The 270,085-nt window shown below is 41.2% G+C and overlaps 7 protein-coding genes and 1 non-coding gene across 27 annotated transcripts; 5 read left to right on the top strand and 3 right to left on the bottom strand.

Annotated features, from left to right (window-relative positions):
* Positions 1–12,707: 12,707 nt before the first annotated feature.
* On the bottom strand, positions 12,708–56,576 carry LOC106839162 (coiled-coil domain-containing protein 170-like). 2 transcript variants are annotated; one of them, XM_070513764.1, is made up of 9 exons: positions 56,095–56,574; positions 43,680–43,808; positions 34,207–34,463; positions 29,004–29,139; positions 27,059–27,373; positions 25,884–26,084; positions 16,939–17,163; positions 15,098–15,316; positions 12,708–12,969 (listed from the first exon to the last, which is right to left on the bottom strand). In XM_070513764.1, the coding sequence occupies exons 2-9, from the start codon at positions 43,758–43,760 to the stop codon at positions 12,808–12,810; spliced, it is 1,596 nt and encodes a 531-aa protein (XP_070369865.1). In that variant the 5' UTR covers positions 43,761–43,808; positions 56,095–56,574; the 3' UTR covers positions 12,708–12,807. The 2 variants fall into 2 exon arrangements, with proteins under 2 accessions (XP_070369865.1, XP_070369866.1); XM_070513765.1 differs by lacking the exon at positions 34,207–34,463 and having other exon boundaries at positions 56,095–56,576.
* Positions 56,577–56,847: 271 nt separating this feature from the next.
* On the top strand, positions 56,848–119,063 carry MTHFD1 (methylenetetrahydrofolate dehydrogenase, cyclohydrolase and formyltetrahydrofolate synthetase 1). Its single transcript, XM_044773734.2, has 28 exons — positions 56,848–57,087; positions 69,514–69,598; positions 76,364–76,423; positions 76,827–76,880; positions 77,996–78,132; positions 78,277–78,377; positions 86,693–86,829; positions 87,708–87,819; positions 92,094–92,221; positions 92,706–92,803; positions 93,296–93,469; positions 94,300–94,436; positions 95,917–95,963; positions 96,871–96,978; positions 97,118–97,192; positions 99,762–99,864; positions 101,745–101,821; positions 102,438–102,578; positions 103,801–103,869; positions 104,162–104,273; positions 104,374–104,513; positions 106,925–106,966; positions 109,598–109,698; positions 110,544–110,721; positions 113,077–113,184; positions 113,715–113,867; positions 116,586–116,679; positions 118,733–119,063. The coding sequence occupies exons 1-27, from the start codon at positions 57,047–57,049 to the stop codon at positions 116,673–116,675; spliced, it is 2,808 nt and encodes a 935-aa protein (XP_044629669.1). The 5' UTR covers positions 56,848–57,046; the 3' UTR covers positions 116,676–116,679; positions 118,733–119,063.
* ZBTB25 (zinc finger and BTB domain containing 25) lies at positions 115,944–158,230 on the bottom strand. Of its 11 annotated transcripts, none has more exons than XM_070513773.1 (5): positions 157,939–158,107; positions 146,891–147,070; positions 142,598–143,541; positions 137,886–137,918; positions 115,944–116,520 (listed from the first exon to the last, which is right to left on the bottom strand). In XM_070513773.1, exons 2-4 carry the CDS (start codon positions 147,061–147,063, stop codon positions 137,887–137,889), a joined length of 1,149 nt encoding a protein of 382 aa, XP_070369874.1. In that variant the 5' UTR covers positions 147,064–147,070; positions 157,939–158,107; the 3' UTR covers positions 115,944–116,520; position 137,886. The 11 variants fall into 11 exon arrangements, with proteins under 11 accessions (XP_070369874.1, XP_070369875.1, XP_070369873.1 ...); XM_070513774.1 differs by lacking the exon at positions 115,944–116,520 and adding an exon at positions 124,412–124,533; XM_070513772.1 differs by lacking the exon at positions 115,944–116,520 and adding an exon at positions 124,935–125,072.
* Positions 121,776–132,643, top strand: AKAP5 (A-kinase anchoring protein 5). Of its 3 annotated transcripts, XM_070513778.1 has the most exons (4): positions 121,776–124,039; positions 124,760–124,811; positions 125,731–125,783; positions 126,600–126,762. In XM_070513778.1, exons 1-4 carry the CDS (start codon positions 123,714–123,716, stop codon positions 126,613–126,615), a joined length of 447 nt encoding a protein of 148 aa, XP_070369879.1. In that variant the 5' UTR covers positions 121,776–123,713; the 3' UTR covers positions 126,616–126,762. The 3 variants fall into 3 exon arrangements, with proteins under 3 accessions (XP_070369879.1, XP_070369880.1, XP_044629685.2); XM_070513779.1 differs by lacking the exon at positions 125,731–125,783 and having other exon boundaries at positions 126,600–126,743; XM_044773750.2 differs by lacking the exons at positions 124,760–124,811; positions 125,731–125,783 and having other exon boundaries at positions 123,844–124,039; positions 126,600–132,643.
* Positions 158,231–158,460: 230 nt separating the features above from the next.
* On the top strand, positions 158,461–183,235 carry ZBTB1 (zinc finger and BTB domain containing 1). 5 transcript variants are annotated; one of them, XM_070513769.1, is made up of 3 exons: positions 158,472–158,575; positions 172,658–174,573; positions 181,604–183,235. In XM_070513769.1, the coding sequence occupies exons 2-3, from the start codon at positions 172,676–172,678 to the stop codon at positions 181,638–181,640; spliced, it is 1,935 nt and encodes a 644-aa protein (XP_070369870.1). In that variant the 5' UTR covers positions 158,472–158,575; positions 172,658–172,675; the 3' UTR covers positions 181,641–183,235. The 5 variants fall into 5 exon arrangements, with proteins under 5 accessions (XP_070369867.1, XP_070369870.1, XP_044629670.1 ...); XM_044773736.2 differs by lacking the exon at positions 158,472–158,575 and adding an exon at positions 158,837–159,216; XM_070513766.1 differs by lacking the exon at positions 181,604–183,235 and having other exon boundaries at positions 158,461–158,575; positions 172,658–176,163.
* A 492-nt stretch (positions 183,236–183,727) lies between these two features.
* LOC123287507 (small nucleolar RNA SNORD2) lies at positions 183,728–183,796 on the bottom strand. The gene has a single exon (XR_006530830.1). It is a non-coding gene; the product is annotated as a small nucleolar RNA SNORD2 (small nucleolar RNA).
* Positions 183,797–187,997: 4,201 nt separating this feature from the next.
* HSPA2 (heat shock protein family A (Hsp70) member 2) lies at positions 187,998–190,830 on the top strand. The gene has a single exon (XM_014855288.3). The coding sequence runs from the start codon at positions 188,433–188,435 to the stop codon at positions 190,341–190,343; it is 1,911 nt and encodes a 636-aa protein (XP_014710774.1). The 5' UTR covers positions 187,998–188,432; the 3' UTR covers positions 190,344–190,830.
* Positions 190,831–195,729: 4,899 nt separating this feature from the next.
* On the top strand, positions 195,730–235,852 carry PPP1R36 (protein phosphatase 1 regulatory subunit 36). 3 transcript variants are annotated; one of them, XM_044773752.2, is made up of 11 exons: positions 195,730–195,986; positions 196,853–196,917; positions 208,821–208,904; positions 209,426–209,523; positions 209,623–209,689; positions 211,625–211,723; positions 215,800–215,934; positions 232,795–232,837; positions 233,157–233,335; positions 233,422–233,613; positions 234,154–235,852. In XM_044773752.2, exons 1-11 carry the CDS (start codon positions 195,918–195,920, stop codon positions 234,365–234,367), a joined length of 1,245 nt encoding a protein of 414 aa, XP_044629687.1. In that variant the 5' UTR covers positions 195,730–195,917; the 3' UTR covers positions 234,368–235,852. The 3 variants fall into 3 exon arrangements, with proteins under 3 accessions (XP_044629687.1, XP_070369881.1, XP_044629689.1); XM_070513780.1 differs by lacking the exon at positions 211,625–211,723 and having other exon boundaries at positions 195,774–195,986; XM_044773754.2 differs by lacking the exons at positions 195,730–195,986; positions 196,853–196,917 and adding an exon at positions 206,995–207,161.
* The last annotated feature ends 34,233 nt before the right edge of the window (positions 235,853–270,085 follow it).

The raw sequence follows: 270,085 nt of genomic DNA on the forward strand, positions 1-270,085 counted from the left end.
TTTCTTTCTCTAGTGTTCCAAAATTTTCTCAGGCAAGTTTAATTTGGGACTCTTTCAAAAGTTAGTAAACAATTTCACCACCATTGACACTGAAAAGTCACCAGCAAAGCAGCATCAGTAAATAGCTAATATTCAGAAAGTTTATTTGTTTGCAACTAAGTGTACAGAAATGAGAAGATTAAATAGGACCCTTCTGCATACAGGCAAATGACAATGATCGCAAACAGGATAAATGTCTCAACGTAGTTTTAAAAAATAGCTATATTGAAGTATAATTGGCATACTATAAACTGCATATATAATAGTATACAATTTGATAAGTTCTGACATATACACCCATGAAACCACCACCACAATCAGGATCATCTCATCCCCAAGTTTCCTCATGCCCCTTTGTAGTGTAGTCCCTCTCTCTTGTTGTTTGCCCCCCACCCCACCTCACCCCATGTCCAGTCAATAACTGATCTGCTTTCTGTCACCATATATTAATTTGCATTTTTCTAGAATTTTATATAAAAGGAATGATACAATATGTATACAAAATAACAAATACAATAGTTATTTTGAGGCTCATCTACAATATTGCACATACCAATAATTCATTTCCTTTTATTGCTGAGTAGTATTTCATTGTGGATATACCACAATTTGTTCGATTCATCCATTTATGAGTTATTTGGGTTGTTTCTTGGTTTTGGCTACTACAAATAAAGTTGTTTGAACATTCATGTACAAATTCTTGAGTGGGCATATGCTTTCATTTCTCTTCAGTAAAATCTAGGAGTGGAGTGGCTGGATTACATGGCAGGTGTGTTTAGCATTTTAAGAAACTGCCATACCATTTCCCAAGGTGGACGTACCATTTTTACATTTCTGCCAGCAGGATATGAGTTCCAGTTCTTCCACATCCATGCCAACATTTAGTGTGCTCTTTTTAATTTTAGCCATTCTAATAGGTGTGTAATGATATCTCATTGTGGTTTTAATTTGCATTTCCCTAATGGCTAATGATGCTGAGCATCTTTTCATGTGTTTATTTGGCATTTGTATAACTTCCTTGGAAAGATGTCAATTCAAATCTTTTTCCCACTTTTTAGTTGACTTGTTTGTTTCCATGCTATGAGTTTTGAGAGTTCTTTACATGTTCTATATACTAGTCCTTTATCAGATGTGATTTACAAATACTTTCTCTCAGTCTGTGGCTTGTCTTTTCATTTTCTTAAAGTTGTTTTTCAAAGAGCAGATCTCTTTGCTCTTTGTTTTTTATTTTTTTAATTAATTTATTTGTTATTGTGGTAACATTGGTTTATAACATTATATAAATTTCAGGTGTATATCATTATATTTCTACTTCTGTGTAGATTACATCACGTTCACCACCCAAAGACTAATTACAATCCATCACCACACACATGTGCCTCATCACACCTTTTGCCCTCCTGCCTCCCCTCTTCCCCTCTGGTAACCACCAATCCAATCTCTGTTTCTATGTGTTTATTTGTTGTTGTTTTTATCTTCTACTTATGACTGAGATAATATGGTATTTGACTTTCTCCCTCTGACTTATTTCACTTAGCATAATACCCTCAAGGTCCATCTATGTTGTCACAAATGGCTGGATTTCACAGTTTCCTTATGGCTGAGTAGTATTCCATTGTGTATATATACCATATCTTCTTTATCCATTCATCCCTTGATGGGTACCTAGGTTGCTTCCAAGTCTTGGCTATTGTGAATAATGCTTCAATGAACATAGGGGTGCATGTATCATTACACATTCATGTTTTCATATTCTTTGGATAAATACCCAGCAGTGGAACAGTTGAATCATTGGGAGTTCTACTCTTAAATTTTTGAGGAATCTCCATACTGTTTTCCATAGTGGCTGTACCAGTTTGCACTCCCACCAACACTATATGAGGGTTCCTTTCTCTCCACATCCTCTCCAACACTTATTGTTTCCTGTCTTGTTAATTACAGCCTTTCTGATGGGAGTGAGGTGATACCTCATTGTAGTTCTGATTTGCATTTCCCTGATAGTTAATGATGTTGAACATCTTTTCATGTGCCTGTTGGCCATCTGTATATCTTCTTTGGAGAAATGTTTGTTCAGATCTTTTACCAATTTTTTAATTGAGTTGTAGTTTTTCTGTTGTTGAGATGTATGAGTTCTTTGTATACTTTGGATATTAATCCCTTATCAGATATATGGTTTGCAAATATCTTCTCCCAATTGTTAGGCTGTCTTCTCATTTTATTGATTGGTTTCATTTGGTTTCCTTTGCTGTGCAGAAGCTTTTTAGTTTGATGTAGTCCCATTTGTTTACTTTTTCTATTGTTTTCCTTGTACCATCAGACATGGTACTTGAAAATACGCTGCTAAGACCAATATCAAAGAGCATACCGCCTATGTGCTCTTCTAGAAATTTCATCGTTCCAGGTCTTACATTCAAGTCTTTGATCCATTTTGAGTTAACTTTTGTGTATGGTTTAAGATAATGGTCTACTTTTATTCTTTTGCATGTGGCTGTGCAGTTTTTCCAACACCATTTATTAAAGAGACTTTCCTTTCTCCATTGTATGTTCTTGGCTCCCTTGTCGAGAATTAGCTGTCCATAAATGTGTGGGACAAATGTTTTTAATTTGATGAAGTGCAATTGATCAAGTTTTCCCTTTTAAGGATCATGCTTCTGGTGTCACATCTAAGAAGTCTTTAACCCAAGATCACAAATATTTTCTCTATAGTTAATTTTTGTAGTTTCAGCTCTTATATTTAAGTCTATGATTCATTTTTAGTTCACTTTTTTATATCATACAAGATATGGATCAAAGTGCTCTCTCTCTTTTTTTGGGTGGGCGGGGCATATGGGTCCAACTGCTCCAGAATCATCTGTTGGAAAAACTACCCTTTCTCCACTGAATTGTCCTTCTACCTTTGCATTTAAAAACTCAGATGTCTATATATATGTGGACATCTCTGGATTTTCTATTCCATTTCATTGATCCTTTTATTTATCTTTATGCCAGTATCACACATATTGATTATTATAGCCTTAAACAAATCTTAAAATCAGGTAGTATTAATCCTTCAACTTTGCTACTCTTTTTCAAAGATGTTTTGGCTGGTCTAGGTCCTTTGCATTTGTATATGAACCTTACAATCAGCTTGTCATTTATATAGATGATGATAGCACTCTTCTCCCAAACAAACTTTATAAAAATAAAATGAAAATTATTTGGCACCTTGAAGTAAAATGGAAAAACAGTAGTGTAATTCAATTATTCTACTGTGGTTTTAGGTTCATATGTGACTCCTACTCCCACTTCTATACACCCATAGGAATTATCAAAACTTTAAATCAGAAGGATATAGTAGCGGCTTGCCCCATGGCTGAGTGGTTAAGTTCATGCACTCTGCTTTGGTGGCCCAGCGTTTCATCAGTTTGGATCCTGGGCATGGACACAGCACCACTCATCAGGCCATGCAGAGGCAGCATCCCACATAGCACAACCAGAAGAATATACAACTATGTGCTGGGGGGGCTTTGGGGAGAAGGGAAAAAAAAAGATTTGTAACAGATGTTAGCTCAGGTGCCAATATTTAAAAAAAAAGGATATAATATGTTATGCTTCACCTGGTAGAAAGCAAAATCCACAACGTTTTACCATATCAGGTACAGGACAAAATCCCAAATCCAAGATAAATCCCAGGAGAAACACGGTGTCTATAAAATGAAGGTCTGCACTGAGTGGCAGACTGCTTGCACATCAAAGAAGCTGTTGCAAAAAAGAAAAAGAAAAAAGAGGACGAAGAAGCAGCAACTGATGCTAGGTGAACACATCATAAAGGTTCAAAAAGAGGGTGTGAGGACTTTTAAAATGATCCAATAAGAACTGCAGCTCTTTACTTTCCTGATTAATAAAATGAAAACAACACAGCAGATTTCCTCAAGTACAAGAAAAACATTAAGAAAATGATCCCACCGAAAGCAAAACCCCCAGCAAATGTGAACATCATATTTTGGTTAATTCTTCTGTGAAATTCCTAAAATAGGTCAAATTTTTGTTCTTCAATATATACTTACCCCTTCAGAGAAGAAGTACAAATAAGAATTCCATTGTCTAGTCCTAAAGCAAAGATTAGTTATCTTGAAAACTGGGATACTAATTCCAGGGAAATGCTTTTACAGCAGTGAAAATATGTCCCAATTATGTATCGGTCATGACAGAATCACTAGGAAGAAAGTTCACAGATCATCTAGAAGTTCTCAACCCAGCCTGCATATTAGAATCTCAGAGTTTAAAAAATACACATGCCTGGACCCTACCCTGAGTTCTGATCGATTTTAACTGATCTAGTATAGGCACTAGGCATACATTTTTTAAAAAGCTGCCCACATAATTCTAACATGAAGATAGAGTTGACAAGCACTGTCCAACTATTTTATATATGATAAAACTAAGACAGGGAGAAATTAAGTGATTTTCTCAAGAATGAGACTAATAATTATTAATTAAAACAACAGAATGTAATACTTACAAATACTTGTATCATTTCTTGCTGCTTATGATATTACCCCCAAAACACAGCAACTTAAAACAGCAAACATGTATTATCTAACATGATTTTGAGTGGCTTACGTGAGCGATCTGGCTCAGGGTCTTGTGTGACATCGCTGTCAAGTGTCACCTGGAGTTGCAGTCATCTGAAGGTTTGACTGGGGCTGAAAGGAACTGTTCTAAGGTGGCTCACTCACACGACTGTTGGCAGGCCTGTTCGTCCTGTTCCCCCTGGCTGTTTGGAGTCAGCCTCATTTCTTGCCACATGGGCCTCTCCATAGCACTGCCTGATATGTCCTCATGACAGGGAAGCTGGTTTGCTCAAATGAATGATCCAAGAGAAGGAGCAAGGAGGAAGTCATGATGCCTTTTATGACCTACTGACATACCACCACTTCTACCATATTCTACTCACTAAAAGCTAGTTACTAAGTCCAGCCTAGACTCAAGAGGAGGGGAATTAGCCACCACTCTTTGAAGGAAAGAGTATCAAAGAATTTGTGGTTTTATTTTTTTCTTTTTTTGGTGAGGAAGATTGTCCCTGAGGGAACATCTGTGCCAGTCTTCCTCTATTTTGTATGTGGGATGCCACCACAGCATAGCTTGATGAGCAGTGTGTAAGTCCACACCTGGGATCAGAACCCGTGAACCCTGGGCCACCTAAGCAGAGTGTGTGAACTTAACCACTACACCACACGGCCAGTTCCTGTGGTCTTACTTTAAAACTGCCACAGGAATACTGTCTGTTTCGGCTTTTTCCCTAAAACAGTGTTCATAAATATTATATACCCCAGCAGTGGGGATAGAAAGGTAAGTAACTGAGGCAAAAATCTTATTACCTTACCTTCTACTATGACAAGAAAGACAGTAAATAGAAAAATAAAATACTTTCAGATAGTGATAAGTGCTGTAGACAGAAAAAGGTAACGTAACAGTGATCAGGGAAGGTAAGTGAGGGTGTAATTTTTGATAGTGTGATTAGATAGGCCTCCTATGGACATATCAAGATAAACAAGACCACACTATACATTCTATTAATAACCTAACTTCATCATTTGACAAAGCTACCGGTCTTAACCAGGGTTGCTATAACACAATACCATAGACTGGGTGGCTTAAACAAGACATTTATTTCCCACAGTTCTGGAGCCTGGGAAGTCGAAGAGCAAGGTGCCAGCCAGTTCAGTCCCCACTTCCTGTGAACACCCACTTCCTGGCTTGTAGTGTTCTCACAAGGTCTTTCTTCCTCTTCTTACAGGAAAACTAATCCCATCATGGAGGCCCCCTGTTGATGACCTCACCTAAACCTAATTACCTCCCAAAGGCTCCACCTTCAAACACCATCACATTGGGGGTTAGGGCTTCAACACGTGAACTTAGCGGGGACAAAATTCAGTCTATAGCAGCTATCTTTCATGTCAATACATTTACATCTTTCCTTTAAAACTGCATCCAGCGGCCGGCCCGTGGCCGAGTGGTTAAGTTTGCGCACTCTGCTGCGGTGGCCCAGGGTTTCACTGGTTCCGATCCTGGGCACACACAGGGCACCGTTCATCAGGCCATGTTGAGGCAGCATCCCACATGCCCCAACTGGAAGGACCCACAACTAAGATATTCAACTATGTACCAGGGGACTTTGGCAAGAAAAAGGAAAAACAAAAAAACCTTAAAAAAAAAAAAAAGAACTACATCTAGGGGCCGGCCCTGTGGCTGAGTGATTAAGTTCACGCTCCGCTTCAGCGGCCCAGAGTTTTGCCAGTTCGGATCCTTGGTGCGGGCATGGCACTGCTCATGAGGCCATGCTGAGGTGGCATCCCACATAGCACAAGAGGCACTCACAACTAGAATATATAACTATGGACTTGGGGGCTTTGGGGAGGAGAAAAAGAAAAAAAAAAAGAAGATTGGCAACAGATGTTAGCTCAGATGCCAATCTTTAAAAATATACATATATATTGGTTGGCTCCTAAAAAAAATAAAGCTACATCCATCTTGATGCAAAACTGTATTTTCTTACAGTTGTAAACAATGCTGTGACAAACACCTTTACATATATATCTTTGTGTACATGTATAAATATTTCTGTAGGATAAACTCCTACAAGTGAAATTACTTGGTCACAGTAGGCATACATTTAAACTTTAGATAATATCAAACTGCCCTTTGAAAAGGTTTTAAAAATGTACATCTCCTCAAAAAGGAAGAAACACTGCTTCTGTAGTAATTGCCAGTATAAACATTTGTATCCAAAGATTTTATGTATTTCTAGTCTCTTATAAATAGGCCATTCTCAGTCTTCATTTTATTCGATCTGTAATATTTAACACAGTTAATTAACCCTCCTTCTATAAAACATTTTCCTCACTATTGTTCGAAAGCTGCAGGCTTTTGTGGTTTTCCTCATCACACACTGGACTCTCCTTGTCAATCTTCCTTCCTGGTTCCTCCTCATCTCCTTGAAGTCTAAACATGAAGTGTCTTACAGATCAGTCCCTGGTCCTCTCCCTGCCTACACCCATTCCCTTGGCCAGATCACATTCAACTTCACAGATTTAAATACCGTATGTCCACTTGGAGGTCTAAGAGGCATCTAAAAGCATCTACGGCTGAATTAAAATTCAAAACCTGGTCCTTCCACAGTGTTACCTTATTTCAACTAAGTCAATGGCAACTCCATCTTCCCAGTTGCTCAAACCAAATCTTTGCTTTTTTTCTTACAATCCAACTTCCTCTCTTCAGATTTCTGCTCGTCAGAGTCTATCTCCTACCACCATTCCCTATACTCTTACTTTGCCTTAAAAAAAAAATTACAGTATACAGTTCTTTAATTGATCATTGTCCTCCCACCAGAACATTGACTGGGGTGGGAACTTAGCTGCCTCACGGTAGTATCTCTAGCATCTAGAGTAGTGTTAATTGTTGCTGTTGGCATAGTAGCCACTCAATAGTTATTTGCTCAATAAATGAATGAGTTGTACAGGTTATACACAGATCAATGAAAACCAGGCTGAGGAGGCGGTAAAGGCAATAAACTTAGAGACAAAGCATCCAGGGTTGGGGCCCAGCCTAGGCACAGCCATGAAGCTTTTAGGCAATTTATCCTTCAAAGTTGATTTCCTCAACTGGAAAATGGAGTTTATGCCATACTCCTTAGCAAACAAGACAGGTGAAATGATCAATATCTATTTGGTATTGCAATACACAAAAGTCTCACTACCTGAAACTTCGAGGAACATCTGCTTCAACTCTCTTAACTTCACCTGCTCATGTATAACACAATTTGGGTGTACATTTTCAAAGGCCCTTATGTTACACTGCATCTCTAAAATGTCCACTTGTGCCAAACTTGAGAATAAAGGCTATTACCAGGAAAAAGAAGTCACCAAAGAATCTCAATTCCATTAAGGTGATGTTTGCACAACTCTGTCAATGTGTTAAAAATCAGTGAATTGTACACCTAAAACAGGTAAATTCTGTGGTATATAAATTACATCTCAGTAAAACTATTAATAAAAAAGTCTCTAATTCCATATATGAGGTTCCTGTAAAATATCATCAGAATTTAGAAATAAAGTAAAAGCCATCTCCCAAAACCCAAAAATAAAAAATGAATCAAGTTCAATACATGAGCTCTGCCATCAATCAGACCATCCTAAAAAACCGTTTACAAAAGAACCCAGATGTTTGGTCAAGTCCAAAGTGACGTGAACAACTTATTTTCAGAACAGTAGCGTAATCCGTGCGTGCTAAGAACCAGCTAGGTTCTTAGAAGAGAAAGCAAACTCATCCGACTCGGAAACCGGCAGGACCACTTCTCACAAGCGTCCCAGCAGCCTCCATCCTCCGGTCCTGCCCCCCCCAGCAGACGCCCCGTCTCACTTCTCCTCCAGAGCGGACGCCCAGGGGAGCAGTGTCCGCCCTCGTCCGACACCTGGCATCTCGTGCATGTCAGGCCCGCGTCCGCTCTCCAACCCCACATCTGCGTGCGGGACCCCACAACGACTTGCAGGGCCGACGACCCTTCCCTGCCCGCACTGGCCGACCCCGGGGTTACCCCGGGCTCTGGGGGAGCCACGCGGCGCGCCAGCTCGGCGGGCTGGGCTTGAACCCTGGCCGAGCATCAGGGTCACCTGAGGTTTTGAAACCAGTTACGGGCGCCACTCAGACCCTCCGGCTCGGAATCGGGGTGGGGTCCCCGACACCAGCCTGACGGCGCCGGTCGACAATGCCGGAAGCCGCCCCACGCGCTGCAGGTTTAACCTCCGTGGGCCGGCCCGGCGGCCACCAAGTCCCCGCGCGGGAGTCAGGCCTGAACTGCGCGCGGGAGCGCCGCGCCCTCAGCCCCGGCGACGCGCGCCCTCCACCGGGCGGGTCCCAGAGACGCGCCTGCCTCCCGCGCCCGCGAAACCGTTCCCGCGAGACCGCCCCTTCCTGCCCCGCCCCCTGCCCCGCCAGCGAGGGCCTGCAGTCGCGGCTCGACGCCTCCTCACGGGTGCCCCACCCCACAGGAAGGCGCGATCTGGACTGTTCCACCAGCCAATCAGCTCCGCCAGCCATCCAAACCCAGTTCCTCGGCGTTTTCTTCGCCAGCTTCCGCCTGCAGCGACGCACAGCGCCCCCGACCCCGCAGTTGAGAGTCTCCGGGTCTCTTTCCCGCAGGGCCGCGCACGCGCAGCCACGTTAGGCGGTGCGCAGGCGCAGAAACGCGGCCCCGCTGAGCTGTCGGTGAGCAGGGGTTCTGGTCTGTCCTGCGCGCACTTCGTTGGAGGGAGTCGCATCTCAGTATTAGCTGCGTGCGCAGTGAAGTCCTGAATAGGAGTCCCACACAGGAAGGCGGTCTCCGTAGAAGCAGCTCCATGTGTCTCTAGGGTGTTTTAGACCGCAGGCGAGGCGTCAGAGGAGGGTGTGCAGGTCCTAATGGTCCCCCTTTGCGGAAGGGACGCGCGTGGGGGAAGGGCAGAGTCTGTTAGGTGGGGAGGGAGGAGTTTGATCTTATCCTTTCGCGCCTAGAGACAGGGGCTTTGCAGCTGAGAAAACGATCCCCTGGCAGAAAGTGCCTAGTGGCTGCGCCTGCTGACTCCTGTCCTGTGGCTATAGGCTCCATTAATCTGACCCAAAAACGTTTCTGTCAGGGTAGCTGGGGCTGCCTGGAACCCCAGAGTCAGAAGGCAGAAGTCCAGGCCACATTTCCTCTCTAATTTTGAGATAAAGAAAATTTGAATTCAACCCAAGACTTCACCAAGGGTTACACGGCTGGTTAGTGACAGATATTCAACAAGAACTAAAGTCTCCTTATAGGCATTGCTTTTTCCCACTGTGTTGTCTTACCACGTGCTAAGTTGAGCCCCATAAATTTGCCATTTTTACTCAAACTCACGCTCTTCTCTATTTGCCATCTCCCCAGTCTTGGACCTAGAGTAACTTTCTAGTTTGGCCCCTGAGAAAATTCAGCGTACCAGTTTACTCTCCTTGTCCCACACCTGAAGGCGATACGATTGCTTAACTAGTGGATCTGGTTGTCATACTTAATCTACTTTTGGCCATTTGAGTAGTTTCCAGTTTGGGGCAGTTATGAACAATGCTGTGATAAGTAATTTTGTGTCCTTAGGTAGAATATGTATATACATTCTGGTAGGTATATATTGTAGGGAATGGAATTGCCAGTTCATAAGTCATGCATGTGTTCAAATTTAGTAGCTATGAACTGTGGTAGGCAGATAGGCAGAATAATGGCTCCCCCAAGATGTCCATGCCCTGATGGAACTTGTATGTATATTAGGCTTCAGGGCAAAAGAGAATTAAGATTGCTAATCAGCTGACCTTAAAATAGGGAGATTATTCTGGATCGTCCAGGTGGGCCTGGTGTAATCACAAGGTTCTTTAAAAGTAGCAGAGGAAGGCAGGAGGAAGAGAACAAGAGAAATGATAACCCAAGTAAGACTGGGCAGACCTCATGGCCCTGGCTTCAAAGATGGAAGAAGGAGGCAGTGAGCCAAGAATGTAGGCATCTTCTAGACATTGGAAAAGGCAAGCAAATGGATTCTCCCCTCTCCAGAAGGAACATAGCGCTGCCAACACCGCTGAGACCTCCAAAAATGTAAGATAATAAATATTTGTTTCAGCCACAAAGTTTGTGATAATTTATTACAGCGGCAACAAGAAACTAATATACTGCCAAACAGTTTTTCAAAGTAATTTTATCAATTCAAACACTTAGGGAAATTTGAAAAAAGATCCATACTTAAGCATCATACCACACTAGCTGAACGGGAATCTCTGGGTAGCTCCCGAAAAAAAGGTCTTAATTAAGTAATTCTAATGCATCTTAAAGGTTAAGAACTACTTATCCGAAACCTTTAACTCTAAATCCCAGTTCTCATCATTGAAAAACAGTGTGGCAGTGATTTGGCCACAGGATTGAAAGCAGTTCCAGAAAAGACTGTTGTTCCAGGTATTGGAAGGGTCCTTCTCCCTTATCTGCTCAGAGCTAAAATGGCTAACCTTTTACAGTGCTCCGTGGTTGAACAATCAGTTCCTACGAACACAATTCATGAAGGAGCATTAAGACTAAGGCCTTATTGTACTTACAGAAGATTTTTCTTTAAGATGCTTATAAAGTAGCTCTTTCAAAGACTGCCACACCTTGGCACCTTGACCTTCATGGAGAGCAGCTCTGGAAAGGGGGACAGCCTGCCTGGCTTGTGGGGTAGTGCAGTCCCCCAGCACCTTGTGATGAGGCTGCAGAAGGCAGTTGACCTTTGGCCGTGGCCCTGGGGGAATCCTGAACAAGAAGGTTGAAGAGTTACACTTTGAGCAGGATGGAGGTTCTGGGCAGGGTGTCCCTACCTTTCCTCTGTTGCTAGGCCAAGGATAGTGTTAAGAGGAAAGGTAAGTGAGTTTCTTATATTGCAGCCAGGGTTTTTGGAGTTAACTTCCTTGGTAGTGGTACCAGCAACTGCTGGGCCCCACTTGACAACAAATTTACAAGTCTTAAGAAGCCCTGGGCAGTTTCCATCACAAAGATATGTCATCAAAAGGATTGAAGACCTAGGTCTGGCCGTGGTGTAGTGGTTAAGTTCGGTGCTTTCCACTTTGGTGGCCTGAGTTCGAGTGGTCAGATCCTGGGTGTGGACCTGCACCACTAATCAGCCACACTGTGGTGGCAACCCACATAGAAAAGTAGAGAAGATTGGCACAGATGTTAGCTCAGGGACAATCTTCCTCCAGCAAAAAAATAAAAATAAAAGGAAGAGCTATCCAGTGTTGAAACTATAAACTACTTGGAGCTAATAATTTAAGTAAGTATTTCCTTGACAAATGTCAACTATCACCATTTCTCTTTAAAATTTGAAGTAATCCGCAGCATGCTGAGATCCCTGCCATGCACCTGAGTGCCTTGGCATGCAGTTTGAGAAGCATGGCTGTGACCATTTAGAAAATGAGTGATTCTCATTTTTTGCCTTGAATGAGTATTCGAGATAATCATTTTCTTCCAAGTGCTACTTCAGTAGGGTCCTGTGTAACCTGACTCCTTCCACTCTGCGAATCCCTCTGTAACAGCCCCACAGGAGATCTGTTTAAATGACCACAGTAGGTATTGAGTCTCCATAGGCTTGGATAAATCTAAAACTAACTTGGAAGAAGAGCAGTTTCCTATTTTAAATGAAATACATGAGAAATTATACTGTTTAAAAAGTAGCCTGTTAACTTAAAGATTGGCCTACCATAAGGAAAACACTGGCAGACACTATTAAATACTAAAAAAATAAAAACTACAAAATACAGTGTATTGCACATTTGTAAGAATTCTAATGCCTTTCTTACCCTTTCAACATTTCATATCTGATTTTCACACTCTCAGTTAATTGAATAGATTAGATTCAAATTATAGAATACAACTTTACCTGGATTTGTAAGGGGAGTATACCCAATAAATTGTTCATTCTAGAAACAGGCTGTTAACTATAAATAGTCCAGCTAAGAACACACGATCTGGTTAATATCTTGCTTAAAATATGGTTAACAATAAATATAATTAGATAATAGTATATAAGTAATAATCCAGACTAGACCATAAATAAATATACAGAACAAGATGATGACAAAGAAAAGTTAAATGCCAAACATCAAAGGAGAACAGATTCAAATGAAATTCTTTGAATGCATTTTATTTATAGCATAGCCATATTCAAGATGCTGGAGGAAATGTCCATATCTTGTCGGCAGCAATGAAAAGGCAGAACTTTTTTATTCATTATCCTGTCCAGTCTCACAATTAGAAGCAGGCTTTGATTTGTTAGATGCTTCATAAACTTGTACAATAAGCCTTAGGTGATTGATGATTGTCTTGTCTGATGTTTTCATGTTAAATCCCAACATCTTCATAATAGTTTCTCGAAAGTCAACAAACTACAAAGAACCACCACAAAAACCAAGACATTAGTTTTGGTCGCCTGCTTACTATGTGCAATGAAATTGGTGTTAGAAATTTAGTCTTATCAAACATTTATGAAATATAACATTCTACATTCAAATAGGTTTTTAAAGCTAGAAAAATGGTCTCTTCTATTACAAGAACTTTTAAAAATTTCCTTTTAAGATTTTTTCTTATTTTTACACTTTTATAGATTAAACCTAATTTTATTGCTGATAGTTTTTCATCCATAGGGTAATTCCTTTTTGGAGTTCTGATTTGCTGTATGGTAATAGTAGTCCCCTAAAATATATATGTCTCCACACGTCTTCCAAAAACCATAGTGATCAACAAGGAAAGCAGATAACACCACCCGTAAATCATGCCTAAAGCATAAGTAGAGAATACCACAGACTTCGGTATGCACGTAGGTGGGGAAATCAATATCCTAAACCGGTAGAGGCAGCCTCAGAGCCCACACTGGAGGATGCAGCTGGTTTCCACTGGTGTCCCAGAGACAGGACAGTGCATAGATGGGAAAATAGTAAGAACAAGGCTGAGACCTGGTGTATCAGAACACTGGCAAGTGAGGAAGGAAAGGAAAGGGGCTCAGAAGCACATGAGACAAGAATGGCAGTTCCAGGGGGCAGGGTTTCTGAGGGAGGGGAGGTACTTGGAAGGGTGAGGTGTTCCTTGGAGGCTTGGTGATAGAGGAAAAGAAAAAAGCAAATGGTGGAAAATAAGGGACTTCTATAAATAAGAGTATTGCAGACTCAGACATCACATAAACCCCACTCCGACATAAAAGGTTTGATGTAGTGAACTTTAGAAACTGCACTCACTGTGCCAACAGAAGAGGGTGGTGTTGAGTTAAGAAACCTAGTAAGTAAACGCCACCCCATAACAACCCTAAAGTAGAAACACCTGAAACTGAGAGGGCAGGGCAATTCACGGAATTTTAAAGTGACTGGATAAATGGGAAATAATGCGCATACAAAGTTACTTTAAGAAGAAAATAGAAAGGGAATATCATCCAAACTGTCAGGCGACGAAAATGCTCCTCCCGAGAAGACAGCTGTGAAGTCAAAGGAAATGGGTTTGACACAACACCTGATATGAGTTAAATATCAATTCAGCAAGGACTGGCAGACATGGGGGAACAAAAAACTTTCTTTTGAGTCAAAGATGTAATAATTCAGAATAGCAATGGACAAAAAAGATGTCCAAGATGCCTCATGGATAAGGAAGATGTGATGATCGAGCTCAGGAAAGAAAAAGACAAAATCATCTCAGAAATGAAGAGTCAGCTACAGAGAGCCCAAAGGACAGGAGATCTGACTGAAAATAGAAGAAGGGACACTGAGGAGAAGAATAAAAACAATCAAGAATATGAATATGCGTAAGTTTAAAAAAGAGAAAAAAGTAATAATGCCATGACTTTATATTTCAAGACTCTCTTAAGGTAATTGGTTAAAGTTACATATTTGTTAAGCAGCTAATAGGAGGTGTGGTATATAATTCCCTAATGGCCCCAAATTATCAGTTAGCCTTTTAAAAATTCTCTTAAAATATCTGCTTTATAAATATAGTGAAAACCTAAGCAACTTTAGAAGCAGTACCATCTTGTCCTAGAAAGCGACTCAGCCCCAAACACACGGTTTCCCCTGAACTTCCGTTCTCTCGCATCCCTAGCCTCCTTGTCATTGGTTAGTCAGGGGATTGTACACAAACCTAAGCTAAGATAATCATATGTCCCATCCCTCACCACTGTGGGTTCACCAGGAATAGGCATTTGACCTAAGCTGGGCTTATAAGACCCTTTCTTGGATTCCCTCTCTTGTCATGGAAGCTCTACACATAAAACTCCATGGCTGTCAGTCAGACAGACAAGCTGACTCACAGAGAGATGCCAAGAAGAGATGATGAGAAAAGCCTTAGAGGTTCCACTGCTGATCCAGGGGCCCAGGTGCATCTCTGCCCTCCCAGAGTTCTGGTTGTTTCACTTAGCTTGGATTCCATAAACCAATAAATTCCCTTTTATCTAAGTTAGGTAGAGGCTCAGTTGAGGTGGGTGTTTATCACTTCAACTTAAAAGAATCTTAATATGGTAATTAAAAACCTAACCTCTTGTTGCTGTCCTGATACTTCTTCAAGTGTGCTCTTCGCCGTGCAGACTTCAGGAGGGGGAGAATCTAACGTCTGATGGGCCCGCTCCTTGTCCCATCTTGCCTCTTGCCCAGCAGAGTCTGATGTCGTTTTCAAGTTGTCTGTTTTCCTAACTGCCTTCCCTTTCATTGCTTCAACTTTTGTTAAAGATTGCCTGAGCTTTTCAATTGTTTTGTCCTGTGAGGGTATAGGGTTGGGGGAAGGGGAGGCAATGGCTGTGGTTAGATCTCATCTAATAACAGACAGGCCTGATGCATGATAATGCCTGCTTCTTTTCCTACTCTTTTTTTTTTTTTTTTAGAACTAGATACATGGAAAAGAAAGAAAATTTCACAATTTATAAATTAAGAGGACGTTTCTCCACCATCATACTCATCAATAACCAACATTCACTGAGCAGTTTTATAAACCAGGCACCTAGGATTTAAAGAGGTTTAACACATGTTCCATGTCCTCAAAATCTTACAGTCTGTGCTAATCAACTAGAGAAAATAACTGTTTCTCCAGTAAGAGAAATATTGCTGATAAAATGGCAAAAAAGAAAAAAAAAGTTGATCAATAAGTATTTAGTGCATCTTTGGCTTAAGGCATAAAATGTATGTTTGAAATACTACAACTGAAGCTTGATATGGAGAAGGTCCAAAGAGGAGCCCAAACAATGACTAAAACTTTTAACTATTACCCCAATAAGAAAAACAAAACTAGGGGCTGGCTCCGTGGCCGAGTGGTTAAGTTCGCGCGCTCCGCTGCAGGCCGCCCAGTGTTTCGTCGGTTCGAATCCTGGGCGCGGACATAGCACTGCTCGTCAGACCACGCTGAGGCAGCGTCCCACATGCCACAACTAGAGGAACCCACAACGAAGAATACACAACTATGTACCGGGGGGCTTTGGGGACAAAAAGGAAAAAATAAAATCTTTAAAAAAAAAAAAAAGAAAAAAGAAAAACAAAACTAAAACAAAAAGCAAGAGATCCAGAATCCTAACATTTAGCGTACTAGTTGCCTGAGAGGATTAGGTAGGAGAATACAAGGGGGCTTCAGGGGAATTGATGATACTGATAAATAAATGAAAAGCAATAGGATATATTGGACTACATGACGACGCCATTTGGTTTAAAACTAATTCGGTCTGAACTTGCTTTTCCCAAAGGGCCTGATGCGGTCTGTTGAACACGTATTGTACATCTGCTTTAAACATTTACTATGTCCCAAAGCCAAGAATGATGCCCTTGAAGAGAGGGATGTAGCTTCCCCCCATACTGGCATTTCCTTAAGGATAATCATCTCTTTCTGGAAACTAAGGATTAACCACTGACCTGCTGTGCTCACCTTGTGACCACTGACCTGTTGACCACCAAGCTGCTGGGTCAGCTAAGCATCTCATGACAGTAGTAAAAGAGATATTCCTGTCATATGTGATGTGTACTCTTTGTTCCAAGACAGTATATAACCAGTCTGTACACCCTACTTCTTTGGTGACCTTCCTTCCTTGAGGAAGGAAGGCCCTGGGCTATAGTCCTAAGAGCCGGCTCATAATAAACTCACCCCAATTTTGATTTATAGGTTGATTATGGATTATTTGTGTCTACAATACTCTGTTTCTTAAGATGAAAAAGGCAGATTTGCAGGCATCCGATTTTATTATTCTACATGCTTTAATATTATATATTTTCTTTTGTATGTATGTAAAATAACTTTAATGCTAATTTTTCTTTTAAGTTCAATGAGAAACATGCAGCTAAAATAGTAACAGACCAATGCTTAAGTGAATTTTTGAAAGTCTCATTTAATTTACCTACCTTAAAGACATTTACTCTTGTCAGTTGAGTTTTCATATTTTTATTTGACAACTTCAAATCACTGAGCTGTTTCTGAAGTTTCTGAATTTTCTCCTCTAATCTTTGAGTTGTAGCAATCTGCAAATTCTGCTGAATATTCAGTAATGTTTGTTGCTTGTCTTTCTCTAGCTCTTTGACCATCTTGCCATGTTCATCTGTCTGGGAATACTTGTTCCTGGAGTTTTCCTTTGCAGAAATCAACAATATCGAAATAAGGAAGTTACGCTTTAAGATGGCATTCCACACTAGCATACTAGAGTAGCATACTAGACATACTAGCACTCTAGACCGATAAATTGTAGACTTCATAATACTGACATAAGTAAAATATTTTTTCACCATAAATATGCATCATTAAAATAATCCAGAAAATAAAGTATAACAATAAAAGTGACGATTTAATGCTAACAAGGTTACAGTTAAGTAGATACTTTTATAAATGCTGGTGGTAGCACAGATTAGTTCAACTTTTCTAAGAATGTATTATAAGGAAATAATCAAATATTTGGATAAGGATTGAAGCACAAAGATATTCCTTACAACATTATTCATAACATGAGAAAATAAAAACAATGCAAATGTCAAAAAAGAGAATAATTACATAAATTACATGTGATTGGCTATATGTTCCCTAGAAATCAAGTTTTCAAAAATATTTACTAAGAGAAAATACTAATGAGATAATTAAATGAAAGAAGCAGGATGAAGAAAAACTATGCCTATCTCCGTTATGTTAAAATATTCATGGAAAATAATCAGAAGGAAATATACCTATATGTTAATACTGGCTATCTCAAAGTGGTAGAATTACTGATGATTTTAATTGTATTCTTTCTACTATTCTGTACCTTATAAAGTTGCTACCAGAAAAACAAAAGAGAGAGAGAAAGAAGGGGTGAAGATTTAGATACCATCTATTTTCATTACATATAAACTAAAAACTAGTAAAATGTATATAAAAAAAGAACCACTGGTTCTTTGGAAAAATAAAATAGATGCCCCAGGCAAACCTGGTTAAAGAGGAAAGAAAAAGTGAAAATACACAATATTAGGAAGGAGAAATGTATAGAACTAATGTACGTAAATTAATTTTATTATGAGAAAAAATAGTTATTTGAAATGTTGTTACAAATGTTCTAATCCATTAAAAGAAATAAAATAAGTGATATATTAAGGAACAAGAATCAGAATGGCAACATTTTTCTCAATAACATTGGAAATTAGAAGACAATGGAGTAATGCCTTCAAATCTCTGTGTGAAAATAAAGTTTAGACCCAGCTATCAACTGAGTGAAAGGGGTAAAAAAAAAAAAAAAAAAAAAAAAAAAAAAAGACTTTGTCATTCATGCAAGGATTAAAAAAAAATGTCTCTTTCCAAGACACCATTGCTTAGGAATTTATTAGAGGCGGTACTCCAGCAAAATAAGAAAGTAAACCAAAAAAGAGGAAGACATGACATTCTGGAAACAGTGCAATCTAACTAGAAGATGGGAGGGAAAAAAAGTCACAAGATCATACCTGTGCCCAGGCCCACAGAACAAACAATCCAGACAGAAGCAAGACAATAAAGGACTTTGGGTGAGAAAGAATGGGAGATTTTTATAGATTAGAAGATCCTCTGATGTAGTATTGTGGAAAAAATTAATAAATGAATGTTGAAAATTATACATATGAAAACACAAGAAAAGTATTAACTCTAGGAAAAATAAAATCTAATACAAGAAAGGGAATGTACCAAGAGTATAGTACCTGGCATTTTGTAAACATTATTTAGTGTCATAATGAAGTAAATGCTGATTAGGGATTTAGCTAAAAATACTGATATACCTATTGGGAAGATGGAAGCGGAGGTAGGAAAGTGGTATAAGACAAACTTTCATCTATCATATAACAGGAAGTCAACAGATAACGTCTAAAATAAATAACTCATGATATAGCAATATAAGCAAATTGCTGAGGGAAATGGAATTTACTACCAGAAGCAACAGCTAAAAGCATTGAAAGTAGTTACCTCTGGGAAATAGCATATAGAGGTACAGAAGTGGGCTGCTGCTTTTCAGTGGAAGAGTCTTGGTATATTTAATTTTTAAAAACATGTACACATATATTATATATATAAATGTAAAAGGTAAAAAGAGTTCTCTTAAATAACTTCAGCTTATGGGGGCCGGCCGGTGGCGCAGTGGTTAAGTTCGCTTGTTCCACTTCGGTGGCCCAGGGTTTGCGGTTCAGATCCCGGGTGCGGACATGACACCACTTGGCAAGCCATGCTGTGGTAGGCTTCCCGCATATAAAGTAGAGGAAGATGGGCACGGATGTTAGCTCAGGGCCAGCCTTCCTCAGCAAAAAGAGGAGAATTGGCAGCAGTTAGCTCAGGGATAATCTTCCTCAAAAAATAAATAAATAAATAAAAATAACTTCAGCTTAAAGAAGAAATGGAAGTCAACAGTAAAATTATAAACATATATAAAACATAGTGAAAGAAAACTTCATATTAAAATATACTGGACAAGCTACAGAGGAATATTTATAGCTCTACTGCTTTTCTGATTTAAAACAAAGAACAAAAAAAAGGCATACTAACATATCGGAAAAGAGAAAGTAGGGGTATACATTTAATAAAGATACCATACATTTTCATTATATGTACATCAAAAATAAATTACTAAAATGTATATAAAGAAAGAACCACTGGTTCTTTGGAAAGATAAAATAGATGTCCTAGGCAAGCCTGGTTAAAGAGGAAAGAGAGAAAGTAAAAACACACAATGTTAGGAAGGGGAAACATACAGAATACACAGATATAGAAAAGATTAAAATAAGTGTAAAAGACTATTTTGTAACTCAGTGACAATAAGTTGACCATCTAAAGGGAAATACATTATTTCTTGAAAAACACAACAGTATACAATTGTGTCCAGAAAACCAAAGAACTCTAGTAAAGCAAACTGCTGGACTTAATAAGTGAATTCAATAAGGTGGTAGATAATTAATAAAAATATAAAAGGCTTTTGTCTATATTAATGATAACCATTTCAAATAGAAATGGGGAAAATATATTATTCACAATGCGCAGGAAATCTATAAAAGACCTAGGAATACATTTTACAAGAAAGACATATGAAAGATGTACAGGATTTATCTGAAGAACATTATAAAATCCTATTGGAATACATACAAGAAGATCTGCTAAAGGGAAAGAGGACATGTGCCAGGTTATCAGAAATTATCAATCACTAAAATTATAAATACTTAAATTATAGATATCTGAAAAGTGGGATATTTGTATGTCAATAATCTCATTTTAAACACACATTTGGAAATACTGAGAATTCAAAAAAAGTTTTAATTTGTCAAGAATTATATTATTACAAAGCTGACTGAGTAAATTTTAAACTGTATTTACCAGCCGCTACTTTGACAGTTATAAAATTCTCTGTTGTTCCTTTAAATGTATCCTGTGGGACTAATTCTTCATTTACCACTAAATTAAATGTAGGACTTCCCTGATCAGTTTCAGTTTAATGTAAAAATTATAACCTCAGCTTTACTCAAAGTTATGGCTACTCAAGAGACAAGGGATGACATTAGCAGGTCAAGAAATTATAAAGTAAAAACAACCAAGTAGAAATATTAGATATGAAAATATAATAGTTGAAATGAACAACACAATAGATGAGATAAATAGCAGGGAAAAGCTGCAGAACAAATTGAATAAGTAGGAAAATCAGATTGAGAAACTTTCCAAGAAGGCAGCAGGGAAGGATAAGATACAAACTATTGGGGAAAAAAAGCAAAGTGTATTAGGGTTCTCCAGAGACACAGTACCAATAGGGTGTGTGTATGTGTGTGTGTAAAGAGAGAAAGAGATTTGGGTAACACAGTTGTTGGCACTAGCAATTTTGAAATTTGAGGGCAGCCCAGCAGGCTGAAGACCCAGGGAAGAGTTGATGTTGCAGCTGAGTCCAAAGGCAGTCTGGAGGGAGAATTCCCTCTTCCTCAGAGGACCTCAGTCTTCCTCTTAAGGCCTTCAACTGATTGGATGAGGCCCACCCACATTATGGAGGGTCATCTGCTCTACTCAAAGTCTTCTGATTTAAGTACTAATCACATCTAAAATGCAACATCTAGACTGATGTTTAACCAAATATCACTGTAGCCTAGCCAAGTTGACAAATAAAATTTCCAACCTTCAGATAAGAGTCATAGAAGAAGAGAGTAGAAAAAGAAGAGAAGAGAAAAAAAAAGAAAAGGAAAGAAAAAAGAAATCAAAAGAAAATAAACGGAGAGGGGAAAACGTTGAAATAATAATGATAAACTGACAGATAAAAGATTTAGATTGAAAAGTTCATAAAATGCCAAACAAGAGAGGTAAAGAAAAACAATACATCTAAGCCCCTTATAGTGAAATTTAAGAACATCAAAGCAAATGAGAAAATTCTAAAAGCTTCTTGAGAGAAAGAGCAGATCACCTACAAAGAAATAACAATCACATTGATATCAGACTTCTCAACAGTAACAAGGGATGCAAGGAGATATTTTTAAAGAAGTTAATGAAGGCACTTTGAACCTAGAAGTTTATATCCAGCCAAATTGTCATTCAAATATGAGGGCATAATAAAAATGCTATCACTCACATGTGGTGTCAGAAAGTTTGCCACACAAAGATCTAATTTTTTAATTTTTATTCTTTTTGGTGAGGAAGACTAGCCCTAAGCTATCATCTGTTGCCAGTCTTCCTCTTTTTGTTTGAGGAAGATTGTCCCTGAGCTAACATCTATGCCAATCTTCCTCTATTTTATATGTGGGATGCCGCCACAGCGTGGCTTGATGAGCAGTGCGTAGGTCTGTGCCCAAGATCTGAACCTGTGAAGCATAGGCTGCGGAAGTGGAGCATGCAAACTTAACCACTATGCTACTGGGCCGGCTCCACGAAGATCCAGTTTTTGAAAATTCTCTTGTAGGAATACTCAAACAAGGAGAAAAACCCAGGAGCATGCTTCAAGAGATATGCAACTAAGGGTGATCAAATATTTTGGTCAAGTTTAGTGATTGTCTAAAAAAAATTAGCATCCAGTAAAAGAAAACAGATAAGAGATATATCAGGCAAACGTGAGCCAAAAGAAAACTGTTTTAGTAACTGTAATTTCTAAAAATGAGAATTTAAGGCAAAATTTTATAAAGGACAGAAAAAGAATGTTTATAGTGCTTAAAAGAGCAAGACAGCAAAAATCATCGTAAGTGCATATGCTCCAGTAATCTATAAAGCAAAAACTGACAGAACTGCAAGGACAAATGGATGAATCAAAAATTATACTTGGAGAATTTAGCATACCTTTTTCAGAATCAAGCAAACAAAAATAATCAGAAATACTGACAATCTGAACCATGTGAATAATATGCTTGAGCATTAGCTATCTATGGAACTTTACACCCAACAAGCAGAGAACACATTCTTTATAAGCACAGATGGAACAGTGACTAAAATAGACCAAGTATTACCCTATGTAGGAAGCCTCAATAAATTCTCAAGGATCCTAGCATACTTCTACAATGTTGCAATAAAATACTAATTTTTAAAAATCCCATATGTTTGGAAACTTAAAAATGTATTCCTATATTTAAAATTAAAGATAAGGAAAACAGTACCTGTGTATTTGTGGAACAAAGCTAAAGTAGTTCTTGACAGAAAAATCATAGTTTAAATAAGTGCATTTATCAGGATGCTTGAAAGGGTAACTGTAAACCAGTTGCTCTTCCTCTTCCTCTTCCTATTCTTCTTCTTTTCCTTTCTGAACAATTTAGTACAAAAGCTCGAATTAGGGGCAGAACAAGGTAGGCATCCTCGCCAGAATGAGAAGGGAAATGTCGTGGCCCAGAGCAGGCCTACAGGGCCCACGCAGGAAGACAAGTGTCCACAGAGGGGGCCCTACAGAGGGACTCGGAGCCTGAGCAGGGTGAGGCAAGAGCCCATGTGGAGAGGTGACCTGTCATGGAGTGTTAGAGCCTGAACGGGCCAGGAAGACGTGCACACACTTCTGGAAATCAACAAGAACAAGACAGGAACCCAAACAGCAAAATGGGTAAAGGAAACCAGCAAAGACTAAAAAGCCAAAAGACTAAAAAACAAAGGAAAATGCACCAACGCATTATTAGAAAAAGGCAAATTAAATTAGCAATCACTTTATACCTAACAGAATGACAAAAGTTAGGAAGCTGGTTAATGTCAAGAATGTGGAGATTCAAGAACCCTCGTGTATCTGTGGTGGGACGATTGTTCTATGAGAACTGTCTAGCAGTATTTAGTCAAATTAAGTGTATGCATATCCTAGAAGCCATCAATTCTAATCTTGAGTAAACATCCCTAAGAAATTCACTCATGGGTCCTTAAGGGGACTTGTATGAAGATGCTCGTAGCAATGTTGTTTGTGGTGGCAGAAAGACAGAGGTAACTGGAGTATTCATCACTAGAGGAGTGGACAGGCAAAGCATGGCAGATATGTACACTGTAGAACTCCATGCCGTAGACAGAAGCAATCAATTAGATGAACAAATAGCAATATGAAGTGCATCTTAAAAATATAATGCTGATTAATAGAATGAGATTTTTAATACAATCCATTTATGCAAATTTAAAATATATGCACAGGGGCCAGCCTGGTGGCAGAATAGTTAAGTTCGTGTGCTCTGCTTTGGCAGCCCAGGGTTCACAGGTTCAAATCCCAAGTGTGCACCTACACACCGCTCATCAAGCCATGCTGTGGCAGCATCCCACATACAAAATAGAGGAAGACTGGCAGAGATGTTAGCTCAGGGCCAATCTTCCTCAAGCAAAAAGAAAAAAACAAATACATATATGCACAAAAATTGCATTTTAAAAGAACATCTGTAAACAAAAAGATACACATTAAACATGTTAGATTGATTTCCTTTGGGGGACGGAATGGGAAAAGGAGCTAAAAAGGAATAAATAAATAAGAGAGGGACCTTCCATGGCCCAAGATAATGTTATGAACCATGGAGTTTGATTAACTCAGCCTTCTGCATCTGAGGTCCAAATTGTGAGGAGTGGGAAGGTAAGGGGATCCAAGTGGTCAACAGCATTTAAAAAAAAAGATGGTCAACTTTACTAGTAGTCAAGTAAATATAAGAAATGTACTATTTTAACCCAACTTACACAGACACAGATAGACACACACACACACACACACTCTAAAAGAATGACAGTATCCACTGCTGGCTAGGGTCTGAAAAGGAAACAGGCATTCTTATATATTATTAGCTGGAAAGTGAACTCCTTCTGCCTTTTGGAAGGTAGTATTCTGGCAATGGTTATGAAAATTTTAAATGCTCATATACTGTGATGCTGTAATTCCACATTTAAAACTCAATCCCATAGGGGAAGACAGCACCAGTGTGGAAAGAAATATGTATAAACATACGTATTGCAGCATTACTTGCAGTGGCATAAAACATGGAAATAATCTGATAAGCCATCAACAGGGAACTGGTCAAATAAATAAGTTATATACACACTATGGAATACTATGCAGCTATTAAAGGAATGAGTTAAATCTAAATCTTTTGACCTAAGACCATGAGGTACTTCCTTCTTAAAGTAAGAAGAATATTTTGACTAGTATAGTCCCAGTTTTATAAAAATACCACCACCCACATATATGTGCTTGCATATTTCCATAACCATGGCAATACTTGTAGAAGATATATACACATTGGTTACTGAGGTGAAAAAGGCAGAAAGAGGGTTGGAAAAGATTATTATTGTTTTCTTCAAACCTTTTAACATGGTTTCAGGTATTGTGGAAAGCATGTGTTATTTGTATATTCTTAAATTTTAATATAGCATTTTTTAAAATTTTGCATGGAAATGATCATCATCAATCACATATTCAAGAGCAGAGGTAGAAGCTGGATTCGTCTTTGGACTCTGTAGAGGACATCATCGATACCATTTCACTAAGTGCTGGAACTTTTTAAAACTGAGCGCTCAATACATAGTGGATGAGTGAATGAATGGAAGGAGACACTAAATGAGTGAGTGGTGAGCAAGTGAGTGAGATTATGCTTTGGGCCATAGCAATTATAGAAATAGTATAACATAGGTTTGAGTGTGACAAGCAATTCTATGAAGAGGTAGTAAAACAGAATCAAAATCTCCTGAAAATAAATTATATTGCATCCTACCTACTTCCATCCCACTCTTAGGATTGACTTTTTCCTTACTGATTGAGAGAGGCAGAAAGTAGAGAAGGTAATGGTATATTGTATAGTAATCATTGAGGAACATCATCAATGGCCCCTTCCCAACACCCATCATATCTGGCTGACAGTGTCTGAAATTCTACCTTTAGAGAGTCACTCCTTGAGCTCCTTTTCTTCCAATCTTCTTTTTACAGTACACTAAGAAATATGTTAACAAATGCCTTCACAATAAATACCAAATATGTGTACAATGGAGAAATGGGAGATACGAAGTAAGGAGAGGCTTTTTTTTTTTTAAAGATTATATTTTTTCCTTTTTCTCCCCAAAGCCCCCCCGTACATAGTTGTATATTTTAGTTGTGGGTCCTTCTAGTTGTGGCATGTGGGACGCTGCCTCAGCGTGGTTTGATGAGCAGTGCCATGTCCGCTCCCAGGATTCCAACCAACGAAACACTGGGCCACCTGCAGCGGAGCGTGCGAACTTAACCAATCGGCCACGGGACCAGCCCCAAGGCGAGGCTTTTTGATAAAATCAGGTTTAAAGGTTTGTAGCACATTTTCCTCCCTTTTCTAATATTAAGAAAAGTATAAATAGTATTAACAGCTTTAAACATTAGATACTACAATAAAATATGATTATTTTCATTGTCAAAGAAATGCCTCATACTTCAGGATATTCTTACTTTATTCCTGTCCAAGTCAAATCTCCCTTGAAAAAAGTCATTAAGATCAATTTTTCCTTCCAGGCATTTCAAGGGTCTTTTTTGTTCCCTACACTTTTCCTCAGTGTCGGGGGATTCTTGGGCAGCGGCTTTACCGTGCTGATGCAGGTGCTCCAGCCGCTTAGTGAGCATCTGAATTTCCTGCTGAAGGCCCTCAGTTCTCTGTAGGGAAAAAAATAGATAAAACGTCCTGCTTGTGATGATTTCTATTTCCTTTCAAAACTATGAGCAAGTTCTACTTACACTGACATTGTAGTGACATTAAATTACTACATAGATGAATAGGGAAGTTTTTAGAGAAGATTTGACATGTTTAAGCTGGTTTTAAAAAAAAGAAATAGATTTGATATACAAAAATAAGACATTGTTAGTAAGCACTGAGAAATAAATCTGTATAATGAATTTTAAGAGAGCAAAGTGTAAAAAAAATGGAACTCTACAAGAAACAAACCACTGTGTAGCAGGACTTACTAATATATTGAATTTAAGCGATATGTATCTTCATTTGAATTTTAGGCTGAAGAGTCATAAAATTTTACTAAAATGGTTTGGACACAAGAAGATATATCCACTTAAACTTGCTGGTTCAATGTTTTGATAGACTTGACCAGTAAATTCAAACAAATAACTGATTTGACAATTTATTTTCCTGCACTGACTGAACTGAGTAGTGTTTGCTCAGACGGAAACATCATCTTTACCATACCACTATTTTTAAGCTAGCATTCATTGAGCGTACACTGAACTGCACTAAGCATTTATCACGTATTAATCCACTTAATCTTTACAACTAGTCTGTGCGATAGGAACTATGCCTCCCCAACCCCCACCTTGCCCTGACTCCTGCCAAATTTTACAAATGAAACCGAGGCACAGAGAGGATCAGTAACCTGCCCAAGACCACACAGCTGGCAATGGCAGAGCTGGGATTCATGCCGGGGCTCTCTGCTCTGAACAAACACACTATACTACCTCTGCTGTAATAATGGACATCCTCTTCCCTTTTATCACTGAGGTAATAAAAATAAAATCAAAATGAAAATTCAGAGCCACAGTTTACTAAATCGACTAATATCAAAATCCACATCTTAAAAGAAGCAAATTTGAAAGAATAACTTTTCTGTAAACACACTTACAGACTTCCAAGATTGCTCATTGGCACCAATTTCCTGAATCCTCTGTTTCACAGCTTCCTCCGCGGCTGGTATGGGGACGACACTGTTGCTCAAAAGAGTAGCGAGCTGACTGAGGAATTTCTGATAGTGGGATTGCACAGTTTTACTTTCCCAGCTGAATAAATATGGAGGTCGGTCTAACTCATACTTTTGTTTTTCCTTATGGATCAAATCATGTTCACATTTATCCCAATTTTTCTGTCCATCTTTTGGTCCTTCAGAGTGAGAAATGTTGTCTCTCTCAAAATTCTTGGCCAGGATAGCTTCACCCTTATCCTAAATATGCCAACACACGTGTTAAACTTCCCATTTGGAATTTAATATTGAGACATCTACTGCCCATCTTTTGAAATATAAATATAGTCATAATACAAAACTTTAAGAGAAAAGGCTTTCAATAGAAATTAAGAGTTATAGAGTCATAAGACAGACAAAGACATACTCAAAAGAGCATACTAGAACATCAAGTGGTATTTAAATGATGGTATGGAGAAACTGTTTTGAGAAGATAGGAAATTTAGCTTAGAGAAGCAGCTAACCAGACCACCCCAGTTTATGGAGGAACTCTACAGAAAATTTTGAACTAATAAATGTGAAAGGAATGATAGAAATTTAAAAATCAGCATTTTGCATCTCCTAGTGAAATAACTGATCAGGCAAGGATCATCACTAAATGCTAAGGCAAGTGAAAAGTTGGCAGGAAAACGGATATTTTCATAAAGGCTTAATTATGGTTATAGAACATCATTTACTAACAACAACTCAGATAATGTAAAAGTATAATGAAAGAAGTCACATGTCTTTCCTTTGTGTTCCTGTAATCATCTTGCTTCCATTGTAAACAGGAAAAAAATAAAAGATAATGCTTGTACTTCCCCTTCCCCCCGCCTCCCACAGGAAGATTTGCCTTCTTTCCCTCTTCTTGCCACCTTCAACTCTGGGAGCTGAGTAGAAAATTCAGTTTCTAGGCTTTATGTTGTGTGAAACTGGGAAATAGAAGGGGATCTATGGGTCTGCATCACTAAAAGCCTAGAAAGAAGAGGCAGAATAAGAGAGCAATGGAAGAAAATGTCAGAGCTGCATGGACTCTGGTGTGAGAGAGTTTTTCAGAGATGTGACAGATTGGTGAGAGAAGTGAAAAAAAGTGGAAATGTTACTGTGAATTACTTGAGAGAGGCAATTAACAATTGGAATTACTTTAAACGACTTTGAAAGTACTCGCTGTATTTTAAAAAATGGAACCCCTCACATTAATTAGATCATGATGGACCCTGTTTTACATTCAGATTATATAATGAACAGCTATAGTCTAAGGATTTCAAAATAAACTTTCACCATGTCCTTGATAATGGTCTGTCTCCTATCCTCCTCCAATATTCCTCTATAAAACCTCTACTCATTCCGTGATTTGCTACCTACTAGGGACCAGGCTCACCTCTTCCTTCTAAACTCAACTCATGCCATGATTCTAGATTTCAATGTCCAATGTAGATGATCCCTCAATTTAGCTTTGTGATCCCTGTGCTTCAGTTTCAATGACTTTCATCTACGCCCCACTTCAATCCTTACGTGCAGATCCAAAACCCAGATTTTGTCAGCGGCAGGAACTAACCCACATCAGAAATTCAAAACTCCCAGATTTCACTCTCTCACCATCGCCTCTCCTCCTGGCTCTCTTACAGCTCCATTCCCTCTAACCTTTTCTTCAGTATCACAGAGACCTTCAGATCCTCCTTGCACTTTCTCTCCACACCTCAGAAAGGTTTCCAGCCAACCACGCTGTGCTGCTTCCTTTGATCCTCCATAAGAAGAGAACCAACAAACCAAATTTGCCAGTTATCTCCTGGAGTAACACAAGCTAATAAAAATCTCGTTTCTTCAAAAATCAATCAAAATTTATTCTCACCTTCATCGTGAAACTATCCAAGGAATTTCCTTGTCCTTTTATGTTCATACAAGGGGTGAATCTGTTAGCATTTGCTAACTTTTTCTCCAAAAGGTCTGCTTTTCGCTCTGCCTTTTCTCTTTCAACCAGATGTACTCTGTGTAAAATATCAGTAGGTAACAATATCATGAATCAATTTTCAAACTTCAATTGAAAAATGAAAAGAAGCATCCCACATTTAAAATATACTAAATATGTTTATCAAATAAAAATGCATTTCTTTTGAAAATAGCTATGCAGTTACCCAGCTATTTTTAGGGAGAGACTAGAACTGGCAGATAAATGGAGAGAAAAATAATCCAGTGTGAAGTCCTGTAGTAGTTCCCCTGAGGAAGGTCAATTTTGAAACCATCCTTTCCAAGGGGAAATTTGAGTATGACTATCTGTTTGCCACTGTGGTATTATTGTGATGATCAGGAGGTTCCACATGGATACCAGCACTCCCACTTGACTGGGCTCTTCAACTGGGATTCAATGAAGGGAAAAGGAATTAGAAATAATGATACAGTCACAGAGAATAGCATACGTAAAAACTTGTTTTATTATCAAATATACAAACAGCTAGTTATTTGGTTCTTGTTTTGATTACCAATTGCTAGGTATTGGTAATATTTTCTACCTTGAAGCTAGGTTAAAGTTTCAGTCCATCTGCCAAGTGTTTTATGTTCTTTTCTGTCTAAGAATTGCATCTACAGAATTAGTGAATTTGAGTCAAGTCAAAAGAAATTATCTGAATCATCTAAAGAGAAAATTTAATTCAAAAAATTATATTTGAGGCATGTAGGACACAATCCAAAGCTCATAGATACCTGTAATTGTAACCGTAGAATGAGAGTAGAGACAGAATGGGATAGAAGCAATATTTGAAAAACTAATTCCCAAGAATTATCCAAACCTGATAAAAGACATCAGTTGATAGACTCGATAATTTCTGCAAATCCTAAGCAGGATAGATATAAAGAAAGCCACACCAAGACACATCATAATCAGATTATAAGTAACCATATGGTAGACTTAAATCCAACAGTTTCAGTAATTAGAGATACATGGTCTAAATCTTTCAATTAAAAGAGAAGACTATCAGATTGGATTTAAAAAAATAAAAGCTAATACTAAGCATTTTGCAAGAGATATACTTTAAACATAAGGACACAGAAACGTAAACTAACAGAAAAGATACATCATGAGTGAAAAAATGTTAACGGTGTAGCTATGTTAAAATCAAAGTAGACATTAAAGAAACAAGTATATAAAGAGGGACATTTCGGGGCTGGCCCATTGGCCGAGAGGTTAAGTTCATGCACTCTGCTTCGGCGGCCCAGGGTTTTGCTGTTTCAAATCCTGGGCACGGACATGGCACTGCTTATCAAGCCATGCTGAGATGGCATCCCACATGCCACAACTAGAACTAGAAGGACTCAGAACTAAACATACACAACTATGTACTGGGAGGCTTTAGGGAGAAAAAGGAAAAATAAAATCTTAAAAAAAAGAGGGGCATTTCATAATAATAAAAGTGACAATTCAACAGAAAGTATAAAAATGCTAAATTAGAATGCAAATAGTTCCACAATATTTAAAGCAACAGCTGAACTAAAAGTGAGAAACACAAATCCGCAATCTTAATTAGAGATTTAAAAAAGCCTCTTTCAGTAACCAACAGAACAAAAGGAAAAAGTGCTGGGCCTGAAACTTTATTCCCAACTGCTCTGACTGCAAAGAGAAGGCAGCTGAAGGGACTGGGGGCCAGATATTGCCTAAGAACAATCCTTGTCCTGAGTCTCCTCCAGAGCCTGCTCCATAGGAGCTGCTTCCAGTCCTTCTCTGCCCCGTCAACACTGACAGAAAGACGAAAAAAAATGTATGGCATGCCATTCAAGCACCTTTCTCATTGGCACCAAAGACAAAACAAAAGCGAAAAGTCCATAGTGGCTCACTCTGCAGCTGTATTCAAAACTGTGTTGACGAGTCTGCAATGCACGGTCAGCTGTTACGGGTCAAACTATAGACCAACTTCAGGAGGCAGCTTATCCCTGAGAAGATATTTATTTGGATGATGAATTGCTTTTAATCAGTGCTTCACTTGAACTTGGTCAGTCTTCTTTCTTCAGACACTGCACAACCAGAAAAAAAATAAATCCCACTCTCCCTCTTGCTGGTCTTTTGTTTTAACTAATTTCTGAATCTGACTAGAGCTTTGCTTTATTACTTAGTTTCAAGCTCCTATATGTTTTCTTTTTAAAAGTGATTTGGGAAACACAAGCCCCAGAAGAAATTTCAACCTATCAACTGAGATGATATACACTAACCAATGTAGAATAGGAACAGGCTACACCAATATCAACTCTGAATACAATAGCTTTTCATATTGTGTGACTTTCTTAAATATTAATATTATAAGAGGGAAAATTAATGACTTTGTTTCTCCTCCTCTCAACCAAGGGCACATGATCAAATATCTCCTCTCTCTGCATAACAACTAAGTAACCACAAATCTAAGAATAACAAATTGTAGAAAGGACAAAACCACATGATCATCCCAATAGGTGCGGGAAAAGGTATTTGACAAAATTCAATACACCTTCATGATAAAAACACTCGACAAACTAGGAATAGAAGGGAATTTCCTCAACTGATAAAGGGCTTCTACAAAAAACCCATAGCTAACATCATACTTAATGATGAAAGACTGAAAGCTTTCTCCCTAAGATCAAGAACGAAACAAGGATGTTGGTTTCTTACCACTTCCATTCAGCATTGTACTGGAGGTTTGAACCAAGGCAATTAGGCAAGAAAAATAAATTAAAAGCTTCCAGATTAGAAAGGAAAAGTAAATCTCTTCTCAGATGACATGGTCTTCTATAGAGAAAATCCTGAGGAATCCACAAAAAACTATTAGAGCTAATAAACAAGTTCAGCAAGTCTGCAGGATGCAAGATCGATATACAAAGATCAATTATATTTTTATTCCCTAAAAATGAACAATCCAAAGTGAAATTAAGGTAACAGTTCCATTTCCAATGTACTAAAAAAATACTTAGAAATAAATTTAACAAAAGAAATGTAATACTTGTATACTGAAAGCTAAATATTGTTGAAAGAAATCAAAGATGACCTAAATGAGTGGAAAGACATGCCATGTTCATGAATTGGAAGATTTAATATAAGGTGGCAATACTCCCCAAACTGATCTACGAATTCAACACAATCCCTATCAAGATCTCAGCTGCCTTTTTTTTACAGAAATTGATAAGCTGATCTCAAAATTTATATGGAAAGGCAAGGGACCCAGAATAGCTAAAACAATCTTGAAAAAGAAGAAAAGTTGGAGGACTCACACGTCAAAGCTGACTATAAAGCTTCAATAATCAAGATGGTGTGGTACTGGCCTAAGGACAGACATACTGACCCATGGAATAGAATTGAGAGTCCAGAATTAAACCCATACATTTATGGTCAATTGATTTTTTTTGCAAGATTGCCAAGACAACTCACTGGGAGAAAGAACAGTCTTTTTTTTTTAGATTTTATTTTTTTTCTTTTTCTCCCCAAAGCCCTCCGGTACATAGTTGTATATTCTTCGTTGTGGGTCCTTCTAGTTGTGGCATGTGGGATGCTGCCTCAGCGTGGTTTGATGAGCAGTGCCATGTCCGCGCCCAGGATTCGAACCAACGAAACACTGGGCCGCCTGCAGCAGAGAGCGCGAACTTAACCACTCAGCCACGGGGCCAGCCCCGAAAGAATAGTCTTTTCAGCAAGAGGTGCTGGGATGACTAGCGAGTCTTCATATGAAAAAGAATGAATTTGGACCCCTAACTCACAACATATACAAAAAGTAGTTGAAATGAATCAAAGACATAAACTTAGGTGCTAAAACTATAACTCTTTTTTAAAAAATGCATGTAAATCATTGTGACCTTGGATTAGGCAAAGGTTTCTTAAATATAACACCAAAGACACATGACAAAAAAAACAAAAACTTCATCAAAGTTTAAAAATTTTGTGCTTCAAAGGACACCGTTAAGAAAGTGAAAAGACAACCCACAGATGGGAGAAAATATTGGCAAATCATATCTGATAAGGGTCTAGTATCCAGAATATATTAAGAACACTTCAATAATAATTAAAAAATCAATAAAAAACCAAAAAACCCAATTTAAAAACGGACAACAGATTTGAATAGATATTTCTACAAAGATATACAAATGGCCACTAAGCGCATGAAAAGATGCTCAACATCTTTAGTCGTTATGGAAAAGCAAATTAAAATCACAGTGAGGTACCATTTCATATCCACTAGAATGGCTATAATAAAAAAGATGAACAACAACAAGTGTTGGTGAGGATGTGGAGAAATTGGAATTCTCAAACAGTGCTGGTGGGAATGTAAAATGGTACAACTGCCTTGGAAAACAGCCTAGAAGTTCCTCAAAAGTAATCTCAAAAGGTTAAACACAGAGTTACTTTATGACCCAGCAATTCTACTCCTAAGGCATATACCCAAAAGATGTGAAACATACAGTCATATAAAAGCTCATACAAGAATGTTGATAGCAACATTATTCCTAAAGACCCCCCTCCAAAAAAGGAAACAACCCAAAGTCCATCAATTGATAAACAAAATGTGGTAAGTGCATATAATGGAATATTATTCAGCCATAAAAAGGAATGAAGTACAAATTCATGCTACAACATGGATGAATCTTGAAAATATTGTGCTAAATGAAAAAATTCAGACACAGAGGCCATATATTGTATGATTGCATTCATATGAAATGTCCAGAAAAGGCAAGTCTGTAGTGAAAGAAGAGTGGATTGGTGATTATCAGAGACTGGAGAGAGTGGAATAGGGAGTAACTGTTAATGGGCACGTGGTTTCTTTAGGGGATGATGAAAATGTTCTGGAATTAGATAGTGGTGATGACTGCACAACTTTGTGAATACACTAAAAACTACAAAATTGTACACTTTACTGGGGTGAATTTTAATGGTATGTGAAATATCTCAATAAAAGTGTTTTTCAAAAATATAATAATTTTGAGTCAGGTATTATGTGAAATTCTACTAGATGTAAATTCTGTGATCAATCAGGCATACAGAGTTCATATACTATTTGCAAGCCTATGACAAACGACACATTTAAAAAAACTAGAAAATTTCCCACCTTAGATGGTTTTCTAGTTCTAAAATTCTTTCAATTAGATCCCAGTTGCCTCTTTCAAGATTCTGAATATTGGTGTTTTTCAAAGATTTAATTCTGGTTAGAGAAGCAATAAGTTCATGTAGGTCCTTGATATCATCTTTCAGGGACATTATCTGGAATGACTGTTGCACATTATTTTCTTTATAACTTTCTAATTCACTCTTCAACTCTTGCAATGACGTTTCTTTTATGAAAAGTTTGTTTTGAAGATTTCTTAGCTAATGAGAAAGGGAAAGTGTTACTTAAAATCATTTATAATTTTGGTTTTAGAAAATTCATGATTCTAAGTGATTATAGGTAATTAAGTTATACATTATTACACAATAAAATGCAGCCTTTCCAATCACCTAACAGTATATTCCAATGTTAAATACATTTTAAAAATCATATCAAATTGACACGCAGAGTTTGGAATAAGTGATTTATTCTCATCAACATTAAAATGGTTTAAATCTTGTTACCAGAGTAAATTATATCAATAATGTATTCTATAATTCCTAGCAGAAAAGAAATGCGTGATGCTTTGGCCATAGATGTTTTGCTTTACGATGTGTTGTTGAGGGGAGTGTGTTCACAGGCCTCTCTTCTAAAGAGCGGCCTATGTTTATGCCACCTGGTGGTTCCTGTGCTTATCTGTGCTAGTTAGAGAAATCGGTGGAGAGGAGAGTCAGGAGAAAGAGTGAGGCTTAAACTGATTATAAATATTTTTAAGGCAAATAAAGGAAAGAAGAGATCATAAAGTTATGAAGAGAAGCAAGAGTGATGGCTTGTGAGAGGGGAGCCACACAAGAGAGCCAGCAGGCTGCTGTTGGAGGAAAAGACAAAAGGATTGGAGAGACAAGGGGGCACAGCTGTCATGAGGTGAGTGATTTATTTATCTTTGGGTAGCACTTAAAAAAATCTCTTCTCTTCTGCCTGATAAGTGAAGAAAGTTCACTAGATGAATAAAATTGAGGTATTGCTAACATTCAGGAGTCAATTAACTTTTAACTTTTAGGCTAATTTGTTCAAATTTCTTAACAGGCTGTTTATGAGCCTGATGATCTAGTAAGAGAGTAGGGAAAAAAGGGCAAATCTGATTTGACATTATAAAAGATCATTAGCTTTTAACCAGAAAAACGTCGGGAATATTTTGCTGTTGAAAAAATTTGCATTACTTAGAAATGCTGTAATTCCTAGCAGCAAAGGCACTATGAAGACCAAGCATTTAAACTAAATTTCTAGTCCAGTATGTGTATAAGGTGTTTTTTTCCTATGTCTAAAAAATTCTGTGAAATTAAAACAATGAAATGAATTTTACCTGTTCTCAACACATACCTTTATGTATTTTTTTTTATTACCTTGCTATTAAAAACACACACTCCGGGGCCTCCAGGTGGCATAGTGGTTAAGTTCATGCGCTCCGCTTTGGCAGCCTGGAGTCCGCAGGCTTAGATCCTAGGCACAGACCTATACACTGCTCATCTAGTCATAGGCAAATGGCATATCTTTTGCCAGATACGATCATTGGCACTTGGTATCCATTCCTACCCCTGTGATGTCTTCTTGTTCCGCAGAACTAGAAATAAAACTTTATTTTCCAGACTCCCTTGTTGTAGGCTGGAATTCTGTAGGCCAGTGTTTCTTAAACGGTAGAATACATGAGAATCACCGGGGGGCTTGTTAAAAAAACAGATTGTTGGGGGCTGGCCTGGTGGTGTAATGCTTAAGTTTGCAAGCTCTGCTTTGGCACCCTGGGTTCGCAGGTTCGGATCCCAGGATTGGACCTAGCACTGCTCATCCAGCCATGCTGTGGTGACATCCCACATATAAAATAGAGGAAGATTGGCACAGATGTTAGTTCAGCGACAATCTTCCTCAGGCAAAAAGGAAGATTGGCGACAGATGTTAGCTCAGGTCCAATCTTCCTCACACACACAAAACAACAAAACAGATTGCTGGATCGACCCCCAGAGTTTGTAGTTTGACGTGGGGCCTGAGAATCTGTATTTCTACCAAGTTTCCAGGTGATGTTCATATTGCTGGTCTGGGGAGCTACACTTTGAGAGCCAGGCTATATGCAAATTGGGGGGCATCAAAGAGATGCATTCCCATGAAATTTAGACTAGAGAAGAAGCCATCTTCCCACTGCTATTTCTGCTAGTAAGCAAGGTCAAAGAGGGGGCCAGAAAAAACATATCATTACCTGGTTACCAGCTTTATGCAGGTTGAGAGGCAGACTTGGCTGTGCAATAAAGGCTCAAGGCCAGTAGCAGCAACTTCCTGACCTTAGGATCTCATCTAAATGGTGCCCTTGAACGCATTCATCCAATGCTGGCCCTGACCCCCACACCCAGACCTCCCAATCATTTTGTATATACTTAATTCTCTTCTGTTTGAAATACTTAGAGTGGTTTCTGCCTTCTGCAGTGACTCCAGGACTGATCCACTCCTTCACAACTTTCCCTCCTTGGCTTTCATGGAACTGAGTCTCCTTTTTCTCTCCATTCCTGATTACTTCTTTCCAGTCTTCCACTAAGATTCTTTTTCTCTTGCGTGGTGGCTTTCCCAGTGCCGGTATTAAGGAACAGAGCTAAACTAGATATGACAAATCCTATATTGTGAGGGTTTTTTCTTTAAATGACCATAACAGATGTAAATGTGGTTTTGAAAAACAATGTATCTTACAGTTTGGAAGCCAGATGAAACTTCCCAGGGTGAAGAAGAGTCTTCAGAATTCAGTGAACACTTCTTGGCCAGCCCCATAAGTCTGCAGGGTTGCAGTGACTTCATTATTTAGAGTGCTTTTTATTCCATTTCCAGCACAGACCAATCTTCTTTTTAAAATATTGCTCCATTTCCCCCAAAATATGCATATTAAAAGCTGCTCTATAGTCTTGACCCTCAAGCAATTCTAATAGGATAATTACAGCCTTCCTACTATAGAGGAAATGGAAACGGTAAATGGCTTATAGTCTGAAGTTGGGCTTTTTAGAACATTCTGACAAAATTCTTAAGAGAAATCAGTTTTGCAGTCTGAAGTAGGGATGGAGTCCTTAAAAAAAACAATTACGGCATCATTAACCTAAAACTTCTAAGAATGGAATACAACCATTAGTGATATAATAAATTTAACAAATTCTCCCTAGAGAAAAGGCGTGATTAGTTAAGAGGACTCACTGTCACTAGTTGATAATAAAATGCTTTCAATTTTTTAAACTTGTGCTAAACTCTAGGGTCAGTCAGACATTTTCCCCCTTCTTACTTTTCACACAAGTGAAACTTTGACTCCTTGTGTTAGCAGTTGTAAAGGTGCTATTCTGTCATAGCATTTTGTGAGCATGTCCACTCCTCCCCTCCAGACATTCATTGTGGATTTCTACTTATTATCAAAATACGTGATTTGCTTCATCCCTCAGTCTGCGTATTGCAAATCAGATCCTATTTCAGACCTAGTAATTTAACCATAAATTAATTTACTTAAAATAATGGGTTAAATATTCTATGAAAGATCCATTTAGAAAATACATTTTAATAACAAGATCAAATGTTTTAAACCTGGAAACTTTAAAATTCATTTATATTTTTGTAAAAACATGTTAATTAGGTCAGAGTCATTTTTTGATTCACCCTTTTTTTATCCTCCCCCTCAAGTCACTAAATCTGTTAATTTTTCCGCTAATATGTCTCTCATATCTACCCCTTTCTCCCTATGCCTGCTGCCTCTGTCTTGTCTCAGGGCCTCATTGTCCATCTCATGCACTTTTTGTTACAAGACCTCCTACTTGGTCTTCTTGCCTCCAATCAGAGACTAGCCCCTCTCTGAGCCACTATTCATTTGATCAGCAAGCCTTTAGTGTCTTCTATGTTCCAGGCATTGCTCTGGGGATCCTAAGAAGATGAAAAGCTCTCAAAATTTTCTCAGCTCACAAGGGAGACCAATTTGAAAACAAATTAATTAGAATATACCTTAACAGGTACAATAATAGTGGTATGGACAAATTCTTCCAAGGACAGAAGCAAAGGATAACTACTTTGCTCTCAGTTGTCATTTCACATCATGTAATATCACTCCTCATCAAATCCCCATTGATCTCAAACTTATAAAGCATGTTATTCATGTTATTGGAGCTTCTTTCATTGACTCCAACCCATGTGTGCAATTCTACACCCCTATTTTCAACCTCTGTAAAATCCTTTATGTCCTTCGAGTTTCCCCGTAGCTGCCACTATCTCCAAGAAGCCCATGCTCATGGAGCTTACCTGGTATTTCCCTTCATTGTTTATGTCTCTCTTTCCCCACTTTCTAATTTTCTTGTGGATGAGAATCACGGTTCATTTATTTTTCTGTCCTCACCTCCCAAGTACCTTATTTCAGTACTTTTCACATGGCAGAACCTCAACAAATGTTGAATTGAAACTCCATTCTATCCAAAGGATCCCAACTTCTGAAAATCACAATAATTTTAAAAAGTCCTTCATTATTTTAACCAGTAAGCCGAGGCGTTCTCTGGACTGCAGTGGTTACCATTCACCTAAGATCCCATAAAAATAACAAATATCCCCTGGAGCTGTGTGAGGCAGTGGCGCCATTGCCCCGTACTCTGATATAAGAACTATGTTTTAAGATCTCAGTTTTAGTTACCCTATTGTTAGGATATTGTTAAGATAATGTTTCTTGAAAAATACCTAAGGTAGCATACATCTCAGACTCACACAATATTGATTTCTATATCTAGTTTAATTTTCCTCTTAATGACCAAACTTTGTCCATTAGTCTTCCAGAGGACTTGCCAGTTCCAGCTTTTTACTTCCTCCATTTGAACAGTGATATGCAAACTCTAATATTTTAAAATACTCCTGCATTATTTTTTATGGCAAAGAAACCCAAATTTTGATCATCACCATGATCTAATTCCAGAACATTTTCATTATACCCTAAAATAACCCTATAACAATTAGCAGTCACTCCACATTCTCCCCTCCTCTCTCAGCCCCTGATAACCACTAATCTACTCTCTGTTTCTATAGATTAACCAATTCTAGACATTTCATATGAATGGAATCATGTAGTATGTTGCCTCTTGTGGACTGGTTTCTTTTCACTGAGCGTGTTTTCAAGGTTCATCAATGTTGTAGCATGAATCAGTACTACATTCCTTTTTATGGCTGAATAATATTCTACTGTATGGATTACCACATTTTGCCTATCCACTGATCAGCTGATGGACATGTGGGTTGTGTCTACTTTTTGGCTTTATGAATAAGGCTGCTATGAATCTTCATTTACAAGTTTTTATTGAATATATATTTTCAATTCTCTTGTATATCTACACAGAAGTGGGATTGCTGGGTCATATGGTAAGTCTTATGTTTAGCTTTTTGAGTATATAACATTTTTGATATGATAGCATTTTAGAAATGGAGGAGAGATTAGTGGTCACCAGGGGTTGAGGGTGGGAAGGAAGTGGGTGTGGATACGAAATGGCAACGGAAAGGATCTTTGTGGTATTGAAACTAACTGTTCAGTATCTTGACTAATTGTTTAGAACTTAGTACACACAAACACACAAATGAGTACAAGTAAAACTGGGGAAATCTGAATAAAATTGGTGGATTGTATTGTATCAATATCAATATTTAGGCTGTTACGTTATACCATAGTTTTGCAAAACTTGACTTTTGGGAGAAAGTGGGCAAAGTGTATGATGGATCTCTCTGTTATTTCTTAAAAGTGAAAGTGAATCTGCAATTATCTCAATGAAAATTTCAATTAAATTAATAATAATTGGTTCTGATATATTTTTCTTTAGCTGCAAAATTTATATTGCCTCTATTTGCCCCCTCCAGAGCTGGCTGCAGCTACCAGGTTTCTACTATTTGCCTTATTACTATGCTAAGGGAAGAAAAACATCTTATCTGCAAAAACAGTCATATTGCCCTCACAAATAACAAACCAAACAGTACTGGCAAGACACGTTAAATTTATCTTAAATTTAAGACACCAGGCCTTATTATACATATTATCAGTAACAGTTTTTTACAAGTTGTTTAACTCATGTTTATTTCTATAGTAACCCATCTTAGCACTATGCAAGAGTTTTAGCTCAATATCATATTGCCTAAACTAGACAACACAATCACCAACTGAATACTTTAATATTTATCCTTTCTATATCTGGCTTTTCCTAAATATAGCTCTCCTGCACCTGTTTCTCCATTATTGGGCAGAAACACATGATAATTATTTCTGTATGTCCCACAACGAGATAAAGTTAATTATAACAAAAAATTTTAAATGCATGCAGTGAAGAGAAAGACCGTCTTATCAAGACAATTGTGCTTGTGTGGGATTAGATAATAGGTTACTGGAAAAGTGAAAGATGACTCATGCTGAAGGTATTCTGTTGAAATCGCTAGACTTTTTTTAAAAAGTAACTTCAACCCAGGGAAACCATGCAGTAACAGTCACTAAGTGTTATAAATTCAGAGAATGCCAATATGAGCCATGGCATACTTTTAATACATAGAGCATCTAAAGCCAAGTCAAAATGAGACCTTGCAGAGCCTTTCAGATATCTGGTTTGATAAGTAGATTAAAAATATTTACAGTTACCAAAAGATCTATGGACATGTAGAGAATTGCTTTTAAAAAGCACTTTGAAATTCTTTAAAATAGCTTACATATTTTCTTTAAATAAGATTTAAAAGCTATCTTTTTTGACAATTTGGTTTAAAAGGTTTTTTATGAATTAGGCATAGACATAAACCTTAATCTAATCCAAATCTGATTTACCAAAAATTCCAAACTTTGGAAGTATTAGTAGTAAATTTTGCTGTGGAGAAGAACTTTACTATCCATAGTAAAGTTGTACAGTTTTCAGGGATTGGCATCACATTTTTTTTGAAAGGAAAGACAAATTAAGAAATCTCTCCAAAGTGTCATAAGATTTATTGTGTCTACGTAAACTTCATTTAAATTTAACCTCTATTTACCTCTCTATGCTAAAAGAGAAAAAATATTAGCATAAATAAAATTTCCAGAAATATATATATTTATCTACATATCTATAACTATATTTATACATGTTAAATGAAAACTGTAATCGGGCTATTGATAGATGAAATAGCAGAAAAGAACTTTAATGAGGCCCTGGGCAGAAAAGAGGCCCCAAGGAATAAGGCAACTCTAGTTGTGTCCCCTCACACTTCCTGTGTTGAATTCCTAACCCCCAAGACCTCAGAATGTGACTGTATTTGAGGATAGGGTCTTTAAAGAGGGAATTAAGTTAAAACGAGATCTTTAGGATGGACCATAACCCAATACGGCTGATGTTCTTATAAGAGGAGGAAATCTGGACACAGACAGTTAGAGGGAAGACCATGTGAAAAACACAGACAACAGACGGCCATCTACAAACAAGGAGAGAGGCCTCAGAAGAAACCAACCTTCTCACCACACACGCAAAAAGGTAATTACGTAAGGGGATGAGGTATTAATTAACCTTACTGTGCTAATCATTTCACAATATATATATATATCAAATTGTACACCATACACTTACACAATATATCAATTATGTGGTAATAAAGCAGGAAAAAAATTTTTTAAAACAAAAGCAGAAGAAACTAACCCTGCTGACACAATACCTCGTCCTGGACTTCTAGCCTCCAGAACTGTGAGAAGATAAATTTCTTTTTTTTTTTTTTTCACTTTTAAAGATTTTATTTATTTTATTTTTTATTTTTCCTTCCCCGCAAAGCCTCCTAGTAGATAGTTGTATATTTTGGTTGTGGATCCTTCTAGTTGTGGCATGTGGGACATTGCCTCAGCATGGCTTGATGAGTGGTGTTAGATCTGTCCCCAGGATCTGAACTGGTGAAAATCTGGGCTGCCAAAGCAGAGTGCCCGAACTTAACCACTCGGCCACGGGGCCAGCCCCTGAGAAGATAAATTTCTGTTGTTTAGGCCATCCAGTCTGTGGTATTTTGTTACAGCGGTCCCAGCAAAATAACACAAACTGATATAGACACCACAGATAGTTACTTATTCAGAGGGCTGGTCAGTGTCCCAGAATATAAGCATTCAGAGCATTTTACCTAAAGGTAACCATAGAGGTAGTACAGACACAAACAGCCACATCATAGTACCATTAACAATGACAATGGCCTTTGGGCTTCCAGCCAAGGTTACCTATAAGACCATCTCTTGCAGCAAATATACTGAGGGTACTTGGGTTCAACTAAGGCATTCCTACAAGTACTCTCTATGATATCAACCCTGATATCAGTTTCCCCACATTAAACCCAGCATATATGGGGTTAAAACCAAAACACTCGTTCCCTGCTTACTCTCTGGCTTCCTGGCTCCCAAATCCACTATCCTCCATGGAGACAGACACCGTCAAGGACAAGCACCTGGACTATCTCCTCCCGCATAGAGATACAGGCTGGTGGGAAAGCTGCTGACCAGCAAGGTCATGAGCTCCCTCCTCTCTGCAAGTTTCTCAAGGCCAAAGACAGGCTGGTGGGAAAGCTCCGACCAGCAAGGCCATATGCTCCCCCTCCCCTACCTAAAACCCCAAATAAAAACCCTTCCTTTTAGCTTTTCAGGGAGTTTGGGATTTCAGCTCTAGCTGCCCTCTCTTCTTGCTCAGCGCTGTGCAAAAATAAAATTCCTACTTTCTTCCACCACGCCCCGTGTCAGAGATTGGCTTGCAGCGCAACGGGTGAGCGAACTCACTTCAGGTTCGGTAACATCTAGTTCATCACAGGCAGTAAAAGTCAGGCATTTCCTACAAACTGGGTTTCTTTCTTTTCATCTGTTTTGTTATTCAGATGTTTCAAGTCTTAAAGAAGATTAGTGGATATTTGCCACTTGGTGTTATATTGAAAATGGAACTCATCCTTTCCGTTAAAAAATGCTTAATCTGGGGCCGGCCCTGTGGCCTAGTGGTTAAGTTCGCTCCCTCTGCTTTGGCGGCCCAGGGTTTCAGTGGTTCGGATCCTGGACACGGACATGGCACCGCTTGTCAGGCCACGCTGAGGCGGTGTCCCACATGCCACAACCAGAAGACCCACAACTAAAATATACAACTATGGACTGGGGGGACATGGGGAGAAAAAGCAGAAAAAAAAAAGTTTAATCCATGTAACTATTTTTATGATTACATAAATTTTGAGCATGGCAGTTCTTAAGCAATGTTCTAACACTACAGCATTCAATAGTCAACTCAAAAGCACTTAACTATGTACCATCTTCAAGCGGATTTCTCTGGCAAAGACAGATTTGGGTCTAAACTAGTGCTCCTCAGTGATGAGAGAATTCAGCATTGAGAAAAAAGCAAAACTGAGTTAAGATAACACTTTTGAGCCCTTTATCAGAATCTTTCTCTCCATACTTTTACAGAGGATATAATTTCCCGTAGTATTTTATTTTCAGATAATCCATATACCTCAGCCAAAAGATTCTTGTTTTTCACCAACAAACTAGCAAGGTCAGGCCGGACTGGGTCACCTGCCTTCTTGTTGTGCATGATTGGGTTCTTGGTGGGAACCACTTCAAGAGGTGGATCAAAACAAGCCTACAAAGAGAAATTGCAAATTAATTAATCAAATATGTACCCTATCCGTGAAAATCCACAGTGTTCTCTGGCCCATACAAACTAAAATAAGTAGCTCTAAATAGAATACAACTTTAAAATATCCATTTTGAGGTGCTACTCTAACAAATACAAGAGGTCTCAGGAAAATTGCAAGTTATGTGTTGATCTAAAAGGCTACTTTACATTTTTCTACGAGTTCTTACCTGACAATTTATTTATAACACCAGCCATAAGTAAATGAAGTACATCTAAATAGACATTATTACTGAGTGTACAGGAATCAAAAAAACAGATAGAAAATGTCTGGGGAAATTTTAATTCGTAAATGTCTGGAGAAATTTAATAAAATCTTTATAAAAACTTGAACTATTAACAGAAGGTCATCAATGAAGGATTTACCAGTATTTGTTTTATTTTTGGTTACAAATCAATTCCTCACACAAACTGATTTTTTTAAAAATCTGATTTCAAAAAATCAACATCAACTTTGTGTTTCTTCCACACCTATATTGAGGGCAAAAATTAGGGAGTATTTACCTGTATTACAATAACTCCTCCTATCGTCAAAAGGTTGTGTGATGTTCTAAATTGTAATCAGTATAAACTTTCAATAAGAACAAAGTTTATATGATTCAAATAAAATCAAGAAAAATCTATTAAACTAAATCTCTAAAAAGTATATAAATGTATCACATGCAGCTTAATGTACTAAAAGAACTAAATATATATTTTTCTAAAGTTATGAAGTTAAAAAATTTTATACTTACCAAGATACTAAGAGCAAAGATGCACAAGAAAATACAAAATAGCTATGTATAATGTTTAAAGAAATAGAGAACTTTCAAAATATGGATGTTGCAAGAGACTACAAAGAATAATCATATCGGGAAAACAACCAAATAAGACTTCTAGAAATGAAAACTATAATAATTTTAATTTTAAAATTGAATGGACACACTAAAAAGCAGATTAGACCTAGCTGAAGAATGAGTGAACTTAAATATAAATATGAATGAATTATCAAGAAGACAGCATATAGGAAAAAATAAACGGTAAATATGAAAAAGAGTTTAAAGACAGAGAGGAAAAAATGAGAAGGTCTATCGATAATATGTCTAATTGGAGTCCAAGAAGGGTATAAAGGGGAATGAGGCATTTCTTCAAAGGTAGAATGGGGAAGAAGCATTATTTGAAGGAATAATGTCTGAGAATTTTACAGAATTATTGAAAGATCCTAAGTGGTCTAGCAAATCCCAAGAAGAGTCAATAAAAAGAATCTTTACCTACACACTCATAATGAAGCTGCAGAAATCAAAGAAAGAGATCTAAAAAGCAGCGAATGGAAAAGACAGATAATTACAAAGAAATAGCAATTACACTGTGTGACTTCCCAACAGTAACACAGAAGCTAGAAAACAGCAGAATGATGTCTGTAATGTATAACGAAAACCTCCTTCATTGATTCTAAGGGGCACAAATTTTCACATTTCTGCAGTTGGAGTGCAACTTAAAGTTGATGCCACTTCACTTGGTGGACAGTTTAGCTGGAAACATACTTTTAAATTTCATAATGGTGAATAAAATAGTAGTATTTATTCAAATCAAGGAAATACGGTAACTGCTATCTGGAATTTTATACTGAATGAAATGATGTTTTAATATTAAGAGTAGAATCAAGACACTTTAGACAAACAAAAATGAAATTTACCACCAATAGGCTTACACTTAAAATTCTAAAGGATGCATTTCACATAGAAAGAAAATGCACTTATAAAATCTGAGGTGCAAGAAAGAATATAGAATTTAAAAAGTAGTAAATAAGTGGGTATATTTAAGTAAGCATTATTATTTAAGCATTAATTAATTTTAAAAATCTGATTTATGGGGTTGAAAATAAAGGAGAGAACCAACACAGGACAAAAAAATGCATATACACTGAGAATAGAAAAATAGTTTAGGGGCCGGCCCAGTGGTGCAGTGGTTAAGTGCACACACTCTGCTTCAGTGGCCCGGGGTTCACCAGTTTGGATCTGGGGTGCAGACATGGCACCGCTTGGCAAGCCATGCTGTGGTAGGCATCCCACATAGAAAGTAGAGGAAGATGGGCATGGATGTTAGCTCAGGGCCAGTCTTCCTCAGCAAAAAGAGGAAGTTTGGCAGCAATTAGCTCAGGGCTAATATTCCTCAAAAAAAAAGAAAAAAGAAAAAAGAAAAATAGCTTAAAGCACTATAAAATCTTCAGGTTTCTCAGGAGTAACATAAAGATTTCAGTTAACTTTGTTAAGTACATATATTAAAATACCTAATATAACCACTAAAACAATAGCCATGTAGCATATAACTTCAGAATTAATAGGAAAGGAAAAAATGGAATGAGAAAAAAGAAAATAAACACAACACAACAAAACAAAAACATATCAGTTTTTGGCATAATAGAAGAGGGTAAAAGAAAACAGAAAAAAAATGAGACAAATAGAATAAACATAATAAGATGGTAGAAATATATGCAAATAATCAGTAATATCAGTAAATGTAAATGTACTAAACTTTCCAGTTAAAAGCAAAGATTATGAATATTATTCAAAAAAGCAAAAAACTGAAAACAGCCCATATGTCAAATAAGAGTTTAATGGATAAATAACTTATGGTACATTCATACAATAGAGTACTACAAAATGATGGAAATTACTGAATAATTGCACGTACATCAACATAAATCTCACTAAGCAAAAGAAGCAGATCACAAAATAATAAAAACAGTATAATTTCATTCATATAAACTTTTAAAAGATAAATTAATACTGATTAGGGATAAATATATACATGATAAAACTAGGAAGAGAAGCAAGGAAATGATTGATAGGAAATTTAAAATATCTACTATTTTAAAGTTTAAGTGGGAGGAAAGGGATTCCATCAGGAAGGAGCACACAGGAAGCTTCTAAGGTACTGGTAACATTCTATGAAACTGGGTGGTGGTGACACTGGCCCTGCCGGTATCAGTTCCCCTACATTAAATCCAGCATATGTGGGGTTAAAACCAAAAGCACCCATCCCCTTTTCCTGCTTACTCCTCAGGTTCTGGCACCAGAAACCACCATCCACCATGGAGACAGACAACCAAGGGCATCCACCTGCAGATTCCCTTATCTTGCCATCCCCCTCCCTGCAAGTAGCCTCATAAGGCCAAAGGCAGACTGGTGGGAAAGCACCAACTAGCAAGGCCATAGGCTCACCCTCCCTACAAGCAGCCACATTCCTCACAACCTTTAAAACCCCTTGCCTCCCATCTTTCAGGGAGATGAGATGAATTTTAGGGCTCACTCTCATTTCCCAGCTGATGTCACCTGAAATAAAAACACTTTCCTTGCCATATGCCTGGCATTCCAGTTTTTATTTGGCCCCTCTTGTGTGATGGGTAAAGAACCTATGTTTGAAGCCAGTAACAATTTGGCGAGCCAGCCAGGAGGCTCTTGCCTGTGGCTCCGCAACCCCAGGCTGACTGGGATTTCCTGGGAAGCTGTCCAGCAGCTGCCTGGGGGATTTGCCCTAGGGACTGCCCCCAGTACTTTCTGTCTGACCCAGCACTGCTGGCCCTAGGCACATTTTCTTATGGCAAGGAAACAGGTTCTAGATTTATTTGTTTGTTTGTTTTTGCTTCTGGTGAGTTGATGAACTCAATCTGGAATAGGGTAAGCTGCCTCAGGGATGCCCATGAACTCCCTTCCCCTCCATCTGGGGTCCTTCCATTTATGGCAGGGCTGTCTGGGGTCCCTCTCTGTTTGTGGAGCGGCCATCTGGGCATGCATTTGGAATGGGAACAATTGTAGAACTTTCTACCCTAAATCTGGGAACTGGTTCACTGGTGTCTGTTTTTTATGTGTCTGGATCTGTGTGTCTGTCCACCTCTGTGTATAAGTCATGACACCCCAGCCAGACTGGGTAAGTTCCCCAGTGTGCTCACCAAGGTCCCTTTGTCCTTGCTCATTTGGGAAGATCTGTGAGGCATATCTTCATTTGTTGGGTGCCACTGAGCGTAGGACATGGACTAAGTGGGACTAGAAGCATTTCTGGTTTTGGTTTCTTTGTTCTGGCTTCCATTTGCTGGCTGAGGGTTTTTGGGAAAGCATGCTTGTTTGGTGTTTGGTTGGTGTTTGTTCATTCTTCTTTTTTAAAGAAAAAAGTGCCAACATGGGACGTGCCACATCTATTCCACCTAAGAGCCCCTTGGGAAAAACTTTGGCTGATTGGTTGACCTATAGTTATAAGCCAATGACAAAAAAAACAAATGGCCCTTCTGGGGAACCTCTGTTTCAGATGAGTCCACATTAAGTGTCACTCTTAAAAGAGAGGATTCAAAATCTCTCATAATGTAATACAGTCTTTGATTAATATACAGAAACTTCTAAAAGACAAAGGTATTTAACATGATATAAAATAATCTTTGGTAAGTGAAAGCCTGTTTAAATTTGTTGGTTTGATTAAAATAAATATGTTTTCAGAGTTATCAACACTGGTTATGATGCAGACATGTTATCTTTGTTACAAAATTTGTCAGCAAAAGTAACAACTTAAAATAATAGCTTATTTTTTTTGATGTCTCATGAGGTTTTTGTAAGATGACCTAAATATAATTGTTAAGGACAAGTAAACTAAATAGATATTAAAAAAGGATAAAAGTTCTTGGAGAAACTTTAAAAAAAAAATTGGCACCTGAGCTAACATCTGTTGCCAATCTTTTTTTTCCTCTTCTTCTCTCCAAACCACCCCCTCAGCACATAGTTGTATATTCTATTTGTAGGTCCTTCTGGTTGTGCTATGTGGGACGCTGCCTCAGCATGGCCTGATGAGCAGCGCCATGTACATGCCCAGGATCCAAACCGGCAAAACCCTGGGCTGCCGAAGTGGAACACATAAACTCAACCACTTGGCCACAAGACTGGCCCCTGGAGAAACTTTTTAACAATAAATTATGTGTTATGGTGTATGTACTTAAAACAACTTAAGATGGTGGCTAACTGTTTTAATGTCACGTGAAGTTTTTGAGAGTAATTTAAACATGATTGTTGGGAACAAATGATTTAGATGAAAGTGGATAAGAGTTTTTGGGTGCAATAATTATGTTTTATGGCATATACGCTTGAAAAACAGCTTCCAAAATCTTTTTTGGTAACTTAAAACTTTAGAATTTTACTAAATTAAGTTAAATGATAGAAATTTACTGAGTACCTAGGTCATTTCCACATAAGATAAAATACTAAAAATTGATTACTGGGCATAAGTTTATCTGCCTTTGGTTTCTTATCTCAAAGAAATGGAAAGATACTTAAGTTTATTGATACACGTTTTATCCAGGCTGAGAAATTTTCTATGAGAATGCACATATTTCTAAAAGTTTATATACAAGGAAAGTAAAATGTATGTTTTCAATGAAAAAAGGTATAAAAAATGGAAAGATTTTTGTTTGTTTTCTTAAAAAAGATAAATTTACCCTAAAGTACTAGGAAAAAAAGGAATAAGACATGGGACAGATTCTGAATGTAAAAGTGACAGAAGATTTGTGGAAGTAAAACACTGAGGAATTGTGTACATGGTCAAGTTGGCTGAAATCTACATAAATTCAATTAAGTAGAGGAGTTTTAATGTCAAAATAAGCTGGTGTAAAAGTTAAAATTTGTTTCTCTCTCTCTTAAAAGGATAATTTTCCTGGAATTTTAGTCTGTTCTTAATAAAGAGGTTATAAAAGGTCTTTTTTTTAAAACCTTTAAATAAGTTTAGCTAAACAGAGATCTATATTTTATTGAAGTAATTTCCTATGTTCAAAAAGACTCAGGTCTCTCTCTTAAGGTTTTTTTTTGGACTATTATATTTTTTAATTTTTGAGGAACATTAGCCCTGAGCTAACTGCTGCCAATCCTCCTCTTTTTGCTGAGGAAAACTGGCCCTGAGCTAACATCATGCCCATCTTCCTCTACTTTATATGTGGGACACCTACCACAGCATGGCATGCCAAGTAGTGCCATGTCCATGGGATCCAAACCAGCAAACCCTGAGCCACCAAAGTGGAACGTGCACACTTAACTGCTGTGCCACCAGCCTGGCCCCATGGACTATTTTAACTGTCTGCCCTTGACTGTTTTTGCTGTCACTTTGAACGGATAAGTGAACATTGTTTCCTATTTGACCAAGTGTTTTAAAACCTTTTGATATTTTTGACAAGCTTCCTCCCCCCTAAAAATATTCAAATCCTGAATAAAGGTTTTCTTTTGACCTGGAAGAGGCAACAAAGTTTCTCTGGGGATTTTCAGAGGGCCCTTGAGACTTCTCAGAGAGGTTTGGTCTCTCTTCCTATAAGGAGGAAGATACTAAACTTATTAGATTCATTTGGTACGTTAAGTTACATGGAAAACATTATCAAATAAGTGATAATAAACCTTCTTGGGTGGTATTATATGGGTAAATGTTATTAATATAAATGTTTTAAAAATTATATAACATTCCTAAAATTCTGATCTGTCTTGGTTATCAGTCATAATTCTGGTTATCTCAAAGTGTTATACATCACAAAAATGGTCAAGTGTCTTTGTTAATTGCCATTTTAAATGTTTTGTTATTTATAGACAATTATTGTCTTACTCTAATGTTTTTGCAGATGTGTTTCATCTTTAGAAAAATTCATGAAAAGGACTCTGACACTCTAGAGTACAGATTTTTGATAAACTTTTAGATTATGAAACTAAAGTGGGTAAGAAATTACAGAACTGTAACTGAAAAACTGATGGCCTCATAAAACCGCCAACAGAAGATCAAGAGTTGGGGCCGGCCCCGTGGCCAAGTGGTTCTCACGCTCTGCTTCAGTGTCCCAGGGTTTTGCCAGTTTGGATCCTGGGTGCAGACATGGCACCACTCATTAGGCCGTGCTGAGGTGGTGTCCCACATGCCAAAACTAGAAGGCCTCACAACTAAAATATACAACTATGGACTGGGGGGATTTAGGGAGGAAAAAAGCAGGAAAAAAAAAAAAAAAAAGATTGGCAACAGTTGTTAGCTCAGGAGCCAGTCTAACAAAAAAGATCAAGAGTTAGTTACATAAAATTAAATGAACTGATGATGATTATAATTTTTATAAATTTTCATTTGAAATATTGCTTATTTTTTAGTGTTTCATTTTTTTCAGGTTTAAGAAAATCTTTTTCTCTTTTCTCTCAAGCTAACTGTGGGGTTGGATCAAATTAACTCAGAGGCCCTTTAGAGTCTATTTTTATTTGTTTTGGGATTGTGGGCCTCAGTGAAATGTCAGAACCACCAAAAAGATAAAAATAAGTAAAATCCACTTTGAGGTTCCATTAGATTTAGATGTTTCACCGCTTCTTGTTCTAGAGTCAATCCAGGAATCAAAAGAAGTGGGAGAGGATTTGACGTCGTCTTGCCCAATTCACTAGCAAAGACATTCAGTGCTAGCACAGGCAAGTGGGCCAACAACTGGACTTTCCTTTCTTCCAACTCTTAACTGTGCAGGAGATGGTTTTACCTCTACCTTCTGAGAATGGAGAAAAATAAATGCCAGAGTACAACTCACCACTAGGGTATTTTTTTGAGATGTATGAACTGATAGATGCCTGACTTCTAATGGCTTAGCCTTCTGGCACCCTTTGCTTTGGCCAGTAGCAAGCCTTCCTGGATCTCAGTGGAATCCATTAAAAACTGGAGAGGACCCGCCATGCTGGAGATAAAAAAATGCATGAAGCAGATCTAGTAATGGTGAACCAAGGTGCTTCCAAGGGGAGTTTGCATAGAGCAGTCAGGAAGAGAGGATGATGGTGCCTAGCATCAACAGCAATGTCTTCGGGAGGTTCCACTTCAGATTCTCACAGTTGAGCCAGACCTCAGAAGGAGCAGCCTGCTGAACCTGTTGCTTGGAGACGAGGCAGATCTAGTTTCTAAAGATAGTATCAAAACACCTTTTAAATTGTAACTGGTTGAAACAGCCTGCAATATACATAAATGCACTCAGTATCATACTTAAATGCTAGTTGTGAATTATATCTTTAGACACCTGAGCTGCAAATTTTCTTCATTGTCAATTTCAAAGTCTATCAGAAATGTTTACTGTATCCCTCAAGATTCAGCCAAAAGATAAAAAGTCTAACATGAGTTAATAATGTAGCGTGTGCTCCATAGTGCTTTTTCTGCCCCAGAGGAACATAAAATGTAACCTCACATTATAATTTTTATAAATTCAATTTCCCAAGAACTTCAGTACTGCCTTAAATCCATTTCCCTACCCTGTTCAATTCTATGTATAATCTTTCTTTTCTAAAGTGAAAATAAAAGAAATAGAGGAAAGACTCTTCCCAATTAATGCCCATATGTTTTATCAAGCCATAAGATGAAGATTTCTCTTTTAAGATCAGGGAATATATTCTGGGGAGACAAAAAGCAGTATTTAGAAACTGTGCACCAGAGGGGCTGCATGTAAGTGGGGTATGTGTTTCCTTTGCTGGGTATTATCTCCCAGAAGATGGAACAGTCCCAGAATGAGAAGGATTTTCATAAGAGGAGGGGGAAAAAAACCCCACCAGGATAGTGTCATTTGAAGAACATGGAAGAGAAAGCATGGAGGCCTAGTTTTCTTTGCTAACCCTGAAATCCATTTTGAAATTCCTCAATTAATTCATTTTTGATTTATTGATATTGAAGGCAATTATTAAAAACATCTCTAATGAGACTTTAGTCTCTTCCTCATTTTCATTGTTTGATACCTAAAATCATTTCTATATCAGTTCCTTTTCTAAGAACCAAAGAAGATAAGCAAAGAACAACTTAAGTTTTGCTGAATGAAAAGGGAAGATAAACTGCTCCTCAGTCCTGGAACAAAAATGATACTGGGGACAAAGGTCTTCTTAAGAATCCTTTCCTTTCCTTTTATTTTAATTTCCTTACCATTTTATGAATCTTGTGCTCTATCAAAAACTTAATGAATTTCACTCATATTGCCTCTAAGAAACAAGCTGCGGCATGGGCCAAAGTACATCCCCAGAAGCATGAAGATACAAATCCTGCAGTATCAGCTCAAGTTGCACCTCCTTCCTGCTCCCTGCAAGGTGAGGACACTCTCTCTCCTCCTAACTCTGAAAGTATATGATCTCTATTTTCTTTTGATTGTTATCTCACTCAATATTATATTATGTAAAAATCTTCTCTCTCCTACTACATTAAAGCTACCTAAGAGCAGGATCTATTCCTGGTTTATCTCTATCATCCCATACTAGGCACAAAAATTACAGATTGAACAACTAAAGAACCCAAAAGGAAAAAAAAACCCAAAATGAACAAACTGTTCATACAAAGTTAACTTATATAGACGATAGGACTGCTCTCCCAAACTAACCTTTAAAAGATACAATAAAAATGTATCAGGAGTCTAAAGTAAAAATAAACAAATACAGCAATATGACACAACTATTCTTTGATTTTAGGTTTGTACGTGACTATTCTATTTTTAACACACTCATAAGATTTATCAATGCTTCAAATTAGATACAGTATGCCATGCTTCATTTAGTAGAAAGTAAAAACCATAAATTTTTACCATATCGGGCACAAGAGAAAATTCCCAAACCAAGGTCAATTCCCAGAAGAAATCTGAATCAACCAGTATGAGTGGCTGCCCTGCACAGTTTGCCAGTAGAATGTCTGCGCATGAAAGGAGCTGTTGCTAGGTGAGCGCATCACAGAGGCCCAAGGAAGGGAAAGGGACCTCCTAAAGTGATACAGCAAGACCTGCGGGTCTTTCCCTAATTGATGAAGTGAAAACAAATGGTTGCATCAAGCATTAGTGAACTTAAGAAATCTTGAGAAAGTGATCCCATCAAAAGTAAACACTCCAGCAAACGTGAAACTCATATTTTGGGTCTTTCTTTTGTGAAATTCTTGGATTAGGTCAAATTTTTGTACTCCAATACCTATGCCTCATCAAGGAAGAAGTACTTTGAGAAGAGGAAAAAATAATGATTCCATCTACCATTCCTAAAGCAAAAGATGATTTGTCTGAAAAACTGTTATTCTAAGGAAATACTTTTACACCAGAGGAAGTATGTCCCTATTGCGTATTCCTGATACCAGAAGCACTAGGATTATACTTCAAATATCGTCTAATCCAGTGGTTCTCAACCTTGCCTGCACATTAGATCTTAAAGAAAACTTCAAAAAATATTGATACCGTGACCCTACCCCAAGTTCTGACCTAACTGGTCAACGGTGGAGCTTAGGCATAAATAATTTTTAAAAGCTGCACAGGTAATTCTAATGTGACTTTATGGTTAAGAATCACTGTCCCACTATCTCCAACTATATATGATAAAAATGAGACAGGGAGGGGGCCGGCCCCATGGCTGAGTGGTTAAAGTTCCGCGTGCTCCACTTCGGCAGCCCAGGTTTACAGGTTTGGATCCCTGGCGTGGACCCAGCACCACTCATCAGCCATGCTGTGGAGCCCTCCCACATACAAAATAGAGGAAGACTGGCGCAGATGTTAGCTCAGGGCTAATCTGCCTCAAGCAAAAGAGAAAAAAAAAAAAAAAAAAGAGGAGGATGGGCAATGGACGTTAGCTTAGGACAAATCTTCCTCACAAAATACAAGACAGCTGAAGTAGTCAATATCTATTTGGTATTATAAGCCACAAAAGTTTCACAATCACAATTTACTAGGAACATTTGCTTCAATTTTCCTCTTAATGTCACTTGTTCAGGGATAACATAATGTGAAGTTATGTATTCAGAGGTCCTTATATTATCAAGTTACTATATGTTACTAAGTTGTATCTCTAATGTGTCCACTTGTGGAAACTTTAAGATTAGTAAAGTAAAAGCAAGTAAAAGAAAAAAACTCACCAAAGATTCTCTATTATGGTGATGGTTGCACAACTCTGTAACCATACTAAATATCATTGACTGGTACACTTAAGCTGGTTGAATTTTATACTATGTAAATTATACCTCAATAAAATTGCTAATAAAACAAAAAAGACTAATTTCATATATGGGGCTACTGTAAAATATTCTTAGAATTTAGGAATAAGGCAAAAGCCACTTACCAAAAGCCCACATATTTAAAAAATGAATCCAGTTCAATAGATGAGCTCTGCCCTTACTTCCAACACACCATCCTAAGAAATGGTTTATAAAAGAAAGCCAGGGGCCGGCCCGGTGGCCCAGCGGTTAAGTTCACACATTCCACTTTGGTGGCCCAGGGTTCACCAGTTTGGATCCCGGGTGCGGACATGGCACCACTTGGCAAGCCATGCTGTGGTAGGCGTCCCACATATAAAAAGTAGAGGAAGATGGGCATGGATGTTAGCTCAGGGCCAGTTTTCCTCAGCAAAAAGAGGAGGATTGGCAGCAGTTAGCTCAGGGCTAATCTTCCCCCCCCAAAAAAGAAAAAAGAAACCCAGATGTTTGGTCATGTCCAAAGTGACCTGAACAAAATTACTCTCTCAAAGAGATATTTGCACCCCCAGGGTCACTGCAGCGTTATTCACAATAGCCGAGCCATGGAAACAACGTAAGCGTCCATCCATGGATGAGTGGACAAAGAAATGTGACATGCACCATACATACACACACACACACACACATATTATTCAGCCATAAAGAAGAAAGTCCTGCCTTTTAGGACAACATGGATGGACCTTGAGGGCATTATGCTAAGTGAAGTTGGAGAAAGAAAATATTGTAAGATATTACTTATACGTGGAATCTGAAAATACCGAACTCATAGAGTAGCATTGCGGTTGCCAGGGGCTGGGAGGTGGGGAAATGGGGAGATGTTAGTCAAAGGGTACAAACTTCCAGCCATAAGATGAATAAATTCTGGGGATCTAATGTACAGCTGGTGACATAATTAATAATGCTGTATTATATACTTGAAAGTTACAGTACATCTTAAATATTATCACCACACACAAAAAAGGTAATTATGTGAGGGGATGGAAGTGTTAATTAACCTTATGGTGGTAATCATTTCGAAATATAGACATGTATCGAATCACCACGTTGTACATCTTAAACTCACATGTTACACGTCAACAATATCTCAATAAAGCTGGGGAAAAAATAAAGTGACCTGAACAATTTATCTCCAGAACTATATTGGATGACTGTAATCTAACTCATCCGACTCGGAAACCGGCAGGACCACTTCTCACAAGCGTCCCAGCAGCCTCCATCCTCCCGTCCTGCCCCCCCAGCAGACGCCCCGTCTCACTTCTCCTCCAGAGCGGACGCCCAGGGGAGCAGTGTCCGCCCTCGTCCGACACCTGGCATCTCGTGCATGTCAGGCCCGCGTCCGCTCTCCAACCCCACATCTGCGTGCGGGACCCCACAACGACTTGCAGGGCCGACGACCCTTCCCTGCCCGCACTGGCCGACCCCGGGGTTACCCCGGGCTCTGGGGGAGCCACGCGGCGCGCCAGCTCGGCGGGCTGGGCTTGAACCCTGGCCGAGCTTCAGGGTCACCTGAGGTTTTAAAACCAGTTACGGGCGCCACTCAGACCCTCCAGCTCGGAATTGGGGTGGCGTCCCCGACACCAGCCTGACGGCGCCGGTCGAGAATGCCGGAAGCCCCCCCACGCGCTGCAGGTTTAACCTCCGCGGGCCGGCCCGGCGGCCACCAAGTCCCCGCGCGGGAGTCAGGCCTGAACTGCGCGCGGGAGCGCCGCGCCCTCAGCCCCGGAGGCGCGCGCCCTCCACCGGGCGTGTCCCAGAGACACGCCTGTCTCCCGCGCCCGCGAAACTGTTCCCGCGAGACCGCCCCTCCCGGTCCCGCCCCCTGTCCCGCCAGCGAGGGCCTGCAGTCGCGTCCCGACGCCTCCTCACGGGTGCCCCGCCCCACAGGCAGACGCCATCCGGCTCGCCCCTTCCACCAGCCAATCATTTTCGCCCTCCAGTCGTCACCGAGTTCCTTCATCTTCCCGCGGCATTTCAGACCCGCTACCCCTCCGCCACCCGCGGTTTAAGGGGCCTGCGTCCTTCCAGACTGCGCACGCGCATCCGCGTCCCGGGGCGGGGGGGGGGAGAGAGGGTGGTACGCAGGCGCAGTTGCGTAATCTCCCTGAGCGGTCGCTGAGCACGTGGGTTGGGCTGTCCCACGCCGCAGTGGAGGGTGTCGTACCTTGGTTTTGGCGGCGTCCATCGTGGGCAGCGGACTAATAAGGGTCATGGCGCCGGCGGAAATCCTGAACGGGAAGGTGGTCTCCGCGTAAGCACCTGTCATTTGTTAGGACCTGTTGGGCTGCAGGCAAGGGCTCTGAGCGGGATGTGCAGGTCCCCATGGACCCATTTTTTGCGGGAGGGAGATTTATAGCGCAAGAGTCAGGCCAGCCGGGTGGGGAGGGAGGACGTTGTTTTGAGCCCTTCACACTTCAAGGCCGGTTCCCTGCAGCCGAAGAAAGGAGTCCAGGGCATAGCCTGGGTTTGCAGATGGGCTGCCTAATGGCTGTGGCCGCTGGCTCCTGTGCTGCTGGGACAGGTACCCTTACTCGGCCAGACTATGCTCCCGAAAGTGCAGCTGCTGACAACTTTCTGCCAGAAGAGAGAGTAGTTTGTTCTACCTGCAGCACCACAGTCAGAACTCAGAAATCCAGTTTACCCCCTTCCCCTATAATTTGGAGGCTTGGAAACTGAGATTAGTGAGGAGACAAGACCTGGCAAGGTTACAAGGCTGATTAGTGCCAGAGGGTCTTCTTCCAGCTCATAGCTTTTCCCACCTCACTACAGTCATTATTTGCTAAGCGGAACCTAATAAACTTTTCTTTTCCCTTCAGTTTCATGCTCCTCTAACAGCCATGTCCGCGTCCTGGCCCTGGAGTTACTTTCCGGTTTGGCTCTTGAGTCCTGACAGTGTTCCGTATTCCATTTGACCTCTGCGTTTTCTAGCCCTACAGGAAATCTGAACGCTTAACCAGTGGATGTGATTGCCAAACTTACTCCGGGGAAGTAATGCCCCACTGCTTTTTGTCTAGGAGGTGACTAGTGGGGAAAGATGAGAGTAGAAGAGGGAAGGATATTTTTTGTGTGATGCTGGAGGTTGCTCTTGGGACCTTGGACCTCACCAGTTATTTAGTAATTGCTGCAGCTGGCAACAGTAACTGTCCTGTGAACCCCTAATTTTGTGAGTAGAGGTTTTTGAGTGAATTATAGAGTCCTTGGTGGTGAAACCCACCTTGGGGCAAAATGATTGTTTCCTGGAAGGTAGAGATGGTGGACAAAGAAGTGAGATGTAAATTAGATTGTGATGAATCTTTCACCTTGCTGAGAAGGAACCCCGGACTTTTAGACTGGAAGTCACAACACTTAGATCTGAGTGCTTTTCAACTGTGGTTTAGTAAACTGTATTGTTTCTGTTTAACCTTTGTTTTTTGTTTTCTTGTATGTATTCAAACCTACTCCCTCTACCAGTGGCTTTGGCTTGGTAAAATCTTCCTTTTAGAAAGACTGGTTGTGAACAAATTATTTAGGTTTGCATCTTGGCCGGCTGCTGAGAATAGGTGCTTACTGGATATGTTTTGGTTGAGTGGAGAGCAAGTTAAATATGTCTGTAAGCTCCATAAGTATACAGCTCAGTGAATTTTCGCAACTGAACTTGCCTGAGTAACTAGCATCCAGATCAAGAAAGGACATTGGCACACCAGAAGCCCCCATCTCACCTCCATCCACTTAGCACCTCCCACAAAAGTGATCACTATCTGGACTTCCAACCCTGTAGATTAGTGTCGCCTGCTCTTGAACTTTATGTAAATGAGGTCCTGCAGTATAAAGTGTTCTGTGTCGGGATTCTTGCAGTCAGCATCGTGTTCCTGAGATTATTCCATGTTGCATGTGGTTGTAGTTCATTTACTCTCATAAGTGTATTGTGTTCTGCTATATGAATATTCCACTATTTATATATCCATGGACATTTCAGTTTCTAGTTTTTGGGGATTCTGAATAGTGCTGCTACGAGCATTCTTTTAGATGTCTTTTGCTGGAATATTTGCACATTTCTGCTTAAAGGTTTAGAACCACTTATCTAAAGCCTTAAATCTAAATCCAATTCTCATCGTTGAAGAGGAGTATGGCAGTGAGTTAGCCACAAGTATTGAAAACATTTTCTGGAAAAGACTGTTCTGGGTATTGGACGGGTCCTTCTCCTTTATCTCCTCAGAGCTAACATGGCTAAACTTTTACAGTGCCCCATGGTGAGCAATGAGTTCCTACGAGCACAATCATAAAGGAACAGTAAGACTGAGGTGTTATTGTACTTACAGAAGATTTTTCTTTAATGTGCTTATAAAATGACTCTTTCAGAGACTCCACAGCTTGGCACCTTGACCTTCAGGGAGAATTTGACTCCAGGAGCTGGTAGTACTTGCAGTTCCTCAGAGAAGAGCAGCTCTGGAAAGGGGGACAGCCTGCCTGGCTTGTGGGGTAGTGCAGTCCCCCAGCTCCTTGTGCTGAGACTGCAGCAGGCTGCTGACCTTCGGCCATGGCCCTGGGGGAATCCTGAACAAGAAAGTGGTTCTTAGAGCTTGAGCAGGTTGGGCTGTAGGTGATGGCTCTGGGGAGGGTGTCCCCACCTTTCCTCTGTTGCTAGGCCAAGGGCACTCTTGAGAGGAAAGGTAAGAGAACTTCCTACGTTGCAGCCAGGGATCCTGGAGTCTGGGGAAAGGATCCCTCACTCCTCAAGTTTGCAGGTCAGCTTCCTTGATTACCACCAACTGTTGGGTCTCTCTGGAGATGAATTTGCAAGCCTTCAAATGTCCTGGGTGGTTTCTTCCCTGAAGGGGTGTTTGAATTGTAAAATCTCTTCCTTGGGGGAAGAAAGGGTAGGGCAGGTAATGAGTTCACAGTCAGAATTTTTCCAAAATCTAGTCCACTCCCTACATCCTTCCTGCAGGCGAGGAAATAGTTGAGGCAAGAAAAGTAATATGACTTGGCCAAAGTTCACTAGGCCCGTTAGTGGCAGAGGCTCAGCTGGCACCACGATCTTCACCTAGAGCATGGTGTTTTCCACTCTGTCAGGCGCTTACTACTTTGCTAAAAGGAATTTCATAAACGAATCTTTTTTCTCCCTCTCATGCCGTGCTTCCCACTCTGCCTTTGTCTATCTTTAGTATTCTACCTTTATACGTTCCTGGTAGCCAGGACTGGGCCAAGTTCATCATTCCAGATTCCTTCTCTGCCTGTGCTACCCTGTGGGAAATCTGGGTCTTATTGCCAAATTATCTCCCTTTGAAAGGAACACCCCCATTTCTCCCTTAAGGGGTGTTCCAAGGTTGCAGCCTGAATTTGGTTGGGGTTGATCTGAGGGTTAGAGAACAACTGTGTATCTTCTTTGATATTTATTCACTTATTCAACCAATATCTATGTACCTCCTATATGCCAGGTACTTTTCAGGGTCACGAGACTATAACCGTGAACTAAACAGCCCAAATCCCTACCCTGGTGGAGTTTGCCTCCTGATGCGTAGAGAGAGATGATGAAATAGGCAAAACAGAATGTGAGGTGGTGAGAAGTGCCAAAGAGAGAACCAGAACAGGGAGGAAGGGCAGAGATTGCAATTTTGAATATGGGCGTTAAGCCCATACTGATTGTAAAAGTGACTTATGGGCAAAGGTTTGAAGGAGGTGGGGCCGTGAGCCTGCCAATGTTATGGGGAGAAGGCTCCTGACCAGAAACACAGCCTGTGCCATGGACCTTTGACCTTGCCAGTTACTAAATGACTGCCTTGGGGTCAACAGTGGTGGCCCCAGAGAGGCTGACTGTGGGTGGAGGAGCTGAGTGAAGTGCACTGGCACTGGTGGTGAGAGCCCACCCTGGCTTATGGGAGGGGTCCTCAAAGAGATTGTACAACCGCGTGGAAATTAGACAGTGGGGGATAAACCACTCTCATTTGGTTTCTAGACTAGAAACCACAGTTCTTACATATGTGCTTTTCAAAGCGGGGCCCCCTAAATTTTGTACAATTTATGTGACCTTCCCTCCTCGTTTGCTATACTTGAGCCGCTCCCTCCATTGGTGGCATTTTTCTTGATCAAGTGTTTTTTCTAGAAAGACTGGTTGTGAAGAAACAGACAGTGCGCCACTCCGGCCACTGAGCGAAGGTGCTCCCAGCTTTTATGGGTTGCCCAGAGCAGTTGGATATATTTGTAGGCTCCCTGTGGGTGGTGTCCCAAGAGCCAGACAGTGCTGCTCCCTCCTCTGTGATCACCGGGTAACTTGTTTACCTCTTTGTACCTTAGTTTCCTCATCTGTATGTTGGGGTAGTAATGGCACCTAATTCACAATGTTGTTAAAATTAAATGAGTCATTACTTGTAAAGCATTTAGAGTAGTCCCTGGCATATAGTAAGTTTTAAAAATTGGTGCTCAGAAGGTACCTGTTGAATAAACAAGTCGTGTTTGTGTTTATCCAAACTATATCTTTGGTAGCTGGCTTATAATCTTAAGCCTTGAAATTAGAATTTATCCTACTGATCAAAGATGAAAATGGAACCATGGCTATACTTTTAGCTACAGGGCTAGAAGAATTATTTCTGTAAAAAGAATTTGCTCACCACAGTGAAGTTGATAAGCTTTTTGTTTTTGTCCTGTGAATAAAATACCTCTAGGCACTTTTGTGCTTTGAAAGATTTGTCTGTAGGGGTCGGCCTAGTGGCGCAGCGGTTAAGTTCGCATGTTCTGCTTCTCGGTGTCCCAGGGTTCCCTAGTCCGGATCCCGGGTGTGGACATGGCACCACTTGGCAAAAGCCATGCTGTGGCAGGTGTCCCATGTATAAAAAGTAGAGGAAGATGGGCATGGATGTTAGCTCAGGGCCAGTCTTCCTCAGCAAAAAGAGGAGGATTGGCAGTAGTTAGCTCAGGGCTAATCTTCCTCAAAAAAAAAAAGAAAGAAAGATTTGCCTGTAATGAGCTCCAAAGTGCCGTACATGGAACCTTGAATGTCAAAGCTGGCTCGACTGGGAGGCTGGGCAGGAGAGCAAGTGGGAATTCCCGAGAGTTCCCTCTGCTGGGTCTTAAATAGACCACTCAGCAGGCAGCCGGGAGTGTGGGAGCTGGACTGCGGCAGGGTCTGGAGCTAGCAGCCAACTACTCTGGCCATGGCACCAGCGAAAATCCTGACTGGGGCTGTGGTCTGAGAATAGTGTCTCTCCTTGTCTGTCAAGAGGGTTGGGATCAGGCAGTTTGGGATTGGGACAGTGGGGCTTTGAGTAGGGCTGTGTGGTCCCCTATCCCCATATGCAGAAGAATCCTCTGGAAGAAGGGATATCAGCCTGGCCCAGCATGGAGGCAGGTCCCTGGAGGTGACAGAAAAAAAAGGCTGTCCTCTCCTCCACTTGGCTCTGGGAGAGGCCGGTTAGGGTAGAGGTTAAGGCCTTGTGTGGCCCTGGGCAGAGAACTTCCTCTTCTGTATAGTACATTGGGGATGGATGATAGTGTTTACCTCCTGAGGTTGCCGAGAAGGTGAAAAGAGTGTGTAAGGCTCTCAGAACAAGCCTGTGTGCTACTGTGGTTACGACTGTGTCCTCTGAAATCCCATCCATAGTGCAGAAAGGCCCTAGCAGCCTTGTACTGTGCAGTTTGCTCCCCTTGATAATTTCCCGTAAGGTGATGCCTGGCACCAGGTGAATCTTTGACCTTGAAGGAGTAGGTAGCTAACGTGCCTGAGCAAGCGTTCCTCAGCCACGCAGGCCACCCTGCCCTCTATTTTATGGTTTATGAAACTTTAGCCAGATGTGACTGACTTGACCAAGAATTACAAGGCTACTGGCAGAGACTGTATTTTCCTCCCTTACCAAGGGCTTGTCACTTGCTTGCTAAAGGAACTGCAAACTGCTATCCATTGGATTTGGCTCTCCCTGTTAGGATCTCCTATGAACCAGTTAATCTTCTGGGGAGGTACCCAAACTGAGTCTCTTCAGAAAGTCATTTTCTTTCTTTTTTTTTTTAAAGAGTGGCACCTGAGCTAACAACTGTTGCCAATCTTCTTCTTCTTCTTTTTTTTATTCTTCTCTCCAAAACCCTCCCAGTACCTAGTTGTAGATTCTAGTTGTAGGTTCCTCTGGTTGTGGCATGTGGGACGCCACCTCAGCATGGCCTGATGAGTGGTGCCATGTCCACACCAAGGATCCGAACCAGTGAAACCCCGGGCCGCTGAAGCGGAGCGTGTGAACTCAACCACTCAGCCACCGGGCCAGCCCCCAGAAAGTCATTTTCAAGGTTACGGTCCAGTTTTGACTGGGTGGAGACAAGTCACACCTTGCTTTGTTAGCTAAGTGTTTTTTTTCCCTTGATGAAAAGTTCTTCCCCTGAAACCTGGGTAGGTGAAATGCGGCTTTGTGTGCTGGTGCTTGATGAATATCAGGAAATAAGGATTATTTCCGTAAAAGATTTTGCCAGAGCCTGTCAGGAATTTATTTTCAGCGACTTGTGTGACTTAACATGATAAAGGATCTTCCGTTTGATTTTGGTGCCTCAGTTCTAGTCCCTGCTCATTTAGCAAGCAGATTTTTAGATCTAAGCTCTTTCTACCTGAGACTTTCCTTTAGTCTTCTCTAAAAGCAGAAAGGCCAGGGCTTTGTGAGGCTTTGCTCAGATAGGAGCTCTCGGCCTGCTCTTCCTTTCCCAGTCTTCCACATGCCCCTCGGATGATGGTCCAGAGGCCTGCTTGGGACTCGGGGCCAGAATCAGCTCTGACGGCAGATCAGAGAGTCCTGACGTAGTGAGACCAACTTTGGGTGTCGGGTGCTCGCTTACAGATCCTTAGACTTGGGGCCACTCTGTCATGTCTCATATAACTTTTGCTACTGGCTGAAGGTTGCAGAATGGTGACTTGGAGGCCAAACGTAGTTAATATATTTTGTTGGGCTTACAGTTATTTTTAAAGATTGGATTACTTCCCAACACATATATGTGTGTAATTACACATAAAAATCCACATGCCTGACTTCTTGAAAGGAAGTGGAAAGCTTAGCAGGACTGTGCTCTCTGTTCGTAATGTCACTGATTCTGATTCGTTGGATCTGAGTGGAGGCTGCTCCCACCCCTATGTGAGGGGGGAGGGGGTGGGACCACATGGTTCAGGAATCCTGCCACATCTGTTTGTTGCACCTGGACTCTGACATCCTTTTCGCTATGACTTTTCTCAAATGCACTTTTAATCCACCTTTAAAATCCTGCTTTTTATAAAGCCTTTCTCAACCAATTCAACCTAGTTTTCCAGATCCGTTTTTTCCCTCTAGATCAGCGGTTCTCAAGTGGGGCAGTTTTGCCCTTCCTCCACCCCAGGCTCTTTTGGACATGGCTTTGGAGACATTTTTGGATGTCAGATGGGGTGTGGCTGTGTGCCACTGGCATCTAGAAGTGGAAGCCAGGGCTGCTGCCTGCATCCTCCAGAGCACAGGACGGCCCCACAGCCATGGGTTCTTGGCCCAAATGTCAGTGGTGTTGAGATTGATAAACCCCGATCTAGAAACGTAAAATAAACAGTTTTTGTATCATCGTGTATATGGATTAATGATGGCCTTTACACTCACTGGGAGTTAGAGGGTTCGTTAGAATTTTCCACCATTTAGCTATTGTCGTGTCATAAATGTCAGGCAGTTTACCTTTCCCTTCCTAGGTCTTGGAGAGAGTTTGAGAGAATTGGTTGTAACAATTTTACATTATGAATTTTCATTGGAGCATAAAATAGATTCACATTAAGCTTTCAAATATATATTTGAGGTACCTGTCAAGTTTAGTAAAGATTTCATTAAATTATAATAATTCTTATTTTAAATATTTTATTCTTAAACATAATAAAGGCAAATACTGATATTAGTTGATTGTTCTATATACTGATATAATGTCGTTTTTGCTAGTATCAGTGAAAATGATCATTTTCAACAAGAAGGTAATTTAGTCTTTTAATTTGACTTAACAAACTAGGAATTTGAAATGTATCTATTTCTTGGAACACTAGGTGGCCTCACAATCACAATAGTTTTTACAAGGAACTGCATGTTAAGTTTTACGAAAAATTTGAAGTTTTGTTTTTTCTTTTTGGTGAGGAAGATTTGCCCTGAGCTAACATCTGTTGCCAGTCTTCCCCTTTTTTTTTTTTTTGGCTTGAGGAAGATAACTCCTGAGCTGACATCTGTGCCAGTCTTCCTCTATTTTGTATGTGGGTGGCTGCCATAGCATGGCTGATGAGTGGAGTAGGTCCACGCCTGGGATCCAAACCGCTGAACCTGGGCTGCTGAAGTGGAGCATGCAGAACTTCAACCACTTGGCCATGGGGCCAGCCCCTTGAAGTATTTTTAAGCAGTATAAAAGTCTTATTGAACAAATGAACAAAATGAAAATAAAACAAATGAAATAAAATATTTGTATTGTATTGCATTGTTCAAATCTTACAACAAATAGTCTACTCCTTGGGGGGCAAAAAAAGAGAAATTTATGTCCTTGTTTAGAAATGCACTACATGTTGAAGACAGATGTTCTTGCTTCTTCTCTGATCAGTTACTCAAAGCATATTCTGTGGATCTTTTGAGAATTACTCTAAGCTTGTGCTACATTTCAGTGTGTTGATTCAGATAGCTTTATTTTCATCATGTAGATTTCTTAGCCATGTAGCTAAACATCCTTTACTGCCTCTTTTTCCTACCTATAGCTTCTGCTGAAATGTCCTTTTTAGGTTGTATTGTGGCAAAGCTTTTATCTCTGTCATAAAATGCCCAGAATTTGAAAATGAGCCATCATGTTAAACAGAATGAGTTGGAATTTGTAATGGCCTTTTCCAGGAATAATTGTACAAAACTTTGGGCAAAAGAGATCTGGGTGGCTGTGTAGGGGTACAAGGCTCTGACTAGGACTCGCCAGGGCTAGTACGATTCTGTGGGGATGTGCACCTTTGACTTCTGTTGACTAGACTCCTTTACAACTGTATGTGGGAGAGGTTAACTTAGAGAAAACTAACAGTAATGCAAGTGACTCTTGTCCTATAGGTTCAAACAGATTTAGATGGGTTGAGACGTAAATAATTTCCACCTTGATTTTTGACCCGTATAAAGGGAAGATAACCTCAAACGTTGCATTTTATTGGGCAATAGCAGTTTCTCAACCTTGTGCACTGTTCACATTTGGGCTGGATGATTCTTTATTGTGAGGGGCTGTCCTATGCATTGTAGCATATTTAGTTGCATTGCTGGCCTCTACCCACTAGATGCCAGTAGCAAGTTAGTTAAAACTATATCTGCGTCTGTTCATATCTAATTGGCTCTGTTGATTTTACTAGTATCTATCCATCAGGACCAGAGAGACTTTGATGATTTACTGCTAGCTTGTCTTACTGTATTCACTGGCACACTAGTAGTGATTTCTCCCAGTGAGATGGAGATAGGTCTTCCCTCAGGTTTTAGAGAATGTTGATGCAGCACGGTGAGACTGGCATATGTAGATCTACTACTCAGGGGTCAGGGGTGCTTCTCGAGGTGCCTATATAGTTGCCCTGGAATCTTTACCACATTGGTATAACTCATGAGCATGGTTAGAAATGTGAGGCATCTGCAACTCAAGGAAGTTTCTGTTGATTTAGATGGTTTCAGTGATTCAGAAGGTGTTCTATTACAGCATTTCAACTTTCTGGAAATACTGAGCTATAAAAATTAAAGGGCTTCCCACCATTTAATTCATCACAGCTTCACGGCCCTAAAATAAAGACAGAGAGGGGGTGTTGACTTTTTTCTCCATTTTCTTCCACAGTTTAACTTCAGGCATACCTGACACTTGGCTTTAGTTATTCTACTTTTGATTTTAGGGTTGTTCAGGTAGTGGCCAACTCAGGAAACTAAGGCAGGGAGAAATTTTTAAGAGACTTATGGAGACCTCATTACAACCGTCTTGATTTTTTTTCTTACCAGAGCAGAAAACTTTCCACCTGTTGTGTTGGTGTTCTGGGCTTTCCAGTTCTTGCTGATTGTGGTTCATGTGCATTTTAAAATGTTTAAAATTGCTGTTTTGGTCATGCCTCATAAAGAGGCCTAAATGCTAGCTTTTAAACAAATCTTTCTAGTTAGACAATATCCCTGCTAATGCAACTTCAAAAACAATTCTGCTTCTTAGGAAAGTTTAATGGAGTTAGTGGAACTGATCTCAAGCTATAATCTTTTTTTAGAAAAAAATTGCAAACTTAGACCCATTTAAATTGTAGCATAGAAAATACAGAACATTTTGTTCTTTGCTCTTAACCGACTGGGCTGAAACATCTTCCACCTCCTTTCCGCACTGGGTTCCCGTTGCTTGCTACCTGCTGGGTATAAGTATTATTTTTATTTGTCCCTAGGCTCTGTTCATCAAGACTCAGATGCACACTTATTCTAGAATTCTTATAGGATTTGGTAAATAAATTCAATGTGTCAGTTGAAATCCGCTCTGTGCCTTAAAATATTTGTAGTTGTCAGTCTTTTCAGCTCCATTTCACAACGCCAAAACCCTCAAAGTCATCTGTAGCCCTGACATTTTCTCTGTGTTTCATGTTAATGTATCTAGAATCCAACCACTTCTTGCCAGCCGACCACTGATACTGTAATCCAAGCCACCATCTCCCTGGCCTGGTGGATTTTTGCAATTGTAATAACTTCTTGCTGGTGCTCCTGATTCTCACCTTTCCCCCTTCAATCTCTTCCCAATTCAGCAGCTAGAATAATCCTTTAAAAATGTTAAGTCCCATCATGTCAGCCCTGTTGGCTTCCCATCACGTTCAGAGTAAAAGACAGTCCACCTGATCTGGTGACTGCTTCTCCTTGGACCTCAGGGCCTTTGTACTTGTTCCTTCTGCTCCTTGGCCCTCAGGAGGCCACATGACTGCTGGGAACCTGTGTCTTCATCTGTGAATGGAAATAAGAAAGGTTCTCCTCCCTTGCTTACCTCACAAGGTTATTGAGAGCCTCAGATGTGTTCATCTGTTTTCCCTGTTGGTTTTGTCATTGTCTTATATTGTGCTAGGAATGGTTGTTTTGTGTTTCTTTGTTCCCCATAAGATTTGTTTGGGTCTTGGAAGAGTTAAGGAGAACCAGTAAAAATCTTTGCCTAGCCCTTTGTGTTAATATAATGGTTGGAAGGAAGGGAGGGGAAAGGCAGAGCGGAGTCTGGAAACTTGGTCCCTGGGAGGTGCCTTGTGGGGCTACCCAGGAGCCACGTCTGATTGTCCTGCAGGGGAAGCAGCTGAGGCTGTAATTGCTGGGGGGCAGGGGGAGGTCTGAGCAGCAGCCTAGTGAAAACTTGGCAGCTCCACTGTTGCCTAATTCTCTTGCCTCAGAGCAGAACTGTGGCCTCTGTTCAGGTCAAATTACAGTAAAAGAAAACTCAACAGTCTGTTCTTCTTTTGAACTATATTACTGTGTAGAATATTGATTTGGAAAAACAAGGTCACTAGCTAGAAATAAAATCTTGAAGTCTTAGGCATGACTTCTTGTATGATTCAACATTCTTGCCGTTTACTAGGCTAATCCAAATAATCTATTTCTTGTGACTCCTGTGCCTGTTTGTCAGTTACTTATAAAGTGTGGAGAATTGGAGCTGGGAGTAACCAAATTAGAATGAGAGAAGAGATGCTTGCTAAAGTCCATGTATATTTGTATGTCAAGTGTGGTTAAGATGAAGAAAGGCAAATGACAAAACTGGCCTTTCAAGAGAGAGAGATCCTGTTGAAGTTCATGACTGTATCATAACTGGGCGAAGTTGGACTATCTTGAATATTTATTTATGGATGTGGTTTTATGTACTTGATGCCCTGTTGTATCACTGAGAAGTTATCTATTGGTAAATTAGTTTATCTTTGTTTCACAAGAGGCTATACTTTTAACCTTTTGTTGAATTCTTGTGTAAGGAAAATTCTTTTGTGAATTAGAATATAATTTATAAATTCATATTGAATTTGGAGTGGGATTTGTTGATTATCATCCAGCCTTATGTGGATACCCTGTGATCATCTTACTAGGGTAGGTTGAGCAGAAGGTGTAAGCTCGAGTTCTTTTTCTGCAAAACTTTTTTGTAGAGCACCTGGACAGTGGAAATGCTGAAAAGATGAGGATTAGCAGCCTTCCAGAAGTGTTGGTCCAAGTTTTTTGTTCACTGTAGGATTTCGAATGCCATCAACTAATCTTTTTTTTAAAAGATTGACACCTGAGCTAACATCTGATGCCAGTCTTCTTTTTTTTTTCTTTTTCTCCCCAAAGCCTCCCAGTACATAGTTGTGTATTCTAGTTGTAGGTCCTTCTGGCTGTGCTATGTGGGACACCACCTCAGCATGGCCTGATGAGCAGTGCCATGCCCATGCCCGAGATCCGAACTGGTGAAACCCTGGGCCACCAAAGCAGAGCATGTGAACTTAACCACTTGGCCACAGGGCTGGCCTCTCAACTGATATGTTTTAAACTAACTGTCCTCATAGCCCGTGGCCCAGCCAGTGTCAGTAGGAGTTAGAAAAGATTCAAGTCTACTTGAGGCCTGGAAAATTGATGAGAAGTTTATGGTACATATTATACCAGATGATGTCTTTTCAGTGAAGATGTTTTTAATTTAAAAGAGAAATACATCTAATAATCCACATCACTTATTTGTGCTTGAAACATTGTGTTAACTCCAACCTTCCCTTTTTCTCTAGGCAAATTAAGCAGAGACTGAAGAACCAGGTCACTCAGATGAAGGAACAAGTACCAGGTTTCACACCGTGCCTGGCAATTTTACAGGTATTGTGATAGTGGATTTCCGCTCATATCTTCCTTTCTCAATCTCTCAATAGCACTTAAGACAACACACACTTCAGACCCCTCCCTCCTCCTTTTTGCTTCTGTGAAACCTCATACCTTTTCAGTTTCTCTTTGCAGGCTCCACCTCTTCAACTCAACTTCTAGCTGTCGGTGTATCCTGGCCGTCTGCTGTCCTCTGTGGGGAGGGACCCTTTCTTTCCCTAGTCCACTGTGTCTTGGACTTTGGTTTCAAGACCCCTTTACACTCTTAAGAATCTAAGACCTTAAGGAGCTTTTGTTTATATGGATTTATCCATTGATAATTACTGTGTTAGAAATTAAAACTAACAAGTTTAAAAATATTTATACATTTAAAAATGCCAGTAGTAAGCTCATTATATATTAGCATAAATAACATTTTAATGAAAAAATAACTTTTAGAAAACAAAAGTTAGTGAGAAGAGGGGCATTATTTTATGTTTTTGTAAAACCCTTTATTGTCTGGCTTAATAGAAGACAGATGGAGTCTCATCCACTTCTGCATCCAATCTCTTGCTATATGCTAGTTTGATTCAATATGTAGAGAAAATCTGGCCGCATACACACATACAGTTGTAAAAGGGAAGAACTTTAAAAATAATCTTCCCAGATAATTGTGGACATTTTTCTTTGATACTATGCCAGGACTCAATAAGTAGAGTTTTTAAAGGTTAGTTGCAATGTGGAATCTGAAACTGTATCAGTGAACTTTCAAGCTTTGTTACGTCGAAATCCACTTTTTTTCTTTTTGCTTGAGGAAGTTTAGCCCTGAGCTAACATCTGTGCCAGTCTTCCTCCACTTTGTATGTGGGTTGCTGCCACAGCATGGCTGATGAGTGGTTTAGGTCTGTGCCTGGGATTGGAATCTGTGAACCTGGGCCATGGAAGCAGAGCATGCTGAGCTTAACCACTATGCCATGGGGCTGGCCCCTAAATCTACTGTTTTATGTTGCTGTTTGAATCGATATTTACCCATGTGTGGTTTTCTTACGTCGCTTATTCCTCATTTGGAAAATAACGGTTCACTGAATTATGCAGATCTTCCAAATGTTAACACATTCCATTATGCAATATAAAAAAAATCACAATCGTTAGTATTGCCTACAAACTCATCAGAAAAGTCTTTAAATCTTGAGAAGTTGTCAAGCTCACAAGAGTGGTTAAGAAAATCTAATATTCTCTTGAAACCTTGAATTTTATCACTGGCAACAAATACTATTAGTTATTTTCCTTGAAGTAGCAAGCTCACTTTGTCCAATTTTGAGAAAATGTTTGCCAGTACTAAAGCCTGAATAATCATTATTTGTCAGTTCTTTCAAGTAAAGATGGTATTCCATTAAAAGTGCAGCTAGTTCAGCTTGCAAGGCAACAGCACAAGTGCTTTCCCTGGTGACACGCCTTCGGCACACGGCAGAAGTGCTTTCGGAAGGCTTCCCAGTTCCTTACACAGATGTTAAAAAGACCTGTCCTCAAGGGTCGAGGTTAATGAAATTAATAATTTTTACCGCTTCATCAAGAGCACTTCTAAGTAAAGTTGGCATCTGTTTTTACTGAGGGTATGTGGCAGTGAAGGATGTCCTCATGACTAGTATAGTTTGGTGCCATTGTCTTGATTTGTGCTAAGTCACCAGTGGTCTTACCCACCATTAGTTTTGCAGCCTCCATACAGATATCAAGACAGTGAAGAGGCAAACGACATCCTAGTATTATTAGAAAAGTAGCTTGGCATTCACAGATCTTCTGAAAGGGGAGTGTGTGACCCACGCTTTGAGAAGCATTGCCCTAGGCAATTTCTTCTGGCCCCACGAATCAGCTGGAGGTCAGCAACTTCTAAACCTGAATCTCTTCTGAGTTCCACATTCTTTGTTTCTAGGACACCATTCATTTCCCTTCCTTCTCTAATCTCCTCTGCTTGTTCCTTTTCTTGACACCTAAACTGTTTGAATGCCTCAGGTCTCAGGCCTCAAGCCCTCTTCCACCTTATTCTTTCCCTGAGTGAGCTCACACAGTCCCATAACTGGAGGAGGTATTCTCCCTCCTCCTTTAGGCCTCTGTCCAGGGTTTCTTCTCTGAGCTCCAGATTCATCCAGTAGGAAGCCTTCAATAAATTGGTAGGAGGCATTCAATAAATAATTGTCATGTGGACAGATGTACAGATGAATGTTTGAAGTGTTGATTTGGATGACAGGCAACTGATAGCTTTCATTAGAAATTCCCTTCAGAAACACCTGCTTCCTCACCTCGCTTTTCTCTCTGTATATATGTCTCCACATGCATCATTTAATCCTTTGCTAACTTTCTGTCCTGGTGCGGGCTTGCTGAGCCAAGGAGTTGAAAGAAAGCTTTCTGGGACTCTCAAGGTCTGGTAGTAGTGCTCCTTTATTCAGAGAATAGCATGGAGTAGCGTGGGGAAAGGACCCATGGGCAGTAAAGAGCTGCTAACATGGATTGAGGGTAGGGCTAAATTTATAAGGCATAGGTATGTGAGTTATTTGTTTACAAGACAAAGGAAAGATTATGTAAAAAAGTCATTAAAATGGTATCAGTGCAGGTGGGGTCTGGTTATCAGGTGGTCCTATAACTTTGGATATGAATCAGGTCGGATCAGGTCAGGTCATCCTGTATTTCCTGGAGGATGATACAGATTGGCATGTAGGCCAGGACCCCTAGGCCTTCTCTCCCTGGGGCAGCCTTGATCCTCATCATGTCCCATGTTCCTCAAGGATTGCAGAATGAGTAGTACTTAAATGTTTTCCCCCACTGCTGTTCATTATCTAAGAGGCCTTAGCTGAGAAGAAAAGCACAGAAGGCCTGTTGTTCTGCCTGGTGTGTTCTCTGCTGTGGTGGGTTTTCCTTTTTTTGCAAATTACTAAGAATCAAAGGTATATGTTGTGGGTGTACACTTGGTACATTTGAGGGACCACTTATTTCTTGGCTTATTTTTGTGAATTGTTTGTTGTAGAAAAAGTAAATGTCATAGGCAAGAAATCTGTTTCTGTAAATCTTTCCTTAGCAATATTGTGATCTTTTTCTTCGTATTTTTAAGATTGACTTCCAAACTTGTATTCTAAATTTATTGATTGCAAATTGTATTCTAAATTTATTGATTGCAAATGTCTTTGTTATATAAACACTGTACTGCGGCTTGTCTTCTATGTTCTTGCCAAAAAAACAGTGGTAGAATATTTTAATCTTACACTTTAGCACGAGAGTCAACATCTTTCTGTGATGCAAGCCTTACATATTATGTTGTAATCACATTTCTGCTACCTCCGACCTCTTGTTTTTTCCTTCCTGGTGACTGGCAGCACCATCTTCCCACATACTCAAGCCAGGAACCTGAGATCATCTCTTCAGGATCTCTCTCCCTCACTCTCCACGTCCCTTTAGGGACTATCGTGCTATTGATTCTGCCTCTCATAAGCTCCTGGGATCTGTTCCCTCCTTTTTTTGTTTTTTTTTTTTTTTGAGGAAGATTATCCCTGAGCTAACTGCTGCCAATCCTCCTCTTTTTGCTGAGGAAGACTGGCCCTGAGCTAACATCCATGCCCATCTTCCTCTACTTTATATGTGGGATGCCTACCACAGCATGGCTTGCCAAGCGGTGCCATGTCTGCACCCAGGATCCAAACTGGGGGAACCCCGGGCTGCCAAAGTGGAACATGTGCACTTAACTGCTGCACCACCAGACCAGCCCCATCTTCCCTCCTTTTGATTTCGATTTCGACTGCTCCCACCCCCTGGTGCCATCACAGTCTTCTGTGCACAGACTTTAGGCTTCTGATCTGGACACTTCCAGTCTATCCTTTTAACTGCAATTGCAGCCCTTGTCAAAATGCAAATTGGATCACAATCAATCCAGCTGTACACCCACTCTACATCCTTTACAGAAGGAATAGCAGTACTGCTTATGTAGAGTGTCTAATATAGTTCAAATGATTTGTATATATTTCTAGTTGTTCTAATTTTTATTCTGCCCCTACAAGGTGGTGGTTGCCTCCTTCTACTCACAATAACTGATGCTCAGAGATCTTGGGTAGTCTCCCCAAAGCTACAATCACAAAGGGACTGAGTCTGGGATATGAACCAGGTCTGTCTATCTCCCAAACCCATTTGCTTTTCCCTTCTGTTTTTCTAATTCCTTAGCATTGCATTTAAGGATATTCACGATATGGCCCAGATATATCTACCTAAAAGTTGGAATTTTTTTAAAACAGTGGACTGGTAACTTTCAAAATAACAATATTTAAAGGAAATTAAGACTTGACTTTTCATTATGAGAGATATACATTAGGCTGTATTTCCATTGCCTTAGTACATAAAATACTTTGTTAATAATATAATAACTAATACTTTTTACCAGGAACTATTGAAAGCACTTTACATAGAGTAACTCATTCAGTCCTCACAAAAGAGATGGACAAAACAATAAAATTAATAAACTCAACTGGCCTGAATATCTACAAAAGCCTCTTGAAGCAGGAAAAAAAATTAATGAGTAGACCAACATCCAAGATATTTTACGGTACAAGACAGGGATCGGTAAACTGTGGCCCCTATCCAAATGCTGCCCAAGATGTAAAGGGTTAAAAAAGAGACTATGTGACATAGTATGTGGTCTAAGAAACCTAAAATATATACTGTCTGGCTCCTTACAGAAACAGTTTGCAGATGCCTCATGTGAAAAAAAAAATTATCCCTAACTTGTTCTGGGATAGGATCCTTTTTGGATGGTCTAATTCACCTCCTTCAAGAAAGAAATTAGCATTGCTGATAAAATGCTTAAGTGATTTTCTTGATAAACTGTAGTGGGATTAAGATTTGTTCTGGGAAGCCAGTCGTCCACCCACCCGTTTGACTGTCAGTCAAGAGTCTGCTGTTCTTAACTGAACATTCTTTTTGCCTCCAGGCTATCGATGATTGTGTAACCATTTTCCCTGTAAAATGCCTAGACTGAGAGTGAGTCTTTCAATTGGCTCCTAAGAGGTCTTTTCCTTTGCGTTAGGATTACAGTAAAACTTTGAAGTATGCTCGTAACCATGACTATTAAGCTTTCATTGTAAAACTGGTGGCAGTGTTGGAGTTTTAGAAAAATTCCTTCAGAAACACTCAGATGAAAACAGTTCCCTATAACGGAACAAAGAAAGACTTAGACTTCTGTGACTCTAGATGCTGAAGACAACATCTCTGAATGAAAATATCGTGTCTCCATGTGCAGCTGAGTCCTTCATATGCAAAGATAGCGGAAAATATTTTCCGATACACGTAGACTCAGAAAAATGCCCACATAGCTTTCCTGGAAAAGTGACTGGCAGTTGCATTTCAGCTACCTGAGAGACGAATGAAGATAAACCCGTAGAACAGAGAAGCTGTAGTTTAAAACGGACTGGCGGTGAGTGATAAGATCATTTAATCTCAGTCTAAACAACTAATTGCAGGTATAAATATTAACGAAAATGTAAGAAACAATATTCTTGTATTTAGAACCACTTCCTTTCCTACGTCGATCTAAAAATCCCAGAGTGTGTTAAATCTGGTAACTGAATCAATGAGAGTTGGATGATGGGGCAAAGAACATATATAGAAAATAACCAAAGAAGGAGCGAGAGGGGCGCTAAAATTCTAGGGAGGCCCCTACAGGAAGCAACTAATGCACTCAGGTGCAAATAACCCACAGAAAAATCAAATTCCCCCCAAAGGACTCATCTGGCTGTCTTGAAATTCAAATTAACACTAGCAAAACTGAGAACTCTGTAAAGGACTGCTGAAGCTAAGAGTAAGGCCGAGTTCAGTTCCGGGAGCCTGAGGGGAGCTTCCAGTAACAGCATCAATGTGACAAGGACTGGAAATACTCTGTTAAGGCCAGCTTCTTTCTCTGCGGTTGTCCTGTTAAAAGGAGCCACGCATCAGTTATCTTTAGTATCAAGGGACTTTACCATTTTTCCCTCTGCAGATTTAGGAGAAATCAAGTTTATTGTGGCATATCACCCTGAGAGACTATTTCAACCATGAAAAGGACAAATGTCAACCACTGGAACATGGAAAAATATTAGTAAAATAAAATTTTACAGAGAAATGGTTACAATGAAAAACTGTAAATATGTTTGTGGTTAAAGAATCGGCGACCTGGTGTGGTGGTTCAAAGGATTTGGCTTCTGCACCACACTTTCCTCTCTGTCTTGAGGCCAGCGGACTGCCCTTTGCCTCGCACAGGTGTCTGTTCTGTGTAGGCTGGAATTAGGTCCACCCTAGCCGTGTGGCTGGGTGTGAGAGCTTTCCATGCCCCTGGCGGTTGGGTAGAGGGTATAGAATGTGTCCTCTGTGTGTTCCTGGCCTCTTAGAGCTGTGGTGTTTTTCTTGCCTGATGACAGTTCCTCAGTGCTCCGTGCCCTGTTGTTCTGGTGTGTCAGCTCCATGACAAGCCGAAATTCCACATGGTTCAGGCAGGCCTGTAGCACCCTGGCTTAGTTTTCAAGGCAGATGCAGAAGTCCCCTCATTTTTCTTTCCTTTCCTTCCTGTGGGCCTTGTTTGAGGAGGGCTCGGGACTACTACCTGTGTTCACATCTCTATCCTGCCCTTGTGTTCTCCTGATTCTCCTGTTAAAGTGCTCTGCAACAAGAGTCTCATGAGTAAACATTCCTTTTATCAAAACTAAAATTCTAGAAGCTTTTCTGTATGCTTTGCCTTTTGCTAACCATCTGATTTGCATGTATTTATTATTCTAGGTTGGCAACAGAGATGATTCTAATCTTTATATAAACGTGAAGCTGAAGGCTGCTGAAGAGGTAAAGCCCCGCACAGGGGTGCCCTCACCCCACCCCCAGTCCTATCAGTTACCCCTTGCACTTGGTGCCTCCCCATAAAAACTTTTATTGCCCACCGCAGACTTCAGTTTATCTATTTTGCAAGTCAGATATGGCTGACTTGAATCTGCAGCCTCTATTTTGCCCTTGAATGTTTTCTAATCAGTGATCTGCTTGCTTCCCAAAGAGCAGGAATTGCTAAAGTGCAGTGGTGACAATGAACAAGTCAATGATGAGGGGGTCAAAATGGGAGACTAATTCCTCAGAACATAGGAGGGTGAAATGATGACTAACACCACCTGGTTTTAGTCATATCAGTAAAAGAAATGAGTCCATGTCTCAAGTTCTCTTGCCATACACCTGTTTTAAATGTTCATTTTTGCAGATTGGGATCAAAGCCACTCACATTAAGTTACCGAGAACGGCCACAGAATCTGAGGTGAGCTGTTGTGAACTGATTGTTAAGAGGGCAGCTGAAGTGCTTTCCTCTGGTTTCTGGTTTTGTGCAACTTTAGGGCCTGATAGACTCAGCTTATGAAAGACCTGCAGGTAGTTGTTTCTTCACAGACTCTGCCTCCCAACAATCTTGGAAAAATACCCAAAGAGTAAATGGTGCAGTCCTAGGGTATGAATGTGTGGTACTCAGAGTGTGACTGCAGCATCATTTGCTTCCAGATCACCTGCGATGTTCATTACACACTGATCGTTGGCTGTAGTTATCTGCATTTTAAGAACAAAATGTGTGTTCCGTTTATACGATGTTCAACAATAAGCAGAACAAATCATTGCTCACTAAAGTTAGAACTGTGGTTGCCTGTAGGTAGGGGGATTAACAAGAACTTTCTGAGGTCATGGGAATGTTATATATCTGCACTGTCTGATAGGGGACTCTAGCCCCTTGTGGCCATTTAATTAAAATGAAATAAATAAAAAAATTTGTACTAGCCACATTTCAAGTATTCAGTGGCCACTATTGTATGTAAGCTACAAATTAGAGAACATTCCTGTCATCAGAGAAATCTTGATTTGGTTGATGGTAGCGTGGAGAGTACTGTTGCAGTAATAAGTCATTAAAGTTCTGAGCTCTTTTATTTGATGGGTTTCTTACCACACACCTGAAGATTACTTCCTGTGTTAAAGTAGAGTTGCCCTCAGGATTCAAGGGGAAGTACTTCTGAGAGGAACGCAGTTAAACTCTTGGGGGGAAATGGGACAACCTGACTTGTTTTTTTTTTTCTTTTGGATAATGAGAGCTCAGGGCCAACATCTTTTGCCAATCTTCCTCTTTTTGCTTGAGGAAGATTGTTGCTGAGCCAACATCTGTGTCAATCTTCCTCTATTTTATGTGGGATGCGACCACAGCATGGCTTGATGAGTGATGCTAGGTCTGCGCCCAGGATCAGAACCTGTGAATGCCAGGCTGCTGAAGCAAAGCCTGCAAGCTTAGCCACCATGCCACTGGGCTGGCCCCAACCTGACTTTTGACTGGGAAAGTGTTTCTCCACCATTTTGATTTCCATGTGGTATACAAATTATGTGCTGTATTACTTTCAGGTGTTGAAGTATGTTACATCTTTGAATGAAGACTCCACTGTCCATGGGTTCATAGTGCAGCTGCCTTTAGATTCAGAGAATCCCATTAACACTGAAGCAGTGGTCAATGCTATTGCACCCGAAAAGGACGTGGATGGGTGAGTGGCTTGGCCTTCTATATGGCATTGCATGATTCCAATTACAGTTACGTATTTCTGTTTGGGAAATACACCATATTTGTTTCTGAAGAGTATGACGCTTAATTACCTTTATGTCCTCCTTTATCACTTTCATTGTTGTAGATTGACTAGCATCAATGCTGGAAAACTTGCTAGAGGTGACTTGAATGACTGTTTCATCCCTTGTACACCTAAAGGATGCTTGGAACTCATCAAAGAGACAGGTAAAAACAAACAAGCAAAAATAAAGCACATTTCTTGGAGCCATGTGGAAGACTAGAGGAGGTCCACTGTGGGCCCTAAGTAAAGGGACCTGATTGGCACAGGGACCTGTCTGTTAGGGGCTTTAACTAAATTCACAATTTTTGCAACAACCCTATGAAGTAGGGACTGTTACTGTTCAACAGCTGAGAAAAGAGGCTCAGAGAAATTGAGTAACTTGTCCAAGAGGTAGCAGAACCAAGATTTGAACTCAGGCTTATTTGGGTTCAAAGCAAGTTATTTTTTGTGAAAAAGTAACTTATATAGTAATAAGAATTCAGAGAGTTTATAAGGGTAAAAGTGCAGAGCACCCACCCCCAAAATGGGCACTGAGTCTCCATAGTGGTTCTAAGACTAGAGGATGGCTGGAAGCAGATCTCTTGAACAGTTGGCTGTATTACCCTGTTAGCTAGTCAGCAGCTTGGGATTTTAATTTCATTATGAATACTTTTTGTTTTTGAGAAAGATTAGCTATGAGCTAACATCTGCCACCAATCCTCCTGTTTTTGCTGAGGAAGACTGGCCCTTAACTAACATCCGTGCCCATCTTCCTCCACTTTATATATGGGACACCTGCCACAGCATGGCTTGATAAGTGGTGCATAGGTCCGCGCCCGGGATCTGAATGGGCCAACCCTGGGCCACCAAAGCAGAGGGTGCGAACTTAACTGCTGTGTCACTGGGCCGGCTCCTTGTTATGAATACTTTTAACACAGGTTATTTTTTATATTATATTTTAAGGTCATGATAGGTTATAACATTCTGAAATTTCACTTGTACGTTATTATTTGCCAGTAACTATGTAAATGCACCCCTTCACCCTTTGTGCCCACCCCCAAACCCCTTCCCCCTAGTAACCGCTAAACTATTGTCTTCGTCCTTGTGTTTGTTTATCTTCTACATATGAGTGAAATCATATACTGTTTGTCTTTCTCTGTCTGGCTTATTTTGCTTAACATAATACCCTCAAAGTCCATCCATGTTGTTGCAAATGGGGCGATTTTGTCTTTTTTTTTTTTAATGGCTGAGTAGTATTCCATTGTTTATATATGCCACATCTTCTTTATCCGATCATTGCTTGATGGGCACTTGGGTTGCTTCTACGTCTTGTCAATTGTGAATAATGCTGCAGTGAACAAAGGGGTGCATTGTGATTTGTGGATTTCAAATTCTTTGGATAAATACCCAGTTGGGGTATGGCTGGGTCATATGTTATTTCTATTTTTAAGTTTTTGAGGAATCTCCATACTGTTTTCCATAGTGGCTGCACCAGTTTGCATTCCCACCAGCATTGTATGAGGCTTTCCTTTTCTCCACATCCTCTCCAACACTTGTTTTTTGTCTTGGTGATATGGCCATTCCAATGGGTGTTAGGTGATATCTAAATGTAGTTTTGATTTGCATTTCCCTGATGATTAGTGATGTTGAACATCTTTTCATGTGCCTATTGGCCATCTGTATATCTTCTTTGGAAAAATGTCTCTTCATGTCCTCTGCCCATTTTTTGATTGAGTTGTTTGTTTTGTTTTTTGTTGTTCAATTGTGTGAGTTCTTTATATATTATGGAGATTAACCACTTCTTGGATATATGATTTGCAAATATTTTCTCCCAGTTGGTGGGTTGTCTTTTTGTTTTGTTCCTGATTTCCTTTGCCTTGCAGAAGCTCTTTAGTCTGATGAAGTCTCACTTGTTTATTTTCTCTTTTGTTTCCTTTGTCCGAGTAGACATGGTATTTGAAAAGATCCTTTTAAGACTGATGTCAAAGAGTGTACTGCCTATATTTTTTTCTAGAAGTTTTCTAGTTACAGGTATCATCTTCAAGTCTTTGATCTATTTTGAGTTAATTTTTGTGTATGGTGAAAGATAACGGTCTACTTTCATTCTTTTGCATGTGTCTGTCCAGTTTTCCTAACATCATTTATTGAAGAGACTTTGCTTTCTCCAATGTATGTTCTTAGCTCCTTTGTTGAAGATTAGCTGTTGGTAGATGTGTGGTTTTATTTCTAGGCTTTCAATTCTGTTCCATTGATCTGTGTGCCTGTTTTTGTACCGGTACCATGCTGTTTTGATTACTGTAGCTTTGTAGTATCTTTTCAAGTCAGGGATTGTGATGCCTCCAGCTTTGTTCTTTTTTCTCAGGATTGCTTTAGTTATTTGAAGTCTTTTGTTGCCACATATGAATTTTAGAATTCTTTGTTCCATTTCGGTGAAGAATGTCACTGGAATTCTGATTGACATTGCATTGAATCTGATTGCTTTAGGTTGTATGGACGTTTTAACTATGTTTATTCTTCCTCTCCATGTGCATGGAATATCTACCCTTCCATTTCTTTATGGCATCATCTATTTCTTTCAGTAATGTCTTATAGTTTTCATTGTATAGGTCTTTCACCTCCTTGGTTAAATTAATTCCTAGATTTTTTTTTCTTTTTGTTGTGAGTGTAAATGGATTGTATTATTGAGTTCTCTGTCTGTTAGTTTGTTATTAGAGTATAGAAATGCATCTGATTTTTGTAAGTTGATTTTGTACCCTGCAACTTTGCTGTAATTGTTGATTATTTCTAATAGTTTTCTGATGGATTCTTTAGGGTTTTCTATATATACAATCATATCGTCTGCAAACAGCAAGAGTTTCACTTCATTGCCTATTTGGATTCTTCTTATGTCTTTTTCTTGAGAAATTGCTCTGGCCAAAACCTCCAGTACTATGTTGAATAAGAGTGGTGAGATTGGGCACCCTTGTCTTGTTCCTATTCTCAGAGGGATGGCTTTCTGTTTTTCCCCATGGGGTTTGATGTTGGCTGTGGGTTTGTCATATATGGCCTTTATTATGTTGAGGTACTTTCCTTCTGTACCCATTTTATTGAGTTTTTATCATAAATGGATATTGGATCTTGTCAAATGCTTTCTCTGTGTCTATTGAGATGATCATGTGGTTTTCATTCCTCATTTTTGTTAATATAGTGTATCACATTGATTGATTTGCAGATGTTGAACCATCCCAGTGTCCCCAGTATAAATCCCACTTGATCATGGTATATGATTTTTTTAATGTATTGCTGTATTTGGATTGCCAGTATTTTTTTGAGGATGTTTGCATCTATGTTCATCAGCGATATTGGCCTGTAATTTTCCTTCTTTGTGTTGTCCTTGTCAGGCTTTGGTGTCAGGGTGATCTTGGCCTCTGGCCTCATAGAATGGTTTAGGAAGTGTTCCATCTTCCTCAGTTTTTTGGAATAGTTTGAGAAGGATAGGTTATAAATTGTTGAATGTTTGGTAGAATTCTGCAGAGAAGCAATCTGGTCCTGGACTTTTATTTTTTGGGAGGTTTTGATTACTATTTCTCTCTCTTTACTTGTGATTGGTCTATTCAGATTCTCTCTTTCTTTGCTCAGTTTTGGGAGGTTGTAAGAGTCTAAGAATTTATCCATTTCTTCTAAATTGTCCAATTTGTTGGCATATAGTTTTTCATAGCATTCTCTTATAATCCTTGTATTTCTGTGGCATCCATTGTAATTTCTCCTCTTTCATTTCTAATTTTATTCATTTGAGCCTTCTCTGTTTTTGTCCTTAGTCTGGCTAAGTGTTTGTCAATTTTGTTTATCTTCTCGAAGAACCAGCTCTTAGTTTCATTGATCCTTTCTAGTGTCTTTTTTTGTTTCAATTTCATTTATTTCTGCTCTAGTTTTTATTATTTTCCTTCTTGTGCTGACTTTGGGCTTTGTTCATTCTTTTTCTAATTCTGTTAGGTGTAGTTTAAGATTGCTTATTTGAGACTTCTCTTGTTTGTTAAAGTGGGCTTGTACTGCGTATGAATTTCCCTCTTTGGACTGCTTTTGTTGCATCCATATGAGTTGGAATGGCATGTTTTCATTTTCATTTGTTTCCAGATATTTTTTTATTTCTCCTTTAATTTCTTCAATGATCCATTGGTTGTTCAGTAGCATGTTGTTTAGCTTCCACATCTTTGTCTTTTTCCCAGCTTTTTTCTTGTAGTTGATTTCTAGTTTCATAGCATTATCATCAGAGAAGATGCTTGATATGATATGGATCTTCCTAAATTTATTGAGGCTTGCCTTGTTTCCCAGCATATGGTCTATCCTTGAGAATGTTCCATGTGTACTTGAGAAGAATATGGATTCTGCTATTGTTGGATGGAGTGTTCTATATATATCTATAAAGTCCATCTGGTCTATTGGTTTGTTTAATTCCACTGTTTCTTTCTTGACTTTCTGTCTGGATGATCTATCCATTGATGTAAGTGGGGTGTTGAGGTCCCCTGCTACTATTGTGTTGTTGTTACTATCTCCTTTTAGGCTTATTAATAGTTGCTTTATGTACTTTGGTGCTCCTGTATTGGATGCATAAATATTTATGTGTTATGTCTTCTTGGTTGGAGTGTCCCTTTTATCATTATATACTACCTCTCTTTGTCTCTCTTTACCTCTTTTAGCTTGAAATCTGCTTTGTCTGATATAAGTATGGCAACATCTGGTTTCTTTTGTTTGCCATTGGCTTGGAGTATCACCTTCCATTCCTTCACTCTGAGCCTGTGTTTGTCTTTGGAGCTGAGATGTGTTTCCTGGAGGCAGCACATTGTTAGATCTTGTTCTTTAATCCATCCAGCCACTCTGTGTCTTTTGATTAGAGAAGTCAATCCATTTACATTTAGAGTGATTATTGATATATGAGGGCTTAATGCTGCCATTTTATTGCTCCTTTTCCAGTTCTTCTGCATTTCCTTTGTTTCTTGTCCTATGTATTTTGGACTACCAGTTCAGTTAGGTAGTTTTCTATGATAGTTTTCTTAATTTTCTCCTTATTTATTATTGGTGTCTCTGTTCTAATTATTTGTTTAGTGGTTACCATTAGGTTTGTATAAAAAAAAATCTTGTAGATGAGATAGTTCATTTTCTGATAGCCTCTCATCCTCTCATTTCCTTAGACTAAGGTGATGCCATCCCTTTCCTTTTCTCCTAAGTAATTTTTTGTCACATCTTATTCCATCTTGTGTTGTGAGTTTGTGGTTAAAATGATGAGATTATATTTATTTTAGGTGTTATCCTTCCATTTAACTTTGATGTTATAATTGTTTGCTAATCTGTTCTTATAGAGAGCTGCAATTTTCTGATTTTGCCTACCTATTTATCTCCTTGCTCATGACTTTGTAATCCATTTCTTTTTTCTTTTGAGGTGTGAGGGGCTTCTTCAGGATTTCTTGTAAGGGGGGGGTCCTGTGGCAATGAACTCCCTTAGCTTTTGTTTACCTCGGAATGTTTTTATTTCTCCATCATATCTGAAGGATATTTTCACTGGATAGGGTATTCTTTTTCTTCTTTTTTTTTCCTGCTTATTTCCCCAAATCCCCCCAGCACATAGTTGTATATTTTTAGTTGTGGGTCCTTCTAGTTGTGGCATGTGGGACGCTGCCTCAATGTGGCCTGATGAGTGGTGCCATGTCTGCACCCAGGATCCAAACCACTGAATCCCTGGGCCACTGAAGTGGAGCACGCAAACTTAACCACTTGGCCACGGAGCTGGCCCCTGGATAGAGTTTTCTTGGCTGAAAGTTTTTGTCTTTCAGAATTTTGAATATATCATTCTACTCTCTCCTAGCCTATAAGGGGTTACTGCTGATAAAGCCACTGAAACCAGATTGGGGTTCCTTTGTAAGTTATTGTCTTCTGCCTTTCTGCCCTTAATATTTTTTTTTGTTTTTGACTTTTGCCAGCTTTACTACAATATGCTTTGGAGAAGGTCTTTTTACATTGAAATAGTTAGGAGATCTGTTGGCCTATTTCACTTGTATTTCCAGCTCCTTCCTCAGGTTTGTGAAGTTGTCAGCTATTATTTCTCTGAAGAAGCTGTCTACTCCATTCTCCTCTTCGCGACGGGAATACCTATAATCCTTAGGTTGCGTTTCCTAATTGAGTCAGATATTTCTTGGAGAATTTCTTCATTTCTCTTTTGTCTTAGTTCTCTCTCCTCCTCCATCTGAGCATTTCTGTATTTCTATCCTAAAAATTGCTGATTTGTCCCTCCATAATATCAGCCCTGTTGTTCAGGGAGTCCAGAGTTTTCTTTATCTCATCCATTGTGTTTTTCATCTCCAACATTTCTGCTTGGGTCTTCTTATAGTTTCAATCTCTTTTGTGAAGAAGTTCCTGATTTCATTGAGCTGTCTATCTGTATTTTCTTGTAACTTGTTGAGTTCTTTTATGATAGCTATTTTGAATTCTCTGTCGTTTAGATTATAAGTTTCTGTGCCTTCAGGATTGATTTCTGGGTACTCATCATTTTCCTTCTGGTCTGCAGATTTAATATATTCTTTCATACTGCTTGATAGCGTGGATTTCTGCCTCTGCATAGTGATAGTATCTAGTCGCAGCTTCCACCTGTTGCCACTGGGTGGGGGTCAAGACCTGTATTTTCTGAGCCCACTGTGATCCGCTGCTCACTCGCTCTAGCCACTGGCTGCTTTTCTGTCTGTGTGGTGCTCTGGCCAACTGGCTGAGCTGGAGCGCCAGGCAGGGGGAGGGGTACTTTCTTTCCCCTGCATGATCCCAGGAGCGTTCTCATTCCGCCCTCGCTGTATGATCTCCTGGGATGCTAGCTTGATGAAGATACCCCTGCTATGGCTTATTCACCTCTGTGTGGGGCTTTCTTACGAGCTGTGAGGGAAATTGGAGAGTGATGGTGTTCCTGTAGAGGACTGCCCCTCCCCCCTCTCCTCTTAGAGCTTTGTGCAGTCCCGGGGTTGCTGCCTTTTGGGAGGAAGAGAGGATTCCCCTTACTTCCTTCCACTTCCTCTGGGGGTTCCAGCACCTCCATCTTCAGACATATGGCTGTGTGGGTCTCTCACACGTCTTTTGTGTTGTGTGAATGTCCTCTGTTGGTATATGAATGTCCTTGTCATTGTATCTTAGAGGAGAGAGTCGAAGAGGTGAGCTTTCTCCACCATGATGCTGACGTCATCCTCAACAGAAGTTATTTTTTTACAAGGAAGTATGCCCTGTTTAAGGGAAGTGGATCAGAAGTTTCAAGTGGAAAGTATTGGCCAATGTAAAAAAATTTTCTGTGGTTGGCTAGAAAAGGTCAAGCTATAAGCCTGGGGACAGCTATTACTGTTCAGTCCTACAACTAAGTTTATATTCTACGGCATATTTAGTAAATAGTGAGTTACAACTTGATAAAAAACAAATCCTATGAGCCACAGCAGCTGTAGGCTTCCCACCTCCACTTACTGATACTGAAGCTACCATTTGCCCTAATATAGCTTCAGGTCCTTTGCTAAATCCTAAAAGAAGTCTAGTTAGTTACCTTTTAAACACTTCAGACTCTGAGGACTTCACTAGATGTTTATGATGTTTGCATTATATCAAGGCTTATCTTTTTTGGATAAAATTAATCTCATGCAAGAAGCAGAATTTAAATACCGACTGCCTTAAGCATGAATCTCCTTCAGCTTGACTGGGCAGAGGGGCCCAGGCAGAGTCCTCAAGACCTTATCTCTGGTTTCTTCTGGGTGGCCCCAGCTGGCTCTAGCCTTGTTCTGTCCTTGTGCCTGACAGTCACGGGATTTGATCTCATTGTCCAGGGCATGAAGTGTTGTCACTTGTCCAGTATGGGGTGCTCACCCAAACCGTCTCTAGTGAGTAGAGTATGTCTGTCCTGAAAAGGACGTTAGAATAGTGTCAGAGAGTATGCTGAGGAAGCAAAAAGAAAGCTTTCTACTGCAAAGTTCCCCTTTATTACTTCCCTGCAAATAACCCTATGGCTCAGACCCTAAGCCAGAAGAGAAATTTGGATGAGGAACTGCATAAGTAAACTTACAAAAGTTGGAAAGAATTGCTGGTACTAATCTAATTTACTTTGTTTCCCTCCACCCCGTTTCATGCACCCTATTTGTTATACCTGCTTTTCCCATGTGTTTAATCTGATGTCTTTTCCATATGGCTGGTTAGCTGTATGTCTGGGTTTCTTTTTCATTTGAGTGTAGGTTTTCTTCCCACTCTCCTATGAGTCAATGAATGGATCTTTGCTTAAGCTGCTCTTAAAAACCCACAGCAAGAAGGACACATGTACAAGTGCCACTTTGTAGCTAAAACCCTAGAGCTGAGAATATATACTACCAAAGAAGGAATGTTTTTAGGAAGATTTCTTTTTGATGCTAAGAACCTGTTTTTTGTGCAGTTGTTCTGAATTTTCCCAGTTAGGCGGCATGTGAAGGAAGGCAGCTTCCCCCAATTCTCCGATGCACATTGGCTTTTCTTTCAGGGGTGCAGATTGCTGGAAGGCATGCGGTGGTGGTTGGGCGCAGCAAAATAGTTGGTGCCCCGATGCATGACTTGCTTCTGTGGAACCATGCCACAGTGACCACCTGCCACTCCAAGACTGCCAAGCTAGACGAGGAGGTAGGGGGTAGAACATGTTCTGTGGGTGCGTGTGTGTGTGCGTGGACAGGTGTGCGGTGGGGTGTTCTCACATTATGGGAATAGGTAACATTTGAGTGTCAGAAACTGCCATGTACTTTACCTCATTATCTCATTTAACCCCTATAACAATTCTCTGATTCTTGTTTCATTTTACAAGAAGAGGAAACAAATTCAAATTAAAAACTTGCCCAAGTTTATACAGATTTTGTTCTGTATACACCAGTCCACCTCGTCGTAGATGGGGATTTGCAGCGTAGGAGCTGGAATTGACCCTTGGCAGCCAGATCCCAGATTTGTAAAAGTGGTGGCCTCAGAGATGGAAGTGCTCCAGAGGGGGGTGTGGACAGTGGTCCTGTGACATCTGTTGCAGGTTGTTCTTGACCCCTGCCTCTGATTTGTGAGCACAAGAATTCTCACATGTACACATCCCTGTTGAATCTCTTAGATGTGGGGAGAGAGCAGGAGAAAGGCCCAGCACCTTCTCTTTTAATCCTCCCCAAGCAATGCTGTGCGTAAGGTGGTGGTCCCCATGTTCCATAGGACAGGGAATAGTCTCTGGATAGTATATAATCAGGGACATCGTCCTAGGCCTCTGGCTCCCAGTCTGTGCTCTTCCCTGCCTTGCAGGTTCTCATCAAGTTCCCCGTTCAATGAACTACTGAGTGAAAGGGGAGCTTCGTGGTGTGTGTAGGAATAAGCATGGCGTATGGGGAGCTGTCAGAGACGGTGTGTGGCCTGCATAGTATAGCTGATGGCAATGAGGAAGTTCATACAAAGTTTAGGGATGTCTTTTTCCACTTCTGGATTTTTTTATGTTTCACTGTTTAATTCCTGAAGTCAGAACCCTCTTTCCCTAGGTAAATAAAGGTGACATCCTCGTGGTTGCAGCTGGTCAGCCTGAAATGGTGAAAGGGGAGTGGATCAAACCTGGGGCAGTAGTCATCGACTGTGGGATCAATTACATCCCAGGTGAGTGTTACTGGAGGGGGAAGGTGGTTTCTGCTGGAGGGCTGGGCAAAGGAGGATGTCCGGGTCATCGTATGAAGCCTAAGTGAGAACCCTTGTCCTGTTTTTTTAGGCTTGAAGTGCCAGGGCTCAGAGCGATTGGCCTGCCCACGGGTGCACATTTAGTAGATGGCAGAGTTGTCCCTGGCTAGCAGGTTTGCCTGATGGCAGAGCCCGTGGTTTCAGCCATTGGGCTTTGTGGTTTGGGAGATGACAACGTCCAGGATGGATGGATTTAAAAGACAGGGTAATCTTTGCAGAGTGCTGTGAGACTCCAGGAGAGGGATTCAGTCTGCCAAGAGTCCTCTAGGAGGGCTTTACGTAGAAGGCATTTGACCTGGGCCGTCTCTAGGCAGAGAGGATAAAGCCAGCCTTATAGTTATGTCCATAACTGTACTTGGCATCCTCAGCCCTAACTTACTCCTCGCTCCCCTGTTTGGTTAATGACATCACCATTCTTCCTTCTCACGAGTCTGAAATCTTTTAGTTTCCCTCCCAATCATTCCATATACGGATCCGTTTTTAAGTGTTAGGAATTTTTTTCCTGTCTTCTCTGTTCTGTGTCACTACTGAGTGTCACCCTCTCAGCTGGATGCACTGCTGTGACTTTCTCCCTGGTCTCCCACCGCCAGCTGACTCCCTCTCATCCATCTGTGTGCTCCTGCCATATGCACGGTCTTGACGTGGACCATAAGCCCTTTCCTCCCACATCACTTGTCAGACTCCTTAGCTGCATACTGGTTTTAGCCACCCCCATGGTTTCAGCGGCCATTTTTCTCACACACGCTTGTTAATGCCTGTCTTAAACAGTTGTAAGATAGACCGAGTGCCCCCCCGCACCTGTCTTTTTGTCCTTTGCAGCTATGTGGCTGTATCTCTAGTGCAGCAGGGTGTTCTTTCATCATGAAGTTTCCAGACGTAAAATTTGAAAGGACAATAAAGTGACTACTTGGGTATATACCTCGTAGATTCAAGAAAGGAACAATCTTTAATCGAATGGCTGTTTCTGTGCACAGGCAGTCCCGCCCCCAGGCCTTGGGCTACACAACTGAGTAAAGCTCAGCCGTGAGCCTCACTTTCAACCACTTCCTCCCCACCTGCCCTCTGAGATGGCCGTGCTTCCTTCCAATCCTTGTCTGATTCCCCTGCAGCAAGGGGTGATCTCTCCTTCTTTTGAAAATCCTTCTTTCCCTCCTCCCCTCTCGTAGGACTTGATGTCCTGTGCTCTCCTCCATTAGATAGTCAGCTCCTCAGGGCAGTGGTCTGTGTGGTGCCAGGTCCAGCTTTATGCCTTCTGACAGCTTCTAACTCATATCTGTTGACGGGAGTTATAGCAAGAGTATTCTTTCTCTTTTTCCATCTCAAGTTTGAAATACAGACACAAAGCTGCCAGGAACATTAGTCACTGTCAAGCCTTCACTGTTTTTAACCTCCCTCCCACTCTCCCTACCATGCTTTTAAGACAGTAGCTCATAATTGATCACTCATTGTCTTGTAGTGTAATTATCTAATGAGTGATAAAGAAATTGCTCTCCTACAACTCCTCACTTTGAGTACTTGCAATGTGACATTCAAGCTCAGTCTGTTTAAAACCTTGCATCTTCTCTATCATATTTCTGCTTTGGGCATTTTTTTCGATTAGATTTGAGAGACAGAAGAAACACCTGGGTGGGGATCTGGAGTCTTGCTGATAGGTATGAAAGGTTGACTTAAACATGAAACTTACCATCCCCTGTTCACGTGTATTCCTCACGTAGATGGTAAAATGTGGATAAGATCAAAGCAGTACCTTCCCTCCTGGTCACCTGTTTTTACTGATCCTGGGTACACAGTTGAATAAGTATCTGTGAGGCTGGATTTTATTGTTCTGCAAGCACAGCAGAATTGCTGAGTTACAGACCAGTGGGTGGGCTGGAGGTCCTAAAGACTGTTCTTTGCAGTGTTCATTTTTGAAGCCCCGTGTTCTACAACTGGGCCATTTGTTGATTCGTATTTTGCTTATGTAAGTCATTTGCATGGTCCTGTCAGAGATAACATCATAAATCACTTGCCAAATTAAGAATGAATTAAGGTATATACTCTTTTTTTTTCCAAAAAGGGAATATTTTTTAAGATTCAATTGCAGAGCAGAAACTATTGGCCAGAGAAACACATAAAAGTATTCTTCCCACTGGGCTTACTAAAGATAATTTGAGAAGGGCTGGATTAGTGGTAAGTGTTTTATTTGCAAGATTTATAAAAAGAGGGAACAGATTCCCCACTGTGACCCAATCCAGTCTCAACCTATCCAGCGTAGTGACTTCCATACTGGACTCTCTTCTTCGGCATCCCCACATTAAATGCGAAGGAGTCAAGGCTCAGCTGGATTGTAAGCTGAATTTTGTACATATAATTCCCAGTGAAAGAGATATTCTAGGGCTGAGATAGATAACCAGAACCTTTGTTGGTTACTGAAGCCATACGCTTAGACTGAGAAATGGTCACTTTTTCCACTGACCGCATCGTACTTTCCATGAAACACTGTGCATCAGCGGGCACTCGGATCAACCTGATAGTGTTTGGTTAAGGAGCAAAACAGCTCATCCACTGCAGCATTTAGTTGTCCAGGAATTAATATATCTCCTATATATGGAGAAACATAGGGCAAAAGTGGTTACCATTAACAAATAGAAAGAGGGGCGGGGTATTTGAAAATAGTTGAAACTGACTTCAGTGTTGGACTCTTGAAACCTGTGCACAGGGCAAATGCTTAACTGTATTTCTTGGCATTTTGAAACGCTTTTAGTGGTTGTGAGAGGAAATGTTCTGCCGTAGCTTGCTGCTTTATAATCATCTAGAAATCTGAAATATCCCAAGGAGTTGTGTTCACCAGTTGTGTGCATATAGAAAATATCTCATGTATCTAGGAAGGGAAGAGAAACCCTTATGTTTGGAGATTGCTTTTCAATTTCAAGAACGTGCACAATTTCTCACTTGATTCTCAGCAAGCTTGTGACGTGGGCAGTGCTAATCCTTCTTTGCATCTTTGGGCTTCTGATCAGTAAGGAGCACACAGGGGCTGAGGACTAGCAGTTAGCAGAAGAGCTTATCCTAGAGCCCACGTCTCTTAATTCTGGCATTTTGGCTGACCCTGAAGCTTCCTGTCTCTCGGTTGTGACAAGCCCAGGGTTTCACCAGTTCAGATCCTGGGCACAGACCTAGCACTGCTCATCAAGCCATGCTGAGGCGGCGTCCCACATGGCACAACTAGAATATACAACTATGTACTTGGGGAGCTTTGGGGAGAAGAAGAAAAATAAAAAGAGGAAGATTGGTGACAGAGACAGATGTCAGCTCAGGGCCAATCTTAGGGGAAAAGAACCTGATAGGTTTAGAGTCCTTTAAAAAAAATTTTACCAGTCTAAAACTTTGTGGATTATCACTTTTTGGCTGATGGATACCATGACTACGTGTATGCCCTCTCTGAAACTACTTCAAAGAGAAGTAGTGAAATGGCTAAGATCCCACCAGATGCTGCCTCGGGAGCCTTAGAGCTGCCGGGTCTGGCTGACCCCACCCCCTCCTGAGAGTGCACCGCCACCGAGTGTAGGAAGCACCTTGTGTGAGTGAGCAGTGATGCATCATTGGGCTTTGTTCTCTCCAATAGCTATTCTTTGCTGGTAAGATTTGTATTTGTTCTTGTTTCCTTTAAGGGAAGCGTAATTCTATTCTCTGCCTTTTGCATACATTTAAGTAGCTGCTCGTCTTTGGAATTGGATGTTGAATTGTTCCTCCAGCTCACGCGTGGAGCTTACAGAATGCTGACAGTTGCTGTAGAAACGGTATCTGGCAGCTGTGACATAGTTGGAGCTTTGTGCACCCAAAAAATTCCTTTGTAGGCCTTGGCAAATTGTCATTTTAAAAGGTGCTCATTATATGCTGGGTAGTTGGCTTTAAGAATTAAAAAACAGTTGGTATTTTATTTGCCACCTGACAGACAACGAAAGGATTCTCCTGGTTCTGAAAAACCACTCAAACATCTTGTGAATTTTTGCAGGTAAAATAGGTTTCTCCCTAGGAAATAGCAAACACCTGTCATCCTGTAGCTTTTAAGTAAAGTGGGCACTGGAGCCAGAGGGGACTACACACTCTGAACTTGACTTAGTTTTTGGAACAAGCTGTCATAATTGAGCAGTTAACTTAGAAATAAACACCAGGATTGCAATTCTGAGACTTTGATTTTTTTCCCCCTTGACCAGATGACACAAAACCAAATGGGAGAAAAGTTGTGGGTGATGTGGCATACAGCGAGGCCAAAGAGAGGGCGGGCTTCATCACTCCTGTTCCTGGGGGTGTTGGGCCCATGACGGTGGCAATGCTGATGCAGGTGTGTATGAACAAAAGTTCCTGTAATAGTTCTAAGAAACTGATAGAATTCAAGTTACAGCCTTTCTCCCCAAGTAGAAATGTCATAAAACCTACTCAGAAGCTAAGTAAGGATGTGAATCTGTTGCAGAGAGAAAGGAATGGAAGAACAGAGAAATAGAACCAGTCATATTTGTAGAGTAAAGTAGAGATGGCACAGTTTAACTTACTTTGGAGTGTAACTCCAGAAAAAGGAAAGTGCAAACACACTGACTTTGCTAGGTGTATTTTGGCTTGCTTGCCCGTCTTAACACACACCAACTGATGTGAAGAGAGGCAAGGAGCCAAGGGCATTTTAGGTCCCTGTAGACTCTGGCTTAGAATTGAAGCGTGTTAATAGGTGGATCAAGAAGCTGTTTGTGAACAGGAATGACCCAGGATTTGGAATTGATGTGGGGGGTAAAACAGTTATCTCTTCTAAGTTCCATTTATGACATTTTGTTTAGAGCACAGTAGAGAGCGCAAAGCGTTTCCTGGAGAAATTTAAGCCAGGAAAGTGGATGATTGCGTATAACAACCTTGACCTCAAGACGCCTGTTCCGAGGTAAAAATAAAATTTTACTAGTTTAGGGGGTCCGGCCCCATGGCCGAGTGGTTAAGCTTGTGAGCTCCACTTTGGCAGCCCAGGGTTTTCCTGGTTTGGATCCTGGGCACGGACATGGCACTGCTCATCAGGCCACGACGAGGTGACGTCCCACAGAACACAACCAGAAGGACCTACAACTAGAATATATAAATATGTGCTGGGGGCCTTTGGGAAGAAGAAGAAGAAAAATAAAAAAAGAGGAAGATTGGCAACAGATGTTAGCTCAGGGCCAATCTTAGGGAAAAAAACCCTAATAGGTTTAGAGTCCTTTAAAAAAAATTTTTACTAGTCTAAAACTATGGATCATCACTTTTTAGCTGATGGATACCATAACTACGTGTATGCCCTCTCTGAAAGCACCATCAGTGGTTGGGTTGGGTCATTACTGGGATGGGATTAATTAATCCCAGTGAATAAAGATTGATATATATTTTCTGTATTTCTTTTAAGTGACATTCAAGTATCACGATCTTGCAAGCCAAAGCCCATTGGTAACCTGGCTCGAGAAATTGGTCTGCTGTCTGAAGAGGTGGAATTGTACGGTGAAACAAAGGCCAAAATTCTGCTGTCTACACTGGAACGCCTGAAGCACCAGCCTGATGGAAAATATGTGGTGGTGACTGGGTATGGTTTTTATTCATTTGCCAGTTGATTCTTAATATTAATCCTGATTATTATTCCCAGGGGTTGCATTTGCACTTAACATATATATGTGGAGGTTCCTTTAATTTTGTTTTAGCATTTTTCACATGTATTTTGTGTCATTTGTTTCTTACGGCAACCCTGTGAGGTAAGAGTAGATTACCACCCTTCAGAGATGAGAAAATTTGTCAAGGTTATCCATCCAGTAGGGCGAAGAGTTAGGTCTTAAAACCTAGCCTTCAGATGGAATCACCTTTTTTTTAACCCCCAATTCATCAATTCAGTAGATGTATGGAGCATTAATTTTTATTGCTCATTAAGTTACATATAAAAGCTAGTTTTTGAGACTAAATTGAGAAATTACATTATAGCAGTGTCTCTCCAAAGTATGTTTGTCCCTTACAGTGAGAACAGCTAACATGCAGTAGTCTTTTTTTAATTCAAAATTGTGCGGGGGGGGGGGGCCGGCCTGGTGGCGTAGTGGTTAAGTTTGCGCACTCCACTGCGGCGGCCCAGGGTTTGCAGGTTTGGATCCCGGGTGAACCCACATAGCATTCATCAAGCTGTGCTGTGGCAGGCATACCACATACAAAATAGAGGAAGATTGACACAGATATGTTAGCTCAGGGCCAGTCTTCCTCACCAAAAAAAGTAATTTAAAATTAGGGGAAATTATAACTAAGACTCTTGGAAGAGATTTCTTCAGTTCTTTTGTCTTACTATTCAAATTAAGAGTCATTCTCTGTGGTCTGTTAGGTCTGGCTTAGTGATTCACATAAACTTAATTTTCCTCTTTTGCTTTCATCTTGAAGAATAACTCCAACGCCCCTGGGAGAAGGGAAAAGCACAACCACAATCGGGCTGGTGCAAGCCCTTGGCGCCCACCTTCATCAGAACGTCTTTGCGTGTGTGCGGCAGCCTTCTCAGGGCCCCACCTTTGGAATAAAAGGTATGGGGGGCTAGACCTTGGCTGCCTCTCCTTCGGTCCTCCCTGGCCCGCTCGACCCTTAAGGGCTTAGACACCAGGAATGTCCTCCTCACCCCGAATCATGGTGCTTTTGGGAAAGGCTTTCATCGCATTACCCCAACCCCTGCTGTCACTATTTGAGACTGCACAGAGCTTCCCTGGGTGAGTAATCTGTAGGCAGGGGTGCTTTATATGACTAATAGTCAACTGTCACAGTAACAGTAAAGGTAGTCATGGCCACTGATCACCATGCTGGCTTCTGGGAGACAAGGAGAAGCCCTACAGATGTCCCACCCATATGGAATAAGAAAAGACTACCGTTACTGAGTATGTGCTTTGTGCGTGGTTTTGTGCTAAGCAGTTTGTGTGTATTATTTTATGTTCTAATATAACGTAGTATTATCACCATTTTACAATAGCCACACTGGGACTTCAGAGATAACTTGGTCAAAGGTGCTGTTGTTGGGTACCGGAGTAGACCTGAAACGATACCATCAACAAGAGTGTTTCTTCTGATTGGATGAAAACATAACCTTTAGTAATCATACTTCACCTTCAGTTTTTGACAGCTGCAGTACTGCAAACATGCTCTTTTAATTAAAATTATTTTTGTTAATTGTAATAAGTTCTTAGAGGTAGCTTTCTCATTTGCCTGGTGATGAGTATCACATACTCTGCTTGTTCTCACGATGACTGCAGTGTGAGATAGGGTCCGCCTTGGCCCGTCTGCCTGTTGTGTTGATGTATTTTATAGATGTGCTGACCTAGTTCTGCTTTTGAGCTTATCAGCCTCCTTTCAACTCCAGAATGAGCCTTTCTCTTGTTCTGCTTATTGACCCCAATATTCTTTTCCTTTTGTTATGAATTGCCCCATTTTCATTGTGTGGTCTCTGCCTCACAAAAAAACACAAAATCTGTACCTTAGATTGACATTTATCTCACTGATAACCTGGACATTTTTGACTGACCTTTCATTAATAATCCAAACAGGCAGCAAAAATCTAGCAGTTAAGCTGTTTTATAACATATGTGTCCTATTTAGGAAGAATTGCAGTCTCTGAGTTTGGTGTATTTTAAATATTCCCTTTTTAAAATGCCAGAGTAATGTTTATGAGAGTAGGAAATTGAACAGATTTGCCTTTATGTAACCGTAGGCTGGGTCTTTTAACAAATGTTAGGAATCATGGGAAAGCTCTTTCTAAAGATAATGAGTAGGGATGTACATGTTCATGATTTTGTCATTTAGACTCAGATTTCAACTGAGAGACTATTCAGCATGAACAAGATCAGATATTTTAGCTTAATAAAATTAGAAAACACTTGATCAAATCTGTCCAAATGGTTGTAAAAAGTAAATAAATAATATGTGTACCAGTTACAAAAACCTCTTTGCTTTTATTTGATTTCCACATTATGGAGAAGCAGGCTTAACATGAGTCCTCACCCTTGACCTATCCTCCAGGTGGCGCTGCAGGAGGTGGCTACTCACAGGTCATTCCAATGGAAGAGGTAAAGTATTCTGGGATTTGGGTTTTTTGGGTTTTTTTGCTGGGAAAGATTTGCCCTGAGCTATCATCTGTTGCCAATCTTCCTCTCTTTATTTTCCTCCCCAAAGCCCTGGTACATAGTTGTATATTCTAGCTGTAGGTCCTTCTAGTTCTTCTTTGTGTGCCACTGCCATGGGATGGATACTGACAAATGAATGGTGTGGTTCCTTGCCCGGGAACAGAACTTGGGCCGCCGAAGCAGAGTGCACTGAACTTTAACCACTAAGGTCATCAGGGCTGGCTCAGGATTTGGTTGAATCAGACTCCTTGTTATACTTTTTCCTTCTAGAGATTAATCTTTATTGTAGAGCTGTTAGTGGACAAATGACTTGTTTCTCAGCAGAAGCAACACTTACAGGAAAAACATCTTAATTTGCAGACTTATAAGACAGCTTAGTTTTTTGACATGACAAGGACTTAAAAGTCTGGTTTTCAGGGGGAATAATAACCTTAAGCAGGTGATCAAATGAAGCATGAGATTGGGAAGCACCAACACTAAGTGAATTCAGGGTAGTAACTACAGAAATGGGAACAATGTATAGGCGTAGAGTTGGGCTGCTCCAGTGTAGTCTTCTTGCTGACTGTTTAAAGGACATGAGTGTGTCCTCAGCAATCCGGTGTTGCTGTTGATCCCAGTGGTGTGGCACTTGTGGTTACTGAGCATGTCACTTGGGGAAAGCACATTTCTTCTGAAGACAGTCAGGAATTGATGTTTGCAAGAGTGCCCTATCTTGGGTGTTCGTCCACTAGCTGTGCTGCCGTTAAGTTTTCCATTGGCTTTACCATAGGGATGATTTGGTTGCAATAGAATGAATGTTGGAAATTTGCAGAGAAGTTGGAAGACTAATGTGGCTTCTGCTCTTTTGTAGTTTAATCTCCACCTCACTGGTGACATCCATGCCATCACTGCAGCTAATAACCTTGTTGCCGCAGCCATCGATGCCCGGATGTTCCACGAACTGACCCAGACAGACAAGGTAGGCTGCTGTGGCACTATGGGCACTTTTGAAAGGGTTGAAGCACCTGAATTAATGTTGGTCCCTTGGGTGCTGATGATGCAGATAGCAAGGCAGTGGGGTTCTGCTCATTTAAAAGCCCTTTTCCTCTTTTTTTAAGGCTCTCTTTAATCGTTTGGTACCATCAGTAAATGGAGTGAAAAAGTTCTCTGATATCCAAATCCGAAGGTTACAGGTAAGCTTTCTTCTTCCTTCTTCATTTTTTTGTTTTTAAAATTTTTTTTTTTTTTTTTTGAAGATTAGCCCTGAGCTAACATTCCCTGCCAATCCTCCTCTTTTTGCTGAGGAAGACTGGCCCTGAGCTAACATCTTTGCCCATCTTCCTCTACTTTATATGTGGGACGCCTGCCACAGCATGGCTTGACAAGCAGTGCGTAGGTCAGCACCCGAGATCTGAACTGGTGAACCCCGGGCCGCCGAAGCGGAATGTGCAAACTTAACCACTCCGCCACCAGGCTGGCCCCTTCCTTCTTCATTTTTGATATTGTGTGAAATTGAGTGACTGATAAGGAGGTAAAAATCTCCATAGAGTAGCTTATTTTGGATCAAGTTACATCCATAACCATAGTCACAAGGTCATGATATACATAGCAAAGATTAGTGGTAGATGTTATTTCTTGTTTATCTATAAATTATAAGTGGTTAGTCTTGAAATAAATAGAGCACTGATGGCCTGCCCTCAGCTTAGAAGAAGAGTGACATTTCCTGTACAGCGTGGATGGGAATCAGGATGCCATCATGGCAGCATAGCAGCTTTTAGAGTTTGAATCTTGGCTTTTTCAGCATTGGGACCTTAAGCAAGAGTGGTTACTTCTATATTTTACTTGCATTTCTATAACAAATACATAGTCATTAAACATGCTCTGTACCGTATGACCCAGAAAGCCCACTCCTAGGTAATTACCCAAGAGAAATGCAAACTTGTGTTCATACAAAAACGTGAATGTTTTTGGCAGCTCCGTTAATAATCTCCAAAATCTAGAAACAACCCAAATGTCCTGTAGTGGATGAATGGATAACCAAACCGGTACAGCCATGCAGTAAAAAGAAATGAACTCTTGATAAACACAACAACCTGGATGAGTCTTCAAGGCATTATGTTGGGGGGAAGAAGCCAGTGTCAAAAGGTTGCATACTGTATGTTTCCATTTCTGTGACTTTCTCAAAAAGGCAAAGCTCTAGTGATGGAGAACAGATCAATGAGTGCCAGGGATTAGGGGGCGAGGGAGGATGTGACTATAAAGGGATAGCACAAGAGAGTTTTAAAACTAAAATGCAAAAATATATTCCTATGTTACTTTTACACAGGAAAGAAATTGTATATATGTATTCTTCAGACAGCCTGGCACGTGTGCACATTCAGTAAATGGTATATGCTGCTTATTATCAGTAATAGTTATACTCAGTTTATTTTTAATTTTTTGCAACTTTGTATTTTGATGCTGTGAGAATAGCTCCCCTTTACCCAGATGCATTAACTGTTTGCATTTGTTTACTTGTTTTACAATTCTGTCAGGATTTATATATATGCATTTTTTCCTGAACTTGAGGAAGAGTGACTTTTCTACAGTTTGATATTCCTTAGCTTATTTTGTTTTCACTCCCCCCACCAATCATAAGCATAAGGTGAGTCAACTATTGCCCTGTTTTATAAATGAGTTCTGTTCTGCCAGGCATGAAAGTACCATGGAAAGAGCAGACAACTTCTAGCCCTACCTCTGCTGATGGAACTTTCTGCAGATGTCGGCAAGGGCTGGACTAGGGGTTTAAATGATCCTTTAAAAAAGCTCTGGGATTTAAAATCAAGGAACTTGTCCAAGGCCACCCTTCCCCGGCCAGGTTGGGACTAGATGCTTGGTCTTCTGTTCCCTGGGTCCCCGGGCGTCCTCTGTTGCTCAGTGTTGTCGCAGTCTGCCCCCTGGGTGCTCCACCGAGAAGGGGCTGTCAACAGCAGGTTCTCATTCCAGCAACTGAGGGGTTTGCTGCCTTCTGTAAACTGTCATGTTGTGGGCTTGTGAGGCTCTTTGACAGGCCAGTGAGCGCCTGCTCTGAAAAGACCTCTGAGGTTTTAAAACCAAGGCCCCTTAGCACAGGAAAGGAACTGTGGGAAGAGAGGGCTTGCTGGAGCCCCCCACTCGGATCTACCAGGAGTTAGAAGAAAGGAGAAACATTTTGTATGCATTTTCCATTTCGGGATGTGACTCGGGTACACGTTGTAAATAACTAAAATTTCCAAGTGCTGTAAGAAGGAAAAGGCACACTTTTTGTGCCTTTTGGACCAGTAAGGAGGGGGTGAAAGTACAGTGCTACCTGAAAAGCATGTGAAAGTGATTTACGTTGATTGTTATTGATTGATAGTTAATTTTGCCCTTCAGGTACTTCATTTGAATTGGGGTTCCCCGTTGTCTGATTGAAAAAGCTTCACCCATTGCTTTTTCCTTTCACCATGTTTGGGCTTGCTGAGTTAGTACTGCGCTTCTTGGTCACTCAGCGTCTTTAGGGCTAGATTTAGGGCATGCTCCGGTGCTCAGTTACAGGGACAAGCATGTTGTACCACCTTTGTACATGTGGGAGTAGGGAAAAAAAGGTTTAGCCAAAGGGCTCCTAGTTCTCCCTCTGAATTTAACATGGTTTCTATTTCCTAGAGGGGACCCTGTCTGGAGATAGAGATTAATTTTTTTTTCCTTTATTATGCGTCTGTTTGTTTTGTCTTATTTTATGTTTTAATTTTCCTGCCTCTTCAGAAACTAGGCATTGAAAAGACTGACCCCACCACACTGACAGATGAAGAGATAAACAGATTTGCAAGATTGGATATTGATCCAGAAACGATAACTTGGCAAAGAGGTACCAGAGTGGGATGCACCCCATTTGCCGTGGGTATACTGCAAACCCCATTCCCTCCATGAGCGTTGTTCAGATGTGAGGTGCAGAAGCTTGAGTGTCTGTGTTTTCATGCTTAAAGCTTGACTGAGGTGGTGACTTACTCGTTTTTCTGGTCACCTCCATCAGTAGCTTTATTAGCTGTAATCAAACCTCCTTTTGTTGGGGTAGTTGGACATTTGGTTAGCTATTCAGTGTTGATTGGAGTGAGGGTGGTTTTAAGGAAGTTCATGCATAAACCAAAAATAACATTTTGCAAGTTTCATTTTATGCAAAAAGTCTTAGTGTCATAAAGTAGAGAAATTATGTTTAATCACTTCTTGAATCACGTTGCCCTTTATTCTCAGAACTCTTGTCTGGCATAAACGACTTGATTTTTCTTGTAGTTCTCTAGCTTGCCTACTCATTTTGCCTCATTTTATTAAATTCTCTTGTAACAAAGTAGGTAGCCTTCAGGGTTCAAACACTTGGCAATTCAGTGAGTGAGTTGCCTGGTTTCACTGCCATGTGCTGCTTTTCTCCATGGACAGCTGTCACGGCTTAGAGTTTTATTCTGTACCAACGGTGCATCCATCTATCCCGTATCACTGCAGAGAAGGAATTTTTATCCAGTTGTGCGGAATGCAGCTAATGGCAAATTTATTGACTGTTTTTGTGATTTTCGTTGGCTTAGTAACTGTTGGTAGCTAATGGCATTTTAAGATGACTCTCTTAATGTGTAAAACCACACTGATATTTCTCTTCCATTGCTTCAGTATTTTTATACAGATGGTATAATGTTTGATGAGGAATAACCTAAAGATCCATCTTAAAAATGTAACATCTCATTCACTTTTCCTTTATTTTATGTCTAATTCATGCTTTCCAAGAAAGTAGAAGCAGACAAGGAAAAGCATAGATCATACCTATTGACTGGCTATTTTATACAGAGAAGTTAGATACAGGGAACTTGACAGTATATTTTTTGAAAAATAAGGATAGGCTCCAACAACACATTATGTCCTCTTACCAAGTGAGGGGGGTGCATGTCTGTGTCTGGGTGTCTGTGTCTCTGGGTGCTGTATAAGACACTGCTTTTGGTGTTTAAATTATTAGTCTTTATGGAAAATAATTTGGCATGTTATCAAGTGCCTTAAAAACACCCTTCCTCTTTGACCGATTTAGAGTATGAACTGGTATGTTGTTCATTTTGTGTTTTGTTATTATTATTTGGCATGTTATACAAAAAGCAAAATTGGGAGTACACTAAAATGGTAATGGTAGTTAGTCCTGGGATGTAGAATTAAGATTAGTTAGTTGGTTGATCTTTGCCATGTTTTCCAAGTGTATACAGTTGGATAGATATTGTATCATCAGAACAGAAATTATTTCTTCTATGTGTGCTAAAGGCAGGAGGTCAGTTACCCAGCATGCTTCAAAAGGCATTTGCCCTGGCCCTGAGTTGACGCCTCTTGTGTTTCTCAGGATGGTGTAAGGTCAGTGAGTCATCCCACAGAACAGCAACACAAACCTCAGCCTTTTGAAACACTGTGGTCTGCTCTGTTTTTCTTGTAATATGGAATATACTTTAAAATAGATTCCAGATTCCTAGTTAATAGCTTGAATTCTCTAAACAGAATAAATCCAAGCCACTCCACATTCCTTTCTTTAAAAATAATTCCTGTATATTTATGGTATGTGAACATCATTTCTTAACTTTAACCCATATTCTAGCTTTGCCATCAATTTTGAAATCAAATATCAATAGTCATTAAGTTAGACTTGTTGCTTCTAAACTCTGCAGATTCCTTTAACTTTGTGGTCCATTTACTAAAAATGGTTCTGTATCTTCCTTTCTACTGTAGTGTTGGATACCAATGATAGGTTCCTGAGGAAGATCACAATTGGACAGGCTTCAACGGAGAAAGGGCACACACGGACGGTAACTCTGTTCCTTTCTAAGTAAATTGGTTCATGTGAACTAGATTCTTGCTGCTTCCCTCCTCCTCCATCCTCTCCCCTACGACTGATACTGCCAGGTGTTGCTCTGCCTTCTCCCTTTTAAAATGGAAGTGAGTAGGTGTGTGGTATTGAGCGCTCCTGACAGCTTTTGCAATAAAGCCATGTGTCACCTGTGTGTTTTTCCCCCAGCATTTTTTCCTGGAGGTGGAGTGCCCCAAGCGAATAGCCTTGCACATAAATTGTTGAAAATTGCTTCTTTTTTGTGGCCATTTTGCAGTATGTCTCTTCGGTTTCACAGCGTCCGTGTTGTTCCCTTGTGTTAGGGAACCGTGACCACATGATTACAGGCTGCCTTCACACGGATCGTTGGTCCTGCTAGCACATTTATTTTTAAAAATTGACTACTCAAGGTCTTGGGATAATTAATTACAAATTTTTGCTATTGGAGGATTATTTTCATTAAATTCTTTGTATTCTGCTCTGTTAATTCTTCTCAGCTACTCGTTTAAGCCTCGGATGCAAACAAGGATGGCTTTTGTAGTTCACACATCTGGTTTCACACGGTTTTCCCTGTTCTGTCTTTTCCCTGCCAACAGGCCCAGTTTGATATCTCTGTGGCCAGTGAAATCATGGCTGTCTTGGCTCTCACCAGTTCTCTAGAAGACATGAGAGACAGACTGAACAAAATGGTGGTGGCATCCAGTAAGAAAGGGGAGCCCATCACTACTGAAGATCTGGTGAGTACCCAGGCGCTGGGGACCTGGTAGTGCACCTGTGGCCTTGTCCTGGGCTCTCTCAGCAGTTACCAATAACACAAATTACGCTGTACTTCAAATGCTGCAATTAACAAATCAATTCAATATGATTTTGCTACTTACAAGATAATTATGAAATTTATAAAAAGTACTTCATAGTGAATGATAGGTGGTACGCTCCAGTAATAGACCCAGGTTTCAGGTGGTTTAAGCAACATCTTCAACGTGTCAGTATTTCCAAGAGCCAATGTATGACTTCAACTTGCAGAGAATGAACATCAAGAGTCCAGGTGAGGCCCCTGGTAGCAGAGCTTGGAGTGGCACCCTGGCGCCTCCCCACAGGAGGCCTCTCTGAACAGAGGCCAATGACCACTTAGGAACAACTCATTATCCAGTTCATCTGATGGTCCTTTTAGGCTAGTTCTCCACTTCAGGGTTATTCTGAACTGTCTGCATGGTATATGAGGTTTGAAAGGAGATAATCTCATAGATTAATTTTTTAAAAGCCTGTGTTGACATACCCCAAAATGGTTGGCCTGTGATTAGCGATATCACAGTCAGATGAATTCAGAAAAGGGGGCAAACATTAATTTCCTCTTTTCACAGTTAATATGTGTAAGAAAGAAAATTGTTTTAAATTTTTTCTGCCCAGACCAGAAACTTAGAAACTCATTAAAACTGAATATAAGTAGGATCCATAGCTTTATCTTACTTTGTCATCAGTTGGGTCAGCTGTGCAACCACAGTGGCTTACAAGAGGGACCTGATATTTAAGAGTTGGTATTGAACTCCTAGGTAAATTTTCTGTTTCAGCTTTGGGAAACACAGTGAAGTTGGTTTATAGCCATTTCTGACCAGATACTAAAGGTACAAATAATTCATTACTCTAAGAACTAGATTTCCATGCAGTAAACTAGTCTAAAATGGCTTCCTCTCATCAGTCAGCAGCAGAGCTTGATTGAGATGCTTGTTTCCAGAAATTACATGTGAATATCATTTTCCTTCTATCTGTTCTCCCTGCTTAAAATAACTGGTAACTTCATAGCATATCCAGAAGAAAGAAAGACATACATGGATCATCTCGTTCAGGTGAAAGTACTAATTGGTCCAAGATGGCTAAAAACGGGAGACCTAAGAATTTTAAATTTTGGTTTCAAGAGGCTGGGCTTTGTGCCGTACCTACGCTGGTGCCTTTGTTTTGTAGGGAGTGAGCGGCGCGCTGACGGTGCTCATGAAGGATGCAATCAAGCCCAATCTCATGCAGACGCTGGAGGTGAGCCTGGGACTCTTGCCTTCCTGAGCTGGTTTCCATGCTCGCAGTGGAGTGGATGTGAAGCTCACTTTGCTTGGAGAGCCAGAGACCTTCTCTGGCTGCTCATCTCTTTCTTCCCATTCTTTCTCATAGTTGTGACTAGGACATTACTAAAATATAAAAGAGGCGGCTTTGTGTTTCCCCTCTGGGAAGTTGTTTTCTTTTGGACTCCAGCTCACTTTCATCTGTTGACTGTGTAATTCCTTTTGAAGCAGGATGGGCAGCTTCGTTCCTGATGTCTTGATTTCCACAGGGCACTCCAGTGTTTGTTCACGCGGGACCGTTTGCCAACATCGCGCATGGGAACTCCTCCATCGTTGCAGACCGGATTGCACTGAAGCTTGTTGGCCCCGAAGGGTTTGTAGGTGAGTATTTTTGCAAAATCAGGGAATAGGCTGTGTTTTTCTTTTAACATCAAAGGAGTTGGGATGGCATTTTTACAGTTGCTTTTCTCCTAACTTACAGTGACTGAAGCAGGATTTGGAGCAGACATCGGAATGGAAAAGTTTTTTAACATCAAGTGCCGGTATTCTGGTCTCCGCCCTCACGTGGTGGTGCTTGTTGCCACTGTCAGGGCCCTTAAAATGCACGGAGGCGGCCCCACGGTGAGGACTGAGAGTTGGAAGAGACTGATTCTCAAGAATGTTCTGAAGGCTACGGGAAGCTGGGTGGCTTGCACCTGTTTCTTCATTAAGCTGCTGTTGTCCTCATGATTAGTAGGGGGCTGAAAGCAAGGGGTGTGCAGATAGTTCCTGTGCTGGCCGCCTTCTCACTCGTGGGCACTACCAGCTCTCGGCATTTTCACTGGGCCAAAGTTGGCATCATGGCCTACCTTTCTGAGGAAAGCCCGATGATATCGAAAGCCTCCAAGGACAGGCACTTGGCTATGCCCACAAAAACCTCCTTTGTGTTCAGACTGTTCTTTTTAAATCTGAGTCCCATTTTCCCTCTAAACAGCGACGCTGGCTGCCAGCCAACCAACCCATTTAGCTGAGACAGAGGTCAGCCCCTGCTTGAGAGGTGCGTGCTGCTGGGGCCACCCGCAGTCTGGAGCAAGAGGGGGAACGAGAACAGTAGATGTGCTCAGACTGGCTCTGGGTGCCAGAGAGAAACAGAGGTCAGGAGGGGTTTATCTTCACCTCCACCCTGAACTTTGTGTTTTCCTGAGTTCCTACTGGTTAGAAATTGCACTTTTTATCCTATTATTTTGACACTTTTTCTTCAGCACCTACTTGTGAAGATGTGCTAGTTTTCAGAAATTTTGGCAGAAGTGTTAAATTCCTCTCCTCTAGGAGCTGGTCTGGGAACTTGAGAAATAAGACCCCTCTCACCTACAGAATCAAATCAGTGTTTCGTAGTGTAGTGATCAGAGTTTCTCCTAGTCTAGCAGTTCTCAAGCATTTTGGTCTCAGAACTTCTAACCATTGGGGGCCTGAAAGAACTTTTGTTTAGGTGGGCTATAGCTATTGGTATTTACTGTATTAGGAATTAAAACTGAGTTACATATTAACATAAATAACATTTTTTTAAATGAAAAGTTACTGTCTTTTCCAGAACAAAATTTAGGCATCGTGCATTTCTCAGGTCTCCTCAGGATCTGGCTTAATTAAAGACTGCCGGCTCCCCACCTTCTGCATTGGAGCTGTTGTCATAGCACATGTCACATGGGCTTTGGGGAAGTCTGTGGTACATTGAGTGAGAGAATGAGAGCGAAAAGGGCCACAGTATCTTAGTATTGTTATGGGGATAGTCTTGACCGCATAGACCCCGTGGGAGGATAGGTCCCCAGACCACGCTGTGAGAATCAAGCCATAACACAACCCCAGCACCCTCTGCAGTCTTGCTTGTCCCCGAGTTAGCAAAAGTAGTCCTAACTCAAGAACCCTCTTCTGCCAGCAGTGCAGGATGACTCCCTTTGCTTCCCGATCGTAATGAGCATTTCTCTCTCTTACGCCCTCTCACACCATCGTACCTCCCTCCCTTCTCTCCTCCTGATCTCATGGTCTGAAAAATGCTGGGCGCTTCACCTGGGCAGCACTGAGACGGGGGCTTCACAAGCACAGCTCTGTCAAGGGCCCAGGCCCACTGCTCACATTGCTTGTGGAGCTACGTGTAAGGCCCAGAACATGGCAGCTCAGGTCCCTGCTTCCTGCCCTGCTTTTCCATGCCCCCTTTTGGAGTTGGAGCACCGTAGTGTCTCTGAGAAATAGGAGCGCACCAAGCTGAAAAGCTGAGGGCTTTTTAATCATTGTCCATTGCCCACAGCGGGGTCCTTGGAATTGGCACCTCCACCCCTGCACTCATCCCTGTGGATGCAGCTGGATGGAGCCACCAGGCACCTCCAGGACAACGAGCTCACTGCTTAAGTATTGTGACACCTTTAAATATCCTCTGATAGAGGAAGATGATCCTGTGTGGTTTTTCCCTCTTGTTTCCCTTGCTCATGCACCCCAGTTCAGCTCCTGAAAGGCGTGGGTTGGCTCTGGGGACCCGCCCATGACCCGTCATAGCCTCCCTTGGTGGACATTTCAAGTGGCCTTTGCAGGACTGACAGCTGCCTCCTCCCCCCACTCACCTTTACTTCCACCCGACTGCTGTGTGCTTCACTCATTGAGGTTATTGCCCCTGCCCAGAACAAAGCCCTCCCCCGCCTGCACAGGTCCATCCTGTCCCACCTCCTTAACTCAGGCCACAAAGGTCTTCTGCTCTGCTCAAAGCATCATTTTTTTTTTTTTTTTTCTTTTAGTGGCTCAAGACCGTAGCCATTGATTATCTGTTTTCGTGGGTCAGGAATTTGGGGGTGGCTTAGCTGGGTGATTCCCGCTCCAGGTCTCATTTTTGTTCTGTGTTGTAGGATGGGTCACATGCCCTAAGTCCTTAAGGCAGGAAAGCACATTATACTGTGGACATCCCCGAGCGCACACCCTCTGGGCTTTAATGTGTGGCAAGCACCATTTTAAGCTAAAATCTAATTGTGAATAGAAGATGCCTCTGACTTTGCTTCCTTTCCTTCCAGGTCACTGCTGGGCTGCCTCTTCCCAAGGCTTACATAGAGGAGGTAACTTCCATCATTGCTAACTCCTTGTCCTAGAAAGTACCACCCCAAGTCAGCGTTTCTCACCTGGCCCATTTGGAAATGAGTGAGGGTCGTTCCTGACCCATGACCCAGGATCGTTCCTGGGAGCAAGGGGTGCTGAAAGGCCTGCATTGTGCTCAAGAACTGTCTTAAGTGAAGTAGGAAAGAAGGGCCACTGTTTTAGACGGAACTCCCCACATGTGATGTCAGTACAACCACTGCCCTAGACTCCCGGCAACCGGAAGCAGTTTTGCCCCCAGGGGACGTTTAGCAATGTCTAGAGACATTTTTGATGCCTGCGATTCAAGGTGGAGAGTGCTCCTGGCATCTAGTGAGTAGAGGCCAGGGATGCTGCTAAACATCCTACAGTGCACAGGACAGCCCCTGCAAGAAAGAATTATTTGGCCCCAAATGTCAGTAGTGCTGAGGTTGAGAAACCCTGCGCTAGCCCACTAGAAGCTTCCTCCCATTGTCTTTCCTGCGTTGACTGGTTGATTCCCAAATGCCATTCCAATTAAAAGCAAGTAGGGACCTTTTTTGAAAAGCCTTTTCCTTTGCAGATTTAAATCCATATTAAAGGGCCAGTATGGTCCTTTACCAGGTCAGGATCCTGGTTATTTTTCTAGGCAAAGCTTCCATGAGTTGATTTGGTTTATAGCATCAAGCAAGGGCTCAGAGAAGAATTGTGAGCTCCAACCTTTTTATATTTGTATCATTTGCCATCACAGAAGCATCTCTAGCGCCTGTTTAGGGTGGTTCTATGAGACAGATGCTCTTAGATGAGTTGGTGAGGTCAGCCGCTATCACTGTTAATTCCATTTTTCTGCCTTTTTAGGAGGCTTTTAAATTGTCAGCCAATACAGGGTCACTGCTCAGGCCGCAGATGAAGTATTTCAGAAGCAGCTAGAAAAGAATTGTTGGTGCCTTGAGTCTGCTGTCTTCTGGGTTACCATTTGCCTTTTATGGTCATTTGTCTGATTCACGCGTGGGAGGGGAATTCACAGTTCTGGCCCTCCTGCGTCCCCGCAGCCTTTCCTGTGTCTAATTAGAGTCACTGCCCCTAACCGGCCCAGCTGGTGTCTTCATTTAAGAAATTCTACTTATTTAAAGCTGTTCTCAATCAGTCTTTCATATTAATTCGTTTTCATGTGACTAGAGGTAAAGAATTAGCAGTGCTCTTTAAAATAGCAACTAAATCCTAATCTCTGTTTTCAATTATTAAAGGGAAAAAAGCATAAGTCGTATGTATGACGATCTCAGTTGTTTTTTACCTTTAACTTACCCCTTTCTTTGCTGTTTTATGGAATTTGCTATTACTGCTGGGGTTTGCTCATGATCCAGTGCATATGTTTTTATATGACTATTATATTTTTATTTTTTAAATATTTAATATATTTTTAAGCTTATAATAATAACATACCCCTTGTAAAAAAAATTAAGCAATACAAGAATATAATATATATGATTTGAGTCCCCTTAGTTTGGTGCATATCTCTCAGCATTTAAAAAAACTTAATGAATATACACATGATTTTTGTATTTGTCCAAAAATGCAGTTAAGCTGTCCATCGTGTTGCAACTTTAGTACATCTCTGTGAGGTTCCCTATTAACACAAATTATCTTGCTTTTCATGACATCTGCATGATAAATATTATTGAGTGTGTATATCATAATTCACTGGCCCAGTCCCCTATCAAAGGAGGTTTGTGCTGTGTGCAGTTTTCCAATGCTGCAAGCAGTGCTGCAGTGAACATATTTAGACGTATGTTTTGTCAATTACTTTCCTTTAAATTTCATAGTTTTTGGTTCTTAGAGATGGCATTCATCTTCTTTTCTGTTGTCCCTGGTACAGGTTCATGGTTGAGTTCCTTAAAACCTTTGAAAGTATCACTGATTACCTCCTATTTTCTGACAGTACTTATGGCAACCATATAATGAACTCCAGCCACTGTGCTGGGCTCTCTTGGGATGGAAGGGTCTGTGTGATGCTGAGTCGAGTCTGTGTGTACCATTGTGCTGTATGAGTACATAAAATTTATAAACGCAGAGTTGCAATATAACTTACTTAAGGGCAACTGATTCCCTTCAAACAGCAAAGAAGCTGTTAAGATATGGTGTGAGGGGCCGGCCCCGTGGCTGGGTGGTTAAATTCGCATGTTCCGTTTCGGTGGCCCAGGGTTTCCCCGGTTCCAGTCCTGGGCATGGACATGGCACTGCTCATCAAGCCATGCTGAGGCGGCATCCCACATGCCACAACTAGAAGGACCCACAACTAAAAAAAATATATACAACTGTGTACTGAGGGGCTTTGGGGAGAAAAAGGAAAAATAAAATCTTAAAAAAAAAAAACCCAAAAAGATATGGTGTGATGACAGCAGATACACCAGCTCTCGTGTTTTCAGGACAGCCAGAGAATGAGCAGAGCTCCGCTCCAGCGTCACAGCCCGGCACAGTGTCTTAGGTCCCACAGCACATATCAGTGGCCTCTCCTTGGCTTGTCCTGACAGTTAGTGCTTCTGGCTCAAGGAGCCTGGTTCCCTTTTAAGAAGAACTTACAGCTGTCTTCAGCTCTGCTGTCTGACTTCACAGACCTTTCACTATTGTTCTTACAGAACCTGGAGCTGGTTGAAAAAGGCTTCAGTAACTTGAGGAAACAAATTGAAAATGCCAGAATGTTTGGAGTTCCAGTAGTAGTGGCCGTGAATGCATTCAGGTGAGTACAAAGTCTGAGAGTCAGGAGGGACTGTGGGAAATGTCAGAAAACATCTGGAGCTGATTTTATAGCACGGATGCTCACTTTATTTTGTTCTTCAGTGACTGCTGTTGGTCATTAAGCCTGTGCCTTAGGAGCCATTGTTGAGAGCTGTGACATGACAGGCATAGTGCACAGCAAACTCGTCACCTCACCCACTGAGGGCCCAGGGTCACATCTCCCGTGGGTCCCTTCTTCTCCACTGGGTGAAGTGGATCACACACAGGCCTGAGGTTAAAGGTTCTTTTTTGGTCTCTAGAGGCCTTTTGTGCTGACAGAAAGTCACAGCCCTACAGAGCTGCATTATTTCCGTAGGTCCAGTGGGAGGTTATCTTGATGAAGAGTTGAATGTCTTGAGCTGGAAGTGTTCATGCAAGAGGGGACTTGTGTGGGTAGTTTAGGTATTGTAATGCTGGTTTTGGTCTTGTTCTAATGGTCTGATCACAGCAGAATGGGAAGCACAATTTTTAAAAAGCTAGTATTTTATTGATTCTTATGGTGTGCCTGGAAGGTTCTAAGTACTTTGCATATATTTACCATCTAAGCCTCGTGATATCCTAATGAAATAAGTGCTATGATTATTCCCATTTACCTGCGTGGAAATTAAGGCACATAAAGCTTAAGTAAGCGGCCGAAAGTCACCCAGCTAGTGACTTGTGGAGCTGGGACTCAAACCCAGGCGGTATTACCTGGTTAGTGTTCATTTTTCAGTGGTTAGTTTGCATGGGTTTTAATGGGAAAAACAAGAAAGATTCTGTCCTCTCCAGCCATCGTCAATGCTTTAACATGAAGCGCTGCCTTTACAGGACAGATACGGAGGCCGAGCTGGACCTCATCAGCCACCTTGCCAAAGCGCATGGGGCTTTCGACGCTGTGAAGTGCACTCACTGGGCAGAAGGGGGCAGGGGGGCCCTGGCCCTGGCTCAGGCCGTCCAGAGAGCAGCTGAGGCACCCAGCAGCTTCCAGCTTCTTTATGACCTCAAGGTGGGTTACTTGCTGTAGGCAAAAACAACGAAACGCACAGTGAGGTTTCTGTGTGGCTGCCTCTGTTTAGAGCCTGCGTTTAGCAGCTTCACGCCTGTGGGTTTGATTCCCACGAAGGTGAGGCACGTGATCACAGCCTAGACTCTCAACTCCACACATCTTTCATATCAACGCATGTTGCTGCTACTTGGCAGAGTAGGGGGTCCAGGCAGAATGCTCCAGGAGGTTGGCTCACATCCTAACTTTTGAAAAGGCTCCCAATACAGTCCCTTTGCTGGCAGGACAAAGGGTTACATAGGGAACCAGGAGTGTAATTCACTGCAGCCTTTAACCCAGGGCACCAGCCACATTATGGCAGGTTGGCAGGGGGCTACATCATGCTCGGAAACGTTTTCTGGCTGCTTCCCGGGAACAGGGGAAAGCAGTGTGCTCCTAAGCTCACCGCCTGGTACGGCTGCCTCAAGTTCAGAGACGCCCTCAGGTGCAAAACCAAAGCACCCTGGCAGGCATCGGCATTCTCCCCATCACTGAGTCACTTAGATTTCGTCCGGCCCAAGCAGAGCACTAATGTCCGGTGATACAATAATGTCAGTGCCGAGAAAGGTGGTTCTTAGAGGCTGTGTTTGTTTTCAGTTCTCTGCCCGTGCACTTCAGGATGTGATTGGACTTTACTCTGCCCCCAACAGCTGGAAACTTCGTGAGGAACATGCGATGGATGTTGTAGCTAATTCTGCTCATATTCTCTAGGCTGGTTCTTGGCTTGGTTTTTTAAAAGATAATCATAGACTTTCAAAAACAGCCATAAAATGGTACAAGGAAGAAACCCTGTTAGTCCTGAATTTTAACACTCTTATTTTCTTTGCCCCGTGCAGCTATAATACACTGACAGTTAATTAACATTCTTCTGTTGACATCCACATTTTCCTGTTGCACTTTCATTTCATCTACTTATTTAAAAATCTGTTCAGCCAATCATCTTTTTTAGGAAATGCCATTAACAAAAATTTGCACACAAATCCACAGTGTTTATAGGCACCTTCTCTGACCGCCCATCCGCAGTGCCTGAGTTAGGAAGCCCAGTACTTAACGGCGAACGAGAAGGAAACCTGGAAGAAGCAGCGTAGTGAGAACTTGATAACCCATTTCTACTTGGAACTTTCCTCTGTTCTGACTAACAGGAGGCTGCCACTTTTCCTCTTATTCAGCATCTGTTGGTCTTAAATCATCCCTCAACACAAGTCCTTTTGCTGCAGAAGTTCTCAATGTGCCTTGGCATTTGTAGAGCTCCAATTATAAGATGCATATGAAAGCAATCTCTGTTGCATCTTTATGAAGCCATAACTGAATAGTCACTTTATTCATATCCATTATACAAAGCCCCTTCGTAAATTATCACTTTTTAGTTCAGAGGGGAATTTTTATTTTTATAGATAGATGATTATTCCTTTCAAAAAACAACTCACCCAGTGTGTTCTCTTGGCCTTAGTTGCTAGGGCATACAGAGTCAGATGTATTACCTAATTTCAGTAATTTGCTCATCCAAGGTACCTGTGAGTAGCTTTCCTTCCCATTTCCTTTAGGCAGTTTCTCCCTATTTCCTCTGAATCCTAGTGCCCTAAACTAGGCTGCAGCAGCATTTTGGAAGCCAGGCCCCATTTGACAGCTTTGCCCTGGGGGAAACAGCACTGTGGGGCGGAGCCCTCACTACACTGTTGGCCTCCATGCGCCACCCTCTGCTCCAGGTGCCATGGAAGGCACGTCCTTTAACACTATTATCAATGCATGTTGATCAGATAAGTCACTGGGTGGTTTTTTTAATGTGTAGATGATTTTGCTTTTATAACTATTTCTCAGTAACAGCAATTATCAATCAATATGTTGTGTTAAAGATAGCCATCTGTCTCTCATATACAAACCAGGGATTGTGTGGATGGATATTGGTTGTCTTATTTCATAAACAGTATCCCAGGTCTGGTTTCATAGGACACTGATCTCCAGTGTTAGAGCATTAGTTTTTATTTATGAAGAAATAATTATTGTGGGGTAGTCAGCAATATTGTTTGTGATATACCTCATGAGGCCCTAAATGCACACACGTGCTCGCGCACACACAGACACATATCCACATACACAGTAACTACCTCTGTGGGACATTTTCCTCTTATAATATCTGGGGCTTTGTATTAAAAGAAAATGTTTCTAACCTGATAAAACTCGGGCTATTGGCATGTCTGTATATGTGTATAAAAACATCTTCTGGCCCTCGTGGGCACTCTGACCTGGAATGTGGCCAGGTCCCAGTTAAGCATCCTCATGTGTCCAGTCATGGTCTCCCCTCTCTTCCCTGTCTGTTAGCTCCCAGTTGAGGATAAGATCAGGATCATTGCGCAGAAGATCTACGGGGCAGATGACATTGAATTGCTGCCTGAAGCTCAGCACAAAGCTGAAGTCTACACAAAGCAGGTAGATGCTGGGTTGGTTTGTTCTTTCAGCTCTTGATAAAGCAGGGCTTGGAGGCGGAGTCCCTGAGTTCTCAGCCCTGCCAGGCACCCCCTGCTTCACTTCTCTGGCGTCAGCCTTTTCTCCCCTGAAAAACTGAGTTTGGATTAGGTGGTCCCGTCCCAAGTTCTTTATCTACCGGTAGATGCTGTATGATGTGAGGAAAAGCCATGAGCAAATATGGAGTCTTAGAAAATCTTGAGAGCCTGCCTTCAGTTGTATCCTCATGTCTGCTCCAAACTGGCATTTTTAATTGCTTATATAGATGAAAATAAGATAGTCACTTGTAGAATACAGCTGTGAGCACTTCCCTCCCTCACCCAACAGAGATTATTGTTATTGTTATTATTATTGATCTGTGAGGTAAAGCTGGATATAAAGGGAGTTAGATGTTTCAAACACCTTGCAGAAGCAGGATCATCAGAAAGCCCAGATGTTGTTTGTTATGTTGCCAGCGTTTCATCTGTCCCACTTCTGCTCCCTTCTCTCCCCAGGGCTTCGGGGATCTGCCCATCTGCATGGCCAAAACACACTTGTCCTTGTCTCACAATCCAGAGCAAAAAGGCGTGCCTACAGGCTTCGTCCTGCCCATTCGCGACATCCGTGCCAGCGTTGGGGCGGGTTTTCTGTACCCCCTGGTCGGAACGGTAAGTGGGGGCAGCAGGCAGAGAGGGCATTTATTCCTCTGGGCTTCTCGTCCTAAATTGATTACTGAAGGCATCAGCAAGTGCCAGCTGAGCAGAGTTCATTTCTGAGGAGAAAGCTGGCGTCAGGCCTGGATGATTAATCGTCTGCTGTGGACCATCTTGGTGTCACTTCAAGGATGATGCCATGACTGCTTGTACAGAATAACAATTCTGTTTCCCAGGGGCACTGTGACCTTGCCTGGATCCAGGATGGGCTGTGGTGACGGGTTGATAGGCTGTGGTGGTGCTTCTGTGTAACGTTTATGGGGTACCTTTCACAGATGAGCTCGTCCTCCCAGCAGCCCTGGGAGCCGGCACGGAGGCTCTGCACCTCCCTCATCTTGACAGGCCCAGAGCTCTTGCTCGAAATTCAGGAAATTCATTGTTTTTGAGTGAATGACTTCCCCCTTAAAATGCAAATGAACCCTGCAGATCCGAAGGGGGAGGTTGCTTATTTACACTTCAGGATGAATTCATAATCAGACACTTTCTTATCTTAGAGATTTTGTGCATATTAAAGGAGGACAGTTGGCAGTAGGGAGGTAGATCAGTGCTTCTGGGCCACAATCGCAGTTTGGACAGTTTTGTCCTAGGGTTAACATTGATCCTGTGCCCAGCTTCCCCCTGAGGCCCGCCCACTGTCCCACAGCTGCAGATTGTACTTACCTGCAATCCAAGATTGAAATATTAAACTCAGCCAGTACACAGTGGAAAGGGAACCAATAGATCTGCTTTTGGAGCTAGGTTATTCTTTCAGTACAGTAGGAAGTGGTAGGAGGTGGCATTATAGAGTCAAGAGTACGTAAGATGAATGCCGAATCCAGTTTTCATCCCTGCTGGTGTTGGCCTAGGGCAGCTTATGAAGATGCGAGCCCTGCTCCTGTCAGCCCTCAGTGAGGGGCGGTATCATCACATACCAACGGTGGTCAGACAGGTGCCTGCAGACCGGTGCCCCTCAGCCCCTCCAGAGAGCAGGAGGTTTAGCCTGTTATGATCATCAGTCCTTGGGATTTGTAGAAATTCCCTTTTAATAGGAATGTTAAGCCATTTACCAGCACCTTGACTACTGCAGAAACACTTGTGTTGTTCTTTCTGGAGAAGTTGTCAGCAGCTGCCAGCTGGAAGGGCAGTAGCTATAGTCTGTATCGTCACCTTTGATGTGTGTGTGCAGAGGGGTGACCGTGGAGATGGAAGCAAAGCTGAAAGTGGTCAGGCCATGAGAATGTGCCTGTAGCTTGAAGGAAACACAGCCTGCCCAGCCCAAGACTTTCTTGTCCAGAACAAACTCTTGCATCAGAAGCCAACTTGGACCAAGACATTTCCATACTTAATTGAGACGGTGTAACAATCACTATTTTTAATGCCTTCTAATTGCTGTTGAGGTCTGAACAGGGGTCAGAGGATTTGAGTGTTTTATGTATTAATTCAAGGCATGGTGGCTTCTTTCAGAGTTTTATATCCAAGTTCCTATGTGTATGTACACATAACCTTTTCATTTTTTAAAATTTTCTGATTGTCAACATGACCAATGTTTAGGGGGAAAGTTTTCTTTGGGAAAGAGTAAAAATGTTGAAAATCCTATTAATCACTGTTTGGGGGATCATCGTTCGAGTTTTCTTCCGACATGCACATGCATGTCTGCATCGATGGGCACATGTCCTTTATAATGTCATCTTCAGGCTTTTCTGCTAGGTTTGGGAACCAGTTCCTTCCCGTTCCCTACTTTTCCCCACACCCAGGAATTGCTTCTCTCTTACAGAATTTGAGAAGAGAGACCGACATCAGATCCCTGTAGTTTGTTCTGGGGAGTATTGATTGGCACTCAGATGTCAGAATTAGGTTTTCTAAAGTATAGATGTTTTTTGTTACAGAGGTGACTCATCCTATTCTCTGACATTTTTTATAGTTAAATTGTAGAAATTCAGCTTAAACTCTTTTCCTGTCTGGATTTGATTTGGAACATGTGTGTATTCATTATACAGGACATTGTTACAGATAAAAATATACTGAGTTTTCACTTATAAAACTTACCAATTTGCATCTAAGTAGATATATTTGACAAAGCCAAGTCTTTAGAAAAGAAGCAAGTGGAATTATAATCCGTAAGCATTACAAGTTCAGTTTTAGAGGGCCAAATTGGACCAGTAAGAACAGTGATTATAAAACCATCAAGATTATGTACAGAAATGTCTTGGCCCAAGTTAAAGGGTACTGATTCCTAATGTAGTTTAATTCCTGATGTTGTAATAATTGTTGCTGAAGCAAAAATAATATGGCATCTATGAAAGACACGTTAAAACAAAATTAAAAAGCAGACAAGCCGTGTTCCTCCTTTGGGTCTTGTGAAGTGAGAACTGAGCAGGAAAGGCGCTGCCTCCTCAGCCTCCCCAGCACCGGCCCTGCAGGATGAAGGTGGAAGCGCCGCCTGCTGCGTCTCGTTGCGGCCATCAGTCTGGAGATGATAGTGCAGCCTGGCATTTGGTTTGCTGAAGGACTTGAGGGTTTCTCTTTGAGGTCATAGCAGGATCAGTGGCTTGATTTTTAATTATAACAAGAAGAGTGCCACTTGACAACTCCAAAATAATATTCTATCTTAGTGCGTTGGGCTTTCTATCTGAGGAAAAAGTGGAAAAAAAGATCACTTTCAGTTTATTTTTAATGCTATTTCACGTCTCCTAGATGAGCACAATGCCTGGACTCCCTACCCGGCCCTGTTTCTATGATATTGATCTGGACCCTGAAACTGAGCAGGTCAATGGGCTGTTCTAAACAGGTAAGTTGCTACTGGTGAGAGTTCTGGTTTTTTCTTTATGCGGCATATTTATGAATTATAAGACTCCAACTAAAGCTATGAAAATGCAAATTCTAATGCTTTCAAAACATTTCTTTCCAGACATCACTGAAGGGGAGAGGGAGCAGTCATGAGAGTTGGCAGTAACCAATGAATGAAATATTTATATTTTAACACATTTTTGGAAGAAGAGCACAGCTTGTCACAGGTTGGCGGTGTAGGGGATAAAGCCACCATCTAATGCACTAGGGAGGGACTGCCATGGAGGTTAAACCTCCTCTGCTGGAGCCCCAAGAGGCTCTGCGTTCTCAGTTGATGGCACATTGGAGGGCAGGAGCAGCTGAAGGTCTGTATACACTAGTCCCCCCTTATTCACTGGGGATATGATACGTTTCATGAGCCCCCAGTGGATGCCTGAAATCACAGATAGTCCCGAACCCTATATATACTGTTTTTTCCTATATGTACATACTTATGATAAAGTTTAATTTATAAATTAGGCACAGTAAGAAATTAACAATAACTAATAATAAAATAGAACAATTGTAACAATATACTGTAATAAAAGTTACTGTAGATCTTAGCAACCTCAGCATATGATTTTTGTTCCTTCCCTATTGAGAACTTTCACCTTTTCACTTAAAGGAAGCACTTTACAGCTTCTCTTTGACATATCAGAATTGCCAGCATCAGTGCTGTTGCACTTTGGGGCCGTTATTAAGTAAAATAAGGGTTACCTGAATACGAGCACTGTGATACTGTGACAGCGTATCTGATAATCAAGATGGCTACTAAGTGACTAATAGGCAGGAAGTGTATATAATGTGGATACGCTGGACACTGGGATGATTCAGATCCTGGGTGGGATGGAGCAGGAAAGCATGAGATTTCATCATGCTACTCAGAATGGTGTGCAATTTAAACCTCCTGAATTGTTTATTTCTGGAGTGTCCCATTTAATATTTTCAGACCACAGTTGACTGTGGGTAACTGAAACCGCAGAAAGTGGAAACTGGATAAGTGGGGACTACCATACTCTGAATAGTTAGCAGACAAGACTTGAGTAAATGTCCCAAAAAGTAGAAGAGAAGGAAGAGGATCAGTCCAGGAGTTCTTGGGGACTTAAGTGAAAGGCCCCCAGGTATCGATCACAGGGAATGAGCAATCCCTAGACACGTCCGGTTGAAATTTCAAAAAGATCAAAGATGAAAATCTTAAAAATCCTTCTCTAGAGAAGGAAAAATGGCCTACCTACAGAAAAATGAGAATTAGAGTGAACACTTTTCTTCTTATGAGCAATAAGAGGATTTTGACAATGGAGGAATTCCCTCCATGTTCACAGGCAAAGATGACTTTCCACATGTATTTACGTCCTGCCAAATCTATCCAGATATTTTCAGACAATTGCAGGTTTGCTACCCCCACGTCTCTTCCTAGGAGGGTATTTAGCAATGTACTCCAGCAAAATGAGGAATAAACCAAGAGATAGGAAGACATGGTTTTCAGGAAACCAAGGCTTGATCTGGACAGTAATCAAGGGGAGTCCTGACAACTGCAAGTGACCTAGAGTTACAGATCTAACGTGGAACAGGAGGAGGGAGGAATTGAGAAAGACTAGAAAGAACTAGAAAAGACAAGGATATCAAAGGGTAATAAAGCAAAACAAAAGCTCCCACAGTGTTTCAGAAAGTAAAGGTTCAGGTGGAAGCAGACCATAGTCATCATCTAAGCAACTGTGAGGATGGTGGCTGAGAAGAAGAGGGGCCGTACGCTTGATGGCAGGGGAGCACTGCTCTTCCAGAGGGCACGTGGGGCACTGGGAATGCTGGCCACGAGCAGGATTCATAGAGCCATCTGCAAATGCCTGCACTGTTTTCAAGTCTATGGACAGACCCCAGAAGAGGTGGTTGTGGGAAAGGTTGTAAATGTTAACAGCTCTGAGAGAGCGAGAGGGTAATGGTGCCATGTGGAAGGGAAGAGGAAACATTTCAGTGTTTAGAGAAAACATTTATTTCTTGTTTCTTTTTCCTTCCAGATTGTCCATCTTCAGGAAGCTACTTTGAAAGTTTGGTCTGTGTCTATTCAGGCCTACTGTCACTTGGCAAGTGTGGGGAAATGGAGAGAAGTCAGCCCCTGCCCCGAAGATCTTCTGAACTAAATAGTGGGCATTTCCCCAGCAGCCTTTCTTCAGTCTTAATTCCCATCATCACGTATAAATTAACACAAATCATGCACATGTCTATTTACTTTACTGAGATGAAAGGGGTTTCATCTTTGATGTTTTTGAATTTTCAACTGGATGTGTCTAGGGATGGCTAATTCATTGTGATGTCTGTTCCACAGAATAAAAGGGAATAATTTTGCTATCTTGTTGTTTAAATATAATTTGTAGCATTAACAGACCGTGCTGCAGTATCTCTGCCATCCTGTGTGAGCCTGTTTGCCAGGCAGACCCCAGGCCTGAAGAAGCAAGTTGCAATATGTACTTTATGATACTGTGGTGTGTAAGGGGAAGACGGTGCATGCTTCGTATTTCTGGGAGGACACATAATCAGGAGACCTGAGCAGATTGGGGTGAAGTAGGGTATGGAGTTCAGGCCTTTTTATCATATATCTTCCTATATGGTTCCATTTTTTTTTTTACCCTGAGAAAGTATTGCTTATACAGGTTTTTGTCCTGAACTTCCTTGGAATTCCCATTTCTGTCACAGCTTTATCACCATTTATTTTTAACGTCCTCCGGAAGGATGGTCATATAGCACTAACTGTAGGTTAGCTTTCTGTTCCATTGGTAAATGCAAGTATTTATTGAGTTTCTACTGTTTGTGGGCTCTACTCCACCCTACAGAATGTTTTCCCTTCTTTGTCTTCTATCTCTGTTCTTTCTCTCCCACTTTTTCCTCCATTTTCCCCCTTGTCTTCCCTGCACTGGATCCTTCTGGAAGATGTTGCATGCCCCTAGTGACAATGGGAAACGGTGCTCGTGTTGGCAGAGCAGTGTTTTCCTGGTGTCCTTGGTTTATTATTTTTAACCCCCCAGGTTCACATCAGTGTTGTAATACAGTCAGTTTTGCAGCCCAAAGAAAAGATGGCAGTGCTTTGGGGGCATGTCGCAAAGGGGTCCTGAGTGCAGAGGCCCAGCTTGACCATGCTTTGTGCTGTGCCTGGCACAGCGTACGCCCTCAGTGATGTTGTCAGCGTCCGTTCCAGAGCATGATTCAAGCCCTGTCTGCACAGAGTTCACTGTTCCTGATTTTTTTTTAATGTCCTATAAAACCTCACCTGGAATGGGACTGGCTGGGATTTCAGTTTGTAAACAAGGGAAGAAAGCAGTCTATTGTCAGATGTGCTGCCTTAAAGATCATCTTAAAGGATTTAGGTTTTCTCATGTCACCACATGGTTTAAATCCCTAATATTGATAGAAATAATGAACACAATTGGTGGGAGAGGGTGAGTGGAGGTTTATAAGCCAAAGATTGTAAACAAAACCCTAATAATAAATAACCCAAATTGTTTTTATCAGCTGTTGCTTGGAATGAATGGACTGGTCACTAATGCAAGAATTTTCCTAAGTAGAAGTAAAATATGCCTTGAGTAAAAATTCAGATGGTACAACTTGCTGTTTCCACTTGGCAGTATGTCTTGGAGATCTTACCATGTCAGCACTTTGACATTCATCTTGTTTCTTATGGCTGTGTAGTATTTAAATAGTCCTCTGTCAATAGGCACTTACCATTGCTTCGTGGTTTTTGCCATTGATCTAGCAGTGAATAGTCCCATGTCATATCTACCTTTCGTGTGTGTGTGTCTGAAGATGATTGGCCAATCTTCTATTTTATGTGGGATGCTGCCTCAGCATGGCTTGATGATAGGTCCATAGGTCTGTGCCCAGGATCCATACCTGCAAATTCCAGGCCACCGAAGCAGAACACAGGAACTTAGCCACTATGCCACCGGGCTGGCCCCCTGTCATATCTGTCTTTGCAACTTGTGTAGAACCATCTACAGGATAAATTCCTAGCAATAGAATTGCCCAATGAGTGACCTCTAGCTTCAAAATGGGAGCTGACCTTTGGCTGGAAATGAGTAGAGATAAATAGAAGAAATCTGTAAGTTAGGTTTATCTCTCCATTTTACAGAAAGGCAAACTTGAAAAGTGCACTGCTACTGCCTGCCAGATGAACTTGTTAGGTTGTCTGACCCCAGAGCCTCTGCTCTTCACTATATTCTGCCTTTCAGAGCTCCTCCTAAAGGCAGCCCCTGCCAGGTTGTACAGAAATGGACACCCATTTGTGACAGGTGGAAAGCCATGCCCATTTCACATCCCTTCAGAAGGGAGGGATGATAAAAGGTGGAGAGCAAAGGGAAGAGATAAAGAGGTGAGGAAGGCTGCTGAGCAATATTGAGAGCATGGGTTTTGTGGAATGATTCTTCAATCTGTGATAAAGAAGATGTGTGATAAAGAGAAGGCATGAAGCACAAACAATAACTGTAGGCTAACTGAAGTCCTGAATTCAAGACCTACAGAAGCATTAGTGTGTGGGGTATGTATTAGTATGTGTTGCCAGAGACGGTCCAGTGCCTTTACCTTGGGGCTAGGAGTCCTTCCTGATCGCTGGCTTCCCTGTCCCATCCTTACCCTTCTCTGGCTGCTAATGCCTTCCCTCCCCATATTTGTAATATCACTGATAATAAGATTGCTCCTTCTCAGAGCTGCACCTCAGAGGCTGTTGCTGTGCATTGAAGATGTAGATACACTCTTACGAAAGAGACAGCATTTATGTGCTGCCAAGTAAAGCTGATTCTAACAGAATTACTGTTGAGTTTCTGTTGGCTGTTGCAGCCCTGATGGTGCCCAGGAACAGATCAAACCTCCTGAGAACTGGGGCCACAGGTTCATTTAATGGTGTACCAGGGAAGGGGGATGGCAGGCTTATTCCCAGAAGGTCTCTAAAATGTAAGAAACATTACAAAGGAGTTGTCAACCATTTTTGGTAGCTACAGGCCCAGGCATGGGTAGATAAGGACCAGGATGGGAGAAACGGTATGATCAACAGAGAGCAGATAAATGCGTTCAGATACATATGCAGGCTATTTTATTGGTATCTGGTGATGTTAACAAGCAGTAGGTAGGATAATTTTTCATCTAATTGGAGAGATATATTTATAGCCTGTTTCTCATTATATAATGAAAAGCTACTAATGGAGTCACAGACAATGATACGGGTAATAGCTTAAACAGTCTCACTGTCACTTAAGTGAGTTCAGGAATGACAGATTTCTTTCATGCATGAGGTACTGGGTACATTTTTTTCAACTCAGATATGGCATCAGGTTCTAGTCATGTCCTAAAGAAAAACCACAGTGCAGTATTTTATTTATAGCACTATACTCTGCGTGAGCGTGTGCGTGCGCTGGAGGCTGGGGATGAGTTGTCATATACCTTAAAGAAACCTGCCTTTCAGATACAAGAGCAATTCACCTCTTACCTCAAACTGCCCTTCAGCTCCCTTTCACTATTTTTTTTTTTTTTTAAGAAAAGCAAGTGAAATAAGATCGACAAGTCCTTACGGTGACCCTTATTGTTTTAACCGTCCCTTGTCTCATTTCCAACTACTTCCTAATAAGACCACATTCTACCCTGTCTTCATCTACACAAGCTCATTTTATTTTTGTCTGAACTTGTTGCAAACTCCCTGATCTGCTGGATTTGAGAAAACTTGGATCTCAATTGATTGTGAGTTCTTGGATTTCTTTTGGCTTCTTTAAAGTTGAAAACTGACAGTAGGCGGGGTTAGCAGCTTATCTGGGGACATAAAGGACATTTTCACAGACTGGTGTTTGCTGAATGAACAAAGATAAATTGAATTCTTAATACAACTAAACTAGATGCCTATAGATTTTCCTGTTTTGCAGCTCTTGTCTCTAACTTTTATCAGTAGATTTAAGATCTTGACAACTTAGATTCTGCTTTGCTATTGTGTGCTAATAGTTCTTCCCTTAATAAATCTCAGTGGAAGCTATAGGATCTTACAAGGGTAAAATGTATTCCTGGAAAAACATCCAAAAATGGATAACAGATTTATGCTCCCAAAGATGATGATCCTATTGAAGGGGAGAGAGACAGCTGCTCCCCGGTAGTCCTCTCCACCTTCATCTGGGTGGTGTACAGACACCAGGGGGAGGCAGGAATTCTGCATCTTGCAGGGCCTCACAGCTGGAGCTCCAAGGAATGCCCTTGTTGGTAATGGTAAACCCAAAGACAGTCACCCTAAGCAATCGTAGCAACACCTTGGGTATACATTAATGCGTATGTGCACAGATAAATGCTTGTGATGCTTTTCAGTATGGGTAGTAACTTGTTTAGATAAAGTCTCAGAAATGTATGAAAATACACAAGCTAGCCAGTCAGGCAGGAGAGTAGATGTTGCCTGTGGCCTTTGCTCTGACTGGAACTGGAATTGTGAAGAAAGCCATCTCCCGCTTTCCACCCCCGCTTAAGTGAGAGGGACAAGGTTAAGTAGACATCCAGGAATATCCTGAAGGGGTAACCCGCATCTACCTGAACTTATTTTTGGAAATATAAAAGGTATGGAAGATGGGTGGAGCTGGGTTCCTGTGCCCTTCTGGCCTCGGCTGCGCATAGGTTGCATCATCTCTACCTGCCCCCGAGACCAGGGAGACAAGGGTCTGGTCTCGGGCCTTTGAGTCTGGGAATGAACCGTGGTCTCATTACACCCAAACGCACTCCTGGGAAAGTTTTGCTTTTTTCTGTTTCAATTCATATATTTAATTTTCTCTCCAAATGAGACTTCACACGGCACAGTTTTGAATCCTACTTTTAAAATGTGGTATCTGCTATGTCCAAATATTCGTTGTAGGGGGTGGGTTCCAATGGGAGTGCCTATTATTTAAAACCAGATTTTCTACTTCGCGTCTCAGAAAATGTGGGGCTCACTACCCTGGTCCCCTCCCCATCTGCCGGCTCTCTCTCGCTGTGGCTGCCGTGGCCCGGATGAGGTCGCTGCGGGGATTCGCGCCCGGGCTAGGGGCGCCAAGGGCTGCTCCCGCGGGGGGGCACGCTGCTGGCAGGTGGCCTCCAATCGCCCCGTGCCCGCCGCCCGGGCCCCGCCCCGCGCCCGCCCGCCCGCTCCGCACGCATTGGTGCGGCTGGCTGTCGGTCCCCGCGCTCTGGGGAGGGGGCGCCGCAGGGCTGCGGTCCCTCTGCAGAGGGCTGCTTGCTCCAGGTGCGACCGTGGCTTCCCGGCTGCCTAGGCGCCTGGCCCCGCGAGCGCCGCCCGACCTCGGCAGCAGAGTCGGACAGGGACCCCGGCGTCTTCGGTAAGTGGAGGGCGAGGAGGTTGCAGGGTCCGGTCCGCTGACCGCCTGGGCGGCAGGGTGGGCGAGAGGTGCCGCTGGACACCGGGAACCCAGGCCCCCGAGATGGCCGAGGTGAGAACCGGGAAGGTCGTTTGTCCCAGGCATCTCAGCCAGCGCGACCCTGCTCAGTTCTGCCCACCTACCCTCCTCGCGTGACAGCCCGTCCTAGAAGCATGAGTTGCCTTTAGCTTTTTCCTTCTTTCTCCTTTTTTGGGGGAAATGTGATTTGGGGTTCCTGGTCATTATAATTCTGCGGATAGCTTGAAGCTGGGTTATCTGCTCCACGCCCCCGGCACTTTCCTTTTTGAGTACTTTCTGCTGCGCGCTAGCTCCTGCCACAGCGCGTCGAGCCAGGAGAGACGCCTTCCTCCGGGAGGAAGCTTCGTCCACGTCTGGCGCTGGGGGAGAGTCGCTGCTTTTCTCAGGCAGTGGCTGCCCTTCGCCTCCGTGCTTCTCTGCTCAAGGGAAAAAAGAGAAGGGGCATTTTCTGTGGCATTGGACTTATGATTCTATCGGGAAATGAGAATAGAGACTTTAAGATTCCTGAGGCGATAAAACTATCCTTGCAGGTTAAAGACGAATCGTTTGCAATCTAACATTCTGCAAAGTTTTATTGTCTACAGACTGCATTTTCCCGATTTCAGTTAGGTTTTTGTTTGAGTATTTGTTTTATTTCTACAGTGTGATAGATGTTCAAGTGAGCTTCTCAAACAGTTGTCTTCGGGCAATCCAGGTTAGTTTCAAATGATACATTCCTAAACGTGATCTAATGTCAATATTTCTATTAGTTATACATCCTCTGGTTAACAAAAACTCTCAGGCGCTGAGAACTCACAAGAGGTGAGAAGACAAAGAGCTATAACCAGCTGTGTGGTTCTAGTGCTGACGGAAGCATTACATGAGGAGAGACGCAGTAAAATGTTCGTATCTTCGTTCCAGTGTTGTTTAGGATGACTGTCTTTCTGTCAGAGGCATGGAGTATGTACCACCCAACCTAAGGGAATATTTACTTAGATCATAAACTGATTTTCAGAGTTCTAGTTCCTTTTGTGGTTCACAAAATCAGGAGCTACTGAAATAAACTTTCAACAATGAAGGATTTACATAAAAACAGTACAAGGAAGGAGTCTCTTTGCTTATTTTAGGACATCCATCAACTAAATTCTTAGGAATGTTGTTAGATGATCACCTCACATCTCTGTTCATCGGTACCATCACACCATTCTGTGGATTAATTTTAAAACATACCTTTATATTTATATATAACTAGTCAGTTTGCCAATTGCATAGCTTATCAACTTATATTTGGCTTTCAAATTAGTTCCAGAACCAAGAAAACAAAATATAAAGAATTTCAAAAGCTCGATTTTCAGATAGCAAGAATGTAGTCTAATCTTGGTTTAATTATGAGTTGATGGGCTTGCATTATGGTTAAATGACCATTAAACCATTTCATAAATTTTTGACTAGTGAATCTAGAGCAGATGGGATTCTGCAAACAATTCCCTTTTCTGATGAAATTCTTAAAGCCATTTCAGAGCATAGGCTTCAGAAACAGGCAGTTTTGGGGTGACCCTGAGCTCTGTTACCCACTACCTGCGTAATCTCGGGCAAGTTGCTTAACCTCTCCAGCCCCATTTCTTCATCTGCAGATGGTGATGCCACCACCCACTGACTTTGGGATGTTGTGGGGAGGAATAGAGATGTAAGTAAAAGTGCTTAGCACTTCCTGATACACAGGAGTTGCTCAATAAATGTCCGCTATTATTATCATTCACTCTTACTGACCTTCAACTGTGTGCTCATTATGGAAAATGTCTGAACAGCAGATACTTGGGGGGAAAAATGTCAAAATTATATAACTAAATTTGAGAGTGGAAAATGACAGTAATGTTAAATTTCCCAAGAGTATGTATGAAAAGTAGCACCTCCTTGATGGAACATACATTTTTAGAACAGAAGCCTTATGGTATAATGGGAAGAACAGTGGGGAGTCAAAGTCTTCAGTTCTAACTCTGGCTATGACCTTATCTAGCTGTATGGCTTTCAGCAGGCCAACTGCCCACTCTGGAGCTCAGTTTCTCCATCTGGCTGGACCTGAATAATCTTGAGTAATCTCTAAGATCCTTTGCAGCTTCAGAATTCTTTATTGCATGTAGTAAAAATTATACTAGCTTGCTTATCATCCTGCCCTTCACCGGTTTTTTTGTTTGTTAACTTGCAATTCAGAGTCATAAACAATTCATAAAGACAGCCCAACTAAAGAATTGATAAAATAATATCAGATTTTCAGAGTAATCAAAAATGAAGTTTTAACAAAGAGAACAGAGCAAAATAGATTCACATTGAAATCTTTTTGATAGGGGTAAAGTAAATCTCAATTTTTATTCTCTACTCATTTCAGTAAGTTATTATATGGGAAACATGCCTAGTAGAATCATATACATTCAACTGAAATAGTTTCTGTAGAAAACAATAGGCTGATGGTGAAATAAAACACCACTCTCTTTTCTCTCATCAGGTTGATCGTTAAATAAAACAAAAATCTACCCAGTAAAGGGCTTTCGTGAAGAAATTAAAGAGAGAAATTACAATAGAGAAACTAGGCATTTGTATACTGGAGAAACCTCCTTAACAACTATATGGAGTAAGACGAAAAGAGTGGATACACCTGGAAGAAATTTTACTTAGTATGATGTTTTTGCCCACCTTTTTGTCATAAAAGGCTGCTAAGGAAGAAGGAATACAGTTTTCTGGAGAAAGAGAGTGTAATGTAAAAATGGAGACCACAGTTTCTGAAATTCAAGTAGAAAGCAAGGATGAGAAGAGACCAGCAGAAGTTAGTCCTCAGGATAAGAGGCAGGAAGAAGAGGCATCTATGCTTTGCTTCAAGAGAAGAAAGAAACCAGCCAAAGCGGTGAAGCCCAGAGTCGGCTCTGACGCTGCTGGTGTGGCAAGGAAGTGTCCCCTAGAAGCAGGCGCTTCTGATCAGCCACAACCCCAAGTGGGGGCCTGGGCCTCAATCAAACGTCTTGTAACACGCAGGAAAAGGTCAGATTCTTCAAAGCAGCAGAAGCTCTTTGAGGCTAAAGTACAACCTGAAATCAATGCTGAAGATGCTGATCCTTCTAAGAAAAAGGCAAAATCCAGACTTAAGATTCCCTGCATAAAATTCTCCAAAGGGGAGAAAAGAAGTAATCATTCCAAAATTATTGAAGACTCAGACTGCAGCATCAGAGTCCAGGGAGAAGCTGAAAGTTTGGATACAAAAACTCTGACCCAATCAGATGACCAGGCCACAAAGACCAAGGTCACCCAGGATGTAAGTGAAGATGTCTCTCAGAAAGGGACTGATGAGGTCTGTGAATTCAATGTGAGCAACAGCATAATTTCTCCTGGAGAGACAGTGATTTCAGTAGAAGTTGGGTTAGATATGGGGCCTTCTGCTATTCAAACAGGAACTCTAATTCTTGAAAAAGATATTGAGATGACTGAGGAAAAGCAAAGTGTTCAACCCCGGCAGGCAAGCCCACTTGAAATTTCAGAAACAGAACATCCGCTACCAGTGGTTTCTGATGTTTCGCCCTCACCTGCAATCCCAGATCAACAAATTGTGGAAGAAGCCAGAAACAGTATTCTAGAAAGTGGACCAGATTGGAAAGACTATGAAAGTAGAGAGATTGTAGCTGAAGAGAGTAAGCCAAAAGACACTGAATTGAGCCAGGAATCAGGCTTTAAAGAAAATGAGATCAATGCAGAGATCAAACCAGAAGAAAGCAAAAGAATGGAGCCAATTGCTATTATTATTACAGACACTGAAATCAGTGAATTTGATGTTAAGAAATCTAAAAATGTCCCTAAGCAATTCTTAATGTCAATGGAAAATGAGCAAGTAGGAGTTTTTGCTAATGACAGTGGTTTTGAAGGTAGAACTTCAGAACAATATGAAACACTTTTAATAGAAACAGCCTCTTCTCTTGTCAAGAATGCTATCCAGTTGTCTATAGAACAGCTCGTCAATGAAATGGCCTCTGATGACAAGAAAATAAACAACCTTCTACAGTGACTTAATTTCCAGATCATGGGAGGGAAAAAAAAGCTTAATGATGAATTATTTTACATGTTTGTGGCATTTCTTACTCAGTAACAAATGAGAGATTTATCATCTGTGGAATTTAAAGGTATAATTCCAGCCCAGAAGTGCTAAAGAATTAATCAAGTTAATAAAACTCTCCCTAACACTGAAATGCAGTCACTTCTGGGTTGGAGGAAGTCAGTACAGACTACGATGCAAGGAGACACAGACGGAGCTGCTAAAATCACATGTGGTGATTGAGATGCTGGGAAGAACATGTATTTATGGAGCTCTTACAGTATGCCATAAGCTCTTTGATATCCTCTGACGTCACAAAGCCTGGTTTCCTTGTGATAGTTCAACCCTCTGTATTGGTTAACATCCCATTCAGTTTTCCAAAAACTTTTTTTTACAGTGCACTTTTATGTTGTTTGAAACGGTGAATAAGGTGAGCTATTTTTGTGAATGTGTGTTCAGAGTTGTTACACTCCTAGGCAGTAGTCTTACCTCAAAAAAATATTGCATTTTCCCAGTTTCAGCAGAATATGCATATTTGAATTAAACATGAGTGGTTTTCCGGTCTTTCTCATGTCCCTTACAAAAGCCATTCACAAATTGCTTCAAGCAGGCAAATAATTACCAAGTGCCAAGGTGTGGAAGCAGGGAGTGCATTTTCCCTCTCCATCTTTCTTCTGCCTCAAAGAGACCTGTATAAATCCGTTTCTGCATGGGATCATCTGCTGAAAAGTTAGCAACAAAAACTAAAACAACAGCAAGAAGAAAAACAACAGGAGTGGAACATTCTTTTCCATCCAGGAGAAGGCAAACTCCCCAAGTAACAAATATTGCAGAAAACAGGATTCATCTGTCAGGATGACTTCTCTAGAGCCATACTCCTCAGCCTCTCAAAGAGAAGGGGAAAGGGAATTCAAAGCCAGCCTGGCAGTAAAACTCCTAGGAAATCACAATAATTTAGTGAAAATGTTATTCATTCTTGACCTAGAATGAGCCAAGTACACGGTTGAACAGAAAGTGAAAAGTTATTGCCAAAGCACATTATACTTTAAATGTCAGTATTCTTTCATTGTGCCTGTCTGTTGAGACACCAGTAAAAAACATTTTACATGGATATTGAAAATTAACTTTTTCATCCATATTTTAGTCCAGCTAATCCCTTACAAAATAGTGAACTTAATATAACAATGAGAAGGGCTTATTTGCATTTTATTTAGTTATTTAAATCATCAATCTCATCAATGATTGCCTTTTTTTTGAAAAAGTCATTCTATTTCAATCGTTTCTTGTGTAAAATGACCACACTACTACAACAAGCTCCCTGCCTCAGAGACTAGGGTTCATGCTGTGCAGTCTCCCACTGTCTAAACTGAGTGACAGTGTTACTCGGAAAGTAGATGACGTCATGGAAAGCTTTCACTCGAGGTATAAGGTGTTTGTTAAAAAAGTATTTGTACATCCTTGGAGAAAAAAATGTACCTTAGATGATTTTAAATGAGCTGGTGACTTACTGCATTATTTGTGGATTGCATATGGAAAGTGCGTGCTAGTTTGTCCTATAGAATCTTGTTTCTTTCTGTAAGTACATATTGAGACCTCTGGCAGAAGAACCTTATCTGAATTTGGAAATGAAGCAAATAATGGATATTATGAGAAAGGTTCTTTGCTGAAGCGCAAAAGTATTCCCCCAGCTTTTCCTACCTTCATGCTTATAAACTTTGGGGAGGGGGGCCCACTAAACGCCTCCAATTTAGCAAGATGAAAAGTGGATCTTTCAAAACACATGACCCAAGAAATTCATTTAAGAAATTTTGATTATATAACTTTTAAACTTTTTTTTAAAAAAAGACTGCTAAGTCATCCTTCCTAAAAATACTCTTTTTAAGTCACTCTATGTGGTGCTAACAGACTTGGACAGCTACCAGCAAATATCATACCATATTTAAAAATGAGCAATTTTAAAAACCTGATTAAAGTTGGTGCATTTTACAGTGTTTTGAAGAATCCTGCCTTTATTTACTGCAAGGATGGCTCAAGCCAATATACTTGCATTTTAAGTTTTTAGTAATCTCTCATGCCTGAGCAAAAAGTACAGCTCTTATCAGTTATTGAAAATATTTTGAAAAGTTTAGGCAATTTATTTGGGAGTTTTAAAAAGAGAAACGAGGTAAATACATGTAATGAATTTTTTTTGTTAAGAAATAACATTTTATCTAACGAGACCTAGGTTTCTATTTTTTTTCATTGTAGTTTGATATATATTTTTGGTTAGAATATACTATAACTGACTGATTTTTGTGATGAAATATGTACTCTACTTGCATTCATTCTTAAATGGTTGTTTTCTCCTCAGTCCCCCCCCCCCACCCCGCCCCGGGGAAGATTAGCCCTGAGCTAACATATGCCAATCCTCCTCTTTTTGCTGAGGAAGACTAGCCGTGAGCTAACATCCGTGCCCATCTTCCTCTACTTTATATGTAGGACGCCCGCCACAGCATGGCTTGATGAGGGGTGCCATGTCCGCACCCGGGATCCGAACCGGCAAACCCCGGGCCGCCAAATCAGAACGTGCCCACTTAACCGCTGCACCACTGGGCTGGCCTCTCTCCTCAATCTTTTCTATTGAGACTATCTGGTGAATTAAATAAGGATTCCAGTTTGAAAAAGGAATCTGGAATCTAACTGGTCAAATGCTACTACAGTGAATTCTAAAGTGACCCAAATTGTTTTGTTATAGAAATAATTAAGAATCAGATGACTTGGAGGTCTCCCATAAAATATTTTTTATTATAATTGCATTTATTTTACGCAATTTGATCTTATATGCAAGACATTAAATGAAATAGATTCTTATTCAATTCACATCTATTTGACAATATGTAAATGATTGTTTAAAAGGCAATTTAATAACACTATATTAATTTTCATTTAAATTTGCTGTGCTATAAATGCTGCTTTTAGTGAACAATAATTAGCTGGGATTCACTTTCTCTTTGAACTCAGAATTTTACAAGGCTGGTTGGTTTATTAGATGCTTTTTAATTTTTTCAGCATATCATCTTCCCCCTTTTAAAAGTCAAGTATTATTCGCTGTGCTTTACAACCCAGTGAATATGAAAATCCTCCTCTATTTCATGGAGCACTATTCACTTACATTTTCTTAAAGTACTTTGTAGGATATAAAAATAGTAGCCGATAACATTTGAGTAAAAGTAGCAGAAAACAAAAGAACTTTCAAACAGAAATTATGCTCTCTGCCACCTCCTCCACCTCAAAGAATAAGAAGCATGTGGCACAAATGGAGTTCAGAAAAGCCGTCTGCATAATTTTCTTTCAAGGTAATCTATTTGACAGCATGAAGTCTGTGATGATCTTAATTGGTCTACCATTGAGTGGAGCCTTAGAAACCCTCTGATTTACTTCTGAGAGATTATGTTATTTCACTAGTGTGTGTGAATAGCCTTGCTGCTAGAGGCTTTGAGAGACGTGGGTCAGGAGAGGGTCCCAGTCAAATCTGGCTGACGCATGCAATCCAGTTAACTTCACCAGTAAATTTCTAACTTCAAGTTGCCTTATTTTTTATAGTTAAGAATTAATTTTGGGGGGATTTAAAGCACAATTTTAAAAATAATTGTTAGGCTTTAGAATCCCATTGTTTGAAAAGATTCTCTACTTAAATATGTAAAGTCTACTTTCTAATTCCTGATATTCAATATTTCAGGGGTTGACTTTTCTGCCTGCCATTTCTGCATTTTTAAAAATCTTCATTTAAGGCTTAGAGTTCTTTAGGTTCAAATTCCTATGATGTTTTATTGTGTAACATGAAGTTTCTTATTATACAGAATTCAAATTTTCAATATATGGTACACTTTATGGTACACTTTTGAAAAGAATTTTTTGTAATGATCCTTATTTAGTTACAAAGATTTAACAGAAGGAAGCTACATAAAACTTAGATGTCCTGATTAAATTCAACTTGATTCAACATGTGTTGGGTATAACACATGCCAAACACTGTTTGATAAAGGGGACAGGCTCCCTGTCCTCCCAGAGCTCAACCTAGGGAGCAGCAGCAGTGTAACTGGGACGGGCTGAGGCCAAGAGCCACAGGTAATGCAGCATCGTGAGTGCCAGAGGGGGGAGAACAGAGAGAAAGGGATAAACTCTGTCTGATGTGGGGAGGTGGTCATATAAATACAGGAGCAGTTTGAAAGCATTCAGTCTCTCAGTAGTTAAACAGTGTATTCATTCTGACTTGTGAACAGGTGCAAAAAAAGACCTGCGTAATGTTACATATTTATAGTAGTTCTTTGTCTATAAAAATGTTAAGTGGATGAGCTATTATGAAAGTAAAAGTTCCATTTTGTATTTCTCATTTAAATTAGTACTATATTATTGTGGATCAGATGCTAATATTAAAGAAATAATACTCTGTAAAAAAAAGATTTCAACCTGAATTAATACATATACTATTAATACAGAATAAATGTTGTATTGGCTCATGTTTATTTAATTTATCCAAATCTTTTAAGAGAAACGTGGTATATGATCTTCATTTCCTAAAAATATAAAGATCACACTGATGGAACTACTGAGTTAGCACTACCGAACATTCTAGTAGCTATCTGCTGATGGGGTGTGGGATAGACTTCACAACGACATATGCCTAAAGAGCTGCCTCCAGCAAAGAGACGCACAGACACCTAGAACTCAAATTGTTTCATTAACCTCTCTCCATCTAAAGGGCAATTCTGATTTTGATGCCATCTATGAATCTGACAGAAGTGCACTTGTTCTCTCTCTTGCTGTACTCAGTTGTCTTTTCTACATTAAACTATGAATTAATAATCTTTATGATTTTCCAAATAACTAAACAATCTTGATGTGAAAAATGTAAATGATTCAGATGGTGCCTGGTTAAAGCTGGGTGTTTTGAAAGTTCTGTGTTTACTAAAACACTGATTTTATTCCCCTAATGTTGACAGTCAACTCTGTTTTCTCTGAAGCACCACCCAATGATAATCACTGGGCTCGATGAAAGAGTGGACTTTCCAATCTTGGGACCAATTTAAAGTTGACAGTGCCTTAAAAGTCGTAAAACTAAACCTTGTTCCAAAGCAAAATGTCTTATTAACGTACAAACACTGTACATAAGGTACTTAATACTTCATATTTGTAGAATTTTAAAATTTATATTAAATCACATCTTTCTAATGTAAAAGAAAGATACGCTACTTTTTGCAAACTTGTCCTCTCCTGCAATTCTGCTAACCCCTTTTTAGAACTCCCTTTAAAGCTGAAGTCTGGAGTCCCCAACCCCTATGTGAGTAACTACTTTTCCCTTTCTCCCTGAAAGCTTGTGATCACTAGGGGCTAAGTTCCTGAGCTTAGGAAAGAGAGTGAGCATATGTGTGTGTGTACATGAACATACTACACATCTGCAGAAAATCCTCAGCAAAGCTGGGCAAAGGCACCGTGAACAATTCAGGAGAATCTAGGTGAGGGGAGGATGGTGCAGCGCCCCCTAGCCTGGAAAACTTCCAAACTAAAAATTGTCTGAAAATTCCAACCTACCATAACAGCAGTGGCAGCAGGGTCCAGCAGTTTCTGCACATTAGCAAGACTGATGCACTTTGCCCACCATGTGCTTTGCAGCTAAACTCGAATAGAACCTTAGCCTTATCTTGATCTTTATGACAGTGCAATTAGGGGGAAGTGATTAAGCCTTTCATACACTGTTCACAGCTATACCTGTGACCGTAAATCCAGGCCTCCCACCCCTGCACTCCTGGGAGATGGGGAACACAGGGTGACACAAAAGCAGATGTAATCATTTGTACACTTGTACTCGAACTTTTTATTCCCAATTTCCTACTTATAAGAAGGTCTGGTCAGTGGGTCTCTGGACCACATCTGTGATCAATCAGTCACAACTAACGCAGCTAGAGACATGCATGCTCAAATCAATCAGATATCCTCATATATAAACTACAATGCAGAGGTTCCATGTGGAACAGCCATTTGTGGCAAAAAACCTTAGAATATCACTGCTCTTTTTAAAACAGGTCATCTAGCACCAGAGTGTGTCCATCCTCCTGATCGGAACTAGTTAGAACCGTCCTTGTGCTCTGTGTAAAGTTGAGATATACTGAATGCTGAAACAACTGGTCACTACTCAATTCAGGTGAAAAAAGTCAACCTAATTTTCTGATCTTTTATCCAGATGTGCCACAAACGGCCTTATCAGTAATTTCACTGATTTCAGACTGAATTTGCTTAGAATTACCTTTTTAGTTTTATGAGTTTCCTACATACCCTTAATGTCTGGCTGATGTTTTTCTGATCTGTGAAGGGTTAATACTGAATGACAATCATTATGGTTCATTAAACTCTAAGGCTTATCTATATTCATCTGGGTGATTTTAATATTTTTTTTCCATGAAGGTATAATTTAAATACAGTAAAATTCACCCTTTTTAGTTCGGTCCTCCAAATTTTGACAAACATATAAAGTTGTGTCACCTCGGGAGTACTGTTTTTCCCTTATTCTGATTTCATTGTTCTTTTTATCACCTGTGTATTTTAGTTTAATATAATTTCCTGGCTGCATCAGTGAAAACTGCTACTTGCTGCAGAAATTCAAAATCAGGGCTTCTTACTCCCAACCTTTAAGCCAGGATAGGGAAAGTCAGGGCTGCCATGCACAGCTGTGCAAACTGTGCATAGCCCCTCTCCAGGAGCAGCACTCATTTGTTGAGTGGCGCCCCCGAGCATTTATTGTGCACAATCTGCACGGTCATACGTGGTGGCTCTGAATGTAGCCAACAGTCTGAGAGATCTGCGAAACAGGAGATGGTTAAAATAAAAAGAGGAGTCTTCTGTTTATACGCCTGCCCTCCCACACTTTAAAATACTGTGCTAGAAAGAGGACAGTAAGCTCTGAGCTCATAGCACCAGAGTTTGCATATATGTGTAAGAAGGGCAATGTTGGGAAATGAGAACTGGTCCAGCAAAAAAACTTTTGAGACTCACTCCACTGGAATCTTTGGTCTGCATTTTAAAACCTTTCCCCTTACATTTGCAAATGTTATATCCTTTTTATAAAGAACCAGCACAGGTTCTTAGATTTTCCTCCCTACAAGGCAGTTATTACAAATACCAGTTACCAAAAAAAATTTTCTAATTAGATACTTACCTACATATGGTTTGGACTAAGCACCACATACCTTCCACTACAGAAAAATGTGGCAGCAGTAAATTCACAAGATCTCACCCCTCAAAAGCCTGTTTGGTCCACAAAAATCTAACATGGACCTTCCTGAAATTCAATCATTTGTACACTTGTACTTCCTGAAATTGAGTATAACATATAGACCACCAAGGGGTGACAACTACAGCTGATAAGGGCCTCCTTCTCAAGCTTCCTTCCTGCACAAGCTTCTCCCCCAGTTCCTAGGAGAGCAGGACCAGTCCAGTTGTGCAGAGAACCCCTCCCAGGACAGTGCTGTTCCCGCAGACTTCGGACAAGAAAGGACGCCATGGTTTTCTAACAGCTTAAGGGAAAATACTTTATTTTCATTATTTTGATACAGTATCACCATGTTGTTTCAATGAAAAAAGTTTCAACATTGTATAGACACTGGAAGAGAATTTATTTTAGAGGAAGTGGGTTCATTCTTTAAGCTGGCTAATCAGCTGTAAAATAAATTTAAGACAAGCATTTGATGATGAGCTGCAAAGTCCTAGGATAATATTAATAATAATGCTGCAAGCAGAAATGATGGGAGAAAAAAGAGGGCAGACTGTATTCACTATTGGAAGGCAAGAAGAGCTGAAGGTGAAAGAACTCTATTCAAGATTCAGAAGGTCTCAACTTGCTCAGAGAATGGAGGTGAGGGGAGAAAGGAATAAAGAACACCAAGTTACAAAGTCAGTTGTTGAACCATAGTTGAAAGAGAAAATTAATTCCAGGAAATAATATACAGGCCAACCTCACAGGTTGTGGATGTGAAGAAAAGAAACAAGAGGCAAGAAACAAGGAGTGTTTACTCAAATGTCTCTGATTTATCTCTTGACCAGGCAGAACACCAAAAACTGAGTTTGATGCCTGATTAGAAGAGCAAATGTGATTGGGACTGAAATTCTAAGCCTTACTGTTAAAGACTTACAAGAATCCTCAGAAATGCTGAATATAACAATCACAGTAAATGTGATATTTTAAAAAGTTTGCTGCTGCTATAATAGATTTACATGTAAATTAGAAATATCTTGATCAAAGAGGGATGTCAAGATATTTCAGCACCTAATATATTATGGAATTCTAGAAAAATGCTCATTCGTCATGACTCTATAAAGTAAAGTAAGATCTGGCAGTAGCTAACTACTAAATAGTGAATTAAGTAGTGACGCCAAATTTGAGCTTAACGTGGAATAGATTTTCAAAAGGTACACTGCTGCCACCTTTTGGCAAGATTAAAAATTTACACAAATTACAACCTACGATGACATTTTAATTTCACAAAGAGACCTTCTTAGACACACAATTATTTCAAACATTATATTAATAGATTTAAAACTGTCTTGCTGCTTAATACATCTCTGATTTTTAATAATCACACTTTTTATTTTTTAAAAGCTTCCATAAAGGATAATAAAAATAGAACTTAATTCAGAGCTAACACATCTCATACTCCATAAGAACATTATTAACTTCAAAGATAACTAGGGCATAAATCCCCAAATTTAACTTTCTTTGCATTCTTTAGCTATTGACAACCATTGCAAAACTCACTTTAAGCTTTTAGTCAACCTCAGCACTGCGGACATTTGGCCCAGATAAACTGCATTGTGAAATGTTTAGCAGCATCCCTGGCCTCTACTCACTAGATGCCAGTAGCAACCTGCCCCTTACGCCACTCAGTGTGACAACCAAAAACAGCTCCACATAACCAAATGTCCCCAGGATGACAGGGATCACCCTGTGTGCTGGTTAACTTTATGTGTCAACTTGACTGAGCCACAGGGTGCCCAGATATTTGCTCAAACCTTGTTCTGGGTGTGTCTGTGAGGGTGTTTCGGATGAGATGAACATTTGAATCGGCAGACTGAGGAGAGCAGACTGTCCTCCCTAATGTGGCAATCAGTTGAAGGGCTACAAATGAACAAAAGAGCTGACCCTTCTGAGAGGAAGAGGAGCTTCTCCCACCTGACTATTGAGCTGGGAACTGGTGTTTTCCTGCCTTTGTGGGTCTCGAACCTGCTGGCTTTTGGAATGGAACTATACCATCGGGTCTCCTGGGTCTCCAGCCTGCCAACTGTAGATCTTGGGACTTCTCAGCCTCTGTAATTGTGTGAGCCAACTCCTTCTAATCAGTCTCTCTGTATATACTGTATATATGAACACACATACTGTGTACACACACACACACACACACACACACATCCTGTTGCTTCTGTTCCTCTAATACATCCTGGTTGAGAACCACTGTTGTAGATTATGGTACTGGAGGAGATATAGTAGAGAGTAAATAGGGAAGAAAGAAAGGAGCAAAGCAAGACATGGCTGGGGAATGACTAGACATTACCTTTCTCTCCAGGGATGGGAGTTGGAAAGCACTTGACTAGGACACCAATTTTCTGCTAACACAGATCAGGGTTGACAAGAATTGGGCTCACTGCATCATACCTCCAAAATGTTACCTGGCAGAGACCACTTACCTCACACTAGGACGACACATTTGGGAGACACTGCTGTAAAACAAGAACACATTCTATAAGCTGAGCTAATAAAAGGTTTTGTTTACGACCAAGTCACATTAATTTATTTGTCGTGATAAAATACAGGAAATCCACTGTTTTCATTCCATATAGAGGATACAGAACTTTCTAAGAGTATTTCTGAAGCAAACTCACAGTACTTTAGGTGGAAGAGTCTAACCACGCAATCTCTCATTGATTTCAGGCTCCTGTATTTTCTATGTGTAACTTGTATTTTGAAAATTTCTTCAGTGGGCCTTTTTTATTGTAGACGTTTTTAAAATCCAAGTTTCTTTTAAAGTATTTTAAGTTGATATTTGATCTGATCTGACTAAATGACTATTTGGCACAAAACAGAAGAGCTGATGACAGTTAATGTCAATTGCATCAGAGCAATAAGCTACTAGGTCACCAAGTGTGGCACAGATACAGACTGAAACACAAAGATTCTTCCAGGTCTTGAAGACAAAAGTCACAGTTTCTGATTCCTGGTATATAAGACATTCAGGCTTGGGACTGTGTAATCTCACCAGTTTTCAAAAAGTCCAACGATACAAACACAGAAGTACAGCAGAGAATAATCAGGTACAGATTTCATTCTTAGCAATTTAAAAATTAATTATAATAAAATACCATAGAGCTATATTTAGTTTAAAACATACAAAGACACAGTTTACATTATGAAAACTCCTCACATGGCCTATTTTACGTTAATTACTACAAAAAAAGCATACTTCTCAAGGATCTGAGTTATATCATCAAGAATTTGCCAATGCAAATAAACGTTAATGGAATTATACATTTTCCAGACTATCTTTTTCCATGATTAATATGTATTTCCTTCAGGTTTAAGTGAGGCCTTTTCCAATACTATCTGAATAGAACATAATGAATTACTACGTTAACCCCATTCCATTTCTTGTCCCCATCTAGTTTTCGGATGACCTGCATCAAAGAAACAAAATGTCATTCTCTCCATTGCTTTTGTTCCTTTTCTTATGTGTAGACAACACGTTGGGGGTAACTTTCAGTAAACTGGAATTGGCAAGGTTTTATTCCCAATAATGCCAAAGAACAAACATCCTCCTTGCTAAACGCTAAGAGAAACACTGATGATTAAACTACGGTGGAAGAGGAATTGTAGCAACACTGCTGTTTCTACAGTATTTGTAAAAAATAAAAATAGAATTTTGTCAATTAATTATTGAGCATTAAATAGTATATGACTGCTCCTCAGATGTACTAGAATTTATGGGTTAGAATAGTGAAGTTAGTAAGTTTAGCTACAGAATAAATGTAGTTTTCTTTATATTGTTGGTTTTTATCAATAATGCTGAGAGAACTTAATACAATTTTAACACGAATCCTCACAACACCCCTGTGAGGTAGGGATTGTTTATATCCACTTTACGGATGGGAAATCAGAAAATCAGAGCAAGAAATAATACTCTCAAGAGATATATACAAAGAAATCTTGGTTTTCTTACAAGGTGGACCTCACTTATCAGATACTGAGTTCTGACAATATGCTAATAAGGACAAATACTGAAACAGTCTGTTTTTCTTCAGAAAACAACTATGTAGGATCCAGAAAGAAGGGAAAATTCTAAGCTGATCCAAGGGGAAAATGTCAGTTTAGTATTTGCCTGATACATTGATTAAGGTATGTATAACATTGGCAGTTTTAAGAGCTTGGTAATCATTATGTAAGCCATAATATATGACTAAGATTATAGCTCCATTTTGCAGATGATGTAGTCAAAACTAAAAGGTTTATCTGGAAGAACTTTTCTATACAAAGTAGCTTTTCTTAGTGAGGAATCATGTCTTTAAAAAATACACCCAGAGCACAGTGTTAATCATATAACAGTTACTTTAAAAATATGCCTGTTGAGTGAATGAAAAAAAAATAAACCTGGGGCCAGTCACACAACAGTATTCACTGGCTCTCGGCAACCCAGTTTTTGGGATTTTTTTTCTTCAAAATGGAGTTAACGTTTTTCCACTCCCTAAAACAGAGAAGATATTATGAAGACTAAGGAAAGAACATTTGCTTTGAATTCCTAATATTAAAAGGAACTATAGGAATAGGAATAAGAATACAATTAACCACTATTTTCTTAACACCCAACAAAGGTGGATATATTTCCGGTTTAAATTAACGTTGTCTACCACAGCCAGTCAGCCGCAGCAAACTCTCACTCGGCCCCGAAATGCTACCTACCCCACAACTCCTAGGCACCCCAATCCCACCCTTTAGCTACAACCATTCTTGTGTCAAGGACTAATGACTGAGCAAGTAGGGAAGAATATAGAAGGGAAAAAAACAGTAAAACTGTTACCTGAAGGAGAAAAAAAAGAATTTTCCTTGAAGAAGGCTAGGGAACATATCCTGAATAGCCTAACACACCTGATATCAATGTTAATATTTGTGTGAAATCTGTGAGGGCACTATGAGTTTGAATAATTGCTTAAACGATTTAGGTTTAAGATTAGATGAAGGTCTGACCCCAAAGAACAATGCGTTTAACTCCTCCCAATACGACTCACCCTCTATCAACAGCTAGTTAGATTATGCTCTCAACACATAGGAATCTATTTTTTTTTGAAGATTATATTTCTCCTTTTTCTCCCCAAAGCCCCCCGGTACATAGTGGTGTATTTTTAGTTGTGGGTCTTTCTAGCTGTGGCATGTGGGACACCACCTCAGCGTGGCTTGATGAGTGTTGCCATGTCCGTGCCCAGGATCCGAACTGGTGAAACCCTGGGCCGCTGAAGCAGAGCTCGGGAACCTAACCACTCAGCCACGGGGCCGGCCCCCCAACACAGATGAATCTTAGTCTCAGGAGATTTTATTCTCTTGTCTAAAGCAGAAACTTACCCAATGCCCATTGGTTTTCTTTATTCAGGCCTTAAGAAAAACTTATCATTTCATAATTCACCTAAACTTGCTGTCTACCCACAGAAAACCTTCGTGCCCTCAGAATGAGCTGGATTTCCCTCTGAGCTCCCTCCTCACTGAACTCGTTCTGTTGAGGAACTCTCATGTTGTCAGCAAATGTCCTCAAAAGTGTGCAGTCAGGGAGGAGCTCAAAGAGTTTTTGTATGCAGTTGAATTCTAAGCTTCACAAACCAAATTGGTTAGATATTATTAAAATCTAAAGGCTTAGAATTTAACAGGTAGCATACAAAAAAGATGAGGCTGTTTTGAAGCTTCTCTCTTTTATTGTTCTTAATTAACTATATAGTATTTGAAATTTAAACGTTTCAGAAACAATTTAGATCTATCTTTTGTGGTGAAGTTTGACCGGCTATTTCCCAGCTACATAGAGCAGGAGAATCTATCATTTAGTCCATCAATCTTAATTTTTCTGGAGTTTTAGCTTTGTAAGTTTCACCACTATAAAAGGGAGTTAAGTTTATTCACAGAGGGAAAGCTATCGTGGATTTTAAACATAGTTCCAGGACACTGACTTTATCTACTCTGCTAGTTTTATAGACCAGAAAAAAGTGAAAACCATGCCACTGAAAAATTACTTTTTCAAGCAATTGTTAGAAAATTAACATAAACTCAGGCAGCCTAGAAAATCTCCTGACACTGAGGGTAGAAAGATAATTTGTATTTTATCATTTTCCTCTTTAAGCTCATGTAAACCCCTGGTCATAAAAATCTCAAATTGCTCTTAGGGTCTTTAAGAAAACACTCTAGGTTCAGGTGACAACACTGGGGTGTTAGTCAACACAGATCTACCTGAATCTCTTCTCTGTCTGTGACTCTGGGGCTTCTACACTCATCTGTGTGTATGTAGCTGACTGTTTCTCTCTTTAAGCTTTTTTTGACGTCTCACTCTTCTCCCTCTCTTTTACCTAAAATACTTTTTATTGAAAATGAGATATGCTCAATGTTAAAAAATAAATAAAAACCACGTAAGATGTTGCAGAGCTAGTAAGTAAAAAGTAATTTTAAAACTATTCATGATTTGGTATAGCTATGCCTTAAAGCAAATTTTTACGTTATATAGTTATGTGTTAAAATAACTAGTAACTTTCTATATGGCAGAAAATATTTTAAAATAATCCTCATAGGCGCTTAATTCATATAAAACATTAGCCAAAAGTGATAGTCTAGAATATCCTTTTAAAAAGATTTCACTTACTTCATATTCAATTTGCTTTTACTGATTCTACAATCTAGAGTAACTTAGAAATTCTATAAATATCCACTCTAAAGTTCCATATTTCTACACTGATTTCTAAACTGCGATTTATGAAAAGTTCACAGCCCTAATTGAAGGTTACATTTTAGTAGTCATGTATTAATATATCTTACAATAAGAAGACCTAATATATACAACCTTAAAACTATAGATAAATGGCAAAGAAAAAAAGTCAATAGAACTTTAGGAGGAAAATAATTCATGAATAAAAAAATCCACGTTAATTTTTTTCAAAATTGATATAAAAATTCTGAAGGAGAAACTGCTACTCAACTAGGATAGTGTCCACATTTTCTTGTGTGAGCTCTGACTCTAAGGCACAAGATGAGTCTAACGGTTCTTGCGACAAGCGAGAACTTTTCAGGGGGACATCAGACCAGCTGTCACAGAACGGCTGAAATCTCTGGGCTAATGCATTACCAAATCTTGGGCATCGGTTATATCTGTAAGATTTACCTTTGTGTGTGTACATGTGTTCCAGCAATTGGCTCTTTCGGAGAAATTTATGACCACAGATGGTACAGGTGATTTTTCTTTTCCTTGAAAAAGAAAAATTACAGTTTAATTCTACTGGCTCTGTGTCTTTGGAGATCAAAGACACTTGACTGATCTGCAAAGGCTCTGTGGTACCCCGGTTCAAGTGGTCAGGCTGCTGCTCGTTCTCCTTGACAATGAAGGAGCTGAGCCTGCGGCATTCAAGAGCCTCGCTAGTTTCATTAAGTGGATGCACTTCACCAAGGTCATTACTTTCCAGAATGGAAGCAGGGACACCAAATGGGAGGGATCCAGACACATGGGTGTGGAGATGTTGCCTTAGATTACTACGGGAATCAAAACGTTCACCACAGTAATGGCATAAGTGTATTTTGATACTGCTTTCTGTGAAAGTGGGGCCTGGCACCTCTGACGAGAGTGAGGGATGGCTCTGAGAAATCACAGATTCTGGGTCACATCTCTCCTGCTTGATGGACACTGGGGGCTTCTGGTGCTCCTCCAAGGCCTGGGCGGCAGGGTGGGCCCTCTGCTGGTCTGCAGTGCCATCATCCAGCCCAATAGCAAGAGAGAGCTGCAACTGGGGGTGGTCACCCTGGACAGCAGCTCTGTTTCCACTGTTATTGGAAGGAGCTTCTTTGACCTCCAGCCCTTGTTTGACAGCTGTTTTTTGGGTCGTTGAGATCTGAATGCCATATAAATTTGAGGACTGCACAGTCTCTGGTGAGAACACTTGATTCATTTCGGTCGCAATATGAGAAAGGTAGTCGGCATGAAGAAATCGAATCCCTTCCTCCAAACGACTGTGATCCACAATCTGTTTTGGCCCTTTCCCCGTGTACATGATGTGCAACAAATAGCTGAATATGTCAGGCTGGATGTCAGTTGGTTGTATTTTTATGCATTCACTGTTAAAAACGAAAAACAGACCCACACAATGAAACACCCAGTTGGCCTTTTAGTTAACAGGATACAGTCTTAACCTAAAGCAAGTTCCTCTTAAGAAGTTCAAACTTCGCAATCTGCCTTGATGGAAGATGGCAATAAAAGCTTAAACTTTCATTGTACACCAGTTTCATGGCCTAGCAACAAATCTTCATGTATTCAATTTATTTCCTAAAATTAGGAAACACGACAGATATTCTGAGTAATTCAACATTAACTTAGTGGCTCCTAAGTAACATGCACTATACTGGTGCCATGGGTTATAAAAATGATGAATAAAATAGCTACCCTCCTCTTAGGGAACTTAAAAGTCTACTGAGTATATAACTAAAAAAAACTGAAAACAGGGACTCAAACAGATACCTCTACACAGATGTTTATTACATTATTCACATTAGCCAAGAGATGGAAACAACCCAAGTGTCCATCAACAGATGAATGGATAAACAAAATGTGTCATATACATACAATGGAATATTATTCAACCATAAAAAGGAATGAAGTTCTGATTTTGCTATAACAAGGATGAACCTTGAAAACATTATGCTAAGTGAAATCAGACACAACAGGACAAATTTTGTATGATGCCACTTATAGGAAATACCTAGAATAGGAAAATTCATAGAGACAGAAAGTATATTAGAGGTTACCAGGAGCTTGGAGGGGGAGAGTTAATGGGCACAGTTTATGTTTGGGGTGATGAAAAGTTTCAGAAATAGATAGTGGTGACGATGAGAAGCTCTGTTTTAAGCATTTTAATATTATTAATCCATTTAATTTTCTTAACACCCTGGGGTGGGTATACTAGTCTAGTGTTTCACAGAGAAGGAAACCAAGGCACAGAGAGATCAATTACACTGCAATTATTTTCTTTACATGCATTACCTCTCTATTAGATTATAAATTTCTTGAGGGCAGGGAGTGTAATTTACCTTGCACTGGGGTCTACAACAGTGCACAACATTGTGACTGTAATTTATGCCACTGAATTATACAATTAAAAATAGTTAAAATGACAAATTTTGTTATACATACTTTACCACAATAAAAAATATTCAAAATTCTTAAAAAGGTCTATTAAAATCGGTAATATTTAGAATTTAAATTACACTAGCCTTATTTTGGCTTCCCAACTATATTAATATATCTACTCTTTAAATCACAAATGAATACAGGCATGACTTTGAAAAGCTTTAAAATAACCCCAAGCCAAATTTTTACGTAGGAATCTAGAATTCAGATAATAGATGGAAATATCTGTGTAAGAAGAAATCAGGAAACACCCTGCAAAATGGATGGTGAAGACAACCTGAGAGAAGTGCTGGACGTCAAGGAACATTGGGATCAGTCACTGAACTTACCTTCCCGGAAGCAGAAGCGTGTGTCAATGCTCCAGAAAGCACTGGGTGTCAGCATGCTGGCAACCCATTTCTTCAGTCCTGATTCTCAGGATTCCCTCTTGGGTTTCACTCTTGACTCTGACCCACCCACTGCCATGGTCTGTGGCAAGGTTTTTTTCACATCAGCACAGAGCTCTGTTAACTGAGGATTGTCAGCTGCTCCACAGAGACACCACCAGCAGGCCTGCCACTTCAGTATCTCCTGCATTTACTGGAGCCTGATGCCTGGTACACAACGACCGCTTTGAGGGCTGAACCAACTCACAGCTTCTCAGACGAGACTGATGTGAAGGTAGTGTTTCTAATCTAGTTTCTACATTGCCGCTTAGGTCAGAGAGGAAACTCTTTGGTGTGGCAGAAAAGGCTACCCAGAACCTGTCCCCCACTCTAAGCTCCTCTCCTCTTTGTGCCATACATTCTGATCATTCTGATCTACTCTGTTTTCTGAGTGTGCTAGCCTGGCTCATATCTGTGTGTTTTCATGCATTTTTTCCCTCTGCTTACAATGTACCTTCTTGCATTCCTCTACAACATCTGAAAACTCCTCCTGATCCTTCAAGATCCTTCAGGATCTTGTTCCAACCTGTTCCAACATTCTCAAAATAGGGCTGCTGACACTCCATTCTACCTTGTACAACACTTCCATTATAGACTTATCACATTAAGTATTAATAATAGCAGCTAACAGCGCTAAGCTCTGTTCTAAATATTTTAATATTATTAATCCATTTAATTTTCTCAACAGCCTGGGGTAGGTATACTAGTCTAGTGTTTCACAGAGAAGGAAACCAGGGCACAGAGGGATAAATTACACTGCAGTTATTTTCTTTACACGCATTACCTATTAGACTATAGATCTCTTGAGGGCAGGGAGTGTAACTTACCTGTTACTGGGGTCTAGAACAGTGCCTTACATGTAAATACTCAATAAATAGTTGAATGAATGATCAATTAAAAATGTATAATTGAGGGGCCAGCCCAGTGGCATAGCAGTTAAGTTCACACAACCTGCTTCAGTGGCCTGGGGTTCACCAGTTCAGATCCCGAGCATGGACCTATGCACCACTTATCAAGCCACGTTGTAGCAGGCATCCCACATATAAAGTGGAGGGAGATAGGCACAGATGTTACCTCAGGCCCACTCTTCCTCAGCAAAAAAGAGGAGGATTGGCAGCAGATGTTAGCTCAGGGCTAATCTTCCTCAAAAAAAAAAAATGTATAATTGATGCTGGACTCCTAAATATTTCATATAACATCTACTAAAAAAACATAGAGAGTGTTCTATCACTTTCAATCTAGGATGAATTAAAGCTATTCTTTAGAAAGAACTCAGAATCTGAATGTCACTTTCCAGCCCTCTCTCTACATACCTATCATGTTGGGGTAACCTAAATTCAAGAAAACTTTTTGAAAAGTTTTTGAAACAAATGACCTTTGAATTGTAATATGGAATATACGGTGAGTAGAATTATGACACTGAAACCTTGCTATGAAAGTGTTATGGAATAGAAATCAACAACTTTGTGATTAGAGCAAAGACCTTTAAGAGCACAGATTTGCATCTGAGTCTAACGTATTAACTATATAATCATAAATGGACACGTTACTTAACTCAGTCTCAGTTTCCTTTTCTGTAAAATAGGGGTTATAGTAGAATTTACCTTAGGTAAATACTTAGTGCTTAGGTATAGGATAAGCCTTCAATAAATTTTAGCTATTACTGTTTTCATTCTTATTTTCCACCATGGATCCTATACTCTGAGTTTAATTACTGATGTGTAGAAAAAAATTATTATAAATTTTTTTTTATTAAGGTGACCCCATAACAAAAACCCCCAAAATGATGTTATAATAAGGCCTAGATATATCACAATATTAAAAATTCTTCTGATTTACAAAAGCACACCCTTACCTTGTTTGGTGAATAAATATCATCTTGAAATAGTTAGAAAAAGCAGCAAGCACTGCTCTGTGGGCTTTGAAGTAAACATCTCCAATAGCAACAGTGCAATCACACAGAAAACCAAATTCTCGTTGCATGTTCAGCTGCTGCAGGAGGACAAGGCTATGGCTGGCTGTGTCCATTGTGGCTCTGAGAAAAAGGACAATTTTTTCTTATGAAACTGGCTACAGTTTATGCAGACCTACAGAGTACAAGGAGCACTAAATTTAAATGAAATTATCCAACAGCTCTCCATACTGTCCCTTTCACCCCAAACCTAGCTAACATTAAATCTCCCCATATGACAATCAACGTCAACGCTGCTGAAACTGTAAAATATGGCTTTTTTTCATCTGGTAAGAAGGTAGCTTGGTATGAGTGACACAGGAGCAAAAGGAAAGCCTATCCTTTTTTATCTATGTGACCACATGTTTCTAGTCCTGTTTCCTCACTGGAAAAATGGGCATGAGATACTGATCCCTCCCCACCTCAGAGCTAAATGAAGGGAGTTATGTGAAAAGCACCTTGTGATGGAAACTGCTATTCACACAGAAGTGTGTCCTGGCTGGGCTACAGCTGTCACTGCTCCTTACAGATCCTTTGTGAACTCAGGGGACACCGGCCTCCTAACTATCATACAATGTTTGTGAAGCTTATCAGTCACAGTATGTTCAGGAGCCCTTAAAATAGATGTCAAGACACATCCCCCGATTTACATGGGGCCCTGGAGCCCCATGGGAAGGAACCTAAACCCTGATCTAAACTGGATTCAGACACATATAAACACGGAGGTTCCCGAAGGAAGCAAAATGCACCACTAGTCCCACGGTGAAAATCATGCATGAGGAAGAACATGCAAAAGAATTCTGGCGGAGAAGAGTAGTGTGAGCAGCAAGGACATTCAAGGGCACTGTGGTTCTGGGCAGGTTGGAGGCTGTGCTTCACCACCTTCTCCATCCAACTGTGCAGAGCACCCTAGTGCTTTAGGGAGATGGCAGCTGTGGTATAAAGTGTGTCACCAGGGGGCTGGGAGAAAATCCTCTAAAAGAGCAGATCCTACAAAGAGAATGAAGTTTCCTCACTAGCCAGAGAGAACAAGGTCTAAGGTCAGTGATGAGTGTGGGGTTAGCTGTCTGGAGATTGGCAGTGGCTTGGGCAGCAGACAGCGGAGTGACCGATAATATAGGAAAAATCACTAACACTTTATAGTGCGTTCTATGAGTCAGGCACTTTCCACTCACTCAATTTTCAGTACAACTCTATGACAAAGGGAATACTCAATGCATCTTATAGTGAAGAACCGAACCAGCACAGAGAGTTAACTTAGCCAAGGTCACACGCTAGTCAGCGGCAGAAGAGGGGACTCAAACCCAGGCACTGGGCTCCAGAGTCCAAATGTCCTCCCTCTCCACCTCCCAGAGAGCACATAGACTGGAGGAGCCTCAGGAACAGTCTGGTTACACATCAAGGCACCTCGGGAAGCCTCAGGAATATATCGAAAGAGGAATCAGGGAGAAACTCAGATTTCCTGCTGCTTATGCAAATGTGACATAGCAACACAAATATTTATTCTTTCTAGTGGATAAAGTCTAGACTATAACTGGTAAAGGCAAAGGTAATTATTACTGATAAAAGGCTAAACTTATTTTTATTAAAACTACATATTTAATGTACTGATAGGGAATAACCTCCAAGATACAGTACATAAAAAAAGCAACGTATAAAACTGTATAGAGAGCACTACTATGAGGTGGGGTGGTTATTTTTATAGGTGGCAGAGGAACTTATACATAAATATATTCTTGTTTATGTACACATCTCTGGAAAGTTTCAAAGAAACAAGTAACATGTTCATTTCTAGGAGGGAAACTAGGGAGCAAGGAGTTAAGAGTGGAGGGAACTGTACTGTTGGAACTTAAAAAAACCTTTTATTGACGTTTAGTATCATAAATACATACTAAATATATTCCTTTTTCTCTCATTTTTTAAAATTATGAAATATTTCAGATAGAAAAGTAGGTCCAGACAAGAATGTAACAAACACCCACCAACCCCTGAGCACAGAAAGTAAACCCCGTGAGAGACCCTTGGCATCTCTCCCTCATTCTATCCCCCTCCCCACAAAGTACCCACCATCCTGCACTTGGTGTTTACGACTCTCTTGTACGTTGTCACATTCTTACTGCAAATGCATATATCACTTAACAAGGTAGTGTTTTGCATGTTTCAAAATTTTATATAAATAAAATTGTACTTTAGGGATCCTGCAACTTGCTTCTTTTAAGTCAACATTCACACATTACTTTTAAAAACCCTACTTATTCAAACATAATAGTTTCCCCAATCTAAAAAAAAACTCATATCCTTTACCATCTCATGTTAAAAGCCTTTAAGCAGCAATGAAATAAGAAATAATAAGACAACCTACAGACTCAAGCCTATCCTCTAACAAGATCCAAATTGTGGGTATTGTTCCAAAAGGGCATTTAGTCAAAAGTTACTATTTATTGTATTTACCACATTTCCTTGATTCTAAAGCACCATCAGTTTATAGGGAGATTAAAAAACCAAAATAAAATTCTATGCTGGAGATGTTAGTATTTGAAAAACATGTCTTAGATTCAATGAAATGGTTCAAATTGAAGTACCTTAAAATACCCTTACAAATTGTCTCAACCTCCCTCAGCAGATCATAAACATTTTTACCAGTTTTTTTCTATATACATATTATACATTAGTATGATAAACTCTTGAAACATATGGAAATGAGAAATGGCATGCTAAAAAACCAAATATAGAAAAATGTTGCGGTTAATGATCTATGAATAACAGTTACATTCTTCAGTTATTGAACAAATATTTTTTGAAGAGAAATTTAATAAACATTTGAAAACATCCATTGAACAAAGCATGGGGATGGAAAAAAAATTACATAGATGCTGCAATCAAGATTACAGGCTAACAGGGGAAACAAAACACAAAACCTAGTAATTGCAACATGAAGTAAAAGTGTTAAATGCCATAAGAGCAGTTTGGAGAACATGGTGTGAGGGGGAGATAAATAACAGGAGACTCAATGGAAAATAAGCCATGGGAACTGGATTTGGATAAAGAGGCAGAAGGTGAACACAGCATTCCAGGCAGAAAAAATGGAATGAGTAAAATGACAGGGAGGGGTACAAATATATAGATAACTGAAGAATTCAGTTTGGCATAGAACAAACAAAAGTAAGTGAATAACAAGAGATGGGGTCAGCTCACAGCGGGCACACAGTTAAAAGGTACTCCAGCTGTGTTTGCAATGAACTATGTTAGGACATTTTCTGTGGGAGGGAAACCGGCAGAGTAGTTAAAGCTTGGACTCTAGAATCCAAAAGTATGGATTAAAATCCTAGCTCTGCCATTTACCTGTGTGATCTAGACAGGAGACTCAACTCTCTGGGCTTCAGTTTCACTTATAAAATATGGATAATTGCAGTATCTACCTCACAGGTTGTTATATAGATTTAGTAAGATAACGCATGTGAGCACTTAGAAATAGTGAGGCCCATAGTAAGTGTTCAATAAACACCAGTTATCGCCATCATTAGGCCTAGGAGTCAAGACTGCTCTAGCAGCAATATAAAAAAAAGATTAGCAAGGGAAAGGCATGGAGAAAGAAAGAAGAGCAAAGAGCCTACTGCAACTCCAAAGGCAGTGGAAATGAAGGAAGGAATACAAGACACACCAGATTTGCCTTGGCAGCAGACTGGATGTGGTCAGCCACAATGATCAAGTCAAAGGTGAGCCTCGGAATTCCAGTTTGGATAACTGGAAGAATTCATTCACTTCTTCAGGTCATATGTGCAGAGTAACTGCCATGTGCTAGGTGTTGATAAAAAGGCTGGGTCCTAGAACACTGGAGAAGAGGCACAGAAACTGGCTTGGTAAGAGAGAAGTTTCACCTTGGGGTCATCCTCCAATCAGGGTGATAGTTTCCTGTTTCCTCATATGTCTGGTCACTTTGGATAATATCCTAGACATTGTGATTGCTATAGTAAAGACCCCAGATTCTGTAATATTCTTCCTAGGAGTTAATGTTTTTGTTTTGTTTTGCAGACAATTAACTTGGCTGGACTTAAACTCCAAGTTCTAACTCCCCTATGGTTCAGTTTTCTTAGTGTTAGATGTGCTGTCTTGAGGCTGCTCAACACATGTATAAGTTTAGGGGTTGGCAAGAGATTCAAGCTGAGTTTATACACAGTATTTAAGGTCGTCCCCCCCGCCCCCACCACAACTGACATCTTTTCTAGGATTCTGCTCCTTACTTTCCAGCTGTGTGATCACTCTGAACTTTGTCCTCTTTTCTTCAAGCAAGTAAGATTACAGGTTATCCCAGTTTTAGCCATCCCATCATGTCACCAACTGGGGCCTTCTCTGAGGCTAAAAGCCATAAAAATGGAAAGGTATGCACTGTTGGTCCCTTCTTCCAAGTGTAGACCTCATTCCAGTTTCTGCCTGCTTTTTGTCATTCTTGAATGCCATCTGGTAGTTTTTAAAACTTTTTCAAGTTTATAGTTTAATTTTTTGTTTTGGTGAGGAAGATTGGCCCTGAGCTAACATCTGTACCAATCTTCCTCTTTTTGCTTGAGGAAGGTTGTTGTTGAGCTAACATTTGTGGCAATCCTCTTCCATTTTCTATGTGGGATGCTGCCACAGCAAGGCTTGATGAGTGGTGCATAGGTCTGTGCCGGGGATCTGAACCAGTGAACCCTGGGCTGCTGAAGTAGAGTGTGCAAACTTAACCACTACACCACTGGGCCAGCTCCTAAAGTTTACAGTTTTTATCTGCAGAATTGTCCCCAAAGGTACTACTCAGCCATGACCCTTCATTAGCAGTTTTAAAAAGTTCTGGTCTCAAGATCCATTTATACTCTAAAGAAAAGTATTAGGGTCAACAGAGAGCTGTTGTTTATGTGGGTTATATTTATCAATATGTACCATGGTAGAACTTAAAACTGAGAAACTCTTAAATATTTATTTAAAATAACAAGTTCATTACTTATTAACATAAATAATACATTTTTTCCTTAAAAAAAAGGCATTGTTATGGCATTGCTTTATATTTTGCTATCTTCTTTAATACCTGGCTTTAAAAAATATACCCAGTTCTTTTATTTGCTTCTGCATTTAATCTGTTGCCACATGTTGTTCTGGTTCAAACATATTAAGAGAATTTGGCCTTACAAAAGGGAGATTCACGGGGACCGGCCCCGTGGCTGAGTGGTTAAGTTCTCGTGCTTCAGTGGCCCATGGTTTCGCCGGTTTGGATCCTGGGCATGGACATGGCACTGCTCATCAAGCCATGCTGAGGTGGCATCCCACATGTCACAACTAGAAGGACCCATGACTAAAAATATACAATTATGTACCAGGGGCTTTGGGGAGAAAAAGGAAAAATAAAATCTTTAAAAAAAAAAAAAGGGAGATTCTTGTAGACCCACTGAAAGGGTTTCCAGAACTTCCAGGGGGGTCCTTGGTCCACACTTTGAGAACCTCTGCCCTACACTATCTTTTTTTTGATCCTATAAGGTAGTAGAGTAGGTACTACATTAGTTCCATTTTATAGTTGAGGAACCATTGGCTCAGAGAAGGCAGGAAAGGTACCCAAAGTCAGACAACTAGCTATTAAATGGCACTGGTAGTACTTCAAGTTGGACTTTAAACTCAGTGCCCTTTCTTCAAAACCCCAATCTAGAACTTTCAACATATATATTGATGGCAGATTTTGTGACTATATTGAACCAAATAAGGGGGTAAATTTTCCAAGTTTATAAAATGAAACAAATTCAGATCTGTTAAAAAAAAAATAAGCCTTAAATATATAATAAGTGCATTCAAACTTCTTTGCATAATAATATACCTTTGATGTTTTAAGGCAACACAGATTTTTACCCCACATAAACAGAGTCAATCCATCAAAGTTAAGGACATTTTCCAACACATTCTACTTTGCGAATTATTAGCTGGCTTTTTATATAGCTTTTGCTCATCATTTCTTTGACCATCAATTTTATTTTCTCTTACATGTGGAATAGCCAAAGTTTCCTATGCTTACAGAAAGATCTTAGAAGTTACATTTGAGAATTTTTGGTGAAAATGTTAAGATGTGAGAGAGGTTGCAGAAAAATAATTATCATTGTATTATATTTACAAATACTAGAGCCAAAATGTAAGAGTGCTACATCTTAAAATGCTTTATCTGTTATCGAAGTTGTATTTACATTATAATGGGGTTAGCAATGATATTTAAGAAAGACTATAAAAATCTTTACTTAATAGATTGCAGTAACTCTGGATTTGCTTAAACTACATAAACTAGAACAGCTTTATACCAGTATCTATGTTTGTTCAATTCAAAGTTAGCTTGCTATTCAACATCTTTGATTTTTATTCACTTAAAAAATCTATTGTATTGGTCAGACTGGACTCTCAGATCTATGGCAGCCAGAACGATGTCCTGGAATACACAGCTTTTCATTCTCTTAGGCTGTAAGAATCTTTAATAAAAAAAAAAAAGAACAAAACGAGTAAGACATCTGTTTCTGTAGAAAACAAGCAGCCTCAGATATCTTCTCTGTGGTTACTACCATTGTGACTTTCTTATGAATGATCATTAAGACAAGGAGTCAGGAAAGTTGGCAGAGGAATGTGTACAGCTTTTTTGAGATACTTACTCATGGCTATAAACACAAAGGTAAAAGCAGAAATATTCAAAGTGCCACATGATAAAAGAGTTTATACACTGATTTCAACTTTTAGTGGTACTTTCTGATTGTGGAGGTGTAACATTCTATAACCCAGAAGTCATGTTATGCTTGAATAGTGGCCCTTATTGCTGACTGTACTGTAACACCTCCCATGTAGAGCAGCACTGATGCCTGGGTCCTATGCCAAGCTAACCCACACAGAATTGCTGAGGGTGAGGTACAGAGCCTTTTTTTTTTCTGGTGAGGAAGATTGGCCCTGAGCTAACATCTGTTGCCAATCTTCCTCCTTTTGCTCGAGGAAGACTTGCCCTGGGCTAACATCTGTGGCAGTCTTCCTCTTTTTGCTTGAGGAAGAGTGTCCCTGAGCTAACATCTATGCCAATCTTCCTCTGTTTTGTATGTGGGATGCCACCACAGTATGGCTTAATGAGCAGTGTGTACGTCCATGCCTGGGATCTGAACCTGTGAACCCGGGGCTGCCAAAGCAGAGTGTGTGAGCTTAACCACTATGGGACCAGGGCCCCCTCACCCGCCCGACACACAGTCTTTTCAAAAAAGCTCCTCAGGTGATTCTAATATGATGCCTCAGTTAAGAACCACTGTGTTAGAAGAGGCGACTAAGGAAACCCAAGAAAATATTTCACACTCTAAAATTACAGGAAAAAAGAAGCACTTTCACAAGAAATGCTCAAATGTGGGAAATATACCAATTACATTAAATGAACAAAAATCAACAATTGTAATTCTAATTGTATTTTAAACTAAAAAATTAGCCAGATTAAGAAGCAAAAGTGCTCCCAAACTAGTAGGATGCACCTTGGAGGCAGAGGAGGAACACACAATTTTCAGACTTCTTTTTAAAAAGTATTTAGGAAAAAGAGGTATTTACTCCCGAAGGCCATTACAGCCATTTTCATAACATCTAAAAGTGATATGGAAATTCCAAATCTGAAAATATTGTTTGAGGTACAATCTGCAGTAATTCTAGGCATCTGCTTAAGAAAAGCCGTGAGAATATAAGAGGAGAGGGTAAGCAGCAGACGTGGTAGATGACACAGGAAGAGCAGTTATGCTCTAAAAACCTTTAACGGAACAGGGAGACGTTAGTTTGGGGCCTCCTGCCTGTTGGCAGACACAGCCAGCCTGCTACATCTCTAGCCCCATCTAACCAACATGTGGGATGCCTGATAAAAACCGCAGCACCAGGCAAACAAAACGCTAACACCAGTGAGTGCAAATTGCTAGTGGACCTTAAAAAAATCAGAATCCCGTGAAGTAAAGAAAAAGATTCTTCGTAGTCCACTAAAAAAATAAAGACTGCATTTCTGAAAAAAAAAAAAAAAAGGTACTCAAAGGACAGAAGAAAGTTGGAAAATGACAGCCCTAGTACAGACCTAGAATACAGTACAAACAAGAACGATGGTAACTTCTGAACGTAGGTGTGCCAGGACTTCCTCTGCCACCGAACATCCCACTGACACGTTATCCACATGGGCTAATGAAACCCTTTGCTTAAAGTGCCTAGAGTTTTTCAGGAGGAACAAAAAGTCACTGCATGATTAATTTGTAACCAGGGAAGAAATGAATTAGAAAAATTTCAAAAATAACCAACTTAACACTATAAACACTTTTTCTCCAGATAAGGTTAAAAAGAAAAAAATCCTGCTAGCAAAGGGAAAGGAGAAGCGTTAATAAATTCAATCAATAATCCTAAAACCGTTGTTTGCTTCAAACACTTTCTTTCCTCTTCCTCCACTCACCGAAAGCAAACTCAAGTAGTAATATTCTTTCCTATCCTAGAGGGACTAATACTGTTCTAGTTATTATCAATAGCTACTATTATGAGTAAATACTACACAAAAGGCCTTGTGCTAAATGTTCTATGTACATTATTTCCTTTAATCCTCACTGTGCCTATAGGTGCTATTTTTATTTCCATTTTACAGACAAAAAAAACCCCTACACTTAGGACACGCAACTAGCAAATAGTATAAAGTGGGGATCAAAAGCTAGGTCTGACTCCATAACCCGTGCAGGTAACTATAAACTGGAGCAGTATTTCTCTTAGCATTCTTCTTTCAAAAGACTGAAGTTCACATGCAATTTGGAATAAATAAGCAGAAAGGGGGCACAGGAAGTGGTGAAGAAGTACTTCATAATTGATCAAGATAAGAGCACCTGCACTGCTTTTTTAAGACAAGAAAAAGGCCTGCAATAATATAAAACCCCCAACTCTTTTCTGGCCCTGTTATTACTAAAATGGACATGTTTTTCTTTAACAAGATGGTCAAGCACCACCTACAAACCATAGTAAATAAATCACTTGGTTCAGCGGCGGGGAGGGCATTACGCAACACTTCCCAGCACAGCCCTCGCCAGGATATTTTACGGCCTCGGCACTTGGGCCCCTCCTCCCCAGCTAGACAGCCTGGCTCCTTCGCATTCCCCTCAGGAGATAGGGTGGAAGCACACAGCTCCACTTTCTAAGGCAGAAAGGGCAGCTGAAAGTCCTGCTCGGCCTCTCTGGGCAACCACAGGCGCCAATAAATCAGCCACAGGCGATTCTCTCATCCCCTTCCTGGCTTGAAGTGGTAGCAAGACATAATGCAAAAGAGCGCTGACTGGACTGGGGAGATAAGTGATCTAGAAGCCAGGTAAATCTCCCTGAGCCTGTCTCCTCATTTGTAACATGGCGATAATGCTACCTCCTTTTTGGTAAGTAATCGAAATTCATCTATGAGAGCAGCTAGCCACTGCAGGTACTCAATAAACAGCGACCAAACCTGAGTAGAGTCCATCTCCACTACCTCAAAATAAGACTTCAGGGCAGGGCTGGGCAAAAAGGTACAGCAAGTCCTGTGAGGTCCTCCCTTCTTTCTTGCTGACCACCCCTGTGATGCTCCACTGCTTCCTGATAACCTCCGAGCCCTAAGAACTAATCTATTCCATGTACTATCCCATCAGTGTTTTGTTCCCTATTAAGAAGCTGACATCTGATAACGGATTAACAGTTTATCCTTAATTAAAACACATCCAGATTGCTAAAGAGGACTTTGATGCCTTAACTTAAGGAAGCAACCAATGCTGCAAATGTTGGTTATTCCTGCAGAGAATAGGGCTGAGTTTTGGGGGGGACAAGCTTTGAGCTCCAGAGTACATCGCAGGCAGTCTACTGCACCTAGAAAAAGTGCCAACCCCATTCCTTAAAATACCACAGCCATCACACACTGGACAAGCCTGATTTCTCCATAACCTGAATCAAACTAATTATAATCACCTCTGTGAGCGGGTTAAACCGGCACTGGACTCCTGATGTGGTGGAGAGTGCAAGGACCAAGGCGTCTGGAGCCCTGGAGGCCAGTTACCCAAGTGTGGGACCTCATCAAGCTACACGCTCTTTAGGCCTGGTGTCCTCATCTGTAAAACGAGAGGGATGAACTGGATTTTCTATAAGATCCCTTTCAGCTTTGTGATTCCAAAGTGTACTTTACACACTTGACAAAATCCTATGAGAATCAACAGCTTTACCAGAAAGATTTAAGTCTCAAGAGAATGAATGCCAAATTTAATACCTTGGGGAAAAACGAGCGTTAATTTATGAAACACGTTGGCTGCTGTCAAGTTCCAGGTACAGCGCTAGACGCTGCCTAAGCAGCTTGATTTCTCCAAATAATGAGTGCCACGGAAGGCAGTGATGAATGGGGAAAGCTTTAAAGAGAAAAACTGGATTTGCTTAAAATGAGATTAATATAATCTGAAAAAGGATAGTAATGAATTATAGGGGGGACTTCCTGCTCTACAAACGGGTAAAAACAAACGGGGGTGGGGAAGGGAGAAGGAGGGCAGCGGCCGCAGCGTCTCGCACGCTGCACCTGGAGACCCGCCCACTTGTGAGGCCGGCGCGGCCGCCGGGGGAAAGCCGTGGGCCCGCCGGGGCTTCCCGCGCCAGCTCGCACCCAGGCCCGCGGCGCAGAGGGCGCCATGCCTTTGCGGCGCCCCGCGCGCCTTCCCGGCCTGAGTCAGGCCCCGGCAGCGCCTCGCGCGGGCAGCGAAGGGCGACTCTGTGCATCCTCGGCCCAGCGCTCACACGCGGTTGCTATTTTCCTCCTTTGCCCTGATTGACATCTCAAATGGACCAAAAACACCCCTCTCCCCAGCTACTTGCATCTGTCCCGCGACCGGCGCAGCTGCAGGCCGCCGCCCTGGGCGGCTCGCGGCGGGAGGGACTGAACCCGGAGCAACCCACAGGGGCCGGGCCGCGTCGCTTACCCAGACGCCGCCGCGGCGGCCAGCCGGCTCCTCCGTGCGGGAGGGGCGGCTCCCGCGCCGTGTACGTCACGCGGCGGCGCCGGCACACGCACCCCGCTGCCCGCTCTCGCGCGGCTTCCCGCGCCGGCCGCCGCGCGATGGGCCCATGTGATCGCGCTCCTGGTAGCCGAAGAACGAGGGGCGCGGGGCCGAAGTGTGCGTGCGTGCGTACGTGCGCGCCTGCCCGCCCGCTCGAGTGGTCAGGCAGGGGTTGGCGTGCGCTGGAGGCGCCTCCGTCGCGGTCCCCAGTCGTGACTCTGTAGGCGGAAGCGTGGAGACAAGCCTGAGCGTCACAGGCTCCCCACGCACAACCGCGTGACTTGGGGACTTTCCCCAGGGTGTGCAGAAGCATGGGCACCCCCTCAGTTCGGGGGTGGGGGCAGGGAAGGATGCGCCCGCGTGTTCGCGGGGAGAGGGCTGAGGGCGCGGGGCCAAGGAAGCTGAGCCGCGGGAGTCTGGGAGGGGAGGCGGGCTGGGTGGGGTGGGGCATGGCGGGGGAAGTGACTCAAGGCCAGAGGCGGACAGGCCCATGGAAGGCAGAGTGGGGGGAGCGCGGGGAATGGGCAATCGTGGACGAACCGGCCGCGCACGGGACAGGGTGAGGGTGCCGGCGCCCCCAGAACGCCAGGGACGTACACTGCGAGGGAGGGCCCAGCTGCTGGGTCCTACGGGGCAGGGGTCTGACATCTGGACGGAGTGGGAAAGCAGCATCCTGCCCTTGGGGAGTCGGGAGGAGCCCAGTCCTAACCAGCTGTGCAAACAGGAGGAGGAGGAGGTCCCAAGCCTACCCTTGGGAGAGGGGCGAGAGGGGTGGTCAGGCCGCCGCCGCGCCGGCCCCCGCGGTGCGGGTTGCGCCAGCCTCCTCGGAGCCCGACGCAGAAACTTGTTGCAACAACAGGCGACCGCGGGTGCCCCTAGCAGCCAGCGGCGGAGTGGGTGGGCGGGCGAAAGGGAGGGGAAGGCTGGCGGACGCCGCAGCGAACTGGTGGGCAGACCCGGAGTCGCCGCGTAAGCGGGGCCGGCTCAGTGCGGTGCGGCAGGCGCGGCTGTGCGGCAGCGGAAGTCCTTTGTTGCAGCACAGTCCCTGGCAGAGCCAGAACCTCTCCGCGCAGCCCAGCCCGAGCGCCGCGCGCCGCCGCCACTGCAGTTCGCGGCCCCTTCGCCTCCGCCCGCCTTTCCCGCGGCTGATTTGCCTTAAACTCCCTAAAATCTCCGCAGCCCCGGTTCCTGCTGCGGCCGGTGAGTATTTGCCAGTTGTGGGGCTATTTGCGCAACTTTGGCCCGGGCCGGAGGGCGCCGGACCGCGGGCCTGGCGGAGTGCGGAGCCGGAGCGGCGCCGACCCGTGCGGGGAGCCGGAGCGCGGCGGACGCGCTGCGAGGACCCGGCGGCGGGCAGCTGCCGAGCCGCCCGCTCGACCCCGCCGCCCGCCGGCGCGCCTGGTCCGGGACGTGCGGCCTCCCTGGGTCGGAGGCGAAGCCCCGGTGGAGACTAGTTCCCAAATTAGTTACCTTCTTTTCCCTTTCTTTCTCTGCCTTTATTTTTTTGAGGGGGGAGGGGAGGTGTAGACGGGAGGCGGGAGGACCCGGTTGATTGACGTGCCCAGAGCCCGCTTCTCTCAACTTACAGCTGCGGCTCCTGGGCGGGTGGGAGGGGAAGTGTCCCGGAGCCCGAGGCCGCAGACTTGGGCGCGCTCCGAGGGAGGAGGCGTAAGAGCCGTGCAAATTCTTGCCACGCTCTTTCCCACCCCCTCTTGCCGGCACACACGCTTTTTGTTCATTAAAAAGTGGTGGGTCTCGGGTTTGGGAATTTTCAGTGGAAAAGATCTTCTGTTTCCTGGGAAGAAAGTGCTTTCGCTTCCAGCGGTGGGCGCTTACTAGGAGTTCTGTTAGTGGTCGATAAATGTGTTGGACGTAGATCGGGCGTCATTACCGCTAAAATATGTAGGCTTGGTTCTGAGCTCAGCCACCCTCCAAGTCTCCCTTTCTACCTAAGCAACGCGTCTGCCTGATCTGAAAGGTTGACATGACATTTTCCAAATTGGGAGCGTCAGGGAAATGTTGATCAAAGTCCTTGATGTTTTCTGGGGACAGTAGGGCATTTGTATGTGTGTAAGTATAATATTCCTAAATCGAGCTTCAGCGTGGTAGGTTCGTGCAGATTCTCCGTTGGCTTAAGTGTATTTCCATACAGTACGTATCACGGCAGGAAAACTATTTCAGGAACAATTTTCCCCTAGACATTCGAACCCAAGGAGTGGTCCCAGGCATTTTGAAGGCGACTTAGAATCAGTTTCTTGAGCTGAAGTTCAAGGCAGTCTGGAGTAGATTTGGTGAAGGATGCAGTTCTCGTGATAACTTCAAAGCAATCACCACCTTCTCCTTTGAAACGGAGAAATTAGAGTCTATAAAATTTTGTCAGTGCAAATGGATATGATGGGGAGAAGTGGGGAGAATTAGGATACAAAAAGATGACGCTTGAATGATGGCTGACCATCAGAACTTCGAAACTTTCCTTTTGAATTACTTGATGGATATCTAAAAGTCTCAATAATAACTAGGGAGTTATTGGGAGCTACATGGGGGCTTCCTCATCTTAAACAGAGAAAACTGAAGCATAATGGAGGTGAAATGCTTTTCCAAAGATTAATAAAGATCGTCTCAATAGAGCCTTCAGTTAACCTCTTAGATTCATTTTAAAAGCAGATTTCTCCATTATGACGAAATTTTCACGGTGTAAAATAACTCAGATTGAGCAGTCTTTCCTGAAGCCTTTCTATTCTTCCCATCCCACTCTGATGGCCTACTTCTGGTGCATCATTGTCAGAGAAAAGAGAAACCATATTTAACGAGGACCTTAGCAGGGCACGAGCAGAGCCTCGGCCCCTCACTCTTGACCTTGTGTTTTGATTTCGCTTTAACACTGCTAAATTTTTGTACTGTTTTCTCCTTTTCCTCTTTTGCCAGGCTCTGGGGAAGGTACAGTTCATCGAGCTGTTTAAGGGTGTCTTTGTGTTCCTTGTAGCACCATTTCCCATTCTAATGTGCAGGAGAAAAGAAGGGCCTGCTTTCAGGCCTCTCCTCCTCCAGCCAGGAAAGGTGCTAACTCTCTGCTGTTAACCTTCTGGCCCAAAGAGGAGGAAACCACTTGGGATAAAAATGCATAAAAATTTCCATAGATTTTTATTTTTAAGCTGCAATGTGTCGTCTTCCCAAAAAAATCAAGGTATATTTGAAAAACAGCTGCTTGAGGTCACTTTGGTCTCTATAGGATGTTTTCTCCTATTGTGATAGTATCTCTTACCATAAAATACTGAAATTATTTATTTTTATACTCTCATGTAAACCAAATTAAAAGTGATTCATGTCTGTTTTTTCTCACAATGGAAATACTTCATTATGAAACCCATGCTCTTTGTAAAAGTTCACCCTATACCGAAGTACATAAAGTACAAAAATGAAAGTCGCTCTGACTCCCACTCCCCAGAGATAATCACTGTTAACAGTCAATTCCTTGTTGAAAACGCGAGAAGGCAACATTTGATCCTAACTGTGCTGCTGTGTGTGCCTCACCCTGCCTGGGGATGGCCTGCGGTGATTCGCGGCTCGTGGCCTCTGTGCACCGCTCTGGTCGGTGAGGATGGGTAGAGGGCAGAGGGAAAGGGAATGTTTTGCACTGGGCTGATTGAAAACTCTATGATTAAGTAACAGACGGGAGAGTTGAACAGGGCTGCTGTTCTCGATTTGTCCGTATGAAGTACTTACTGTAGCTTGGTGGGCCAGTTCTCACACTTTTTTAATGTATTAGTCCAGCCTCTGATGGGTTGATTTATACTGACCAAACTCATTAAAACAAAAGTTTCATAATTTATAATTGGGAAGGAGTCGATATGCTTGCCATGAAGACCACTGCCACGATATCCCTGTGCTGATATGGGATGAGGGGCTCCTCTTGATTCATGTCCAGAGGTAGCATGCCAAACATCAAGGAAAGGAAATTAGAAGAAAGAAGGGGATTAATGACTGTAGTTTTCAGATGTGGCATAGAAGGAGATGGTACATACTTAAGATAGATTTGTAAGTATATTGTGGCATGTGTAGTCATTTGTATAGTAACTACAAGAGAAAATAGTCAAAGTTGAGAAACTCTTATTCTTTAGCTGGAATATTCGAGAATACTGAGCTGTGATGTAGTTGATGTTCTGAAAACAAAGCCCCAAAATAGTACATGGAAGTTTAATCACAACATTGGTGATTTGAGGGTGTTGGGACATGGGTGTTTTTTATACTCCTCTGCTATGAGTTTAAAATCATTTTTGAAGTAAAATTAGAAAATTAAAGAGAATTAAATCACTAACTAGATTTTCCGTTCGTTGTCTACGGGAGATGCACATAATCCTTGTTAGAGATAACAGAAGAGCTCCATCCTCACTTTAAATCTTTAGTATTGGGGGCGGACTTGCTCTGATGGCAGCCGGTGTCAGCAGATGGAAGAGGAGATGAGGAAGGGGCTGGGGCATTCTGCCTGCAAAATGGGCCTGTATGAAAATGGGGTGACTCTGGGAGGCTTAGAATGTCCCAAAGGGACACTTCAGTTAATAGTCATTGCCAGAAAGAGTGTTGTCTGGTGTCTGAAAACTGAAACTCAGGGTTCTGAATCAAGAGTCAGCGTGTGAGTCCCATCTTCTACTTACATGATGAGCATTGGAGTGTCAACCACTAAACCTGTTTCCTCATTCACAAAATGAGGATAATACACATACCTACCTCAAGGTATCATTTGTATGTGTATGGGAAATTGCTTTGTAAGTTTTTTACCACTATGTGTATAAAAATTGCCATGATTGAAATAATGCAAAAAATTGATAAGCAAAATAAAACTTACCTACCTTGACATTTATTCATTCAAAAACTGATCATATGTCAACTAAATGTCAGGAACTATTAGAGGCTCAGGGGATACACTGATGACTAAGACCATGCCCTGATCTCACGGAGCTTACAGCAGAGCAGGGGAGCCACGTAATTATAATCCCTGCCGAGAGTGCCGTGAGAGAGAGCAACCCAGTTTGCATCATATGTTATTTGTCACCGGAGAGTCGTAGGTATAGGCTGTTTTGGAAGCGCAGAAGAGAGGCATCTGCCTCACCCTGGGATCAGAAAAAACTCCCCGAGGAGAGTGAGCTGGACATCAAAGAGGTTCTAAGTGAAGGGAATAGCATATATGAAAGCAAGAAGGCTTTTGCTGGGTTGGGTGCTTTGGGATGAGGGAGAATGTTAAATAGATTTAAGGCTTAAAAATGGAGTTAAGCTTATTAGAATGAACACACTTTTTATGATACTCATTTTATTGGTTTCATTGACTTAATTAGATAAGAGTGTGAAGTTTTCAGGATTTTGGTTAGAATTAAACATCAAAATTTGGAGCTACAAAATTGTAAACAATACAATTAAAATATGTGTGGATCTGCTGAAAGAAGGGAACTGGGTAGTGCCTCCCATCATCAGAGAGAGCTGCCTCACCAATTATTCATTCGGCAGCATTTACTAAATACTGATTTTTTTTAAAGATTGGCACCTGAGCTAACATCTGTTGCCAATCTTTTTTTTTTTTTCCTTCTTCCCAAAGCCCCCCAGTACATAGTTGTATATTGTAGTCCTTCTGGTTGTGCTTAGCAGGGGCCTGATGAGCAGTGCCATGTCGGCGCCCAGGATCTGAACTGGTGAAACCCTGGGCCGCCACAGCGGAGCGTGTGAACTTAACCACTCGGCCACGGGGTCGGCCCCTGAATACTGATTATGTTGCAGAGAAACGAACAAGCCAAAGTCCTTGTCTTCAAGTTGCTCATAATCTAGTGGGGAGACCAACACGTGGATAACTGTGGTAGCTGATTCTTATTTAACACTTACTTCCTGACAGACACTGCCTTACAATAACCCTAAATGCCAGAAGGATTACCATCCCCATTCTCAAATGAGAGAATTGAGGCACAGATTGGTTAAGCAACCTGGTTAATCAAGGTCACATGTCTAATAAGTGGCAGAGACAGAATCTGAACCCAGGTGGTGTGCTTAGTCTGTGCTTTAACACCTACTCTCTGTTGCTGTTCTTGATGATTAAAATATAGTGTAATAAGTGCAAAATAAGATGATAGAGTAATATCAAAACCTAAAATAGCGGGAGAGGAAGGTGTTACAGAAAGCTTTCTGGAGGAGGTGATAAACTGATTCTTAAATGATATGTAAGAGGTTCAGACAGAAGAACCAGTCATCATGACTAAGAAATACATGAAGTATAACGGGGCAGGGAGTAGTGAGGAGTTTTACGTTCTTGAACGTGAAGTCTAAAGCAGGAAGTAGCCAAACATAAGACTAGATGGGTGGGCACGGAGGGCTTTGTACGCCTTGCTAAGGAGTTTGTCCTTTAGCCTGAGGATATGTGAGCGGAACCACAGAAGGATTTAAGTGGGAGAATGACATGGTCTGATTTTTGTTCTTTATGAATTGTCTGAGGATGAAGGATGGATTTGAGGGACCAGTCAAGGAGCCTGTTTTAATAACTCGGGAGTGAATGATAGAGGCCGGGGGGTGAGGCAGGAAAAGTAGGGATGGAATAGAGAGACAGATTTGAGACACATGCAGTGAGAAAATTAACAAGACTTGATAGTTAATTATGGGGGAGAAGTCCCAGGTGCCTCCCAAGTAGCCTGGGTGATAGCAAATGGCAGTGCCAGAATACAGGGGGAGGAAGAGCTTTAGGTGGGTCCCAGACAAAGTCAGAGCGTGAGTACTTTGGAATAGATAGAAGTTCCACAAAATGAACCCTAAGAAAGCGAATGCCACGTGCAAAAAGGGACTTCCTGGTGAAGCTGGGTTTTGCCGATAAGCCTGCTGTTCACACAGTGCCCTCTGGTGGTCAGAAGATGCCATTGTTGCCTCTAGGAGAAACACATCAAGATGTAGAGACGTTGGATTAAATACTTTTCCTCCTCTACTCCCAGAGGGACAGAGGAATATTTCAGAAGCCACTATGTTCCCTTTGCCTTCTGTGTGGATGAATTCGTTTCCTAGACCCATGATGCAACTGAACTACAGACCGACCTCACTTATTCAGAAGTTATTTGGTTGGCAACCTCAGCTATCCAGTGCCCTGGGCTAACGCAAAAGAGTAAGACAATTTGTTGCCTATAAACAATTAAAATAAATGAAACAGTGCAAGAATTAAAACCTTACCCTACTCATAGAACACATCCCTAGGTCCTCACAGGAAATTATTTATATAGATTCAGTTTTGATGAGTTGTTTAATTTCATAACCCGTAACATTGAAATGGTGGGCAACAGGAGATCAGTACACCTTTCAGAAGTGACAGCTGTTGGCCTGACAAGCAAGGAGACAGAAGAGTACTAACCAACTGACAAACCACAATCTCCAGAAGCCTAACAGTCTCAGGCCATATTGTGTAGGTGCAAACAACCCTTGCTAATATGAACAGCTCCTATATTTCAGCAAAACAACTGATGCAGAGGAGAAAGTAGCCAGCCCTGGGGGCTGCAGTTAGAATAGTGGCAGGAGCCCTGGACCAGGATTGAGGAGACTGTCAGCCACTAAAACTAAATGTGACCTTGAGCATATCACTTAACTTCTCAGGGCCTCAGTTTGTTTTCTCGTCTATAAATCATCAGGTTGAACTTGACCACTTAGTAAAATTCTATGAATTATGTTCACAATGATGACAATATTTAAGAAATGTTGTGTTCAGATTAAAAGACAGAGGAACATTCGTCATCTCTATATGAGAGTCCTAGGAGGAGTATGATTTTCTCTATTTTGCAGAAGAGAAAGGCAGGCTGAGGTAAGGAAGTTTCCTAGTAGCCAAATAAGTGGTAGAGCTGGTAGTCAGATCTGTCTTCTCTTCTTTAACACTTGGATTTAATAAGCATGCATTAAGTGCCAACTACGTGGGAAGAGTGTGCTAGGCACAGGGAACACCAAGGCCATTAAGCCTCGTCCCTGACCTTGAGTTCAGTGTAGCAGGCATTGCTGCACAGTAGCTCTGTTAGTGCTGATGACACAAGTGATACTAGAGCACTGTGAGGACCTTGTACAGCTCCAAGAGGGTTTTTACAGACTTTAGGGTGTGAGCCACCATTTATAGCATTGTTTCTATGGGAATATGTGTTTCAAGTTCCAAATAACTAACTTAAAAATAAAGTTTTGGAACATAACCTAATTATAATTTCAGAACTTCCTGTACTAAGTGCTGAATTTGCAGTCTAATAACTAGCCAGAATGCCTGTTCTAAAAAGTGAATAAAATTTTCTAAACTTGATCATGTCTGTCATTAAGTGCCTTGAAGTAAAAACTTTTATCTTTAGGAGCCTCTATAACTGGTTCTTTCTGGAAATTTCAAGGAGAAAACCCAAAGAATTTAATTAAATTTAGAAATTGGACCATATACCCTGGGAAATAGTATTCTAGGAAAGAAGGTTGCCAAGGTTACCTTATTTTTATAGGTGGCAAAATCATTAAGGTCGTGATCTCAGGCTCTGGAGTCATATTGCTTGTGTTCTAATCCCACCAAGTCCTCTGTGGCCTTAGGAAGTTTATACAACACCCTGTGCCTCTGTTTTATTATCTGGAAAATGGGTCTTTTAAATGTTAAGGTACTTAACATCCAGTACCTACTTTGTAGGGCTTGCTATGAGGATTAAATGATAAAATGATACACATATTTACACGTATACATATGTGTGTGTATATATAATACATATGTGAGATATTAGACTAGAGCCTGGCACATTGAAAGTAAGGCTTAACAAATGGTAGCTATTCGTATCATTGTTGTTCATATTACAGCTGTCATTTGCCTTACCTTCATTCCCAACCCAGTAAAGCGAATCTACCTTTCCTCCCATTACCTTCCCAAGCTTTTGTTTATGCTGCTATGTGCCCCTCCCCAATTGTTTACACACATACCTATACAGATACCTGAAATGCCTTTCCCCTTGCTTTTTCTTTATCCTATTCATTCATCGATGCTTCACTCAAATCCTACCTCCTTCCTAAAGCCTACAGTTCTAGTACAATTCATGCTTTTCTTTTTCTAAACTCTTGCTGAACTTTATTCAATAAAATTTAGTACTTAATTATTCTCAAATTGTTTCTTGGCTTAAAATTTAACCCCTCATATGTAATTAGCTCTACTGTATACCATCCTTCTCTACCTCCCTTAATACTTGATGTGGTGTCAGGAACATGTAGGTATTCAATACATTATGATACTCTGATTTATAAACAGGAGAGAATCTTTTCCTTACATTTCACGCTCTTAAAAAGATAGTCTAGGGGCTGGCCCGGTGGCATAGCAGTTAAGTTTGCACGTTCCACTTTGGCAGCCTGGGGTTCATGGGTTCAGATCCCAGGCACAGACCTACACGCCACTCATCAAGCCATGCTGTGCTGGTGTCCCACATACGAAATAGAGGAAGATTGGCACAGATGTTAGCTCAGGGCCAATCTCCCTCACCAAAAAAAAAAAGAGATAGTTTATAACCCTCAAATCCATATACATCGATTCAATCATAAAAGACATAGAAATAGGTATGAGGAAATAAATATATATACACTTATATGTCTTTTGGGATCCAGAGGTAATTGTTAGTAGTTCAGAGATTGGGATGCTGAATTGACAGTGTAATGCTAGGCTCTGCTGCAGACTCACTGAGACCATGCAAATCGTCCTCAGGGGCCTGGGTGGTAATGCAAGTCTATGACAAAAATTAGAGGGTGGTTATTTGCCTTACAGAAGTCACTTGAAAATTCCTTTAAGTTACTTCTTCATTCACTTTATATGCTTATTTATAGACCCTTAAATTATCATTTGACTGGGACTAGGGCAAAAGAAACTTCCAGCAAAACTGTTTTTTCCAACTTAAGAGATTTCGTAATGAAGGAGAAGTATTTCTGAAATCTTACTATGTCAGTGAGAAATTTACTGAAATAGCTTACACAGCATAATTTAGGGAGCATGTCTACTGAGTAAGACTAGATGCACATATACAGATACAAGCACATTACAGAGAGTGCAGGTAGGAGTGGTCACTTGTGTGAGAGTGCCTGCCAGGAAACCCTTTCGATATTAAGGACCCAGGCCCAGTCCTTGTTGAGTGTTCTTTGTAGAAGGGCACACGGTGTAGTACCAAGTTGTTAATACCTGTCTGTGGTCAGGAGTCTTAGTACCTACTCTACCACAGTTAACTATACCCTTGATACGTTGTTAGCAGCCCTAGATCTTTGCCTTTCTTCTATAAATAAGAATGTTGGACTAGATTAGATCTCTCTAAGCTCTAAAAGTTGATGAATATCTAAATTACTTAATATGCTTAAGGTGCTTGGTGGCTGCTTTTGAATTTGAGATGAGCTGGTAAACTTTCAAACTAAAATTTAAAAAATCCAGGGTAGAATTTTTTGCATCACCTAACTGCATGTTCTTGCTAGAGAGCCACATGCACACTGGCTGTCCTTCCAGCCTCAGGAGAACCCTGGGCTTTGGCTCACACTTGAAGTTTCTGCTCTCAGCCCCACCCTTGACTTCCAGCTGTAATAAACTTGCTCTGCCAGTGATGCATCTAGTGACACCAACAAGAGCAATCACAGATTTCAGGTATAAAAACAAGGACAGTTGAAATACAGCAATCCTTTTATTTAAAATTCTTTACAAGCTTTACTATAATAAAGTTCACTAAGTTTTTTGAGTACATTAAGGATATTGAAAAATTGGAAACTTCTTTTGGAATTTGGGTGAAATTATTGTTTAATAAAAATGAAATTAATTATAAAAATTTTAATGCAAAAATTATTCTCGGGCCGGCCTGGTGGTGTAGTGGTTAAGTTTGTGCACTCTACTTCAGCGGCCCCGGGGTTTGCAGGTTCAGATCCCAGGAGCAGACCTAGCACCACCCTAGTCAAGCCATGCTGTGGAGGCATCCCACATCAAATAGAGGAAGATTGTCACAGATGTTAGCTCAGCGACAACCTTCCTCCAGCAAAAAGAGTAAGATTGGCAACAGATGTTAGTTCAGGACCAACCTTCCGCACACACACACACACACACACACACATTTATTCTCAAGAGATAACAACCTAAAAATCTCACAGGGATTTAGAGCCCTCACCCCTGACTCCACTTTCTGCCCTATTTCTTTTGGTGTTTTTAAGCCTTCTTAAAGCTTTTCTGAATGAGGTGTAACAAGAACAAAGTTGCTGATTCTAACGTGTGAATGATTGCTATTAAAAGTTCCTCTGGCTAAATTCAGTTTTACTCACAACTCGGACATTTGCATAATAACACTGATGAAACCAAAGATGTAGGTCAGCCTGGAAGCTGTAGTGTTAGCATTAATTTTAGACAGAGTACAAGTCAAAATTCTCCTCAACCATATATCCTTGAGATCACAGAACACCTGTGCTGTTGCTGATTCTCTGTACTTTATACAATGCCTGGTACACCAAATACTTGATAAATATTTGTTGAATTAATAAGTGTGCATTAAAATGCTATTGATGCTCTTATTTGTTTTAGTGTTTTGTTTGTGTTAACACAGAATGTATACGTTTTCACTAATTTAATTGAATTGTGACTATAGCTACAGAGGTGCTTATGTGGGTCTTCTGTGTAGTTGCGTTAATTTTGGTTGCTGACCATAAAACTACTTTTCATTTAGATTAGAAGGGTCCTTGGAACTTTTAGTCTCTTTATGTCATTATTTCAAGCACAGGATATTTAAAACCTGAATGTTTTTACAGATTAACGGCTGGCTTTCATACTGTTGGGCTCCTATTTGGAAGGAAACTTTAAGGTTATCTAATCAAACTTACCTCCTGATGCTTAAATAAGCATCACCAGGGGCTGGCCCGGTGACGCAGCGGTTAAGTGCGCACCTTCCGCTTAGGCGGCCCGGGGTTCGCTGGTTCGGATCCCGGGTGCAGACATGGCACCACTTGGCAAGCCATGTTGTGGTAGGCGTCCCACATAGAAAGTAGAGGAAGATGGGCATGGATGTTAGCTCAGGGCCAGTCTTCCTCAGCGAAAAGAGGAGTATTGGCAGCAGTTAGCTCAGAGCTAATCTTCCTCAAAAAGAAAAAGAAAAAAAAAGCATCACCAGCACTGCAACTGCCACTTTTACTTCCGTTAATTGTCACATGCCAAGCCCTATATACATTTTACACATTGCATCTGTGAATCCTCATGTTTGAACACTTTGACAGTTCAGGAAACTTGGGGTCAATGAGGATAAACAAGTTACCCAAGGTGGCAGAGCTAGATTGGAACTCAGGTCGCCTGACCCAGAGCCTGCGCCCTTTTCCCTGTGCCATGCTGTGCTCACAACGTTTCATCCCTGCCTCCATACAGGGCGTTCATTATCCTCTGAATGAGTTTGTTTCATTTTTGAACAACTCTTATTGCTAGAAAAAAATTGTTTGAGATAATATCTATCCCTTTGCCTCTTTTTATTCTCTGAATCCTACAGTATGATGATAGGCCTAGAAATCTCATCCTATATAAAAAGGGCTTGTGTGGGTTTGGGGTTTTTTTTTCCTTTTTCAACCCTTTGAATACGCTTTTGTTGTTGTTTGGATTTGTTTTATATAATTGTAAATGTAACAATTTTATATCTTCTGTTTGCGGGTTTCCATCCTGAAACTTTTCTCATTTTCTTCTATAGTCTTCATTCATAAGTATAATTTTTAAAGGCCACATGACAGTGAATTTTAGGGAGTGGATTTACCTTGGTTTACTTACAACTCCCTTATTACCAGGCATTTCAAACTATAAATAACACATGAGCATCTTGGTGCATACATTGCTTTTTGTATTTAGGTACGTACTGAACATGATTCCTCACAGTTTTGGAACAGATATCTGAGTTACAAAAGGTTGACATATTGTACCTACTTGAAGTACTTGATCTGGCTTACAGACAAGGTACAGTGGTTGCAATTTTAAGAAGGCAGTAGGTCTCATTATAAGCCACCTTCATTTCACCAGACACACACTCCTGGCTATGCAGCTCTTTGTCGTTAGGCAGGAAGAGGAGGCAGGATGGGTCTTTAGGTAGTGGGGGAAAAGGGTATGTGATCCGCACGTGATTTGTGGTGAAGAGAGAAAAAACAAGTGGCAGTAAATAAATTTAGATCCTCTCTTAATTACTACTACAGGGATTGAAGGGTTTGGGGACTGAAGAGTGAACATTTTATTCCTCTGAACAGCTTGTTAAATATTCTTTTTATGTTCAAATTGTGTAGGGGCTTGTTTTTAAGTAGAAGATAGATTCTGAAGTTTTATGTATACAGATTAAAAACTGAGGCAAAAATTGGATCGTAGTTTTGCTTTGTAATATAATAGATAGGACTTCTGCTGCTTTTAATATTTTCCTCTCCATTCTCCTTTATCCAAACTCAACTCCCTGCTTTAAAAATACTTATGGTGTCTACCATATGTTGTTAAGTGAAGACAACTAGTTGCAAAAAGGTATATATAGTATGATACCATTTAGGTAAAAAAAAAAAAAACACACACACACACACACACACCAAAAGCAAAACTACATGCCTGCCGCATAGCAGGTACTCAGTATCTGTTGACTCTGTATGTATACATAGAAACAGATCTGAAGATAGAAAATCCCGACTGTTTGCAGAGGTTACCTCTCAGAAGAGGTATGTGACCTAAGGTGTGTTTTTATTCTGTGTACTTTTATGTTGGAATTTTTTGCAATGAGCATGTGTTATTTTGTATACTTTTCTTAAACAAAAAATGAAGGAAAATTCGCAGTCTAAAGCTAGATACCTCCTTGTCAAGTAGACCTGCTGCTCCTTTACACCCATAGTGCATGCCGAGCGACATAAGACAGATATTCTGACTCGACAGAATTACTGCTCCGATCATCAAGAAAAGAGAAAGCATTGATCAAACCTATTTGCTTGGTGCCATTTCCATATAACCTAATAAGGTTTTTAAATAGAATTTTTTCTATGGAAATATTCAAAAATTGAACTGTACCTGCCTCTCAGGTTCAATAGCTATCAACACATGGCCAATCTATAGCTCCCACACCCATCACACTGGATTATTTTCAAGCATATTTTAGGTATATCATTTCATCTATAAATATGTCAGTACGTATATCTAAAAATAAGAACTCTTTTTTAACACAACCAAAATAACTTCAGCACACTTAAATGAAAAAAATTCCTTTATATCAGTCATCTAAGAAGTTTTTAATACTCTGCAATCTAGTTACTAACTTTCAATTTAGGTTGCTATTTTATTTACTTTCATTGTTTGTATCCTTCTTGCACTTTTAAACTAGTGTCTTTTTTTCTTTCAAATTTAGTATACCTTTTTCCCCCCAGAGTTGTAATGAAACCAAAATGATGGTTTTTGCTTGTATTTCTTAAAATCAAATGAGAAGTTTAAATGGCTGGGTGTCTTCATCTTCAAATTTAAAAAATGACTCAAGTATATATTACTGAGTTTTGCTACGTTAGAATGAAAAGCTCCTCATACCTTGATTGTAATAGCAAAATCACAATAGTCACAAATCATGATCAAAATTATTCTTTTTTTCAAGTGCTTTTCTGATATCTTGTCTGACTTTAATATTTTTGTTTTACATAGGTCTCTAATTAATAGAAGATGGCAAAGCCCAGCCACAGCAGCTACGTCCTTCAGCAGCTAAACAACCAAAGGGAGTGGGGTTTTCTCTGTGACTGTTGTATTGCAATTGATGACATTTACTTTCAAGCACACAAAGCAGTTTTAGCTGCTTGTAGCTCCTATTTTAGAATGTTTTTCATGAACCATCAGCACAGTACTGCACAACTGAATCTCAGCAACATGAAAATTAGTGCTGAGTGTTTTGATCTCATTTTGCAATTTATGTATTTAGGAAAAATTATGACAGCTCCCTCCAGTTTTGAGCAGTTTAAAGTGGCAATGAACTACCTGCAGCTGTACAATGTTCCCGACTGCTTAGAGGACATACAGGATGCAGACTGTTCTAGTTCGAAGTGTTCATCTTCTGCTTCTAGCAAACAGAACAGCAAAATGATATTTGGGGTAAGAATGTATGAAGACACTGTGGCTAGAAATGGTAATGAAGCCAATAGGTGGTGTGCAGAACCAAGTTCAACAGTAAATACACCACATAATAGAGAGCCTGATGAAGAGTCTTTACAATTAGGTAATTTTCCTGAACCACTATTTGATGTATGTAAAAAAAGTTCTGTGTCCAAATTGTCTACTCCAAAAGAACGTGTATCACGACGCTTTGGACGGAGTTTTACCTGTGATAGTTGTGGATTTGGCTTTAGCTGTGAAAAATTATTAGATGAGCATGTGCTAACCTGTACTAACAGACATTCATACCAAAACACAAGGTCCTATCACAGAATAGTAGATATTAGAGATGGAAAAGACAGTAATATCAAAGCTGAATTTGGTGAAAAGGATTCTTCTAAAACATTTTCTGCACAGACGGACAAATACAGAGGAGACACAAGCCAGGCTGCTGATGATTCAACTTCTACCACTGGAAGCCGAAAAAGTAGCACGGTGGAGTCTGAGCTGGCCAGTGAAGAAAAAAGCAGAGCTGCTGAGAGGAAGAGAATCATTATCAAGATGGAACCAGAAGATATTCCTACAGATGAACTGAAAGACTTTAACATTATTAAAGTTACGGATAAAGACTGTAATGAATCCACTGACAACGATGAATTAGAAGATGAGCCTGAAGAGCCGTTTTACAGATATTATGTTGAAGAAGATGTCAGTATTAAAAAAAGTGGTAGGAAAACTCTAAAACCTCGGATGTCGATAAATGCTGATGAGAGAGGTGGTTTAGAAAACCTGAGGCCCCCTAACAACAGCAGTCCAGTGCAAGAGGATACTGAAAATGCATCTTGTGAGCTGTGTGGACTCACAATAACTGAGGAGGACCTGTCATCTCATTACTTAGCCAAACATATTGAAAATATCTGTGCATGTGGTAAATGTGGACAAATACTTGTTAAGGGGAGACAACTTCAGGAACATGCTCAGAGATGTGGAGAACCCCAAGATCTGACGATGAATGGCTTAGGAAATACTGAGGAGAAAATGGATATGGAAGAGAATCCTGATGAGCAGTCTGAAATAAGAGATATGTTTGTTGAAATGTTGGACGATTTTAGGGACAGTCATTTCCAGATAAACAGTATCCAAAAAAAGCAGTTATTTAAACATTCTGCCTGTCCTTTTCGATGTCCTAATTGTGGCCAGCGTTTTGAAACTGAAAATCTAGTGGTTGAACATATGTCTAGCTGCTTAGACCAAGATATGTTTAAGAGTGCCATCTTGGAAGAAAATGAAAGAGATCACAGACGAAAGCATTTTTGTAATCTGTGTGGAAAAGGATTTTATCAGCGGTGTCACTTAAGAGAACACTATACTGTTCATACTAAGGAAAAACAGTTTGTTTGTCAGACATGCGGAAAGCAGTTTTTAAGAGAACGTCAGTTGCGACTGCACAATGATATGCACAAAGGCATGGCCAGGTATGTCTGTTCCATTTGTGATCAAGGCAACTTCAGAAAACATGACCATGTACGGCATATGATTTCTCATTTATCTGCTGGTGAGACTATATGCCAGGTCTGCTTTCAGATATTCCCAAATAATGAACAGTTGGAACAGCACATGGATGTTCATCTGTATACATGTGGAATATGTGGAGCAAAATTTAATTTGAGGAAAGATATGAGATCACATTATAATGCCAAGCATTTGAAAAGAACCTAAGTGATTTTCTACTGTACTAATGTTTAGTTGATAGCAGACAAAACACCAAAGCAAAGGATATGAGCTATTTAGAAATTGATTTTATAAGATGAATTGTTGGAAAAAAATTTCAAGGCCCTTTTATCTTTAATATTTTTGTTTAGGATCTTAAGTATCTACAATTTAGGTGTTATTAAATGTTTATCATTTTTGTTATTTCTTAATAGAATTCTTTGTTTTTAGTTTGTTTTAGCTATGATTAAAATTACTTTTAAATGTAGACTATAAGTGGTTGTTACCCCTTCAATGACTATTAAACTTTAGTTTTTTATCAATAAGGTGATGACGTCACTATTTCTATGTGTTTTTTTTTTTTTTAAAGTTATTCTGTGAAATTTTAAACCCAGCATCATTGGCCATTCCTGTTTAAATTAAAAAAAAAAATCAAGTAGTTAGTTATTGGAAACTATCCCATTCACTTTCAGCTTTTTTTATTTTTGTACATTGAACAGTGATTTAATAAACACTGTTTATTCCCCCTTCTTATCAATGAAATTCATATTCTTCAATCGACAAGTTTATTAGGTAGGTTAGATGTACTGAATCTAACCTTGAAGGTTGACATGGGCTCAAACTTGGCCTAAAAAGATTGATGGACCTAAGGAAATTCCTATAAATGAATATTTCCTATAATTGATAAAATATTATCATTTAATAATCACATTTAAAACTTATATTAAGTGTAAAACCCAATGACTTTACCTCACTTGAGAAGTTAGTGGGGACAAGTCATTTTGTTTTGTGATATTAAATTTAACTATGATAGTTAATTAAAAAGACATATCTTGTATTCATTTAAAATAATTTAAAATATTCTGATTTCTAAAGTGTGTTAGTTTATCAATTATTTTTGTTTATAAATAGACTTTAATAGCTTTCTAGGAATATGACATCTAAAGGAAAATGATTTTTCACCTTTAAAATCACATACTTTTGGAACTTGAGATTTGAGAAAGCTGCCATGTATATTGATAAATCTAATAAAATAAAGAAATCAATTACAGATCTGGTTGTTCTATAAAAGCAGAGTGTGCAAAAAAAAGTCTTTGTGTTTTATACTATCTAAGATTTGGAGAAAATGTGTTATGGCAAATTGCAGTTTATCACCATGCTTTATTATTTTTTTCTGTAAAGGACTGCAAAATTTGAGGACTATAAAATAATCACAGAGGATATAAATGGAAATAATTTATCATTTTTTAGTTAAAGTAGTATTAGTTGTTGCTGATACAGGGTCTACATGAATTACATGTGAATTAAAATACTGGCAAAACTGGCTCACCAATAAACACGTCTATTGAATAGAATGCCTTTTAACGTGAATTACTTGCATTGTAATACCCTTCTCATAATGAAAGGGATTTTAAATAACTCCTATATTTAAAAGTATAATTTTGTGATATGAACAGTAATTTAACAGCATTGCTCTTTTTGTTTACATCAGATTTTTAAGATATGCAAGTCATATTTTTGTATACAATTTGCATAAAAGAACAGGTTGCCAAGAGAATTGAGAGACATATTGACTAGCACAGACTTAGTTGAAAGAGAAGTATTAGAGCATGGTATGAGCTCAGAGATTTGTGGGGATACATTGAGGTGTTAAGTAAGAATAGGAATAGTACGGAAGTCAGGCAGTATTAAAATAATGGGAAGTAGAGATGGGGGAAATACACAAGAAGATAAATGAGAAATCAGGAATTTTTTAAAAAGCCACATAGCAGAAAAAGCAGGGAAAATGATTCATCTTAGTCTTGGATACAATAGCTTATAAAGTAATTAAATCTGAAATGCAACTTAAAATGAAACATGGTATATCATTACTGGTAGGAACCTGATAAAAGTTCTGTAACAAGCCTAGAGACTGTCAGAGAGTAGTGTAAAGCGAGAAACTCAAACCAGATTTCTAAACTGTTTACATAGTATCTTAGTGGACATAATTTTCTGTGGGATCACTTTTTTCCATGAGTCTCATCAAAATCTATTCCAATGGCTTTCCCACCGTAAAGAACAGGGTTCTTTCTAAATACTACCACTCTGCAAAAAAGGGTTGTCTATTCCGTTAGGAAAGGGGGTTTACTTTAGTGTTTTGACACGTAGTAACAGCCAACAGTTAGCAAGCAAATATATAAACATTAAACATAATCTAATTTTACATAACTGAGATGTTTATAGTTTCACAAACTACACCTCATGATGATGTTTTCTCCCAGTTTCAAGTTACACAGGACACACACCTTTGTTTTGTTTTGGAACTAGCTACAGGGCAGCACAGGCTTTAAGTATAATGTGCAATTTTCATTATTAAGGCAAAGAGTTCCTTTAAAGGCTACTTGACTTTTAGAAGTAGGGGGAATGAAAAATAGGCAACACCTCTCTCCAGCCAAGTATCCTCCCATTCCCCTCTCCGCACCCCCCGCTGCTGGGGTGCAGCTACAGAGCTGTAAGCCCTTATTCTTGCCTCGTGCCCTCCAGTGCTGTGAAGGCAGTGAATCAAGGTTGTGGAAGCTGCCTGCTCCTCCTGCCTTTATAACTTATGTGATTAGACTCCAAATCTAAAAATGAAAGGAAAATCTAGATAGATATATGTGGAATCTTGTTTCTCTTTCTGTCTCACAAACAGTCTTGCTTAAAGGGCCTTTTCTCCAGCAAGAAATTCTAGAAGAACGGAGTCAGTGCCTAACAAGCTTGCCACCAATTACAGTGCAACGCAACTCAGATGTTTATTTTTCTTTAGTAAACAGGACTAAGGATCTCAGAGATTAATAAAGCACAACCAAGGTGGCAGTGGATTAGGACTCAGAAGTTTGTCTTAATCTCTCCCATATTTTTAAAGTAAAAATATTCAGAGAAATGACTCATATGAGTAAAATGGTATACGGCTAATGTTTAATGTGGGAAGTTTGAGTAAGAACAAAAATTAGAAGAAAGAATATAAGGACTCCAGGGGCTAGTTATAAAAGGAAAAGAATTAAAATAAGGACAGAGTTTCCTGGGGGAGTCAGAGGACCAATTAAAAGGAAAAATAATAGACTGACATAAAAAATCATATTTAAGTACTGTAGTTGAGAACAAAAATATGAACAAGATATAAAAGTTGAATAAAAAAATTTGAAATTTTCTAGGTGAGAGGAGTAGAGATTGAAGTAATTTGAATAGATTTAAATAATTCAATTAGAGCTATAGAATGCCTAATGAATAATTGTTAAGAACATGCCAAAGATATCCCTAAATACTTGAGATAATATACCAACTTTTATATTCTAAAAAAGTGGGAAGAGAGTCTGGTAGTGGTTGGCAACTTTCCCCCCAGTTAAATAATATTTGTTCCTCTATATCACTAGTTAAGGAACTTCCATACTTAATAGATCTCTGGAAAACCCCCCAAAGAATCAATGTAACAGTTAAATTAAACATAAAACTTGTCATTGTTAATAAAAAGCTAAATCAGTACCAACCCAAAGAAAAAACCCAAATGTGTATGTACACTTATAGTTGAGAATAAAGAAATTCGGCATATTTCTTAATTTTAAACGGGTTGCATGAGTTTAAATTAAAATTCTTTTTTATTTTTTTGCCATTAAGCTACTTTGATCAGTTCCTCTTCTTTCCTCACCACCCCCACCTCTGTAACAGATGCTTCTCGTGATAAATGCCAGTGTTCTGCAGGAACCCTAGCATTAACAATGCCTAGGATTCTGGGGTACCAAAAAGCTTTTGGGAACATATCCTTGTGGAATGTCTCCCACCTCCTTGATCCCTGAAATGCAGTAGACGGAGTGACAGGATGAACGCCAAGGAGCTGAAGCAAATAGAGTTATATTTGGTGTTAAGACCTTGAAGCTGCAACCCAGATTTGGAAACCCATCATCCATACATCTAGGACTCTCAATAATCCCAGCATCCATTTAGTTAGCACTCTTTATGCTCTGCTAAGTGCTGTACATAGGTAGTTTTAATTAATCCTCACAGCCTTATGAGGTAAGTATCATTATAATTTTCCAGATGGGGGACTGAGGTACAGAGAGACTGAGTATTTTACCTAAGAACATACAGAAGCTAAATACTAGAGTTGGAATTTGAACCTAGACCTACCTGGTTTCTACATTCTGTACTTAACCACTAAGCTACATACTTCACCTACCAAGAAGTACAAAGAAGGGCCTTTTCATCCCAGGAACACATGTGATAAAGTTCCTGTGAGACTGTGCTCTTTGTTCATCATCTGTCATCTGCTGTGCCTGGTAAGGTGGCTGGTAACAGTGGGTCCCTAATGAACATGTTGAATAATGTGAAAATATATCAGTCGAAAACAAAACTTATTTGAATGGGTTATTCAGAATGATGTTTTAGAAATAAATACTAAATACTGATGTTTTAATTTCATTTGTTTAAACTTAAAACATTTAGTGGTATTGTCAGCCACTTTTTGGGGCCCTTTATAGGTGCTCAGTTAAAAATTCATTTGAATTCAACTTCCATATTTCTACCTCTGTGACTTTTTCCCCATCTGTTTTCCCTATTCCTGACCTTTATGTTTTAATCTCTCCCACCAATCACCATTTCCTTTTATTGGTTATCAGACTGATAAGTTGAATAACTTAGATCATTTGAAAATAGTCCCAAGAAAATTCAGGACCCCAGAATAGCCCGTTTCCTCTTTTTTGCCTTAACAGATGACGTGGATAAGAAATTTTCCCTTTCTTTGGCTAAACAAACAAAACAAAATCGCTAATTATCATATTGTGATTGATTCAATTAAAGTTTATAGAGCAATCTAAGTCTGCCTAAAACAAAAGTTGGTTCTTCTAGCCATCTATAATTCAATTTACCAAAAACATATATGGATTTCTAGTGTAAACTTATAAAGACAGTCTTGCTTGTAAAAGAAATGAAAGATAATTTCAGGACATGACAGCTGTATATCCACCCTAACCTAACAGCAAACTTTAAAAAAATGAATACTTCATTTAATGGTTTAAGTGAAAAAATTCTCCTCCCAATCTAATCTGATTTTAACTTTATGCATCTATTGCCTGATTTCTAAAATTATGTTAAATCTACTACTTTAACGATCTCTCTGCCATCTGCAAATGTTATTTTTTAAGTGAGAATAGAAGAATAAGATGGTGAGATTCCATGGAAAATGTCTATATTATCACTTGGGTGGCCCACTTCCATTGCCTTCTATCAAACTCAAGGACATATTATTTGGTAACATGGGTAGTCTCATACTAAAACCAGATGAAATTTAGCTACTTAGAAACGTATACCCTAGCAAGAGGCAAAAATGCAAAGATTTGGAATGTTTGTGTCTGTGAGTATTGATAAATGTAAATATTAACTAAATGACAATAGCAGCTTGTAAATTCATGCTAATTTTGAACCAAGTTAATACTACTTACATAATTATATACACATGCTTAGTTGACTTTAGTACTAAGAAGTTTAAATCCCATTATGTTGTTCCCTTAATATATTCAAGAGAACAAAATCATTGAGGTCCATTAGTTGTGACAGAATTGTTCATCCTTTCTATCAAAACCACCGCAGATCACTAGGGGGCAGGAACTCATTATAATTTCTCATTATCTTACTCATTTGCTGACAAAAAAGATGGTGTGAAGATTACAATTCAGTACTTGGCTCTGAATTGAATTATCAATGTACTAATCACCACTGTAATAAGTACAGGTCACAGGAAACTCTAGGGCCAAAGGACGACAAAGATGTAAAAGACATGATTTCATTTCAGAGTCAGGAATATTAATAATTTTATGTGAAAATTTGCATAACTGTGTATTACCTATTCGAGAAAGGAAGAGAATTAGGTAGACAGCCTATGAAGCCTCCAGTTGAGCTTTGTTTAAAAAGCTGCTGCGTTGTTTTTATCCTCCTTAAACCAACTGCTTATACCAATTAGAACTCAGCAGAGCTCATTTTTAGACGACAGAAACATAATTCTAAGCATCCAGATTATGAAAGTCATCTTTTCTTTCAAATGCTTATGTGTTCCCTGATGTGGGGAAAAAATATTTTAGAGGAGGCAATCTCTCTTTTAAAAAATTAGGGCAAAGCAATGCTGCAAAAAATATAATTCTACCCAGAATCACTGGGGCAGGTTAAGAGACTTATGAACTTAGGAATTCGAGGAAAACTCCTCCTCCATGTATGGGTATGCACACATGTGTGAACTTTATTTTCATTTGCAGAAAATACAACACTTAATATTTGAAGAAAATGTTAGCTTGATGACTGAAGTCACTCAGTAAAAAAGAACATGAGCTTTTAAATTTGAACTATTTTTCAATCAGAGATTTGCCATTAACAAGTTAAAGTACAGTGTAAAATTATTTTATTTCAAGGAAAACACTTCTTAACTCCTTCCTTCCTTCTTATTTTCCTCTACCTGGCTGACCTATTGTCTTTATGTTACTTATTTATGTGCCCTACTCATTCCAGCTTAGGTCATGCAAGAAAAAAAAAAAGGTGTCCCTACAGCTGGAGAATTATATTAGTAATAAGACATCTTATATTTGAAGGGTACAATGAGTTACACTGGAGAAGAAATTAAATAAATTTAAGTTCTAGGAACTATGCTTTTGTTCCCATTCTTTGTTCTGTTAACAGTGTGCTGGCCTGGTGCCAAAAGCCATGAAATTCTGACCTAAGAATTATGTTGTATCTTGTAGAGCAGTCAACTTGTAATATTATTTTTCTTGAGTTTTGTTTTTTTCTGTGTGGCAGTGGTGAAATAGGGCCTTCTAAACTTCTGGAGAAGTGAGATCTGAATTTGGAGAGGACATGGGGAAGAATCAATCTTCAGCAGATAATCTTTAAGTCCAGACCCAGGAATATCAGATCTGAAGTGACACCATCTTTTCTGTCTTCCTGACAAACCTCATCAACCCCAAAAGTTCCAGTTACAAGGATCCAAGAAAACTCAGTAAAGACCACTTTGGAATCACTTTGTGACAAAATTGATTCATGGTGACTCTCCTAGTATTTGTGGAAAATCTGCTAAAGAAAAGTAACTAGAATATTCATACGACATCAGTGGTTAAAGCTACACTAAAATGAAACTTTATATCCTAATTATCGTCAAGGGTCCCTTCTAAAATAAAAGGGCTTGCTAGGCTACTATAAATATATTTAAAGAGAGATAGTCACATATCTGTGTAAACACATATATAATTCTAAACTTAAAATAATCTGAATTACAGTTTACATATTATGAAATGTAGTTAGACAATTTAAAAAATTACACCCCAAAATCTGTAGTTTAGGAGTATAAATAAGAGATGTGGGTACAGAGAAAAAAATGCAAGACTAACATTTTAACAAGAAAAGATAATCTAGTTATTACTCACTGTTATGTAACATTTGCCCTTCCTCCTTTTTCACTGTGTATACCAGTCACGAACTTGATTATTAATATTAATGAAGATCGCTTTTAAGTCTGTTAACTTGAAGGAAAAACAGAGGTGGTATTACTTTAATAGTGGTACATTTTCACAAATCACAGACAACCAAAAAGAATGTATCTTAAGACAGATTATTTTCTTAAGTTAGCAATATAACCTACTAAGGCAGAATGAGTTTCCGTTAAACATTTATTCTTGATATTAATGTAAAATACCATGCTTCTCAGCTTTCAAATTTCAAGATAAAATTCAACTAAGTGTTGAATGAAACAATGGTTAACATGTTTTAAAACCTTTCATGGGGAAATGGAATGTTTGGTGAGCTTTTAACCTAGCTACAAATACTTTTTTTTATATATACATACATATATGCTCATACACACATTCTTAACCATATGGACCTTACAGCCTTATTATTTCCTTATTGTGAATATACTTGTAGTTTTACTTTTGGTTAAGTGTGTACCCAATTCCTTATTATTGTTTCTTGTGCAATATCAAGATGTTATATATTTTCAGAAATGCTTATTTTGTTTTTATGCCTATTTCTTCAAATGTTTTAATAAGGATTTGCACAAAGAGATCTAACTTAAGAGTATACTTTATAATAGTATATGCAGAAGTTAAGTCATTTAAAGTTTAGCTATAAAGCAGGATGATAACTTGAATATTCAAATAATTAGACTAACAAAAAATCAGAGAAAGAGTTCACTAGAATGTGATAGTAGGTATAGGGGTGAGAAGGGAGAAGAGAAATCCACTAAAGACTTCATATGAATTCAACTACTTTAAGAGAAATAAAACTAGCCTAGAGAAGTGTTAAACTCTAAAAAAGAACTATAGGTAATTTCTTTTGGAAGCATGAGGAAGCCTATAGGACTGCAGACTTCTAACAAATAGGAAACAGAAAAGATAAAAGAATATTATCAATAATTAAAGGTTCCAGATAATATAGTAGAGACTCAACACATAATTTTTGATTGACTGGTGGTGGAATTCGATTTACAAAAGAAATATGGCTTAAATTTTGACTGTACTAAACTACAAATGTAATAAATTACAATAATTGAGTGATATAAATGCATTCTATAATGTGATTATTTTCTGTATATTAGTAAAAAATGGAGTTATTGGGTTACATAGAGAATTTTTGTTACATTTTATAATCCATTGCTTTTACCTAATAAAATTTCCTTCTCTATGTTCAGAAGTTAAACTGTCTGTATATTTTATTTACACTGTACTTTTTCAACCTGGCTCTATTAAAAAGTTATTTGAGAATTTATCCTCAACTCCCTCCCTTCTCTAATACCAAAATAATAAAGTACAGATATAATTATAGTGTTCCTGAGCAGCTAACAAACAATTTATTCAGAGAAATAACTTCCTTACCAGTATAATTCATCTTATTTTCAGTTTAAGAGTTTAAGTTGTGTTTTTTTCCTCCAAGTGATCAGCAATGAGTATTCTCTTCATTTGAGGGCTGTCTTGAAAGATGATTGCCAGAATTTCATAAGAATTTCATAAGTATTGACAATAATGGCATATTGAATCTGATTCTCCTTGTGTAAGACAACAGCCTCACTTCTTTCAGATTGTTTCAGATTCCACGAGAGTCTATCCTCGAAGTTAGCATTCTCTACAAAACTGAAATAGGTACAATTTGTCACAGATTCACCTCTCTTCTAGGATGGCCTCTCGTCCAGGTTTGGGTCTCACAGCCTTCCATGCCAGACCTGGCAGTGTCCTACCCAACACTACTCTGTATCTACAGTTTAATTGTAACTTTTAAAGACTGAGTTTTTCAAGACTCGAAACAAATGGTGAAATTTTTCCTATAGTGACAGGTGACTGGAGAAATATTTTGGGACAGGTACTTCCAAAGAATTATAAAATGGCAGTATTTATAGAGATCTTAAGTATAATAACTAGTTTGACTTCAGTTTGCTCATAGGTCCTCAAATTATAAGCTGCTACTCACTCTACCTTCTCTTCAGGCCAACATTACCTCCTCAAAACAACCCAGAACCTTCTTTTTGAGGAAGATTAGCCCTGAGCTAACAGCTGTGCCCATCTTCCTCTGCTTTATATGTGGGATGCCGCCACAGCATGGCTTGGTAAGCCGTGCGTAATGTAAGTCCACGCCAGGATCTGAACCGGTAAACCTGGCCCGTGAAGTAGAGTGTGTGAACTTAACCACAAGGCCACCAGGCCAGCCCCTCACAAACTTTTTGACGGTTGTCCCTGAGTAGAGATTGAGAGGGTTCCAGAAAATCCATAAATATTTTTTCCTAGTAATTCCAGAAAAATTTATTCTTGCTCAGTTAGTCTCCCTAGGGTAGGCCTGACTACCCACGCAGACTTTTAGACCGCATCCCAGGCATCTTTCTATCTTTAGTACAAATATTTTCCAATGGGAATTAGTTTCAACTTTTGATCTCTGCAGTATTATTTAGTACAGAAACATACAAGGTAGGCAGAGAAACTTCTTCTTATACAGAGAAAAAATGAAGTTATTATTTCACATTTTTTGGTCAAATAATGTACCTTTGGTCATTTTTAACAAACATTGAGCAAGTGACTCCCTACTGTGTTCCAGGCACTCTTCTGGGTGCCGGGGATAAATTAGAGAGGGTTTGAGAGAAGTTAAAGCTCTTGTTTTTTTCCAGACTGTGTGGAACCTCAGTCAGTGGATTTTAAAAATACTTTGAAACACCCTAGTATGTATAATCTGCCAGACAGATTTCACTCTTTGAAAATCAGTAATAATTTCTAAGTAAGTAGTAGGATTAGTGAACTTTGTTTCAATGAAATGTTAATAGTGAATTTTTAAAAATCAATTGTAAAGTATAATAAGGAAATTGAGAAAAATTACTGATAATCCTACCATCTAGAGATAACCAATTTTGGTGCAGTTTTCATATACATGATTATCCTGTACATAGGATAAGAAGACACAAAAGCTTTGTGTCTTATTTTTCCACTTAAATCAACAACTTTTTCCTGTGTCATTACAATTCTTGTAAGCAATTTTTATGTCTACATAATAATTCATCATATGGATGTACTACAGTTTATGTAATCATTTTCTTATTGTCAGATATTTAAGCCATTTCCTTTTGAATGCTGTTATCATAAATAATACTACCTGCCTATTTTATTATTTCCTTAGGATGCATCCTACAACAAGTAATGCTAAATGAAGGGTATGATCATCTTTAAAGTAAAGAAAAAATAGTCACACTGCCCTCCAGAAAGACTGTACTAATTGACATTCCCACCAGCAGGGTTTACCTGTTTTGCTGCACCATAGCTGGCACTGATGAATATTATTTGACCATAAATTTGCTAATTTGATCATTTTTAATAGGCTATGTTTTTAATGAATTCTGAGCCACACTCATCAAAGACAGTAGATCAAGATTTTTTAAAAATCAATATAAATATGGAACAATGTAAAAATTCCAAGAGTGGTGAGTATATGATCATGTTCTTGGAATGCAAAAATTTATTTCATACAAAATCAAAATGCAAATCCTGTGTCTTTTGGGGGAAAAGCTCAGAATGCCATTTAAAGTATGAAACTTATGAAATATTAGTTTACTAGGTGAAAAGATACAGCAGAAAAAATAAATATAGCTAATGAAAATGTACATAAAATTGCTACTGTGGTTTCAGAAAACTGTGTTAAAGATGAACGTGGTGGTTAGATTGCAAGATTTGCTTGCAATAACTGTGCATAGAGATAGTACATAGCTACCTTGAAAAAGAACCTGTCCCTTGCGAAGCTCTCATTTTAGTTTGTGTGTGAGGACTGGCACGTCTGCCTTTTTGCAGTCTGGCTTTACTCGAGCTAAGTGTGTGAGGGCTGTCTGAATGCCAGATCTGAAGAGGCTGTGTTTCTCCCAGTTCCTTCTGCCTTCAGTTGGAGCTGGGCCCCCGTCTCTAAATCACATTCATATCATCAGTTCTGCAAAGAACTTGGATTGCTCTCCAGCTCACTAAGTCCCTCTCTTTTTTTTAACCACATAAAAGACAAGAATTGCCAAGAAGCAAATCAAGAGATATGTACTCATAATTCAAGGTAGCTTCAATGGAAACATTTTATCTTTGTTTTCCTAATACATTCTTTAAAAGGTTTTGTAGTTCAAAATTTCCCTAACTTCTTTCATGGGAAAAGAGATGGGAATCGTAGCTACCAATTGTACTATTTAACCAATGAGATTAAAAAATTAATAGCAAATGTGTTTTTTAAAGATTGTAAATTACATATAGAACTAGATAAAATAAACTTAAATGTTCGTTGACTGACTTTATGGGATTCTGTCAACATTACTTTTTGGTCACAGGTAACTTTTGTGTTTCTCAGGCAGAAACGTTCTCCACCAGTTTCACACAACTTTGATTCAGGCCCTATATTACCAGCCTGCTTCCCAGGACGGTGTCCCCTCCCACAGCCTAAGGAAAAAGGCCGGCACGGAAGGCCCCGCCCCCCTGAAGAGGCTCCTTGTTTCTCGAGTCGCTCCCCTCTCGTGGCGCCAACCTGTGTGGAACTCGCAGTTGCCCCGCGCACTGTCCCATCTCTGCCCCTGCTACAACCCACACGAAGAACGCCTCTGCTCTCCTCTCAGCTGGCCAGCTCCAGAGCCTGGCTCAGGGACGTCACCTCCTCCAGGAAGCCCTCGCCAACACACTGTCCCCTCTGGATGTGCCCCTCCTTGGTGTGCCCACAGCCCCGTTCTTTCAGCACCTCCCTCGAATTATGGCTACCTCAGCCTTTTCACTTTCACAGAGTAGGCACCTGGGAGCTTCCCCTACAACGTGAAGCGTCATCACTGTTCCTGCTGCGATTTTCTTGTCGCCTTCCTTCCGGAGCCTTCCGTAGGACTCGCTTCCACCTCCTGTCACCTGCAACCAGGCAGCACCTCCAGACTGTTCTGAGTCCCCTTAAACAGGACGGAACGACGCGCGCTCCTTTTCCACCTTCTCTGAGGGATTATGCTCCTACGCTAAAGAAAATAATCTCCTTCAGCTGAGCTCAGTCGCAGACGGGAGCCGGTCGTACACACGGCCGCCCGGCGTGCGCCGGGGACTGAGCATCGTGCGGGGAGCGAGGTGGGATTATCTTACGGGGCCTCGACGCGCGGGTTTGGATTAATCTACAGATTTTCCCGTGAAGCGCTGAAAGTGAAGGTCAGGGGAGCGGCGGAGAGAACAGGGACGCGAACTCGGGGGCTTAAGGCGGCAGGGCACGCAGGCAGCGCGGGAGCGAGGCAGGGACCGGCGGCGCCGGGCGGCCCGCGCAGCCACGCCCGCCCCCAGGCCGCGGGGCACGCGACGGCAGGCTCCAGGGGCCGACGGCCGGCCCGGGCTCGGCCGAGTCAGCCTTCCGTCCCCGCGCGGGGGAGCCGCCTTCACGCCCAGGCCGCGCCAACGCCCCGGCCCCTGAGTTTAAAGGGCGCGCGCGGAAGGAAAGAGCCGGCTCGGCCCAATTTGTTCAGCGCACCAAGTGCGAACGAATTCGCCCGCCCCTGCGCCCTACTGGAGTCGGGACACCGGGCCCGACCAGCCTTAGGACTCCAGGAGCCAGCGAACAGCCCACGCAGCTCCCCTCTCGCACCTCCCCGGCCACGCCCCAATCTTTCCTTCCCCACCCAATTGGGAGTCCGCGCTGCTCATTGGTCGCGCTCCCTGCCAATCCTGTGAACGTCGACGAATCCCACCCTAGGAAAGACAAAGATCGCTAAAAACCTTACACCTGGCCCGGGGGGAGCGCGAGCCTAACGCCCCCAAGCTGCCGGCGGCCCGGGCTGCTGGGAGACGTGGGAGGGGCCTCATTTGCATAACGGCCGCCCCTCGCCTCCCCGCGGGGACCGGGGTCCCGCCCCTCACCCAACTGGAAATCTGTTGGGCCAGGGACGGGTCACTCCGACCCAGGCAAGCCTGGGGCGGGCGGTCCTGGGAGCCGATTGGCTCCGGGCGTTTCCAGAAGGCGGCAGGGAGGCGGCTATAAGAGCGAGGAGCCGAGTGAAGGGAGCGGGAGACGCTGGTTGCGCTCGCGGCGTGTGGCGCGAAGCGACCGTTGGTTGACGCCGGGGACTTTCTCTGCTGGGTGCTCTCGCCTAACGTCGCTTGCCTGTCTTTCCGTCAGGATGTCTGCCCGCGGCCCAGCCATCGGCATCGACCTGGGCACCACCTACTCGTGCGTGGGGGTCTTCCAACATGGCAAGGTGGAGATCATCGCCAACGACCAGGGCAACCGGACCACCCCCAGCTACGTGGCCTTCACCGACACCGAGCGCCTCATCGGCGACGCCGCCAAGAACCAGGTGGCCATGAACCCCACCAACACCATCTTTGACGCCAAGAGACTGATCGGACGCAAGTTCGAGGACGCCACGGTGCAATCGGACATGAAACACTGGCCGTTCCGGGTGGTGAGCGAGGGCGGGAAGCCCAAAGTGCAGGTGGAGTACAAGGGAGAGATCAAGACCTTCTTCCCGGAGGAGATCTCCTCCATGGTCCTCACTAAGATGAAGGAGATCGCCGAAGCCTACCTGGGGGGCAAAGTGCAGAGCGCGGTCATCACCGTCCCGGCCTATTTCAACGACTCGCAGCGCCAGGCCACCAAGGACGCGGGCACCATCACCGGCCTCAACGTGCTGCGCATCATCAACGAGCCCACGGCGGCGGCCATCGCCTACGGCCTGGACAAGAAGGGCTGCACGGGCGGCGAGAAGAACGTGCTCATCTTTGACCTGGGCGGCGGCACCTTCGACGTGTCCATCCTGACCATCGAGGACGGCATCTTCGAGGTGAAGTCCACGGCCGGCGACACCCACCTGGGCGGCGAGGACTTTGACAACCGCATGGTGAGCCATCTGGCGGAGGAGTTCAAGCGCAAGCACAAGAAGGACATCGCGCCCAACAAGCGCGCGGTGCGGCGGCTGCGCACGGCCTGCGAGCGCGCCAAGCGCACCCTGAGCTCGTCCACGCAGGCGAGCATCGAGATCGACTCGCTCTACGAGGGCGTGGACTTCTACACGTCCATCACCCGCGCCCGCTTCGAGGAGCTCAACGCCGACCTGTTCCGCGGGACCCTGGAGCCGGTGGAGAAGGCGCTGCGCGACGCCAAGCTGGACAAGGGCCAGATCCAGGAGATCGTGCTGGTGGGCGGCTCTACCCGCATCCCCAAGATTCAGAAGCTGCTGCAGGATTTCTTCAATGGTAAGGAGCTGAACAAGAGCATCAACCCTGACGAGGCGGTGGCCTACGGAGCCGCGGTACAGGCAGCCATCCTCATCGGGGACAAGTCAGAGAACGTGCAGGACCTGCTGCTACTCGACGTGACCCCGTTGTCCCTGGGCATCGAGACGGCTGGCGGCGTCATGACCCCACTCATCAAGAGGAACACCACGATCCCCACCAAGCAGACGCAGACCTTCACCACCTACTCAGACAACCAGAGCAGCGTGCTGGTGCAGGTGTACGAGGGCGAACGGGCCATGACCAAGGACAATAACCTGCTGGGCAAGTTCGACCTGACCGGGATTCCCCCGGCGCCCCGCGGCGTCCCCCAGATCGAGGTCACCTTCGACATCGACGCCAACGGCATCCTCAACGTCACCGCCGCCGACAAGAGCACCGGTAAAGAAAACAAAATCACCATCACCAACGATAAGGGTCGTCTGAGCAAGGACGACATTGACCGGATGGTGCAGGAGGCGGAGCGGTACAAGTCGGAAGATGAGGCCAATCGCGACCGGGTCGCGGCCAAAAACGCCGTGGAGTCCTATACCTACAACATCAAGCAGACGGTGGAAGACGAGAAACTGAGGGGCAAGATTAGCGACCAGGACAAAAACAAGATCCTCGACAAGTGTCAGGAGGTGATCAACTGGCTCGACCGAAACCAGATGGCAGAGAAAGATGAGTATGAACACAAGCAGAAAGAGCTTGAAAGAGTGTGCAACCCCATCATCAGCAAACTTTACCAAGGCGGCCCTGGCGGCGGCGGCGGTTCTGGAGCCTCCGGGGGACCGACTATCGAGGAGGTGGACTAAGCTTGCACTCGAGTCAGCGTAAAACCTCTTTTCCTTTCTCTATTTTTTTTTTCTTTTGTTTTTGGTTCTTCTTTGAAAAGTCCTTGTGCCAAGTAAGAGATCTGTTGTTGGAAGTCTGTAGCCCGGTGTATGCATACGAAAGGAAAGGTGCAACAACTTAGTTTAATTATAAAAGGTTAATTCTAAAGTTTGATTTTTAAAAACATTATTCGAGGTTTCTCTTTAATGCATTTTGCGTGTTTGCTGACTTGAGCATTTTTGGTTAGCTTAGTTAGTGCATAGAGATTTATTTGAGATGGGAAACTTGAAGTTTGCTCACGTGCTCTGTGGGAGCTTGGTAACAATAAAATATATAGAAGCTTGAATTGTTTATTTTTATGTACTACTTTAAGACTAAAAATATTGCAGTAATGTTAAGGACAGGCATTCTTTTTGCAAATACATGCATAAATACAAATTTAAAGTAAAGCTGAACTTGATCTCAAAATTACTGTCTTGGAGTTTTCAATTTTCCCTCCTTACTGTTTTATCTATGTTGGTCTTTAACTAAGCAAGCTGTTGGTACCAGGTGAAATTTATCTAACCTTATCTTGTTCAATTCTCAGATGAGATTCCTGCTTTGAATTACCAGCAATTTAAGGGGAGAAGATCTGGGTAAACTTTTTTCCCTTTTTTAATACAGAAACCAGACTAGTGTCTTCCAGTGTGCCCAGATTCCCAAGGCTTGGCTTAAATGTTCAAGTGAAAATCCGCCTGAATATTCCAGCAAAATACAAGCTAAACTCTGGGGTCACGTATAAAATGATTCTTTCTCTAAACAAACAAAAGCTGGGGCAGGAGTTACCTTCTCATAATAGCCCAAGGTAGTGTGAAACAAGTTGCTTTCTGTGACATAGATGCCTGAAGCAAGAGACAGCAGGCAAACTTTAATAGTGTGACCAAATTTAGTCAAACTTGTTTTAACTTTAATTTTCTAGCAAAAGAGCTCAACTTCTGAGCTCATGACAAATTCCATAAGGATATGTTTCCAGTAGTTAAAATTTCTTGGGGGATAGGGAGAGAGAATACAGATTTTTTTTTCTGATTTTAGAATCATAATGCTTTTACAATACCTGCCTTAAATCGCTAGAATACATTTCTTTTTTTAAAAGACAAACTGCAACATAGTCCTGTATTTTGTTAATATGCAGCTTGTCCATTTTCCTATATATGTGACTTGAGATTGTTACAGATAGGAATATTGTACCCCTTTGGGACCCACTATCCTGGGCTTAAGCTTTAATCCACTTCCGTGGGAGAAGGGGGTTCCTGTTTATTTTTTAGTGGAATGACCTTTCTGCTTTGTTTCGATTTTTCCTCTTCTTCAAGGGGAACTTGGGAGAAATTCAGTAAAGCTGATTGAAAAATACATATCTAACCTAATGTTTTCACCTCATGTAGACACTTTGCTATCTCTTTCCAAGTGATGTAGATTTGCTTCATGTTGTTCATAAGATAGTGAATTATGGAAGTTGTATTTTTAACTTAGTAGTGGACTCTTAAATATCATGCAGAGAGATTAATTTTTGAAGTAATAGAACAACTAGAGAACAAATTAGCCTAAAAATATTGGACTTTGGTAATGACCCCGTCACACAAGAGCTGACTCTTACGTACATATAAGTTGTTTTCTTCTTTTGGGAAGTCTCACTTGGGTGGGGGGAGGAGATAAGGCAATTGTGAAATTGCTTCAAAATAAGCTTAAAACAATTTTTAAAGGTAATTGCTCTTAACACTCTGAAAAGCTGAAGATAACTCAGGTTTTTCAGTGCTGATGCCACGCTGGAAACGTTTCAGCAGGAGGCATTAAGGGTGTTTCATTGACTACAGATAGCATCACATAAATATTTGACAAACTACCTTGGTACTAACAGAATCAGGTGAATAGTAGCCTTAGAGTGACATTTAATGTGAATTTTACCAAGATAGTACCCATTCTATTAACCTTTTATTAGTCCTTTATTTGTTGAAAGTGTTTATCCCTTGCTCTAACCTCAAAATATAATGAGGTCTTTCTGTAAGTGCAATATGGTATTAATATGACTCATTTTAGACCTCACTTTAGAAGGGATTCGTTTCTAAAGTATCAAAACAGTGACCAGTGGTAGTCTCTCTGATCCTGTGGCCTGGCCTCTGGTAACTTGTTATAACACTAATATATATTTATGTAGATACTTTATTTTTGGTTATTTTGAAAAGTAATTTGTAAAACCCCTAGCCTTTGGGAGGGTTTTTAATTTAATTCTGTCTTCTCAAATTTACCTAAATATGAATATTACTAAGATAAAGCCACCAAAGCAGCCGTGTTTCCAGGGGTCACTTGAAACTGGGTAACTCTTGGGAACTCCTTAGAAGATGTTAGATCAGCCATAGTCAGATAACATTGGAAAAAGTACTTGATGTTAGGATGAGGCTAAATTACAGTTTAAGGAATAATTAGCATCACTTGAACTTGAAAGTAATGACTTATACTAGGGACTAGTGGTCATGACTAAAGCAAATGCAATGCATATAGGATACTAAGGGATTGCCAAAATACGCTTCTCAGTACAGGCACTTAAATTCTTACCCGAGTTTCTGATTAATGCATTGTCCTTGTTTTGAAGTAATAAAACTAGACACTTACTGAAATAAGACACAACAGGTTGTTTACAGTATTTGAGACGTGTGAAATTTCAAAACAAGCTCACTCTAAATTTTTTGTAGTATTAATTTTATATTTATCATTGAAATTAAAACTTGACTTGTACATTAGGAGACGTTAATTCCATGTACATATTTGAACTTATGCATAATAGGATATTTAATGAATCATCTATTCAATATGTCAAGGAGACTTAATGAGAATTTCTTTATCCTGTCTGTAATCTTAAACAGGAATACAACCTGGCTATCTAGATCAAATCAAAAGATTTCTTTTTATGAAGCTCAAATACTAGGCCCATGATGAGGCATTCACCTATTTTAAATTGAATGTAGTTTATAAAAGTTGTGTTGTGAGGCATGTTCCTCTTGCTTTTGAACACTGGAATTAAATTGAAGTTCTAAAGAATCTGAAATCCATGCCTGACAAGACAATTGCTAAGGGACTGTATATGTTTAGGTTAAAGAACAACAGGAATGTTCAATTGTTTCCGTATATTTAATTTATAAATAGGTATGAGAAGACTGTTTCGGAGGACTATCCTTAAGCATTAAAATTAGATACAGAATTTCATATCTTGAAGAAAAAGTATGGCTCTTTTGGAAAAAAAGCCAGGTATTTATTCTAGATATAGCTCTTGGAATGGAAATATTTTAGGGTATATGCATTTCTGAACTTTAATACAGTGATACTTAATGTTGAAATGTCTTTAGATCAAATAAAGTAGCCATAGGCTCCTTCCTCTGCCCCTTTCAGTATAGATTAGGTTGTTTGTGAATTCAAGATCAGGGAAATAAGCAACCAAAAATAGAGTTGCTGTTTCTAATACTGGCATGGCTGTTTTCTGACATGTTAATTTTGTTTTTTCTGATGTGTTAATTTTTTAAAGGCAGAACTATAACACTATGAAAACTTGTCCATTATGACTTTTTCATAGTATAAGCATGCATTATATTCAGTTAATGTTTTGGGCCTAAAACCTGAAATAAGCAATTTAGTTCTATGTTTTATGACCTTGAGAAGTTTCTCTTAGGCAAAAAAAAAATCTTTCCCTCACAGAACACTTGGAATTATTAAATATTTAGATGATACCTTTATCCCTACTTTATAACATCATGGATGGTTTGTTTCTAAAGGGAAAATTATAGTATTTCCATTTTAGGTTGTGAGCTTCTAATGTCATTCAAAAAAAGACAAAATTGGTGAAAAATCTAACCTAAGAAATGAGTAGGTCACTTTTTAAATAATGATTTAGAGCCATAAAAATAATCTTTTATTCCCTTTTGTTAGGGTCTAGTAATACAGAAGTATGAGATGGTCCCTTCAGAGTTATCAAAGGTTTCTTTGAAATACTATGTCCCTCTAGCACATTTGGAATAACTTGTCATGTAATTTTTATATAGGTCATGTTTTGGGTTCTCAACTCTGAGTTTTACCTTAGTTTTGTACTTTAGACAGCCTGAAGTTAAACTGTGGTGAAGTATAAAAGATCTTTGGTTTTCTACTAGCATTTCTTCGCTCATTGGGATAAACTGAAGAGGTTAACTGAAGAGTGGCCTTTTTAAAATTTTTATTGAGTTAATGATAGGTTACAATCTTGTGAAATTTAAGAGTGGTCTTCTTGATAGTGGTGGGGTGAATGGACTCCATCCAGAGCTCTCAGCCGTTCTCAGGCCTTTCTGGAGTTTCAGCTCATTATTTCTCCCTGTCCTCACCACCCCTGGTTATATACACTGCTTAGTGAAAAACTCTCCGTGACTTCCGTGTTCTTATTCCTCTTCAAGTGAGTCGTCTTCAAAAAACCAGCCTTGAGGCCATAGCCTCAAAGCAGCACTGCCAGTGTACAGGTGGGTTTCCATATATCCGAGCCAACTGGATCAGCTGCCAGGAATGGACTCAAGCGAGTGGAACGTGAATCTAGGTGATTACAATTTTATACCACTATAACCAGTGTTGGTGTGTGGCCAAGTCATGAGACTGGGAGGGCCAGGGTGGGGGAATGTCTATTGCCATATTTTTGAAGTTTATGGGAGTACACAATCACCAGCTATTTACTGAGCATCTCTTAACGTTTATTAAGCTGTGGGGATAAAACAAAAGCAGAATATATTAAGCATTGCCAATCATGTAGTGCCATCCAGCATTGCTTACATCAGTGTTGGAAGGAAAAAAATAATCAGAATCTGCCTATCAACTCAGTTGCAAGAAGGAATTACAAGACACATGATTTGAAAAGCGTAAATGTAAAAATATCAGTTGAACGTCCATTGACACAAAGCAAGTTTCTTTACGTTGGGCAGCACTAATTTTGCTTACTTATTAAGGGTAGCGCTTTACACGCTTTATTCCTCAAAAATCCTCATAACCCCTGACTAGGGTATCTTCAGAAGCAAGATCAGTGTTGTCTTGCTCTTGGTCCCACATCTAGTTATGCAGCAGAACCAAGTTCTGAAAACCTTATTTCCACGCTTCCTCCCCTCAACCCCCCCCCGCCCCCCCCCCCCCATCAACCTAGTCCCAGTCTGGATTTGAACTTAATCTAGTGCTAACCAAGTTTGGAACAAAAGGATCTTCCCTATAGAACTGAATCTAGTTACTCCAATTAAAAAGGAAACAGTAAAGTGGTTGACTTCACGGTTGGAAGGCCATGCAGCGCTGACCCTTTGAGAAGCATCACCTGGGCAGCTTTGCTATGGCTACGCCAATCAGCCAGCGCCGCACAGGAGGCGAGAGCGCGGACGGAGCCACGCCGGCGCCGAGGTGCCTCCGCTCCAGGTCGCCCGCCCGCCGCGGCGGAAGCACGTCCCCGCCCCGGTTCGCCCTCAGGCCGCGGGGTCCGGCGCCCGCGGGCGGTTGCCTCCGCAGTGCCGGGAGGCGGCCCCGGCGAGGCCATGCACCGGGTGCCGGAGTTTTACTCGCGGAGGAAGCGGCTGGACGGCCAGGCCGCGATGCGGCGGGATGTAAGTGCCGCCTCGGTCGCCCCCACGCTGGCGGCCGGTGACGGCCGGCCCGCCGCCGCCGCCCCCGCCCGGCCCGCGGCGCCCGAGACGGCTGGGTGGCGGGGCCGGGCCGCCCGGACTCCTTCCGCCGCGGCCCCGCCCTCCTCCGCGGGCGGGTTGCCGCCTGAGCCCCGAGGCGAGCGGTACTCAAAGAGCTACGGGCATATTTGCCTGCAAAAGCAGAACTATGAACGTGTACCCGGGAAACGGTCAGAATTGAATTCTGGCTCCCTACGCGGATATTTAGATAGTTATGAAAGTCCCACCTCGCCACCTCTAATTGGTTGGTTGCAATATAAATAGCCCTACTGGGGACGACGCCGTCCTGCTGTGGGTGGGATCCCCTGGTGGCGGGGCGGGGGAATGCTGGTGGGTTGTAGCCGCCGCTCGGTGAAAAGGGTAAACTTGTTCTTTGCGGACGTCCTCTGAAGGGCGGGCTCCGTGTTAAACAGGCTCCTCATATTAGGGGGTGTCTGACGCCTCTAGAAGGTTGAGGCTGCTCTGGGCGTCAGTTTATTGTGGTCTGAGTCCCAATTAATCGCTAAATTGCTATGATGAGCCCTGAGCTAGTGCGGGCTAAGTGAAGTTTTCTTCCTTCTCTTTCTCCCTTCCATTATTCCTTTCTACTGAAACTACACCTAAAAGCAATTTTAAAAAGGATAAAATCCTAGCTTCAGATTAAGAAAAGAGAACACTTTAAGATCCTACATCTTTATTGAATAGAGTTAAAGGGCGACTAGTGGAAATTATTATTGAAAGTTCATTGTGACATGTGGATTCCAAATTGAACTTTTAATTATTTTTGCTGCAATCATTTCATTTTACAGCAATTGGGATTACGATTAGGGATGTGGTACTGGAAAGATGAAACCAGAAGTCTTGAATTCAGAAGGTAAATTTTAACGAAACTTTATTATAGCGTTTATAAAATTTACATGTGCTTGGGGTAAAAAAAATAATTCAAGCAATACAGAAGAGTATAAAGAATAAAAGAAATATCTGCTGAAATCCTACCACGGGAGATAACCAGATGACGAGCAGCTTTCCAGATAGCACTTTCTGATAACATTTGGTGTTACAAGCGTTCTCCCTGTCTGTGTCACATTCAGCGAGTGTGATGTTTCAGGAGCTGCTCTGTGACACATCTATCTGACAGCAAAAACTGAAATCACTGCTCTGGAGAGGACAGATTATTCAGAAATACTGAAATAAATATTCTACGAAACACAAACTTTAGATTTTGACTCTAATATAACATTTAGACTTTATGTTTAATTGATGTTAAATGTCATTATATTTATAATGGAACTATAAATTTCACGTGCTTAGCCAACTGCATTCCTGACCTCCAGCCCCATTTGTCCCACAGCCTGAAAGACGTATCCGTGTGAATCTGTCACAGCAACCTCAAACACATCACCAGTTTTGCCTCTTTTATCCTGTATATGAGTGAAGGGCAATCCCAGCCATCAGTTAACCACCCAAGCCAGACACTTGGGAGTCAACCTAAGCACCTACCTCTCCCTCCACCTTCACATCCAGGTACCACATCTTGTCAATTCCATCTCTTAACTATTTTTCAGTCCTGTACCCTTCTCTCTATTCCTACCAACGTGGACTTAGTTCTGACTCTCACAGTTTCTTACCTGCATAACTATCTCTAATCTTCCTACAACTAGCTAATTGGTCCCCTGCCTCTTGTCTTCCTCTGCTTGAATCTAGTTCTATTGAACAGGTTCAATAAACATCTGGTAAGTGCCTGCTTTGTGAAGTTCTGTAGATAGCTCCAGGGACATGCAGATGAGTAAGACGGTTCCTGCCACTGAGGAGCTTACAGTGTGGTCGAGGGAGACAGAGTATGTGGCAGAAAGGGCCTTGGTGTCAGACAAATCTTGGTTCAAAATGTCAGTTCTGCTACTTACTGGCTGTGTGACTTTGGCTCAATTGCTTAATCTCCCTGACCTTGTTTCTTCACCTATAAAATGGGGATATTAACACTCACCTTCCATGGCTGTTGCAAAAATCAGAAAAATATGCAAATATTCAGGTCATAATAGGTGTACAGTAGACAGTGTCTCGTATTGTTAGTTTAGCTATACACTTTTAATAGAGTCAGCATTTTCTCAATGGAGATTAAAATTAGTTTTTTCTAATCTAATAATTTTACCTTGTAAAATTTACCATCTATTGCAGCGGGTGTAATATGTTCCCATTAACGTAAAACTCTATTTCTATAACTCAAAAAGGCAGTTTTATAAAGTGGTTAAGAATGTGGGCCTGGAGCCAAACAGTCCTAGATTTAAATCATCTTAAACACCTTTGAGCTGTGTGATTTGGCCAAGTCACTTAGTTTTCCTCAAACAGCTTAACACTTTGACATCAGTTTGTTCATCTGTAAAACTGGATTAACATGCAGGTGTTTCAAAGGGTTGGTAAACTGACTATCACAGTGTCTGGTACACAGGAAGTAGCTGATAAATGTTATTAGAAAGTGATAATCCGGAAAGCTGCTCAAAAAAAGGCAGGGGACCAATTAGCTGGTTGTAGGAGGATTACAGATAGTTATACAGGTAAGAAACTGTGAGAGTCAGAACTAAGTCTGTGTTGGTAAGAAGAGAGAGAAGGGTGCAGGACTGAGAAATAATTAAGAGATGGAAGTGACAGGATGTTTGGATGGAATTGACAAGATGTGGTACCTGGATGTGAAGGTGGAGGGAGAGGTAGGTGCTTAGGTTGACTCCCAAGTGTCTGGCTTGGGTGGTTAACTGATGGCTGGGATTGCCCTTCACTCATATACAGGATAAAAGAGGCAAAACTGGTGATGTGTTTGAGGTTGCTGTGACAGATTCACACGGATACGTCTTTCAGGCTGTGGGACAAATGGGGCTGGAGGTCAGGAATGCAGTTGGCTAAGCACGTGAAATTTATAGTTCCATTATAAATATAATGACATTTAACATCAATTAAACATAAAGTCTAAATGTTATATTAGAGTCAAAATCTAAAGTTTGTGTTTCGTAGAATATTTATTTCAGTATTTCTGAATAATCTGTCCTCTCCAGAGCAGTGATTTCAGTTTTTGCTGTCAGATAGATGTGTCACAGAGCAGCTCCTGAAACATCACACTCGCTGAATGTGACACAGACAGGGAGAAGGACAGCAAGATAGCTTTGGGATTAGACAGAAAGATAATCATGGGAGTCAAAGTACATGTTAAAGCACAAGAAAATGCGGTTATAAATTTTAAGTGCCAACGTTTTCTTTTCTCAGTCTTCATGTATGTATTTAAAGGCCATCTCAATCCTCTCTTCATATCATGAAAATTGGACCATATGTTTTACTTATTGACCTTATTTGTAAATGAAGTTAATTTGTAGTATTTTTCAAACTAATTTTCAGTGCTAATCTAATAATAACCCACCCCACGTGGCACTATTTCCTGTATGAGCCTACTGATAAATTCACAAGTAGTTTCACACTGACTTTCTTATTCATAAAATAGTCATATTCATAAACTAAAATTTCTTTTGGTTTGTTAGCAAATTATTCTTTTAAAAATGGCTTGATTTTATTTCCACTAATTTTGGAGAATATATGTGGGATGGTATGATTTAAAAGGTAGAATGTATGACATTGTTGAGCAAAAATAGCCAGATATAAAATTGTAAATACTATATGATTCCGTTTATATAAAAATTTAAAATAAGAGGCAAAACAGAACTGTGATGATAGAGGTCAGAATAGTGGTTACCTTTGGGGCGTTATTAACTCACAGCGGATGGGAAAAGGCACAAGAGAACCTTCGCAGGTGCTGGAAATGGCCTATGTATTGATCTGGGTGGTGGTTACATGGGTATACATATAGTAAAAAATCCATCCGGCTGTCCACTTAAGACTTATGCACTTTACTTCACATAAGTTATTCCTCAATTTAAAAAGTAAAAGAAAAGCAAACCCAAACTCCAGACAGTGTACACAAATTGCGGGCAGTTAGGAGAGATGGGGAAAGGAATACCATGAAGAATAGACGGGGAGCAGGCTTTTTATGGTGAAGCTGCTTTGTGTCTAAGCAAGTCTGTGGGAGACCCCTGAGTACCAGGATCACCTTGGGAGTCCAGCTGCTTGGGACAGTGCCAGGAAGAGCAAAGCAGACCTTTGTAGGTTTTAGGACAGACGTAGTGTTTGCATTTGATGGAAATATTGGTACTGATTCCCCTTTAAAGTCTAAGCATATCCTATCACAAATTAAAATGCAGGTTTGAAGTCAGAGAGGACTCGTGGGCTGGAACATGTTCCTCTTTTTTAGAGACAGTACTGCAGAGACTCATGTCATCCCCGTTCATGGTGATGAGACAGCGCAGAGGCAGAGGAGGTTGGGAGAAGACAGTGGTGGGATGGGAGCTGCGGAGACAGAAGGCCTGTGGAGTCACTGCTCTTGTACCTAGTTCTGTTCGGAATCGCTCCACAAACCTTTACTGAGCATACATGATGGGACTGCATCTATGCTCCAGAAAGCCTCCTTCCACGGTGGCATGGAGGGGCAAGATTAGAACTGGGGAGACAAGACCGTTATGCAGCAATCCCAGGGAGGGCTGACTAGGACCCCGGTGAAGGCTGACGGGAGGGTGGAGAATCAAAGACTCATTCTAGAGGCAGCTGGAGGTAAAAGGCCTCATGTGCAGGAGGAAGTAGCTGGTAAGCCCAACTGTAAGACAAAGGGAGGAGGCAAGAATGTCTGGGTAAGAGTGGATGATGATATTGTCCATTGAGATAAGGAAGGTGGGAGAGCTGGTACGTTTGTGGAGCGGGTGAAAGGTAACATGTTTACATTTTTAGACTTGGAGAATTTGACATACCTGCCTGTGAGACCCTCAGGTCAAGAGTTCAGTAAGCAGGAGTTTGGCCCTCACGAGAGAGGCCGGTGCACAATTAGAGTAGGAAGTGAAATGATTGAGGCCAGGAGCTTAGGAAATACCTACTTTAAAGAATTATGAAAAAATTTTTTTTAATTATTTAAAAAATCAGAAAATATGAGTAAGCAAAAACAGAAAAACTTTATAATGAGATAATAGAAAATATATCTGTTGGTCTCTGCCTCCTGTTCCTGGCACAGAGCTCCTAAAACCCTTGCAATTTCCTAAGTGATAGGAGCAGTAGGAGCGTTTCTTGTTCTAGGTGAGGTGACTCTTAGTGGGCTCCTGGATGGCTTCTGGATGGGGGCTGGTCCCCAGAAAGATCAAGCCACGGTGAGAAGCTTGGAATTTTCAGCCCTACCCCCATCCTCCAGAGACAGGAGAGGGGCTGGAAATGGAGGTAATAACTGACCGTGCCTCCGTGAGGAAGCCGCCATAAAACCCCAGTAGTACAGGAGTTCGGAGAGCTTCCAGGTTGGGGAACACGTCCACACCAGGAGGTTGACACACCCCGACCCCACGGGGAAAGAAGCTCCTGCACTCGGGACCCTCCCACACCTTGCCCTGTGTGTCTCTTCATCTGGCTGTTCATGTGTGTCCTTTATCATGTCCTTTAATAAACTGGTAAACATAAGTATGTGTTTCCCTGAGTTCTGTGAGCAGCTCTAACCAGAGGGGGTCATTGGAATCTCTGATCTGTAGCTGGGCCGTCAGAAGCACGGCTGAGACTGGGCTTGCCACTGGCATCTGAAGTGGGTTGGCGGGGGGGAGGCGGTCTTGTGGGACTGAGTTCTCAACCTGTGGAATCTGATGCTCTTTCTGGGTAGATCATGTCAGAATTTAGTTGAGTTCTCGAACAACATGTTGGTATCCAAGAATTGCTTGTTGGTGCGGGGAAAACCGTCTGCACATTTGGTGACCAGAAGTGTCAGAAATGAAGTGTTTTATGTGAGCAGCAAAGGAGACTCCCAGGGAAGAGAGCCAGGGGAGAACTGGGTTTTTCCCCTACTCAGGAAGGAAAAGGGGCCGGCCTGGTGACACAGCAGTTAAGTTCGCACGTTCCGCTTCTTGTCGGCCCCGGGTGCAGACATGGCACTGCTTGGCACGCCATGCTGTGGCAGGCGTCCCACATATAAGGTAGAGGAAGGTGGACACGGATGTTAGCTCAGGGCCAGGCTTCCTCAGTAAAAAAAGAGGAGGACTGGTAGTAGTTAGCTCAGGGCTAATCTTCCTCCAAAAAAAAAAGAAAGAAAAGAAAATAGCATATGATCAATATTTGGGGCCGGCCTGGTGGCGCAGCTGTTAAGTTCGAATGTTCCGCTTCTCGGTGGCCAGGGGTTCGCAGGTTCGGATCCCGGGTGCAGACATGGCACCACTTGTCAAGCCATGCTGTGGTAGGTGTCCCACATATGAAGGAGAGAAAGATGGGCACAGATGTTAGCTCAGGGCCAGGCTCCCTCAGGAAAAAAGAGGAGGACTAGCAGCAGTTAGCTCAAGCCTAATCTTCCTAAAAAAAAGGAAGGAAAAATCCTGAGTTTTTCCTTTATACCTGCCCAGCAAGAGTAACTGTTAGTATGTTAACATCTTATTAAATAGCTTCCCAAATCTTCTTCTATATATGTGTATACCTACACACACATTTTAAAATTTACTACATTCTGGATTTCCATTTCTTTTTTCTCATCACAAACTTGTACATATGTACTGAAAAACAAATACATAAATGTGCAAAGTAGAAAGTGAAGATTCTACTACACTTCTACCCCCAAAGACCACCAGTGCACCAATGTTAAGGCTTACCACCTTATTTTTATTTTTTTGTGCTCAACGTACTGGTTACATTTATTTTACAGCCTGTGGCCAATAATTCCAATATCTGAAATCTGCACGTTTGATTTTGTTGCCATTTTTTTTCTTACAGCATTATTTTTTAAATGTTTATAAATATAAACGTTTTAAACTTTTTATTTATTTTTAAAGATTTTGTTTTTCTCCCAAAGCCCTCTGGTACATAGTTGTGTATTTTCAGTTGTGGGTCCTTCCAGTTGCGGCATGTGGGATGCCGCCTCAGCATGGCTTGATGAGCAGTGCCATGTCCCTGTCCAGGATTTGAACCAGCAAAACCCTGGGCTGCCAAAGCAGAGCGCGTGAACTTAACCACTCAGCCACGGGGCTGGCCCCCTAAACTTTTTATACTAGAAGATTTAAAACATAGACAAAAGTAGGGAGAATGGTATAATGAACCCCAGTGTACCCATAAAACTGCATCAACAACCACCAAATTAAGGTCAGCTTCATACCATGTACCCCCATCTGTTCCTCCCCTTGATTATTTTGAAGCAAATCCCAGGAATCATATCATTTCATCTATAAATATTTCAGTATGTATCTCAAAAAAATAAATACTCTCTTAAAAAATGTAACTAAATTACTATTTACACACTTAAAAATATGAATGATAATTTCTTAACATCATCACATATTTAGTTTTATTCAGATGTCTCTTATTGTCTAATAATTTTTAAGTTGTTCCTATCAGGATACAGGTAATTTCCGTACATTACAATTGGTCTGATATGTCTCTTAGTCAGTGTGCGTGTCTTAAGGTTTTTTGTTTGTTTGTTTGTTTGTTTTTGAGGAAGATTAGCCCTGAGCTAACTGCTAGCAGTCCTCCTCTCTCTTTTTTTTTTTTTTTTTTTTGCTGAGCAAGACTGGCCCTGAGTTAACATTTGTGCCCATCTTCCTCTACTTTATATGTGGGACGCCTACCACAGACAGCATGGTATGCCAAGTGGTACCATGTCTGCACCTGGGATCCGAACCAGCGAACCCTGGGCTGCCAAAGCGGAACATGTGCACTTAACCACTGTGCCACCAGCCGGCCCCTTAAGGTTTTGATAGGTATCTTCACATGGCTCTCAGGAATAGCAGACAGGCAAAGAAAGAGGAACTACCCAAAGAGAAAGAGTGATTAGACAGGTCAGAGGAAAAACCTGGAAAAACCCTGAGACACAAAGCCTTCCGAATCAAAAGAAGGTTTTCTAAGAAATGGGATTGGAGGGGCTGGCCCCATGGCCGAGGGGTTAAGTTCGCGTGCTCTGCTTGGCGGGCCCAGGGTTTCACCAGTGCTGATCCTGGGCGTCGACTTAGCACTGCTCATCAGGCCATGCTGAGGCGGCATCCCACATGCCACAACTAGAAGGACCCAAAACTAAAATATACAACCATGTACTGGAGGGCTTTGGGTAGAAGAAGGAGAAATAAAATCTTTAAAAAGGAAAAAAAGAAAAAGAAATGGGATTGGAGTAGGGAGTGGTCAGAGCTCAGGGTGGAGCAGATACTGAGAAGCAGCCTTGGATTGATTTAACAAGTTAGGGATCGCAGGGGACCTAGATGAGGAGCAGTTTCAGGAGGGCAGTAGGATGGAAATCAGATAATAGCAGTTTGAGTGAATCTGAGATAAATAGGAGAAACTAGCAGAGAGAGTCCTCTTATCAGGAAGTTTACCAGTGAAGAAGGAAAGAGAGAGGGTAGCCTTTAGGAGATCCAGTGCCAAGGGAAGGGGATGTTTTTTCCTCCCCAAAGCTCCCCAGTACACAGTTGTATATATTTTTTTAGTTGTGGGTCCTTCTAGTTGTGGCATGTGGGACGCCGCCTCAACATGGCCTGATGAGCAGTGCCGTGTCCACACCCCGGATCCAAACTGGCAAAACCCCAGGCGGCTGAAGCGGAGAGCGCGAACTTAACCACTTGGCCACGGAGCTGACCCCTGGTTTGTTTTAATGGTAGGAACATCTCAAGTTTGTTTGTCTTGGGAGAAAAAAGAGATGGATTGGAAGGAAGGAGGATGGGAATGGGATCAAGAGCACAGATTAGCTTGGAAAGATAGAAGCAGCTTTTCCACTGATTGTGGTGGGAAGGAAGTAATACAGACGGGAAAGCTTGGGAATTGGAAGCTGTGCTGCTCTCCTTACTGAAAATAGGCCAGACCCTTCCAGGCTACTACTGGGAGGAGAATCTTTTGGTAGCAGTGCTGTTGACCCTCACTCTTTCCCCTGAGACTGCTGCTGTCCTTGGGGTTCACTCATCAGTAACTGCAACCACTGCCACACTGGGCTGGGGCCAGGGCTGAGAAAAACCACATTCACCCAAGTACCCTGACCCAGTACCCAAATTGGGCCATTTCCTGAAGCCCAGGGGACAAGGGAGCCAGGGAAGTCTTCCCAGGGGACGTGATATCCAAGCCAAGACCTGAGGAGGAGTAGGAGTTGAGAAGGCAAAGGGAGATTTGGTTGGGGAGGAGGAGAGAGCATTCTAGGCAGAAGGAACAGCGTGTGTAAAGGCCCAGACCTGAGAGGGCATGGGATGTATTTGAGACTGCGGGCAGTTCCATAGTCTGGGTATAGAGTTACAGGCGGGTATTAAGAGATTGATTAGAACCGCGTGCATGATAAATAGTTTGGAAGGAGGCAAGACTGAAGGCAGGGAGATCAAGGAAGAAACAATTGCAGAAATTCAGTTGACAAATGATGGTGGCTAAATTTAGAATGGTGGCATGGGAGAGAGAGAGGTAGGCAAATTCAAGATATATTAAAGAATTAAGTGATTAGTGGGCAGAGATGGCTGAGGGTGATGGAGGAATCAAGGATGACACCATTTTCTGGCCTGGACACCTGGTGGATCTTGGTACCCATTTGCTGAGATGGGGGAAATAGGAGTAGGAAATACAGGTTAAAGAGGAATGAGCTCAGTTTGGGACATACTGAGTTTCAGGTGTCTGTAGGATGCCTAAGCGAAGGTGTCCAATAGGCAGATGTATCCGTTTATAAGGCTACAGAAGGATCTGAACCTTAAATATAAATTTATGAGTTATCAGTGTTAGTGAAGTAGATGAAATTACTCAGAGAAAGTGAGAAGAGTAAGCAGGTGGAATCCTGAGAAAGGCCCTCATTTAAGGAGCATGCCCAGGAAAAGAAGCTTTTGAAGGAGACTAAGAAAGAGCAGCTACAGATGAGGGGTGGGGAAGGGAGTTTGGAGTGTCGTGAATCCAGATAATCTGCTTTGCAAAGCAACAGCTTGACCTCAGGGCTGATCAAGGTCTATCCCATCAATTTAACACCCTGGCAATCTCTTGCAGGGTGCTGATCTCCCTCCACAAAGGGTAGGCCACCTTTTACACCCACTAGCCAACCAGAGTTCACAGACTTCTGGGTATTCTCAAGTTCAGGTGGAGAGAAGATGATCGCTTTCCTCTCCCCTGCCTTGCAGTTCCTGGCGTCTTTCCTGGATGAATGACACTGGAAATCTTCCCCTTCAGAGAAGACCTAGCTCCCTATTCACAGGCAGGTCTTACCTTAGTTGTATAGATTATACTCTGGGAAAGATAGCTGTGTCAGAATACAGCAGGACACCCGCAACCTCCATGCAAGATATGGACACACAGCGACTGGCGGGGAAGGGGTGGTCATTATTTCTTAATAGGCAGTTAAGGAAGAGACAATGGAGAGTGGTTTGGAGGGAGACCTGGGTTCAAATCCTAGCTCTGCCACTTACTAGGTGGTCATCATTTGTCAAGTTACTTAACCTCACTATCAGTTCCCTTACCAATAAAATGAAATAATAATGCCTCATGAGGAATAAATGAGGGTGTTGCATAATTCATCAGCATGCATGCTTGTTTCTCTATCTGTCAGAGAATACCTTTGTTCACAGGCCACATCTGGGTTGGCCCATGAAGCATGCCACTCTACACTTTACACAGTGTCAGAAGTCCTATACCTTCTTGTTTCAAGTGCCCCTACTCCCAGCTGGGAGAGAACCAGCAGCCTGTAGGAATCTTTGCCAAGGCCATTGACTCCCCTGAGAACATACAGCCGAGGAAACGCTACATCTCCAGAAGCCCCAAACTTCTCTTGTTTTTCATCATGGCCTAAGAGAAGACTCTGATAACCACCAAAGAGCTCTGACTTGTGTGGAAGTCAAAGTGGTCCAGCCCTCTGCATTATAGTGACGGGTTCTAGAGGGAAAATATGATTTTTTTTTCTTATTTATTTCAGGGCAAAGAGAAACGACATAATTATGTTGTGATATTAGGAAGGCACATAAACGAAATGTGGTCTGTGAAAGGACCAGATTCTAAGTGGGTTGCCAGATTGAGGGGGAGACTGGAGACTGCAGGAAGGTACACAACCAGCTCAGACTGTGGTTTGGGAGCCGATCCCAGGTAATTCAAAGGACAGTTTTCAGTTATTACTAGTGATGCTTCTTACTGATTCCAAATGCACTTGAGCATGGGCTGCCTTTAGAGCTATGGCAAGTCACTCGGAAAGAGAACCCATCTCAAAAATTGAGCTAGAGGATGACTTCAGTCAAGTGAAAAGCCACTCAGACAAGTGTGGAGTAGGGAAGGCATGACCAAAGGTCAGAGAATAAGGATTAGAGGTTTAGCAGTAAATGCCAGACCATTGGCTAAGGACAGGCACTGCCTGCCACAAGTTTCAAACACTGGGGTGTGGATCAGACTCTCTGAGCCTTAGTTCTCCATCAGCAAAATGACAGCCATGTACTAGATGATCTTTTAGATGTTCTCTAACCCCAAAATTCTGTGATCTTATGATTTTATAATTCCAAGTTCATTGAATTCGTTCATAGACCTGATCTACAAGATAGTCTCAAATATATCCTTTTAAATTTCTTATTTTAAGCTTCTCTCAGCTGAATCATTTCAAGCAAACTAATTAGGCAAGGAACTTTGAGTTATAGGGTTAGGACTGGGAAAAGAGTAGGAGACGGCAATTTCGTTTGACGTTAATTGAGATTGGGTGTTTCTGTCTTCTCTTGTCTTCTAGAGAAGAGAAACCCTGGGGAGGGCTGGTGAAGTGAGAGTTCTCTAGCCAATGGCTTGTAAGTGGCCAAAACACTGTGATGATCCAAGGAAAAACGTGGAAACAACTTTGTAATCTTGTTTAGGATGATTATATTAAGGAAAGAGGTACTAGTCTGCACACTGACATCTAGCAAGCAGAATGCACTTCAAGGAGCCATTAGAAAATGTCTGACTCTTTGGGACGTTTGAGTATTTTGTTAAGGGCTATGAATGGAATAGAACAACATAGTATTTCTTCCTGTATCTCTCTATCAAATTCCTTTTTTAGTTATGCAGGTAGTAAATTGATACATTCTTGTTATTAAAAAAAATAATACAGAGGTATACGGATGTGGAAGATAGATTTCTTCCTTACCATCCCAGGTCTCTGCCCCATGACTTGACTAGAGATAGTCAAGGCCTTTAGAAGAGTTCACAGCAGTGACAACTGAGATGGCTGCTCTGGAGGCAGGATTGCCTGGTGGGGAGGCACATGGCTCTGTGGCTGGAGAAGCTGGGCCCCAATCTTGGCTTTGGCACTTGCTAAGTATCTTGGTCAAGTTACTTAATCTCTTTATAAGCTTTGACTTTTCTCATATGCAAAAATTGCAATAATGGTAATATTTTCCTCATAGAGTTGCTGTAAGGATCGAATGAGATGGTGCTTAAAAGTAATCAAAAAATCAGTAAATAAAAAAATCCTTCTAAACCGATCATGAGCTTTCTGTTTCTTGTGAAGTTACTGCAACCTTACCAGCTGGAACTGTTTTGTCTGTGGTAGTATTCTGCAGGCTACTGATACATAGAGGCTGAATATAAAGTCTGAAATGTTAATCTTTTTTCTAGATGATTGTTTTATCTGTAAATGCGTGAGTTGAGTACCACTGTACCTCAAATTCGCTTCAAGCTCCACTCGTAGTATATGCTTATCCTAAGATTCCATGAGCTGTAGTCATGATATGATTAGTTTTCCTCTGGGAAAGGGTTAAGTTCCTAATTTTCTTATTTCTCTTACAGTTTTTCATCTGCAGTAGATCTCAGGGAAAGAGGAAGAGGCAAAACAGTTCACTTTGCTGAAATTGATGGTCCAGCTTCAGACAGGTAGCTTACCTTCCCAGCAGGGAGGTGCTGCTCATAGCTCCTCTCAGCAGAATGGCCTAAGCCTTTACAAATTCTGAGAAAATACCATCCTGTCATCCTAGGTTGAAATGCAAATACCTATCAAGGAAAGAACATGCACTATTTCACAATTGTGGTGGGAGTTACAATAATCCCGACAAATGTATCCCTCTAATAATTTGGCTATTAGCAAATTTTCAGCTTTTTATACTTTTTTTAAAATCTGAAAATGGTACATACAGCATAAGTAGTTGATTTAAATGATCTATTTTGGATGGGTGGTATTTACATTTTATGTCAGGAAGTCTGTATTCCTCCTACCCTAGCACACTAAATATAATGTTTAATAAAGTGAATTCCAAAATGATCCTACATTAAAGAAACACATGCATGACACTCAGACTCTCATTAGGTTACAGTAAAAGCTTCATACACCTCAAGATAGAGTAAATACAATTAAAACCTTTCAAAGAACTACCAGAGACTGTCATATTCGAAAACAGGTTGACAGATAAAAGGCTTGCTTCAAGAGACGATAAATCACCTAAAGCCTTAGAGAAACGAGGTCAGCAAGGCAACGTTACACTGCATGATGCTAAATGTGAGTAAGTGTTTCCTCTTCCTTACGTCTGGGATGTGGTGCAAACCTCTGAGGCAGCTCTCTGTCCCTCTTTCAATTGTCCATCTTCTCTCCTTTCAGTTGTTGCTTTGCTTTTGCTACAAGGTACTGAGATGCAGAGGATCTGTTCTTTTACAACGTTTATGAGGTATGGAATGCTTGTGAGACACTTTAGAACTTTTATCCTTTATTTTGAAGGAATTCCTTCTGAGAAATGATGACAAATCTGACTTTTGGAGAAAGGGCATGGGACTGGCTCTAGGCAAGCCATCCTCTCAGGACTCAGTCTCAAAGACTGAGACCAAAGAGAGGAAGCCAGAAGTCACAGAAGCCCCAAATAAAATCCCAGGGCAAGGAGTGTGGAGAGCAGGTTGTCAGAGTCCCACAAAGACTGCACTGTGTTTATAGACTATTAAAGATATACCGATTTATGGGAGATCAGTCTTCTCCACTAGTCACGTGTGGCAGCCCCAACACGCACTAGGTGTGTGACTCTAGGTGAGCCTCTGACCTTTCTAAGCCTCAGTTTCCTCAGATATAAAATTGGTGCCTCCTAATGGTGACTTCATATGGCTGTGCGGGGAGGGTGCCTCACAGGGCTCCTGCACTTGTGAGTGCTCAGTGAGAGCTGGGTACCTGTGGCTACTGGCAGCCCTGCCACATCCCTCCGAATTCAGTGAAGCCTGCTTATGGCGAACACCTTCTCTGCCTGAATCTTCATTCCATGGCAGGAGCACTCTCAGCCTGACTACAGAGCAAGCTAGGAGCACCAGGGAGTCAGCACCCAAAAGCAGCCTTCAGTCAGGGCTGTGCCGAAGGGGGAGCTGATAGATAAATATCCCAGCTTCCATCTGTCGGGATAACTCTGAGAAGTCTCTGTGATGTCTCCCAGAGTCCCCCAGCCTGAAAGACATTTGTCGACAGTGATAACAAACTTGTTAACACCCTCTTTGTTGACTTCCTTCCCTTTGCTGTCTCACTTCCCCGCTCCCCTGCTGATATTTCCTGAGATCACTTCCAAGCAAACTGCTTACTCTCAAGTCTTTGTCTCCGGGTCTGTTTCTGGGAGAACCCAGCCTAGGACAGGTAGTTGTTAATATCATGAAAAAAATCTGCAATGCTCACCTTCATCCTGCCCTCACGGTATAGTTGAGGAAAGCATGCCAAAGAAAGAATTTCCATTTGGGGCTAAAAAGAAAGCAGCAAAAATCTTGTAAGAATATTTAGAAAGAAAACAACGGCTTCTAGTTTTAAAACAAATTAGATAGGCTTGTAAATCAGTGCAATCTTTTGGGAGAGCAATTCTTATGCAATTTAATATGCATATATACTGCATCCCAGCAATTTCACTTCTAGCAAGTTACTCAAAGATATGGCTATAAGGATAATTATGGCACAATGGCTATAATAGTTTTAGAAGACTTAAATATCTATCAATAGAGGACTAAATTGTGAAATATAGAATACTTATTCAGCTGTTTAAAAGAATGAGGAAAATCTATACATACTGTCATGGGGAGAGGTCCATGCTACACAGGGATGTGACAAAAGCAAGTTGCAAAGACTTGTGTATACAGCATTATCCCATTTGTTACCAAAAGTAATTTAAGGCATATATCCATGCTTATATACGTGTGTTGGTGGGGGAGGACATTATATATACTTGTCTATGCCTTAGAAAGTTTAGAAAGGATTCATGCCAAACTCTTCACAGTGGCTACCACTCGGGAGTAGGATAGTGACAAAGAAATGAGAGGAGAGAACTTTTACTTGCTGCATTTGTGTACATTTTGTTAAATGATGGAAACATATTGCTTGTACAATAAAAACTTTGTAAAAGTGGAAACTAATTCTTAAGCAAAACTATAATTTAGTATGTGACCTCGCCAAAAGTTTTGTTTACAAAAATCAGATTTCTTACATCTTCAAGAGGATAGTAGATAGAATTTTAAATGTTAAACTAGTCGTGTGATAACATGTATTTCTACTTATTCTTATGTTGTGTGCCTGTATATTTTTTATGAGAAGGTTTATGTTTGAAATATGTTAGCATTAATTTCCTTTTTAAAAAATCTCCCCATAGGAATAAGAATCTTGACAATTTCCTCATGGCATTATTGTACTATTTATCTCATTACTTGGAAAAAAACTCACTGGAAAAGAAACCCAAAAGCTATATGGTGTAAGTAGGATTTTGTAGTGCACTTTAAAGTTTTATCACTGCCAGTATTAAAACTAACTTTTGTCTAGAGTAAAGAAATGATGGAAAATTTTAAATCTTTGGAGTATACTAAAACATTTTATGTGGGAGGAGTCCACCAGATTTTAAAGCTCACTGAATAATTCAGATGGGTATTTTGGTAACAAAATATTCCAAATAATATAGATAGTGAAAATAAATAGTGCTGGCTTTCTAATAGAAATAAAATGAGAGCCACATATGTAATTTAAAATTTTACAGTAGCCATATTTTAAAAATGTAAAAAGATACAGATGAAATTAATTTTAATAATATATTTTATTTAACCCAATGACTCAAAAATATTCTCATTGCAACATGTAGTCAATAATAGGAAGTTATTGATGAAATGGTTTACTTTTTTTGGTAGTAAGTCTTTGAAATTCGGTGTCTATTTTACGCTTACAGTATAACTCAATTCAGACTAGCCACAGTAAGTGCTCAATAGCCACGTGTAGCTCATGGCTACCATATTGGACAGTGCAGATATAGATATTGTTTCTATGATTTTTATACTTACAAAGTTCTTGCCAAAGCATTTGTAAGCATCTAATAAAAAACCTAAGAATTTAAAAAATTAACAAATATGATCAAAATGATATTCCATATCACAGAAGAAAATAAGATCTTGTGGGCGACAAATGAACAATGTAACTGCTGTAGGCAGAGGTGGCTCAGAGTTACACAGGGCAAGAATCTGAGAACTGAGAGTCCAGAACAGAACAATGCCTCTCAGGCTGGGTGACCTTTTGCAAGCCCTAGATGGAACTTTCCAAGTGCCCCAGCTGCCCTGCCCAGTACATGCGGAACCAACCCAGTGATTTAGCTGTTAGGAATGCGGGTAGAGTCAGCAATTTGTTGCTGTAGCATGTTTTCAAAATGCAAAATCCTTGTGTACAACCAAGCAGCTTGAGAAACATTTTATAGAGAGATAAATGTATTTGGACAGCAGTTTTGTAAAGAACCAAATAAATAATTCAAATCCTCCTGCTCCATAAAGCCATCATAATATGCAACATCCGTGTTATTTCGGGGCTGCATTTCACAGCAGAGCAGCCAGAGATCATGAAGTGTTTCTATGTAGCAAGCAAAAGGGCTCCAGCCAGCTGTGGGCTCAAAAGATTAGAGTTGTCTTACTATCCCCCAAAAGAAACTTATTCGACTTTGGTGGCACGTTAGGTTATATTTTCTATGATGTCTTCTGATTCTGAGGGTTATTGCTAATCTATCAGAGACATTTATTTCATTTCTTAATTTACAGGAATAGATAACAGAGGAAAAAGGTTTCTTTTTTTCCCCCTGAAATACAGATGGGGTTTTAAGTCTAATATGGAAACAAGGGTGACAATTACAAACAGATTCAGAAAACGATGAGCCACTTTATAGGGAGTGGGTTCAGAGTTTGAAAAGGAAAAATTGAATTGCTTTCTCTGAGCCAGGGATCCTGGTTCAGTAGGGGCCCAGGGAAGTCCTCTAGACCCTGCCTCACCCCTGTTCAATCCCAGGTACCACCCCAGGTGCTTCTAAGTAAGAAAGATTTCTTAGTTGTTTTAAAAATGCGCTAAAACTTCCTAGAACACAGTGGTCTAAGGTAGACTTTCTTTGAAGGAATTGCTTATAGTATGACAAAGAAAAATCCAAGGCTTAACGTTATTGGTCCTGTGGTGTGATTCTAAAAAAATTATAATAACTTTTCATTTTCAGGCTTTCAGTAGTCAGTTAGTTTAACTATTATAATAGAAATAAATATAGATTGTGTTGAGATATCTGGACATACATAACTTTAAGAAAAAAATTGATTTTAGTCGAACTAGTGAGGTATACCAGAGATAATAATAGTATCTCCTTTACAGAGTTATCATCCAGATTAGATTACATAATGCATATTATCTCAGCTTGGTGGTTGGCACTTGCGAGGAAAGCCTACAGCCTGTGAGAGGAGAGCAGAAGGGTTGTAGAAGTTTATCAGAGATACACTTTGATGGTTTTAGATGACTAAAAGCCCTAATTCCAGAAAAAAGAAGCCCTACCCCATTTCACAGATGAGGAAGCTACTGCTCAGAGAGGTTAAATAGCTGGTTGGAGATTACATGCTTAGTTAGTGGTGGAGCTGAGATTAGAACCCAGGTCTGTCCAGAAGTCCAAAGCCTGTACCTAAACCACCATGCAGTGTGCCCACACCCCCTGCCAATCACCTGTGCTCTCTTGTCCAGAGTTTATCCATTTGTAAATAGGATGTATAGCTGCTGAACAAAGGCACAATTATGCATGTAGTTTTAAACATCATATCATAAGTATTTTTCAGGTTCTTACAATCTTCATAATAACAGTTTTAAATGGTGGTGTAACTTTCCATCAAGCCAGTGTATGTTGTCGACTTACTGACTTACCTATTAAGAGGCAGTATAGTGTAGTGGTTAAGGGTACAGACTTTGGTGCCTGGCTTAAATCCCACAGCGACTCATGGGTTAGGTTAATAAATGTCGAGTCCTTAAACAGTACCTGGCTGTATTACTACTCCTTTTATCCCTCTATTTTATATATTTTGGGAGGTTTCAGTTTTTCTGACAGAGAAATAGATAAACCAGAATTGCATTGAATATCTTCATGCATTAGATTTCTTCCCTAATTTTGAATAATTTTTTTAAAAGAATAAATTTCCAGGAGAGATGATTGGGTCAAAGTTTATGACCAATTGTATGACACTTGAAATTATTATCAATTTTTTTTCCAAAAGATTATACCTGGGCTTGCTTTAAATGCCAGTCTCTACCCAGAGCTACTGACCCGGCATCCTGGAGAGAGAGTGGCATTGGGAATCTGCACTTTTAGCAAGTACCCCAGGCAATTCTTACATATGTTATGACTTGAGAACCATTGGCTGAAAAGTTTCAAGGCATTTCTTGATTGTTGTTGTTTGGTTTGGTTTGTTTTCTACAGCAAAAGAAGAGCATTGGTACTGGCAGCTCTGGCAAAGTAGGGGTGAAGGGTGAGGGTCGGGGCCACTCAAAGAAACAGGGAGGCAGGCACAGTGATGGCCACTGGGGTGTGTGTGTGGGAGGGTGTTGGGTTACATGAAATTTGGGTATTTAAATTAGAACCCACTTTATCTATTCCGGAAACTCATTTTATCCCAGTGACTCACAAGCCTTGTCATCATGTGATGACATTTTGTGCTTGGAGGTATCTATATTATCCTAAACCCACTCCCTTCCCCCACAGCAAATGCTCATGTGGCCAGTCCAGTGGTTAACATCCGAAGGGGCAGTAGTTTGTCCCTGTTGTTTAGAGTGTATTTCATTTGGTTTAAATCTTTCTGAAAATTAAAAGGCAGAAAAAACCTAGTGACACTTCACTTTTCAATAGCAATCATTGGAATGCCTTGTCAGCAATATTGTTTCCTGCCGTGTTCGCTGCAAAAACTTCTAAAATTAGCCTTCAGACATGCTGTAGCCTACGAACAGATTTTCTTTCAGAAAGTTCATTTGCAATTCAGTTGGAACTGGGGCTGTGTTTTCACAGGAAAGCAAAGTTGTTATAATTGATGCCAAAGTTCCCAGAGTCGTAGTCCACAGATGCCTCCTTAGCAAACACAGAGCTGAGGCAGACACCGAGCCCCCAAACTTAGTAGGAACGTCAGGAGCCCAGGGAGCTGAGGTGGGAAAGAGTCTCCATGGCTGTTTTAGCAAAATAGCAGGAAAGGGGGCTGAAAGCTGCCTCAGAAACCAGGGTAGGGAATTTGTTAGTCAAGGTGTTCTGTATAAATTAGGACTGCCTGTGTATAAAATTAAGGATACGTAGCATAAACTGTAAAGAATCTATAAAAAAGATGCTGATTACAATGATAAGCATCAAAGGCCTGTGAGGACCTCCCTCTGCCACAGCTTGAATAAAATAATGAAAAGATAAGTGAGATATGTTGACTCATATTTCTTTCAAAATAGTTTATACTTCTGACTTTTTGCTAATTAATAGAGGCATTTGCCCAAATTACTCCAAATTCTCGTTTTTCTTTTCAGGGGCTTTGTGGAGAAAAAAGAGATGGAATTGGTTCTAAGGAAGTTGGAGGCAGCACAGAAATACTTGGCGGAGAAGTACTGCGTCCTCGTCCTGGGCCTGGGCATGCCGGACAAGCACCACATGTGCTGTGGGAGGTAAGCGCGCCCCCGTTTCACCAGATCTTCTCTTTGTACAGCCACCTCCTGAGACCCTTAAATGTGGCTCTGGGGGCCTGTGAGAAAGTTTCCTTTTTTATTGTACAGAATAACTGGGCTTGGGTGAGACTCTGTCCCAAACACATAGGATGTCTCGTTTGAGAGAGACAGGGAGGATGGGGAAATCCGGAATCTCAGCTGATACTTCACCAACCCTCCGCTGCCTGGGTTGGAACTTTTCTCTCAGGAGACGGCAGCTCAGTGGAACCTTGCTCTCAGCCAGGAAGGCTTCCTGCTGCCAGGCAAGGGCCGTTCGGCTGCCTAGGGCGGGAGGCCTGGTGATGAGCTGGTGTTGACGGGCATGTTGGGTGTGTCCCCTCTCCTTTCTCTGCCTGTTTTGTTGGCAACAACAGTTGTGGGTACAGGCTTGTAAGGTAGGGGTTATAAAATGACTTCATTTGTGGGAAGATCATTTTTACCTTAGGATGACAGTTTATACACTCCTGGAATTAAAATTTAAAATTGTCTCATCACAGGAAAGTTTGGGATCACAGTAGTGAAAGCTCCGATCTTTAACCCAAAATCTCCTTCTCTGAGTTTCACAACAGGCTCAAGATCCACACGGTGGTCAGGGCCAGCACTTTTGTTTTTAACTTTAGAGGAAAAGAACCCAATACGTGACTTCTCTTTCTCCACCTTCCCTACATTTTCAAAGCACAGATATTGTATGTGCTTTTTTATGTTGTACGTTTTCTATGTACCTTCTTCTATTCTGCTTACATAGTTTCACCTTCCACTTTGAATAGCAACTACAGTTATCCTGTTGTGTAATATACCAGTTTGATTAACCATTCCTTTTGTGTGGTTTCAGTTTTTCCCCCTTATAATATTTCTGCATTGAATATCTTTATATAAATTACTGTGTTCATTTGGGCTATTTCCTTATGGCTTATTACCCAGTGTACTACCTAGAACGCATGAACAGTTTTATAGCTCTTGTTACATATTGCCAAATTGTTCTCCAAAAGGGTTAAAATATTTCATATTACCATCAGCAATAAGCATACCTAGTTTTATTAGTTTAATTCTTTGTGTGTGTATGTGAGGAAGATTGGCCCTGAGCTAACATCTGTTGTCAATCCTCCTCTTTTTCTTGAGGAAGATTGTCGCTGAACTAACATCTATGCCAATCTTCCTTCACTTTGTGTGGGATGCTGCCCCACAGCGTGGCTTGAGGAGCAGTGCTAGGTGCACGCCCAGGATCTGAAACTGCGAACCTGGGCTGCCAAAGAGGAATGCACGGACTTAGCTGCTATGTCACTAGGTCAGCCCCAACTTTAATTTTTTTTTTTTTAAAAAAGATTGGCACCTGAGCTAACAACTGTTGCCAGTCTTCTTTTTTTTTTTCTTTCTGCTTTTTCTCCCCAACCCCCCCCCCACCAGTATGTAGTTGTATATTTTAGTTGTGAGTCCTTCTAGTTGTAGTATGTGGGATGCCGCCTCAACATGGCCTGATGAGCAGTGCCATGTCCGCTCAGAGAAACGTCCCAGAGAAACCCTGGGCCACCGTACCACTCAGCCACGGGGCCGGTGCCTTAATATTTTTGATCACTTAAAGGCATATAAAAAACTTAAAGATATTTTATTTGACTTTGCATATCATTCGGGACTGTGGAGTCTGTGCTGTTTTTCTGTGTAAAATAATTTGCCTGGTCCTCATTTAGTTTTAACCATTTATCAAGTGGGAACTTGGAATTTGTATACATAATTTAGGTTTCATATAGCAGGCATTGGCCGTTTGTTTTTCTGCTTTGTTGCTTTCCTTTTGCTATTTATGTTTTTACACATTATGAAAGTGTTTTATTTATTTGAACATTTCCACCTTGTTTCTGATGCTATTTGATGGTCATACAAGCTAATTCCTGGGTTCAGTCTGTTCACTCCTGGGTTAAACGCTTTGCCTTTCTTTCTTAGTTTTTAAAAATAGGCTTTAAAATGGGCCGGTCCTGTAGTGTAGTGGTTTACTTTGCACACTCAGCTTTGTCAGCCCCAGGTTTGCTGGTTCGAATCCCAGGCACAGACCTGCACCCCGCTCATGGGGTGTCCCATATACAGGGTAGAGGAGGATTGGCATGGATGTTGCCTCAGGGAACATCTTCCTCAAGCAAAAAGAAGAGGAAGGTTGGCAACAGATGTTAGCTCAGGGCCAATCTTCCTCACAAAAAAAAAAGAGGATCGTTAAAAAATGTTAAAGTCTTTGATCCATTTGAAATTTGTTTATCAGATCTGATGAGCAGTGAATCTAAGAAATTTTTTCTTTGCTAATATCCAGCTTTCCAATAATATTTACTGGTGATTTTTTTTCTACTGTAACATTTCTTGCTTATTAGTGTTGAATTTTTCTACTATTTTAACCCTTTGGGGAATTCTTATTGAGTTTTATTGATCAGTTTTTTGGTTTTAAACACAGAACTATATGGTTAGTATTTTGCTTTGCTTTATTCAACACATGATTGCATGCCTGCTCTTGGTAGTTGTGCTGAGTGCTGCGTGCAGAGAAAGCACTCTCCGCCCTCCAGGAGCTAAAGTCTAGTGGAGTCGTCAGGTGACTGGGCACAGGCACGATGGAGGTTTAGACAGAGATGGCACCCACCGCCCCCCCCCCCCAGGGTGAACCCCAGGGAGACTCTCTGTGGAGCGCAGGCAGTGAGCAGGGCTGCGACGGAGGAGCTTCAACAGCCGAAACCAGGACCTCACTCCTCTTACCTTCAGAGACCTTGCATTTGGCGAGCTTACCTGTTTGAGGTAAATTTCACTATTAGTCATATCTGCCGAGAACCTTTCCCTGTATATTATATTAAAATCTGTACATTAGCTTAGGAAATAGTGGCGTCTTTACTATGCTGAATCCTCTCAAAAAGCTGTAAGGTGTATTCTCTATTTATTTGTGTCGTTCTTTATTTTGTCCATTAAAGTTTTACATAATAATCTTTGAAGAAGTTTATGTGGTCCTAAGTTAGATAAGCACTCACGTATTTAATTTTTTATACCTATGTGGAGTTTTGGTTTATTTATTTATTATTATTATTTTTAAAGATTTTACTTTTCCTTTTTCTCCCCAAAGCCCCCCCAATACAGAGTTGTGTATTTTTAGTTGTGGGTTCCTCTAGTTGTGGCATGTGGGATGCCGCCTCAGCATGGCCTGATGAGCGGTGCCATGTCTGCACCCAGGATTCAAACCAACGAAACCTTGGGCGGCTGAAGCGGAGCGTGCAAACTTGACCACTCCACCACGGGGCGGCCCCTATTTATTTATTTTTAATTAGACAAATTCTTCATGAGCATATCACGAGGGTAAAAAGTTCAAACAATAGTCCTGTATTTAGTTGGTTTGTAGTTAGTTGGTAGACAGAGTTAAAGATGAAAGTCTCGGACGCCCTCCCCCTCGTCCTCTCACTCCCCTCCCAGAAGTACTGTTGCTTCTGCTGTGGTCTGTGTCCTTCTGGCTTCCTATCCAGTCATACAGTTGCACTTTCCTTGTTGTTATTGTTAATATGTGTAGTACGATAAGGCGGTATGTGTCATTCTGAAACGTGGTTTTTTCACCTACCAATTTTGGATATCTTTGAATATCCGTACACATAGATCTACCAGATTCTTTGCAAGAATGGAATGGTTCTTAAATTATGGATATTTTGGATTTATTATAATTAACTGATTATCAGTTCCCCTGTTGGTTCATGTTTGGTAATATATTTTTGATGATAAAAATATATAAGAATGCATTTGGCTTTATCAATTTATGTTATAACCTGTGACACATATGTTAAACACATTTCTTACCTATATAAAATTAGAGTTTATTTCTTTGAATTTTCTAGTTATATAATCATATCATCCATAAATGTGGTTTTTAGATTTAATTTTTTTCCTAGAGCCATATTTTTAATTTTTTAATTAGCCATAGGTAGTAGCATTTCTTGTAACTAATTCCATTAAAGAAGTGACTGAAGTCAACCTTACCTTTTTCTGTTTTAAAAGAGAATAGCACATGCTATTTATTTATTATGTTGACCCTTTGTTTAAACAGTGAACTATCATGTCAGGAAAACAATTCAGTGTTCCCCTATATGTTCAAATATAGTTTTGTTTTTTCTGTTTATAAAATTGATCCGTAGTCATGGAAAAAATTAAACAATACAGAAAAAGGCAAAGGTAAATCTGTGAAATACCATCACCAAAATAACTTATCAACATTTTCTTCATTATCTTTCCAGAAATCTCTGTATACACACTCACACACAATTTTACATAGATAGAATTTTATTCTTCTATAACATTCCATCTATAAGATATATATAATAATATACCTACTTTATAGACTGATTTTGAAAATTAAATCATACAATACACCTAAAACACTTAGAACCCTCCCTGGCATGTAGTATGCGCTCAGTGTATGTTAGCTATTATTATTTCATTTTTATTGTTATTACTACTAATTGTTTACAGTAAATATAGCTCCACAACATCCTCTTTAAAGGCTTCTGGTATTCCAAAAGTATTTTACTTATTGATGAACAGTTGAGATGTTTCCTTTTTAAATATTATGAATACACTATGAACTTTCTTATACCTGTATTTTATGTACTTGTCTAGTTTGTCCTAAATTCCTTACAGTAGAATTCCTGGGCCAAAGAGGATGCATGTTTAAATATGACACATTATGTTTAAATTTTAAAAGTCTTATTCAAGAACAGGTATTACTCTTTTTTTTTTCTTTAAGCTTTTTTTTTTTTTTTTTTGAGGACATTTAGCCCTGAGCTAACATCTGCTGCCAATCCTCCTCTTTTTGCTGAGGGAGACTGGCCCTGAGCTAACATCCGTGCCCACCTTCCTCTACTTTTTATATGTGGGATGCCTGCCACAGCATGGCTTGCCAGGTGGTGCCATGTCCGCACCCGGGATCCCAGCCGGCAAACCCCGGGCCGCTGAAGCGGAATGTGTGCATTTGACCACTGTGCCACCGGGCCGGCCCAAGAACAGGTATTACTATGGACAAGAAAATAAATGGAAAAACCGGTAATTTGTTAGAGTGAAGGGAGTATGTGTGATTTTTAAAATGCCTTGCATTATCAAAAAGTCATTGGATCTTTTGAGGTATAGAAAATGATATTTACTGTTTTCTAGTTCTCACTTGAGGCTCTTTGATTTGTCCCCATTTCTTTGTTACAATCTGAGAACCTAAAAACCTTAATGAATTCTGTATTTATACTTTGCTTTCTCATCCTATTTTTCCAGTTTCTTTTACTTTATTTTTTATCCTTACCCTATCCCTTACGAAACCTTTTACTTTATCTGCCTTTTGATGTCTTTCGTGTGAGCTTGGATTTCTACCCTTCCACATCGTGAATTCTACAACTATTGCATGTAGTTAAGAATGTTTTCAGTTTTTCTGAGTCTTGAATCCTTTTTCTGCTACCTACGAAAAAAAAAGTCAGGTTGGACAGAGACAGTATTGGGTTAATAACTTCCTTCTTTAGTTGGAGTAGATTTTCTCCAAGCTTCTCCAGGGTCTAAGGGGCAGGCATATATTCTCTCATTTCTCCTTGGCTGTTTGTAAGGACCTACGTTGGTCTGTAAAGTTTAAAAACAAAAATGTATATGAGGTTTCTCTCAAATGGGACTTGATGTTTATTGATATTTATATTGATATATTTTCAGTTCAGCCTCATTTTATTTGTTTTTTGGTTATATTTTGGCCTTGTTGGCCATTTCTCTTCCCTTCACCCTTCTTGTCCACGGTGGTAGACACACTTGATCCACTTCCCACGTCCGCCGTCTCTGATTCACTTTGTGTGATTTCCCATGATTTGGGAACGCCCTCTTAATGCATCTCCAGCAACATTCGTTCTTTATTTTACATCAATTCTGCTCTTCAGAGATTTTGCTGCTGTGTGCAGCTCTTTTATGGAGTTGACAAGTTTAGCACTATCTTCCAGCATGGCAGCCACGAAAACGTACCACTCAGTTCTGCTACGATGGGGGGCATAATTGACCAGTTGCTGCGCTCTCCATCTACCACCAGGCATGCACGGAGGCCACACTTCCGGGGGACTGTCTCCAGCCAATGTCTGAGTGCAGTAGGGATGCTAAAGTAGGCCCATTTCTACTAAACATGGGACTCCTCTGGTGGATGCCTTTTGCTTGAGGACTTCCCTTTGGCCTGGTCAAAACTTTCCTAGTGCTACACTGCAGTCTGAGACTCTTCCTACCCCATCTGTCCTGCCTTTCCTCTTTCCTTCACCGGAGTCAGACCTGCATCCCAGTGTGACAGCTCTTCTTGCCTTCTCCAGTCTCTCCTCATTTCCTGTCACAGTTGTTTTCTCCAATACATCTCTTATATGTCTAATCCCATCTTGGCATCTGCTTCTCAGAAAACCTGAGCTAACATATCCAACATTGTAGCATTTTTTTGCAGTCATTATTTTATTTTGTATCTTTTAAAAGTATAGTGTATCCTCATCTTTTTATGCATTTAGCTTCCTACAACCTGTTCCTTCTTATAATAATGCTCCTAAATCAGTGTTTTTCAAACTACAGGTCACAACACCTGATTAGATCTTGCAATTAACTCAGTAAGTCCTGGAGAGAATAGAATAGAATAAAAAAAAATCAGAGCACGTCATAGGCTAAGTATTGTTTAAGGAGACTTTTGTTTCAGTGTGTGTGTACTGGGATGTCAATGTTAAATATGTTTCTTGTTCTGTGTTACAGTCAAAAACGTTTGGAAGCCACTGCCTTAAAGCATCCTTTCTACACCTTATGTTTTCATGAGAATGCTTTTGGTTAAACTTTTGAAGCCGTGAGATAATGGCATTCCCTGTCAGCCAACAGTTCAATTTAGGCAGCTGTGTTGATTTGGAGGACCATTTGTATATATTATTGAATTTTCCCTTTATTTTAGACAGTAAAAGTGGAAAATGGGGAATTCTGCTTCTTATAGCATTGTTAATTCAAATCTAGAACCACTGAGCATCTGTGGAGAATCTTTAGCTAGAGTCAGATGCTCATGGGCATTAAGTGCGCCAAGCGTGTCTCTCTGCAAAGGGCAAGACTATGTATAACATTATGGAATTATTTCATTTAGTACCTCGAACAGGTGAGGTGTAGCAGCAGATGCAATAGAGAGATACTTAAAATTGAGGATTGAAATTTCAGCATCAAAAAACATTCCTGTGAGTTCATTGCCACAAGATTCCCCCCCTACAAGAAATGCTCAGGAAGGCCCTCATACCTGAAAAAAAAAAAGAAAGAAAGAAAGAAAAGGGGTTGCAAAATCTGAACAAAGGAGATAAGTAGAAAGACAAAATCAGAACATTGCAGCTCTCCATCAGAACAGGTTAGCAAATGCTTAAGTATAACATTAAAGATAAAGGGAAGGGAAACACCAAGAATAAATATAATCTTGTCATTTTAACCACTAACTCACAACACAAGAAGAAAAAAAGACGTGACAATAACAACCTAGAAGGGGAAGAGGACAGGGATAGAACCAACTTAGTCTAGGGAAAGAAGAGGCCATCAGAAAATGGACTGTCTCATCTATGAGATGTTTTATACAAACCACATGGTAACCACTAAATAAATAATTAGAACAGAGACACAAATTACAAATAAGAAGAACACCAACATAGAAAGCTACCTAACTGAATTGGTAGTCCAAAATTCACGGGACAAGAAACAAAGGAAACGCAGGAGAACTGGAAAATGAGCAATAAAATGGCAGCATTAGGCCCCCACATTTCAGTAATCACTCTAAATGTAAATGGGCTGAATTCTCCAATCAAAAGACACAGAGTGGCAGGATGGATTAAAGAAGAAGACCCAACAATATGCTGCCTCCAGGAAACACACCTCAGTCCCAAAGACAAACACAGACTCAGAGTAAAGGGATGGAAGATGATACTCCAAGTGTGAACACAAGAATAGTGAACACAAGAAAGCAAGTGTTGCCATACTTACATCAGACAAAGTAGACTTCAATGCAAAACAGGTAAAGAGAGATAAAGAGGGGCAGCTTATAATGATAAAAGGGACACTCCATCAAGAAGACGTAACACTTATAAATATATATGCACCCAACACAGGAGCACCAAAGTACATAAAGGAGCTATTAACGAAACTAAAAGGCGATATCAACAACAATACGATAATAGTAGGGGACCTCAACACCCCACTAACACCAATGGATAGATCATCCAGACAGAAAATCAACAAGGAAATTGTAGAATTAAATGAAAAACTAGACCAGATGGACTTTACAGATATATATAGAACACTCCATCCAAAAACAGCAGGTTACACATTCTTCTCAAGTGCTCATGGAACATTCTCAAGGATAGACCATATGTTGGGAAACAAAGCAAGCCTCAACAAATTTAAGAGTATTGAAATAATATCAAGCATCTTTTCTGACTGTATGCTATGAAACTGGAAATAAATTACAAGAATAAAGCTGGGAAAGGGGCAAAGATGTGGAGATTAAACAACATGCTACTGAAGGACAAATGGATCATTGAAGAAATTAAAGGAGAAATCAGATATAATCTGGAGACAAATGAAAATGAAAACACACTGTACCAACTCATTTGGGATGCAGCAAAAGTGGTCGTAAGAGGGAAATTCATCACAACACAAGCTCACCTCAATAAACAAGAAAAATCTCAAATAGGCAATCTCAAACTACACCTAACAGAATTAGAAAAAGAAGAACAAACAAAGCCCAAAGTCAGTGGAAGGAGGGAAATAAAAATTAGAGCAGAAATAAATGAAATCGAAACAAAAAAGACAGTAGAAAGGGTCAGTGAAACAAAGAGCTGGTTCTTTGAGAAATAAACAAAACTGACAAACCCTTAGCCAGGCTCACTAAGAAAAAAAAGAGGGAAGACTCAAATAAATAAAATCAGAAATGAAAGAGGAGAAATCACAATGGATACCACAGAAATACAAAGATTATAAGACAATACTATGAAAAACTGTATGCCAACAAATTGGACAACCTAGAAGAAATGGATAAATTCTTAGACTCTTACAACCTCCTAAAACTGAATCAGGAAGAAATAGAGAACCCAAAAAGACTAATCATAAGTAAAGAGATTGAAACAGTAATCAGAAACCTCCCAAAAGATAAAAGTCCAGGACCAGATGGCTTCTCTGGAGAATTCTACCAAACATTCAAAGAAGATTTAATACCTATCCTTCTCAAACTATTCCATAAAATTGAGGAAGAAGGAGCACTTCCTAACACATTCTATGAGCCCAACATCACCCTGATCCCAAAACCAGACAAGGACAACACAAAGAAGGAGAACTACGGGCCAATATCACTGATGAACATAGATGCAAAAATCCTCAACAAAATTTGGGCAAACTGAATACAGCAATACATTAAAAAGATCATACACCATGATGAAGTGGGATTTATACCAGGAACACAGGGATAGTTTAACATCTGCAAGTCAGTCAGTACGATATACCACATTAACAAAATGAGAAACAAAAACCACGTGATCATCTCAATAGACACAGAGAAAGCATTTGACAAGATCCAACATCCATTTATAATAAAAACTCTCAATAATATGGGTATAGAAGGAAAGTACCTCAACATAATAAAGGCCATATATGACAAACCCACAGCCAACATCATACTCAATAGGCAAAAACTGAAAGCCATCCCTCTGACAACAGGAACAAGACAAGGGTGTCCACTCTCTCCGCTCTTATTCAACATGGTCCTGGAGGTTTTGGCCAGAGCAATTAGGCGAGAAAAAGAAATAAAAGGAATCCAGATAGGCAATGAAGAAGTGAAACTCTCACTGTTTGCAGACGACATGATCTTATATATAGAAAAACCCAAAGAATCCATAGGAAAACTATTAGAAATAATCAACAGCTACAGCAAAGTTGCAGGGTATAAAATTAACATACATAAATCAGTAGCATTTCTATACTCTAATGACAAACTAACAGAAAAAGAATTCAAGAACACAATCCCATTCACAATCGCAACAAAAAGAATCAAATACCTTGGGGTAAATTTAACCAAGGAAGTGAAAGACCTATACAATGAAAACTACAAGACCTTCCTGAAAGAAATTGATGATGACATAAAGAGATGGAAAGACATTCCATGCACATGGATTGGAAGAATAAACATTGTTAAAATGTCCATACTACCTAAAGCAATCTACAGATTCAATGCAATCCCAATCAGAATCCCAATGACATTCTTCACAGGAATAGAACAAAGAATGCTAAAATTCATATGAGTCAGCAAAAGACCCCGAATGCCTAAAGCAATCCTGAGGAAAAAGAACAAAGCTGGAGGCATCACAATCCCTGACTTCAAAACATACTACAAAGCTACAGTAATCAAAACAGCATGGTACTGGTACAAAAATAGGCACACAGATCAATGGAACAGAATTGAAAGCCCAGCAATAAAACCACACATCTATGGACAGCTAATCTTCAATGAAGGAGCTGAGAACATACAATAATGAAAAGAAAGTCTCTTCAACAAATGGTGTTGGGAAAACTGGGCAGCCACATATAAAAGAATGAAAATTGACCATTCTTTTTCACCATTTGCAAAAATAAACTCAAAATGGACCAAAGACTTAAAGGTAAGACCTGAAACCATAAGACTTCTAGAAGAAAATATAGGCAGTACACTCTTTGACATCAGTATCAAAAGGATCTTTTCAGATACCATGTCTTCTCAGACAAGGGAAACAGTAGAAAGAATAAACAGATGCGACTTCATCAGACTAAAGAGCTTCTTCAAGGCAAGGGAGAACAGGATTGAACCAAAAAGCAACCCACCAATTAGGAAAAAGTATTTGCAAATCATATATCCAACAAAGGCTTAATCCCATAGTATATAAAGAACTCACACAACTCAACAACAAAAAAATCAAACAACGCAATCAAAAAATGGGCAGGGGACATGAACAGACATTTCTCCAAAGAAGATATATGGATGGCCAATAGGCACATGAAAAGATGCTCATCATCACTGATCATCAGGGAAATGCAAATCAAAATTACACTAAGATATCACCTTACCCCCGTTAGAATGGCTAAAATAACCAAAACAAAAAGTAACAAATGCTGGAGAGGTTGTGGAGAAAAAGGAACCCTCATCCACTGCTGGTAGGAATGCAAACTGGTGCAGCCACTATGAAAAACAGTATGGAGATTTCTCAAAAAATTAAAAATAGAAATACCATATGATCCAGCCATCCCACTACTGGGTATCTATCCAAAGAACTTGAAATCAGCAATTCAAAGAGACCCATGCACCCCTGTCTTCATGGCAGCATTATTCATAATAGCCAAGATGTGGAAGCAACCTAAGTGCCCACCCTATATATATATATATATATATATATATATATACATACAGTGGAATACTAGTCAGCCATAAAAAAGGATAAAATGGTCCCATTCACAACAACATGGATGGACCTTGAGGGTATTATGTTAAGCGAAATAAGCCAGACAGAGAAAGACAATCTCTCTATGACTCCACTCATATGTGGAGGATAAACAAACACGTGGACAAAGAGAACAGATTAGTGGTTACCAGGGGAAAGGGGGTCAGGGGGTAGGCACAAAGGGTGAAGTTGTGCACCTATAATATGTGCACCTATAATAATGTATAATTGAAACTTCACAAGGTTGTAAACTATCATAACCTCAATAAAAAAAAAAATTCCTGTGGTCCAAATATAGGAGGCCTTTGCAGGTCCCTGGAGCTGTTGGTAGGACGTCAGCTTGTTACAGACCCCACTATTTAGGAAAAGGGATATTTTCTCTTGACAAAATTTTCAAGAAAGCTATTAGAAGAAAATTAGAGTCAGCTTCACAATTTTCTATTCAATCACTTGTAAAATCACCTTTTCTCAACATTAACTCTAATCTCTTTTGTCTTCAAAGTGTCACTTCAAATTGAGAAAACTGGAATTTGAGGTTTGTATTTGTCAGCTTGGGCTACCGTAACAAATTGCCACAGACTAGATGGCTTAAACCACTGGAATTTATTTTCTCATAGTTCCCCAGCTGAAGGCTGCAAGTCGGAGATCAAGATACCGACATGGTCAGGTTCTGGGGAGGGCCCTCCTCCTGGCGTGCAGACAGCTGCCTTCTCGCTGGGGCCTCTGTGGTGGAGATAGAGCCCTAATCTCTCTTCCTTCTTCTTTTTTTTTTAAAGATTGGCACCTGAGCTAACAACTTTTGCCAATCTTTTTTTTTTTTAATTGCTTTTTCTCCCCAAAGCCCCCCACTACATAGTTGTATATTCGAATTGTAGGTCCTTCTCATTGCAGCATGTGGGATGCCACCTCAGCATGGCCTAATGAGCGGTGCCATGTCCGCGCCCAGGATTCGAACCAGTGAAACTGTGGGCCACTGAAGCCCAGTACGCGAACTTAACCACTTGGCCACAGGCCGGCCCCTCTCTCCCTCTTCTTAAAAGGAACAAATCCCATCATGAGGACCCTACCCTCATGATCTCATCAAAGCTAATGACCTCCCAAAGGCCACACCTCCAAATACCATCACACTGGGAGTTGTTAGGACCTCCACATACGAATTTGGGGTCAGAGGACACAGACATTCGGTCCATTACAAGGTTAAAAAAACAACTACTCAAAAAAAAAATTTTATTGCCCATAGTTAATGTTTAATCTTTTTTTTTGTGAGGAAGATTGTCACTGGGCTAACATCCGTGCTAATCTTCCTCTATTTTATGTGGGATGCCGCCACAGCGTGGCTTGACGAGCAGAGCTAGGTCCATGACCGGGATCTGAACTGCAAATCCTGGGCTGCTGAAGTGGAGTGTGCGAACTTAACTGCTACACCACCAGGCTGACCCCCTTAACGTTTAATCTTTAAAAACATATATATTGCAAACTAATTTTAGGATAAAAAGATCAAACTATTAATAATTATGTCATAATTAGAGACATTATTGTATCTTTTAGTTCCCTGGGTATAGAACCTCCACTTAAGTTATTATACTTTTACCAGTACATTTTCATTACAATGTAATTTTTATGCAAATTTTAAAGGAACTCATGGTGTTTGAAAGTAAGTGATTGCTTCAGTTTCGCACCAGCTCATTTCCAGGAGATGTTGTCTTTGGGCCATTGGACGCAACATCGCCTGCTTTCCACCTGCCTGTTGGATGGCAGTGTGGAAAAGAATCAGTGTGGAGCTCTCCACCCACCATTCACACAGCAAATTCCGTTCAGGTCAAAGAGCTGAACAGAGGATATCGAGGAAAACAGACTACAGCATGTTTCTCCTGTAAAAGTTCTTAACTGACCACGGGTGTTGATTATGTTCTTGAATGGAGCTCTTAATGTTCTTTTGGTTGTTTCTGTCTAGGAGAAGATGAGGACAATGTTTTTGCCAGTTATGAGTTATTGACTGATTTTAACATAGTATTATTTTACTTCCTCCCTCGAAATGTGAATATTCTCATGAGAACATTTTCGTGTGTATTTTCTGACTTTTCTCTCTAATACATGCACACTTAAAATTGGACTAGAACACCTTATGCCATTGAACTCTGGAGTTAAATTAAGGATTCAGTAGAACCAGCAATTAGGGGCTGTTCATTTCGTGCTTTCATGTTTCGTGAGAAGTAGGAGGACGTGCCTTTTTCTTCTGACTACATCTGTGACGCCCTGATATCACAAAGCTTTGGCAAAATTTTGATGAACATGTTCGGTGAAAGCTCTCTGTGTTTCCAGGATAGATAAGAAAACCTCCTCATGGTGCATGCCCTAGAGTTAGATCTGGCCTTTGGTTATGGCCAATTCTGGCTCCACTCCCACCTCTGCTTTAGGACTCATACCCTCCTCTTCTGCTGTCAGTGTAGCTGTCACCTGATGGGGGACCAAAGAGGCTGGCGGTGTGGGTGAAGATGGGGAGAAAGGGGTCTCTGAAGCTCAGGTGTGTAAATCATCCTTACCGCGTTCCCCACCTCACCCCCAGTCACGGGCACCAAGGCCTCTTTCCCCTCCCCCAAGCACATTCCTTTGAAATTTCTCTTCCCCTCTGCAGAGCATGCTTTGACTCTGATTTAAACCTGATTTCACTTAACGCTGCAAGGAGCCAATGGGAGCACAGCTTTTTTTCTCCCCAGCCCAGAACCGCATGGGCTTGGCCTAGGCTTTGCCTCCCTTCAGGAAAGACTAAAAATGTGCTATACTTTCCTCATTTTGGTTTAGAGCTAAGTGTCTTATGTAGTAAGAAGGAATAAGAAAGCATCATACCAGGCCACAGAAGATCTCTGGATTCACCACCAGGCTGGCTTTTCCCTCTTTCCTTCAGATTCTGCCCTCATAGGTGGAATGCACAGCGTCTCTGCTGACCAGCACGGTAGCCGTTTGCCACGTTGGCTATTGAGCGCTTGGAATGTGCTGGTCCATACTGAAATGTGCTGTAAGTGTAAAATATACACTACACAAAAAAGTTTTAAAATGGATAAAATATCTCATTAATAATTTTAAAATGTTGATTACATATTGAAATGATAATATTTTGGGGGTTTGGATACAATAAATATATTATTAAAATTAATTTTACCTGTTTCTTTTTACTGTGGCTACTAGAAAATTTTAAATTATATTTGTGGCTTGCATTATATTTCTGTTGTGCTGTTGTGCTGTTATAAATCCTGTTTCAATTCGTAGAGGATTTGGGGGGCTTAAATTTGTTATTTATACTCAGTAAACTTCTAAATTTATGATCGATTTATAATTATGGTGTACTTAATATAAGAATTATAAGATAAAAAAAGGAAGGAAGAAAAAAAAATGGCTCAAAATCTACCATCAAGATATGAATTTGCAGATTTAAACTGTGAGGTCCCCAAATGTCCTCATTCTCTGCCTCCGTTTCCTGGCCTCATTTCCGTTTCATATGCCGAGCCAAATCCGAGTGGGACGAAGAAACCCGCCACCCTCTGTGTTTCATTTCTGCAGTGCGCCTGTGCCGGTTTGCTTTGGGCTGGAAGAGAGAAAGAAGTCCTAGTTTTATGGCAACTTGAGGAAAAGGGGAGGAGGTTCATGGTACCTTCTAATGTTTAAAAAAAGAGCGAAAGAAAAGAGAAGGAGAGAAAGTGTGGGTTTCCTGGGCAATCATTCTGTCGTTTCACAAAACCTTGCTAAGATGGTGCTGCTTTAGGTTGTGCCAATGTAAGCGCTGCTCTGAACCTCCCAGAATGCAAGCTGACTTGGTATTCCAAAAACAGGGTCTGGTGGTGTCTGCTTCAGCTTGGCAGGTCTGCCTGGTCTCTGGTTTCAGCTGGCAGAGGCCATGGAAGAGCGGAAATTCCACATGTGCACCCTGTCAGGTTGAGGCTTCAGGTGGCACAGAAGGACTCAGGCTTGTCCTGAAAAGTTTCTGATGGGCTCTGTGGCTTAATATTTTTATCTGCAAAATATGCTAAAGGAAAAGCTTGTTTCCCTAGTGTTCTGGTTATGAAAATAAATGTGGAGATCTGACAGGCCCGAGTTTTAGTACAGACTCTGCACCTAATTAAATATGTCTTTGAACTTCAGTCTCAACCTCAGTTTCCTCAACTGTAAAGTGGGAATAACAATACTGACTACATCATAGGGATCTTATGAGAACTAAACATGATAATCAATGCAAAGAGCTTAGCATAGTACTGGGCGCATAGTCCACACTTAGTAAATGCTCACTGTAATAACTATTGCCTTAATTCTTTGTTGACTTGCACACGAGTGTGTAAATGAAGAGTCTGCAGGAAGGGAGGGACCTACTCCAGTAAAAGCTGACCCACCTCTTCAATGGTTCCCCCAAATAGAGGGCTAGTTGGGCCCATACGGACCATGAAGTCTCTGTGAGAAGGCTGGAGGTCCTGAGGATTTTGAGTCGTGTTTCCCAGACCCTGGGAGTTCAGGGCAGTTCTGGAGCATTTGATACCGAGGCCAGTTCTAGGAGTCAGTTACTCTGAGGAAGGCCTAAGAAAAAGCAGAAGCAAACCCAGGATCAACCTTGGAGTGCCCTGGGTGCAACCTTGGTCCCCAAGACTGATCCCGTGACTACAGGTGCATAGCCCTCGCCATCAACTCATCAACTCTCAAGTCCTCCCTAGACCATGCCTGCTTTCCTAAGGCTGGGAATCAGAATCAGAATGGCCCGTGTTGGGGAGGGGAGGCCAGAGCCACTAAGCATGCCCATGCCAGTACAGTATCCTTAGCATTGAATTTGTGTTGCAAGAACTCTTGGGCCAATGCCTGCCTTTAAGAGACAAGGCTCAGTCTACATACCTCATTCAGAAGGGAGAGCTCACTACTGTCCCAGTCAATTGCATGGCATAGACCTTTGTCCGTTTTGTTTCTGTTTCTTTTTGCACTCAATAGCCATAACCATTATTCAAGATTTTTTCTTTTTCTTCACTTTAGACTTACCCTCTAGTTCTTTACTTCCATACCTCGTCTTACCACTTCACCACCTTTCCACTCCCCTCACCTCCCCAACACTCAGATCACCAGAAGCATTTGGAAAAATACATTTCCTCGCTTGCTTATCTTGAATTTATATTGATTAAGTTTTGACCAAACACTCTAGGGGTTTTGATCTGGGTAACCTAAGAAGTTGAAGGAAAAGATATTGGGGCTCATCATCAATGACTTTTGATCGTATTTATGTGGCTAAATAGTCTTGGCCTTTTGAAGATAAGGGCTTATTACCTGGATCCCTGAAAAACTGTGCCTCCCTCTCAACCAATGGTTGTGATTTGTTGTGTTGCAGGGAGAAAATATCAGATACGCAAAAAGACTGGAAGTTCTTTGAGGTAAGTCACTTACGTTTGGGGGCTTCTCTCTTTGGTGTGAAACATGACGTATAGCAATAACCAATAGCTGTTTGTCAGGCACTTATTTTTAGTGAATATTCTTTCTAAAAAGGATGCTAACAAGCTGCATGCCACACCTTAAATTTTTGGCCTGATTTTACTCCTGCAAAGGTGAGTACATGTGTAATTTTCCACAGCTTTTCAGGAACTTTGAGAAATTGGGTCCTCTGGGTTTACGTCTACTTAGCAGTGTTCTAAAGACAGGTGGGAGCTTTTCATCTGGCTGTGGGTTGTGATTCTTGTCTCTTTTCTGTTGTAGTCCTTTTTCACTTTCTGTACATATGTAGCTTGGATTGTCTTCCGACGTCAGCACTTTGTAGAGATTGAGGAAGAAATAGGGAGGCTCTTTCGTACCAGTATGTTCAACATCCCTCGAAGGAAGCGAGAGGAAGAAGAATCAGGAGGAGAAAAGAAACGCATGACCTTTGTACAATTCAGGTATGATCTTTTGACTTTCCTGAGCTCAAGGACATTTCTAGAAAACAAGATGATGTGATCCAAATGTCACCTTTCTTTCCCCACAGGAGAATGATGGCAAAGCGCCCAGCGATTAAAAAAGCCATTAACATGCGCTCTCCAGTCATGTCAACTCTGCTGCCATCTCTCAGAGAAAAAGCTCAGAGTATCTTTGAGAAAAAGTATCATCAAGGAAGCATCAAACTCCCAGCCCAGATGCAGGAGCACATGGACAGTCTGGACTCTGTGCCCATGCCAGTGTAAGTGGCCCGAGGAGAGGGAAAGGGGAGCCTGAGTGTCGCTGCCCAGGTTGGGCCTGGGAGGGGCAGGGGCTCACATTCCACGCCTCTGCCAGACGGGTGCACACAGATGGAAGCACAGCCTTTCTCCCCACCCCTGCTCCTCTCCACCTGTTTCCTTTCCAGGGCAGCTCTTGGTGCACCCATCTAGACTAGAAAAAATTACTAGAAAGTTATGCTAGACTTCAAATAGTTCTAATTTGGAGGAGTGAGTAGCAGACTTTATAAGGCTGATATTTTTCCATTAGAAGAATCATCTTTGGGAAATGTGGGAAGGGGCAATACAAAATCTTGCTATGGGCTGAGGTTTTGAACCCATAATTTAGAGCATAGTGGTGGTTCATAGAAACAGGGGAATGTTCAAAGAAATAAAATAAAAATAGGTGTGTGTGTGTGTTTGTGAGTCTTAGCTTTAGTACACACACACACACACACACACACAATCATTCACCTTAGTCTTTGGCCTCACTGCTTCAGCTCTGCCGATAATTCTTTTCACAGAGTTGGCATCCTGGGGGAGCCTCGATGTCTGTTCAATCCCCATACTCTTCTCCCCCTTGAACCAGAAGAAAACATGAAACCATCTGGGAGACATCCTTCCCTGGTAGAAAGAAATAATATGAAGATTCAGGATACACTGGACTTAGTCATGAGAACACTATCCTTTCAAACAACATTCCCGAAACAATCTGGCACATTCCATTTCTGGAACTAAGTCTCTGTGTTTGAAGTAAACTACTTTGACTTAATCACTTTATGTAGGACTAATATTTGTTGTTATTAAACTTTTAAAATTGTTGAAATCACTTTGCTAAAAGTTCAACAATAGACTATTAAAGAATTCCAGAAATCTCTTGAAAAGCTTATTTTCCTGTATTTAATAGTTTGCTTTGCTCTTTACTTACTTCCTTGGCTTCTCTGTGACTATTTAGAGTAATGTATTAAAACTTTTAGCCAATGTTCTAGTGCACTAGTGAAAAAACATTCTGTTTATTCATTTCTAAGTTCATTTTTGCTTTATGAGAGAGTATCTTTGCCACATTTGAAAACAAAATTTCATAAAGAGGCAAATTAGAATGTTTTTAACATTAAATCTCTTTCTATGGCTATATTATTGTTGGCACTGGGATATAAAGTGTATCTGACTTATTTAAAAGCCTTTTTAGCATATATGCTTCATTCATTCTTTCATTTGTTCATTTAACAACAAATGCATATTAAGCCCCTGCTCCCTTCAAGCTGTGTGCTGGGTTATGGAGGGAAAAATGATCATCAAGACAGAGACCGTATCCTCCAGGTCTGGGTGGTAGAGAAGACAAATCAAATACACACCTGCTCACAATACAGTGCTGACATGTCAGAGGCCACAAGTGAGCTAAAGACCAAGGGCCCTGAGAGGACAGGGCGGAAGAGCTGTCACTTCCAGGGGGCCCTGGAGTGTTCTGACTTGAATGTGGCTTCTCAGGGGTAAGGTGGCACTGAAGGGGGACTTGAGTCAGAGCAAGAACACATGCAAAGGCACAGAGATGAAAAAGTGTGCCTGGTGACTGAGGAATGGTAAGAGCAGGGTGCATGCGTGCCATAGGGTGCATTAGCAGAGCGAGCTGGAAAAGCCAGCTAAGCCCTGGATGTCCCTCTAGGGCATGTGTTGGATGCTATCTGGAGGCAGTGAAGATCAGGAATCACTAATGAAACCAGGTGGAATACTGTATTGAGGTGCTGATCATAGAAGTTTATCATTTAAAAAGTCCTGTAGGAGTTTAGCCAATTAAAACAACTGGACTGAATTTATCTTTCTGTGGCCACAGTTTTATCCTCCAACTTCAAAATCCTCCTTTTAGCATTTAGCTAAAAATTCATTCATTTCAGAAAAAACTGGATACTTTCCCAGATTTAATATCAAGAGCAGAGGAACACCAGCTCCAGCCGAGTGATAATGTGGAGCAAATTCTGTGATACATGCCCTGCCTTCATTCGTTCATTCTTTAGTATCCAGGTCAATTCCTGTTATAGCTGCCAAGTTTTTATGAAAATCCTGGACTATGAGCTAACCTTTGTTGGACTTTTTGTTTATGTAGAAAATTTTGTTATAACCCACTCTGTTGTTACAAATTTTTATCTAGAATATGTTGAGATGGTTTTATTTTTATTTTTGTTTTTGTTTTTTGGTATTTTAAAAAATAAAGCCTGGGAATTGTCAGACTTCTGTAACTGTCTTGGCTAGAGCGCTGGGCTTTGCTCTGTTCTTCTCTGGACTGTGAAGCTTTGGTGTACTTCATTTATTAATTTGTTCATTTGTTTATTCATTTTTTCATTCTGTACATTACTGTATTCCCACCCTGTGCTGGGCACCACATGATGCTGGGAATTCAGTGTGGAAAAAATATAGTCTGCTCTGACTTGGCACTGACAGTCTCGGGGAAGACAGACAGGAGAAGGGGAAATCATCCCTAAGGAAGTGACATTTAAATCTGAGACTTGAAGACATATAGGAGTTAGAGAGGTGGGAAGTAAGGAGGGGACTATTCCTGAGTGTATCAGCTATCTGTTGCTGTGTAACAAATTACTGCAAAACCTGGTGGCTTAAAACAGTAACATTTATTCTCTTAGAGTTTCTGTGGGTCAGGCATGCGGGTGCAGTTTAACTGAATCCTCTGACTCTCAGTCTCTCAAAACATTTCAATCAAAGCATCAACTAGGGCTGAAGTCATCTAAAGGTTCAACTGGGGGTTGATCTGCTCCCAATATGACCCAAGTGGTTGTTGGCAGGGTTGTTTCTTGTAGGCTGTTGGACTGAGGACTCAGCTCCTTGTAAGCTGTTGGCTCAATGCCTCCCTAATTCTTTGCCACATGAGCCTCTCCATAAACAGCTTCATCAGAGTAAACAAGTAAGAGAGTAAGAGAGTGCAAGCAAGACAGAAGTTACAGTCTCTTACAAGCTAATGTTGGAACTGATATTCCATCACTTTTGCTCTATTCTATTCATTAAAAGTAAGTCACAAAGTCCAGCCCACTCTCAAGGGGAGGGGACCACACAAGGCCGTGAATACCAGGAGGTGAGGATCATTGGGGACCATCTTAAAAGTCAGCCTGCCACTCTGGCAGAGGAAACATGAAAGTCTTGAGGCTGGAAGCAAAGCTCTTGAAGTTGCTGAAATAAGGTTTTTGTGGGTCTAGAGAGGAAGGGTAGAAGGATGAGATATGTAGCTGGAGAACAGGCAAAAGCCCTATCATGAAAGGTTCTGTGAGTGTATTAAGGATACACTTAAGATCAATGTGGGTTCTTGCAATGCAGCTGTGCAGCTTGCACAAAGGCCCTCGCGAATGGGGTGGATGGGGGCTGAAATCCAAATACACTTCTTTACTGTGTTCTGGATCTTTCCAGAGGGAATCCCTTTTTGTAATTCACAAAAAAGCAGCCTTGAATCTTTGATGGTTTCTAAGCAGGCGCATTGTTAAAGCTTACCCAGAGGGTTTTTTTATATGAAATATTCAGCAATTAAGAGAATGAGAAGATAAGCCACAGGCTCAGAGAAAAATTTGCAAACACATATCTGAGAGAGCACTTGTATGCAAAATATATAAAGCAGTCTTAAAACTCAACAAGAAGAAAAAACACAAGCCAATGAAAAAGTGGGCAAAAGATATGAACAGAGACACCTTACCAAAGGAAAGATGCACTTGACAAATGAGCATGTGAAGAGATGTTTGACACCATTTGTCATTAGGGAATGCAAGGTAAAAAAGCAGTGAGATACCACTACACACTTATCAGAATGGCTGAAATCCAAAAAAACTGACAATGCCAAATGCTGATGAGGATGCAGAGCAACAGGACTCTTATTCATTGCTGGTGGAAATCAAAATGGTGCAGCCACCGTAGAAGACAATTTGGAGGTTTCTTTAAGATTCTTAACTTTCATAGGAAAATGTAAGGGACCCAGGTAGCCAAACCAATCTTGGAAAAAAAGAACAAAGTTGGAAGACTAACATGTTCTGATTTCAAAACTTACTACAAACCTACAGAAATCAACCCTGTGTCTTACTGGTATAAAAATAGACATTTAGATCAATGGAATAGAATCAAGAATCCAGAAATAAATCCATACATTTATAGTCAATTGATTTTTGACAAGGGTGCTGGGACAATTCAATGGGGAAAGAATAGTCTTTTCAACAAATGGTGCTGGGACAACTGGATATTCCCATGCAAAAGAATGAAGTTGGATCCCTACCTTACACCATATATAAAAGTTAGCTCAAAATGGATCACAGGGGCCATCCCTGTGGCAGAGTGGTTATGTTCACATGCTCCGCTTCAGTGGCCCAGGGTTTTCCTGGTTCAGATCCTGGGTGCAGACATGGCACCGCTCATCAAGCCGTGCTGAGGTGGCATCCCACATAGCACAACTAGAATATACAACTATGTATTTGGGGGGGGGGGGGTTCTATGGGGAGGAGAAGGAAAAAAAAAGGATTGGCAACAGATGTTAGCTCAGGTGCCAATCTTTAAAAAAAAAAAATGGATCATAGATCTAAATGTAAGAGTTAAAACTAGAAAACTCTTAGAAGAAAACGTAGGAGTAAATCTTCATGATCTTAGGTTAGACAATGGTTTCTTAAATATGAATGACACCAAAACACAAGCAACCAAAGAAAAAACTGATAAATTGGACTTCATCAAAATTAATAACTTTTGTGTTTCAAAGGACACTATCAAAAAAGTGAGGGTGATGGTTGTATAACTCTTTCACTATACTAAAAAAATTGTACATTTTAATGGTAAATTGTATGACATGTGAATTGTATCTCAATAAAGCTGTTATAAAGAAAAAAGTGAAAACACAATCCACAGAATGGGAGAAAATATTACAAATCATATATGTGATAAGGATCTAGTATTCAGAATAAGTAATAGACTCCACAATAAAAAAAAATAATCCAATTTTAAAATGGGTGAAGGATTTGAATACAAAGAAGATATACAAATGGCCAAGAAGCACATGAAAAAATACTCAACACTCAATTAGGGAAGCGCAAATCAAAACCACAATGAAATACCATTTCACACCCACTAAGATGGCTATGAGCAAAGACAGACAAAACAAGTGTTGATGAGGATGTGGAGAAATCAGAACTTTCACAGCATTGCTGGTGGGAGTGTAAAATGACGCAGCCACTTTGGAAAACTGTCACTTCCTCAAAATGTTAAGCATAGAGTTACCATATGACCTAGCAATTCCACTCTTAGCTATATACCCAAGAGAATTGAAGACATATGTTTACACAAAAACTTGCACACAAATGGTCACAGAGGCATTATTCCTAATAGGCAAAAAGTGGAACAACCCAAATGTCCAACAATTGACAAATGGATAAAATTTGGTATATCCATGCAATGGAATATTATGCAGCCATATAAAGGAATGAAGTACTAATTCATGCTACAATGTGAATGAAGCTTTAAAACTTCATGCTAACTGAAAGAAGCCAGACACAAAAGGCCCCATATTCTATGATTCCAATTATATGAAATGTCCAGAGTAGGGAAATCCATAAAGACAAGGTAGATTAGTAGTTGCCAGAGGCTGAGGGGAGGAGGGAATGGGGAGTGACTGCTAAGAGGTACAGGGTTTCTTCTTGGGGTGATGAAAATGTCCTGGGATTAGATAGTGCTAGTGGTTACAGAACTTCGTGAATACACTATCTCTAAATGGTACACTTTAAATTCACTCCAATAAGTGAATTATCAATTTAAAAAACAGGAAAGTCTGAGAAACCACCACATGACAACTAAATATAGTGTAATGTCCTGGATGGGATACTGAAACAGAAAAAGGACACTGGGAAGAAATTAAGGAAATCCCAATAAAGAATGGTTGTAATTAATAATAACATATCAATATTGGTTCCTTAATTGTGGCAAATGTACAATACGAATATAAGATGTTCATAATAGGGGGAATTCGGTGTGAGGTATACAAGAATTCTCTATACTATCCTTGCAATTTTTCTTTAAATCTAAAACTTTTAAAATAAAAATTTGATTTTAAAAAAATGTTCAGCTATTACTTATGTATAGCAGCTGATCATGTGGCTATGGAGGTGGACAACATGCAGTTCTTCATTCATGTTGCTCTCTGGGCAGAAAGGGAAAGATAAGACATGAACATGCTCAAAAAAAGAGGCTAGGAGTCAGAAATCAAGAAAAACAGTGCAATAGGGCTTACAGGAGAGAGCGTATCAGGTCGGGAGCTTGAGAGGTGAGTGTAGAGATGGCTCTTGAAGATGGAAGGAGCCTGGATTGGCAGAGATGGAGTGCGGGTACCAGGGAATGCTTCTCCGGGTGCTCACAGGGTTCAGACCTGAAAACGGGGTGGCGATGAGGCCTTGTGCAGTTGAGCTGGACTTGGGGTGGTCATGGGAGTAGCGAGGACTTCTCCTTTGCCAGGCAAGATGGGGTCTTACTACCTGACCTTTTGCAGGCAGATGCAGAAGTGTTTTTTTATTTGGACTTTGTTTTAAGGCTGCCCCCTCCAGGGTCCTATAACGTTTGAACCATCAGCCTGCCCACTATGTCATCGTTTCCATCTTTACATCTGCTTTGAGCTTCAGTTCCATCAGAGAGACAAATCATCCTATTTTGACTTGGCATATGGCATTCTGATCTCTCAGCTAATTTTTATATCAAGAAAGAAAAATAAATTTGACTCCCCCAGGCCCACTACCATTCAGCCCTCTTCTCTGAACAAGTTTCAGGTTGCAGAAAGCAAGCAGTTTCACGGGACTGAGAGCACAAGGAAAACTGTCCTCTGGTTGAATTTGCACAACGTCTCCAGAGCGGTCTGTGTCTGGCCCGGGTTCGTAAGCTTGTTCTCTGTCTCTGAGTCTGGGCGCACGCTGGTGGCTTTCTCTCTGTGGGGTGATGCCTGAGGCAGTCTAGGTGAGCCATGCCAAGCGGCTTGGTGTCCAAGACTACTTCCTCTGCACCTTGGCCCCCCTCCTCCTTGTACAGAATGATTTGTTCTCATTTTCTTTACTTCTCCTACCTCTAACCCAGAGGCTGAAGCAGAGCAAAAGAAGAATGCCTCAGCCCTCACGTTGAGAAGTCAGGCCACACCGAAACCTGGCACAAGAGTGGCCACCCAAACCTGGGACCTTCTCAGGAGTCACCTTTCCCTCCCCTGCTGGCCAGTGTCAGAACGTGGGAGCTAAATAGATTCGAAGTCCTAAGTCTGTTTGTGGTTGCTCCCTTATCAACCCATACTTCTCTTAGAAATAATTTTTAACGAAATCATTCCCCAAATTTACATAAGTAATCCTATTCAGTGTAAAAAAACACCTTAGAAAACACAGAGAAACAAAAATCTTAGAAAAGCACAAAGAAAAGAAGAAGCACTCATAATCTCCCCCAGGATAACTCATCATTGTCAATGTTTGTGAGTGTCCTTTCAGGCATTTGTGTGTATATACATACCAAAAAAATGGGGTCATGCCATGCACCCTTGTCGCAACCTCCCTCCTTCACGTGGTAATGCATCCTGAGCATTCTCCTAGTCAGCCACTGCTCAACTAAAACGTGGTTTGAACGGCCCTGTGATGTTCTATGGTATGAATATGTCACAGTGTCCTTGCTCAATCCCCTACTTTCTTTTACACACACATTGTCGCTCAAACTGCTGGTCATTTCCTTAGGATGAAGCCCTGCATGTGACATAGCAGCTTCAGAGAGCACACTCGTTCTCAAGACCTTGTCAGTGCCAAATTTCCTCCCAGAAGGCCAGCGCCAGAGCACACTGTCTCCATCCATGTATGAGAATGCTCCCCTCCTCACCCGGGCATTATCATTTCTTTGAATCTTTGCCAATTCTATAGTAGTGAAAAATGGAATCATATGTTTGTTCTAATTTTTACTTCCAATCAGTGGTAAGGATAACACCTCATTGTGTTGGTCATCTGTGTTCTCCTTTCATGAATAGTCACTTGCGCATATCCTTTGCTTGTTTTTCTATTAATGGACTCTATATTCTTTTATTGATTTGTCATTCTTTGAAGAAATTGCAAAGGTTCCTATGAGGAAAACAGGTTACAGAAAGGCCGAATATAGGAAGATCCATGTGTGTAAAAAACATATATACTTATATGTGTAGAAAGTCTGGAAGGAAATAACTAAATTATTAACAACAATTTTCTCTGAGAAGTAGGATTATGAATGATTTTTCTTTAAACATTCTTGGCTCACATGTATTTTCTATTTTTTTACAATATATGTATATTTTAAAGTGTCCCTGATTTCTCGCATGGTGGTGACACGTAGCACCCGCCCCCATCAGGCAAGACACAGGGACTCAATCCCCATGAGCAAAGATATGAATAGATAATTAGCCACAAAGGAGAGACACAAATGGCCAATTTGAAGAGGAATTCATTCTCACTACTAGTTGGAAGTATAAATTAGAACATACGATTCCGTTTTCACCTATAGAATTGGCAAAGATTCCAAGAAATGATAATGTCTAATGTTGGCAAATGGGTGGAAAGTGGCATTCTTACACCCTGATGGCCGAGTGTGCTCTGGTGTGAACCTTCTGGAAGGCAATTGGGCAGTAATATATTACCTTTTGAACATATTTGTGTGTTTTGTGTATTCCTTTAGGGCTGGTTCAAATATCTGGCTCCTTCATGTGGCTCATTATTGGTTTAAGACTTATTGAGGGGTGGATTCTGTCATTCCATCGAGCCCTCTGACCAGATAGACATTTCAGAAGTGCTTTTGAGGATGATTATGATAGTAATAAAATAAATAATTTATCATCTTGGATTTACAAGCAGTCATCAGTCATTTATTGATAGCCTACTCAGTGCTCAGTGCCATGCTAGGTCTATGAGGGACTGAAGAAGTATAAGGTGGAGTTCCTGCCCTCAGAGCTGAACTGCGGAGCCAGGACAAAGCACAGCAGAATGATAGAGCATGCAGGTAAGACTATATTGTGAAGTGGAGACCAAGGGCGCAGCCATCAGCCAGCTCAGAACCACCCATGCAGAAGTCAGGAGGGCCCCACATGGGAGGAGCTCACCCCGCATTTCCCCCGTTCGCTCCATGCTCCTCCTGCACCAGTGCTCTCATGGAACTCTTATCAAGTAGCAGAGCTGGTGCATCTGAGCTTGCCTGTTTTCCCCACCATGCAGTGATTTCTCTTTCAAAGTGTTCCTCAGGGCAACTCAAATAGTTGTTGAGGGAAAATTTCTCTGTGTAGAAATATTCCAGGTAATAAACGTAGAAGGAATGATAGAGTTGGTATATTACCATCTTGCAAAACCTTAACGGGATAATGGGTCTAGGCAATGATTACTGGTGGCAGCTAACATCACAAGAGACATCTATTCATCACGTGCCCCCAGATGAGAATAGACAACATCGCCTAGGAAGTGTTCCTGGCAAATAATAAAACCCAAATCAGATTGAGCCTCTAAATCTAACATTTGATTATAGGAAGTTCAGGGGAGGAGAAACATGTTAATACTACAGGGATTCCATCATAAAAATTCAAAATGGAGGGAACTCTACAGAAAAACTTACCCTATTCTTCACCAAATAACAAGGGGGAAGAAAAGAGGGAAGGGGAATCTTTAGATTAAAAAAGAAACTTAGGTGCACACGTTCCGCTTTGGCGGCCCGGGGTTCCCCGGTTCGGATCCCGGGTGCGGACATGGCACCGCTTGGCACGCCGTGCTGCAGTAGGTGTCCCACATATAAAGTAGAGGAAGATGGGCATGGATGTTAGCTCAGGGCCAGTCTTCCTCAGCAAAAAGAGGAGGACTGGCAGCAGATGTTAGCTCAGGGCTGATCTTCCTCAAAAAAACATAAATAAATAGAATTAAATTTTAAAAAATTTAAATAAATAAATAAAAATAAAAAAGAAACTTAGAAAACCGTCAGTCAAATGCAATGCGGGGATCTTACTAGGATCCTGATTTGAGCAAACCAGTTATTTTAAGATCTATCTGGAGAGATATATAGATGTATATGATATAATCAGGGAAATTTACCACTAAGGGGATATTTAATATTAAGAAATTACTGGTAAATTTATTAGGCGTACTAATCTTATTGTGTTTTTGTAAGTACCCCTGGTTTTTTAGAGGCACAAACTTAAATATTTACAGAATGAAAAAAAAGTCAGGCAACGGGAAGGAAGATGAGAAAAAATGAGTAGTTATCAACTCGCTGGAAACTCCCGGATGTGGTTGCAGGTTTTCTGGTGAGTATCACAGCCTCTTGCAGTCTTTTCCTTTGCAGCAAGCAGACCGAAGCATGAATGAGAAACAGACAAAACATACCCTCAAGAAAAAGAAAACAATAACAAATTGCAGATCCCCTGCATGTCAGACAACTGGAATCGACTTCAGGCTGTGCCAGCAGCAGGCTGCCAGGCCTCATGTGGGTCCATAGCGGATTTATAGCTCATTTCCTACTTCAGGGGAGTGTGTTCTTTTGTGAGGCACTCTGAGCCCACTGACTATGGATAAATGTGCTGGTTCCTCCCAAACACTGTTGCTTACCGTCGGAATAATTGCCTCCTCCCCCACACTCACCCTTTTCCCTTCACACGCATCCCTCATCACGCGCTAATAATCACACGCTGATGCAGACCTAAAGGCACGAAGGGAGCATCTGCTGGAGGACTCAAGAGGCTTATGTCATTGCACACAAAGAATAAAGTGAGGCGGAGCTCTAAGTGTCATCACAGGACTCAAGCTGTAGCATGTACCCATTAAAGAACAATTGGGTGGATTTTTAGAACTAGATTTTTCCATTAGCTCTCACAGCAAACCAGGAAGAATGGTGGTTATAGTTGCTGGCTTTTCAAATGAGGACCCTGAGGTACAGAGCTGCTGTCATCAGGCTAGAATTGTAAATTTGTCTTAGTAAATCATTGGTTTAGTGATTCACAAACGAACATTTATTATGCACCACTGCACGAGGCCCTGAGAATACCCCCCAAGACAAATCAGACATGGTTTGTGCCCTTCCACATGCCTGGAGCCCCTCCTGGCAGAGGGTGGAATGCAAGGGAGTTAGCAGGGACCAGGTTGTGGCAAGATGCTGGGATTTCATCTAAATGGGATGGGAAACAAATAGAGGGTTTTAGTCAAAAGAGTGACATGATCCAATTTATGTCTGAAAGGATTACTCTGGCTGCGTGTGGAAAATGGGCTGGGGGCAGGAGTCGGGAGTGGAAAATGGAGGCTAGGAGACCAGTTAGAGGCTATAAAGGTGGCCCAGGAGAGGGAAGATGGTGAGTTGGACTAGGAATGGATTCTGGACAAGGTAGAGTTGACAGGATTTTCTGACGGATTGGCTGTTGGGGATGGGAAAAGAGAAAGCAAGGATCATTCTCAACTTTTTGGCCTAAGCAACTGGGTGTTCAGGGTTTCCATAGGGGAGAGTGGATGAGGAGCAGGTTGAGAGAGAAAATCTTGAGTTCTGTTTTGGACTGTTAAGGTTGAGAGATGCCAACTAGTCACCCAAGTAGGGATGAGTCAGCCTTTGGATATAGAGATCCGGAGTTCTGGGGAGAGATGAGAGCTGGAAATATAGATGTAGAAGTAACTGGCTATGGGATGGGATAAGATTACCTAAGGAGAGAGTGAAGATAGGGAAGGCACAGGACCAGATGTAGGACACTCTAGATGTTAGAGGGGGCAGAGGAGGAGCAAGCAAAATGCTTCAAATCCCTTACAAGCTCCAACAACTCAACTTCAGAACCACCAGCCAGCAAGGTAAGAGGAAAACAAGGAGAGAGAGAAGTCATGGACGACAAGAGAAAAACGTGTGACACAAGTAGGGAGTGGGCGGTTGGGTAGAAATGCTGCAGAGAGAACTAGTAAGATGACAACAGAGGTGACCAGCAGATCTGGGAGCATAGGGGTCAACTGTGCAACTTGCAGGTGTGGAGCCCCCTTGAAATGGGCTGAGTAGAGAAAGTCAGTGACAAAGTGGAGACTGAGACTATGGACAATGCAAGGGGAGGAAAGAAACGGTGCAGTAGCTAGGGGGTGAGGTACGGTCAAAGAAGTGTAGTTTTATTTTGGGGTTGTTTTGGTTTTTAGCTTTTTAGAGATAGGAGATACTAGAACGTGTTTGTATGCTGATACAAAAGATTTCATGGAAGGGGAAAACTAACCAGTTCAGCAGAGAGAGGGAATACTCGTAGGAGCTGAGACCTTGAGAGCTGGGACTGGAAGAACAGGTTGGGGGTTGCCCTTGATGGGGAGGAAGAAATATCTGCAGTGACTTTCTCCAAGTTCTTCTGAGTCTCTTAGATGCCCAGAGGCCCCCTCTGTGTGAGCAGGGCCCAGTCTCTGAATATTTTTTAAAAATATTTATTTATTTAATTTTTTTTTTTGGTGAGGAAGATTGGCCCTGAGCTAACATCTGTGCCAGTCTTCCTCTATTTTGTATGTGGGGCACCACCACAACATGGCTTGCTGAGTGGTGTGTAGGTCTGCAAGTGGGATCCAAACCTGTGAACCCCAGGCCACCTAAGCAGAGCGCGCAAACTTAACCACTACGCCACCGGGCCGGCCTCAGTCTCTGAATTTTTTTTTTTCGAGGAAGATTAGCCCTGAGCTAACTACTGCCAGTCCTCCTCTTTTTGCTGAGGAAGCCTGGCCCTGAGCTAACATCGTGCCCATCTTCCGCTACTTTATATGTGGGTCGCCTACCACAGCATGGCATGCCAAGCGGTGCCATGTCCACACCAGGATCTGAACCGGCGAACCCGGGGCCGCCGAGAAGCGGAACGTGCAAACTTAACCACTGCACCACCGGGCCGGCCCCAGTCTCTGAATTTTTAATAGAAGAATTCCAGATAGCAAAAATGCTTAGCCCGAGAAGTACAATCCTAATGGTGGAGCTTCAGACACCGCATAGGAAAGACATAGCTGGACTGTGAAGTGTCTTTTTGGTTTTCCTGAAGCCACAGTTTTTGGTTGATTATCCACTCCACTTATGTATAAGACCAGCTGTGAAAATTTATCACTTCTTCCACTAGCATCCCTTAACCAAGTCATGGATCATCAAGCATTCAAATTAACACCAGAGCTCTGAGCTTGTTTAGCCTCTGTTGATCTTATTTTGTGCTCTGTGGGTTGTATTTTAAGACTGAGTTCATTTCTCTTTTAGAGCCACTGCCAGGGGAAAGATTTCTCTCCTAAAAATTTACTCAGCTTACCTTCATCAGAGAACAAGAACATACAACCTATCACGGTTTCTTCTTTTTCTTTTGCTGCAAGGAAACAGGGAAATAAATTTAATGCTTAATCATAAGAGCTTAGGGTTTTCGTCACTCAGATTTCTGTTTTTACAACTTTGTGTTGCTTATATCTTTTCTTGTTTGTTTCTTTTTCAATTAAACTTTTTATTTTGAGATAATGGCAAATTCACATACAGTTGTAAGAAATAATGCAGAGGGAGAGATCCTGCAGAGCCATTCCTAAGTTTCTCCCAATGATTCTATCTTGCAAAATTATAGCATAATTTCACAACCAGGATACTGATATTGATCCAGTCAAGATACAGAACATTCCATCACCACAAGAATCCCTCATACTGCCCTTTTATAGCCACACACTGAAACCCCTGGCAACTACTAATCTGTCTTCCATTTCTATAATTTTGTCTTTCAAGAATGTTATATACATAGAATCATACAGTATGTAACTTTTTGGCATTGGCTTCTTTCACTCAACATAATTTTCTGGAAATTCATCCAGGTTGTTGCCTGTATCAATAATTTGTTCCTTTTCATTGCAGAGTAGTATTCCATGACGTGGATATATCATAGTTTGTTTAATCCGCCCTTTGAAGGACATTTGGGTTGTTTCCAATTTGAGGCTATTATCAATAAAGCTGATACAAACATTCATATACAGGTTTTTGTGTGAGCATAAGTTTTCATTTCTGTGACCTTTTATAGTGAATTGTCTGAGGTCTTCTTCTGTGAGTGGATCATATACAATCACAAATAAAGACCATTGATTCTCTTCGCACTGTGATTGTTAGTAGCGCGCTATTATCCTTCATCTTCAAAGCTTCCCAGGCTCTAACTCCTCTTGTGGCTTGCAGAAAAGCACATGAAACTTGGAAGAGTTACATAGTTTGTTTGCGGGTCCAGTGGAGCCTGAATTCTGATATATGTTCTCAACTCCTGGCTTTTGTGTGGCTATTATGAAACCACTGCAATTCTTAAGATAGAGTTTGTTTTTGCTTCTTCTCTCCAGAATCCTGGTCTATATGAACTGTGTTTGACTTCAAGTTGCTTGCTTAGGAAAGCCTCAGAGATGTGGTTGGGTGTTCTTTCATGTGTGTAGGCAATTAAAACAAAAGTCCTAATAGAGATGCAAGTACAGTTGACCCTTAGACCACTTCATCTGGATGTAACATTTGAAATTAAGATAATCACTGCATGAAAGCATGGCTTTATACAAATGTCTGCTACAAGAGAATGCTCAATTCAGAGAAAGAGACAATGAATCCACCATGAAACCCAAGGCATATGTTTCTGTTGAAGCCACATCTGACAAACCACCAATCGAGGAATGGAGGATGAGAAAGCGTGTGCACCTGTTTGTTTTCAAGGTTCTAAAGTGGCACATACAGCTAAATACAGCTGTCACTCTCTCTGCTGAATTAGTATAATATCTAGCAATTAAATTCTATTTGCTCATTTATTTCATTCAGCATTTTGCTCATTCAGTGCCAGGGACTGGGGTGGGAGCCAGAAACTGGGAGATTAATAAGATGCTGTTCTTATGCTTGAGGGGCTCGCAGTCCAGAGGGAGAGGCAAATAAATGTCTAAATCGTCATGAGACGGTGTGCTAAGTGCTATTCCAGTCTGCAAGTGGCAGTGGTGCCAGCAGCGGCCTCCAGGGTGGCACCCTCCAGGTGGCAGGAGGGGGTTCACTGGTCTGGTTCGGCAGTGTGACCTTGTCTGTGGTTATGGCTTGTTGTCCACTCTCCCTTTATTCTTAGTCTGTTTCCCAAGCCTTCCCGGTGATTCTGCCCAATATGCTCCCGGTAAATTCTCTTTCTGCTTAAATCAGCCAGTGTTGATTGATAGGCCACTAGTTTCAGGTTCTTAGGAAACCTTCTAGCATTGTTTTATGCATGTAAATGCAGGACTAGCCTCACCAGTCACGAAAATGTTGAAATACTTCCATATCAGTTGGTAAATAGACACTGCCCCTAGCCCCCTGAGACCCCATCCTCCCTGGGCCCTCCCCTCGGACACTCTCCCCTAAAATCCACCATCTCCAGGGGTTACACCAGGCTCAAGTGCTTTGGAACTACAGGTGGCATTCTTTCTGATTGACAGGTGCCTCTGGTGATGCATCTAAATGTATACAGAATATATATATAAGTGGATGTATGGCAGCCGGCTCAGTGGCATACTGGTTAAGTTCGCATGCACTGCTTTGGAGGCAGGGGGTTCACCGGTTCGAATCCTGGGTGTGGACGTATGCACTGCTTATCAAGCCATGCCATGGCAGCATCCCACATATAAAATAGAGGAAGCTGGGTGCAGATGTTAGCTCAGGGCCAGTCTTCCTCAGCAAAAAAAAAGGAAGATTGGGAGCAGATGTTAGGTCAGGGCTAGTCTTCCTCAAAAAAATAAATAAATAAATAAAAAAGTTTTTAAAAAGTGCATGTATGTTAGTATATATAAGTGGCTATATATTCATCACAAATTAATCTCAAATGGGAACTTACTACACATTCTGTATGACTAATGTGAGATCTTTCCATATCAGCACGTGGAGATTCACTTCCATTTTCAAATGGCTTTTTGGTGTTCCATTACATGGATTTAACCATAAAGGATTCAGTCAATTTGGGGAGGTTTTAAAAAATAGGGGCTGGCTCTGTGGCCGAGTGGTTAAGTTCGCGTGCTCCGCTGCGGTGGCCCAGGGTTCGGATCCTGGGCACGGACATGGCACCGCTCGTCAGGCCACATTGAGGCGGCATCCCACATCCCACAACTAGAAGGACCTGCAACTAAGATATACAACTAGGTACAGGGTTTGGGCGGGGCGGGGGGGGGGGGGGGGCGCCGGGGGAGGGTTGGGAAGATAAAGCAGAAAGAAAAAAAAAAAAAAAGATGCCCTGCACTCACATCTTGAAACTACCTACAAGATGGAGATTCAGGACGTCCAGGGAGGAGTTGACCATACAAATGTTCCAGACTCTCAGGTGGTTCTGATCATCAGCCAGCTCAGGGATTTATTGGCATAAGCAATGCATCAGTTTGCCCTATAAATATGAAAACAAGAAGCCACTAAACTTCCTTTTTTAAAAAAGGCTTGTCTTCTCCTTTCTAGGACACAAGATATAAAATAAATAATACAAAAACTTGCATTTAAAGACTTCCAATACTTCAGTTTATAGTTGCCCTGGCTGGCTACCAGATTGTAATTTTTCTCTGTTTAGCCATAACTAATAGGAATGCCAGCCTAGAAGCAAGATGAGGGGCAGAGCCCTCTCAGTAAGTTCCAGATATCCAGGCCAAGCTTTGGCTTCCAAAGAACATTGCTGTCCGTCCTGTATTTAGAATAAATTCAACTTTGGTTGTCCTCCAGGAACTGAGTGGTGGCCAAGCAGCAGTATTTCTTCAGATTTGGAAATGAATCTTGATTGTTTCTTCATAAGTCAGCCTAAAGCTCAGATAACCAACTGCAGTTCTTGGAAAGGATTACAATGTGAACTCAGTTCACCACTCCCAGGCTCTCTGGAAGCCAGAAAAGTATATTTATGGGAAAGCGGTTTGTATAAATACTTTCTTCAGTGACCCGCATGATAGAGTTGAGAATAAGCTTCTTGTCCTTGGTGGATGATACCAAATTAGGTGGAGCTGCTCACAACCCAAACAGTGAGAACCAAACTCAATATGACCTTTTTAGATTGGCCTTAACGGACTTTTAAAGGAGGATCCATACCATAAATACGAGATGAGAAATGGCTCACAAGAGCTATAGTGAAAAAAAAGTTATGATGTTTTCATAGTTAGCAACTGTGTCACAAGAACAAAATTAGTCAGCAATAGAAAAACCACTGGGAAAACAAAAGAGCTTGAGGCAGGAATGTTAGCGAGGAAGAGAGAAGCAGAACTGAATACTCGTCCCACCTGTGGCCTTGGTCAGGCCTTACCTGAAGGGCACTCCCATCCAGCTGGGACCTTCATCCTTTGGGAAGTCTAGCTAAGAAACTGTGTGCCCTGAAATCGTTGGTGACTTATGAGATGAGGAGGAGTCTCTGGGAGAAATTTAGGCTAAGTGGAACTATTTAAACTGCAGAAAGAAAACTCAGAAACAACTTTAAAACTGTCTTCAAATATTCGTGGTATGATTATCAAGAGAGTGTTGACTATCTTTTTCTCTCTTCCACGGACGATACAACTGGAAATCGAGAGGTAAATACGTAATAATTTGGATTAAGCTGGAGCTAAGGATGCGATTGCTGGAGGCAGATTGGTGTACTGGGTAACTTAGTGTACAGGACCTGAGGTGTCCACAGCATGGCTCTGGAGCCAGACTGCCTGCCTGGGTTCAGATCCCAGCTCCGCCACCTACTCCCTGCGAGGCCCCGAGTAGGTTCCTTACCCTCAAGCTGCCTCAGTTTTCCCATATAAGAAGTGGGGAGGTCACTAGTGTCTGCCTCATGAGGTCGTGGGGAGGATAGTATGAGACGATGTCTTCAAAGCCCCGAGAAGTGTGTGACTATTGGCTGGTCGATAAGGATGTAAAACTTCTAGAATGGGCTCCTGGAGGGGATCCTTGAGTCTATTCCTAGACATTTAAAAGACTGTCTCAAACCTATGGTTAAATCTGTAGTTCTAATTCAAGTCAACTCTGTGAACAACACGTCGTGTCTACGTTAAACATCTCTCACAACATTTTAGTCATAATTTCAAAAATTGTCTCATTCTATCACATTCTTTTATCACAAAGCTATAAATCTTGTGTATCCAGCTGTGGCTGGCCTGCACGCCAAAGACATATTCAGTCACATGGATTGCGAGCCTGGACATGGCTCATGAAAATATTTGCTCCTTGGCCTTTTGATATTGCAGAGAAATCATCAAATAATCTTTATAACATACCATGGGGCATATTCATGCCTGAATTTTGTGTTAATGAGTCAGTTTAATTCACTTCAAATTAATTCCATTCAGTTGAGCTAACCATTATTGAGGACCTGTGCTAGGCCCTGAGAAAGACAAATAACTCTTGTTCTTTGCCTTTAGAGACCTCACAGTCTAATAAGAAAAGGAAGAAACAAAAGTACAGTCGTCCCTCCTGTCGAGGGGGTTTGGTTCCAGGACCCCTGCAGGTACCAAAATCCTGAGGATGCTCAAGTCCCTTATATAAAATGGCTTAGCGTTTGCATATAACGTACACACATCATATACTTTAAATAATCTCCAGATTATTTATAAAACCTAACGCAACGTAGATGCTATGTAAATAATTGTTATGTTGTATTGTTTAGGGAATAATTACAAGAAAAAAGTCTCTTCATTGGCCTTTTGATGCCATTCCCCTCCCGCCCCTGTCGGTTGGTTGAATCCACACATGCGGAACCCATGGATACTGAGGGCCAACTGCAGTTCATTTAACAGCATGTAATAGATGGCACATTTCAGTCGCAAATTTCCACAGAAGCATAGAGCCCTGATGATGATTTTTGCCTGGGAACCACCAAAGGCTCACAGAAGCCCAGACACTTAACTGAACCTTGAAGAAAGTGGGGAGGGGAGTGCATTTCTCAAGGTGAAGCTAAGAAGAGGTCTATGGTGGGACAGCTGCTGCTGGGTCCAGGGACTGGCATTCATTCTGGTGGAGTGAGGGGCATGCTGGTGCAGGGAAGAGGAAGCACACTGAGGGGACAGGGGACATTGATTCCAGGGGCTGATAGCATTGAGCGACACTTCCTGGCTCTGTTAGAGCCCTACTCTGCCTTGGTGTCCATCAGTAAGCAATCGTGGGAATGGACTAGGTCATCTCCCAGTTCCTCCCCTGCCCTCTGTGTTGGGAAGAAACTCCTGTAAGTTATAGGGACTCCACCTCCCTAATGGAGAAAAAAAATCCACATTTCATCACTGTGGTCTAAGAGAAATAATGTGCCTCTTTATACATCAGGAAGAGTTGGACAAGCGCTGGATTTAGAGCCAGGTTCTAGGCCTGGGTTCAAATTCCATTTCTGCCACTTATTAGCTGTGTGACTCTGGGTAGGCTGTTCGTTGGCACTCAAGTCTTCTGAACAAGGACTCAATAAGCCCGGCTCAGAGGACCCTGGTAAGGATGAGACGAGAGGCTGCATTTGAACGCAGCCAGCTTAAAGCAGATGCTCCACTGACACTTGAGGGATTTCTGTTACTGTTACCACTAATATTTTGCTTAAGTGGTGTTGGCATAGAACTATGACATTTCTAGATAAACATGAAGCAGTATTTGAGACAACAAGAACTCAGAGGCCATGTGTTAAAAAGGCACCTCCCCCTTACAGAAACATTTCAAAAGCACCACTGGCAGCTCCGTCAGAATCCTGGGGAGTGTGTGTGGTTTTTCCTACTTATTTATTGTTAACCATTCTCAAATATTTGGACCAAGACTGTTTTCTAAATAGAAAGCAGTAAATGCCAGAGCTTGTGTCCTGCCTGTGGTTAATGGAGTAGAGGGAACTCTTTCCTCGAACCCTGTTACCAGGGCTTCTAGCAATATCAGCCCAAATCACAGAAGTATGTGAGAAGTGGGCACTCGGCCCAGGTTATTCCTGTGTTCCAAATTGGTGACGGTATAGGACATTCTACAAGTAATGTGGGAAAATTCAAGAAATTCCGTACCCCTGCAAGTTATTACGAATTTTCCACTACAGCAATGATAGGAAGAAATGGTAGGAAGAGAGAATGAGGAGGCTGGCAGAGGAGGACCCAGGTGTCTCTGCAGGTTCAGGCCGAGAGGGGTTAGAGGATCTCTTCTAATCTCTCTTCAAGCTGCAGGGTTGTTCTCTTGCTGATGTTTTCCTAAATAATAAGACACAAAACCTGTTATAAATCAGCCCCTCCTGGGGTTACAAAGAGGGCAGTGATGGCGCCACTGACCCACCAATCCCTGCCCCACAGGCTCAGGATCCTGAGGGGACAAAGCTGCATGTATGTTCCCGGGCACCAGCTAGTCTCTGGACATGGCAACCGGCCCCAGCACCAGTAACAGGAAGTCTTTATTTTCAGGGCTGGGCTGGAGAGAGGCAGCTGAACAAGGAGTATTCAGTGTTTTCCTATGGTACAAGGTCAAGGCTTTTTTCAGAGCAAACGACAGATCGTCCTTTGTCCATCTGCAGCTAAGTGACACCCGAGGCCCCAGGAGAAATAGTTGGTGCCCATCACGAGACACCACACCCTCATCACATGCTTGTGTCAGACTCTAAAATGAGACCTGATGAACCAGGCCCGCGTCCCTGCCCCTGACCTCCGGCCAACAACTCTACTTTCATCCTCTTCCCTTCTTTGGTGTCTGGTTTCACAGATGCCAAATAAAAACCTCATTGATTCAGCATTTGGAATCATTGGAGCTGAACGAACTGAAGTTTTCCTTTGGAATACCATTAGTGAAGGGTTTGATAAATAAACGAAAAAGGTAAAAAGTTGTTAGAGGAAGAGGAGATTTAACCCAATTAAGATAATAAATGTGGGGCCGTCCCCATGGCTGAGTGGTTAAGTTCGTGCACTCCGCTTTGGTGGCCCAGGGTTTCACTGGTTCGAATCCTGGGCAAGGACGTGGCACTGCTTGTCAAGCCATGCTGAGGCGGCATCCCACATGCCACAGCTGGAAGGACCCACAACTAAAAATACACAACTATGTACTGGGGGGCTTTGGGGAAAAAAAGGAAAAAAAATAAGATCTTAAAAAAAAAAGATAATAAATGTATTAAAAAGACTTTAAGTAGGGTTGATGGTGGTAGATAGATTTTATGTTTCGGCCCATCTCCAACTGACTGGCACAACGTTGAGAAAGACTATGCATTAAAAAAAAATGAAGGAAGGAAAGAAAAGAAAGACTATACCTGGGTTGATTTAAAACAGTGCTGTGATTGATTAGCAATGTCTGCTCTAGGCTCAGGAAGGAAGATACAGGAGTGGTCACCAATAGGCCAGGTATTTGCTTCCTTAATAGTGTTCAAATCTCTTTTAGAAACAGTGCGGTGTAGAAAACAACAAAAAAAAGAAAGCCAGTAACATAAATTAAGCATTTATTATGTTCTAGGCCTATGCTAGATACTATAATTAATTTTTTCATTTGATTCTCATTGTATCCTGAAAAGTAATAATGATCATCCCAATTTTACAAGTGGAGAAATTGATTCCTATAAAGGTCAAGCTGACAGAGGCCACACAGCCAGTTAGTGGCAGAACCAGGTTTCAGATGCAGGTTTGGTTGACTCCAAAGTCCACACTCTCTTGAGTAAAATAAAAAGGGCTGCTGGTTGACAATACGTTAAAAGAATCAGTACTTACGAGATTGCAGTACGTATGGGAACACTTTCAGTTAAAATAGCTTGAGTGGAGGTAAAATGGAATAATTTAAAAACATTAAATTGATTCAAAAGAGGACAGGAAAAGAGAGAAAAGGAACAAAGAAAAGATGTAACAAATGGAAAACAACTAGCAAGATGGCAGATGTAAGTCCGACACGTCAATAATTACATTAAATGTAAATACAGTCATGCACCACATAAAGTTTTGGTCAATGATGGATCGCATACACCATGGCAGTCCCATAAGATTAGTACATACAGCCCAGATGTGTATGCTATACCATCCAGGTTTGTATAAGTACACTCCTTGATGTCCACACAATGATGAAATTGCCTAAAACTGCGTTTCTTAGAACGTATCCCCATCATTAAGTGATGCATGACTGCAGTCTAAACCACCTCTAGGAAAAGGCGGAGATTATCAGATTGAATAAAAAAAGCTAGATCCAACTATGTACCGCCGATAAGAAATAGACTTTAAATATAAAGACACAAATAGATTGAAAGTCAAAGGATAGAGATGGATAACTCATGGCCACAGTAATCAAAAGTATGCTAGAGTGGACCTCATAAACAAGGAATGTGGGGCCAGCCCAGTGGCGCAGCCGTTAAGTTTGCATGTTCCGCGTCGGCGGCCCCCCCTGGGGTCCACCAGTTTGGATCCTGGGTGCAGACATGGCACTACTTGGCAAGCCATGCTGTGGTAGGCATCCCACATATAAAGTAGAGGAAGATGGGCATGCACGTTAGCTCAGGGCCAGTCTTCCTCAGCAAAAAGAGGAGGATGGGCAGCAGTTAGCTCCAGGCTAATCTTCCTCAAAAAAACAAAAAAGAAAACAAGGAATGTTAGCATGGATAGAGAGGTACATTACATAACGATAAAAGAATAACTTTATGGGGGCTGGCCCCATGGCCGAGTGGTTGAGTTCGTGCGCTCCGCTGCAGGCAGCCGGTGTTTCATCAGTTCGAATCCTGGGTGCAGACATGGCACTGCTCATCAAGCCACGCTGAGGCAGCGTCCCACATACCACAACTAGAAGGACCCACAATGAAGAATATACAACTATGTACCGAGGGGCTTTGGGGAGAAAAAGGAAAAAAATAAATCTTCAAAAAAAAAAAAGAATAACTTTATGAAGAAGATATAAAAATTCTAAATGTATACGTAACGATAAGAGTTTGAAAATATCTAACATAAAAACTGATAAAAATGAAAGAAGAAATAGAGAAATCCATAATTATCATTGGAGAGTTCAACACTCTTCTTTCAGTAACAAGAAAGAACAAGTAGATAAAGCAGACAGAAAAACAGTGAGGACAGAGAGGACCTCAACAACACTATCAACCAAGTTTACCTAATTGACATTGGACATTCCACCCAAGAGTAGATACCCATTCTTTTCAAGAGCACATGAATTATGCTCCACTATAATCTGGGCCACAAGACAAACTTTAGCAAATTTCAAAGAATTGAAATCAAAGTATGTTTGCTAACCACAGCAAATTAAACTGGAAATCAATAAAAGAAAGAGACCCAGAAAATCCCTTAATATTTGGAAATTAAACAACACACTTATAAATATTCCATGGGTTAAAGAAGAGATCACAAGGGAAATTAGAAAATATTTTGAATTGGATGAAATAGTCTAAAATGCTGACATTTTACAAAGTCCACCTGGTCTGAATTAGTGTGGTTTGTCTGCAGGTTATAAGGCACTGTGCCATCGGGGCAGTTTTATTAAAATACAGGAGCAAGGACACTGTGCTCTCATCAGTCTCCAAAATGAGGAGCAGATGGGTAAAGTCTGCGGGAGCCCTCCCCTCCTGCTCCCCTTCTTCCTGCATCCCTGGCTCTGCCCCAGGTTCAGATCCCAAGTGAACACACACACAATGGAAATTTCACCCCAGGTGCCAAACTAGTGTTGAGCATTTCTGGGAGAGCATCTTGCCCATGATAACAACCACCATGCAGGGAACCAAGAGGCGGGAGGCTGTCTCCTCAATGAGCAGGAGTCAGCTGTCTTACTGGCTCTGGATTTAAATACCTTCTAATAACAGCACCAACCACGTGTCTTGCCCTGTTGCAAACTTCTGAAGAGAGCCAGAGGCCTGCGTGAAATTCATTCCATCATCATGGGTGAGACAGCTAGAACAAGGCTTAGACAACAGGAAAGACCAAGCTAGCTATGAGGATGTATAGATTACAAGTTCTTTTTTTTCTTCTTCTTCTTCTCCCCAAAGCCCCCTAGCACATAGTTGTATATTCTAGTTGTGAGTGCCTCTGGTTGTGCTATGTGGGACGCCGCCTCAGCATGGCCTGATGAGCGGTGCCATGGCCGCACCCAGGATCCAAACCAGCGAAACCCTAGGCCGCTGAAGCGGAGCGTGCAAACTTGGCCACTCGGCCACAGGGCCGGCCTCCAGATTACATGTTCTTAATAGTAATCGTAACATTTATGTACTGCTTACTCTGTCCCAGTCACTCTCTCTGTAAACCCACAGTAACCCAAGGGGTAAGACCATTTTGCAGAGGAGAGATGGAACCACGGTGAGTTAAATAAATTCTTAGGGTCCCACAAGCAGCAAGTAACAGAGCTGGGATCCCATCTAGGCAGTCTGCTCTGGCGACTGGGTGGCTCGAGAGCCATACTGAAATACATGGTCTCAATTAGTCCTCACAAGGACCCCTGATGGAGGCCGTATAATCAAATGGGGAAATGGATGTTGGAGGCATGCCATTACCTGCACAGATGAACTAGCAGACCCAGAGAGGTTAAATGACTTATCCATGGTCATGAGGCTGGTGAGGCCAGATCTCAAGCTAGGACTCAGCCCTTCTAATCCCCAGGCCAGTGCCCTTTGCTCCACACAATGCTGCCTTCCTCACCTGGTGCTTCAGGAGAATCATTTTCCTTTCCGAAGCACCAGTGTGACCAGCTGCAGATTCAAGGATGGATGTAATGAACAGAGCAGAGGTGGTATAGCTGGGACACAGTTCTGAGATCTGCTTGGTATGAGGGAGAGGGAAGGCACTGGGAATTACTGGGCTATGTGGGTCACACATATGAGTTGTGTGACCTCGAGCAAGTTACATAACCTCTCTATTTCCTTGTCTAAGAAATTAGGATAATAACACTAACAACCTCATGGAGTCACTGTGAATATTAACTATTAGGGCTAGTGCACAGAAGGCACTTAATCTTGTGGCTGGCCCATAGAAATGCAAAGGGAACGATGGCACACGTTTTCTAAGAGTTGTTTCTTGAGTCTGCCCAGAAAATAATTGCTTGAGTGCACACTCCTATAACTACAAACTCTGGATGAAAAAGGAAACTAAGTTTCTCTCTTCCCTTCTTTACCCCCTTGAGAGCTGTGGTTTCTGCCTGGCGTCTTCTCCACGTACTCACCAGCCTAGGGCTTTGAGACATCTGCCTGCCAGGGCCTGTCCCCACAGTCCAGCTCAGAGCCTTTGCTTTTCATACACACCCAGCATTTAGGAGATTCCTCCCTGGGTCCAGAGAGGGTGTGTCTAGCAGTGAGTTATTTCCGGAGTTCAGAAATGGGAGGATTCCCTCCAAATGCTTCCTAGAAGATGCAGAGCTACCTTTGGCAGAGAGGACAAGGGTGCTTGAAAGAAGGAGCTTGTGTTTTTGCTTCCTGGTTTGTACACTCAGCTTCTTCAAGAGGGGGTTAGGGCTTCATTTGAGATTTTTAGAGAGAGCATCTCTAGAGTCTGCCATGAGAGCTATAGGGAATTACTCTCAAGGTTTGGGTCCCTTCTGTTGGAAGCATCACAAGCTGCCCATTGGACAGATTGAAATGCCCCCTTCTCCTTGCACTAAAATGCCAGAAATGAGCTCTTGGCAATATGTACCAAGAGCCCTAGAAAAGTTCATTCTGCTCTATGATCTTTTATTATTTTTTTAAATGGAGATAGCTTTTATTTATTTTATTTTTTTGAGGAAGAGTAGCCCTGAGCTAACATCTGCTGCCAATCCTCCTCTTTTTGCTGAGGAAGACTGGCCCTGAGCTAACATCCGTGCCCATTTTCCTCTACTTTATATGTGGGACGCCTGCCACAGCATGGCTTGACAAGTGGTGCCATGTCCGCAACCAGGATCCGAACCGGCGAACCCTGGGCCGCAGAAGTGGAACGTGCGCACTTAACCGCTGCACCACCGGGCCGGCCCTGGAGATAGCTTTTAAAATTGGCCTTCTTTTGAGATACAATTTAGCACAGTGAACAAGAAAATGGACTCTTAAGCACGTAGATGGCTAGCTGGTTAGCTAGTTGGTTGAAAGAATATACCCCAAATCATTAAAGATGGTCTTCTCAAAGTGGTAAAATTATAGATGATTTTTTCCTTTTGCTTATCTGTATTTTTATAATTTTTCTACCATAAGGAAGAATTACTTGAGTAATTTCTCCAAATAAAATAACCACTTACTCTGACAAAGATGTTTCAACAGCATTATTTGCAGAGAAAACTGCAAACAACCTAAATGTTCACCAATGGGGAGTTACTTAACTAAATATGGTTCACCTGTATAACGATATGTAATGCATCCACAAAAAGGATGTTTCCAAAGAATGTTCAAGATCACGGGGAACACTCACAATATAGTGTTAAATAAAAACACTATGTATAATGACAGACCCAATAGAATGGGTAAAGTTGAAAAGACTGACCATACCAAGCACTGGTGAGGATGTGGAGGAACTGGAACCATCATACACAACTGGTGGGACTATAAAATAGTACAAATACTTTGAAAAACACTTTGACTTTTTTCAACATATAAATTTAATATATAAATTTAAGCAGATACCTACTTATGATCCAGCAACTCTACTCCCAGATATTTATTCAAGAGAAATGAAGACATACGTCCACACAAAGACCTGTAGGTAGTCAGTCCCTTTATTCATAGTAGCCCCCACTGGAAACAATCCACATGTCAATGCACAGGTGAGTAGATAGACCATGGCGTCTCTGTGTGATGGAATACTACTTGGTAATCAAGAGGGATGAATTGCTTACCTGAAACAATGTAGATGAACCTCCAAAACGCTATGCTGAGTGAAAAAAGCCAGACACGAAAGAATACATACTGTATGATTCCATTTATATGAAACACCAGGAAAACAAATCTAATCTATGATGACAGATAGCTGGTCAGCAGTCGCATCAAGCTGGTGATTGAGAGACTTGACTAGGAAAGGTCACAGAGAACTTTTTGAGGTAATGGAAATATTCTGTATCTTGATTGTGGTATTGATTCCAGAAATATATGTCACCACTATTTACAATGTGACTAAATAAAAGATATACATATATATATGTATATACGTACATATACCATAGGATCTCAATTTTAAAAATAAAAAGGGGGGCAGAGAAAGAACACTGGAAGCATATTTACAGAAAGGTAGCAGTGGCTAACTCTGTGCGGTTACAAGAAATTAAAAGTTATTTTAATAATTTTCTATTTTTTTCTAGATTTTTCTCCCATGAACATAATATAAATATTAGCAAATAGAACCTTAAAATAATTCAATTATTATTTAAGTTAAATTAATTGCTAAAAATCTTTTTACATCTTTAAAAAAATTCAATTATGTCTCAATAAAGCTGCAAAAAAAATTAAGGACTTTTTGGTGACACATGTCCATAGAGAGGTAAAAAATGAGGCAGTGGGAGGGTGTTCTCCAGCTCACTGGCTGCCTCTCTTTACCAAGGCAGTGGACTGCATGCCAAGCAGAGCATGTGAGAAAGTAATCCCACAAAGCTGAGCAACACAGCTCAGTAGCTGGCGCCTCCGAGAAACTGAGAAGGTTTGTGTGAGGTAAGCAGATTTTGCACAAATCTCCTACTGAGATCATTGAGCACTCACTGTGGACAAGGCCCTATTCCACCACCTTGAAGAAGGTGGAGCTAATGGGACTTTTGGCTTGGTCCTTCGGGGACCTTGACCTCAAAGGGGCTCTGTGGGTTGTCCTAACCCCAGGGCATGTGCCACCCAGTCAAACGAACATAAGGGGACAGACACCCTGGAGTGTTGCTCCATGGGGTGCATAACACTGGGAAGGACTCCTTTTTTGGGAGGATCCCTTCAAAGCTGGCATCCCCGATGGCCATCTCCTCCTTGAGCTCCAAAATGGTGCGGACCACAATTTCTTCCTCTTGGGTACCTCCCACTCCCGTAGCTCCTAAACGTGAAGGTACTCAATGACTGTTTTTTTACCAAATTAGGTCATTTTTATTTAGTTGATTTGGTGGGGTGAAGGGAGAGGAGCCATCTCCCTTAACAGAGGGTGCCAATGCCAGGGCCAAAGGAGAGGGTGGGGACTATGACCCTAACCCTCTCACAGGGTTCAGAGATCCCGGGATGCTTCTGTGCAGTCCTTGGGAAAGATAATGAAGTTGGCCCAGATCAGAGAAGCCCTTCCTCACCCTCTTCCTGCCATTGATGCCTCTTCCTCCAGGAGATCCATTTTCCGCCAGACTGGTTCCCCTTCCAGAACATGCTCCATGGTTTGGCTTCTGTTCCTAAAGAACTAGCCATTCTGGTTGAAATCTGGCCCATCTTACTCAAAGGATCCTCACAGTGGCTCGCTGTGTGTTTCCAGACCATGCTCTTTGGCCTTTTTCTAACTTCTCCACGCTGGGAAGAAAACTGAGGAAACTTGGCATCACTGTGCCTCATAGACCTGCCACCCACCACGGGAAATGGATGTGGCACTGAGAAACCAGGCTGGCCCTGCCCACAACACATAATTACTGGTTTAATATTTGCATGGTCCAAGCCAGTGCCAGGTCTCTTGTATTTGTAGGAGCCAGGACATAATCCCCCATCCTTTCTTCCAAAACAAACCCAGGAAGCCTTTATTCTCTGTGCTGACTTCCTTTGATGAGGTTTTCCAGGGCCTGATGGATGACTCTGTTCCCTCACCTTGGCCTCTAATTACTGCCCACACTTGCTTCCATCTGTTGTGGTTTCTGAGCTTGGAATGGAAGAGTACTTGGATGTTTTATCATCACTTTGGAACATGGGCCTAGACAAACACAGCCTTCCCTGTAATTTCCACTCCTTTAGATTTCTATTCGGCCTCAGTTTTTGCTGAAACAGCTCATGAGGCAAAGAATAGACAAGGTGTGGGCCCCTCTCCAGAGTGCCAGCTACCTCCCTGGCTTATCAGAAGTGAAATCAAGCGACTGAGCAAGTTGCCATCTTAATCAGCCATCCGTCAGCAAGGAAGTACACACCTACCGCGCGATGTTGCGAAGCCGCAGGGCGAGGGAGCTTCCCAGAGGTCGACGCATGCCCTCTGCCCCGAAGGGTTCGCCACGGAGACTGCACTCAAACGTACTCTCCGCACAGCCCCATGTGCCTGATAACGAACAGGTCCAGTTCTCAACCCAGGAGAGGACACAACGGCAACATGTGGGTGAATTTGTTGCCTGTGCAGTGACAGCCCTGCAGACGCTGAGCAGCTTGAGGTTGCTGGGGACTGGAGGGCTCCGGGGAGGTGAGCTAGAAGAGGAGCTATTTGAACTGAATCTTAGAAATCAAGGAAGAATGATTAGGTGGAGACAGAGGGAAGAAAATAAAGGTGCTCCACACCTCATAAAAGCGAGGGTGACCCCAGCGTTTCCAGGGACCCATGCTGTGGCGCCTCCTTTACTTTGAACTTCTTCCAGACTTCCTTCACCAGGTGTAACCGAGGCTGCAGGCCCACCCTTAAATCAAGAGATGATCTGGACCCCTGAAGGTGAAGAAGCCCCTAAATCCTACGCCCACCCCAAGTAGCCTGGGGTACACATACAGTCACTGAAGTACAAATAGTGCATGATCGAAGCTGAGGTGGTGTGGGAGGAGGGGGTCAGACAGAGGGAGACACCGCCGGGTGCTCAGGGCTAGTCGGGGTGGGAGATGGCAGAGCTGGGGAGACCCCAGAAAGAGCTGCCGAAGGTCAATGCCCAGTCTGTGTTGTGCGGTGTGAGGAGGTCAGACAGACAGACAACTCTGTTTGCCTTGTAGGTGTGGGTAGAGAGGCACTGGAAGGAAAGTTTTGACCCAGCCGCTGGGGTCTGCTGGAGCCTTGTAATCCAATAACAAAATTTTCCCTCCCTTCCACAGCTACGAGGGATTTCATAATCAATTTGTTCACGGAGGGAAAAAACAGGGAGGACATGTGTGGTGGGCTCTGTGACCTTGGCTCCCTGGTCAGCCTCAGAGCCTCTGCAGTATTTCCCTGCACTTCACCTTGGGTGTCCCAGTTGCTGTCAACCCAGAGCCAGCTCACGCTCTGGCACTCCCTGGCTGCGCTTTCTCTCCTTGATGCCCATGCTAACAACAGCCCAGGCAAGACAGGCGCCTCCCGGGCCTGCCCAGGCTCTGCCCTGCGTCAGGCCCAGGGAGGAGGAGAAGGCAGCAGCCGGCATGTGAGAACAGTGAACCCAGAGGAGGATGCCAGGGGGACTCCTGGGCCTGAGTTAGGAGCCCCGGGGCTGTCAGCCTACCTGGGAGCTGGCAGAATTTTGGTTTGAGTGTGGGAGTTGCTTTTGACTGATATCCAAGCACTGGTTCATCAGGATTGTGACTCTAAGAGGGCAGGCCTGTGCTCTTCACCACTATCTTCCCAGCAGGAGGCGCCTGATGGCACTGCCAGGAGCGGGTCCCCACAAAGGTTTCTTCAATGAAGAGAGAGCATAAGCTTTACAAGGGCAAGAGGTTTTGCTGTTTTGTTTATTGCTGTATCCTTGGTGCTTGTCACAGAGGCACTAAATAAATACTTGTTCACTGAATGAATGAATGAATGAATGAAGCATTTAAAAATCAACTGATGGAGGCTGGAAGCCTTTTTAAAAGGTAGCAACCTGGGGAGAGCTGGGGCAGAAATTTGGGAGAGCCTGAGTTCAAGATCCATCCATCCATTTATTGAGCATCTACTGTATGCCAGGCATAGTGATAGATATATGAGATGCGGAAATGATTCAGACATGATCTCTGTCTTCTAGACGGTCACAAGTGACTTTAAACAAATTAAAAGCTAAAAAATGCCTCTGGCGTTGGGCAGAATCAGTGAGAGTCTAGAGAAGTGGATAAAAGCATGAGTCACCGCCTCAGAGAGATTAAGTTTTAGAAGCTTCTCTAAACCTAAATTTCCTTATCTGTAACCAGAGGATAGTAATGGAATGATGATGATGAGAATGCTATGCAGTCCGTCTAGGCCCAGCAGATGACAGGGCCCCAGGAGGCCATGGAGGGAGTGCTGAATGCAGGAGCTGCCAGCATCACCCACCGCCCCCCAACACACGCACAAGCACTGGAAGCTTCTGCTCTTCTCCAGGGAATCTCTATAGTGTCGTCTCTGCATTTAGGGCCCTCCAAGGCCCTGCACTGAGCCCCAGGATGTGCTTCTGCCACCTCCCCAAGCACACAGAAGATGGCCAACAGTTTAATTGGGGGTGACTACTTGTGAGTTGTCAGTCTGCATGAAGGTGGGGCTAAAGACCACCTAAGAGTGCCTTGGTGACAGGCTCTGATCTAAGCCCTTTACCCACATTAATTCGTATAACCCTCACAACAAGCCAACGAGGTAGGTGCTGTTATTTGCCCCATTCTACAATTAAAAAGACAGGGGCACAGAGAGGTTAATAAGGCTTCAAACCCGGGCAGTCTGGTCCAGAGCTGGAGCTCTCGCCACCACTCTGCGTTAGAAACGACAGAACACGTAGAGAACCGCAGCCTTTACCTGTTATATAGCTTTGTCGAGAGTACTGGAGACCTACATACAGCTAAACCCTTTCACTTCTATGCCTGGAGACTTTGAAAATCTGAAGACTGTCTGGACACTCTTCCCAGAAAACCACACGATTGCAAGTGTAATTCTAGGGGTTTGTGGTCCCCTGAAACCTATCCATAGACCCATTACAGGCCTGTGCACTTGAGGTTAAGATTTCCAGTTTGGCCTGGAGAGGGAGTGTGGGTGTGGGAGGAGGGTCTGCTGGAGGGGACCAAGCAGGGACAGACTGGTTCTGAGAACCAGGCTCAGCTGCGCGAGGGCGCTCTGCACGCAGGCGGCCACAACGGCTGGCCGTCCAGCTTAGTGCTTCGGAGATGAAAGTGTTCCCTTCAAACGCTGAATCATCCATTGCTGTTTCTTTACATATTTTTGCAAGAAAAGAAGGCTTTATTTGGAATGATTCACCAACCTACTATAAATCAAGAGACATACAAAACAGACTTAAAGGAGTTACAGAAACTTACAGAGACCCGGGAGCAATAAAAATAAACAATTTCCAATGTCCCCATAGCGAGGCATGTAAACTCAACTCCAGAGAAAAGAACAAATGAGATCGACTTTTCAAGATGACAAATCTAGCTAACATAACACACAGCTATTTTCTTCTTAAAAAATTGAATCAAGGTAATAAATGAACAGGATTAAAAAGTAAAAAATTTGGAAAATCCAGCAATGAAAAGCAACAGCTGCATCTCTCCCCACCTTGAGTCCCAAACCCTAAAGGTAGCTACTTTTACTTGCTCTCTTTTTACTGCTTCTGGGAGCTACCTCCATATCTCTAAATAATTGGCTTGACTTCCCTGTTCTACTCACACAGACAAGGATTTAGGTTACGTCACCACCCCATGACATCCCTCCTATTTCTTTATAGTTAAATTACTATTTTTCCCCCTATTACATTGGTTAATGTAACTTTGAAAAATATAGTCTTGAGTCTCTGTCTCTTGCTCATTCAACTCTTGACAATCTCTTGTTTCCCTACTTTACAGATGAGAAAATAGAGGCTTGGAAAGACCATGGCTTGCTCAAGGCCACACAGTTGATAAGTGGGGGAGCTGGGGACAAGCCTGGCTATGACTGCTCTGGTCCCAGAATACTTTTGCCTGGCACCTATCACTGAAGTGGGGTCACCTGCTATTTTTATCCCTGTTGCTATGCAAAGAGAGTAGGCTCTCCAAGGACTCACTCTGTTAGCTGGTTAAAACACCATGTCAGCTAGTGGAGGAAGGGTGTCTTCGGAGCGGATTGCAGAGTTCTGTGAGTCAGTCCTGGAAGCCTGGGGCCCTTTTGAGTCCCCTCATTCTCTTGCTGCAGGAAAGCAGGATTAGAAGAGTTAGTCCAGGGTATTTTACAGTAATAGGAAGGGTTAGGTAGAAGGCAGCTCACTGTTATTCAATTGTGACAAAAGTGCACAAAGGTCTTGAGGTCAGTAGCTATTTGTTTAGTGTCCTTCCCCAAATCTGGGGACACGTGGGTGGTCTCTCTGATGTCATCCTTATGTGGGGTCTCCCTCTATGGAACTGTGGGAGACTGGGTTTGTTCTCATCGCTCTCTGATGGTTTAAGTCCCAAACCAGACCTGGGCACACCGGGTACTAATTGTAGCTCCAGCTTTTGTGGTTGATCTACTGCTTTATCAGAATAAAGAGCCCAAGGCCCACATCAGCACTAACGGTGTGTTAGTAAATGCTTAACGACTGGCTTCCCTCAGGGTCGGGGTGGCATTTGCCAACTTCCATGGTGTACATGCTCCCACCCCAAGGTCGATTTGGTGCCACCAACATGACTTAACTGAGCACGGAATCAGGAAGAGATGCACTGTAGCAATTCATTATGAGTATTTGCACCATATAGTCATAATAGATAGAATAACTTCAAAAGCACAGTAACAGTAAAATAATTAGGAAGTGATGACTTTTGAGTATTTATTACTGTAAAACTATATAATTGGTTTGACTGTAAGCTTTTATAATTTAATTTTTAATAATGGCCGTGTCTAATGACTGACTCACAAAATTCCTGCAAATTCAACAGCCGGCTCTCATGAGCTAGTACAAACCAGCTCCAGCATGCCCCTGCTCCTCGTGCAATTTAGCAACCGGCTACCTGGCCTAAAGCAAGTAGCGAGGAGGCGGCGATCTATTATAAGACTACAATATCATAAATGACCAGCCTGGAAACCTAAAATATCCAGAAGGGTGGGCTCTGGTTACCCTGAGACAGCAGGCCAGGGCGGGCCCAAATCTCTGAGAGATTTGAGTAGAGCTGGGCTGAACTTATATTCTATAGACCCAGATGTGCAAGAAAAGGCCAGCGTTCTTTGTCTGTGACTGTTCTCGTCTTCTCTAAGGCCTCCATTTCCTCTGGTGGGGGAAGAGGGCTCCCACTTGTCTGTGAAAGGCAACTTAAGGGAAACCATTTTCTTCTAGCTTGGAACAGCCTCTCCCAGGTCTCTCCGCCCCTCTTGAATAAAGATTGAGTCTCAGGTTTCTCCCCTCGCACCTCGCTCCTTTAGCAAGGATGGTATACTAGTCTGCAAGGGCTGTCAGAACAAACTGCCACAGACTGGGGGCTTCAGCAACAGAAATTTATCGTCTCACAGTTGTGGAGGCTGGAAGTCTGAGGTCAAAGCGTCAGCACGGCTGGTTTCTTCCCAGGGCTGGGAGGGGACAATCTGTTCCAGGCCTTTCTCCTTGGCTGGTAGAGGCCATCTCTCCCTGGGTCTCTTTACACGGTGTTCGCCCTGGATGCATCTTCTCCAAATTTCCCTTTTTGTTAGGATGTAAGTTATATGGACTAGGGGCTAACCCTATTCCAGTATGACCTCATCTTAACTAATTATATCTGCAACCACCCTATTTCCAAATAAGGTCACATTCTAAGGTACTAGGGGTTAGGAATTCAACATACGAATTTTGGCGGGGGTGGGGAGACACAATTCAACCCATAGCAAATGATGTTTGTCTGTAGAAGTGTCTGAGTGGAAAGGGATATGCACGTGTCCCCCTGAGGGTGGAGGGTCTGGGAGCTGTCTTCCATGTCCTTCTTGGTCTCCACTGTAGTGTGGCTGGTTTGCTCTGGTTTCTGAACATCCGACACCTGCCAAGTGCTTGCTCAGGTGAAGCTGGTCTCACCTGGCTCTTTTGACCCCTGCGTCCGTAGTCATTTGGTTTTCACACTTTGTGGCCTCTCATTCTCTCTCAACTTTCTGTAATCTACTGGTTCTGTCAACCCTTTGGGAGACTAGGACTCTTGGCTGCCACTGTCTTCCCACTGCAGTGCTCAGGGCTCTGTGAGACCACCTTGCAGCCCACCCACCTCTTCACCATTGTCAGCCTGGGAGGCCCATGTTGGACGTGGACCTTTCCTACACTGGCTGAGGAAGGAAAGGAAGGAAGGAACAGGCTCACCGTTCTAGGAGTCTCCTAGCCTTGCCCAATAGGGTTTCTAGCCCAAGTGGGGGGTGGGACATGTCTCCCCGACACATGCTATTTGCCTCTCCTCCTCCCTTCCCCACTTTCCCACACTGGAGGTGCTATCTACTTTTTCCCTAAATGAGTGGGTGCTTAAGTTATCTCTCCCCATGGCTGGTAGTAAAAGTCAGTGTAGAGAACTCTAAGCAATACTTTTGATAGTTACAGGGAGCTTTTGGAATTTAGGAAAAAAATTCTCTCCTAAAACAAATCCTGGTTTTCAAAGTTAGTGGCCTCAATTTTTTGATCATGCATCCCTAGCAGCAAAAAAATTTGAATGTGTTCATATATACATTTGATATATATATACATCATATATATATATGTCTTAGAATTATATAATTTAATACTGTACCAATATGTTACGTGCTTTATAAAACATACAACCAAAAATAGACAAGTTAAAGGACAAGATAAAAATGAAAATAGAAATGCTAATATTGCTAATCTTGTCCTCCTGCACCCCAGTGTATTGTCTTGGGCACACCCCACTTTGGATGCCACTGTTCACTACTGCTGTCTTGCGAGGGATTAAAAAGAAAGAATTTGGCAGTTATAGCTGAGCAATGACCCCGCTGTTCTCATTGGCATCTCCCTTTCCCCGAAGCATGGAAATCTGTTGATTAAATGGGTGGAGAGCCACAGAGCATGATGATTTAAGCAGAAAGAAAAACACAGCAGTTTAATATATATTCAGCAGTGTCATCCCTATTACAGGGGAACCATGCCATGGGCTGGCCCTGACCTCCAAGGCCTGAGAGCAAGACAAGCTGCCTCTTTGTCCTGCACAACATTTCCTTTGTCATCACTTGAAGACTGACTGGTTAATGTTGCTGTCATCCCCTCCCTGGAGCGACGGGACAGCTAGGGTGCCCATCGGGGAGAGAAGCATGTGGGTGTCAAACCTGCACGTATGTGTCAGGGGGTGGGAGGCACCAGGAGGTGGGCGTGGAACAAGGCAGGGAATGCTAAATTCATGTGCCGGGAATAAAAAAGGATGTGGACTCTGAATCAGGGCTTAGCTGCGACGGCTGTGTGTCCCACAGGCTGCCCAATCCCCCTTTTGAATAGTGTATCACATTGTGCTGAAGTCCCCAAGTCAGAATATGAGTCCTGATTATAAGGACAGAAACATAAAACCCTTCTAAAGCATTTCTCATATGGGAGCATTTGAGAACCCCGGCAGTCAGGGGAATGGGTTACAAGAATCTGTCCCTGCATTTTAATAAAGACCTGGGACAAATACTGTGGGGACTTCTGGAGATTTCCAGTAGCTGATCACTTACCAAGGTCCGTGGTGTTGGTTTACTCTGGCATAACTGTGGTGTGGTCAAGTGGAAAGGGCAGGAAGTGCTTGAATCCGGGCTTGATTCCGGTTTGACTCCTGGCTAGTGCTTATAAGATGGTGACCTTGGGCAAGTTACCTTTGCCTCGGTTCCCTATCCATAGAATGCCCAATACCAAACGAAATAATGTCTACAAAGTGTTTCTGACACCACATGGCACACAGTGGGCATTTAACAATCCTGCTAAAGTTAGCTGATACAGGTAAAG

Source organism: Equus asinus, chromosome 7 (genome assembly GCF_041296235.1).
Source record: "Equus asinus isolate D_3611 breed Donkey chromosome 7, EquAss-T2T_v2, whole genome shotgun sequence".
In the NCBI taxonomy this organism is placed as follows: domain Eukaryota; kingdom Metazoa; phylum Chordata; class Mammalia; order Perissodactyla; family Equidae; genus Equus; species Equus asinus.

What these genes read in the sequence shown, in the direction of transcription:
- HSPA2 (XM_014855288.3), top strand. Translation starts at nt 188,433, where the DNA reads ATGTCTGCCCGCGGCCCAGCCATCGGCATCGACCTGGGCACCACCTAC.
- ZBTB1 (XM_070513766.1), top strand. Translation starts at nt 172,676, where the DNA reads ATGGCAAAGCCCAGCCACAGCAGCTACGTCCTTCAGCAGCTAAACAAC.
- LOC106839162 (XM_070513764.1), bottom strand. Translation starts at nt 43,760, where the DNA reads ATGCACAACAAGAAGGCAGGTGACCCAGTCCGGCCTGACCTTGCTAGT. An exon ending in GAACTAGAAAACCATCTAAG is followed by an intron (nt 29,140 to 34,206) that starts GTGGGAAATTTT and finishes TATTTTACACAG; the next exon opens with AGTACATCTGGTTGAAAGAG. An exon ending in TATCAGGACAGCAACAAGAG is followed by an intron (nt 12,970 to 15,097) that starts GTTAGGTTTTTA and finishes GGTTCTTTGTAG; the next exon opens with TTTGTTGACTTTCGAGAAAC.
- PPP1R36 (XM_044773752.2), top strand. Translation starts at nt 195,918, where the DNA reads ATGCACCGGGTGCCGGAGTTTTACTCGCGGAGGAAGCGGCTGGACGGC. An exon ending in AGGCCGCGATGCGGCGGGAT is followed by an intron (nt 195,987 to 196,852) that starts GTAAGTGCCGCC and finishes TTCATTTTACAG; the next exon opens with CAATTGGGATTACGATTAGG. An exon ending in AAGACTGGAAGTTCTTTGAG is followed by an intron (nt 232,838 to 233,156) that starts GTAAGTCACTTA and finishes TTTCTGTTGTAG; the next exon opens with TCCTTTTTCACTTTCTGTAC.
- ZBTB25 (XM_014855279.3), bottom strand. Translation starts at nt 147,063, where the DNA reads ATGGACACAGCCAGCCATAGCCTTGTCCTCCTGCAGCAGCTGAACATG. An exon ending in ATATTTATTCACCAAACAAG is followed by an intron (nt 143,542 to 146,890) that starts GTAAGGGTGTGC and finishes CGTTTTTAACAG; the next exon opens with TGAATGCATAAAAATACAAC.
- MTHFD1 (XM_044773734.2), top strand. Translation starts at nt 57,047, where the DNA reads ATGGCGCCGGCGGAAATCCTGAACGGGAAGGTGGTCTCCGC. An exon ending in TGGGATCAATTACATCCCAG is followed by an intron (nt 87,820 to 92,093) that starts GTGAGTGTTACT and finishes CCCCTTGACCAG; the next exon opens with ATGACACAAAACCAAATGGG. An exon ending in CGGTGGCAATGCTGATGCAG is followed by an intron (nt 92,222 to 92,705) that starts GTGTGTATGAAC and finishes CATTTTGTTTAG; the next exon opens with AGCACAGTAGAGAGCGCAAA.
- AKAP5 (XM_044773750.2), top strand. Translation starts at nt 126,858, where the DNA reads ATGGAGACCACAGTTTCTGAAATTCAAGTAGAAAGCAAGGATGAGAAG.